The sequence below is a fragment of the Monodelphis domestica genome, chromosome 6 (assembly GCF_027887165.1).
Source record: "Monodelphis domestica isolate mMonDom1 chromosome 6, mMonDom1.pri, whole genome shotgun sequence".
NCBI lineage: Eukaryota > Metazoa > Chordata > Mammalia > Didelphimorphia > Didelphidae > Monodelphis > Monodelphis domestica.
Genome location: NC_077232.1, coordinates 120,615,316 through 120,903,673, shown reverse-complemented (window position 1 = coordinate 120,903,673; position 288,358 = coordinate 120,615,316).

Sequence of the window (288,358 nt, the reverse complement as noted above, 5' to 3'; positions counted from 1 at the left end):
GTACTTAAATAGTAGAATTTATCCAATGATAAAAGATATACAAAACATCACTGATGAAATAACTACTTAAAGCAAAATAGAACAAATGTGAAAAAAATACAAAAACTACTAAAAAATACTTAAAAATTAGAACTGGGAAATTGGAAGCTAGAGTTGTCAATAGACATCAAGAAACAATAAAATATAGTTGAAAGAAGGAAAAAAATAGAAAAAAATATCTCATTTGAAAAATTACTGACCAGGAAAATAGCTTGAGCATGCAGAATTTAAGAATCATTTGACAGCAAGATGATCATACAAAAATCCTGGGAAATATGAAGTGGTGCAAAGTGACGTGACCAGAAGTAGAAGAACATTGTGCACAGAAATAGCAATAATGTATAATGATCTACAGTGAATTCCAATTACTATTAACAATGCAAGGACCTAAGACAATTCCAAAAGACTCATGACAATAAAGGGTATACTGCAAAATAAATGGCTGATGGAGGCTGAATACTGCTTGCAGCATTTCATTTCTCACTTTCCTTCTTGATTTTTTCTTTATACAATATTATATTACCAAATATCTTTTTTGGAGGATGGAGGGAGAAAAATAAACATCAATCTCAAAATGCCAGAAATTTATTAAAATGTATCTGCATGTATTTGGGGAAAATATAATAAAAAAGTCAAAAATGAAAATAAGATAACATTTAAAGTGTAGAGTCTGCCAATGACAAGCTTTGTGAATTTATACAATTCATTTGCCAACTTGAAGTAAGAGTTTCTCATCTATCAAAGGAAAAGATGGGACTAGACAAGAGATCTCAAAACTATGGGCCACAACACTTCCAAGTGTCATTCAAACCAGATTGATTAAAATATAATTAATAAATAGTTGAAAAAATAAAAAAATATGATGAAACATAGATCAATAAATGGTGTGTAGAAGTTATCTTTCAAAAAATCTTAAAGGATAATTGTGCTGGTATCTTAGAACAACAAGTAGGCAAAATAGAAAATGAAAGTCCACTGATGACTTTCTGAAAGAGATCCCAAATTTAAAGTTCAAATGAATACTATGGCCAAATAAATACCATTAATTCAAAAAGGACAGATATAGACCAATTCCAAAACTGAAGTAGGTTATATTAGGAAATAAAGGCAAAATTTTAAAAATTATTTAGGTACCAGAAAGCCACTGTCAGAATTACAAAAGATTTAGCAAATATATTGATAATGAATACGAGGCCTTGGAAGATGATATTTTAGAAGTTAAATGAGCTAGGATTATAATCAAGAAGAGCAAAACTGTGTATAATCCTTCAGGGGGGAAATGGATATTTAATGAAACAAAGGACTTCCATGCTTTTCTAATGAAGTGATCAGAGTTAATTAGAATATTTGACATTCATACATGAATTTTAAAAAGCATAAAAAGGTAAACAGGAAACAACATGCAGGGATCTAATAAGATTAAACTGTTCATATTATTGTAGGTAAATCCTAAGAAAAATATTATAAGTGCAATTAGAAATGTACATAGACAAAGGAGTTATGCCATGTGAGTATATTATAGTGGAATGATCTTCAAGAAATGGAGGTTTGAAAAAGATATAATAGGGGAGAAGAGAGAATACAGAGAATTATATCTTAAATAAAAGCTGCATGAAAGGAAGAGATTTTATAATGGAGAGGAAAACAGAGGCAGGAAGTAGGCAACCTTTGAACCTCTACCTCATCTGACTTGGTTCAAAGAGGGAAGAAGGTATATGCATACTCAATTGGATATAGAAATCAACCATACATATGGGAAATAAAAAGGAAAGAGGTTAGAGCAAAGGGGTATGGTAAAAGGGAGGACAGATTAAGAGAAAAGTGATTAGAAGCTAAATAGACTTTTGAAGATAGGTAGGGTAAAAATGAGTAAAATAAATAAAATAGGATTCAGGGAAATGAATAGTTGATAAACTTAACTGTGAATGTGAATATAATGATTTTAACTATAAAACAATTCATTTGCACCTTTAATACTATGTGAGTCAACTATTAAAGGGAATTTTTAAATGTTTTTAATAGCTAGGCAAAATGATGACTAAATTCCTTTGAAGGAAAACATATTTAGAAACTCAGAAGAAATAATGAAAAAAGAATAGAATAAGGAGGAATGGTATCTCTGAACCTCTACTTCTATTGTAAAGCAAAGATCAAATATTTTGTATTGTTCTCCTACGTGAATGATTAGCAATTCTGAAAAATACTTCAAATATGTTTATGAGAGGCTGTACTTCTCAATTTCAAGGAACACTCAAAATGGTATAGAAAAGTCATATGCTATAAACTAATCCCACTCTATTTGTAAAAAAGTAATTATGTTTTTATCTCTATATAAGTACTGTCAAGAATTGTTATCCAAATACAGTACTTATTTTTGATGAATTTATGTCTATAATATTTTGTAAATGTTCTCCCAAAGTTAATGTGAATTAATGTGTTTGCAAATCTCTCTGTCTTGAGAAAAAATATGTTTGTTGAGTAAAGCTCACACCACCAAATAATTCTTTTGTTCACAGCTAGCAGGAAAAGGTAGTTAGTTGATCAAATCTAAACATCCCTTTGTAGAGTTATATATTCAGAAGTATGAGTGTAGAGATGGAATACTTAACAGTCTTGCTTCATAGATTTTGGTTTGGTCAACACAGCTTGTAAGAAGACACTGGATATTAGAAGGAACATTGAAAGGGGTTCTAGTCACATTTTTGCTACCAGATAAGATAAAATAAGGTTTTCCAGTCTCCATTTTTATGTCTCCATATTAAAATGAAGAGATTAGAGTAGATTTGTAAAGTTTTTTCCCCTAGTTCAATTTTCTATAAAGGAGAAAGATAATTAGAACTCAATTGTAGTGTTCTTTCTTATTCATTAACCATTTTAGTAGAATGACTAAAAAAATTAACCTTTCTGACTATGCAGTTCCTAAACTGTCATTATGATATATTTATATTTCCTTAAATTAGAGTTTATGTCAATGAAATGTTGTTTATAGAGTTGACATATAGGAGTATAACTGCTTTCTCATAACTAAAATTTCAAAATACTAAAACATTCAAAAGTAAATAGATATTTTTAAAGATTTAAATATATACATGAAGAGAGAAAAAGCAACTTTTTAACTGGCTCCAAGAGTCAACAAAATTTCACTCTCTATTCTAATATAACTATATATATATATATATATATATTCTAATATAACTATATTAGCATTAAGCAAACAGTGGCAGTGCTTTTATTTCTCTGCATATCAGGTGCTTGGTTGCATTATTAGCAGCAGTAACATAAGTATCAAAATAGCTATCAGTGATTAATGTCTTGACTTTCATCCTTTCTCTGAAAAAAAATCAAAACTAAAAAAACAAAACCTTAGAATCATAAAGAAAGGTAAACCATTATGGTTTGGTCAACTGGTACTTTGACAAAATAATATTTTTGGAGCACTTTTCAATTTCTTCCTGTGATGTACTCCTCTTTTCTTCCTGAAAAAAAAAAAAAAGACCTTTCTCTTTGGTTATTCCTAGAATCTTTGTTGCCATATTCTCAGTAATCTCATTAGTACAAGTGAATTATAGTCTTACCTGAAGGCAAAGGATTGAATGAATGGCCTCTACAGATCATTTTAAGTGATCTCATGCCATGATTCAGTGAAAGTCAGGGGGAAATGTATCAACTTTTTAAAGGATACCAACTAGAAAGTTCAGAGAATACTGTAAAAATACATATAAATTTTAATAGAGTATTTGAAAATGTCTTTTCTACACATTTTCTAGCAGTTTTTCTTTATACAGTTCAACCTCAGGAGTCCATTTTTCATCATGATTCTGTTTCTTGAAATAGTAATTTTTTTTTAATATCAACAACCCCTTATTCCTTCAGCCTTGAAGAACATCTACATTATTTTTAGTATAACTTAGGTCAGCATAAATAGAAATTACCAAGACAGAAAGTTACTCATGGATATGTTTTGTATTTGTTTTTAGTTTTGTTTTGCTTCAGTCATTTAATATAATCCAACAAACAATTTAAAACAAATACATTGTGTAAAACAGTGTCCTAGAATGCTACAGATAAATAGACAAAAAAAAAAGATAACCCCTTTGAAAGCATTTTTTAAATATTTGAATGAATTTTCAATTTAATGGTGAATAGACAATGTATATGTATAAATATAATGTGTATATGTGTGTATACATATATACATACATATATATATATATATATATATATATATATATATCAATTGGAGATAATGTTCATTAGAAGCATGGGAACAGCTAATATAGAGAGGCAGGAAATGGAATGTCAAGTTTGGGCCAAAATTATTTAGGCTTAACCACAGAGTATATCAGAGTCTGATTTGAAATGTCTGAAAAAGTTTGAAATGGTCCTCTGAAAAGTCTACAAGTCAGACTTTGGACTTTATCCATTAGATTGTGAGTTCCTGGAAGATAGGGTCCTTATTTCACTTCCTTTAATATCTCTAGTACTTAGCAAAGTGCTTGACACATAGTAGGTGTTTAATAAATATTTGACTTAGTGAAAGTTAAATTCTTGAAAAAGTTGAGAACTAGAAGTTTCTGAGCAGAGGAATGGCATGATCAGGGATGTGTTCCGAGAACATAAGGCAGCTATGTAGAAGAGGGCTCAAAGTGGCATGACACTGGACAAAGGGCATATTAAGAAATTGTTTCAATATCCTAGAGAAGTACTGAGGGCAGAAGCTATTGTAGTAAGCATATTAATGAAAAGTACAAGATGGATGTGTGTGGTGTGAAGACAAATATAAACAGGATTTACCAAATGATTAGAAATGGAATAAAAAAGAGGGACAGGAACAAATAATAAATGATTCAGAAATGAGAAATTTATGTGACCAGGAATATGGTCAGATTTTCAATAAAACTAGGGAAGTTTTTAGGAGGGGAAGATTTAGTGGTGAAGATTGAGCTCCATTTTACAAATGTTGAGTTCCAGATATCAACAAATAGTGAGGTGGACATATTCAGCTAGCAGTTGGTCATGTAGAAATGTAGTTCAAAGAGATAGCTTGGGGCTGAATATATAACTAATATTTATATAGCACTTTGTGGATATTTAACTAAAATATTTTATTCACCTATCCTTTTCTATGATTGATTATAGGATCATAAATTTAGCAGTTGGAAGGGACACTAGTCCTACTGATTTTATAGAGGGGGAAAGAGTGAGGTCCACATAGTTTAAGTGACTTGCCCAAAGTCACACAGATGCTAAATGGCAGAAATGAGATCAATGAATATTTTATGACTCCAAATTGAGCGTTTATTTGTTTGTTTTTTACTGTATCATGTTGCTGATCATCTCATAAGACATTGCTAGGAAATCAGTTGCCAATGCAAAGACATACAAAAGGTATAATAGACTTTAGCTCACAACCAGTGACATCTAAGATGAAAGTTACTCCATTAAAACACAAAACATTATTGAGAGCATACACAACCAAAAAAGGAGATTCCTTTGTCTTTAGTAGCTAACTTTTCCTTGATACAGAATATAACATATGCTCTAGAGAATATAATATTGTAGTTAGAAGGGACCATAATCTTTATAGTTAGCTTGTTACTTAAAATTCTCTAGCTGCACAAAGTTTTATTTACTATTCTAATAAATTTATATTTTAAAATAATTAACTATTATTACCTACATTTATTACTCAGTATATATTATTCATATATATATATATATATATATATAGAATACATAAATAAAATAGAGCAGAGACTTTTATGAAAAACAGAGAACCTTATAGCAAAGTACTAATATAAGCTTAAATTGTATAATTTTGTTTTCATAACAGGACATTTTTTTTAAATCAAGGGATTAAATAGCACCTATCTAAATTCTTCCTATGGAACAATGCAACTTTACCTTTCTATGAGTATGTTTAAACCCATTTCACCTATTTGTTTTATTTTCCTCTCAATACTGCCTTTAGAATATCCTTAAGGAAATAATAAACGTGTGAAGACATTTTTACTTTATGTAGTCATGAAAAATAAGTAGCAGAGAAAAAATGGCAAATAAGGTGAATAAGCAAATAAGCCAGGATAGTCATTTAGCAGGACAAGATTTATTGGATAAATGATCCATTCTCTTCCATCTGTGATATCAGGATCTCCACATAAAATGGCTTTTAGCTATCTGGTAGTGGAAGTGTAGGAAAAGTGGGCCAAGGCATCATCAGTGATATCTTGTATCTGAAATGGTGATTAGGAGGAAAGATACTGTTATTCTCTCTACTACTAGACACAGATATACTCAATCATACATAGAGGCCTGAGAATAAATGTCTACTTTGAGACACAAAATGAGGTAATATGAAATAATGGCTAAAGGTTAATGAAGTTCTGGGTTCCAGCCTTGTTTCTAATAGACCTGTAAAATGAGAGGCTTAGACTAAATGACTTCTGAGATCCTCTCCAATTTTATATCTTTGATTCTCTGTTCTTAAGAATTTATTCATGGTTCATAGGCAAGCTACTAGCTCCACAGTGCCTAAGCAGTTGTTTAAATCTTTAAATTGCAGAGGAATAGATAATTTGCTTGGGTACATGGACATTCTATACCATGAATACTCCTATCAATAAAATCCAGGGGAACTTCTCCCCAGACCTAGTATAGACAAAGGTTTGAATGCAGACACACATAGGGATGATTCAGCTTTAAATATAAATAGTATTCACATGTACACAATATACAGATTACTTGAGGAATTGACTATTGGCACTGGAGAGTATAAATAATTCAATGCTAATTTCTCTTGTTATGCAAAAGATATTTATGTTTTATGGGAGGACTTCGACTTTATAAGACAGAATATACAATGCATATTTGTAATATTTTTGTGAGGGATGTGAGAAGACCATGGGGAGAACTGAACTGTTATGTGCTGAAGCTATTAATGAAGATCATCCAGAACTTGGTACAATCCATTACTCATGAAAGGCAGATCAGGCTCAAGATTATGAATTCTCTCAGGTCTAATCTCCTAAACTCGAGTTCTATGACATAGACTAGTACTGGCTGTTAGAAAAAGAAGCACATGATCACATGGGTCAATGGGGATGATTGGGGTTATAAACCCTAAAAGATCACCCCAGTACAAATATCAATAATATGGAAATAGGTCTTGACCAAGGACACATGTAAAACCCAGTGGAATTGTGTGTTGGAAATGGGAGGGGGTTGGGGGGAGGACAGAGAAAGAATATGATTTTTTTAATACTGGAAAAAATGATCTAAATTAATCAATTACATACAATTTAAAAAAAAGACGCACACAATTGAGTGGATGATTTTCCTGAAGATGGGTTGTCTTTCTTGTAACCACACGAATGTAGAATTTGTAACATTTTACATAAAAAGAGAGAACTTAAAATAGGGAAAGCATAGACAAACCTCAAAGGAAATGCTTTTTTTGAAAGGCTGGGTCTCTTGGAATTACTATAGAATTGGATTTTTGAGTAAAGTTTGTAGTAAATAAAAATGGTAAGGAAGAAAGAGAATAAAAACCAACCACAAATAGACAAAACACAAGCAAACGATTTACTGAAGAAAATAAAATATTAATAAAAGAAGCCTGCAGGATGATCAGAAAATGACTAATATGTTAGAGAGGGGAGCAGGCATTGCAAAGGAAGAAGAGAGGGGGAAAAGCTACATAAAATTCTCTTTCGGTATCCTGTTCTTATTACCTAAAATGAGCAGGTGTTGCTTCACATAAATACTGAGTCTCTCTGCCCACTGAGTTACAGTTATCACTCTCTCAAAAATCAGTCTAACATTAGGTACCAAGTTAGTGAGCTCAATCAAAGGCAGAGGCATACTGAGTGCTAGATAATGTACCAGGAGGGGAATGTTAGTGAAAAAGAGTTCAGGGTTTGGGAGGGTAAACATCTACTGCAGCTGCTACAATAGGAAGGAGATAATAGAGACATTTGCCATTAATGTGAACCAGACAGAGAATGGTGCTTCTCACATAACTACAGTACAGTACATGTCATCTAAGGATTATATCTTTATTTTTTACCAACAGGAGGGTTTAAAAAATCGTATGAGGGAGAATACAGATTTTTTTAAAGGTCGTTTCATTTTGCCTTTCTTTTCGAAGGATCACTGGACCATAGGTGCAAAGCTGAAAAGGACCATAGAGTTCATGTGCAAGCCCCTCATTTTAAAGATGCAGAATCCAAGTCACAAAGGGAAGAGAAGAAGAAGGTCACACAGGCAACAGTGGAAGTCAAATCCAAGTCCAACGGTTAAATCCAGTGTTCTACTGTTCTATGAAGATTACTGAAAACTTCATGCAAGATCATGAGTGGTTAATTAGTGAAATGTAAGGGCATAGAATAGCAATGGTGCAAAAAATATTTATACTCGTTTTAATTTGTATCTCTGGACTTTTATTGAATGTATTATTTGGGGAAAGGTATGGAGCACATTCATAGGTTATAATATCTTAATTTATTATATAGTAAAGTCTATTACATATTAACTCTTCAATATTTAAAGAGATAACTATTTGTCAAAGGGAAGGCTGTGGCTTGTGCAGAGCTTTGGGCTTGGAGTCAAAGAACTGAGTTTAAATCTTAAGCCTAACACTTATTAGCCATTTTATCCTGGGAAAATCATGTTGCCACTCAATTCCATAGGGCATTCTCTAGGACTAATCTGCTATTTTGCATTTTTTTTGTAATAGGGGCTTCCCAGGGCCTACAAATTACTTATCCTTAAGTAATTTCTTAGCATTCAAATAAAGGTTTTAGGGAATAATCAATTAATGACTATGTCTATGCACTAAATAGAGTTTAGTGACATTGAGACACTTATTTTTTTTATTTGAATTGAAAAATCTTATGTAATTAATTAATTTAGAATATTTTCCCATGGTTACTTGATTCACATTCTTTCCCTCCCTCCCTCCCCCCAGTAGCCAACACACAATTCCACTGGGTTTTACATGTGTCATTGATCAAGACCTAGTTCCGTATTATTGATATTTGCACTAGGGTGATCATTTAGGGTCTACATACCAAATCATATCCCCTTTTGATCAAGCAGTTGCTTTTCTTCTGTGTTCTGTGCCCACAGTTCTTCCTCTGAATATGGATAGTATTCTTTTTGAGACAATTATTAGGACAATCAATAGAATGCAGGGTCTTTACTCCAGAAGATGTGAGTTCAGATTCTACCTCAGATACTTACAAGATCCTGGTAAAGCCTCTATTTATATCAGTTTTCTCAGCTATAAAATGAGGGAAATAATAACCCCTACCTCAAAGGGTTGTTGTGAGGATGAAATGGAATATTTATAAATGTTAGCTGGTACAGAGTAGACAGTATATAAACACTTATTTTCTCTGCCCCTCATATTAAATATGATTGTTTTTTACTTAAAATGTATTTCAGAAATGTTAAAATCTGCCACATTTATTGGGAATTGCTTTGTGTCACAAAAAATTAAAAATACATCCAAGTGTAGACTCTAAATGATCACCCAAGTGCAAATATTAATAATATGGAAATAGGTCTTGATCAAGGACACATGCAAAACACAATGGAATTGTGTGTTGGCTACTGGGGGAGGGGGAGAGGAGGGAAAGAACATCAATCATGTAACCATGGAAATATATTCTAAATTAACTAATTAGGTGAATAAAGTTAAAAATACATCCAAAACAATCAATATCATTGGATAACAATAAAAAATTTGGGGAAGGGGAGATTCCCATTCTAACTCCAGGTATTTCACTTTCCTCTCTTCCATGTTGTATATTATATCTCCATGCTGAAGGCAAACCACTGACTCTTTATATATGTAAAATGAGAAGCCCAGAACACATTGATGCAAGCATATGCCATTCAAATAAGAATAGGGAAGGATGGTAAAAATAGTAAGCTTTATTTTTATTATTTTATTAAAATTATAGAATCATAGGAGATGATGAGTAGCATATGCTTGAAATTATAATCAAGGATCATTGGCGGATTTTTTAATGTTATAGTTGATGTAATCCTAGAATCCCACTTTCTGGTAAAAAAAAAAAAGGCTTCTTCAGAGGCGCTAGTGTTGAGAATAAACCCTAAAAGGCAATCCTAGCATTTATGACTTCCGGAGTCCAAATTCCATTCATAAAGGCTTGTTGCTTTTGCTGATCAGGACAAGCCCTTTGTGTTACATACAGATGTTAACCTAGACAGCCTGGAGGAAGTTATATACCCAGAGAGTAATGCTCATCAGAAGCCTGGGGCATTTGCCAGGAGGTTTCTCTCTTGCAATAAGACCTGCCATCTACAAGTTTGAGTTCTTAGTTTTGATCTTTGAAAGACGGTTTGAAAAACACATGTTTAGTACTCAGTTTTTTGTGGGTATAGACAATAATTCTAGTCAAGTTAGAAGAGCTATGTTCTTAGAAGTACCAAGTGGCCATTTGGGATGGAGGGCTGAAGGTAGGATCCACTCTGAGGTGGGCTAAATGTACATTGAAGCTCAATGACAAATCTATGAATCCAGCTTAGGGACATATCAAACACATAAACTATCATGGAATTATTTAGTTCAGTTAAAAAAATCTTGCAAGTACTCCTATTTTTGAGAGGATAGTTCTTAATAACCCTAATATATACTTATATACTAATATAATATATAATGTATATATTTATATATATAATTTTTAATATATACTAATATTTATACTTTTAAATAAACATAACTATCCCTAAGTCAGATGAGACCTACTATATGAGTAATTTCAAAAGAGCTAAAGGGCCAAGGAATGTCCCTTAAATTGCCAGGAAAAGAAAAGAGAGCCAGAAGAATGGACTTCTAATCCCCTGTAATGTCCTTTAGGGAATAGTCAGTCAACAGAGATAAGGCAGAGTCAAGAGATCTTCCTTTCCTGACTTTTAGGTAAGAAGATAGAAGAAAGAAGACAAAGATATGAAAATAGAGCCAGTCTTCGTCTTCCAACTGTCCAATTAGAGAAGAAGGAAAAGAAAAAGATTCCAAAATGCCTATGTCTTAAAACCCTAAGTAGTATTTCTAATAAAGTTCTGGGTTAGGTCCTAGAATCTAGCACCTGTAATCTTGCTTCTTACCCCCAAAATGTCCCAATTTCTCCATCCTAACCTTTAATGGCCTTGAAGGCCAATAATAACAGATCCTTTTTTAAAAGGAAGAGCCAGTTTTGAATTGAGGAAGTCTTGCCACACTTAGAAGCAAAAAGTGACTTATTCAATCTTTTCTAGATTCTCCTATAGGGACCATACATTTGAATTAAGGGTTTTCCTCTATTCTCATAACATTAAAACCAATTTTTAAAAAGGTTATTTTTATCTTTTTGTTTTGCCATGAACTTGCTGATGGCTTGAAGGTTGTGATTTTGTCAGGGTGATCATGGACTCTTTCATAAAGAAAGAAAGAAATTTTGTTAACTGGTTTTTTTCACTATTCCCAAACATTACACATTTATTCATGAAGGAGTGTATTTAACTATAGTCTACTATAACAGCATATCAAATCAGCTTTAGAACTGAATACAATATGAGAGGTTATCCTAATTTAATAGAAAAGGAATATAAGATCCCCAAAGAATAAATGACTTGCCCAGGGTCACACAGTGGTAAATCACAGAGTTACAGTTCAAACTCAGGTCTTCTGATTACCAATTCAGTATTCTTTTTCTTTTAGCACATTTTTTCCTAGTCAGGGCCAATTTAATATATTTTAGGCCTATCCCATTGATGCCTATCAGGTTTGAGGATATTTCTCTATTATATTTCATCTATAATCTAAAGGCTAGTAGTCACTAAGAATTATGTAGACATTAATGAAATACATCTACTTATAATTCTTACCACAAAAATAATAGCTAGTTCACCCTCTTGCCATGTATTTCTGTTATAGAAATAATGTATTTATTCCCCCATATTTAAATTTCCCATCACTTGAGCAATATTTTTCACACTAATTCTTTTCCCATTCTCATTCTCTGTATTTCCATGCCTTGGGATTAATCAGAACCTGTGAGTATCAGAAATAGCTCAAGTGTATCTGCAGGAGATATACTAAGTACCCAAATATTCCAAAAATGGTAAGTAGCACTAAAGACAAGGTATTCTTCATACTTACAGAACCAAGTTTTGCTAAAGAACTCTATATAAACATTAAAAGAACTTAATGAATAAGCTATAGGTCTTTCCCCAATAGTGAGATAGTAAGAAAAGTGGTCTACTAATCACAATTTTCATACTACTAACTTCTTCAAAGATGGACACCAATTTTCTGCCTTTGGCCTTTCACCTCAGCACAAGTTATCTCTTGTTTCTAGCTCCTTCTTTAGCAGATCCTCATTGAATAAGGATATTTTGGAGGTGAACACTCCTTGTTCCCTGTCCTGAGACCCTTCGATACACCAAGGAAGACTATAGTCATAAACCCTGGAAGCCCATTCTTGAACATTTCCAAGAGCAACATCAAAAACAAAAGTGCATCAGAATTGAAAAAAAAAATTATCACTACCATCTTCCATAAGCTTCTTAAAATTCCTTAAAGAAGTGTTACGTGAAGCAAAAATGTACAAATTTTCTCTACTAAGAAATCATCAGAATGGAGAGAGTAAAATAAAAGTTTAAATAGTTAAATGAGTAGTTAATCCTAAAACAGAAGAGAAAGTAAAAGTTTTTAATTTGAGATAAAACCTCCATGTTCAGAATAACACACACACACATTGCAAAGGCCCTTGGAAATAAATATATAACTGAAAATTTGCAGTCAAGAAATATTTTGTAATAAGTTGGTAACTGGAGAAATAAATGAACATGGAAGAAGTACCAGTTGACTAGATTTGGTCAGATTTTTTTTTCCAGATTTTTCAAAAATGAAGAAAAAGGTGAATAAATAGGAGCCTTAAAATAATTAGTTTAATATGAAAGTTTTATAGAATTCTTGAACAAATAACCAGATGGTTTGTGACTATTTAATGAAGTAAGACTAAGAATTAGAATTCATTCACTTAAGACCTCTGTTCTGATAACTGTACTTCTTTATTCTAAAGGGATGAGGTTGTACAATTAATAGGAAATTATATTGATATAAAAATCTATAAGGTACTATCATTATTTTACTTCCATAGATTTTGGTTTAAATTTTATGTTCAGTTCTCAATTATTTCTTTCTTCCCACTCCCTTCTATACTCATTGAGCAGGCAAAAAAAAAGGAAAATTCATAAATTTGAAGTCATACAAGTTGTTATACATTTAAAGAAAAAAGGAATCGTGCCAAGCTAAGCTGATTTCCGTTTTTGATGGGGTTTTAAACCTTCTAGTTCAATGGAATTCCATGAGTAGTGTTTCTGCTAGTCATAACTTGTTTGATAATGTCTCATGATATCCTTGAAGAAATGGAGACTTAACTGCCATTTCTGAGCCTAGCACCGTAGTGAGTGGCAGAACCAGATGAAGACCCTGTGCCTTCTTGAGTCCATGTACAAATCTCTTTCCACTACCTTACTTGCTTCAGGGAGTCTAAGATTTGGTCTAGGGTGCTCTCTACTCTCCCGGCAGCACACAGGTATCTTCCCTTTCTCCACTGCAAATGCATGCTGTTTTTTAATCTGAAGTGAGGCCGCAGCTGCTATTGGAAGATTTGGGCGCTGTGTGCACTTGGCCTCTAAGCCTCACAGCCTGCTTGGTAATCTTGCTGAAGAAGAGCTGCCCAATTTCTCATCGCTGCACACCAGGCTAGTCTGTCTGCTGCTCTTGTTTCTCAGCAAGCTGCTGCATTTCCACATTGTTAGCCATGCTTCAGTGACTCCTTCAAACATTTCTTCCATCTCTCTGGCTTGGGGTTGGCCCACTGCAGCTCACCAGACAGCCGTTGCCTGCACATCCTGCTGTTATCCATCCTTCACATTCACCCAGCCTGGCAGATTTGTGTTGTGGTAAGCATCTCCCCGAACTTGGTGGACTGGCTGTATTCCATGACTGTAATTTTCTGTCCTCTGGCATTTTCACTTACTAAACCCAATCCTCTCCTAAATGCCTAGGAGAGAGCCGGGGCCTCCCTGGGGGAACCTGCCTCTAGGGGAGCCAACGGAAGAGACATAATGTATATGAGAGCACTTTGAAGGGCAGAAAAAAGGAAAATATTATGCTCATGATAAAGTCATGAGACCTGCTGCAGGGCATGTCCCTTGCAGAGTCTGGGGTTTAAGGAAAGGATGTACCTAGAAAATGTCCAGGTTTTCCTCCCACATACAGGAAGAGACAGCTACACCCTCTATACAGACAACAAAATTCACCACTGAGTAAGGGGGTTCCAAAGGTGTTAGCCACACCACTGTTTGCCCCAGAAGTTTTTCCTTCAGTTCCTTCTCTAATACCTAAAATGGCATGATTCAATGTTCATATCTTTTGTTCTATGTGATATGGATGACTTTTTTTCAGTTATTTAAATACATAAGATTTAATGCATTTATTAGCTCTTCTTCTAAAGATAATCTTTTGCCTTCTGGAAGATGAGGGAATTCAATATTGAAGACAGTTAAAATCTGGAAGATAGAAAGTTCCTGAGGATTAGGTGTCTCAGAGGCAGAGAAAGGGACTAGCCTCTAAGTGAAGAAAAGAACACTAAATACAACTTGAATATATTTGATTTTGCCTAAGGGGCACCTAAATGGCATAGTAGACAAAGCATCAGTCCTGGAGTCAAGAAGATTTGTGTTTAAAACTGAACTCAGATTCATACTAACTGTGTGACCCTGGATAAGTCATTTTATCTGATTTGCCACAGTTTAATCATTTGCAAAATAATCTGGAGAAGGAAATAGCAAACTTTTCCAGTATTTTTTCCAAGAAAACCCACATGGGTCCCTGAAGGTCGACATGACAGATTGACTAAACCAAACAAGGGTTTCTGTTCTGACATAACATAATACAAAGACTTAGGAGACTAAAAAGTTGTCACTACCAGGTAGCAATAGCACTTTAACAGTAAGATATACCACCCAGGTCACTGTTCCTGGGACAATTCAGGCTAACCCCCTCAGAAAGGCGGCCAGGGAAAGATTTCTGGGGAAAAGTAACTCAGAACTGAAGCTCCCATATCTAAAACACCAAGTCCTAACTAGACACACTCATGAGACCCAAATCAATAAAATGAGAAGTCAAAAGGAACAAAGGATATCACTAGAGAAGATAAAATACATTTGATCTTAGCCTTTAATAGAGTCAGCAGTGACAGGACAAAACATTCTAACTCTTTTACTACTTCTATGACCTTGGAAAAGTCATTAAACCCTCTCTGAGCTCTTTCCCCATCTACAGAAAGGAGATCTTCTGCCAAAGTCCTGTTCCAGAGATAGTTATGTTGTGGAAGTAATCTGGTCTTTTTAAAGGTTATACCAGCAGAATATGTATTCTACCAGGAAGGTCTTACTACCAAGCTGGAAAGAATTCAGATGAAGGTTCAAGAAGGGTTATGGATCTCCTGTTGGAGGACCAATTGAGGACTACCTCCTAATCATCTTGATCATCACCTTCTCCGGTATGTCCTTCCTCCCCTAATCTGCTTTGATAAATGAAATTTATTTTTTATATTTCTAGGAACCAGCAACTCTACTTGTTTCTAGGATGACTGCACACTGTGCTGATATTCATATGCCCTACTTTTCTCTCTCCAGTACAAATTCATGTTGTTTTCCCTCATTTGAATGTAAGCTCCCTGAAGCTAGTGACTGTTGAATTTCCTTGTATTTACCTGCCTAGAGAGGAACACATTGAGTACACTACATTGTATACATTAGGAAATGTTCTATCTAAGGATAGATCAAAGATTGGAGAAGGATTTTGCTATGTTATTTGTAGGAAAATGGATATTTAGGACAAAACAATATATAAGATCCTGTATAACATAAAAAAGGTTATAGCCTATGCTGGAGCAAGAAATAACTATACTGCTAAAATTTACAACTTCTTGAATTGAAATATTTAGAGGACAGAAAATGATGCAAACATTTATGATGTTCATCTAAAATTAAGGATAAATGTGATAATATACTTATCTACACAGATATAACTTGTCATTTTTATTTTCATGATACTAGTGATGAGGTTTAGCATGGTGGTGTATGGATGATAAATTAAACATACATTTAACATAAATAGATACCCTATATTATATACAGTGTCATTGGAAGTTAACTGGAACCAAAAGATGACTCCAATTAATTCACTGATAGATAATTGGTTAGTGTACCATTTGAGATGTTCATTGTTAATATTGTATAAGCTATTTAAGTATGAGCCTCTATAATTTCAGTTTGGTGCCAATACAATTCTATTTCACTGGAAAAAAAATCCAGTAAATATTTGTTGATTTGAAAACACTATGTTTCTAAAACTGGTAACACTTCAATTGGAGTAGAGTATCTAACATGCTAAATTCCCTGCTGTTGATTATTTGTCTCTTGGTGCTAATAGAGAATGTGAAGGGGGAAAAAAGTGTGTTCTGAGAAGTAGTCATAAGAAATTAGTGCCAACAACTGAAATTTCATGGCAGGAATATGACAGTATAACATCTGCCAAAATAAAATGGAAACCAGATTTTAAGTGTCTTCAATATTGAATTGCTGACAACAGTTTTCATATTACATAATCATCATCTTCTATTGATTTAAAATATTATTTTAATTCAAAATAGTGTTCAGGTTTTTTATTATTTACTAGCATTTCAAGTTCAGTTTTATATATTCAAAATTTTCTCTCATAATTTGGTATCTTTGAACCATAAAATTGTCTGATTATTGAGATATGTTGACACTTTTCAATGAGCCAAATCTTGTTCACCTGTCCCCAATCTCTAAGCTGAAAAAAAATGGTAATTTGAGAATGAGTTTTCTCATTCAGAAAAAAGTATTTCTGCATTTTATTGCTCTCTAACTATAGGTTTATCTTACATAGTCATTATACACTGTTTCCTCCTATATTTCCATCATTAGTTTCATGATATATAGTCATGGTTTAATGAGGACTAAATGCTGGGAACTTTTTTTTCATCCCATACTAAAGTGTCATTTTAAATTTTTAAAAAGAAAGTTTGATAAAGTGTAAATACTGTAAAATGTCATAAACTTTAAAATAATTGTCTGGCTAATGCAGGTCTATTCCCCCTTCTCCCAATTCTTCAACCTGCAGGTTAAAACCATGCAATGAAAGCAATGAGAAGTCATCCGCATTTGAAAAGGGTTGAGATCATTTGTCTTGACTTTTCCTGCTGGCATCCTAGAGGGAAAGAGTTAGTTTGAGTCTACAAATCAAAAATATAATATCTGGCACTTATGAGCATATTGGCTTATAGATAAAGAGATAAAAGGTAATTTAAAACTCATCTAGTCTACCCTTTTCATTTTACAGACGTGAAAATTGAAATCTGCAGACTTAGTAATCTTCTAAAACCACAGAGTTCTAAGTAGCAGTTGATGAATTTGAACTTGGATTCTTTGACTTGAATTTCATTGTAATTTCATACAATACTGCCTCAATTAAGGATGATTTTATATTGTAACAGTGGTATTTATAGAGAAATCTTCACAGAGAAAATGCTAAAGTCAATCCACTATTACTACAGATAACAGTAGCTACTGATTTTAATTTCCAAGGATGTAGCCTTGGTCTAGAAATGAAATGCACAAATTCAAAAATATTAGTGTATATTTTGGGAAATTGACAAAAGTGTATAACAACAATATTGAATCTTAATTACAGACCAACCTGAAGTTATAGTCACATAGTCAAGCAGTTCATGATACATGAACATTTCAAATGGTCCCCTAACAAATTATCAATCAGTGCATCATTTGGAGTCATTTCTGTGTTCTCTTTAACCTCCAGTATAATTCTATACAATACAAAGAAGATATTTAGATTAAATGCATGTTTTCTTTATCTTTACCATCAGCATCACCACCACCACTACTGCCACCCTAAACTGCTGAGCAATGTCATGATAATAAAAATAACATATTTTATTGCCAGGAACCAGAAACAACTTACTTCTTGGTCATCTGTACATCATGCATGTACAACATACATTCATGTACCCTCCTTTCCCATTTCCAGCCCATGTTCATGTTGTTTTTCCTCAGAAGATTAGCATGTTATATTTAAGATTATAAGAAATTTATGTTCATAATAAGATACTGTCCTCTGATTATAGGTAAGACTTTAAATGCTAGATCTCAGAAAAACCTCACATATTTCTATCACCAATATATAATATAATTATGGAATTTTTGAGTTTAAAAATCATCTATTCCACGTGAACATTGTTTTGAATGAAGAAACATATCCGTAGAGGTTGTGATGAGCTTAAAGCCTCAAGACCATCTAATGACAGAAAAGGATCGCCAGTCTCAATCTTCTGAATGCCATTTTGAGTACCTAATAAAATCATTCCATTTGATATTAATATTAAAATTATTTTCTTTGAACAATATCAATCCCTCCAATTTAATATTCAAACACATTCTTATTGTCCCACACATCAAAATTATAAAAGCCTAACAGTAATATTGTGTGTATGAATTTTAATTCATTGTCAAAATCGTTCTTCATGGGCATGGAATTGATCATAAAAATAGATAGCTCCCCACAAATATCTGCTACACACATGGTGTTATCGTGGCAAAATTGGAAAAGTTGTTGAGCAAGTTTTTAACTAATACATGATTCTTATTAATTTTTAGCTGATGATGTACCAACAATTGTTCTATGCCATATTAAAAACCTTGCCTGGATTTATTCATACTCAATAAGGAAGAAACCTATATCTCTTTGGGAGGACAAGGGAACAGAAAAATTCAACCATGAACTTGTCAAGATCTTGAAAATAAATTCAACATATATCATCAACAACTTGATGATATTGATGTAAGCACATAGACAGAATATTGAAACATATTTTGGAATATGAAGTTTCACATTAAGAAATGAAAGGATTTTAAAGTTTTTAGTCTACTCAGAAACCTCATTCTATACATCATTAATGCTTTATTTAAGAGACTCAAAATGGCAAGAATTATTCAATAAAAGATATGAACTTGAGAATAAACAGACATGTTACTTTACTTAAAAGAGAGTAATTTTCAAATCAGTTGTCTAAATGCAGTCAGGGCCCTGAGTAATGCATTTGAACCCAAACCCTGTCATCTCCCCAAAGGATAAAGTTTAATCAATAATATTCTAGATACCATTCATTTATGAATGCAGTTACTTAAAAGCATCCCAATTAAAAGGAATAATATTTAGTGAAAAATATCAATAGCTGAAGCTAGACTAAACTTATTCTAGATCTAGTAAAATTATTACTTGGCCACTTACTTGTGTGATCAAGATAAGTAAGACTGTTAGACAATGAAAATCCCACAAATATTAATGAGCTCAATCTAATCAAAACACCAAATTTCTATGCTGGAAAAGACATTTTTGTTTTGACACATAGATAGAACTGTGATTTCAAAAATATAAATAATTTATCCATTTGTCATTCTAAAATAACTGTGTCTTTAATAAAGATTTTCCCAAACATGACACACACTTTGTGTCTCAGACTCAACTTAAAGCAGTTCTTGTTTGGAAGGAAACTTTCAGAGCTTGCCTGTAATTAGGATATACTTCAAAAACAGGGTCACAAAGATGTGATGGTAAAATAAAAAAGTAATATATTCATGAAGACAACTTTTGAGATCTACCACAATGAGAGAGATGAGTTCTAAAATTCTATATCAGTTCCAAAGATTTTGGATGAAAGTAAAACTACAATGAATGACCTTATGCACTTTTTTTTCTCAAGTCACATTTCAAAATATGTCATAGAAATTAAAAAATCTGTTACTGAAAATACAACCATAATCAGAAACAACAAATCAATGCAAAAAATATTACCAAGAAAACAACACATTAATGAACATTTATTTTTTTTCTTTGGTGAGCCATTGGTTCTCCCCATCAGATGCTAAAAGTTTATTTTTCACAGAATAAACTTTTACAATCATTAGGCCTCAGTCTACATAAACATGTTTCAATGACCAAGTTCACAGGATATTGTTTTGGCTATCCTTTCATGGGAATAAGTCATAGGGTTCTGCTTTCCAATAGTCACATATTAGTAGACTAATGTTGCTTGAATTTCTTATTCATTTGAACAAGATTATTATGTTTAAAATAAAGCAGTGTGAAATTTATCAACAAATTGTAACTATAAAACTAAAAAGTTTTTAGAAATAAAATTATTATTATCTTATAATATAGTATCACCATATCATAATAATGACAAAGAAAAAATAGCATGGATACATACAAAGGCAGAGTAATATCTTATCATTTGCATCCCTTTACTGTGTAACTGACTTTGTGGTGTATCTTTAGGAATAGAGTATTTTAACAAATCAAGAACTTTCACATTCACCAACCAGGGATGCTTTAAATAATTCACAATCATATTTTTTCACTGATAACTTCTTGGGAAATGAAAAGAACATTCCTATGATTTATGTATCTGTGTAAGGTAAAACCAATGCCCAAAGCCTGAGGAAAAACAATTCTCAGATAGACAGCTTCTTACAATGGAAAAGGCACTGGATGTGGGGTCAGGAGCTTAGTTTCAAATCCCAGGTCTCCACTTACTACCCCAATGATCTTAAGCAAGGCAGTAAACCACTCAAGGTCTCAGTGTTCCCAAATATAAAACTAGGGGTTTAGAGATAATGAACTATAATATTCCCTTCTGCTTAAAACCTGTGGTACCTATAATTGTCTATTATTAAAAATGAATTTAGAAGAATATTATGGACTTCCATTTATCCATTTTTAAAAAACAAAAGCTACATGGATCTTTGATATGAAAACTGATTAAACAAAAATAGCTCGAGAAAGGTAAATGTTTAAGAGTGACAGAGAAAAAGAAGAAAAGAAGGGGAGAAGAGTATATAAGGGTTAATTCTCCTATGTGAATCAGTCAGAAATAACCAAGAAGTGAAAGTATGGAGGGCAAAGAAAGGAATTAGTATTTTTAGGAACCATGGTGCCCCTGGTTAAGCTCATTTGAACAAAGTAAATTTAGAGAAAAGAAGATGGGTCTATGTTAGAGAAGCAAAACGATCTACTATTCTTATCAGCAAGTATCTAGTACGGATGTTAACAGATATAAACTTAAATGTTAATGAAACAAAATAATCCATATAAATACTAAAATATCCAAGTTTAGGATGAAAATGGAATAATAAGCACTCTTGAAAATTATTTCTATTTTCAGGTGGTATGTAGTTGAAAACAAATAAAAATAAGTACATTATTCCAGTTTTCAGTAAAGTAGTATGGTTACAAATATTCAAATATTATTTAGAGTCCAGGAGGATGAGATTTAAAGAGAGTGCTCATTCAAAATAACAACACAATGCATTTTCTATTAGTTACCTGACAAATACTAAAAAGAATGTTTATAAATAATTGATTATATAATCATTAGACATATTTTAATGTGGATATAACTTATACATATATATGTATACATATACATATTTAAAATATAGTCCATAAATTGTTGAGTTGATCCTTTATAGATCTATTTCATTGGAAAGATGAAAAATATGATGGAATAAAAAGTTCCAGAATTTAAAAGGAAAAAATCAGAGCATGGCAGGAAGAATGAAAGGTGTTTGACATCAGATTCTAATTCATGTTACAAAGCAGAATTTATTAAAAGTCTCTAACAATTTAAATGAATAAAATGTAAAAAAGAACACAAAACTAAAAATATCTACAAACAATAATGCTTTAGTAATATCTTGTTTGTTAAAAATGGGAAAACCACAAAAAGAAGGGAATCAATATTAATTGCATTTAAACTGCTAAATGTTAATTTTTTGGAGGAGATATCATTTGTATGTTGTTGAGTTTTTTATTGGTTGAGAGAATTAGCTTTTGTAGAAACAAAAAGATATCCTTTAGTCTTCAAGCTAAACCTTAATTGCCAGTCTAACTATGATATTAATTCTTTACCTTCTTTTACATTGTTATTTCAGTCAGGCTAATTTCAGTTACTTAAAGTCAGGTTAATTTCAAGTTCAAGTGTAGAATTATTTTGTAATTAGTTCATAGAGTTCAAAAAGTCATTTAAGAACCTATCACAATAACTATATGTTGTTAGTCCTATACCTGGGAGAAACATGGGCCATAGCAGTTGTTGTCATTACTTCTCCTGAGAGACTTGAAGTCCTTAAGCAGCATTGCATTGAATTCTTCTGTCCTCTTTATGCATTTTAAAAACTCAAAAGTGATTGACTGGAGAAGCATTCATATTTCTGTACAATGAAAGTACACACACTTAATACTTAGTGTTGGCTTTCAGAATTAACAGTCACAATATTAGAAATGTGTGGTTGAGTAAAAAAAAAAGAACAACAAAATAACAGACCTCTGGTTTTTGGAAAATTACTAGTTCGTTGTAATTTTTTAAGTTATTCTTTCTATAAGTCACTCCAAAGACAATCAATCTAAACTGCAACTCCTGGAAAGCAAATGATCATAGGACCATGAAGAGAGATTTTTTTAAATTATTTTTTACTAATATTCTCTGGCAGAAAGGGGAAAAAATAATCACTGCCCTTTCTTGGGAATCTTCTCTCCTACCTGAGAGGAAAACAAATCCATTTTCACCGCTCCTTGTTTCCATTAATTTGGAAGAAATAATATTCCTTCATAGCTTTGTTGACACTATAGACTTGTGATGCCAAACTTATGGCATGCATGCTAAAGAGGGCACACAAAGTGTTCTCTGTGGGCACATGTGCCATCACCCATAAAAGTTTGTTACTAGAAAGCCAGAGGGACTTGGCAAAGGTGCTCCTCTCCCTCTCTCAACCATGCCTAACAACATTTTTTCATACATTTTTTCAACATTTTTCTGCCCAGCAACCCAGTTGGAGTGTTTTCTCCCTCTCACATAGGATAAGGGGGAGGCACATGACACTCAGTGAAGGGGGGCATGGTACAGCATGTGGTCTCTTGGGGTCGGGACAGGGTATGGCACACAGTCTCTAAAAGGTTCACCATCACTGTTATAGACCAGTAGCAAAAGAGTAGTAGTTAAAAACACTGAGTGAAATGTCCATTGTTCTATCCAACCTGAAAGTCTAGACTTCCTAAGTAAATATCCTGTGTCTTTTGAGTCAGTGTTCCATGAATAGTTTTCCTAGATTCTTATCTAAACTCTTTGTCATGTTCTGCATGTTTTCCAAATCTATTTTTTCTTTCTTTTTTCTAGGTTCAGTAAATAGAATTGCATTTTCTATTCTACATATGAAGTCATCAAAGCTTTGTATGAAATTTATTCCCAATTACCTCTTGATAGATAACAATATTTGTTTTGATTTTATAACCAGAATAGAATAGCCTGGGAATAATCTATGAATCCTGGATCTCTTATTCGATTATAATTGATAACTAAGAGGTACTATTACTAGACCTCAATGTAATTCAGACTATAAAGTATACCTACTTTGATCTGAAAGTACTTCAAATAATCTAATGGATTTGTAATTTCACTGATTTGGTGGTTTCCTCCTATGAAACAGGTCAAAACCCATCCATGCCTGCCTTCTGTGTGTGACCTGAGCACAACTATTCAAAAGTACAACATAAGTTATCCAGATATTCCTTGTATTTTCCCCAACAGCATAAAAGAGCTTACAGAGCAACTGTATCTATTTACTCATGCTTTCAACATGACAACTTTATCTTCCCTTCCTATTTAATACTTTTGGAAATTCCTCACTCACAACTTAAAAATGCCCACCATGAACCTTTCCATTGCCTTCTATGTGACACTCATCTTTAGTTCTTAAGCAGCGATGTCTCCAATTATGAGTGTCATACAGTAACACTTAAACATTCTTTTTTCTGATGTTGTGTGGCAGGGAATTTGGAAGTTTCAGAGTATGCTCTTGAGGTACCTATCTTCCCTTACTTTTTTCTCTTCTTTCTGAAGGAGTAAAACCAGTAACTTCTGATACAAAGCAAACCACTTTCTAAGAGATAAAAAGATGAATATGTGAAAAATTGGGTCTATGATGAGCTGTTTCCATTCAGCTTCCTTTCTCAAAAAAGGAAAAGAAAAAGCTTAAAAATATAAATTACAGATAGAATTCATAAAATATTCTGAGCCCCCAGGCAATCTTTTGATTACCAATTTGGGAGGATGATCTCCCACTCAGTTGAATTTAGTGCAATTATCCACAGCTTTCCCTTCTCTCCCTTACACTCTCTATAACAAAAATACAAAATTCAGAATGCAGTTAAAATTATCTTATCTTTATCTAGCAAAGGACTGCTAAAAATGTAAATAACAGGCAAGCAAAATACTTAAATAATAAGAAATCTTTAGTAGTTAACATTGCTGCCCACTGCAGAATGTGAAGTAAATTCACCATTAATCCCAATAGTTTCTCTAAGATTCTGGAATTAAGAAAATGTCTGCCATATCCTACTAATAAACCAAATTATGAGTCATAATATTTAAAAGATTCTAGCTTCTACAAAGCTTATGAAATTTTTAGGCAAAGTTCTCTATCTGCTTCTGCTGTTAGTGATGCCACCACTGTTACTGATGCTTCCACTACATGCCACTGATCTCTGTTTGTAACGCTTCACTTCTCCTTCTACAAACAGATTTCCAAAGCTTCTGCTATGCTGGAAGAGTCTAGCTTTCAGTTTGAAATTGCCAAAATAAAAATCCTCTCGTGCTGTGAGGAAATACAATATTCAGGTTTTTAGGTTCTCTTTAGGTTTCTTAGTCAACCATCCCTTGGCAGAACTGTGACACTAAAAAAGTAGGGTCTTTGCAGATATTAGAAACTTAGGGTCAGTAAGTGTTTTGTTATTTCCTAAAAACAATTCAACCCACACTTCTTTTCTTTTCATTTCTGGCTCAGTGTCCACCTGTATTTTCTGTCCCATATAGTTAAACTTTTGGACAAGCTCTATATGGTGTCAATTTAGATTCATGTCAACTTCTAGGCAATAGTCTCATCCACTTGATATTTTTCCTGTGGATAGACAGGCCAAACTCTGTTTTGAATTACTCCTTGAAATACCTAGAAATAGGAACATCTGGAATAAGTCAAATTTCACAGAGAATACCTGCAAGACAAGCACTGGATCTCTTCCATTACATTTATAAATATTTTTGGTCTGTAATCACCTTACATTATACATAATTGGTTTTATGTTCTTTATAATATTCAATATATAACTTCTGCTTCATATGAGATGGAGTAATATTTTATAACCACTACCATACTTCCTACTCTGATTCTTCCCTAAATTCTGCATCAATATATAATAATTCCTTAGGTTTCATTATCCAGTTTGTCTGTGACCTTCTTCATTCTGAAAAGGGGAGAAATTTATTCACAATAATTATTCCAAAAGCTCACTAGAAGCTACTTATCTCCAAAGAAATTGATCATGTATGACTTTCTTCAAATATGTTTGCTAAACAAAAATCCAAACTGAAAACAGAACGATTAAAATGGACATCTGCTTCAAAGAGTAGCTCTGGCATCCAGCTCAGTGCTTGTCTAGAGATCATTTACTACTTGACCATGTGGCAAGAAATCAAAGGTTTCCTTTATGATTTAAAAAAAACCTATCATTGCTCTAAGCATCAGAAAAACCTAAAATCTTAAGGGGGCAAGGAAATTTGAAGGCTAATGAGAAAAAAAAATCAATTCTGATACATAATACTTTTGTTCTGATAGAGACATGTCAACTCTAATAGATTCTGCCAAATGGTAAAATACATGGTATTGTTAGGGAAAGATGATATCCATGATGCAATGACCACGCTTGGTAAATATAAAACATCTTTCCCCAACTCATTCCCCTTCTTCATTGGCTGGCCTGCATATGTCTCTCTGAGTAGGATCACTTTTGAACTTCCCATCAAGCTTGTAAATTTACATTAGTTTCTCTACTAAAAGTATTATATTTTTAGAGTTTTATTAAAGATTATTAGAATTAAGAAATAAAGAAATACAAAATAAGAGAAGCACTTGTAACCTACTCAATACATTTTGCCTGCCTGGTAGAGAGATGCATGAGCCTGAAGCTAAAGCAGAGAGAGCCAAAGTAGGCGGAGAGTCAGTTTAAATACAAATACAGGTGAGATTTTAGGAAATTCTGGGAACTACCTAGGACATCTGGGGATTGAAGTCTGGGGCTCAAATCTCCATTTTTACAAGCTGCTAATAAGGCTGTATTGATTCTCCCTCTCTTCGCCTCCCTTTCCCTTTATTTTAGAGGAGAGAATACAAAATTATTTTCAATGTTACTTATTGTTTTTTAGTCATTATCAGTTGTGTCTGACTCTGTCATACTTTGGGGTTTTACTTGGCAAAGATACTGATAGTGGTTTGTCATTTCCTTCTCTAACTCATTTTATAGATGAAGAAGTTGAGGCAAGGTTAAGTGACTTGCCCAAGATTACACAGCTAGTAAATATAAAAGCCCAGCTTTGAATTAATGTTTCTCAATTTACTTTACTTAGTTCAAATCTGGCCTCAGAGATTTACTAGTTGTGTGATCTTGGGCAAGTCACTTAACCTTGTGTGCCTTGATTTCTTCATGTATCAAATTAATTGAAGAAGGAAATGGTAAACCACTCCAGTATCTGTACCAAGAAAACCCCAATTGAGGTAACAAATAGTTGGACAACACCTGAAAAGTGACTGCATAACAAATTCCCAACTATAGGACTGGCACACTATCCACTGTGTCACACATCTGTCTTCATTTAGAGAGGATAAAAATAAAATTGTACTTTTGGATCATACCACTTTATATATGCTGCCCTACTGTGTTTCAACTCAACAAATTAAGATATCCTTTGGTGTCCAACTCTTTTTTCCTGATTCCTAGACTCTGTTTGTTTACTATATTCTCCTTTAGATTATAATGTAATTGATGGCAAGGATTGCCTTAATTTTTATTAATTGCATCCCTAACACAAGGCCTAGCACATTCAAGAAATTTAATAGTTGTTTATTGTATAGGCTTATTCCCCTAGTACTGTTGGCAGCTGCTGATAGAATCATTGTCCATAAAAATCAACTGATTTATAACTTTTAAAATACTGGATTTATAAATATAGTTAAGGTCATGACTGTGTCATGTAACCAAGAAGATGGAGGTTTAGATACTTTCTTCAAGCCTCATAACATCTCAAATCATTATACTTAAGAATTATGCCTTTGTAAGAAGATAATTTCAGCTGTTTCCATTGTCTAAGACAACAAGAAGCCCAAACAAGTAAGAAACTAATGAATAGCAGAGTAGGTTAATCCTTTTTTTAAGTGTTTTTGTCATGCAAAACACACTTTACATGGGTCACTGTTGTAAGAGAAAACTCATACATAAATCAAACCCCAAAATAAAACCATAAATACACTAATGTGAAAGACTTCTCCAACAATTCTTTTTCTGGAGTTGGATAGCATTCCCCCTCATAAGTCTTTCAGAATTATCCAGATCGTTGCATTGCTGATAACAGCCAAGTTTTCACAGATAATCATTATTCATTATTGTTTTTATTGTGGACTAATCTAATATTTAACATACTCAATTAGCATCCTCTATTCTAGTGGTCTTCATGTTTTGCCAGGGATACAAAAGCCAACCAATAAGTTAACAATGGAAATCAACTCTACCCCCATATACATTCTCCTTGTACCATGACAAAACATAAAGAATTAGCTTGCTCTGGCTGGTGCTTTATTGGGCTTTCACTTTGGGTTAACTCAGTACTTAGCCAAATAATGAAGAAACCTTGAGAAGATGGGCTGGGTGCACAGCATGGGAGCAATCTGAGACAGCTTTGAAGTATAGACCCTTAAAAATCCTACCATCAAAGGGAAAGGAGAGAGAAAGAGAGAAATATGGACTTTAGGGGAAGAAAATGAAGTTTGCAAAAAATAGTTTAAAACCTGTAACACACATGCAGATAAACCAACAAGAAATATAGTTGGTAAATAAAAAGAAATAAGGTCTCCAAATCATCTTAGTCTAGATATCTAGGAAAAAATATTACCAGACAAAGAAAGGGAATAAATACTTGATGAGGCAAAAGACCCTGTGGATTCTCAAGAGAACCACAACAGTCAACAGTGTGTCCCTGGATTGTTCAAGAGAGAAATGAGCATTTTGCAGTTAGAATTTATGTCCTAAATAGCAGAAATAATCAGAAGAAGAGAAAAAATGTGAATTCATTCCTAAACCTTAGAAAAAAATAGGAGAAAGGGTTAGCCATGAAAATAGAAAAGTTAGGTACAATTGTGAAGAAAAGTAAATAGCAATAATTTTAAAAGAGGACTTTTTGCGGGTAATCATGGCTGCAATCTAGACGCCACACGCTTCCTCTCCCTGGCACCGAATGAAATAGACTACATCAAAGGAGCATAAAAATCACCTTTGGAGGAACAGAAGGACTCCCCAGTACTCCCCAGTACCCCACAGAGGCGAAGGTACCTGGGGTTTGAAAATTTCCACACTATAATAAGAAGGAGGAAAGCTTGCACAGAAACGTGAACTGAGCCACCCTTCCCCCCCCCCCCACTTACCCCACCAAACCAGAGTGAGCTACCGGAGCGCTCACTGGGACAGCGAGTGAGAGGGGAAAGTCTCTGTCTGGGGGGCACTCCAGGGTCCTTGGGATCTGGGGACTGCCAGGAAAAAACGTCTCAGGGCGGTTTGACGGGAGAATCCTGCGCTGATCACAGGGGGCCCAGGGAGCCTTACCTGGGGTGGTTGAGCTGAGCATCTGGGAAGGGGCTAACCATGCACTGATTATCTGGACGGAGCTGAACACCTGGGCAGTTTGGCTGTGATCTAGGGCCCAGCACTCTAAGAAACCTCGGATACTGGGAAGAACTAGTCTGAGGCAACCTAAATTCACAGAAAAACCGCCCATATCACCCAGATCCAGACCAAAAAGGAAAAGGGAATAAAACCACCAAAGGGATGGCTCACATGGCCCAAAATCAAGCCTCCAGGAAGAAAGGGAAAAAGGTGACTATTGAAAACTTTTATGGTGGAACTATCCAAGGGAAAGAAGAGAATGAGGATGAAATCCAAAAAAAAAATCAGAACATGCCTCCCAAAATGGAAACTATCAACAAGCTCTGGAAGATCTCAAACTGGAACTTACCCAAAAGATGGAAACCTGGAAAGAAAAATGGGAGAAAGAGATCAGCAGTCTGACAGATAAGACTGCTTAATTGGAAAAAGAGCTGGAAACATCCAATAGAAGGGCAGACAAAGCTGAAAAGCAAAACCAGTCCCTAACGACGAGAATTAAGCAACTTGAAGAAAGTGAGATCATAAAACAGCAAGAATCAATGAAGCAAAGCCAAAAAATTAATGAATTAGAAGAAAACATAAAATATCTCACTGAAAAGGTCACAGACTTGGAAAACAGAGGAAGAAGAGACAACCTCTGAATTATCGGTCTCCCAGAAAAACCACACATAAATAATAAACTCGATGTTATTCTACAGGAGATTATAAAAGAAAATTTGACATTGTATTAGAAACACTAGCAGTAGCAATTAGAGAAGAAAAAGCAATTGAAGGCATTAAAATAGGCAAGGAGGAGACCAAATTATCACTCTTTGCAGATGACATGATGGTCTACTTAAAGAATCCGAGATTCAACCAAAAAGCTAATTGAAATAATCAACAACTTTAGCAAAGTTGCAGGATACAAAATAAACCCACATAAGTCATCAGCATTTCTATATAATTCCAACACAGCTCAGCAGCAAGAACTAGAAAGAGAAATCCCATTCAAAATTACCTTAGACAAATTAAAATACTTAGGAATCTATTTTCTGAGACAAACACAGGATCTATATGAACACAACTACCAAACACTTTCCACACAACTAAAACAAGACTTGAACAATTGGAAGAACATTAACTGCTCATGGGTAGGATGAGCCAATATAATAAAAATGACCATCCTACCCAAACTCATCTATCTATTTAGTGCCATACCCAAGGAACTTCCAAAAAAATTTTTTACTGATTTAGTAAAAAACATAACAAAGTTCATTTGGAAGAACAAAAGATCAAGGATATCCAGGGAAATAATGAAAAAAAATACAAAGGAAAGGGGCCTTGCAGTCCCAGATCTCAGACTATATTATAAAGCAGTGGTCACCAAAACAATCTGGTACTAGCTAAGAGACAGAAAGGAGGGTCAGTGGAATAGACTGGGGGCAAGTGACCTCAACAAGACAATATATGATAAACCCAAAGATCCCACCTTTTGGGACAAAAATCCACTATTTCATAAAAACTGCTGGGAAAATTGGAGGACAGTGTGGGAAAGATTAGGTTTAGATCAACACCTCACACCCTACACCGAGATAAATTCAAAATAGGTGAATGACTTCACCATAAAGAAGGAAACTATAAGAAAATTAGGTGAACACAGAATAGCATACATATGAGACCTTTGGGAAGGGAAAGACTTCAGAACCAAGCAAGACTTAGAAAGAGTTACAAAATGCAAAATAAATAATCTCGAATACATCAAATTAAAAAGTGTTTGTACAAACAAAACCAATGTAAGCAAAATCAGAAGGGTAGCAACACATTGGGAAACAATCTTCATAAAAACCTCTGACAAAGGTTTAATTACTCAAATTTACAAAGAACTAAATCAATTGTACAAAAAATCAAGCCATTCTCCAATTGATAAATGGGCGAGGGACATGAACAGGCAGTTCTCAGCAAAGAAATCAAAACTATTAATAAGCACATGAAAAAGTGCTCTACATCTCTTATAATCAGAGAGATGCAAATCAAAACAACTCTGCGGTATCACCTCACACCTAGCAGATTGGCTAACATGACAGCTATGGAAAGTAATGAATGCTGGAGGGGATGTGGCAAAGTGGGGACACTAATTCATTGCTGGTGGAGTTGTGAATTGATCCAGCCATTCTGGAGGGCAATTTGGAACTATGCCCAAAGGGTGATAAAAGACTGTCTGCCCTTTGATCCAGCTATAGCACTGCTGGGTTTGTACCCCAAAGAGATAATAAGGAAAAAAGACTTGTACAAGAATATTCATAGCTGTGCTCTTTGTGGTGGCCAAAAATTGGAAAACGAGGGGATGCCCATCAATTGGGGAATGGCTGAACAAATTGTGGTATATGTTGGTGATCGAATACTATTGTGCTAAAAGGAATAATAAAGTGGAGGAATTCCATGGAGACTGGAACAACCTCCAGGAAGTGATGCAGAGCAAAAGGAGCAGAACCAGGAAAACATTGTACACAGAGACTGATACACTGTGGTACAATCGAAGGTGATGGACTTCTCTATTAGTGTCAATGCAATATCCCTGAAAAAATCTGCAGGGATCTAAAAAAATACTATCCACAAGCAGAAGATAAACTGTGGGAGTAAAAACACCGATGAAAAGCAACTGCTTGACTATAGGGGTTGAGGGTATATGACTGAGGAGAGACTCTAAATGAACACTCTAATGCAAATACCAACAACAGGGAAATGGGTTCGAGTCAAGAACACATGTGATAACCAGTGGAATTGTGCATTGTCTATGGGAGAGGGAAAGGTAGTGGGCAGGGGGAAGGGGAGGAAAAAAAATGATCTTTGTTTCCAGTGAATAATGTTTGGAAATGACCAAATAAAATAATGTTTAAAATTTTAAAAAAAGAGGACTTTTTTATAAAGCAAAAGAATTGTATCTCAAAGACAAGGAATGTAGGTATAACTTAAAGATTATAGGTCTCTCTTTAAGCACAATAACTACAAAATTATAAAAAAAGAATTCAAGAAAACTGCCCAGAATTTCAGAACACAAAAAAAAGTGCCAATCAAAAGATCCCACAGATTGTATCCCTCTAAAAACAACAAACTAAAACTCTATAGTAGTTAAATATAATCATTCTAATGACAATGGTAAATTCTATAATATGTCATGAAAAAGATCTTTAAACTTCAAACATAAAGGAAAGGAAACTTGAATAACCACTACCATCACCATCACCACAGCAACAAAAATTTGTACCCATCATAAATATTAGGAATAAATGGAATAAAGCGTTACAAACAGAAAAATAGCTTGCAATGCAAACCAAGGTCACCTACCTTGAAAACCTGCACCTAACCATTAATTTTAAAAGGCACCATCTTTCAATAAAAAGGTATTTTAAGCAAGCCTTCAAAGACAAGAAGAGGTGAATAAATTGTTTGCTTTATGAACACCCCAGACAACATAAATGCTAAAAAGGTAAACAAATAAAGAAACCAAGGAAAGCACAGAAACAATTTATCATAGATGAGAAGGCCCTAAAAAGAGAGAAACTCCAATGCATCCAACAATAAAAAAAAGAGAAATCATTAAGAGTTTTCTTTTTCAATGTTCACAAAGAAGCAAGGGTGAAAACATATGTCATATAGAAGAAGTAATGATGGAAGAATAGTCCTGAAACATCATACACTAAAGCCCAATACATCTTGCCTAGAGGCAAATTAATTTTTTTTTTGTGGGACTAAACTACAAAATGGGAAGACACATAAAGGAAAAAAGAGAGAAAGAATGACAGGAAGTATGTGAAGTACCTTGATGAAGTCACTGGTTAACAGTGAACTTTTCAGGAACACAGATATTTCATGAAGTATGCCAGAAGTCTCAATATACTTCATCTGTCTGGTCTAAATAGATTAATATGTCTCATAGGGACATATAACTTTTATATCAGGAGTCAGAATTGATAACTTGTAAAGCTAATTTGTTTTCTTTTTCCTGGTCCAGATTTGTGATTTCAATGATAATGCATGTAACCATTGTGGAAACTTCTTCAACCAATGTATATGGCCTTCTTGCATTTAATTTATACTCTTTCTTGACAGTATCACTAGGAGATTAAATAATATCCCTAAGATAAGATGACTACAGGCTATATTTGAACTCAGGGCTACACAACTGAAAGGCTGGTCTTTTATCCACTGTGCTTACACTGATTTTTTTGCAAAATGTTATCAAAGGTTTTTACTATTTGTTTTCTTGTGTAATCTATATAACTGTTAAAATTTTCCTCTGCCTTTTTAAAATGATAGGAAAAAAATCTTCATAATTTGTCAAATTAAAGGTTTTAGGAAACATGCTACAAGTGCTATTTCTTGCTTCACAATATCTGTTCTGAAACAACTTTTTTTTACATGAGCTGCTGAATCTGTAGTACCCTGGCACTGCTTACATAGCTCTTGTAATAGTGCAGAGCATTCTGTTGTTTTATTTAAACTGCATTAGTCTTTATTTAATGTTGCTGTATTCTTTTGATGGCAGCAAAGGAGAAATTGTTTGTAGTATGGATACTATGGCAACCTTGCAAAGGTCTGAAAATAATGAGCATACCATGGCTTGATTGAAAACTGTACTTAACAATCACATAGATGATTTTGCTGATAGTTCATAGTACCACAAAATAATTTGAGAAATTACTACTCAAAATGGAGGTGAAGGCAAAATGAAAAAGCACAGAAACAAGATATTCTGATTACCACTTCTAGCTGTGCCAGGGGATATTGATTGTTCATATTTTATATAGCCACATTGGAATTTCAGTGAAGGGACTGCTGAATTTGGAGTATTTACAGTCAAAGGACCTAGTTTGATTACTCTCTGGCTCTGCCATTTACCTATGTGACCTTGGACAAATCACTTTAACCTCTCTGGTATTCAGTTGCCTCATCTGTAAAATGAAGGACTTATATTAAATGACTTCAAATGTCCCATCCATCTCTAAATATATTATCCTTGTTATCCTGGAATTTATTTTTCCCTGTAAAGGAAAAATTGCAATGGAAGCATAAATGAATGGAAACTTGTCCTGCGTTGACAGTTGATGGCAGTTTACAAGGATGTTTCATTTGTGCTCCTTTCAAACTGTTCAGGTTCCTGATCTATGATCATTAGCTTAAAGCTGAAATAGCAAAAGAAAACCTTGATTAGAGGGCACTCAGAAAATGAACCTGAGAACTCCTCCCATATTGGGGAATTGTTCTGGTGACGGAAGTATAGCATTTCTTTTCTCTTTTTTTTCTTGTCTGTTTTCTCATCTCTTTTGTTGGTTTGCACACCTCAGTTTGATCTTTATATCCTCATTGCAAGGTAAACGATTTCCTCCTCATTTGTGAACTGATTTGAACACAAGACATGGGAGCTTTGGATTTTAAGCTTGAAGATCCTTTAGATTTATTGACTTCACCATTTACTTGATTCCCAAAGATACTTTGATGCCAGGTGAAGTGCATTATTTTTGTTTGCCTCCCTTAAGTCTGTAGTGTAAGTAGTGGAGGAGACACCAGTTTGTGTTAGTCAATGAGAGCTTTGTCCTGGGATGCAGGATGAAAAGCCTGTTTCTAACCATGCAGAAGAGGGGACCTGAATTTCTAATTCAAAGTATGCATGGCTATTTTTATGACTGTTCTGAGGCTACCATGAGGTTAGTGGCACAGAAACAATCAGGGTCACAGGACTTGTAATTGTCTTGAGTCCAGATTTGAAGTCAGAAAAAATGAGTCAGGAAGATTTGAGTTCAAATCCAGCCTTCAGAAGCAGACTCAGTAAACAGACAAATGCTACCAAGTGTTACCCGAACCCTAACTGTCCAGTCTCTGGCCCTTGTACAACATTACCAATCATGGATTTTATGATGGGGAAAAAACCCCAAAACTATAGAGTTCAACTAGTTGAATATTTTAGATAAGAGAAAACCACAGTCCAAGATAAGAAGAGATTTGCTCAAAGTTTCATAAATGGTAAATAGCAGAGCTGAGAATTTAACCCACGTCTGCCTCTAGTGTTCTTTCATTCCCAGTGACACTGGACTCCTTTCTATTCAACTAATAAGATATTTTATCCCTTGTCTCTAAGATGTATTTTTTCTGGTTGTCAGTTTCTACTCCTAGAACTGCCTTTTTCCTCTTCCACTATTCTCAATGTTTAGCCCAGTGCCTGGCGTAGACTGGACACTTAATAAATACTTTTGACTGATATACTGAACACAGCTATTTTTCATTCTTCCTTACTCCTTCCTTCTATATTTGTAGCTTTTGAAGTTGATACTGTTCTATATCAGCATGGACTGAAGGCTAACTTTTAGATAATAAAGTTGTTTTGTAGACTGTAACATCCAGGAAAGCAACATTCCATGGCTCAATAATGGTCTAGGAAAAAAGGTTATAATTTGTACTCAATAATATGAGGCATTAGCAGATTCTTACAGGACCAACATGGCCTTGGTACAATGTATTAATGGTATAATTAATTAGCTTTTGATTTTTTTCAGCCATAGTAATTTAGGGAGTATGCCTACACTTGAAAAACAAATGGGAAAAAAGCAGTGGCTTCCAGATCATAGTTTTGTAACACAAAATATATGCACATTATACAGTGGTACGTGTTCCCGTTATAGTTGATTTTACTAAAGTTGGAATGGATTTTTTTCCCTTTTCTTTATCAGTGGAGTGAGGCAAGGTTACATAAATAATTCTGATCTTATTCAATCTATTTTGTGCAGCCATACTTGAATATGTAATAAGTATCTGGCAACTTCTTTTAGAACATATTCCTGGTCCTCTGGGAAACAGCTTACTAATAAATCAAAAGTCCTTGAAACAGTTATATGAGAGTTATGTTTATGGATGCTCATGCTCTCAAAGTGCACAAGCAAGAAGACATGCCAAAGATTATGAACTGCTATGCAGAGTCATCACACCATTATAGACTAAAGATAAGCCTGGAGAATACAGGTCATGAACCAACCTCCACTAGGGAAACTGTACAAATAGCAAAAGCTTTTCATCAGCAATTGAGAATTATCTTCTGCTGCCTAAGCATCACAACGTTCCATGATGTACTGTCAAAGTAAAGGAAAAAAACAATTAAGGAAAGCCATAGTGTCCTCTGAAAATTTCGAAGGCATTTTTTTCAGTGTCACATCCTGATCCAGACCAAATTGATTGTCTATGTAATTATTTAATTTTCCTCCTTTCCATAGAATTGGATGTACTAGAGATATCTATGAAAGTTGCTTTTCCTTTATGAAATAGCCTTTGGAAAATATACTTGTTGGAGACAAAATAGTTCCCCCTCAGCATTTTGCTTGCAACTTAAGTTGATCCCAATGAGTTTTTCCTGTTTGCTCCAAACATTTTAACTAAGTTACAAATCATTCAGCAAATAATTTAGAGTATTATAGAAAAAATATTATCATAATCACCATCACCAACCATATCATTTTATGAAATTTCTAAGCGAAAATATCATTAGAAAAAATAAAAGACTTGTTGAAAAAGTGGCGCATCTTTACTAAACTAAGCTGTTTTCAAACATCTAACTAAATCTAGGATTTTATTTATTTATTTAAAAATTTACTACTGATACTTTCAATTGATATAAATTCCCTTGACCTATTCATTCCCTCCTATAGCCAAGACCAATCAGTACTATCTTTTTATTTTGTCAAAAGTTATTATGTGTTTTCTGCTAGTATTTAAATAAATATTCATTCTTAGTCTGGTAGTTATCAAATTTTTATCAATAACTAGTTTAAAATAACCCCCATTGGGGGCAGCTGGGTAACTCAGTGGATTGAGAGACAGGCCTAGAGATGGGAGGTCCTGGGTTCAAATTTGACCTCAAACACTTCCCAGCTGAGTGACCCTGGGCAAGTCACTTGACCCCCATTGCCTAGCCCTTACCACTCTTCTACCTTGGAGCCACATCACAGTATTGATTCCAAGGTGGAAGGTAAGGGTTTAAGTAAAAAATAAATAAATAAATAAAATAACCCCCATTGATTATGTTGAGTATATTCTTACAATGACCATAAAAATAAAGAATAAAATAAAATAACCCTCTTTGTTTATTTTTAGCCAGTCACTATTCAACTCCTCCTTATATCTTATTTTTTTATGTTTTCTTTTTCATGGAAGTAAATAACATAGTGTTCTTCTATTTCTCCACACACTTATCCTCTACCATAATCTAAGATCTTATCATCTTTCATAGGATTATTACAATAGTTACCTGGTTGGTCTCCTGGATTCTGTTTTCTTAAGTCAAACATCTATTAATCAATCAACATAAGAGAGAAGAAGTTTGCATACTTCACTCCCCTAGCTGCCTCTAGGTTCAAATTTGGAAATTAAAGCCTTTAACAAACTAGTTTCAGCTTATTTTGTAAAGCTTATTTTACATGTCATTCCCCTGAATACATTTTATCCTAGCCAAACCAGTCTGCTTGCTGTATGTCACTTGCTGTTCCAATTCTTTCTTACAAAGAATATGCCCAAATACCTAGAATTCACCTCATCCTCACTTTCAGCTCTTAGAATTTCTGGTGTCTTTCAAAGTTCAGCTCATATTTATTTCCTACAGAAATTCTTTCCTGATGCTCTTAGTTGTTAGTTCTCTTTCTCTGATCTTGAAATTTTCAGGGGTGCATATATCTCTTCATAGGTTTTATTTTTCCAATACAATGTAAACTTTTGAGGACAGAGAAAGTTTTCATATCATGTTTCTATTTCTAGTTGTCTTTGCAGTTTCTTGCACATAGTGGGTCTTAGTAAGTATTCCTTGGTTAAGATGAAAATGGACCCTTACAGAAGTAACAAATTGGAGAAAAAAATCTTTATGACAAAAACCTCTGAAAAAGGTCTAATTACTAAAATTTATAAGGAGCTAAATCAATTTTACAAAAAAGCAAGTCATTCTCTAATTGATAAATGGGCAGGGGACATGAATAGGCAATTTTCAGATAAATAAATCAAACTATTAATAAGCACATGAAAAGTGTTCTAAATCTCTTATAATCTGAGAAATGCAAATCAAAACAACTCTGAAGTATCATTTCACACCTAGCAGATTGGATAACATGACAGCAAAGGACAGTAATGAATGTTGAAGGGGATGTGGCAAAATGGGGACATTAATGAATTGCTCGTTGTGAAAATTAAATTAATTTCCCCTGCCCATTTTTAGATTTAACCACCCCACTTTATATTTAATCATCACATGTGAGTGCGGTAAGTCTGTGAGACATATATGTAATAGTGGGTGACAAATGAGAATCATCTGAATGCCCCCTAGGAAGTTCTAAACAAAGCTTTAGAGGCAATTGGTACATATGAAATGGAAAGTAGTTACAGGAAGTGACACAAAAAGAAGTGTCTTTAAAAAGGATTAAATCTTCCTGTATGGAGTTCTTCTGGAGTTGAGAGTTCAAGTTAGAGACTGGTGAAGAATCTGCTTACTGGACTTGAGACCTTGGACTTGGTGTGACAGTTCTTAAATATCTCCCTTTGGACTGACATATGGTGAGTGAAAAGCGATGATTCCATTCCTGGATTTTCTGAATTGATTAGCCTCAGGAGAGGCCTACCCTCTTGAGAGAGGCTCTCTACATCCCCAGGTCCTCACCTCAAAGCTGAGGTGCTTCCAGCTAAGGACTAATTAGCCCTACTTGGGTTGAGTCAGGGCCCGAACAAAATACTTAGTGTGTAGCCTGGATATCTTACCCTATTCTCTCTCTGATTTTCTTACTTTCACTCTTTCTATAATTTATAAATAAATGGTTAAAAATAAATCTCTTTGGAATTAATTAAATTCCTGGGGACCCTATTCTTAAATAATTCAGTTCAACCTTTTATAATAACTCCTTACATTTTTACGCCTCACATAGTGAAGTTGTGACTTGATTCAACCATTCTAGATAGCAACTGGTAACTATGCCCAAAGGGTACTAAAAGATTGTCTGCCCTTTGATCTATCCATACCACTGCTGGGTTTATACCCCAAAGAGATAATAAGGAAAAAAGACTCTCACAAAAATATTTATAGTCATACTCTTTGTGGTGGCAAACAATTGGAAAATGAGTGGATGCCCTTTGATTGGGAAATGGATGAACAAATTGTGGTATCTGTTGGTGATGGAATACTATTGTGCTCAAAGGAATGATGAACTGGAGGAATTCCATGTGAACTGGATTGACATCCAGGAATTGATGCAGAGTGAAAGGAGCAGAACCAGGAGAACAATGTACACAGAGACTGATACACTGTGGCACAATTGAACATAATGGGCATCTCTACTAGCAACAATGCAATGATCCAGGACAATTCTGAGGGACTTATGAGAAAGAATGCTATCCACATCCAGAGGAAGAACTGTGGGAATAGAAACACAGAAGAAAAAGAACTGTTTGATCACATGGGTCAATGGGGATATGATTGGTGATGTAAACTCTAAGGGATCACCTTAGTGCAAATATCAAAATTATGGAAATAGTGTTTGATCAATCACACATTAAAACCCAGTGGAATTGTGTGTTGGCTTTGGGAGTGGATTGGGGGGAGGGGAGGGAAAGAACATGAATCTTATAATCATGGAAAAATATTCTAAATGAATTAAATAAAATTTAAAAAATGGACCCTTACAACTGTTTGGTTTATTGCTCTAATTGTAGATTTTCATAATTTCTAAACTTCTCTTCTGTTTAGTGTTGAAAGAAAAATTACCATTGTAGTTTGGTATAAGATCTCATACCCTTGCTTAAAACCTCCAGTTGTCTGGAGATTGAACTAAAAATAACTGGAAGAATTAATAGCATCATTAAAGTAGCAGAATATGAAATAAACTCACAAAATCATCATTCCTTTGAATTAAATTATCACCCTATATATTAAAAACAACAAAGATTACAAAGAAAAAAATCCATTCTTAATAACAACATAACGGATAAAGTATCTTGGAGTTCACTTTTGAAAACACACATATGATTGATAATAATACAATTACAATACAATAACTGAAGAAATAAAAATAGACAATAGTTATATATTAATTATTCATGACTGGGCAATGATAATGAAATAAAGTGTGAATACTTTCTTGATTTATTTATAAATTCTGTACCATATAAATCATACTACCAGAAGATAACATTGTAGAACTAGACAAAATAATGTACATTTCATAAAAGTTCATAATTTTCAAAGAAAATGGTGTGAAATAAGTAAAAGTAAGAAAGAGTAGCAATGTCAAATCTTAAATTATATTACTAAGCTATAATTATCAAAATAATTTGGTATGGGTTAGAAAATGTTAAAGAGTTATTAAATGGAACATATTAAGTAGGCAAGACCTCAGACCAAATGAACAATGCATAAATGTTCAAAAAGCCTGAAGATGCCAGTGCTGGGCAAGAGAGAATTATTATAAGGTAAAATTAGGGAAAATTGGGAATCAATCCAGGAGAAATTAGTTTTAAACTAATATCTCAATCTTTGTACCACAACAATCTGTAAATTAATACATGGAATAAATATAAAAGGTCATAACATGAAGGAATTTGAGTAGAAAGGATGCTATTTCACAAATATGGATGGGAATAAATTATTGAGCAAATAATGGAAAGATAAATAGAAAAAAGCCCTACTTTAATCTCAAAAGAGTAAAGCTTTTAAAGAAAGAAAATAAACAAACATATAGGAAACCATTAAATGTGTTAGAGTAGCCTTCAAGTCAAATTTTTCTAATGAAAATCTGATATCCAAAATACACATTTATTTATTTATTAACATATAGATGTCCTGAGAATATATTAGCCATTTCCCAATAGATGAACAACAAAAGAAATTAGCAAGCAGTTTTTTCAAGAGTACATGTAAGCTCTCTGCTAATGAATACATTTATTTCTCTTTGCTGTATATATTTATTTTAAGGGGAGATTTTTCTTTTATTTTATGGAATGGAGGAGTGGAAAGTTAGTGATACAGATCACCCCCAATGAAAAGAAATAAAACTCATCAATTAAATTTAAATATAGATTAGGGAAGAAGGAAATTCAGAAAGTCCTATAATGTAATATATATATAAATATATACATATATATGTGTGTGTATATAGTTAAAAGTAGTAATTAATATTCACTATTTAATTCCTCTTCCCAATTTCTGTTTTGTTAATGTAAGGAAATATTCATATTTGTTATTTGTAAAATTTGTGGTTCTGAAATAGAAAAAGTTTAAATAATTTCATTGTTCTCTAACTGTCTCTAGCATTAAATGCAAAATCCTTGGGCCAACATTTCAGATCTTCCATAATCTACCTCCAATATACTTTTCTATCCTTATTTTATAGAGTACTTAAAAGTTCAGCAGAGAGTTTCTTCAAAATCAATCTATGAAGTTAATACTAATCATATTGTTCTTGATTTTTTATTAAGGAATCTATGGCTCAATGAAGATAAACAAAGCAACATGTTCCTGCTCACACATCTATTGCTAGAACTAGAATCGTATGTAAATGATATCTTCTTTCCTAGCAGAGTGAACATGGAAATAAATATTGAATGAAACATATACAACATATATCATATTACCTGTCCTTGGCAAGGAGCAGAGAAGAAAGAAAATGGATTGCAAAATATCAGAAAACTATTATTGAAAATGTATCAACACGTAAAAGAAAATAATGAAAAAAGAAAAAAAAAAGAACTTAGAACTATATCTCATTCTTTCTCCTGTAACATACTGTGCATATCATATATTTTCCCATTAATGTATAAGTTCCCTGAGGTTAGGGCTGGTATCATTACCCCCATATTCACTTTACAAGGCTTTGTAAATAGTTGTTTAACAAATGTATGCTGAATTGTAATGTCTGACCTCTAAAATCCATTCTAATTTTTAAGACTATGCTTTTTTTCTAAGTAAAAATTCAAATATTATAAAGCATACCATAGTGAAGAATGGATGCAGACTAAGAAATAATTCACTTAACACCTTTTGCCAGGAAAACAAACAACTTCTTAGAACAGGATTTGAAGAGTGTTAAACATGAATTGATTTAGAGAACTTGAAAGTATTCGAGAGGGGATGACATGGATGTTGAGAACAAAGAGGCAAAATCAAACAAACAGATGAGGTTAGGATAGGAAAAAAATATGTTTGAGACTAATGAAAATGACTGGTAAGATAGTCCTTTGGCAATTAAGCCATGTTAGCTATAAAATAAATTCACTGGCCTTGAAATTAGTAAACAGTGAATGACAGTGGGATACTTAAGCCTCTGCTTAGGTATTGGTGAACTGAAGTAGCCCAACTCTAATCAGACTACTCAGGAGCAACATTCTGGAACTGCTGAAGCACAAATTCCAATGATGTAGCAAAACTGTGCACTGCTAGCAAACAACAGCTGCTGTTAGACCATCTTAGAATTAATAAATAGCACGGCTCAAGTCAAGCAAAGGCATCTGACTAACTTGGAATTTAGAACTGTGTCTACATTTGGAAACCACTGGACTATGGTGTAGCTCTCACAGCATCATTACCGCCCAATCAGATTGTCACACATTTATTAATTCCTTCTCGCTAGAACTTAAAGGATTCATAGAGGTTGTCCAGTCTATCTTTCCCCACTGAGGTCCAGAAAGTGACTTGGGAAGGTCATACAAGTAACAAGTGAGAAAGCTGGGATTCAAACTCAGGCATTTTGTGGACAAATTTATCACTTCTTTGACTGTACAATAGTAGAGGTTTTTAGATCTGGGACGTGTCTGAAAGATAATCAAGCTCAAGCCCTTTGGTTTTTTTTTTTTTTTTAAATTTTAATATTATTTTATTTGGTCGTTTTCATACATTATTCACTGGAAACAAAGATCGTTTTCTTTTCCTCCCCCCCCCCCCCCGCCTTTCCCTCTCCCATATCCGACGCATGATTCCACTGGTTATCACATGTGTTCTTGACTCGAACCCATTTCCCTGTTGTTGGAGTTTGCATTATAGTGTTCATTTAGAGTTTCTCCTCAGTCTTATCTCCTCCAACCCTGTGGTCAAGCAGTTGCTTTTCAGCGGTGTTTTTACTCCCACAGTTTATCCTCTGCTTGTGGGTAGTATTTTTTTTTAGATCCCTGCAGATTGTTCAGGGAAATTGCATTGATACTTATGGAGAAGTCCATCACCTTCGATTGTACCACAATGTATCAGTCTCTGTGTATAATGTTTTCCTGGTTCTGCTCCTTTCGCTCTGCATCACTTCCTGGAGGTTGTTCCAGTTCACATGGAATTCCTCCACTTTATTATTCCTTTTAGCACAATAGTATTCCATCACCAACATATACCACAATTTGTTCAGCCATTCCCCAATTGAAGGGCATCCCCTCATTTTCCAATTTTTGGCCACCACAAAGAGCGCAGCTATGAATATTTTTGTACAAGTCTTTTTGTCCATTATCTCTTTGGGGTACAAGCCCAGCAGTGCTATGGCTGGATCAAAGGGCAGACAGTCTTTTATCGCCCTTTGGGCATAGTTCCAAATTGCCCTCCAGAATGGTTGGATCAATTCACAACTCCACCAGCAATGAATTAATGTCCCCACTTTGCCACATCCCCTCCAGCATTCATTACTTTGCATAGCTGTCATGTTAGCCAATCTGCTAGGTGTGAGATGATACCTCAGAGTTGTTTTGATTTGCATCTCTCTGATTATAAGAGATGTAGAGCACTTTTTCATGTGCTTATTAATAGTTTTGATTTCTTTGGCTGAGAATTGCCTGTTCATGTCCCTTGCCCATTTGTCAATTGGAGAATGGCTTGATTTTTTGTACAATTGATTTAGTTCTTTATAAATTTTAGTAATTAAACCCTTGTCAGAGGTTTTTATGAAGATTGTTTCCCAATTTGTTGCTACCCTTCTGATTTTGGTTACATTGGTTTTGTTTGTACAAAAACTTTTTAATTTGATGTAATCCAGATTATTTATTTTGCATTTTGTAATTCTTTCTAATTCTTGCTTGGTTTTGAAGTATTTCCCTTCCCAAAGGTCTGACATGTATACTATTCTGTGTTCGCCTAATTTTCTTATAGTTTCCTTCTTTATGTTCAAGTCATTCATCCATTTTGAATTTATCTTGGTGTAGGGTGTGAGGTGTTGATCTAAGCCTATTCTTTCCCACACTGTCCTCCAATTTTCCCAACAGTTTTTATGAAATAGTGGATTTTTGTCCCAAAAGCTGGGATCTTTGGGTTTGTCATATACTGTCTTGCTGAGGTTGCTTGCCCCCAGTCTATTCCACTGATCCTCCTTTCTGTCTCTTAGCCAGTACCAAATTGTTTTGATGACCGCTGCTTTATAATATAGTCTGAGATCTGGGACTGCAAGACCCCCTTCCTTTGTATTTTTTTTCATTAATTCCCTGGGTATCCTTGATCTTTTGTTCTTCCAAATGAACTTTGTTATGTTTTTTTCTAAATCAGTAAAAAAAATTTTTGGGAGTTCCATGGGTATGGCACTAAATAGATAGATGAGTTTGGGTAGGATGGTCATTTTTATTATATTGGCTCGTCCTACCCATGAGCAGTTAATGTTCTTCCAATTGTTCAAGTCTAGTTTTAGTTGTGTGGAAAGTGTTTTGTAGTTGTGTTCATATAGATCCTGTGTTTGTCTCGGGAGATAGATTCCTAAGTATTTTATTTTGTCTTGGGTAATTTTGAATGGGATTTCTCTTTCTAGTTCTTGCTGCTGAGCTGTGTTGGAATTATATAGAAATGCTGATGACTTATGTGGGTTTATTTTGTATCCTGCAACTTTGCTAAAGTTGTTGATTATTTCAATTAGCTTTTTGGTTGAATCTCTAGGATTCTTTAAGTAGACCATCATGTCATCTGCAAAGAGTGATAATTTGGTCTCCTCCTTGCCTATTTTGATGCCTTCAATTTCTTTTTCTTCTCTAATTGCTACTGCTAGTGTTTCTAATACAATGTCAAATAATAGAGGTGATAATGGGCATCCTTGTTTCACTCCTGATCTTAATGGGAATGGATTAAGTTTATCCCCATTGCAGATGATATTAGCTGATGGTTTTAGATATATACTGTTTATTATTTTTAGGAATGACCCTTCTATTCCTATGCTTTCTAGTGTTTTTAGTAGGAATGGGTGTTGTATTTTATCAAAGGCTTTTTCTGCATCTATTGAGATAATCATGTGATTCTTGTTGGTTTGCTTGTTGATGTGGTCAATTATGTGGATAGTTTTCCTAATGTTGAACCAGCCCTGCATCCCTGGTATGAATCCTACTTGATCATGGTGGATGACCCTTCTAATCACTTGCTGGAGTCTTTTTGCTAGTATCCTATTTAAGATTTTTGCATCTATATTCATTAGGGAGATTGGCCTATAATTTTCTTTCTCTGTTTTTGGCCTGCCTGGCTTTGGAATTAGTACCATGCTTGTGTCATAAAAGGAGTTTGGTAGAACTCCCTCTTTGCTTATTATGTCGAATAGTTTGTATAATATTGGGGTTAACTGTTCTCTGAATGTTTGATAGAATTCACTGGTGAATCCATCAGGCCCTGGGGATTTTTTCTTAGGCAGTTCTTTGATGGCTTGATGGATTTCAATTTCTGATATGGGATTATTTAAGAAAACTATTTCTTCTTCTGTTAGTCTAGGCAATTTATATTTTTGTAAATATTCATCCATATCACCTAGATTGGTAAATTTATTGCCATATAGTTGGGCAAAGTAGTTTTTAATGATTGCCTTAATTTCCTCTTCATTTGAGGTGAGATCCCCCTTTTCATCCTTGATGCTATTAATTTGCCTTTCTTCTTTCCTTTTTTTAATTAAATTAACCAGTACTTTGTCTATTTTGTCTGTTTTTTCAAAGTACCAGCTTCTAGTCTTGTTTATTAGCTCAATAGTTCTGTCACTTTCTATTTTATTAATTTCTCCCTTAATTTTTAGGATCTCTAGTATGGTTTTCTTCTGGGGGTTTTTAATTTGTTCATTCTCAAGTTTTTTGATTTGCATTTCCAATTCCTTGGTCTCTGTCCTCCCTAATTTGTTAATATATGCACTCAGGGATATGAATTTTCCTCTAAGTACTGCCTTGGCTGCATCCCATAAGGTTTGAAAGGATGTTTCGCCGTTGTCATTTTCTTCAACGAAATTGTTAATTGTTTCTATGATTTCTTCTCTAACTATCCGATTTTGGAGTATCATGTTATTTAATTTCCAATTAATTTTTGATTTGGGTCTCCATGTACCCTTGCCGATCAATATTTTAATTGCCTTGTGATCTGAAAAGGCTGCAGTTAATATTTCTGCTTTTCTGCATTTAAGTGCCATGTTTCTATGACCTAGTGTATGATCTATTTTTGTGAATGTGCCATGTGGTGCTGAAAAGAAGGTGTATTCTTTTTTGTCCCTATTTATTTTTCTCCATATGTCTATTAATTCTAATTTTTCTAAGATTTCATTCACCTCTTTTACCTCTTTCTTATTTATTTTTTGATTTGATTTATCTAAATTTGATAGTGGTTGGTTCAAGTCTCCCACTAATATGGTTTTACTGTCTATTTCCTCCTTCAATTCTCCTAGTTTCTCTATTAAAAATTTGGATGCTATACCATTTGGTGCATACATGTTGATTAGTGATATTTCCTCATTGTCTATACTTCCTTTTAGCAGAATATATTTACCTTCCCTGTCCCTTTTGATCAGGTCTATTTGTACTTTGGCTTTGTCAGATATCATGATTGCAACTCCTGCCTTCTTTCTATCAGTTGAGGCCCAAAAGGTCTTACTCCAACCTTTAATTCTAACCTTGTGAGTGTCAACCCGTCTCATATGTGTTTCTTGAAGACAACATATGGTAGGGTTTTGTGTTCTAATCCAATCTGCTATTTGTCTGTGTTTTATGGGTGAGTTCATCCCATTCACGTTCAAAGTTATGATTGTTATTTGTGGATTCGCTGGCATTTTGATGTCTTCCCCTAGTTCTGACCTTTCTTCTTTAGCTTTCTCCTTTTGAACCAGTGATTTACTTTAGGTCAGTCCCCCTAGTCCCCTCCCTTGAGATGCTTCCCTTTCTAGCCCCTCCCTTTTTATGCTCCCTTCCCCTCCCCCCTCTCCTTCCCTCCCTTTTTGTACTCCCTCCCCCCTCCCCCTCCTTAATTTTCCTTTCTTTCTTGCCCTAATGGATAAGATAGAATTCAGGATCCCACTGGATCTAGATGTTCTTCCCTCTCAGATTTGATTTCACTGAGAGTAAGGTTTAAGTACTTCCACTTCACGCTCTCTTCCTCTCCTTCTCATATGAGAGTTCTTCCCCTCCCCTTCCCATGTGTATCTTTATATGGGAAAGTTTATTCTATTGATTCCCCCCCTATTTCTTGAAGTTAATCTTAGTATTATCATGGTTCCCCCCTCCCTTTTCCTTTTTTTGCCCCAACTTTCCCCAAATCTTCTTGATTCCCCAATCTTTCCCTATGCATGTTTCTTCTAACTACTCTTATGATGATACAATTTATGAGAGTTACACAAAACATTTTCCCCACATATTAATATATATAATTAGATGTAAATGTAGTCCTTATAGAAGAGAGTTTGACTTAAAGAGAAAGATAAGATTTATCTCCTTTTCCCTTTCTTTCATATTTACCTGACTATATACTACATATTTAACTGACTATATACTTCCAGGGGAAAGTATGGGCATTCAACAAAATAGAAGATTTCCAAGCATTTGCTAAGAAAAGACCAGAGCTCTGTGGAAAGTTCGATATCCAAGCACAGAAAGCAAGAGAAACATGAAAAGGTAAATATGAAAGGTAAGCCCTTTGGTTTTACAAGTAAATGAGGCTTAGAGAGGTTGCCCTAGCCTAGGCTATGAGACTAGGTGGTGGCGAATCAGTACTTTAAAGTCCCTGTTATATCATTATTTCATTATATTTGAAGGTTGAGAGTTGGGAGTTCAGTATCACATATTACACTCTATTGCCTAGTCAATAAAAATGAAGAAACTGAGTAGCAGAGGTACAATTACTTGAGGTCATATAAGTAGAACAGGTGCAGGAATTCAAACCTTCTTTCTATAGCACCATACTAGTGTTTGTGTATCTAGAATTAAAAAGGGAAAGCATTAGAGCTCTTAGATACCACTGCAATGCGTGTATGTAACATGGAAATGCATATTTGGACAAACACAAGAAAATCTTTCATCAGATTGACAATTATTTGTTCTAAAGATTGAGAATACAAATGCAGGCATGTATAGAATTCCTATTGGCCTTTCTCCAAAGTGATAGAACTTCCCTGGAAGAAAAGGATAAAGCCAATATGAAGTTTCCCCCAAGATATACCTCAATACTTGGCCCCTGCTTTCTGAATATCTATAATTATACCCCATCTGAGCTTTTGTAATTTATGTGATCATTTTCCACATTCTCCCAAAAATATTCTATAAAATAATAATTAATTTGTTAAAAGTCATCTTTTCCTTTTTTTTTATTTCATAGGTAACAGTATGCTTGAGATGTCCAACTCTTTTTATACACTCTGACCACATGTTGAGAAAATATTTTTTGGGGTCTAATCATACATTTCTTCAGTGTCATCTTTTATACATTATTGGAAAAATATTCTAAAATTTATTTGTACCAATGGCCTCTCTGACTTGCCATAGGATGGGAATGGCTGATGGCAATGCCATATTTGTTGACATGATAAAGTCAAAGTAGATACACAAAGAAAAGGCCATTTTGGAGCTCTATCAGAGCACTAACACTTGAAAATAAAAGCCTAAGAGAGAAATACACCTACGGAAAACTAAATGCTGACTTCACAAAGGAAAGACTCTCATGCAACTAAGGCCAGTACATTATTTCTTTGCCACTTGAGTCTATTTTTCTTTGGATTTGCTATGCATTTGTGGGAGAGTTTGTCCCAGACTTATGGGAGGATGCTTTTCTACATACTGTCCTTACTTAATCCCTCCAATAGATATTCTCTTTCTAAAGGTGAAGGGAGTATATTGGATTAGGACTCATGAAGGACAGTAACAAAAACCCAAACCCATCAGAGTTAACCCTCTATCATCAGGTAAAATGTCAGCCTATTCTGGGGACCTAATTTACCATTATTAGTGGGAATCAGGGATATAGTCCTAGTGGAGGGATACCCATGTATAGATTATACTTATATCAGAAAGGGTAATTGCAAAATGATAAAGTGGATTTTCATGAATTAAAGAGAAAAAAATTAGTCACAAGTCATTTATCCATTGAGAGAATGGCATTATATTTGGTAATAAATTAGTAGAGAATATGGAATTAGATTAATTCTACCTGGTATGATCTATTAGACAGAACCATTTTAATGGTATGGCAGAGCCATTAATACATCCATATCACCAACCTTACCAACAAACAAGAATAGATATAATATTATCTACATTATTTGGTAGATAGGATTTTTTTTCCTTTGACAGTAGCTTGAAACTGAGACATATATTACCTAATATTTGCATATTCAACTCCGACTAAAAATAAAATAAAACTTCTGCACTTTGCAAATATTGCTATTGTAAAGAGTCAGAAAGATTCCTTGTTAAAGAACAAAAATACTTCCTTCCATTCTGAACTTAAAATAATTTCAAAAAAATTTTTTTGATTTGTAGAAGTGTCTTGAATTGGTAATAGACACTAGGTCTCTCACATATATCCTGATTGTTTTAAAAGTTAGGCTTTTTCCCAACTAAATGATACTTAGCTTTTTAGATGCTCTTAGCACTTTAATGAAGGTAGCACACAGCAGGTATGATATGATATGTGAAATGGACTATTTCAGGACTTATAAAAGCCCTGCCCCAGAATCGGAACACACTGGCACATTAACCTTGATGAAAGAGAGCAAAGGTTTAGTTGCAGGTGCAACTTCACGTAAGTAGATCTTGAAAGGCAACATTCTTCAGCATTGAATCTTTTAATTATCTTTGACCTATGCAAGGATTACATAGAGCTGGGACTGTATAAACAGGAATCCCAACATGGTTTCAAGTGTGCACTGCTCTAATCGTTACATGTGGTTTAATATATCAATGCCCTCAAGCCAAGAATCCATGCTGTCAGCAAGAAATTCACCATATGGGGTACTCGATTGCTCAAGCTATTACCTTATTGAGTCTAACTGCCTGTTGTAGAATATAACAAGAAAATGCCTTGAATCCACCCAACAGGGGGAAAATATAGGAAGATAAAGGTTATATTAAAAGCAAAGAATACAATAAAGATTTTCTATTACTGTCAGTTGTAGTACAATGGTTATTCCTTTTGTGAGGTCAAATAAGAGACATATCCACTCCTTTCAGCTGATAAAAGAGGAAACGCATCCTAAAAGAGGAGATTCTAATATCAGTGATCTTTATTATTTGTGGAGTGTGCTATAATATCTGACTAGGTTGAATTCCTTTCTTTTGGCAATATTTTCTTTACTGTTGCCACAAATGTTTGCTGCACTTTTTGTTCAGTACCAACAAATTCAAGTAATTTCACTGGGAAGAAAAAACAAAATGCATAGCAAAAGATAAATTTTAAAATATTAGATTTTTCTATCATAGCAATCTGCTACATTGTATTATTTCAGGAATTACTAATAGCATCATATAGCAATGCATCATAATCCTGGAAGTCCATTATGATGAAATAAAATGTTGGATGGATATATATGAATTCTTTTAAGCTCCATAAGCTTAGGTTCATAATATTTATTTTTTCTTCTTTTTATCTCACTTCACACAAACCTATGCATATAAGAGGCACTTTATTATTATATTTTTATTGATTTTGTTATATGAATCAAGTATCTTAGATTTTTGTCAAGGATGGAATTCCTTCCTTTTAGATAGATCACAGACCTCTATAATTTATGTTTTAAAAAGTTGACTGAGGATCTGAATGATTACAATATTTTGGAGGGTTACAGAGGTAATATTTGGGAAAAGTTAGATTTGAACCCTCCTTCTTTGAACCCCTACAAGATCTATATTTGATTCAATATGCCGTGATGCTATTCATCTAAACTTATTAGGTCATTATATTTTAAGGAAGAGTCATTAAGAGGACACTATTTAAAAGAGGTCTTAATGGTTATATTGGGATACAAAGTAGGTCAATGGAAATTTGGGTGAAATTTGGGTGAAAATGGAAGAATCGCAAAATTTAATAACTGAAAGAGATCCCAGTGGCCCTGTGGTATACCCCATACATGAAGGAACCACCTGCTATAATACATCCAATAAGTGGCTGTCTAGTCTCTACTTAAGGACCTTTATTAGGTGGTAGTAAACTCATATTCTGAGGAAAAATCTCTTTATGCTGCTTAAGAAGTAATGGTATCTAATTTTTCTATCTGGTCATTTTATATTTTCTAGTAAGTCTATAGGTACTACATTTAAAAATTAAGTATTGACTCATCTACAACAGAGAAGGAATAGCAATGAGTGAATAAAGCTTTGTTTACCATTATGACTTTTTTCTTTGTCTTAAAGTCCAATTACTTATTAACTTTAGTGAAATCTTTTCTCAAAGCTCAGCATGGGAAAGTAATGATTGAGCTTGAGTCCTTTGTAAAATTTAAGATTCTATGAGCTTCCCACATGTGGGTTATATGTGAAAAGAATTAATTTCTTCATAAGCACTGGTGACTTAACTGGAATTTGACCATCTCACTGAAATCAAATGATGAGCCCTGACAATAGCATCCAAATGAATGGTTTTTATTTCTAATTGCTCTTCTCTGCTGCTTTAGCAGCTAACTCCATGCCATTGTCTGAATTCAGTATTTTGGTAGTTAATCATCTTTCTCTTATTTGTTCTCTCATCAAGCCTCTCACCTCCTTATTGAGAAATGGAAAGCTTCTGGATGCAGGGTATCACTTTTTATATTTCTCTTGTTTTTCTCCTTAGTATCTTTCAGGGCTAGTCATAATCAGTTCAATTTTAAAATGCATTTATTTAACATATTAAGTACCTACCAAACTGTAGGGTAATATATTAGCTTACAAGGGAAAAAAAAGGAAAGGAAATAATACTTAGTCTGAAGAAGTTTATATCCTTTAGAGGGAAAAGTGGGCATTCATTTTATAAGTTGTTCAATTTAACTAATTTAATTATTAAAGATTTTAGCTAAAATGTTGCTGTTACCTATCATATATGCTTAGCTCTGTTATTGAAAAGTAGGCAATCATTTTATAAATTGTTGTTCAGTTTAACTAGTTGGATTTTATCTAAAACTTTTGCTGTTACCTATCACATACACATAACCCTATTATAACTCATGTACAATCAATCATACCTGCACACATATATATGAATTTATAAGAGTTACACTTATGAATACATTAGGTTTAAATCTTGATTAAAACTACTAAATTTGGTCAGCCTTATTCACTAGAACTCAAGGTTTCACACAGTATTCCAAAAGCTTAGATGAAATGATGCCTCCAAGGTTGTGTCAGCAGGATGACCCACACTGAAATTGGTCCATTTAGAATTTATATGGACTTGCATGTGCCTAGTTAGAATATAGAAATTAATTCATTTCATTCAAGTCTATCAATTATCAAATATTTATTGAGTTCCTTCTCTGTGCCAGGCACTTTGCTAAGTGGTAGGAACATAAGTATAAATGATGAATTAATCCCTATTCACCAGGACTTAATTTAAGAAGAAAAACACTTATTAAATACTGCATTATATTCAGGGCATTATGACAAATGCTGGGGACACTAACAAAAATAAGAGCTTTGTCCTCCTGGCTTCGTTCTTGATTTCTAGATTTTAATACCAGTTTTTTTTTCATTATTAATTTCCCTCAGCACCCTAGGATTTCTTATTCTGCTACACCCAAGTATTCCTGCACCCTTCTCAATATTGGGCATTCCATTGTAAGGACTGTCCCTTTCTCCTATTTATTGAGTTCTTTTGGGAGCCTCCATTTTGTTCTTAAAACACTCAATCGTGTCCTTCCTTTCTTGTCTTGAAGAACTTATGTTCTATTGGAAAAGAAACAATCTGTATGAAGCTAAGTAAATAACAAGTCTACGTAAAGAAACTAGAAATTATTAAAAAGTGGGGTAGGATAAGAAGACCCCAAAAGTAGAAAGTAATATTTGGGCAAATCCTAATAGAGCCATCGATTTCCAAGAGGTAGAGAGGAAGAACATTCTAAGTTTGAGGAACAGCTAATCTAAAGGCAGAGATTTGGGGGAGATACCATGCATAGAGTTAAGTGGGACATGAAAAAGATAGGGAAATCTATAAAGATAGTTTGAAAAATTAGAAAAGTCTTTAAGAACCAATTAGAAGAATTTATATTTTATCCTAGAGGCAACAGGGAATCAATGACACCCAAGTTCCATTTGCTTTTTTGTTGTTTGTGTTACATCCTTTTTACTGGAAAAAAAGACCAATGGTGTCAGGATGATGGGGTCAGGGTACAGTGTATTTGACTGTGACGTATCAGTCCAATATCAGCCTAGGCCCATCTATCTTAGATTGGGTGCAAATAGTCTATTAGAAAATTCCAGATGGAGGTGTCTTGAGATGATCACATCTCATATTTCCTTTGTCCTACTACATTTCTGTTTTGCTCATGGAGCACAGTGCCTTCTTTAGACGATGCAGGCCATGATGAGTGATCCTGTGCTAGCATCTCCAAGGTCGCATAAGAGATCTTAAAGTTCTTCAGAGAAACCTTGAAAATGTGCTTGTACTGCTTTTTATGAGCAAGTTCTCCATAATATATATTACATATATATTTATGTTTCATATATATTGCATTTTTTTTGGTTAAACATTCTTGGCAGTGTAGTTTGATAGAGGTCCTCTGTGTTCTGTACATTATCTTGCCAGGTAGCCTTCAGAAAACTCAAAAGGAAGCAATTTAATTTCTGGCATGGCACTGGTAGACCAAATTTTCAAGGCATAAAACAATTTGGTCAGCAGAATAGCTCTGTAGACATTCAGTTTGGTGTGAAGCTTATTACCTCTTTTCTTTCTCATACTTTCAAAGAAAAGGAAACTGATGCTTTGAGAGATTAATTATTTGTTCAAGATCGTACATAGCAGAAATGTCAATGGTGGGGTGGAAATGATTTGAATATAGATCCTCTGACTCTAGAGTTGATTTTTTTTCTTTCCTTCCACACTGCATCCTATTAGTTGATAGCCTTGATTGATGCTTTTTCTCTTATTGTCTTGCAACAATGTTTTCACTAGTTTCCTAATAATTTTTTAAAAGGGTAGGGGAAGAGAAAAAAAAGCATTTATATAGCACCTCTTATGTGCCTTGCATTATGCTAAGCACTTTGCAAATGTTATCTTATGTTATTAATATCATTCTATGATGACATATTAAAATGGATGAAAAAATAGTCAAAACTAGTTTTAATAACTATGCATCCCCCTCTTAAGTGATAGCAATGTTCCTAATTTCTAATTTGTTGCTTATGAATCAAGAAATATTTCACAATTAAGTTCAGTAATTTCTCCTCAGTATTTAATTATATAATTCTTATAATAATAATAATACTTCATTATTGGCTAAGACATCAATTGTGCTTATCTCCTTTTAGGAAGTGATAATCCACATTTTAATGAATAAACCATGTGATAGCTCTGTAACCCAAATGCATTTTTTTAAAATTAGGCCAAGGTTAATGATACCTTTCCTTGCTCCAACTATAAGGTTTGGTTCATCATAAATAACTCAGGTTATGACAGTCCAGTGTGCTCATTATCTCTAACCTTTTCTTCTTCTCACACAGTGCTGATTCCCTGTATTTTTGATCATTTCATTGTTCCACCACAGAGTGACCAAAGAAAATGTAAATTGTTATTCAGTGATATAATGACAAAAATTTAAAAACACACAAAACTCTTAATAATGACTAATAAAAATGCAAGGTGGAATGGAATAGAAATTGAAATTATAGTATAATCAACTTAATTTTGATTCCATTTATTTCAGAATCTATTAAGGCAGAGAATTTAGTCTGGGATGTGTTATTTTTTTGGTTATTTATAAGTACTTTTTGCTAAATAAAGTGATAAAATTTAAAAATGCAAAAAAAAAAATACCTAACTCTACATAGAAGACTCTGCCTTCAAATAAACATCTGGTAGGGATTAGGTTTGCTTTATGTGGTGATAAAATAGATGATCTTTCACTAGCAGTCTTTCCAGCAGAAGATGTTTGAACATTTGCAGGAGTTTTCATTGGGTGGGTGAGGGATATGTGTTTCCATCTTCAGTATAATTAGGATTAGATGATATCTGAATTGTCTTCCAATCCTGAAATGTTAGGATTTTAGCATATTAATTGTTTGCATAAAATGGATTTCTGGTGATGATACTTCAAAGTTCTTTGATTATATCAGTGTGGCTACTGGTCCCATTTGGCAGATCTATATACCCAATGGTACAGCAGAGGATATTCATGAGTTTCTGAGAATTTAAGGTTGAAACAATCTTTACTTGGAGGTCAACTATCTGTTAATCAAGCCATTCTGAATTTAACTAGGTTGGTCTTCAACCAACAAGTAAGTAGTTCAGTGCCAAGCCAAAACAAGTCTAAAAATAAAGCCTTTCTGGCTTGGAAGGACTTGCTCAAATCTTTAACTATGATTCTGTGGCCTTTGACATCCAAATGACACACTCTATCCTCACCTCATTCAATTACAAGTGAATCACTCAAATTCTAATGCTAATAAATTTGGCAAACATTTAGTAAATATCTAGAAGGTAATTAAAGTCATCCCCTGCAGGGCTTCTACTTACAAAGATTTTACAAGTAGATAAATTAACCTTTCTTCCTTTAAGCTTCCTGTAGATTTTTTTCCTCTTTCTCAAGCAAATAATCACTGCATTATTTTGCATGGTACTTATTTTTGTCTAAGTTTTATGTTAAAAACTTGATTATGGCTTGTAGTTAACAATAGCTTCTCATAGTCTATGAAAGTGAAAGGCATTCTCTGTCAGGTCCTACTGTGGCAGAAAGGTCTGAAGCACAGTCCTGTCAGCCTCACCAATTTAACAGACTCTTAAAGAAGGTTAGCTTTGGTGGATCCATTTCAGGCCCTTTTCAGTTCTTCCTATAATACTGAAACAATTCTATTATTTGGTCTCCTTGCTTCTAGTCCCCAGACTTCCTCAAGAGCTTCCACATTGATTTCCTTAAAAACATGGAAGAAATAACATTGATCTAACTGTGTTAATTCTTACTAAAAACCCTCCTTTATCCTTTATGAATAATATATAGACTCTTACAGGTGAGGTGGTAAGGCCCAAATGCTGCAAGGGCTGCCATCTAAAAGTAGCATGGGGATGTTGTTGAGTGGCTCAAAAGCAGGCAACATATATGTCTCTAGCCTCTTCTTCCCCTGTCCTTCTCCCTGGAAGACTTTTATTCCTGCCAAGAGAAAGAGCAGGAAGTTGGGACTAGAGATCATTTTGCTGTTTTCAGAGACTAGTATTCTATGGATCTATTCTATAATATATTAATACTCTAGGGGATAAGATTTTCAGGTTTAATCTAGCTTCTAATAATTGCTTTCTAATAACTTTCATAACGAGAGGAAAGAGAATCTTGAGTTTCATATTTAAGATTTGACTCTTTCCCCGCTGAATACTTATTCTACAACCACATACATATAGAAATTAATCAAGAAATCTATTTGTCTAATTGGGTAGCAAAACAGAAACTATACAAAGTATGCAATTCATGAGCAGCAGCAGTTTCTAAGACCAGACACTAAGTTTGGACTTTGCAGTGCTTCTAATATCAATCTTACTTTCCATTTTCACTACTGCTTTCTTAGTTCAATCCTTCTTTACCTGTCAGCTAAATCAGTATAATAGCCTCTAAATCAAGGGTTCTTAACCCTTTTTCATGTAACAGTCTTCTTTGGAGGTTTGAAGAAGGCTATAATCCTTTCTCAGAATTATGTTTTTAAATGCACAAAATGTTAACATATTTTTAAATGTTTATGGACTCCAGAATGAGAATCCTTAATATAAGTTGATCTCTCTATCTTTAAAATTTGGTCCTTTTTTAATATGGCGCCAGATTAAAATTGCAGAACGATTTTGGCTGTGTTACTCCACTAAGAAAATATCAGTGGCTTTGGCATTTAAATCTCTCCATAATCTGACCTTTTTAGTCTTTTCTTCTAACTATTCCCTATATGTATAAAATGTGAAAGGATATTATTCCTTCCTCTATGCAAAAGTCTTGCCCTTCCTTGTTTCTGCTTATGTCATTCTTTTGGCCCTTATTGACATCTGTGGAGGACTTAGAGTTTGGTCAGGCCTTAAAGACAACAAAGTCTTCCACTGAAGTCTGACCATCACCAGTCATCTTGACTTTTGTCTTTACACTGGACTTTGATAATTCTGGAAGAAAGAAGGAGACTGTCAGCTTTGAGCAATTCTGCCTCACTTCAATCCAATTCATGGGCAAATCAATATATCACTCTGTGATGTCATCAGTACCCTTTCAAAAGGAAGAACAAACAAGAACAAAAACAACATAGTCGAATAAAAAGTAGAAAACAAAGTGAAGGAGATCTCCTACTGAGAGCAAAGATTAACTAATCTCAACTAAGCAGGATTCTACATCTCACCCAAGGGCAAGTTCTCCAAAATCCCTATTGGGTCAAGCTGACATGGAAGACATGATAGAGATTTCCAGTTTCCCTCAAGTCTTAACAGTCTTTCCCTTCAGCAACCTGACATGGAGTTGGCCTCATCCATCTTTTCCCTGGAAGTGAGAAGCACTCAAAGCAACTATAGGCCCTGAAGTTACTAACTGTCCACATTCTGCCTCCTACAAAATTGTCAAGTTTTATTTCATATTATTGGTCTCCTCAATGGAGGGTATTTCTTTCCAGGCAAAGTCACCTATTTCCTATTCCACATACATAATATTATATCTATTGCCTCTGGACTTTTGCAAAAGTATTCTTCCATTTCTAGAATGTACTAACTTCTAACATCTACCACATAGAATCTTTACACTCCTTCAAGAAACAAAATTAGGTACTACTTTATACAAAAGGCTTTTATAATCTTTATCTTGGTTGTTAATATTCTTTCCCCTTTTAACATTATTTTGTGTAATCTTTACATTTGTGTCTGTGAATGTATTATTGAATACTATAAAATTTATCATAAAACTATCTGTTAGTGCCTTAAGAGTCTGATAAAATGGCTTCCACTGTTAGAAGTTAATAACTATTTTGAAGTAGAGGAGAAATCATTTCCATTCTTTTTTCCCTTCAGCAACCTGAAGGGTTGCTTTCTATTAAGCATCATAAGAAAAAAGGTAAAACAGTTGGTAAATATTAGAGCTTAATTTTTTAACAATTTATTATTACATAAATATAAATGTAACATGTATGTTCATTTTAAGGAATCCCTTATTTTAGGTTTTTCTTGCATCACATACTAAAGTTATTTGAATGGAGTTTTACTACATTGACTAAAGAAAGACTGAAGGATTTCCAGTACCTTTGGATTCTACTATTTTTTAAATGCTAATGTATCTAACCTACAAAAGCTAGACAAAACTTTCTCAGTTCCCCATTAAAGACTTTGATTATGTCACTCCCCTATTCAAAAATCTACCTAAGATTCCTCTTAGCTTCAATAGCTCCTTTTCTATCTCATAAAATTTTTACTGCATGGTCTGGCTTTATAGTGTTTTCTCTATTCTGGTACAACCTCAGCTACCACTTATTTCCTTATGCTTTCCCATATAAACTCTAAATTTGTGACTACTGCAATGGAAAAGTCATTGGCTTGGAGTCTAGAAATAAAGTTTTGGACTCCAGTTCTGACAGTTATTTAAGTTTATGATAAAGGGATGTTTAATTTCTCTGAATACCAGCTTTACCACCAGTGAATTGGACTAAAGATCTGTACTTTTTTTTCCCTAGAACTATTGTGAGGAAAATGCTTTATAAATCATAATTTATCAGTGTGAACTCTTCTTATTACCCTTATTATTCAAAGTTGCTGACTTAATTTTCCCACAAACACATAGTTCCCTGCTTTCCCCAACCCTCCTACCTGTAACTCTAATCCAAAACTCAAGCTTCCTTTGTGGGAGGATTGGCTTCTGATTGATGAATATTCACAGTCATTTATCTATTCTGGATCCACCAAACATCAGTAGGTACTATTCCCCTTCTAGATCTGAGAACAGCAATATGTAATCCAATTTTGGAAAAGATATATTGATCAAATATACTGTGACATAATCATCATTGCTGTGTCTTCCTTATCTAAAAGAATCTTCTATAGATACAATTCCCTAAATATGTTGTCTTCCTCTTGTTGGAATGTGAGGTCCTTGAGGATAGGGGTTATCTTTCCTGGTTCTATCACTATCCAAAAATCTTATCAAGGTGCCAAACATTTAATAAATGCTATCTAAAAGTATAGCATGTATTAAGTATATATTAAATTCTTCGGTTCATTCATTCCCTAATTTGTTTATGTTCTTTTGTGCTTCTGCTATATTGTATACCTCTCAGTCTTCTTTCTATCCAAATAATCTTTCTTCTTGAAGTTTTCCCTTGATATTCATTCCTCATGGAATGTTTTTTTTTCCTTTGTTTTCCTTCTCTGAACTATACAAACAAGGGTAAACATTCTACTGTCTTAGACTGCTTGTTAAAATTGCATTTAAACATCATTAAATATCAATATATGTAACTAGCATAATTCTAGTCCCTAAAATACCAAAACGCTTTTAGTCCTTCTTTATATGGCCTTATTATCATCTCTAGACCATTCACTATGTCACTTTTTTCATGTGGTCATAAAGCTTCAAGAAAGCAATGGAGAAATAAATGCACATACATGCATATGATTTTTGAGAAACACAGAAAAAATATTTTAAATGTACCCCCCTTCCTTATTCAACTCATCTCAACTTCTGTGTTGTGATGGTATCAGAGTATCATAGTGGTGGGAATTGGGGGTAGTGGATAGAAAGAATCATATATATAGAATATATATATATATATGTATATTAGATCATTTTACTTTTTTAAAATCAATTTAGGCAACTTTGGCCAGAGAATGAATAAGAGCTACAACAAATAGATGAACATAGATGGGTTGCAATGTGAATCACTGGAGGGAACTCTTGAAGCAATGAGACTAGATTTTGAGCTCCTTACAGACAATAACTGTCTTGTTTTTCTTTATATCCCCAGTGCTTAGTACAATTCCTGGAACATGGTAAGTGGTTAATAAATATTTATTGACTGACTGGCTTAATTTCCCTTATTATATCACTGCTATCTGATCTTGTGATTGAGCTTTAAATCTCCAAATGGTATTGGAACCTGGATGGGTGCCAGTGTTACATTAACTGCCACTCTAAACTAGGATTTCACTATTACATATTGTATAACATTATCTTATTTAGTATAAGAAGAGAAATAATATTCCTTCCTAAAAAAACTCTATGTTTCTTGTTTTTAATACATTTTGAATGGCTTGTAGAACATTAATGGAGTTGGAATTAGATTATAACTTATTCTACTGTAAATATTAAAATAGCTTATCCATGGCAATAGGTTTCTATTAGGTAATACAGTCAATTTTATAATCTCTTCCACCTCCCCCCATATCATGACAAACTATCAGTCTATGTTGCTTTGAATTGTTTTTAGCCAATTCACTATTGTTTTTTGCTTTCAGTAAATAAGATCTTAAACTTGAAGGTTTTGCCATTCCTGACTTATCTTAGAAGGAAAAATGTAAAAAGAAAAGACATTGTACATGAAATTGAGAATAAGCTAAAATAAATTGTCATTTTTAATTGTTATCCCTTGTTCCCTTATCTGTCTATAGGCTAACTCAGAGTTAAAGATTTTGCTTTTAATCTTTATGTTTATTACCAAGTCTTTAAAGTCTAACTATTCCATTAGTTTGGAAGAGCTAGAATATTCTTGTCAGTTCATTAAAACAGAAGAAACATGCAAATACAAGAAAGTCATTATATATGTATTAATAATGTACATATGTGCATATATATGTGTATATATGTACCCATCTGGCACTTATAACATATATATATATATAGGAAAATGTGTCTATATTTGAAATATGCTCATTCATTTTTCATATTCAGTATGACTTAAATACACTACTATATTTTTTACTTTTGAATTTATTGTGAATGTGAAAATAAGGGACTTTAATACATAAATAGCAAATATAAATAATTAAAAAAACCTTGTTGGCAAATTACTCTAAGATCATGAATATATGTCTGCAACGTTAAAAAATAACCACTTAATATAATGGGGAATTAAAGGAAACAATTTGCTTCAATTAATTAACCAAGATACTTTATCAAATATCCCTAGTTGATATAGTTAAAATACAGAAGAAAATGTATACTATACTAGAAATATTTCTGTTGAATATTATGATAGTATGTTACTTAGCTTAATATATTTTACCTAAGTTAAAAAATCAAATGTCTAAGATGGTCTCTACAAGCTTTAATGTGTTTTTCAAAAGAAAAGTCCACTGAAAACTAGCATATTTGTACATTTTTAAAATTGTTTATGACTTATCTCTAAGATAACAAATTATTCCTATAAAATAGAGCTCAAATTTATGACATTACCTTGAACCAATGTTTGGAATTGAATTGCAAATTTATACTTCTAATATCAAGAAGGCATTATGGTGAAACAAAACAGTGTTGTATGTGTGTGTGTGTGTGTGTGTGTGTGTGTGTGTGTGTGTACATACTTGGGGAAAAAAAGTCAGTAACCCCTCTGACTCTCAGTTTTCTCAACTGTAAAATAAGGTGAATAAATGGTATTTAGTGTCTCTTCTGAATCTATATAAATTATTATAATTTATCTTTGTTACCTTTTCATTTTAGATTTTAAAAAAATATCCACATATATTTTGATTCTGTCATTTTAAATGCCCATTTCTTCCATAGAAATCAAATGACACATCATTATCATTACTAAAAACAGGAGTTTGCTTTTATTACACAATAGTATAGATTAACACTTGCTATTTCTCTATGCCTATATTTATAAATGTGTCATAAACATTTAAACTGTATATATATATATATATATATATATATATATTCACAGAAACACCTTAGGTAAGTTAGAAAAACAAAATGGATAACTGTAAGTACAAGAATTATGTTTTCACACATTCGTATTCTCAGTTTGATTTAGGAGTATGCCTTTGAATATCCAATGTAACATTTTTAAAAAGTTTAGCAATTACATCATTGTTCAGATGACAAAGTGAACACAGGGAGGAGCATGATAAAAATAGAATGCCAGTCCATGATAGAAATAAGAAAATATGCAGCTTTTTTTAAAGTTTCTAACACTTTAGGGCATATATGATTTGGTAGAATAAAATATCTAAACATACAACCCAATTTCAAAATTACACTTGAAAATCTTTTACTTTCAAACAATTTTCTTATTTTAATTTTTGGAAAGGCTTGTTTTAGGATTTAACTGCAGTTCACAGGGATGTCACAACAGAATCAGAACAAAGATAAATCATATTTTTTCAATTTCTCATACTTTAAGCTTTGAGATTTACAAGAATATAATAATTGAATGAGAAAGAAAATATATTTTTTTCAATTTTTCATACTATTTCATAATAGTATGTGCTCAGATCTGACAACTGAATCCTCACCATAGATCAATTGCATAAGCTACCACAGGATAAACTCTGGTGGAATTAGCAAGGCACTTTGAAAGTATCATGATATAATGGATAGAATAGAGGATTAAGTCTAAAGCTGCTTCATCCCTCAATCCAGATGTAATTTTTTTTCTCTTTGTGAAGCAAAGTAAAGCATAACTTTTTTCTTTGACTTCTTAACTATAAAATAAAGATGATATATGCATCTTTCCCATATCCTATTATTTTAATAAGTTAAAGGTTAATTGGCTAAGTAAATTATTAATGAGATAGTGGTACCAAAACCAAAAATAAATGGGAGATTATATATGGGCATATCTGTATATTCTTGGATTTAGACAATTGCATTTCAAAACATGTAATTTCTAAGGGGAGACCAAAGAATTAATATGAAGGATATTCTTTTAATAATGTAGGTTTATCAGATTATACAGCTGAAGAGTAAGATCAGGACACAGAAAAAATGGGGTTGAGATTAAGAAGCAGGGAGTGGTGGCCAAGCAGAAAAAAAAAATTGGCTTAGGAGGCCTAGACTCAGAATCACAAAGATTCTGAGTTATATCATAAGTCATAAGGTTAGTATGTTATTCACTGACAGATGCAGTAATGCTGGCTTGGTTATCAGATCCTGAAAATGAAGTGAAAAGAGGAAGAAGGAAAGAAAATTCCAGTCAGAGAAAATTATGATTCGCTGGTCTATCCTGATGGTAAACAGAAAAGTTTTAGATTAGAAGAATTACTCACTTTGATAAGATCACATAACCATTTGAGTATGTCAGTAGAACAGAAATCTATATCTACAAAACTTTCCCCCCAATTACATTTATATACAAATGACATATAGATTTGTGTGTGGATAGACAGACAGATAGATAGATAGATAGATAGATAGATAGATAGATAGATAGACAGACAGACAGACAGATAGAATAAAGAGAGGATAATTCACCAAAGAATCATTTATCTATAAAAATAAGACAGCTTCTCCAAAGTGGTATTCAAACCAAAACTTTAACTTAATTGTAGGACTAGTTTTCATTTGAATAAATATTTAGGTTGTTGGTTTTCACCAACATAGTTTTGCTCATGCAATTTTTTTTTTTTAGGTAGGGGAAAATGATCTTGTTTTTCTCTATGTCTATATATTCACACCGTATCTCCTTTTCAAGGCCATGATCAAATTCTTCTTCCTTCAGGAAGCCTTCTGATAGACAAAATCAATTTTCACTTTGAACAAGAAGCAAAGAAGAGTCAAAGAAACTGTCATGAAGGAGATTGCAATTGGGTTGAATGCTAAGCCTTTTTTCCAGGTAAAAACAATCCCTTCTTCCTAAAATTTCTTGGGACACTTTGCCTGAAGAGCTCTATCATCTTGCCCCTTTTATTACAGTTATTTTATAGGTGTGTGATGTGTGTGTGTGTGTGTGTGTGTGTGTTTGTGTTTATTGAGTACAGGGTTTTGATCCTATATTTCTATCTTCAGATCTATCACCTTGCCCCATTTATTGTAGTTATTTCATATATATATATATATATATATATATATATATATATATATATATATATATATATATATATACATATGTTTATTGAATATATGGTTTAGATCCCATATTACTATCTCCAGCATTCCAAAAATATATGTTGAATTAACTTGAAATATCATCAATTATAATATACTTCACTAAGGAAACAAAGTCTGTCTCTAGGGACAGTGTTATGTTTTGTCCAGCAGCAGTACTCTCCATATCCCACACTAAGTTGAAGGGAAAGCAGCTGTTGCCTCCCACAGAGCTGGACATATCACAGATGCTCAGTAAATACTTGCTGAGTGACTGATTAAACTTGCCATGACTTGAACCATTACTTTTACTTCCTACTGTGTAATATGATATTTTATAAATATATAGAGTATAGTTTGGAGAACTAAGCTGACACCAGGATCAGCCCAACAGTTATGTTTATTTTAAGTACTATCAGGTTGTTTTCTTATGGTTTCCTGCTTTATTTTAAAAATATTTCACCAGCTGAGATGTAGGGATCAGAAAGGGCAGGATATCTAATTCTAATTAATTGACTGCCATTTAATTATCATTTTATTTTACATTATTAGTAGGACAGGAACTCATCTTAATCTTGGTTTTCACAGAACAATTTTGCTATGATATCATCTAATTGATTTTCAATCATAAAATTAAAATTCTTACCCCCAAAACTTGAAATTGCAATAGGTAGCTTGTTTTATTAAACTACTGGGGTCATTAATACAATAGCACTTATACCTGCTGTTTCCTTTTGTATATTACTTGCATGGAACTCACGCCCTTTCAAATTCTTTAGATGGGCCTGAAGTTAATCATCTCATTGAATTTCCTCCTGCCTTCATATGGATAAATTATTTCAAGAGGATTATCCAGGTCAGTCACACTTAAATCATTGACAGTACTCACTCATGTCCTAAATTTAAAAGCCGTTCTTATTATTTTCATCAGTAGAAGATAAACATTGGGAAATGCTACACAATTATTTCAAACATCAAAGAAAATTGCTAATTTTCTGAGAACAGAATTTTAGTTCCCTATAATTCTGCATTTCAATGGATCAGTGACCTCATCAATTTATTTCCCTTTAATGGTACAGGAACCCATTCATGTCTTCTCACAATTCCTGTGTCTTCCCCAAAAAATCTTCTATAAGTAAATAGATCTTATAGTTTTAGGATTTTTTTAATCATTCCAAGGATACTAAATACTGGTGAATCAGTCTGGATTTTCTAAATGTGGTAGCCAAGATACCTTTTCATATTCCTTGATTAATATCCTATAGAGTACTTCTTGAGTGGGGGCTATTAGTGAAAAGAGATATCTTCCATATATTTCTACAATGTCTTTTGATTTTTTTCATTACCTTCATTTGAGATTGTATATATATAAAATGGATGACTATGCCAGGAAGAACTTTGGGATTATTAAAAGCACTTTACAATTTTCTAAAAAGTAATATAGAATGTTATTTTCATTCCATTTACTCCTGAGGCTGACTCATTTTTCATCTCCATTTCCTTTTACCAATAGTGATACATTAACTCAATGGACTGGTCATCCAATTTTAAGCCAGTATTAAAAAATAGGAATTTGTCATCCATTTAATATTTGTTTACATCATAGAGTTGGCAGGGGAATTGAGGGCAGAAAAGCCAACCCTCTCATTTCAGAGATGAAAAAAAAATGAACTTAAAATTAAGTTAAATGATATCTATAGAGATTCACAGATTCCAAGTGTCTGAATCACCATCTGAACTCAGAGCCTTCTGACTTAAATTCAGAACCCCATACATGGTAGCACCTTGTCACCTCTGTGGATTGGGTTAGACTCTTGATAAAACCTGTATATTTCATTTTAGCATATTTTATTGAGACATATTTAAGCATAGATTTCTTCTCATATCTATACCTTTCTCCCCATCATCAAAAGCCTTTCATTGAAATAAAGATTAAAAAAGAGAAATAAGATAAAATTTTTTAAATGATTGAAATAAATTTGAAATATATTCAATATTCAATAATAAAACCATACCTCTAAAGGAAAGGATAGGGTATCCTTTAATATATTTCTTTGGGACAAAATTTACTTATAATTTCACAATATTCATTTTAATTTTTGTGGTTATTGCTCTTTCCACTAACATGGCTGTATACTGTATTGCATATATTATTTTCCTCGCTCTGTTTACTTCATTTTCCATCAGTTCACATAAATCTTATCATGAATTTCATTTCAAAGCTATTTTAATCCTCATCATTTCCCCCAAACAAATTGAAAAGTATAAGGTGTTGACTAAATATAAAATCCAAGGTCTTTTTGAAAGTTAAATGAATATTCTGATATTCGAGTTTAAATAACACACACTTCAAATACAGTAAGAATAGTCTACAGTAAACTTTCATTACTTTCTGCAAATTAAGAGCAACAGTATCAATAGCAGCAAGTCACATATTGTCCATTCTTTATGTTAGTAAATGGCAGGAAGGTAAACTCTAGAAGAAGTTGGTGAGTTTTTCACACATCTTAGGACATTACTTCTTTACAGCAGGTAATTAGACATACCATATTAGGTATGAAAGTGGAGTAACAGTGAATCTCAGGATTTAAAGCTCAAAGGAGCTTTAAAGACAAGTCTTCTAGTGCAAAACTTATTTTTCATAAGAGAACACTGAAGCCAGAGAAGTGAAGTATTTTCTCAAATGTCTAAGAAAGCAGAACGACTCCATTCATATCCTTGATTAACCACCATTCAGTGATCATTCCTCATCCAAAGGGTCACAGTGGAAGCCACTTTTGACAATGGCTACCTTTGAACATTTCATTTCCCATTCCTGGGCTTCAATTCAATTCCAATATGAAGGTAGTGTCTATTTGGTGAAAGGGAAGGGACTAGGGATACAAAGGCATAAGTGAATACTTATATAAGGATGCAAAGACATAAGTGAACTACTTGGTTTCATAGAGCTCAGTTACACTGATATATATTCCTTAAGGGTTTTAGCAAGTAGAAAGAAAAGGAAATTTAAGAACATTTGGGAAGGTTTCATGATGAGGAGACTTAAGAGCTTTTAAGAAAGGCAAGGACTGAGATAAAGAAAAAAATGAATTCTAGTTAAAGCAGATGAACTGGGACACGATGAATTGGGTTGTAACAAGGATTCTTAGCCAGAGCAGAATGTTTCATTTTAGGAATCCTAGGAGGACTGTGATTTCTGCCTTCATGAAATGTAGAAATCTGCCCATCCCGGGTGACCACTCCTTTGTCCTTTGTTATCTTTAAGGAGGATTAAGGAGGGTATTGGGATAACTAGTCAGCTACATGTATGTATATGTGACCTGTAGGTGGGAGATGGAGATGGAGATGGAGATGGAGCCCTGAAATCGCTGCTTGTCTGTACTTAGAAGTCTGTACTTAGACTGGGAGGAGGAGGGACGTGCTGCAGATTAAGAGACATGTTGGAGGTTCTAGTTTTCCACATATGCCTCAGACTCCAGGGAAGATCCCATTTATCATTTAAGGTCAAATAAATTAGCACTTCTTTCAGTCTCTCTCTCCTTCTTTGTTCTCTTTTAGAAAACAAATCAGTGTTCTTGAAGAGCAGTCAAAGCCATTTGGATAGAGGTGGGACTGCAGACGTGGGCACCAGCTTGGACTGATGCTGAAAGGAAGAGAAAATACTGAGTCCAAGGAGCTTATCAATAAAAATTATGTAAAATAAGACTGGAAAGAATATCTTATAGAGGGCCTTCAGTGATATCCAAAGGCATATTTTAACCAAAAGTAGTCATGTCCCACAGGACCAGGGGCACACAAAGTGGAAGTTTGCCCAGCATGGGTTGGAATAGAACTGGAGCAGCTCTTTGGATTTTATGAATAGGCTTCTAACCAGCTTTTCTCCTTGGAAACAGAGTTCTTTTAAGAGGCTATCGGTCTAGGTCTCTCATCATTTTTAAACAAAGGCCTCATTTGCATGTGACATAAGTGAAACGTTACTCAGCTTGTTAAAAAAAGACCTCAATTTACTCATATTTTTATACATAATGCAACAACTGATTCTAAAATTCTCTGTTCTTGGTAGGCTGATTAGGCTGAAAAGCAATGTGGAAAACCTTTAACATATGCTCTGTGGGACTACTAAGCAGAGTTTTGCTACCAAAAAAAAATTATCCTTTATGTGACTAGCCACTAAAACTGAAATTCAACATTAGTAGAGAGTAAAACTCTGCATTTTCTGATGGAACAGAAAACATGGGTGACGGTAGGCACTCAGAAAGATTAAACAGGAACTGAAAGAAATTAAAGTTTAGATGGCTTAGTGGATTGAGTGCCAGGCCTAGGGAGAAGTCTTAGGTTCAAATCTGGCCTCAGATACTACCCAGCTGTATGACCCTAGGCAAGTCATTTAACCCCTATTGCCTAGCCCTTTGCCTCTGCCTGGTAACTACAACACAACAGTGATTCTAAGACAGATGGTCAAGACTTTAATAGGAAAAAAATGAAAGAATGTCAAGACAAACTTTATCTGTTTAGTAATTCTACATAGGATAGACATGTTTGAGCCTGTGTATGGTCTAAACTATGAAGCCCACAAAAAGTATTGGAGAAGATATAGCAGTAGGATGAGTTTCCAGGCAAAGACATGACTTTCATTCCCTTTATATGTCATTCTAGTCTTCTCAGTGTGTACAAAAAGATATAGTATGTAGGTAGTTACTCAGCCAGTTGCTATAAACTTCTGAAATAATGTTTCTGGTTGGCTCCAGGACCAGCTAGAATTGAAAAAGGACCTTCTGGACTACAGAAACTTAGAGGAAACTAAAGGAATTTTCTGCCCTTTTCACTGATCTGCTCTTTCCTTCCCACCATAAAGTGTCAATAAAAATTATAATCGAAAACACGAAGAAGCAAAGATCTGTTATCTACAACCATGTAGAACATTATAGAAACAACATTGATGCTAAAAAACATTTCCATATTGAGAAGACAACCATGAACTTTTTCTGAAATTACATTTGTTTTCCCTGAAAATGTTCATAATTTCCTGAAAGAATTCTTCCTTAGAGACAGCATTCTGTCTTCCTAAGAGACAGCAGACACATTTCAGTCTAAAGGACTATATACCCCACTGGGTTGTGTGGGGATCCTCTTTGTCTAACAGATTATCGTCTGCAGTGCATTGAGACCTGTCTGTAGTTACCATCTTCAACTCACCCACAGAAATTTCAGCTTGTAAAATCTTACTAGTGTGATGCTTTCTCAGAGCCTAAATAGCTACTCAGGAGATAGGTGGACATAATCACAAATAGTAGATTCCTCACCAAAAATAAATCTATTTAGCCAGAAGCAGATTTTAGGTGAACTCATGAACTCAAGATGCCCAATTCTAAATGACATTTAGAAAACAAAAAAGGAAAAACTAGAAAGAAGGCCTTATATTATACTTCCTCCACTGCACATCATTTTATTTTTTAACATTTAAATTCTTCTTATCTAGACTCAATATTAGTTATCAGTTCTAATGCAGAAAAGAGGAAAAGGGCTAGGCAATTGGGGTTAAATGACTTGCCCAGGATCACACAACTAGGATGTTTGAGACCACTGTTGAACCTAGGACCTCCTGTCTCTATGGCCTACTCTCTGTCCACTATTACACACACAGCTGCTCCAAGTTGGCATTTTAAATGCAAGAAAAACATGAAGTATTTTTTTCCACCTTTATTCAACTAAAAATAACTATAACAAATAGGAGGCAATGAAAAGACATTTTGAGAAACTATATCAAAGGTCAAAAAGAATATCAAAAATATTGAAGAGGAAGCCAGCTAGGTTGCTCAGTGGGTTGAGAATCAGGCTAGAGACAGGAGGTCCTAGGTTCAATTTTGGCCTCAGACACCTCCTAGCTGTATGACCCTGGGCAAGTCACTTAACCACTATTGCTAGCCCTTACTGCTCTGCTGCCTTAGAACCAACACAAAGTATTGGTTCAAAGATGGAAGGTGATGGTTCAAAAAAATATTGAAGAGGAACGTTAAATGTACTTTTTTGGTACCTATCACTGTGCTTAATAAATGCCTTGTGAATTAAATTGAATATGAAGTATTTTAATGGTAAATCACACAATCAACAGAATAGCTGTGTGTACTTGAAAGTATATCATTTCAAAGATGGCTGGGATCAGACTGAATAAATTTGCTTACCAGAAAAAATGGAACAAAATAAACATTGGACTATTATTCTCTTAGAGGAGTCTCCTTTCATATGTAGTTTGTGGGACAGTGGATAGGTTCCAGATATCGGAAGCACTGAAGGCAAATAGAAATCTTTGGGGAATAAAAGTTATATGAGCAAATGTGAGTGGGTCATTGACTTGAATTGGTGTACTGGCACAATCTACTTGCTGTACTCATGAAGACATGAATACAGACAGACAAGATTATAATATAAAATAATTATCCTCAATTGATTTTTTTAACTATCCTAGAGGAAAGAGGAAGCTCAAAGAGGAATCATATTCTTGCTTAGATGACATCAACTGAGAGTTGGGCACTCTGTGCACCCTTCCACCCTGAAATCTTGTGATCCCACAGTTGGATAACTCAAACTATGGACTTACAAACTTTACATTATTTACAGACCAAATTTTAGAATAAAATAATTCATGACTTTAACCATTAGAAAGAGAAAGTCTGACTATTATGACTTAGAATAAATTTATTAAGAGAGTCAGACTAGATTAACCTTACTAAAACCTCATCATTTATTTGATGAAGTTACTAGCCTCCCAGCTCTTAAGAATCAAGTGACATATTACATCAATTTCAGAAAGACATTTAATAAAACATCTTATGCTCTCCTTGTGGACAGGAAATCAAGATCTAGTTTGTATCATAATATAATTGAGTCATGAACCACATGACTGAATGGAGACAATTAGTAATGATTAATAGATTCATATCTGTCTGGAAGGTTTAGCTTTCTGAAGTGCCAGAGGTCTCTCTGCTTGGTCCTGTTCTATTTAAATTTTTATCTATGACTTATCAAATTTATGGGATGTGAAATCAGGAGGAAAAACGAAAAGCACACTAGGTAAAAGGAACTGTGATTTTTTTTTTCAAAATGCTTAACAGGAAATAGGAAGATTAAACCTGAATAAGGAAATTTAATAACAAATGTTCTATCCCAGAACTTTAAAAAGAACAACTCTACAACCTTAGGGTAGGGAGTCACAATTAAAAAGCAGTTAATATAAAAAAAACAAAAAACTTGGAGACTTTAGTAGACTCAATATGACTCGTGCAAAACAAAATTATCTGGAAAAAAAATACCCATGCTTAATTAAGGGAAATAAAGGCTTGTTTAGGAGAAAATTAGAGAAAGAAAGTAAAAGAGTATAGTTAGAACAGTTGATGGGCCTTTTGCTGGAGCACCCTGTGGGATAAACATCAATAAATAAGCATTTATCAAATACCTACTATGAGCGAGGTACTGTACTAAGTATTCATGTATTAAAAGCAAGTGCATAAATTATAAAATATATAGTGATCTCTACATAAACTTCGGTGGCACTCTCTCACCAGGACATTTTTCTTTTAATCTATAGAGTAAGTGAGCACACAAATATTCAGCAGGTGAGTACAGAAAAGAGAGAAGCCCAATGGTTAGGGTAACTCACAATATTAAGAGTCCAGTCAAGAACATATGCATCTCAGGATACTACTCTCCTTCCAACTGCATGTCTACTGGTTCTCATCTCTCCATCTGGGCAAAATATTTTCTCTTCCATTCTCAAATAGCCAGAGCACTTAGAAGCTCTTTTAGTTTATAATCACTTCAGAACATGTGACTTCTTAATTTGGAGAGCAGGTTCCTTTAATCCAGAGAACACTGAAATTCACCAAAACTGGCTATCTCTGTACAACACAGACCAGCCTCAGCCAGTTATTCACTAGACAGAATGTTCTGCTGTCCAATCAACTGCAACAAATAGAGGTCTCAGGAAATAAAATACAGGTCAAATTAAACAAGGCAAACTTAACCAGATCTTCACTCAAAGGATTCTAAAGCATTCAGTTATATCAAAGAATCTCTTGCTGAAGGACTATAACTCTTGTCTTTTTTCCTTTCTGCTTTTCCGTCTCAAATCAGAGAGGAACAGCAAAGAGCAATAGATACTTCTGAGAGATCTCACCTCTCTAAAAGGCACTGAAATGCAGTACTATTTGTAACTGAAGTTATACAGCCCAATGAGGTTGTGCGTCTCTCCAACCAAACATAAAACTCACAGCTGAATCCCTCTACTAATTACTGCAAAGAACTCCTTTAAAGCTGTTTAACTCCTGCTGAGTCCAATCTGTATCTCCCAAGTTCTTCCATCTCTTTATCCCAATAGCTTCTAAGCCTTCTAGCTCCTATACCTTTCAAAAGTTTAAATTAGAATTTCCTGGCATTCCTTGACTCCTCTGTCATTTGTAGGTAACTCTTAAAAAACCATTCTTAGGTCTCCAAAATGTAATGTATCTCTCCCTTCCCCTCTTCTCCTTCTCTCTCCTCTCTCCCTCTTATACCCTATTAATTGATAATCTGATTAAATACATATTGCTCATATTGTCCTCTTCAGTTATCAACATAGTCCCACCTTTTTTGTGTTCCTAAAACTCCTTTGCACTAAAATTTAGTGCTTGAGACTAAATACAAGTTATCATCCTTGTCCCTTTAAATGATCAAAATATTAACATGTAATCAAGGCATCAGTCTATTTCCCCCCTCTCCCCTGCAAGGGTTATTTCTTTCTTTCATCTTTAGATCATGGTTCATTTTCTGTCCCAACTGTTCAAATTCTATGTGAAAACTTTCTTCATACATAGATTCTAATTTTTTACTAAACCAAACTTTTCCCCTACTTTTTTGAGGCATTAAAATCTCCATCTGTGACAGATAATACTCTTTAGTAGCTTAACTCTAAGTACTATTTTTGCCCTTTGCAACTCAAGTGTTTAACATGAAAAGGGCAACCCCTTAAACAGAGAGCACACATCTTCTGTCACTGTAATTTCTGCTAGTTCAATGTTATTTCTGTTACCACAACTTTGATTTGCCTGTCCCTGTCTTTGATGCTGCTCTGTCTAACTCCTGGATAATATGTCTGGACTATAAGCAAAAGAGCTTTAGGTTGATTTTGTTTGTTTGTTTGTTTTTCATTTATTATGATAAATAAATTGAGCTGTAGAACATACCTGTAGTCTCTACTATTTTGAAGTTGAAGCTGGCAAATTGCTTACATTTGAGAGTTCATAGCTGTAGTGAGCCGTGCCTATCAGGTGTTCCCATTAAGTCTGACAAATATTATGGGATTCCATGAATTTAATGGTAGGAAAGAAGATATCAGAGAGAAGAGAAAGAGAATAGTTCCTTGTAGATTAATCAAGCTCTCAATTAGCCATTGCACTTTTACCTATGGTGAGAGAAGACCTAGTCATTGAAAAAATAAAAATAAAAGTTAAATAATTTGAATGATTTCTGTTGCTGAGAAGTACTCATACTTTCATTACATCAGCTGTTTCAAGAAAAACAGGAGATTGAGGTTCATTGGATCACAATATCATACAAGTTGGACCTAAGAGGAATGAACCTGATAGAAAAGGAAACTAACTTTCAAAGAACTGGAAGTACTTAACCAAAGTTACAGAGCTATAAAGAGTCAAAATTGGATTTGAAACCTATATCTATAATATTAAATAAATGTATAATATGTTGGATCCTACAGACCACCAGGAGCACTGTACACAATTGTTTGAGGTGTCCTATTTTGTTTACTTCTAAAATAAAATCCCTTTCTTCATTAATTGCACTATATAGGTTGGATGAGTAAAAATCTTCAATAGGTTATTTCACATCAATTTTAAATATAGATCTGTCCAAATTTCAATATAGAGTTCATATTCAATTACTAAATGGTTCTACTTGGGTATAGAGTTAAAAGCTTTTCACTTGAGGAGCTTTAATAGACCATCCCATTTTGATCTAAAAGGAAGAATGCTTTAGGGAGTTGTTAGTAAATAGAAAAAGGGCAAGTAGTCTTCTCCTTCCAGTCTTTTTTGCTCTAGTGAATCCATTCTAGGCAAAATCAGATCTCAGAAATTAATATAGGATAGAATTATGAGAACTTCAGAGGAACAAAACATTAACAGGAATTCAGAGGAAATAAAAGCACCCTATTTCACCCAAGGTCTCACTAGCTTCTCATATGAAAGAAGTATTTATTTGATAAGGTCAAAAGTTTCCCCACTGTCTGAATGAAAACTCTCCACAGCCAAGAACAGAAACTAGAAGTAGACTGTCATCCATAACAAAAAAGAAAACAGTTGTAAATCATAATGATGGTCCCTGGTGAACCCTGAAAACCCCAGCATGGAAGCCACTGATCTGCTAAACATGTTTGATTTCTAGAGAAGGAATTTGACATAGAAGGTTGAGAGTGTCCTTACCATCAAGAAGACTTGAGTTCAAGCTCTGACTCAGACTCATACTGACTAAATGATCCATGATCACATTGCTAATTCTGTCCTCTTGATAACTTAGACATCTTTGTAGATTAAGTTGCAATATAATGGCCAATATATACTAGCTGAGGAAGAAATTTCATTCACTTATACCTAAATGATATCTCTTACCATCCATATATCCTCTCTCCTATCATTTTCCTGAAAGGATATTCCCCCAAAGTATTTGCATTAAGTAATACTGATAGTTTGTGAAACTGCTATTTTTCTGCCCTAAGAACTTGAATTGTTATCTGAATTCTCTACTCTTTAGAGAACATGTACCCTCCTTCTCTGTCTTCTGTGAGTTGGCCAGCTTCCATAATGTTGTTCACAAGACCTAAGGCTGACATTTCGGTTATAATTTTGTTGTTGTTTAAAACCTACCTTCACAGCATTATGGTCTAGAGATTGATCCTGGTTTCTGGTCAAGATAATAGTTCCATTAAGTTTGCCAACCTGAAAAAGTTTGAGACATGGTGGGCCTAATGAGGATCACACTCTAAAATAATGGAAAGACTCTTTAATGAAAAGATAGCTAAAAGGAAAATGATGATTTCTTTGGACATAATGATGGATGGAATAGATAAGACAGGATAACCTTTAGTCCAATGTTGTCTCTATCTAGAGTTGAAGAATTGCTAGTAGCCTAGTTAAAAAAAAGGGAACAGAAGGCTCCTAGAATCACACATCTTTGAGAAGGACTTGAATGGTTAGTTTTCTTGACATGTGATTTAAATTTAAGAACTCAGCTGATCCTTTAAGAATTGAATTGGCTAGTTTATCTAGGATTTACACTTATGTTTAAATTGGAGTAGATATTGAATGAACTTTTTTATGCTAGATCTCTGTAAAAACAGAAAGTTAGAAAATACATTCCATAATATACAATCTTATGATCTTTTCTTGCAAAGGAAATTTAAATTCATTATATTTAGAAAGTCACTATAGATTTAGTTTTGAAGAATGAATAGGGGAAATCAGGTGAGATGATCTAGGTCTATATCTAGGATCTGTGATTTGCTATTCCCCTGGGTTTGGTTGAGTCATATCATTTTTGGTAGGTCTGAGCTAATTATATACAAAATGAGTGCATAAGTCTAGTTAACTTCTGAACTGCTTTCCAACAGTAAATCCTATGTAGAGTTAATAATACTTTATCTTGAAATTTCATCAAACTACCCAGTTTTAGCAAATCTATTGACTCTGAGTCTGCCAGCCAAAGGAAGTCCACCAACTCTGTATGATTGCATTAATTCCTCAGTTTCCAAATATTCCTCTGAACATATGGTAGGGTTGAATACATTTTTGTACAAACTTCAGTTTATATCTCTGAATAAATATTTGGGTCTGGGAGCTGATGAATGGCTAATCCAACATCTTGAATTGTGAAAACCTTTGATGATTATAGCTTAGTATAGCAATTATCAACAACTAAATAGAGAATTCAACAGTAAATTTCTTTTTTCAAATCTCAGTAGGTCGTGATCCTTCTTTTCAAACTTCTGTTCTTGTGTTGAACAAATTAGAATGTGTAATAATAATAACCATCGTTGTTCCATTATACAGGTATTGAGCATTTTTGGATTTACAGAAAACAAATTAAATTAAAACAGTGGCTTTTTATAACAGATTTGTGGCTTTAGTCAGTATTGGTATGTCAATTGAAGCAGTGCATTTCTGAATTCACTCTGAAATCTGGTTTCACAGGAGCTTAAGTATAAGGAATATATAACTCTATAGGTTATATAGGAGAACAAAGTATAGAGTTTCCAACTATGGAGGCACAAGTCTAATTTACCAAGAAAGTGTTTTGAGAGTTAAATATGGAGAGATGAAGCTACAGAAAGCAGAAATGGAATTGCCTTGGTTAATTAGCAATTTAAATATTCAAGATATGGTAACACAGGTATACCTGAACATACTCTGCAGATATATCCATGGCAGTACTTGGGTTGCTTATCGGGAGTCACCTCTACTCTCAGGGTCATTAATTGTCCATATGTTAGAGCTTATAATTATTTATCAGATCGGAAGCTTATAGTAGCAAGTATGTACTCACCTACTTTGTCCATCACCTACTTTATACAAATTTAACAAGGATTTTAATATCTTCTGCTGATTTTAATATCCTAATCATGAATTATAAATCTTAAACCATTCCTGGACAAAATATTTTGACTATTTTTCTATGATATGGCTCAACTAAAGTCATGGCAATAATAAATAACAGATACAGGATAGGGACCTAGATCATCTGGCCTCATATCTAGTATTCATTTCAGAGAATTAAATATACCAATAATTTTCTAAATATAATGTATTAAATTTCTTTGCAATGTAAAGAGATGGTAAAATTATATATAATGGAATGTATTTTTTTAAGTTTCTGCTTTAACAGAGCTAACATAAAAATCATTTCATAAGGACTAATTTTCTTATAGGCCTAAAACTTTCAACTAGATGATAAACCAATACTTTGGCTGACATAGTTTTTAGTCTCCATCTTGGTTGCCCTTCTCTAGATCATCAGAGGACCTTACTTTCCTTTCTTTAGAACTTCCTAAATTGTGGCATAAAGAACTAAACACAATAATTTAGAAAAAGTTTTAATGGAGGCAGAATTATGCTAACATTTCCCTTTCTCTAGACATTCTATAGCTACTAATGCAATTCAGACTACCCTCTGCATTTCTACTTCCTACATCACAATGAAAGATTTCATATCTTAATATTTCCTGTAAAATATTCTGCCCTTGCTTATTCATACTTTAAGTTTTTTTTTTCATGAATTCCTCCTCCATTGTGCAAAATAAGATTAAAACACTATGAATCCAAAAGGAAACATATTTATTTAAAGTTATATTTAGTTAATATGAAGCCTTTTCCCTAAAGACATAATAGATGTCCAGAAGAAGAGAGAGAATAGACACAACATCTGGACAGGAGTTCCATAGAGAGAATAGGAATAGGTGAGGTAGAGGAAAAGTGGTGGTGACATAAACAGTTTTATGTATTTCATGGTTTTGCCTAATTCAAGTCCTGAAGAAGGCTATCCTATTTCTAAAAGCTGGTCTTCAGAAATATGATTTCAATTAAAACATTTTTCTATTGTACTTTTAAAAATACATTAGGGTCCCCTTATCCATGTTTTGCTTTCTGTGGTTTCAGTTATCCTCAGTTATCCTAACAGTCTATCCCACCTTCCTTCTCTCCTCTGAATGCTCACAATTAATTAGGTATTTATTTGATTTCAGATTTTTATTGTTTCCCTATCCTGTTTCCATCTTATAAGGTTAGTCAGAAAACGCAATAAACTCTACTGCATAGAGTACTGCATAGAGAGTTGGTCTCTAATCTCGGAAGACCTGGGTTCATGTCCTGACAGACACTGTCTGTTTGTCTTAACATCTCAATGTTCTTTGCAGGAAACTCTTTAAAACTAAAACTTGAAGTGTAAATGCCAAACTGCATTTGAAGAGGGTGTTTCCTAACCTGGGAATTCTTTAAATAAATACAATCTTAGGCCAAGATTCATCTTTATTGTTAGTTCACTTTGAATGTACATATTTGTTATACCACTGATGTAAACAGTTCACATTTTTGTAAAAATTTGCCCCTGGAAAGCCATTTAGTAGACTATAGTCATGAAGACTCACCTCTTATTCGCCAGCTGTGAGAACACAAACAAATAACTTGACCTTTTTTAAGACTTTCATTTTCTGTAAATGAGATACAGAAATAATTTCTGTAAAATGAGAACAAAAGTGACTGCTTTATAGATTCTTTATGAAATTCAGTTGAGAAAATATATGTAAAGTGTTTTACAAACTTCTAAGAACTATATAATTGCCAATTACTACTTTTATTAGAAAACCACATATAATTTAACTTATTTATTTATTTTGAATCTTTGGAGATGAGGAATTTAAGATTTAAAAATATCTCCAACTTAGGGGTATGGAAGTTGCAACTTATACTAGGGTCTTCAGATAACAAGCACAGAGCTCTGTTCATTATAATGATGCTAACAAACTACATTTATATGGAATCACATGCCTTAAACTGCATGAATTTAGGGTTAGGGTTAGGGTTAGGCAAAGGATTCCACCTTTGTATACAGTAGTTATTAATGAAGAATTTCCTATTTTATTTTTTTCTCCATATTATTTGTCCTTCATCTCCCCTCCTGCCATTTTTTGCAACTTTTAATGATGCCCACAAGTACTATCTGTAGCACATACATGTTTAAAAATGTTAATGACTTAATTAAGTTCCATATCACATTTAAAGAAGGAAAAAATATCTCCAGTTGTTGAAAGCTATTAGATATGGTTCCTGTCTTAATTACTAATCTGAACATACTTTTTTATAGCCCTAAGGTAGAAACCTTTGAGCATTTGATTTTCAATGATGTATGTTTCTTCCCACAAGCAAAATAATTGGTTTTTCCAAAAAATTATTAAAATCAAATTACTCTCCATCTTCTTTTTCTGCAAGTGACCATGTTATTTCTTTTAATTTAAAAAAATTACAATAGAGATAATTAGCATTGTTTTTTATTAACATCTCCTTTATAAATATTATAAAATCATAGCAGTGTGATATAATGAATCTGGAATCAGAGGAACTAGGTATAAATTCCAACTCTGCAACCTATGGTCCATGTATGTTTAATCTATGATCTGATAATATTATGATATGAATTCAAGTGGTCAGCTTATCTAGAGCCTGAAATAACAAATGCTAGAAGCTCAATACAAGTGAAAACTAAGAAATGACAGTTGAGAAATAAATTCAGAGGGCATTAAGAGGGGCAGATAGTTCAACAACAAAGATGTAATAGCTTTACCCTACCTTACCCCTGACAAATGATTTCTTGAGTTTTGTGTTCAATTTGGAACTTTTCATCCAAAAAAAAAGATATCATCAAGTTATAAAGTGTCCAATGTTTGGTGGAAGGCCTGAAGTTCACGTCCCATGAAAACAAGTTGAAGTAATTTAGGTTTTTTGGCCTGGAGAAGAGAAGACGTACAAGAGATGTCCCAAATTGTAAACTATACAGAAGCAGGTAGTGCTATCGAGTTTCCCCACTACTTTCATTACCTATCTTTATATACTGCAAAGAGTAGGTGCCTGATGAAGATTTTTTGAATCAGTGAGCTAATAAAGTACTGAGGTTACAAGCCAGATATGGGCAAAAAAGGCACAGAATTGAATCAATTAGAAAGAGACAGAAGAAACTAGGTGAATTTAAAAAGGACAAAATAACACTGGAGTTCATGAATTTTAAAGAATTTTTTTTTTGCACATGGGCCAACAACAAATCTGCTTATCTTTCTTAGAAATAAAACTTTGTTTGAAGCTAATTAAATAATAACAAAATAAAATAATTCCACCTTTTTCTAATGATAAGGGGAAGAAAGTTCATTCAGAAACTGTATTTTATTACTAAAATTTATTGCATTATTAAAATTAAAATTTTACTTTTCCTATGTAAAAAAGTTAAGACTTTTGGAGGGACATGATGATATGACACCAAGACAACTGAATACAGGCTGGGCCTGAGATACTTTAAAAAATCTAAAAATAATTCCTTTAATCAAATTTTGGAGGGGATAGCTAACAAAAGGTAAAAAATAACTAGTTCAGGGGGTCAAGTCAAGATGACCAAATAAATCCTCGAATGCTCTGTGCCATCATGAGATTCCTCTCCAACCAAGATTAAAATATTGCCACAAAATGAATACAGGGATGAAAGAGACAAAGGGGAAATTTTTTCAAGAAAATAATAGGAAAGGTAGGCAATGAACATCTGAAGCACTGGCCTGAGAGAAGAGCAGAACCAGCAAGAAGCTGTAACAAGGACGGAAGAGCAAGCTAAGAGTGAGCCACACACCCCAACCCCAAATCTGCTTTCCCAGATCTAGGAACCTATGCTCAAGCAACATCTGGATCCTGAGACACTGCCTGAGCAAATAGCAGTACAAGCCAACCATGGACCTTGAAATTTCAACACTGTGGAGAAATCCTGAGCCCCAAGCCAGGGAATTCTAGTCTGGGCTTGGGACAAGTACTTAATTCACACTTTGGGGTGGATAATAGTACTACTAAGTACAGATCTTTTTGCCTAAAGCTCAGAGGAGAGTTCCAAGCAAGACAAAAAACTGGAGACTAAGCCTGAGATTAGAATTTGACCAGCCTCTGTCTGACCTGATCAAGATCTGTAAGATGAAAAGCTTACACCTAAACCTGTCAGGCCTTTAAGCTATCAGCATCTCAAGGGTCAATTGAATAAGCAGAGGGAGGGGGAAAGGAAAGCTGATTATGATTATATGATATATATGTAAATATGATGATATAGAACAATATGTATGTATGATATGGTATAGATGCATATGAATGATATGTAAAAAACCAATCAAGGTCTGAAAGAGAGGGTTGCACTGAGAAAAAAGAGAAGGGAGACTTAGAATGAGGAAAATTAGAAAACATAAAGAGGAGTGAAAAATAATTATAGGAGGGGAGGATAAGGGTGGTGGTTACAGGCAAAGCTTCAACTTTGCTCTCAATGTAAAGAGATCAAAGAGGGTAAAAAAGGTATACTCAGTGGGGTATAGAATTCTATCTTACACTATTAAATGGGGTATAGAATTCTTTCTTACCCCACAGAGAAGTAGAAGGGGAAAAAGACAAGGGAAGAGGAAGGTAATTGGAAGCATAGGGAAGTGAGAGCAGTGACAAAAAGCAAAATACTGGTGAGGAAGAACAGTGAGAAAGGGAATAGCACAGGATTTAAAGGAGATAATATGATGGAGGGCAATATACAATTAGTAATAATAACTATGAATGTAAATGAGATGAACTCACCCATTAAAACAAAGCAGATAGAAGAGTGGATTAAATAAAAACAGAATCCTACTGTATATTGTTTAAAAGAAACAAATTTGAGGCAGGGTCACACGCATAGATTCAAGTTAAAAGGGTAGAGAAAAATTCATTATGCATCATCTAATGTTAAAAAAGCAGCAATAGCATTCATGATACCAGACAAAGCTAAAGTAGAAATTGATCTGATTAAAAGAGATAAGGGAAAAAAATTACATTTTGCTAACGTGTACTACAAACAATAAAGCAATATCATTACTAAACATTTATGCACCAAATAGCAGAGCATCTAGATATCCAAAGGAAAAATAAAAGGAGCTCAAGGAGGAAATAGATAGTAAGACTTATTAGTGGGGGATCTCAACTTTCCCCTTTTCAGAACTAGATAAATACAATGGAAAGAAATAAAAAAGAAGTAAGGGAAGTGAATGAAGTGCTAGAAAAAGAAGGTTAATAAATATCTGGGGAAAACTGAACAGAAAAAAAGAAATATAGCTTCTTCTCTGCAGTACATGGAACATTTTACAGATAGACTGTGTACAAGGGCATAGAAATATTACAAACAAATGCAGAAAAGCAAAAATAATGAGTGATAATTTTCATATCATAATGAGATAAAAATTATAATTAACAAGTATTCATGGAAAGTTAAATTTGAAATTAATTGAAAACTAAATAATTTAATTCTTCAAAACTGGTGAGTCAACGCAGAAATTATAGAAACAATTAACAACTTCATTAAAGATAATGAAAATGAGGGGACAATATTTCAAAAGCTTTGGGATAGAGCCAAATCAGTACTGAGGGGAGAACTTATATCTCTGAGTGCCTATTGTAACAAAATTAAAAATGAAGAGATCACTGATTTGGGCTTGTAACTTAAACAATTAGAAAAAGAAGACATTAAAAATCCTCAGATAAAAACTCATTGGTAAATCCTAAAAATTGAATGAAAAATTAATAAAATTGAAAATAAAAGAACTATTGAACTAATAAATAAGACTAGGACCTTGTACTTTGAAAAAAAACAAATAAAATAAAGTACTGGTTAATCTAAGAAAAAAGAGAAAAGAAATAAAATTAATAGTATCAAAGATGAAAAGTGTGATCTCATCTCTAATGAAGAGGAAATTAAAGTAATTATTAAGAAATATTTTGCCCAATTACATGGCAATAAATATGACAATCTAGGTGAAATGTGTGAATACTTAAAATATGAATTGCCTTGATTAACAAAAGAGGAAATAAAAACTTAAATAACCCTATATCAGAAAAAAGAAATTGAACAAGGCAACAAGAAACTTCCTAAGAAAAAATCCACAGGGGCAGATCGATTCACAAGTGAATTCTATCAAACATTAAAAAAACAAACAAACAACTAATCCCATTACTACACAAATTATTTGACAAAGTAAGCAAAAGAAGGAGTGTTAGCAAATTATTTTTATAGCACAAATATAGTAGTGATTCCAAAGTCAGGCAGATCAAAACCAGAGACAGAAAATTACAGACCAATCTCCTCAATGAAAATAGATGCAAAAAATTTAAATAAATTACTAGCAAAAAGACTACAGCAAGTAATCACAAGGATTATCCACTATGACATGATAGAATTTATACCAGGGAATGCAAGGATGGTTTGATATTAAGAAAACTATGCACATAATTGATAATATCAATAATCAAAGCAACAGAAATCACATGATTATCTCAATTGATGCAGAAAAGTCTTTGACAAAATACAACACGAATTCTTATTGAAAACACTAGAAAGTATAGAAATAGAAGGGGTATTCCTCAAAATAATATAAAGAGTATATATTTAAAACCATCAGCAAGTATCATCTGCAATGGAGATAAGTTAGAAGTCTTCCCAATAAGATCAGGAGTGAATCAAGGATGTTCATTATCACATCAATTATTTAATATTATACTAGAAATGCTAGCAGTAGCAATTAGAGAAGAAAAAGAAATTGAAGGAATTAAAGTAGACAACGAGGTATACTTAAAGAATCCTAGAACATCAACTAAAAGGCTACATTGTACCCTGTAACTTTACAGATGGCATGATTGTATATTTAAATTCCAGAAAATCAACTAAAAGACTACTAGAATAAACCCACATAAATCATCACCAGTTCTGTATATTTCCAACAAAATTCAGTAGGAGGGATTAGAAAAAGAAACATTTAAAATCACTCTAGATAATATAAAATATTTAGGAATTTATCTACCTATACAAACACAGGAATTATATGAACACAACTACTAAACACTTTTCACACAAGGAAAATTAGATCAAAATAATTGGAAAAACATTAATTGCTTAAAGGTGGGACAAGCTAGCATAATAAAAATTACAACCCATCCAAATTAGTCTATTTATTCAGTTCTTTGCCTATCAAATTACCAAAAAAAAAAAAACATTTCATAGAATGAGAAAAAAATTAAAACAAATTTAATCTGGAAGAACAGGAGATCAAGAATATAATAGGAAATAATTTTTAAAAATGTGAATATGGGGGCCTAGCTGTACCAGATCTTAAACTGTACTATAAGCAGTGGTCATCAAAATAATATGGTAATAGCTGAGACAGAAAAATGGATCAATAGTATAGACTAGGGGTAAATGACCTCAGTAAGCTAGTGTTCGATAAACCCAATGATCCCAGATTTTGACACAAAAACTCACTATTTGACAAAAACTACTGGGAAATTTGGAAAACAGTATGGGAAAAATTAGATTTAGATCAATATCTTACACCCTAAACCAAGATAAATTCTAAATGGGTAAATGACTTAAATATAAGGGGGGAAATAATATTAGGTGAACATATTAATATACTTGTTAGATATTTGGGGAAGCACAAAATTCAAGACCAAGAAAGAGATAGAGAACATTGAAAATGTAAAATGATTTTGATAATATCGATTTAAAAAAATTTTGTATGAACAAAACTAATGTGAAAAAAATTTGAAGGAAAGCAATAAAATGGAAAACCATTTTTATAACAAATTTCTCTGACAAAGCTTTAACTTCCTAAATATATAGGAACCAAGTCAAATCTACAGAAAATCAAGTCATTCCCCAATTGAGAAATTATCAAGAGACATGAATAGGCAGTTTTCACATGATGAAATCAAAACTATTAATAAGCACATGAAATAGTGTTCTAAATCCCTCCTGATTAGAGAAATGGAAGAAAAAAATCAACAACAACAACTCTGAGCTATCACCTCACCCCTAGCAAACTGGCCAATATGGCCACAAAGGAAAGTAATAGATGTTGGAGGGATGTAGCAAAGTTGGGACACTAATACATTGCTGGTGGAGTTGTGAATTGGTCCAACCGTTTTGGAGGGCAATTTGGAATTATGCACAAAGGGTTTTAAAAGAATACCTGTCCTTTAATCTAGCTATATCACTGCTGGCTTTATACTCCAAAGAGATAATAAGGGAAAAATACTTGTACAATTTTTTTTTTATAGCTGTGCTTTTTGTTGTGGCAAAAAAAAAAATTAGAAAATGAGGGGATGTCCATCAATTGGGGAATGGGTGAAAAAATTGTGGTATCTGATGGTGATGGAATACTATTGTGCTGAAAGGAATGATGAACTGGAGGAATTCTACATGACCTGGAAAGACCTCCAGAAATTGATGCAGAGCGAAAGCAGCAGAGCCAGGAGAACATTGTACACAGAGACTGATATACTGTGGCACAATCGAATGTAATGGACTTCTCTACGAGCAGAAATGCAATGATTCAGGACAACCCGAAGGAACTTATGAGAAATGCAATTCACATCCAGAGGAAAAAACTGTAGAAGTAGGAATGTAAAAGAAGAACATATGATCCATAATGTGGTTTGATGGGTATATGATTAGAGTTTTGATGTTAAAATATCGCTCTATTGCAAATATGAATAACATGGAAATAGGTTTTGAACAATGATACATGTATAACCCAATGGAATTACTTGTCAACTATAGGATGGGGGGTGGGGGGAAGGGAAGAGGAGCAGGAAAAACCATGAATCATGTAACCATGGAAAAGTATTTTAAATTAAAAAAAAGAAATATTGCTTTCACGGTGTTCAATGTTTTTCTGATTCTGTTTGCTTCCCTTTGCACTAGTTCATGTAAATCTTTTCATACTTTTCTGAAATCATTCTGATTATCATTTCATATAGCACAATATTATACCATTACTATTATATACCACAATTTGTGTTAGCCATTCCTCAATTGATATACAACCCCTCAATTTTCAATTCTTTGCTCTCACAAAAAGAACTCTATTAAATATTATTGTACAAATAGATTCTTTTCCCTACAAATCCTCCAATGTTGTTCATTTCTCTGTTCTATAATATTATCCAATCTGATAGGTATGAGTTGGTACTTCAGAATTGTTTTAATTTGCATTTTTCTAATCCAAAGTGATTTCAAGCATTTTTTCTTTTGGTTACAAATGGTTTTGATTTCTTCAACTTAAAACTAAAACTGCTATTCACATTCTTTTACTATTAATTGGAGATTTTTTTTTTTTACAAATTTGACTTTGTTTTTGTTTTTTTTTTTTTTTAGAAACTAGTACTTTGTTGGAGATACTTGCTGCAAAATTTCCCCCCAGCTTTCTGCTTTCTTTTTAATCTTGGTTGCATTATATCTGTATTGAATAAATTTCATCTTATTGAAATTGAACAATTACTATAGCCTATAAAGATTTATTTTAAATTCTTATTCTATTATTCATCATATGAATTATACTTCCCAGCTATGTGTTTTCCATGTGTGAATTCTGATGAATTACCACACATGTCTTTATTCACATCATAGATAGAAATGAACAAAAACAAACTAAAGGACACTCAGTCCTATGCTGGAGTTCTTATGTCAATTTCAAAATAATCCAATAAGCAATAAGCAAAAGGTTGGGTTATTAAATTCATTTTATCTCCACTTACTAGTAATACCATACAACACATATCTCTTCTCAGCAACAGTCCATTATGACTTATCTGAAAAAAAAATAAATTATCTCTTTAGAATTTCCTCTGAAACTGATGTCAAGCTCATCATCTTATACATGAAAATTATTTTCTTATTCCCAGGTTTGAGATACCTCACCTATTTTCAGTGATTTCTTATAAAGTAACTAATTTTCTATGGCTTGCATTAGGTTCTTAAGTATCCTAATACTCTATGTATTTTTAAAGCCACTAGTACTCTTTCAGAAGTTGCAAAACACTTTATAATATCTCTTTACTTATTTCTTAATATAATTGACTCTATCCTTTGCGGTGCGATGATCTTTTTTTTTTCTGAAATAAAAGACAGGAAAAAAGGAATTGAATAGTCTTGCTTTCTTTTTGTTATACATTTATCAATCTGTCCTCTATAGGCAAAGATACTTATCAGAGATATGAAATCATATAGGCAAAAATATATGGTTCAGGTTATGATTCTGATTGTTAAAACTTTTTTTCTGACACTATGTTGGATTTGATATTAAATAATATGTGAAAGGGTTGCATTAAAGGTACTCTGAGGTATTTCCCTGCTCTAAATCCATAATCTATGGAAAAATGGGAAAGATATAAGGGAAATCTCCAAATTTATGTGGGGTTCTGGGATTGTACAAAGTTGTAATTAAAAAAAAAGCCTTAGTTTTTATTTATGAATTTTTACTCTTTTCATACCTTGATTTAATTGCCTACCTCTATATTTAATGAGAAAAATAGTGAATATCAAACTATATTTTACCAGCAAAAAATATTTTCTCTGATTCTATCATTTCATTTTAAGGCTCAATGCTGAAAAGATACATATAATATATACATACATGTGTATATGCATATGTATATAATATCCTGGCATATTCTTCTTTGATTTAAATTCTTTAAGTCTATCTGATGTCTTAGCTCCCCAGAAACTAGTTACACCTTCAGGAATTTGCTGCATCTAGGAAAAAAATAGTTCCTAAAGGAACTGTGGCTGTTGCTCTGGCAGATTGCCAATTTCCATTCTGCTCTTTCCCAGTTTTCTCTGCGAATGGTAGTGTTCTCTTTGATTGGCCCCAGATGGGCTTTCAAGTTTTCTTATCTATGGTCTTGTATATTTGGGCAGAGTCTATAATACTTGTACTATCTGGATTTTATTTCTTGAGTTGTTTTTGATATATTATTAATATTAATACAGCATTGTAAAAAATACATTTCACCGTACAATAGATTAAATGTGCCAAACTAAGAGTATGTCTCTAAGGAACCTGAAATCTTATTGAATAGCTTTGCTGCCTGCATTCCAGCTAAGTCATATAAGAAGGTGTTCTGAATTTCTCCTTTTTCATATTGAAAAAACAATTATTCTTCAAACCAGATTGCCATCCTTCACCCTTTTTCTGGTTGATAAATGCCAAAAAGAAATAAGGAAGCCAGAGATTGATTTTAATTCTCTTCATCAGGTTCAGGGAGCCAAAACTTCTCAAAGTTAAGGAGGACTGCAGGTTTTTGAAGTATCCTGAAGAATTGTAGCTCTTTCCATAACCAACACACATGCTTATGTGTATGCAGTGTAGTTCTTCATAAACCTACATTTGCTTCTGTTTCCATTTGTGGAAAAGAGATAAAAAAATCCTAATTTTCTGAAGTAAAAAAAAATCAAAGCAGTAGATCTGAAGTGCTTGGCCCATTCTAAAAACACAGAAATATAATTTCTAGAAATCCAGCATAACTGGAGATTAGGGGGGACAAACAGAACAACATTATTTAAAACAATCAGAGCTGAATAGAAGGGCCTTTCCTAAAAATAATAAAGAGTATATATCTAAAACCATCAGCAAACATCATCTGCAGTGGGAATAAACTAAGAGCCTTCCCAATAAGATCAGGAGTGAAACAAGAATGTCCATTATCACCTCTATTATGTAACATTGTACTAGAAACACTAGGAATAGCAATTAGAGAAGAAAAAGAAATTGAAGGTATTAAAATAGGCAATGAGGAGACCAAGCTATCATTCTTTGCAAATGATATGATGGTCTACTAAAAGAGTTCTAGAGAATCAACCTAAAAGCTAGTCAAAATAATCAACAACTTTAGCAAAGTTGGAGGATACAAAATAAACCCACATAAGTCATCAGCATTTCTATATAATTCCAACCAATCTCAGCAGCAAGAATTAGAAAGAGAAATTCCATTTAAAATCACCCTAGACAATATAAAATACTTAGGAATCTATCTGCTGAGACAAACACAGGAACTATATAAACACAACTATGAAACACTCTCCACACAATTAAAACTAGATCTAAACAATTAGAAAAACATTGATTGCTCATGGGTAGGATGAGCTAACATAATGAAAATGACAATCCTACCCAAATTAATTTACTTAGTGCCATACACATTGAACTATCAAAAAACATTTTACTGAATTAGAAAAAAAATAACGAAGTTCATTTGGAAGAACAAAAGATCAAGGATATACAGGGAAATCATGAAAAAAAAAAATGCGAACAGAGGACTTGCAGTCCCAGATCTCAAACTATACTATAAAGTAGTGGTCATCAAAACAATATGGTATTGGCTAAGAGACAGAAAGGAGGATCAGTGGAATAGACTTGGGGTAAATGACCTCAGCAAAACAGGCTATGATAAGCCCAAATATCCCAGTTTTGGGAAACAAACCCCACTATTTGATAAAAACTGCTGGGAAAATTGGAAAACGGTATAGGAAAGATTAGGTTTGGATCAACATCTCACACCCTACTCCAAGATAAACTCAGAATGGGTGAATGACCTGAATATAAAGAAGGAAACTATAAGCAAATTATGTGAACACAGAATAGTATACTTGTCAGATCTTTGGGAAAGGAAAGACTTTAAAACCAAGCAAGACCTAGAAAAAAACCACAAAATATAAAATCAATAACTTTGATTACTTCAAAATAAAGTTTTTGTACAAACAAAAGTAATGCATCCAAAATTAGAAGGAAAGCAAGAAATTGGGAAACAATTTTCATTACAAATACATCTGACAAAGATCTAATTACTCAAATTTATATAGAGCCAAACCAATTGTACAAAAAAACAAGCCATTTTTCAATTGATAAATGGGCAAGGGGAATAAATAGGCAATTTTCAGATAAAGAAATCAAAACTATTAATAAGCACATGAAAAAGTATTCTAAATCTCTTATAATCAGAGAGAGCAAATCAAAACAACTCTGAGGTATCACCTCACACCTAGCAGATTGGCTAACATGACAGCAAAGGAAAGTAATGAATGCTGGAGGGGATGTGGCAAAGTAGGGACACTAATTCATTGCTGGTGGAGTTGTGAACTGATCCAGCCATTCTGGAGGGCAATTTGGAACTATGCCCAAAGGGTGATAAAAGACTGTCTGCCCTTTGATCCAGCTATAGCACTGCTGGGTTTGTACCCCCAAAGAGATAATAAGGAAAAAGACTTGTCCAAGAATATTCATAGCTCAGATCTTTGTGGTGGCCAAAAATTGGCAAATGAGGGGATGCCTGTCAGCTGGGAAATGGCTAAACAAATTGTGGTATATGTTGGTGGTAGAATACTATTGTGCTCAAAGGAATAATAAAGTGGAAGAATTCCATGTGAACTGGCACAACTTCTAGGAATTGATGCAGAGTGAAAGGAGCAGAACCAGAACATTTTACACAGAGACTGATACACTGTGGTACAATAGATGCAATGGACTTCTCCGTTAGTGGCAATGCAGTGATCCTGAATAACTTGGAGGTTTCTACAAGAAAAAACACTATCCACATTCAGAGGAAAAACTGTAGGAGTAAAAATATTGAAGAAAAACAACTGCTTTACTACATGTGTGGAGGGAATATGGTTGGGGATATAGAAGCTAAATGAGCATGCTGGTGCAAACATCAACAATATGGAAATAGGTTCTGTTCAAGGACTCAAGTAATACCCAATGAAATTGCACATCGACTGCAGAAAGGATGGGTGGAGGGGAGGTTGGGAAATAATGTGATTATCGTAACCAAGGAATAATGTTCTAAATTGACTAAATAAATTAATTCAAATGGAAAAATAAAAAAAAATAAAACACTCAGAGCTGTAGTAACCTTTTTTTGCATAAGGAAACAGCAAAAATAAAGATAAAGTATACTCAATAATGTAAGAAATTTCAAGTGTACTTTAATGTTTTTGCCATTCCATACAAATCACTATGCTACCTGTGATGCGGCTTCAAAATAGGAAGAACAGTAAAAGGAAAGTGTTTTATAAATCTAAAAACATTAGTGACTGCTTTTCTCCTGAGAGTACATGTAGTCCAGGGATGCCAAACTCAAATAAAAACAGCTCTTTCTAAATAATACATGAGTATATCTACAGAATGTGAATTGAATAAGAAAATTTAATAATATTTTAAATTAATTTTAATTAATTTTAAATTAAAATATAATATTAACATTGCCTATGTTCTATTGTATTTGTATTATTTTTTAACTATTTACTATTACATTTTAATCTCATTTCAATTTGGCTATAATCCATGTGATTCAGTCAAATTCTACTTAGTAGGAAGCTTTTTGATAACATTCCCCAAAAGTCACCTAGCCTTTTATATTATAGTTCAAGGAGAACTCATTAATTCCAAATTTCATTTCATTTTTGGCATCTCTAATTGTTAAGAGTTTTGCCTTAAATGATCTAAAATTTGCATTTCTGTTCTCTCTTGCAAGTGAATCAAAGCAAGTCTAATTTATCATCTATATCATATTCTTTCAAATGATTGGGCACAGCTATCATCTATTGGATGGTCTTAAATATCTTTCAAGTTTAGAATCTCAAAATGAACACTTGAGATAAGATCTGACTAAAGAAGATTATACCAGAAGTATAATCTGCCTCAATATATCAACCAATTTAGCCATATTGAATTTAGAATCTGATAAAATTCCCACATCTTCTTCATACAGATTTCTCTACATACCCATATGATCTCTAAAACTCAAATGTAGAAATTTGGGTATCATGAGAGATTTTGTAAAATGACTTCCTAAAACTCAAAGTAATATACAGATAACATAAATCTCTCTCTCTCGACACTGGGGGTATAGACACTAAAGGAATATCCTAGTACAAACATCAACAACATGGAAATAGGTTCTGATCAAGGACACATGTAATACCCAATGGAATTGTGCATCGGCTATGGGAAGGGTGGGAAGAGGGGAGGGAGGAATATAATATGATTTTTGTAACCAAGGAATAATGCTTGAATTTGACCAAATAAAATAAAAATTAAAAAATAAAAAGATTATGGTCACAGTATTGGTAGTGGTGATGAGGATGATTTTATCTCATGGTTTACAAATATGTATCACCTACATTGAAAAATGAATGCAACAAATAACAAAATAATTTAAAATTATTGTTATTTTAGGAATGTAGCAAAATTGCACAATCAGAAAAATCTTATTTTTAGCTCTTTGTCTTGTAGTACCTATCTCTTTTTGGTCCTTAAGTGGCTTTTCATTGCCTAGTTGGAAGCAGGCCTACTCAGTGCTTTAGAGTCTCTGAGTTGTATTTTTATTACCTTCTCCTACTCCTCTAATTTCCTTAGCTCTTAGTACACAAAATTGTTCCTTTTTCATTCATCTAGTTAATCCTTTCTTACCTCTAAAATATCTTAAAAGCTGCCCACTCCATCTTTAAGTCTCTTCCTATCACCCTGATCCATTTTTTCTCCATTTTTCAAAGTCACTGAAATTCTTCTCTATTTACCTTGAGAGGCAGAAATGGATTTCTCCAACTTTAGGCTGAGTGACCCTGAAGCATTCAAAACACATCATCCATTTTCAAACTAATGTCTTAGAGGCTCTACTCCTTCAAAAGGAATATTACAGAAATTCTAGGAAATAGGTAGGGAAAATTTTATAATTTGAAACCAAACAAACCTAGGGAGATTGTATAGACATTATATAGCAATTTAAACAATCAGGAATCAATTTACCAAGTATTAACAAAATAATTTAAGCCTATGGAATAGATGTCTAAAGGTTTAGATGCCCAAATATTGAATGTGTGAATTGAGATTAGAAAAAAATGCTCAAAACAATGAATTACAAAATTGCAAATGAAGGAGACTGTCATTGTTGAGAAACCATTTGTTATGTTTGAAATGAGAGAGTCTTGAAGTCAGAAGCTCCAAGCTCAGGTTCTGATCCCATCCCTTGTTAGCTGTGTGACTTGGTCAAGGCACTTAACTCTCTCAGGCAGATTTATTACCTTTAACTTGGGCAGCATAAGACTTAAATAACTTCCTAGGCTTGTTGTGAAAATCACAAGAAGGAAAGAAATGAACTCATGGATATGTAGAATAAATGAACATATATATAATATACAATATAACTACATAGATACATAAATATGCATATATACATGTATACACATAAACACACAGATATATACATATATACATGCATACATACATATACATATATATGCTATTTCCTACCTGTTCTTCCTGACCTTTGCTATGAACAGAAATGTATATAGTAAATCCAGAATTAATAATGTGTGACCAATCAGTATCTATGGTGAAGGCATAAACATAAAGACTTAAAAATTCAGTGAACATTCCCATTATTCTTAAATATTTTAATGTTTGGTATACAGCCAAAACAACTTGATGATTAACTGAATCTTTTACGTTTCATTCTTTTTTGTTGTTTGTTTTCTTGGCAGGGTATGAGCACAGCTGTTATCTTGTCTATTTATGCATCTGTTCGATGTTCATTATTCTATTGTCAGTATATTTTCTGACTCCACAATCATGTGTGTGGCAAAGTATCCTTCTTTGGATTACAAACCCCTGGAGGACATGGGTAAGGTCTATCTTTCTGAATCATTACCCATAGCAAGAAGCACAGAACTTTATGAAAGATGCTTAAGCCAAGCAGGTTTAGACAACAACCCTAATATAACTTTAACAGGAAAAAATAGAGTCAAATTGTAATTAATTAATAATACAATAACATAATTGTCTAAAAAAGAGCTAGTGAGGAGAACTTTACAGATTAGTCCTTTTTACCATTTTCACCTTAGTTTTCTGTATGATTGTCTCAAATTTGTACATGCCTACCAAGGCTATGATTTGTCTAATGTTAATGGAATAACCTTTTTTAGTTATAAGTGATTTCAACCTCAGGAAAAAAAAAAGGCTGAAAGGGGCTTAGTTGCTGTCATGAAGTTATAACAGCAACATGATGAAATGAGAAAGGAGATGACTATAGATCCAGAGGACCTATAGGATTTTTGATTCTTCTAAGTGATCTTACTACTTTCTTTCTTCTCACAAGAACTCAGTCTCTTCATCTGTAAAATGAAGGAGTTGGATCTCCGATGTCCCTCCCAACTTTAGATCTAAGAGGCCACTATAACACATTCTACTTTAATGGATTTATAATTTCTTTGGTTATTTGCTTTGGGATTTTACGATTCTATGTTTTTTTTTGTTCATTCTGCATGTTTCCTACAAGTAAGTATCTTCTTTTTTTCACCTCTAAATCTCATATAGAAGGGATATCCAATATATTGAAGACCTTCTAAATGTTTTAACAATGTATGGATACATGTATACAATATAATATGTTCATTCATTATCTGTCCACACTATACTTTTCCCCACCATATCTGTAATAAATATTACATTAAATGGTTTTACATCATTTTTCATATGCAACTTTTTGTTGGTAAGCTGTAGCCCAATATTGAAATACATTTTTCCACAGTCATTTGGTTCAACTACAATTCAGATATTTTAAAAATTATGACATTCTGAATTCAGAGTCACACTGCACACTAGGAGAATTTAATATTAAAAAGATGGACTCTTGTGGTTATGAAATGTTTGTGGTCATCACGAGTACTATGAAATATTCAAAAATAGATTCAGTTTAATGTTTTCCTCTTATTCAATTCTAAATTCAGCCCAATGCCCATCTGTTCTGACTGTTCAGCATATATGTACCAAAGGAATAATTCAGTTGGTTAAAAATTCAACAGGATATTGTGATTTGTGAAATGTGTTCTTCACTCACTTTCTTTTTTACAAGTAGATGCTTAAAACAACCTTATCTGAGTGTCCATAGATGTTATGGTCTTCAGAATAAGGAATGTTATTTTTTAAAATTTCTCCATATCCCCAGAGTTTACCATGATGCTTGGAACGTGGTAAGTATTTAGTAAATATTTGTTGACTTATTGACTTATTAAGTAGTAATGTTTCATGATTTGATACAATGGACACAATGTTATATGGAAACAGAAGTGCATTGAGATCTTCATCATAGTAAGGGAGTTTTCTTTTTATTTGGACTCCTTCCATAACACTATCAAATATCTTTGGGGAGCATTTATCTCTCTTTTTATAAATATCCTTTATAAGAAGAAAACAGTTTCAATGCTTTTTAAGTCTAGCCCCTTCCTCCTGCTAACTAATTCTTATTTATCTTGTATATACACAATACATGTATATATATTTTATACATATATGTACACACACACACACATATATATATATATATTTTTTTTGTCTTACCTACTACATTTTGAGTTCCTTAAGAGAGGGGTCTCTCATGCCTCTTTTGTATGCCCACTACTTAAGCTGTGTGAAACATTATAGGCAGTTGATAAAGGTTTATTTACTGATTCATTGATGAATTGAAGTACAGATAATATTTTCAACCAAAATGTTTAAGTCATTGGATGGTTGCAGTATACATTTGTCAATTGAAGGTAGAAGGGCCATGTTACATCTTGAAGTTTTTACACAATAATACTCAATAATGAGTTGTAACTCCACCTTGTATTTTCCTTAGGAATATCAGAATTTAACTTCTGTCTAAGTACCTTGAAGGAGGGAGGAAAAGATAGGAAAGCAAAGGAGAGAAAAGGGAGTGAATATGTCATTTTTTGTGCAAGCATTTAGGTTAATAGCACATAAATTAAAAGACAGATTTTAGATTATTTGACAAGAATTTCAAAGGTCTTGTGGCCATTAACATTTAACATTACTCTTATTTTTCTTTGATAGACCTCTAATTAACATTTGTTTGTATGTGTAGTCATCTTGCTTTTTACAAATATCTCGCTTCCCTGAGAACAAAAAATGAGGAAAAATTAGGTTATAAAGAATCAAGTGAGATCATATAGCTCTAGAGAATTCTACCTTCTACAATCATTTACACTCACTAGTATCCCTTTGTTAAATAGGTCTGCTTCCCAGAAGAAGAAATAACTTGAGTTGATAGGAAACCAATGACTCCCTTCCCCGTGGAACTCATTTTTCCAGGGACCAAATATAGCATTTCCTAATAGTATTATTCTATACTTGCATCTTCATTCACTCCCATAAAATTATTACCTTGCTAAAGGGAAATAATTTGGAATTACTAGTGAGTCAAGCAACATCGTAGTTCAAGTGGTGCATGTTCATACATGATCGAGGAATGGCTTCATTTTGGTTTGTTTCTATACTTTAGGAGTTCCTGCTTTGCCAATTCTTTCTCACCCTTGATTCTCCATTTGGAGATGGCTTTTTTCTCCTGTGTATCTGACTCCCTATTGTTCTAAGTCTTTGTTTGTGTTGTTCTATGCTTCTGCCTGTCAAAGGTGTGAGCCATGTGATTAAACTAGCCTCCCTCCAGGTCCTAGTACATGTGTCTGACTAATAATCTGTTTTGCCATGTGTAGGTGGTTCCTCAATACACATGGGTGCCTGGAAGGGTCCTTTAGATGTGCCAATTGTACTTCAGGGAACAAATTTGGTACCTCTGTCAAATTCTTTGGCATATTTTCTGCCTACTCTATCTTTCTCCAGTTCTTTTTTATAAATCAAGCCCAACAGATAACAAACTAACATACTCTGAAAGAAACTGAGACACATTTATATTGTCCTTCCTCTATACACAAAATCAGAAGATATAATTTTCATTTAAGTGAAAGGGAAGTCTGCAGGTTCAACTGAAGAAAATTGATTCACTGGGAGGAGCAGAAAGTCACTTTCATCAAACTCAAAGAAAAAAATAAATATTGTTTTTTAGAACAGTTGGATATCTGCATTTTCAAAGTACTCAATGAGCTTAAGTAAAATGAACAAACTGAAGATAATCATAGTTGATACAACAACATCTATTGCAGATAATAAAGAGAAATTTTCTTAAGAACTTGGCAAAATCCTCCAAATTAAGTCAACATAAATCTTAATACTTGTTGACTTCAAAGCAAAAACAGGCATAATTTTGAATTTCAAAATAATCACTCATGGACAACAAATGGAAGAGGCAAGATATGTGTAGACTATCTAGATTCCATGCATCATGGTTACCAAAGAATATCATAAAATGAAGTTGACTATATTTTAGTAACATGACTAAATCTCCATATGAAGCATTACCCTGCTGACCATTTATCAAGTGGAGAATGGCTCATGTTCTTATAAATTTGACAAAGCTATCTACATATTTTAGACATGTTTCTAAGGTGATCAGGGAAAAAGGAGAAGAAGCTATATGTTCTAAAATATTTATAGTGGTTCTCTTTGTGGTATCAATGAACTGGAAATTGAGAGTATGCCTATCAATTGGGGAATGACTAAACAAGTTGTAGCATATGATTGTGATGTAATATGACTATCCTTTAAGAAATTACAAATAGGTTCATTTTTTAAATGGGAAGACTTATATGAAAAGATGAAGAGCAAAATGTATAAAACCAATAGAAAGAACATCATATAAAGCAACAGAAATATTGTTTGAAAAATAACTGTGAATGTCCACCTCCAGGGAAAGAACTGATAAATTTACACAAGTTAGTCATAGTTTTATATATACATTTTTTGTCAAATGACTACTTCTCTAGTGGGGGGGAGGAGAGAGAAGGGTGAAGGAAGGGAAATACCTGGGAATTTTAATGTATTTAATGTATTTATATATTTATATATAATTTATATTAATTCAATGTATTTTAATGTATAAACAAAAAAATGCCCCATCCCCCCCCCAAAAAAAAACCCAATGAGGATAGAGCATATTTTCTCTTAATATTAGGGCCCTGGAGTCAGAGGGAATGAATTTGAATTTCATCTCTACTACAAAGTGCTTAAATGATTTTGAGAAGTTCCTTCCTGAAATTTCAGTTCCCTCTTCTATAAAGTAGGGGAATTGAGGTAAGTAAATGATGTTTGGCTTTTAAGAGACAGACATTTATTTTTGGCAAGGGAGGGATTGAAATCTGCATTGATGTAATGTTTACTTATTCCCATTAAATTGTACATCCAATTAAATATCAACAAAACAATGATAGTAATCTGAACAATGGAAGCATTTTCTCTGGTCTGTAAGTAGTTTATGCCTTCTATATCTAGAAGTCACAACAATTCTTTCTGCATTTCAATTGACATGTGAAACACTTTAAGATAGGGAAAAATTATATTCACAACACATCTGTCTGATTATATTCTTTCCTGTAAACAAATCTTTTATTTTTTTAATACTTATGAAAGCAACTGTTTAATTTAAATAATTACATGATGAAAACTATGTAAAATGAAACTGAATATTTAATATAGAAAATACAGTCCATGAAAAATTATTTGAAATTTTACAAAAATATCAAAGTTAAATGAGAGCATCAATGTAAACACAATGAGAAAATAAGACTTTTCTTTCTACTATGTGGCACACTGGTAAAGCATCCTCAGTATTTCTTTAGCTATTAGGGTTTATTTATTTTAAAATGCATCATTTAAAAGCTGATGTACCAGAGGACTGAAAGGATTTTTAAAAATCACACCAAGAACCTTTACAAATCACTGTTAGAGTCAAACAATATGCAATTTGATAGTCTAGCTTCAGGTTTTTATGATCTTTTCATTTTGATCTTAAATAGCTCGGTACAGTAGAGGTATGTTTCAAATTGTGATTTATCATAATAAGTAAATATATACTCCATCTCACAGAAATTTCTCTCTGATGACCAGCTGTAAGGATGACATTTATTTTAAGAACATTATTGCCATTATTTGCTACAATTCTTGTTTATGTTCTCCTACACATGTTATCTAAAACATCACTGCCACTACACTGAACTTTACCATTCCACCATTACAGCTCAATAAATATTTGTTGAATGACTAAATGAACCACAAGATAACAGGATAATAATGTTTACAGCTGAAATATATTTTGGATAAATTTCATTGTTCTTATTTTTGTTCTTGTTGAGTCATTTTCAGTTTGTCTCACTTTCTGTGTCCCTATTTGTAATTTTCTTACGGTGGTGGGATTTTAGTGATTTGTGACTCAGTTCTGGACCTAGGTCAGTTCCCTTTCTATTCAAATATAAGTCTAGTTCAATTACTTCCTTTTAAGAAATTTTTATTTAATTGTGGGAATTGGGTGGAAATTTTATTGCATTGTTTGAACCTAGCCCTTAGTGGCTGAATAGTTGAACCATCACTCTCTGTTGATTACAAACTCTAACTATAGATCTGGGTTATGATCATCAGAAACCAAGACAGATCTAAAAAATGAAATAAGTAGTTTTCCTAAATGTCTTCATCTGAAGCAAACCATAAGTCTTATCTTAAAATTTTCACCACCTAGGCCAGTAAGTTCTTGTTTCCATGTTCCTTTGATTGAATACAGACAATTGGGAGAGGGAGGAAGTGGGACATCTCTTTTTCTGACTTCAAGGAATTAGAAATCAGATTGTTTAATTTTGTATACTGGTTAATTGTTTTCTTTTAATTAATTGGTATTATTTGATTAATTATTTTTATTGAATAAAAAAGGTGTCTTCACCTGTATTCAGGGGAAAATTCCAAAGCTAAGAAAGCCTAGTCTTGGTTTGTTGAGCAATTGGCAAGTGTTTCTTAAGAAATATATATGGTCAGAAGCTCAAACCTTTGTTTCCTCACCTACCATGCTTCCTAACGACCTTGGGATATTTATTCATTTCCTTTTCCAACTCACTTTACAGATGATGAAACTGAAGTAAGCAGGGTTAAGGGACTTGCCCAGGGTCACACAGTGTCTGAGGTCAAATTTGAACTCAAGAAGATGAATTTCCCCAACTCCAGGCCTAGCACACTATTCACTGTACCACCTAACTCCCTCATTTTACAGATTAGAAAACTGAGGTGGGGTGAATTATTTAAGATTACATAGGTAGCAAATTTTAGTGAGGATTCTGACTCCATATGCAGTGCTATTTTCACTAAATCAGTTTTTCTGTACTGCCTTTGGGTATGGCATTTAATCCTCCCTACACTTTTCCTTAAGTATAAAATGAGAGACGTAGACCAGATAATATGTGAAATCCCTCTCAGTTCTAAACGTCTGTGTCACTTTGATTTTCACTGGAGGAATCAAATGGGGAGATGAATACTTTAGTCCCATTTCATTGGCAAGTTCTACCCTGGGATCAATGAGGGCATATAATAAGCCATGAATTGATGGCAGAGCATGAACAAGGCAAAAGTTGAAGCTTATGCTTCATGTAGCCAAGAATGGAGTCTTGCATTTCTGATTGCTGTCATGCCCTGTCATGAAGAATCATCCATAATGAGGTAAGAAACTACATAAAAGGTCTTTTTCCCTCTGGGCTACTAGAATAGGAATAAAAAAAAAAACTAGGCTAGGAAGGCCATTGGGATAATTTAATATTATTCTGTATAAGAGATGTCTGGATAAAGTGAGGATTAGATGGAATAGAAAGTAAAGACATATGAGTTTAGAGATCCAGGTCAAAGACAACATCCATAGATTCAAATTAAGCCCACAGTGAGAAGGAATTTTTGTATTCTGAATAGACGTGCTAAGATTGGCCTACAAAAATCCAGACAGATGTAGGGCAAAGAGAGTAGACAATCTTTATATCTAGTCAAGTGTTGAGTTCTGCTGCCTAAACATTCGAAGGGAGAACAGGCAAAGAATAGACTCTTAAAAAGGGAGATCGAGAATTTCTCTAGGATTGACCATATGAAGAGAAGTTCATAAAATACTAAAATTAGGTATAATTAATCATTCTGCATCCAGAGACCTAAGCTCTATACATAAACAGTATTGCTAAGGGAGGATGAAGGATTCATAACATGGGATGCTTCCTAGAGGAAGAAGGCAAGCTATACTTTACACATGCTTATTGTTGAGGGCTGTAGCAATAGATCTTCAGGGGAGAGCACATGAAGCCTTAATAGATTAAATAGTTTTGGGATTTGAAACACCTATTCTGTGTATTTCTTTCTGGGCAATAAGAGGGGATATGAGTCTTTGAATTATATCTTCTTGTGACTGATCACTAGTGTACTTAATTAAAACCATCTATAATATATAAGACTTGGATTGAGATAATATCTTAATTCTAGGGGAGAAAACTGGGGAAACTTTCCAGTTTCCAATTGAAGAAGAAACTTTATGAGCATGGGAAAGGGGAAACTCTGTCTATGATATAGCTTCTACCTCACTCCTTGGAATTTGGAAGACAAATGGCTTCATATAGAATATAAGAGATATTCATTTTTTAATAATAAGATCTTATTGAGCATAATAAATGGACCAAACGTATTTTAGGTGAAATGGAAAGAAGGGAAATTATCATTTAAAAGTAATCATTTTAAATAATTTCTAGGCAATAATCATTTCAAAAATAATATCCAGGTGATATTCTCTGATCTATGCCCAAGTCTATCTAATTATCCTTTCAAGGATTCATAACATTGGCATTTATCCAACTTCCCCTAAAATGATCTTATAATAATATTTTGCTTTGTTTTTTCCACAGAAAGGACTTGAATTAATCTTCATTTTACTTAGCACGTGGTTTAAATTTAATTTACCAAGTTGTTCAAAAGTCGCCAAAGGAATACTAGGTCATTAAAGTGATATGGTATTAGTACTGTTTATGGCCAAAAGTTTTACAATGCTTTTTAAATTAAAGTTCATATTTCCATGAACACAGGAAATAGGCACATAAAGAAATTCAAATTTAGCGCTATCAAGGGTAGAGTGAATCTTCAGAAATTCCTCATTAGTTAAGTCATGTCTTCCTTGCTGTTTTCATTAGTGATTATATATTTATTTAGTACCAGAGCCAGTCTTTCAAATTAAAACTTTCCCATAACCCACAGCATTATATTACTATCATAGTTTTGTATAGTTATTTAAATTACCTATTACAGATATAACATACAATATAGCACCTGATGATCAGCAAAACTTGTGTCTATGAACAATTGGCATTCATAATTCTGAATGATAAACCTAGCAGCTTATTCTTTTGACTTAATAAAGGAAAAAATGTTTTTCAATTTTGTAAGCTTCTGTTTTGTTTTCCTTTTCAAATTTACAGAAATGCATTGTGCAAGAGAAAATAGAGTTCCTGAGATACCAAAAATTATATATATAAGTATATATATATATATATTTATATATATATATATGGGGAGAGAAAGAGAGAGAGAGAGAGAGAGAGAGAGAGAGAGAGAGAGAGAGAGAGAGAGAGAGAGAGAGAGAGAGAGAGAGAGAGAGAGAGAGACTATGACAGTATTAAAGGATCTGGATTATATGAAACACAGAAAGCATATGCACTGCAGCAATGCCTGAAAGAGGGTTGGAGAAATTACCTAAAAACATAAAGCTTCTCTAGATTCTTCTGTATTGCATTTTTAGCTCATGCTGTTCTGTCTTGACTATACTTAAAAATCTTCTCTAAGTCTTATTTATACCTTGGATCCTGAGAATGTTTTTCATAAATTAAAAACAAACTAGCAAAACAAACAAAATGAACTCATTTATGCATTTTTGGAGACTCACTCCCCTAGTTTTTGCTATCACCAAAATTGGTGGTATCTATCCTTTGTTGTATATGAACCTTTCCTTCAGTGTTTGGTATCTTGTGTTAATAGTAATTCTAGCTGACATATATAATTTTAAGTTTTACAAAAATGCTATGCATGAGCACATAAACACATACTCACACACATACATACACACACAATTCTCTTTTGATATAATCTCATCTCAGCTGGTTTGTACAAGATCCAAAGAAGATAGATGTTATTATCACTACCAAACCAGGATCAAGTGATGTTGTCAAAACTAGTGAGTTCTATAATTAAAATTAGAAAGTTAGAACCTAGGTCTTCCCAAATAGAAAGGACTAGAATGATACCCACTATTTTGCCTCTCATTGATGGTATTATTGGGACACAAGTTAGTGACTTTTCTTGCTTGGGAATTCAGAGGAGCATGGGAAGAGTTTTATGAACTTATGTAATATGAATTACACAGAATTAAAACAATATAGTCAATGACTTCAGTAATATAAATGAAAACAATAGAGGTAATAAGTTATTCTCTGAATCATTATAATGATCAATTTCATTCCCCAAAGAATAGTGACAAAATACATGACTTTTAATAGACAGCCTATGGCTATGAAATAGAATCTAACACGGATTGTCAGATGCCGAAAATGTATCATCTATTTTAATTTAATTTAATTTAATTTTAATTGTGAGGATTGTTCAATGCAGGGATAGGTAGATGTACATCAAGTAAGGATTATGACATAAAAATAAAAAAAACATCTTTTTAAAGTCCCATTACTGATGAAGTAGAAGGGATCATCATATTCTACGATGGTCTCTCAGCCAGTTACTCCTATAGATATTTTTCATGAAATTTTCTATGGATCAAATAAATTATACAGGCTCAGAAAAAAGACCTGTTAATTATGAAAGCAACATTTGAAGTTTTATATCATGCCTTGAAGATGGATTGGTCAAATCACAGGGAACTGGAGTCCTTCAAACAGGCAGGTGTAAAAACTCAACCATTGACAAACAAAAAACCGGTATGACTGTTACAACTTATTTAATACCTCCTTTAAATCATTCAGTCAGCTCTTACTGAGCATCTACTATGTGCTTAACAAATATGCTAGCAACAGTATTATTCCAGGCATGAAAAAAATTAAATACTGTGATTAATTTCAGTGGTGACTTAGGGAGAAGCAGTGGCCTATAGCCAGCAGCTTAACAAAAGGCAACCTTAGAAAAATCCTAACCTGGCAATATCTGTTAAAAGCTCAGAAAAACCATAAGCAGTCACTTACATTGATTGTACTTAAGGCTATTCCTGGTTTTTCTATCATATATTTAATAGCTTACTAGCTTACTCTAACTTAGCAAGGAAAGAGGAACTTTGGGCTCTACCGTTGCTGCCTGATTCTGTATGCCTAGATATCTTCTCTGAGTCTGAAGCAAGACTAAGCCTATAGGTGGGAATTTAGAAACTATAAATGAAGAGGTGAAATGTTAGGAAAACACACTAATTTTTAAAAACCATAATAAATTAGAACGATGTAAGTTATTTGGATTACAAAGATCCAGTATTTATTTTTTTTAATTTCTGGATTATCAGTTGTAAATTATTTACTTCTTTGATTACAGTTATAAGTAACTTAGTAAGATAAATATTAGCAAGAATACATATTTCCAATAATAACTCAAAAATAACTAAAGTGATTAGTGATTTTTAAAAATATAAAAAAAAACAAATTTCAATAGATTGTGATTCATATCAATGAAAAGTTTTTTGATCTAAAAAAATACAATGTGTAAAATGAAATTTAATTTACAACTTTTAAGAATCTATTATTCAGGTCAATTATAATATGGTATTATGTGCAAATGTCAAACACTGTGCTTTCCTTTATGAGTGCAATATAGTTGAATTAGTTATTAAAATGAAGTATTACTCTAATAAATCGATAGATTCATTTAGAAGGTGAAATGTGAATTTCTAATTAAAAATGGAAAGTTAGTATCTAATTCTAAATAATTCATTCCTCACAAGAACAATTCCTCTGTTGCCACACAAATATAGATGAGCAGTGTTATTCACATTAAAACATATATTAACTACCCTACATGTACTATATCAAAGCAATATTCAATAGTGGGTAATTTACCAGGAAATTGAGGCTGAGTTAAAAAGTTCATAAGGCAAGGAAACACTTAAATACATTTTAAAGAGAATCTTCTCTCTAGCCTAAATATATGCTGTATTCCAAATTCATTATTTTTCCTTCAGCTTTTAGAATTGGAAGAATGTGAAAACGCATTCCCATTAAGTAATTTTTATTAGAAAAGAAGGAAAATCAAATCAAAGGCAGTAATTCCTTAATAAAACAACACAGGGCATACCTTACAAATCATGATGCATTATTAGGATTTATATTCAAGTTAAAGTTGCCTGTGGGCTGAGTTAATTTATAATGATAGAAACAGCATTAAAGATATAAGGAAACACATAGACATTACCCAGCACAACAATGAAAAATGTTGTTTTCTCACAAATAAACTGTTAAACTGTAATGTTCAAACATGTCTCCAGTGGTTTAGTTACACAGAACTTCCTTCAGGCATCTATTTCTTCTTCTTCCTTCCCATTCTGAATGAATGTATATTCATTAAGGATAGTTCGATTCATTTAAAAAAAGTAATTCCCTGTGAACTTTTAACACATCAAGAGAATCAAATGGAACTGAAGATGTTTTTTGAGGTACTGAAATAATTCAGTGAAATGTGAGTTTCATAGATGTATATTCAAATCCATGATTAAACAGGGAAATAAAGGACCACCATGTAAATAGAATAGAAGACACAACATTCAGAAAACTGCAAAGTGGTTTAGGAAAATGATGAAATAGAGTTTCAGTCCAAAAGATCACACAAAAATTTTAAGGATCATAATTAAATCAGCAGAACTCTCACTAATACTTATAAGGATGTCTTTAGAAGGTATACAAATATACATATACAAATCTTCACAAAAGTTCCACAAAGATAGTCTTTAGGGTAAATGGTATAGGTCTTTATTTTCTGCAGCACACAGGGTCACAGGACAATGGCATCTGGCCCAATGCACAGGAAATAAAAGGAGCAACACAGAAATGATGTCTCCTAATTTCAAAACTTGCACAAAATTCTACACATTGGGAATCAGTAATTGTATAAAGTACATTTAGTGGAAGGTCCAGGAGAAGAATATTGGCAACTTCAAACTAGTCTACAATATTCTGATAGCTGAGAATAATATAAAGTTGTCTTTGGTCCAAAAATATTGGGAAAATGATATCCAAAAACATGCAAATTCAGCTATAATGTTAATATTATTTTCTTTGTTTTAAACCCCTGTCTTCTGACCTAGAATGGTACTGTGTATTAGTTCCAAAGGAGATAATCAGTAAGGGCTGGACAATGGGAGTCCAGTGATGCCCCCAGGGTCACATACTTTGGAAGTATCTCAGAGCAGATTTGAACCTAGGATTTCCCATGTCTAGGCTTGGCTCTCAATCCACTAAGTCACCTAGTTGCTTCTCCTTCCTCGACCTCTGCCATAATATTAAGAAATCCTGAGTTCTTACCATATTACTGTTTTCCAGCTCTCCAGGATTTTAGATAGCTCAGGTGAATATTCAAATAATATATCTCATGCCCAAGTTCCTTTGCTAGAACTAGTATGGGGAATTCTTGCCTGTTTTGTCCATGGAAATGTCATCCAGGGTAATGCTATTATAAGAGAAAATACAATGAATGAAATACATAATTCTCCAAGTTTTACTGTGAATCTTGTGTCAGATCTCCTTTCTCCTTCATTCTTTCTCCTTTCTCCTATGTCAGTGATGGAAGCCAAGACTTGTAACTGTTAATGGTCAGCTATGGAGTTTGAGGAGCATTTACTAAAGGTATCGATTCCACTAAGCCTGTACAGCTACAGGATTAGGGTAATTGCTTCCTCTAGACCTCATGCTGATATCCAAAAGGCCAATAGAAATCTCTGAAAAATATCAGATAGCCAGGAGGAAACAATAAATTGAGATATATGCAGTCCTACCACTATTGAACAGTATAAGAATAACTACACATACTTTTCTACAAATGGTAAACAGCCTATGTGGCTAAGAATGGCAGATATTTATTACAGGTTATATGAAACTAAGGCATCTGAGAGTTTATCAGGAATGATAGATCATTTGCTTAAACCACACAAGGAGTTGTTATTGCTTTTTTTCTTTTAAAAAAACTTCCAATAAGGAGAATTCAATGTCTTTTTCAGTACTCCATCATACTTATAAATATCACTAGTTGTTTAGGATGTTTTTTCGTGGTGTCAAGCCTTTTCCCAAGGGACAATCCTCTAAATGACTAAAAACAACTATTATACCCAAACCTAATTTGACCCTGCAACTCTCCTCTTTACTAAGCAAAATATCTTCACTTTTTTTTAAACTGATCCTCAGATTGTATGATGTCAATGCCTTTTAACATTTTATTGCCCTCCTTTTGATGGATGATCATCAGTTTAATAAATTTTTTCCTAAAATGTGATTGCCAGAACTGAACATGATACATTACTGTGGTCTTACCAGGGCAGAGAACAGCAGGACTATCATCTCCATAATCCTAGACACTATGACTCTCTTAATGTAGCATAAAATTACATTGACTTTCTCAGCTATCATATTACACAGTTGAATAATATTGAGTGCATTGTCCAGTTAGACCTCAACTATAGTTTTATTTTTTCTCCTTCAAATGATGTGTTGTCTAGCTAAATCCTCCCACATATTTTACTTGAAATATTTTTTGCATCCAATGTTAAGACTTCAATTCAACACTTTCAAGTTCTACCTTAATAGACTTTGCTTAATATTTTGCCCTTTCAATATCTTTTTGAATCCTTCATGCAGTGTTGTAGCCATCTTTCTCTTTGTTTATTTGAAGATCTGATTATGACAACTATGACTTTATTCAAATTACTGATAAGAAAATTAAAATGCCTGGGATCAACCAATATGGTCACCAATAGCAGGGAGTGGATAAAAGCACAGAAATCACTGGAAGATTTTGGTTTGAAAAAATTTCACTTTATCATTGGGAATTATGGAACATAATGAGAAAAAATCATTAATATTGTAGGACTTTAATTTGTTGTGATTTGCTTGCTGTAGAATGCATGGAATTCTATGTTTTTTATGTTAAGTAAAATTTAATTGTGATACTGTAGTCATAAAACATACAAAAAGGTAACAGTATACTATGTTATCCAGAAGAAAAAATAATTATACTACTTTCCTGTGTCTTTCTTGAGATGGTTAGCACTTACAATTTCATTTCTAAAATATGGCAAAAGATTCTTCATCATCCAAGAAAACAATCAGAAAGTTGTTTTTAAAACTATCTATATGTATGTATATATACATCATACATAGGGTAATAATTATGGCAGTCTTTTTTTTCCTGCTCAAAATAGACTCCTATGGGGAAAAAGAAATAGGATTAGTGTGAATCAACACAAACACACACACACACACATACACACATACACACACACATGAAATTCATTTCATCCTTTCTGTCAAGAAATAGCCAGAGATGAAAAATATGGAAGAAAGAAGAGAATTCTCATTTTTGCCTCTAATATGCCTTCTATAACTCTGAGAAAAATTCCTTTTGCAATCAGCAATTTTCAAATCATAGCACCTGATACTGACCTAGATGAGCCCAAGTATAGAAGCTACCATCATTAAAGTGGAAAGTGTACCGTAAATAGCAACCATATTACTCCTCCTTCTTCTATAATACTTCATCCAGTATTCTCTGTATCTCCCTACTCTAGTGAAAAGCAGATATCAACCCAGGCTTACTTTCCAGTAGAATTCCAGTATAGTTAAGAAGCTGAGTCTCACTCTAAATTATAAACCATTTGAGAGCCAACATTATATCTACTTTGTGATACCTTACTTAGGACATTGTTCAGTACCTGCTCTATAAGACACACTCAATTATTGTTGCATTCATTGTGTAGAAATAAAAAACACATTAAATTGCATTAATATTAATTCCTATAAAAGTTACTCAATAAATACCAAAGAACTACCTTGCTATATATTTCATTATTACCATCTCAGAACATTAGAAGCATTGATGTTAGGATAACTTTAAAGTATTCCTCCCCCCCCACAAAAAAAAACACAGAGAGATTTGTTTCTTTTTTTCCTTGTTAACAATCTATGCTGAGGGAAGTTAAATATTGGAGAACAATAGAAAAGATTTTACAGTCAGCAGGCACTTATGTAATTTAGCTTTAAAAAGGCAATTAACCAAACCTTAAAATCACCAGATGCATTTTCTTCAGCTTTTTCTTCTGTAATCTTTTTTAAGGAAAAATAAGTTTTACTCTCAAAATACGAGTTAAAGAAAGAAAAGAAAAATCTTAATCATACTCTAAATTCTTATATTATCTTATTACCAATACTAGCATTATGTCTTATCCATACACAGAAACTTTAACCCTTAGGGTATTATTTTGGGGTTTTATTTTTTGTCCTTCCTTGTTATTTGATTATGGGGAATAAAAATGTGAAAATTCTACCCACTCCAGATGCAGTCAAGATACTCTTCTATATCTTATTTTTGTCAGAGTTATGTTTGGGGCACTGAAAGTTTACATGACATACATATGCTCATAGTACTATGCTGTATCAGAGGCACAACTTGAAGGCAGACCTTTCTAACTTCAAGGTGATCCCTCTAATTTCCATGTAATGCTTTCTTTGTGTCTATTAAATAATTTCATATAAAATCGCTATTCCTTATTCCTTAGGATAATTTATAAACAAAAATGAATGAGAATATATGAATTTTTTAAATCTGTACATATTAAAGTATGTCAGTGTTAACACAATTCATAAAAAATATGTAATACTTCCCTTCTAACATGCATTTAGCAAAGTTTATCTTTTGCTTCCTATTTCCCAAGAATAGAAGCATTTGGATGTAATTCTACATAGATAAAAAACATTTTATATTGGTGAATCCACTCCTTTTAAATATTGTATTTTCCCTTTTCTTAGGATCAAAATTTGGCCCTATATAGGCAATTTTCCAGGCAACAACCATGCTAGTAAATGAGCAATGAGAATACCCACATTTTTCTCATACTTCACACTTTATATTCCCAAATTTCTATAACAACTTGGACTATCTCTCAGTTTTTGAAAGTTGTGTGGTCAAAGCATAATCTCTAGCAGGTTCTACCATCCTAGAACAGCTTTCAGTAATTTCCCAACAATAGACTAAGCCTGATTTCTGAAGACCAGCCAACAGAAGAGTAAGGAGCATCATTGGCAGCCTGTCTATTTGGTGATTAATACTTTGGCCATTACAATTCATGAAATGAAGGAAAATACAAAATGGTTCTCTGTCCCATGTGGCTTCATTCCATTTCTATAGACACAGTGAAATGATAGAAACAATGGAAACAAGAATATTTGATTCAAGGACAAATAAGTGGCTACAATACTCAAAAAATTAAATTTGTGCCAATTGTGATATTCTCCTTTTAGGAAACCAGAATTTAGAAATGTTATAGCTAGATGAAAGTATGACTCACAAGTCCTCACTAGACTGTCAAAGAAAGGAACATTTTTCTCCCTATTTCAAAGGTACCAAAAAAATCTCATGAGACAAATCACAATAGGATCTCTAATAAAATATTTCTTTTATTTAATTATTTTATATAATTGCTGCATTGGTAATAGTAGATGAAAATGTAGAAAAGTTATTTTAAGAGCTTCATATGACCAAATTGAATCAACATGTGATACTTGTGTAAGGGTTAATTGAGGAGTTATGACAAAAAAAGAGCAGCTTTTAATAATTAATTTTTAATGAGAATATAGTAGAGTTGTAAATTAATAGTATCCCTTTAAGCCAGAGAAAAGAAAACTTCTAGCAGTTTTTAACTATTAACAATTTAGTTTAATTAAAATAGAGATAGTAAAATGAATATAGTAAAGGAGAGAATCATAAGTGTTAGAGAAAGTAAATTTCCTAATATCTATATTAGTTATCCTACAACTTCCTATAACTACTTACAATTATTACCTAAATGGCCTATATCTACCTATAATTGCCTATAACTACTGCTAATAGCAACCACCTCACAAAGTTCCAGCCCAATCAGTATCTAATCCAACCTAATTAGGTCTATCAAAGAACACCAGCCACCTTCCAAAAAGTTCAAGAAAGAAAAAACACCTAAGAGCCTAAGCCAAAAGCCAAAAAGCCAAAAGCCAAAAAGTCCTCTAAAGGCTAAAGTCAAAAATCCTCTCATTAAGTGCAGGCCTGCCTTTATATTCCAGCAACTAAACACCAATCATCAATCCGACCCATTCCCAGCAACCAACTTCCCATCAAATGCCAGCCCTAATTGTCAGCAACTGACAGACTGATCAACCCACCCTGGTCCCCTTTTATACCCTTCTACCTCAATTCCTGTCTCTATGTTTCCTCCTTCCTGTCTCTATGATATTTCCTTCCTGTCTTTATGGTTTCTACTTCCTGTCACTGTGAGCTGGTTAATTCCTACACATCTCCATGGTAAGAGGATCTTATCTTAAGGTCCCCCTTAAATTAAAAAAAAAAAGGAATAAGGAATTTCTTTTTACACTTGTGATATACCATTCATATATAATTTCTCACATAGTTCACTTTATTTTATTTATTTATGTATAGTCTCATAGTTTCCTATAGAAAAGAAAGAATGAAAGAGGCCAACTTCTTCCATGTCACATGAGCAAAAAGATGACAGGCTAAATATTTTATCTAACCTTCATGACTTAACAAACCTTTCAAAAACAGAAATTATAAAACAAAAATAAAACATCTTTAGCTGTTTACATGGTCTAGGGAGTCAAAATACAAAAGAATATAAAAGCAAACAAAAGAAAAAATGTTTATCAACCAAGAAACTGATACTGAGCTTACTCAATACCTCTCCCCAACTCCTACCTCCAAGCTGTACATCTGCATTAGCAAATCTAAAAATAGTACCCAAGATTACATCAATACTCTAGTCCCCCTTCCCACTTTCCAGTGCCTTTGAGCCCCATTTTCAGACTATGGAATTTACTTCTGCTTCAATAGCTAGTGTGGTCAAAACCTCCTGGAACACAACCCTGCTGAGCCCCGAAATATAAATGTGCCAACCTAGATGCCAGAATATAATATATGTCAAAATCAGATTCTACTAGTAGTGGACAAATTAGTCTCTGCCATTGCCAGGAAAAGCATATTCTTAACTGTTGGTTACAAGAAGCTCTGAACTTTCAGTGCTAGGTCAGAGAACTAAAGCAATAGGGTGATTTGGACAGATCACCAGGTCAGGCAATGTGTGAGGATCTGTGCAACATTCCACCAAGCCTGAGGGAGGTACACAGCATCCAACTAAGGCCAGTCCTGACCACCCAACAGTCAGTTAAAACAGAGTTGGTAAACTATCCGATGTGGGAAGAAGCTGACATATTTTGAAATTCAGCTATGAAATAAATCACAATTAGAGGACAGAGTTGAAAGTGAGCAATAAGGAAAATAATTGAGGGAAAGAGTGTGAAAGTATCAAATTTGAAAAGAAGTAAATAATAACAAAAGAAGAAAATATGTTTTCCAAATCTAGTAAAAGAGTGTAGGTGTCTATGAATAAATATTGCAAAACACTGGAACATGGTCCAAAGTTTAGTGAGACAGAAGATCCTTTGGAATTTGAGAACATGAAATCACAACATAAAAAAGGAATGAGAATTATTAGAGCAGAATTTATGACTTCCACGTTAAAAATAATGAAGAGCGTACAAAAAACTTGAATCTGCAATGGTAAGATTCATCAAAGAAATAAAAGGGATAACAACAGATTTGGAATGCAAATACATAAAAGTAGAAGAACACTTAAAAGAAGAGAAATAAAAATAGAAACATTAAAATAAATTATTCCCACTGTGTAAACAAAAAATATAGTTATGAAAGACAGGATGTATAGAGACAACTTAAGGATCATAGGCCTTCTCAAAATGACATGACCAGACAAAAACCTTTTATGTTACAATGAAGAAAATTAAAAAAAGAAGTGCCCAGAACTTCTGAAATAGTAAATTAAATTCAGAAAAAAAAATAAAGACAATCCAAGGTTACAAACTTCAAGCCTACCCTTCTCCATCTCATGACTATATTTTCTACTTGGTTCCAACAACCATTAAACATTTTTGGAATATCATCAATAGTCTTTTTAAAATAAACTTATATCAGAAATAATAAACACAACTTTATCAGATCTCAATGTGATAAAATCGATGTGATAAAAATCATAATTAATAAGGGTTCATGACAGAGGTAAACTTTAAAGCAAATAGAAATTAAATAATCTAATTCTTCAAAACTGATGTGTCAAAGAGCAAATCAAAGAAATAATTAATTATTTCATTGAATTAAATGACAATGAGAAGACAAAATATCAAAATCCATGGGATTAAGTGAAAGCAATACTCAAGGGAAAATTATATCCATGAGTGCCTATATCAACAAAATAGAAAGGGAGGAGATTAATGAATTGAGCATGCAACTTAAAACTAGAAAAAGTACAAATTTTAAAAACCACAAATAAAAACTAAATTGGAAATCCTAAAAATTAAAGGAGAAATTAATAAAATTTAAAATAAAAGAACTAATCAATAAATAAGAATAGTATCTGGTCCTTTGGAAAAAAAATAAAATAGATGAATTTTTGGTTAACCTAATTAGAAAAAAAAGAAAAGAATCCAATTAACAGTATCAAAAATGAAATGGGTGATATCACATCCAAGGAAGAAGAAATTAGGGCAATTATTAAGAGCTATTTTCTTAATTATGTGACAAGGAATATGATAATCTAGGTGAAATGGATGAATATCTAAAAATATAAATAGCTTAGATTTACAAAAATGGAAATGGAATACATAAATAATTCCAAATCACAAAAATAATGAGTAAGCCATTAAGGAACTCCCTAAGAAAAAATCCCCAGGGCCAGATGGATTCACAAATGAATTCTACCAGACATTTAAAGAACAACTAATTCCAATAATATCCAAACTATTTGACAAAATAAACAAAGAAACTTACCAAATTGTTTTTATTACATAAATATGGTATTGATTCCAAAACCAGGCAGACCAAAAACAGAGAAAGAAAACTAGAGACCAATCTGTCTAATAAACATAGATGCAAAAATATTAAATAAAATATTAGCAAAGAAACTACAGCAAGTTATCACAAGGATTATTCACTATGACTAGGTGGAATTTATACCATGAATGGAGGACTGGCTTAATATTAGGAAAACCATTCTCATAATTGGCCATCTAAACAAGTAGCCTAATAAAAAGCACATGTTTCTCTCAATAGATACAGAAAAAGTCTTTGACAAAAGTTGTATTAAGACTCATTCCTATTGAAAACACAAGGAAATTTAAGAATAGAAGGGCCTTTTCTCAAAATAATAAGTAGTCTATATTTAAAACCATTAGCAAGAATAATTTGTATTGGGGACAAGTTAGAAACCTTCCCAATAGAATCAGGGATGAAGCAAGGATGCCCATGATCACCTCTGTTATTAATATTGTACTAGAAACACTAGCAGTAGCAATTAGAGAAGAAAAAAAAATTGAAGGTATTAAAATGGGCAATGAGGAGACCAATCTATCACTCTTTGCAGACAAAATAATGGTATATTTAACCCTAGAAAATCAACTAAAAAGCTAGTGGAAAAAATTAACAACTTTAACAAAGTGGCAGTGTACAAAATAAATACACATAAATCATCAGCATTTCTATATATTAACAACAATTAAATAGCAAGAGTTAGAAAGAGAAACTCCATTTAAAATCACTATAGACAATATAAAATATGTAGGAATACATTTACCAAGACAAACAAAGGAACTATATGAACATAGCTACAAAACTCTTCACACAATTAAAACTATTTCTACATAATTGGAAAAATATTAATTGCTCCTAGGTAGAATGAGCTAATATGATAAAAATTACAATCTAATCCATTAATTTATGTTTTCAGTTCCATACAAATCAAACTCACAAGAAACTTTTTTATAGAATTAGAAAAAAAACTACAACAAATTTCAACAGGAAGAGCAAAAGATCAAGAATATGAAAGGAACTAATGAAAAAATGTGAAAAATGATAGCCCAGCATTACAAGATCTTAAACTGTATTATAAAGCATGGGTCATCAAAACAATATGATACTGGCTAAGAGAGAGAAGGGTAGATCAATGGAATAAACAAGGGGTAAATGACCAAAGCAAGCTAATGTTTCATAATGTCAAAAATCCCAGTTTTGGGGACAAGATCTCACTATTTGACAAAAACTGCTGGGAAAATTGGAAAGAAATATGGGAAAAATTAGGTTTAGATCAACATCTCATAGCCTATACCAATAAAAATTCAAATTGGGTAAATGACTTTAAATATAAAGAGGGAAGTCATAAATATATTAGGTGAACATAGAATAGTGTACCTGTCAGGTCAATGAAGGGAAGGAATTTAAGACCAACCAAGAGATCAAGAACATTTCAAAATGTAGAACGAGTGATTTCAATATTACATTAAATTATAAAGATTTTATTCAAATAAAACCAAATGCAACCAAAATTAGAAAGAAAGCAACAAACTGAAAAATTGTTTTATAACAAAATTTTCTGAAAAATGTTTAATTTCCCAAATACATATGGAACTAAGTAAAAAAATACAAAAAATTAAGTCATTCTCCAATTAACAAATGGTCAAGAGATATAAATAAGCAATTTTCAGATGAAGAAAACAAAAATAGCAATAACCACATGAATAAGTGTCCTAAATCCCTCCTGATTATATAAATGCAAATCAAAACAATGCTGAGGTACCATCTCACACCTGCCAGATTGACCAATATTATAGCAAAGGAAAATAATAAATGGTGGAGGGGATGTGGCAAAATTGTGATGTTAATGCACTGCTGGTGGAATTGTGAATTGATCCAACCATTCTGGAAGGCAATTTGGAATTATGGCCAAATGGCCCTAAAGAATGTACCTCCTTTGGTCCAGTAATACTACTACTGGGTTTGTATCCCAAAGAGATAATAAGCAACAAAATTTGTACAAAAGTATTTATTGCCACACTTTTTATAGTGGTAAAAAATTGGAAAATGAGGAGGTGTCCCTCAATTGGCAAATGACTGAACAAAGTTTTGGTATCTGATGGTGATGGAATACTATTGTGCTGAAAGGAATGATGAACCGGAGGATTTCTATGTGAACTGGAAAAACCTCTAAGAACTGATGCAGAGTAAAATGAGCAGAACCAGAAAAACATTGTAAAGTAAGGAAGAGAGACCCTGGAGTTGAGATGAGAAGCCATTCTGAAGGACAGATAAACCTGAAGACCAGTGGATGAGGGGCAAGAGAATCCTGGCAGTTCTGAAAGCTGGATAAAACTCTGAAGCCAATGGTCAAGGTCTTCCTGCCTGGGAAGGGGAGGAGAAGGAGCATTTTCCAGAGGCTAAGAAAGAGCTCTACTGTATTTCTCTACCAGTTGGGACCTGACTTCATTCAGAGACCCTCAATACCTCCCCTGAGATTCATCAACAGCTGTCTGAATTCACAAGAGGGATTTTGGTTGGACTTACTCTGGCCTGAGCTACCTCATCCATTCCCTTGGATCTCTCTCCCTTACTTGTCCCTTGAATTGAACATTAGAAAATAGTAAGACCATTAAGTGTAGGGACAAGAAGCAGTTGGTGGAAAGGGAGGCTAAGGCCCCAAAGCCTCTGGTCTCTAGACTTGACTTAGCCTCAGGGACCTGAAATCCACTGAGGGAGACATATTGCCAACTTAACTGAATTAACCTATTTCAAACCCTATCTTCTGACCCCACTTCTCCCTTTCAACTTCTCACTAGAGTGACATCCGTCCAGTTGAGACAGTACCTGGTTTACCTCTCCTCATTAGAAATAGAGGAGAGAAATCTTCCATTCTTTCTCTCTCCATTTCCCTCCTCCATTACACATTGTGCACAGAAACTGGTGTAATCCAATGTAAGGGACATCTTTACTAGGAGCAATGCAAAGACCCAGGACAATCCCGAGTAATTTATGAGAAAGAACGCTCTCCACATACAGAGAAAGAACTATAAGAGCAGAAAAGCAGAAGAAAAACAGTCACTGGGTTCTAAAGCTTTCTGCCCAGATCCTGACTATTTCAGGTTCTGATGGTAGATTTATAAGGAATTCTCCATTGATTATTTAATTAGTTCTTTTCCCAGTCTCCTTTTTACAGTGCTCCAAATCATTCTTTCATTCATTCACCAATTATGTACTGAATACTATATCAGTACAAGACCCTTACTGAAAAATAAAGTCCACTTTCTATATTTTTCCTGGAGAAGAGATATGGGGAACATGAGTACAAATCTCAAGTATTTGAGTTTTCAGAATGGAAGAGTGATAGTCATTTATTCTGTCAGAGATAAGATATGAATAATACTTTGAGACAAATTTCAGCTTCATGTACTGTGTTTTGTAACAACGACAAGTGTGCAAAAACAAAAATGCAATGGCTACTGCTTAGGGAGAAGGATGTTTTTTAAAGCAAAGATGGGGTGACCACTTTTCAATTATGCCATATCCTAGGCTCCTTTAGAATATGCATTGGGATATTTTTCTGTGAGTTTTACATTGATAGTTTCAGAGTATTTAACACTAGTAGCTTTTTAGAAATGACCATTAGTACCTACCTATGTGGAAATTTCTATAGTGATTCTTTTTGTGGTGGCAAAGAATTAGAAACTGAAGGGATGTCTATCAACTTGGGAATGGGATAAACAAGTTATACTATATGTTTGTAGTGGAATACTACTGTACCATGAGAAATGATAGACACAATGGGCACCAAAAAAAAAATCACCTGGAAAGACTTATATGAAGTGGTAAAAATGGAAGTGAGCACAACCAGAAGAACACTGTCCCCAATAACAACAATCATGAATTATGTATGATCAACTGTGAAAATCTTAGCTTCCATGAACAAGGCCAGGATCCAGATCAACTCCAAGGGACTCATGGCAGAAAAAGGATATTCTCTGTCATAAAAGGAATGGAATATGAATGTAGATTGAAATATACCATTCTTCAATTTATTCCCTCCATGAGTTTTTCTCTAGTGTAAGCAATATGTCTTATTTTATAACATGATGAAGATGGAAATATATAGTATATGGTAATATATGTATAACCTATATTATATTATGTCACTTCTTAGAAAAGAAGGAGGGAATGAGAAGAAGGGAGAGGACATGAATCATAAAATGTCAGAAAATGAAAATTAAAAACTATTTTGACATATAATTCAGAAAAACAGAAAATGAATGATCATTATTGACAAGAAAGAGAATGCAATGGAATGTATTTGGACAGGAAGCAAAACTTAAGTTTGTACTTTGTGGTCAAAGCATCTGTTGATTAAAACATCTGACTTCTACTACTGTTTAATTCAATCACCTTAATTTTCTATACTGATATCAGTATTGCTTCTATTGGCTTCAGTTTCTGAGGAGACACTTTTTTAAAGAGTTCTCAAATGTCCAATTCAATCATTTCTACTTCTTCTGACCCTGTCTCACCTCACTCTTTTCCAGCACCACTCCTCCCTCCCTTTCCATGTAATGACTGCACTGGCCATTGTTATAATCATCGTCTTGACATCACAATACAAAGTTTTCAATAAGTTAGATCCTGATAGAATTTTAAAATAAAACAGGTTATTGACCTGATTGCCTAATACCCCATAGATTTCTTTTTCTAGGGCTTAGTTCCCACATTATCTTTTGATGTTGCTGCAGAATAGGTGAGCATTTTCTACACCAGCCGCCTAATTAGGAGCAATAATGTCACTGGGGACATCTCAGACCTTCAGCATACTGAATCATTGTGTCCTGAAATATAAAGGGTGGGGTAATGCATCTTATAAATGCCAATTTAGTTAGGTTCTAATCACAGATACTTCATCAACTGACAAAAGAAAAACCTCAGTAGGTGCACCACTTCAAAATCTGGGACAACTTACATGTAATTTCAGGAATCAGCAGGGACACACAGCTGGAGAAAAATAAAAAGCTTGCTGTAATTGAAAATTGCCTTGAAGCTTGTTTGTGATTAAAATGAAGTTCAGTTCCTTGAAATCTTGTTTAGCAATTAAATCTGTTTTACTTAGGCAATGAAATATTGTCTATTGTCCGGGAATGATAAAACTAGTACAGACATGCCTTAGTATTTGATGCTAATTGAACATGTGCAGTCAAGTTAAAAAAAAAAAAAGATAGCAGAATCCATAGCTAAGAAGCCCATGGCTTTCCTTCAGACTAATGATGGGTATATCACACTCAATTAAACTATCCATCTCATTTTCAAGTTCAGAATATACAGAATCATTACATTAGAAAGGAAATTTAATAATGACATTGCTAGAAGGAATACCTGGAAAAATACCTTTTCTAGGCCTTCTAATCTTTATATACTGTTCTTTTATCCAATATTTTCCAAGTGGATTTATTATGCCTATACATAAAAATAAAGCTATAGTTAATCCAAATAGGTTGTTTTTAACTATCTTTGCAATTACATTGTTCTACAACTATTAGATGGGGGAGAAAAGTGAAAACACTATGAACAATACGGAGGATATATTTCTTTCTCTTAAAGGAACATTTCCACCTCAGCAAATAAATTCCAAAATGAAATACATCTGGTTTACTTCGAAGCTCTCACAACTGTCACTTAACATCTAACTTTTGAAGACTATGCTTTTTGTCAGTTCAGTTAATCTTTGTCATTGTATGCTTTGTGAATTTTCCTTTATTTTAATCAGTAAATTTTGTAATAGATTCCCCTATAAGCATTAGCCAATATATGTTTCCATCCTTGGGTAAACATTTTATATTCAAATTGTCTTAACAGATTTTCCTCAAATTACCTCATTTTTTGTAGTTTCAGTATTTTTATATCCAGTGTTATATAAGACAAAATAAATGTTCACAAAAATCTCTATTACTCTGCACATATCTTTAATGATTGGATTTCAAGCATCACTGTATTTCAGAAAGGAAATAAAATGCTGGCTTTGTTTAGGCACATATATGAATATCTTCATTGCAGAACTGGACTGAGGATATTTCAAACAAGCTTTTTGTTCCCTCCCGTTTCACTTCCAATAAGGGAGGTTTTCAGTTGATACATTTGATTACTCTGACTGACATGCTTGATTGCTCTAATTTAGACCAAAAGAACTTTTCCTTCTAAATTATCTATGCCTTTTGGGTATGCCTAGCCTTGAGAGTCTCAATATTTTCTTTTATGTCTGAGAGAAAAAAGGAGGAAACCATGAGATGGACACTTAGGAATATTTATTGGTCTTCATGAAATTCACAAGAAGGAATTTGAATGAATTTAGAAGTATTAAAGTTGAGGGTCAATAAAAGGGCTTTCAGAGACCCGTGTTAGACCTGAGTAAGTTGAAACATTAATAATCAAAGATGGATCAAGAAAACTGGCATATACGTGATGTATGATGGACATAAAACTGTTGATTATGTGGCAACAGACAGCCCATGCTCTCTCATGTTGGGCATACAATGTCAAGTGAATTAGATAAATATTCAACACTCAATGGATGGAACCATTGTGAAAGATTTTGCAATGAGCTAAGGGCAGAGATAGCTATAATTGTCACTTTTGGAAGGTTTACATATATTGGTGAGGTCACAAATCCATTGAATAACTTTGATGCAAATTTTAAGGCATTATAAAATGGCAATTTGCTTTTTTTTCAGGGAATGCATAAGAAAACAATAGAGAAAAGCCAAGGCAATGTTTATAGAGAGTCTTAACACTGTGGTTCTTAGCACTTTAACACTAAAATATTAACATTGCAAAAAGTGATATTCTGGAACTGTGAATGAAACTGATATGAATCTAAATGCTTAGGTGGATTGCTAATTTTCTCATACAAGGAGTTCCTCACCTCTATCTTCAACCTTGCCAGTAAAAGAAAAATCCAAAAGTATCAGTATAATAGTGATAGCATACCTAATCTTCCATATATATATATATATATATATGTATATATATACATATATATACACACATGCATATATATATATGATTTGACAGATAAATTTACATTTTTATGTTGTCTGATTCTCATTTTGTCATTACGTAATATGTTTACTAAGGTGATTTTTAGACTCTTTTACCCCTCTGTGCATCTCAAGTGATTTATATTCTTTCTACATAATAGCAATAATGTATGATGATCAACTGCAAATAATTATTATCAGCAATACAAGATTGCAAGACAACTCCATGGAACTAGTAGCAAAAAAAAAAATCAATACTAATAAATATGCTAATGAAGGGCTGAATGCAGATTGAAGCATACCAATTTTCACTTTAACTCTTTCATGAGTTTTTATCTTGTATAAGTAATATGTATCTTCCTTCAAAAGATGATAAGCATGGAATATGTATTACATGATAGTACATATATAACACAAGGAAGAAGTAGGATGGAAAGAGGGAGAGATCATGCATTGCAAAATGTCAGAAGGTGATTATTAAAAATGATATTGGGGGCAGCTGGGTGGTTCAGTGGATTGAGAGCCAGGCCCAGAGAGAGGAGGTCCTGGGTTCAAATCTGGCCTCAGATACTTCCTAACTGTGTGACTCTGGTCAAGTCACTTAATCCCCATTGCCTAGCCCTTATCACTCTTCTGTCTTAGAACCAATGCATAGTGTTGGTAAGGGTTTAAAAATTGCCTTAATTTGTAAAATTTAAATAATAAACTAAATTAAACTTTACATAAAATAAGCATTTAGTGTCATATCATCATATATTCCACTGTCAATTTTAATTATAAGTAACTTGTTTAAATAAGTGAGCATTACCATTTGAATTGGATTACATATTATTAACATTATTATTTTTATAGGTATGGTTTCATTATCAATTCTTATTTTTTATAAGGTATTGGTCTGACTGTATAAAGGAAACTGATTCAGAGATGACCCTCACACACACACACACACACACACACACAAACAACAACCACTATATCCTGTCCATTAAAACACACAGCTTATTGTGTTGTAACTCAGTATTTGCCATTTCTAGCACTTAACAAAAGTAGCTGTGAGTTAACCATTACGTTTTTATGTAAGAAGGCTATGTATTTTCTTTGACCTCTTACTTTCCTTATTCCTGAAAAATTATTTTCATTATATTTCATAAGAGTCTCACTCCCAGCTTTTCATTTAAATATAAATGAAAGAATGAATGGAAAAAGTATATATATATATATATATATATACATATATATATATATGTTTACTATTGTAATAGATAATATTGAGGGGGTATGTTTGATGGGTAAATGATAACTAATAAATTGAGTAGTTATCTTCTTCTGCCTACCCTCCTCCCTCTATACCTCCCTTCCTCCCTCTTCCAGCCTCCCCCTTCTCCCCTCTTCTTCCCTTCAGCTTCCCCTTCCCTGTTCTTCTGGTTTCTAAATCAGTCAGGGTGAGTTGATGATGTTTCAAATGAAAATACTCTCTATCTTCTTTTATCTTAAGTAAGGGTTTATTTGGGGAAGACAGGAAAGATGGAGGATAGAGGTAAGCGGTTTGGGGGTTTCCTCTAGTTCTATAATTAGCTTTAGATTGGAGGATATTGAGAGAAATGGTTGATAGGTCTAGTATTTCAGTTACTATCACCAACAGAGCAATATGAAATATATGGACTATTGTCCTTCTTCTTCTTCCACCTTCAAAGTCACCAGGCCACCTCCAGCTTGATTATCCCAAGTCCCAGAAATAAACCCAGCTTCTTCCTTCCCTGATTCAAAGGCAATCAGGAAATCAATCAGGACCCAGATTCAAAGTCAACTACCATCAGCCCAGCCCAGAATTCAGTCACTAGTTGGTTTGGCTCCAAACTGTCTTTCCAGTAACATTCCAAATCAGAATCTTCATTTAATTGATAGTCAGGTCATCACTCAGCCACAGCTCCTGTCCTTTTACATGACTTATAATTTCTCTCTTCCACACTATGTACAAAGAACTGTGCTAAGAGCTGGGGGTTTAAGTAGAAAACAAAAAGACAGTAATGGTCTCAAGGAATTTACATTCCAATGGAAGAAATAACATACAGGGGAAGTTTCTTATGAAAGATAAAGAGGGGGAAGCTGGGTAGCTCAGTGGATTGAGAGGTCTAGACATGGGAGATACGAAGTCTAAATCTGGCCTCAGACACTTCCTAGTTGTGTGACCCTGGACAAGTCACTTAACCCCCATTGCCTAACCCTTACTGCTCTTCTGCCTCAGAACCAATACACAATATTGATTCTAAGACAGAAAGTAAGGGTTAAAAAAAAAGATAAAGAATGTTCATTGGGGAACAGCAACAAAGTAGATATAATACTATTATGTCTATAGTATCATTTCCTCTGATAAAATCATGTCAGTTTCTAATATTGAAGTATTTTACAGTCAAAGGTTTGGTGACCATAACATCATTTTTGGATTCTTCACTAGTTGTGAATATAAGAACAATTGCAACACCACATATGCACAGGGCTTGCTTCCCACCATGATGGAAGTTTGCAGCAGGAAGCATTGCCATTACAAAGTCTCATGGAGGGTCTCCATCCATTCAATGCTGAGGAGAGGTAATTGTGATGGTTTGCCTTGCCTAGTAAATGCAACTTCCTGTTTCTAAGGGGGTCTTGCTGGTTCAGGTAGCCTAAATATCCAAATTTATACATATTTAATTTGATGGATTATATGCCATTCTTAATATGACTGCTCTTCATTTATATTGTTTATTTTGGAAAATAATTTACATATATTTTTGTAGTAGTCATTTAAAAAATACTTATAAAAAGTTTTTTTTAAGATACGAGTTGACTAAAAATCCCATAAAAAGTTCTTACTTGTCCCCTTTGAGTATAAAGTAAAAAAAAACAATAATTTTGACAAATTCTTCCTTTGTTTTTCCAAGGAGTAAATAATAATCCAACTTTTCACTTAGTTATAACTTACTCCTTTCTTTAGTGAAAATACCAAGATTAGTACTCTTCAGTTTCTGTGAAATACAATTTATTCACTGGTCACCAGACAAGGGTATTTAGAAAACCAAGAGGCAAGATGAAGGCTATAGACAATCTTAACATTTTTATTCTTAGCATATTTATATAAAAATACTGACATTGCAATAAATAAATAGTTTGGAAGTAGGCGTTGAAACTGATCTGAATCTAATTGCCTAAGAGGACAGCCAAAAGTCTCCTTGTAAAATTGTTAGTTACTCCCACCCTCAACTCTGCCATTAGCTCCCTATCCCCTTAAATTCTAGACATTAAATGCTCTATATTTGGATCAATGTTTTAGATAGATAGATAGTGTGATGTATGAAAAAAGAGACCCTAAATAAAATCCTGCTGTTTGATAAACAGCTAGCCTGGAGGGGGCAGCTTGTTTGAGAGTGAGCAAAAGGATTCTGGGAAAAAGAACTGAGAGCTGAGAGGATTCTGACCAACTGAACACTTCCAGCCTGGGAAGAAAACAAGGAGCTTTTTTCCTGAAGGTCAGAGAATATCTGAAGCCACAGGAGGGAGAAAGAACCCGATTTCCATACTTGTTGTGGACCTGTCTCCATCTAGAAATCCTTCATAACTCCTCTTTCACTTGACAACAGCTACTCAGGACTCCGAAGGGGTTTGGTTGGACTCTCTACCTGAGCCAATCTGCCGTCTTCCCTTTGGGTCTCTCCTTGGACTGAATAATAGAGATTTAATTAAATTATAGTAGTGTGGAGATATAAGAAGCAGTCATTTGGGAAGGGGGACAAGTCCTTGAAGTCACAGTAGTCTCAGCCTTTGAAATCCAACTGTTGTAGAAACAGATTTCACAGGGCATCCTCTCCCTCCATCCTCTGCCTTATTCCTTTAACCATACATACTCCTTCCTTTCCATAAATCTTTAGTATAAGTGAGAACTGGGTCTGGGCCTGTCTTTGTATTAAGGGAAAGATCAGACCAGTTGCAGACAGGATTTATACTGAATCCTACCCTCCTCTGTGGCGAACCAGACCTTGGGTTGCCTCCACAATCCCTCCACAGGAAAAGGGGTTTGACTTCAAACTCCTTGCTCTGAACTGAGGCAAGGAAACCTGACAACAATTCTTCCCACTTGTGTCAATATAGTGCTCAAAGAAACTGTCAGTTAAATTAAATTATGCTTTGGAAAGAGGGTTAGAGAAGTTCCCCTGCCTCTCTGAGGTTGCCTCAAGCCCTGCTTAACTAACCTCCAGGAGGGAGAGACACTGCCATCTCTCCCTCAACCTTGCTGTTTGTTTCTCAACATCCATATTGCCCTTATCTCGTCTCCCCCAACTGTTCACTGGAGTTTACCTCTTTCCAGTGAACAAACCTACTCACCCCTCTCCTTTTAAAGAGAGATGAGTCTCCCCCTTTTCCTCTCTTTTACAATAGATAGATAGATAATATTTAGAAAAGAGATGCCTTGAAAACATTTAGGACCAGGAAGAAAATTAGCTGAGTAACTCTGCATAATAATGTTTAATAATGTTTTATTTTTTTCCCACTTGCATGTCAAAATAAATTTTAGTTTTGTTATTCTAACATTCTCTCCCTCCCTTCCTTCCCTTCTCCCTGAGATAGTAAATTGCTATTGGTTATATATGTGCTATCATCATTGTGAATTTTTGAGAGCAAATTTAAATATAATTAACTAACAAGCTGAAACTAGTTTATGATTTTTAGTGCTGTAACCATGACTAATTGGTTTAATTAATTACTCTGTTAGAAGTCAAAGTCGTGAGTTCAATCCTCATTTAGGCTACTTATCAGGGTTCTGTTCCTTCTCAAAAAAAAAAAAAAAGCTTTGGATTCAAAATCTTGATCACAAAAAGTATTGATTTGACCAAATCAAAAAGTATGGAGACATACTTTCAAGAACATTCTGCTTATATGGAGACAATTTTCATCTTGATTTACAAAGGACAAAGCCTTATTACACATATGAAAAAATTCATTGCTGATAAAAATGTGTCTTCATAATTGATAACGTTTTTGTACAAAGGTTGGTCAGTAAAGAATAATAAAAGTAATTATGCAAAACTTGCAAATGCAAAGGTTAAGTAAGGAATGGATTTTCTTTTGTAGAACATTAGTAAGGGGTGGAGAGGAAATAAAGCCACTGATGCATACATGAGTATTGAAAAACAGCATCCAGGAACATATCGCCTTCCAATAAGGAAACATGCAGGAGGTTAACAATCATTAAAGGATGTTTAAAGTCATTGAAATGGACAATAAAAATGAAAATAGGCAGTTTTCAACTATTTACAATCCCTCCAAGTTAATGAGGCATCTTGTTTTTCGAGAATCTTTCTTAAAAATGTACTTCAGAAGTACAGTTTTTAAAAAAAGAACCTACTTTTAAAAAATTATAGAAGCTATTTTTGTGGCGTCAATGAAATGGAAAATGATGGATGAACATCAGTTAGGGAATGGCTGAATGAGTTTTCATATTTAACGAAAAAGTATTTTACCATTAGAAATGACAAAAAGGTGAGCACAAAAAATCTGAAAAGACATATATGAAGTGATACAAAGTGGAATAAGCAGAACCCAGGGAATGTTATGAATAGGAACAACATGAATGCATGATGATTAAAAATCAATTATTTTATTGTCAATATGACAAAGGTCCTGGACAACTCCAAGGGACTTATTGCAAACAAAGGATATACACTGCCCTTGAAGGAACAGTCAGGATCCCAATGAAAATTGAAAAAACACAGTTCTTTAATTTATTTCTTGTATGACTTTTTGTCTTTTGTAGGCAATGTGTGTCTTGTCCATAAAATGATGAACATGGAAATATGTATTGTATGATAATACATGCATATTGACTGCTTTCCAGGAGAGGTGGACAGGAGAGAAAGAGCAAGGATTTCAAAATATCAGAAAGTGAATGTTTAAATTTTGTTTTGACATATAATCCAGAAAAAAGCTAATATTAAAACACTTGGACAATAAAACATGCTGAAACTAAATAAGCTACAAAAATAAGTATGAAGTAGCATGGTAGGTGGTACAATGGATAGAGTGCTAGCCTTTGCAACAGGATGAACCATCTTTTTTTTAATTAAAATCTGTTTTCAGATATGTACTGGTTATATGACACTCAGTTCCTCACCTGTAAAATTAGCTGGAGAAAAAAATGGCAAACTAATCTAGAATATTTGCCAAGTAAACAAGTGAATTGATGAACAATGGTAAATGAGTTATAAACCATTTAAAATACCATTATCTTATACCATTTGCCAATATAAGATCAAAATGGATATATAACCCAGGTATAAAAGGATGTAAAAATTAAAAAAACAATGAACATGTTACCTATCAGATTTATGGAATAGAAAATAATTTATGAATAAGCAAGAAATAGAAAGCATGATGAAATTTTAAATGGATAAGTTTGAATATATTTAGTTGATTTTATACAAAATAAACTAATAGAACTGAGATTTGAAAGCAATAAATTAGTAAAAATTATAGATAATTATCATGTAGACAAATTATATATTTCTCATATAGAAATCTCTTACTTAAAATATAGAGAGAATTATTGTTGAACTTATATGAGCCATTTCCCAATTGATAAATGGTCAAAAACTTGAACAGACTTTTTTGAATGAAGAAAAAAAAAACAAAGCTACATATCAGTAGATAAAAAATGCTCTAAATCATCTTTTATTAGAAATATGCAAAAGGTAAAAACTGAACTGTCTCACACATGCCAGGTTGGCTATAATAATGAAAGAGCAAAATGAGAAATGTTAGAAGGTATATGGAAAATATGGGGACACTAATTCATTTTTGATGGAAGTGTAAATGACAGAAACTTTGGGGAAAGCGATCTAGAATTTTACTCATAGTCATAAAACTATATGTCTTTTGATTAACACCACTACTTGGTTTATTTCCTAAGGTGATCAAGAGAAAGGAAAATAAATTATATATTCTAAAATATTTATATTGACTCTTTTTGTGGTGGCAAAGAACTGGAAACTCAAGAGATGTGTATCAATTAGGGAATAACTAAACAAGTTGTGATATATGGTTTTAATGGAATATTATTATGCCATGAGAAATGAAAAACTAGATGATAAAAAATTTTTTTAAAGCTAGAAAGGCATATAAAGTGATGCAGAGTGCACAGAGGAGAAATAGGAGAATGCTATACACAGTAATAATGTAAGATAATCAACTATGAATGACTTAACTATTGCAAGAATCCAGGCCAACTCCAAGGGACTCATAACCAAAAAAAAAAAGATATCAATCAACATAAAATGAATAGATGGTGTCAGAAATCAAAGTGAAACATACTACTCTTCATTTTATTTCTTCTATGAAATTCTTCTAATGTAAGTAATATGTGTCTTGTTTCACAACACAATGAACATGGAAATACATATATAATAATATATATACAACCTACATCATTTTACCTCACTTCTCAGGGAAGGAGGAGTGGGGGGAAGAGACAGGTTAAAAAATGAGACAGATTTTTTGGATGTAACTAATGTGAAAATTTGTCTCTCTTTTGATGAACTTATGTATTGTCATTTATTACATATTTATAATAAATCACATGTGATAATATTATCGTCATTTCATAGACAACAACAATCTAGAGGCAAATTACTTCTTCAGACCTTCTATGTCAACTTATGTTGCCCTTCTTATGAGTATTAATATAAAATGAAGATGCCCATAGAAGATGAGATCTAAGTAGATTTGAGACCACCTCTGCTTAGGATGTAATTTAGAAATAAACTCAGAATTACATTGCTCTCATACATATACTCTATGGTCCCTTCAGATTATGCCATTTGCTTTACAATATGTTATTTAATATTTCTTTTTTTAAAAAACCCTTACCTTCTATCTTGGCATTAATAATGTGTATTGGCTCCAAGGCAGAAGAGTGGTAAGGGCAAGGCAATGGGGGCCAAGTGACTTGCCCAGGGTCACATAGCTGGGAAGTGTCTGAGGCCAGATTTGAACCTAGGACCTCCTGTCTCTGGGCCTGACTCTCAATCCACTGAGCTGCCCCCTTTTAATATTTCTAATATTTATAACTTCTCATTCTCTTCTCTTTATTTGGAATGTCTTCTCTCTATATAATGCCTGTTGAAAACTTAGTTTTTCTCAAAACTCAACTGAAATGCCACATATTTCAAATCTTCCAAAACTCCTCCACTCTGAAATGATTCCTAATTTCTTTTGACCTTCAATGGCATTATATACCTATCTTAGACTCATTATTTTACTCTATAAGGCTACATTTATTGACTATCTTATTACATTATTTAACAGCTCTCCATTGAATACACTGGTGAATAAATTAATTAAAGCAATCAATACATTTGTTGCTTAAATCCAATATTGTTATCATTTTAAAAATTGTATTTTGAATCTTCACTTTACACAATGCTTTTATACTTTTCCTCTTGTATGTAATATGGTAGTATGAAGAACACTAGACCCAGAATCAGAAGACCTACATTCATTTATACCATCTATAATAATCACTGTTAACATATAAATGAATTTAATCAACTTCTTTGCCTCCTTTGCCTGGAACAAACTTCCCCCCTTATCTTTGCCTCACAAATTCTCTTACTTCATTTTGTAGACTTTTCTTATGTGTCCTAGCAGCTAATCACCCTCTTTCCACAGATATCTTAAATTTTAATATTTTTAATTAATTTTATATTTGTTCCATATATTCTCACATGTACATCTTGTGTCCTCTCACATACTTTAAGCTTCTTGAGAATAGTCTGTTTCCTTTTTAAAAAATTTCATTTATCTAATTCATAGAATGTTGTCTGGCATAGTAGGCACTTAATGTTTCTTGGTCGTTTGAGTCATATATTCATAGGATCTGAAAGCTGGAACAAAACTCATCTGATCCAGCCCACTGCCTAAGCATAAATCTAAAGCAAACCACCCCTAATTTGCATACATGGAGATTTAAACTGTGTGTGTGTGTGTGTGTGTGTGTGTGTGTGTGTGTGTGTGTGTTTGGGAAGGGAATGGTGGTAGTAGTTGTGAGGGATACAAATGGTCTTTCTAATTTCGAACTTAAACTATGATGAATGGTATTTGTAATTATTATAATTGAAATGATAGAAAAGAAGATTCCTTCTATTTAATTATAATTTGCATTGGTTTCCTTCTTAACAGTAAAAATCTGGCTTTCAGCATGGGCATAATATAGCTTTCAATGTGGTTATTTTAGATGTTCAATAGTGATGATTTTTCAGGAAGTAAAAACCCAGAAGCAAGAAGCAGATCAATTTGCCTTAATGATTTCACTGATGACAGTTATATAGGGCCAAAAAGTACCACTTTGTTTCATTCTTTAAGGGGAAAAAAGTGAATGGCTTTAACATTGAATGTTACAATCTTAAATGAACCTGTTTTGTGTAAGGAAACACTACATGATGTTAGTCCATAATATCAATAGGACCTTTCCCAAGAACTCAAAGTAGTTTAGAATCAAATTTTAAAATTAATTTAATGCTTTTTTATCTCAGAGCCACAAAAAGAGTCATTCCATTTTCCATGTTTATAATGAATTTTTATTTATTTATTTGTATAGATAAAGTTCTTTAAGAAGGAAAAAAAATGTACCAAATCAAGGCTCTCAACTGTTCTACATGTTTCTCAAATCTGAATACTAATCAACTATTAAAACACAGTGCTAATCGTTTAAAGCTAAATCAAAGTTATTTAAAAGGAAAGTGCCTAGAACTTTAGTTCAAACTTGCTGAATTAAAATCTGACCTCTGAAACATAGCAGCTATATGACTGACTCTGGGACACCCCACCCCTCTAACATTAGGTTCCTTATTTTTAAAGTGGGGATGGTATGGCTTGCTCTCCCCCTCTCTCTCTTTGATTTATGTCATGTTCAATTCTTTGTGACCACATTTTGGGCTTCTTGGTAATGATTTTGGAGTGGTTTGCTATTTTCTTCTTTAATCAGTTTTATAGATGAGAAACTTGACACAAACAGGGTTGTCATTTACTCAGAATCCCACTACCAGTAACTTTTTGAATCCAGACTTCAGCTCAGGTCTTCATGCCTCCAGACCCAGAAGAGTTCTATTCACTGTGTCACCTAAATATACACACATGCATGTGTACACACATTCATGCATTTAGAAATGCTTATGTACAAATAAACATATATGCATATTATATATATGGACAATATGCATGTCCATATAAACATTGTAGTAAACAGAGGGGAAAAAAAGAGATTTTCCCCAGAGGACGTTGAATCAATAAAGAGAAGAACCTCAAATCTTAGTGATAAACCTAACAAAGTTATTAAGGTGATATGAAGGGCCATAGAACTCAGACCCAGATTTCAATGATTTTGCCCTCCTTATGATGGAAGTACACACAAAGAGAGAGAGGAATAAGTTTATAGAGGAGACAAAATCAAACCCTCTTTTGCAATTGTGGCCAGAAAATTGTAAACTTGACACAGCTAATGATGGGGTATATGAAAAGCTTATTCAAGCTAGGGATGCCATATTGGAGGTCATGGGGTTTGAGACCATTAAACAAAAAGCATCAGAAGCACCTGTGGTTTTCTTTGAGAGGATAACTGAGGCAGCTGAAACTCTCCTGAGAATGGATGCACTCAATGAAGGCACCATTGCCCACATCAAGCATATGTTTGTCAAGAATGCTATGCCAATGGTTAGGCAGTTCTTTAAATTCAATTACCCAGATTGGGAAGAGCTTGATTTAGAGAAATTGAGGAGAAAAGTCACATATTTAACCAATGACCCTGAAGAGGAAAATGATGAAAGAGACTCCATTGTAGAGGACTTAAATGAAAATTGAGGGAAGCTGAATTAAAGGCAAGGGAAAGTGACATTAAGTAGGTAAAAGCAGTAGCTGCTTTGAGATCTGTACAGCCAAGAAATAATAATAACTACTGGCCTAGTGAAAGAAGATCAGGTCTTAGGAGATGATTCCTTTGCGACAGGATTGGACATTTATACAAGGATTGCAGATTCAGAAACCAATTTAGAAGGCAAATTGATAGGAATGGTGGTTTTAATAGGCAATATAACAATAACTGGAGCAACAATAATTATAATAGGTATAATAATAATAATTGGTCAAATAATCATAATTATAATAATAAAAATAGATACATAAATCAGTGCCAAAATGCCTGCTGTCAGGGACAACAAGTACCTGATCTGATCACTATTCAGGAGTTGGTAAAGTCTGGAGCAAGGCCGAAATATAGACAGGTGGTAAAAGGTGATCAGAACAAGGGTGCCTATGCTTTATAAAGGTTTCTCCAGAGTACATATGAAAATGAATCAAGACATAATGATTGCAGTATGAATGAAAATAAGTATAATGATAATAAAGTTGATGAAAATACAAAAGAATTAATTGAATGAAAGGAGGATATAATTAGTGTTAATAATTGTATAGAAAAAGAAAAATTGTAATGGAAAATTAATAGAAAATTCTAATGAATGTAAAATAAGAGAAATTAATGAATAATATAAACAGAATAATAATAATGAAATTGTAAATGAGAAAAATGATACTAAGATGGAGATGATAAGGACCAATGAGAGTAATATAAAAGCTGATGATGCAAAATCCTGGGAAAGTCATATAATTCAAGCAGATATAAGCTTGAATGGACAGGAAATGACTGAGCTTTGTACTGATGTTACTGTGCTTGTACCAGTTCTTGACACCTTCCAATCTCCAAATAACACTGAACCCTATGTTTCTGTAATTATAGGGGATCATATATATGATCTCTTGGTGGATACTGGAGCCAGTAAATCAGTTTTGCAAAGTCTTCCTAAAGATTGTAAAGCTGTTGGTACTATGGAAATGATTGGAACTACTGGAAAAGCAGAGAAAGTAGCAAAATTACAACAAAAAATGATAACTTTAGGTTCTTTATCTGTGGAGCATGCATTTCTTTGTATGCCAGACTGTCCCATGAACCTTCTTGGTAGGGATTTACTGTGTAAATTATGAGCAACTATTCAATGTACTGACACTGGGGATATATCATTACAACTCCAAGAAGAATCTCTGAAAGCTTTTCTATTGTGTTCTTAGATTCAGTTAGTATAGAGAATGAATTAGATTCCATCTGTCCTATTCCTAAAGATATCCCAGGAGATTTATGGTCAAAGTCTTCCACAGATGTAAGTCTATTGAAATCAGCTACTCCAGTAAGAGTGAGAACCAAGGAAGGACCAGTTCCTTATGTTCCTCAATACCCCTTGAGTAAAGAAGCAATAGAAGGTATCAGACCTATCGTTGAATCCCTAATTCAACAAGGGATCATAATAACATGCTTCTTGGAGTATAATACATGTATACTTCTGATAAAAAAAGGCAAAGCTAGATCAAAATGGCAAAATTGTCTACAGATTCATCCAAGATCTGAGACCTGTAAACTATCATGAAATCAAGACACATCCAGGCCCAACTGATATAATCTCTTCCATCCCAAATCAAGCAAGATATTTCACCATGGTACATTTATGCTCAGGGTATTTCTCAATACCAATCCATGAGGATTCTCAAAAGATCTTTGCTTTTACATGGGAGAAAACTCAGTGGACATGGACTCATCTTCCACAGGAATTACAGGTCCCCTGAGCCAATTCTCACAAATTTTGAACAGAGACCTTAAAACAATAACATTCAAGGGGAATAAAATAGTACATTTTGTTGATGATATTCTCCTAGTATCACCATCTGCTAAAGTGTGTTGAAGGGATAGCAAGATTCTTTTGATCGAATTATAAAAATGTTGGCATAAAAGTTCTCAAGCAAAACTACAGTGGGTATTGCCTCACATTAAATATCTTGGATTTGGGTAGTCAGAGGATTCCAGAAGTATCACTCCAAAAAAGAATAGCTGATATCCAGAAATTGAGTGCACCTAAAACCAAGAAGCAACTCAGAGCTGTTCTTGAAACAACTGGTTTCTGTAAACAATGGATACCTGGGTATAGTGAAATTACTAAATGCTTAACAGATATAACCAGGAATACAGAACCAGAACATCTGAAACTCAAAGCTAAACATCTGCAAGTCTTAAGTAAGATTAAGGAAGTGATTTTATCTGCACCAGCCCTTGGAATCCCAGAATATACTTTCAATTCTTTTGGAATGAGACCAAAAAAATGGCTTCAGGTGTACTGACATAGACTTTAGGATAAAGTTATCATCCAATTGGATACTATAGTTGTCAGCTAGATCCAATTGCTTCTGGTAGAGTTCCTTGTCTAAGGATGTGGCAGCTGCAGCTGTGTTAGTCCAAAAATCATCAGATTTAGTTTTGGAATGTTCAGTGACTCTATATTTTTCAAACCAAATAGAAGCACTAATGAGTAAATTTCATACTCAAGCATATTCTGACCAACAAATATCAAAGTATGAAATCATACTTCTACATAGTGAAAATATCAAGTTGAGGAGATGTAGTATATTAAATCCAGCTACATTTCTGACTGATTTGCCAAAGAATGGTGAACCATTACATGAATGTGTAGAAGTAGTATATCTAGTGGATATGCCTAGGATGGATTTAAAAGACACTCAAATCAAAAATCCAGACTTGGGTTTATTCACAGATGGTTCTTCATATTTGTATAATGGAATTCAATGTACAGGTGCTGCAGTTGTTGCAGAATTTGAGACATTGTGGTATGGATCATTACCTAGTAACACTGGTGCTCAAGGTACAGAGTTGGTCACATAAAAGAAAGCATGTCTTCTGGCTGATGGTAAAAGTGAAAATATTTATACAGACTCTCTGTATGTTTTTTTCCTCTTTGTCATGCTACAAGAAAGATCTGGAAACAATGAAGTTTTATTACTGCCCCGGGAAAACCAATTTCTCATGCAGAAATAATAACAGAGTTGTTGCATGCTATCCAAAAGCCTAAACAGTTAGTGGTAATCCATTGTAAAAGTCTCACTTACAGCAGGTATTCAGTCTCTATAGGAAATCATAGAGCTCATGTAGTTGTGAAATTTTCTGCTAAACATACTCTAGTGTATGTCATGAACTTACCAATTATAGAATCTGATGATCTAGAAAAAGATGATATAGACTTGGAAATACAAAAATGGAAGGAGAAGTTTGGAGCAAGAAAAGAACATGGCATATAGGTAGCAGATACTGGAAAACTGCTGTTACCAAAATACCTGCATACCTATTTGTGTCCAGCCATCCATACAAAAGGTCATTTCAGTAATCAAGCTGTAATTGACACCATAACGAGACAATGGGTAGCTCCTAGAATAAGTACTGTAGCAAATAAGATCTATTCAAGCTATTGTGTTTGTCAAAAACTCAATCAAGGGGCATTCAGACAGAAATGTCTAGGTGGTAGACCTTTATCTTATTGTCCATTTGACAGTTTACAAATAGATTACATCAGCATGCCAAAAGATGGAAGATACATGTTTTGCTTGGTAATTATTGACAGATTGACAAAATGTCCTTAAGCTTTCATATCAAATGCAAATACAGCTAGCTTTCTGGTGAAAGTATTGATTAAGGAAATTGTACCTAGATTTGAACTAGCACTAACCATAGAATCTGATGAGGAATCTCATTTCACTCAAGACATCCTTAAAAGAGTCTATGAGAATTAAGGAATAACACCAAATATCATGTTCCTTATCATCCACAAAGTTCAGGGCAGGTGGAGCTCATAAATAAGGAAATAAAGACTATGGTGGGGAAGCTCTGTGCTGAAACTCATCTCAAATGAACAGAGATTCTTCTCCTAGCTTTGTTTTACCTACGTACGAGACCAAGAGCAGATTTACATATACCATCCAATGAAATGCTCTTTGGGCATGCTCCACTACAGACAAAATCATTTAAGACAGTCTATAACCTTAGAAGGAGATTGTCAACTTGCTTCTTACTTAAGTGCTTTACAACAAAGACTCAAAGAATTACATGATATGGGAGTGTTAATTCAAACTTGTCCTTTGAATTATTCTCTCCATAATTTCAAGCCAGGAGATATGGTATATGTCAAAATTTTTGCTAAAACATCAGCAACCCAAGAGAGTTGGTTAGGTCCTTAGACTGTTTTGTTACTTTCTCCATCTTCAGTAAAAGTTTTGGGTAGAGATTCATGGTATCACTGTTCACATATAAAATTAGCACATGGATGGGGGCAGCTCGGTAGCTCAGTAGATTGAGAGCTAGGCCTAGAGACGGGAAATCCTAGGTTCAAATCTGGCCTCAGACACTTCCCAGCTGTGTGACCCTGGGCAAGACACTTGACCCCCATTGCCTAGCCCTTACCACTCTTCTGCCTTAGAGCCAATACAAAATATTGACTCCAAGATGGAAGGTAAGGGTTTAAAAAAAATAGCACATGGTATTAATAATGAAAACGTACAAATCCCTGAAGAAGAAAATGAAGAAGAAGACATCGTAAAAAGTTAGTATCATCAGTCAAATTGAGTCTGCAGTCAAAAAAATCAGTAAGGTGAGGACTATTCCTGTGGAAGAGGATAGAAGAGGACAATGCAGATGAAGAGGAGAATTCAGGAATCAATAGACATTGTTTAAAAACTGAAAACTTATGAATTTAAAGTATTTGGGAAATTTGTAATGAAGAGGATTACAGGATTAATGGACTAATGAATTAATACATTGGGGTAATGTATTATAGCACAAAATAACATATCATTTATTCTCACACAAACACAAATAAATTTACTGCTATGGAATTGCAGAAGAAGAATTCTTCAAGCAAGAGGAGATGAGAAGTGAAGGAAAGATCCAAAGTAGTAATAAGTATATATTGCCTGCAAGAGTAACATAACACTAACATAACAACATAACATAGCAAAAGTAACAAAATAACAAAACATAAACATGGTTAGGTTACATTGAATCACTACTTAAATGAGTGAAGCAATGTATAATTAGGGCAATAACACTGTTATAATTAGCTATAGATAAGTTACTTATTAACAAAATGTAGTTAGATACTTAAATTTAGTTTAAGTATAGGAATCTAGTTAGAAGAATTTTGAAGATGGGGATTAGTTAGGTAGGATTAAGTAGATAAGAAAATTAGACACTGACTTCCACTACATCATATATTAAGCAACAGATAACATATGATATAACATATCAAACAAAATTATAAATACATATATAAATACATGTAAATAGTATGTATTATAGGATTGTAAATTAATTGTTTTATAGAGTATGTATATGTATATATGAAACCTATATGGAGAATTATGTAAATATGAAGTATATTAGTGTATGTGTGTATGTGCATAGCATACATGTATATATTCTATGTATGTACTCTATGTATATATGTAAATTATGTACACAGCTCACTTATATCTATTGTTACATGCATTTGCATAAGTGAATTTAATGTTTGGTTCGATTTTCAGTGTAAAACTTATGCATGTTGTGTTTATTTTAATTTTCAAAATTTTTCTCTAAGTTTGATGATAATGGAGTACAATAGTAGTACAATGTTCTGTATAAGCTCATAATAGTAGTATTTTGAGTTTGATGTTTGCAGGGAAATTATGTTCATCTTGTTAAATTTTCTTTGTGGTTGAGACTGAAATATATTATTTAGTAATTGCCAGGGACTTAATTTCTAAATCCCAAAATGAATTACTAAAGTAAATGGAATTTATGGTAGTTTATTTACAATATTTACAATAGAAGGAAGATATTAAGGAATGAGAGAGAAAAAAAAAACACCAGCTTCATCTTATATCAGTTAGAATCTCTAAGCCCTAGCCAGCAGAAGAGAATCTCAAGAAGATGGGCCTTATCACACCTCCAGAAAGGCAGGGTCACTAAGTCAGATTTCACTCACCAATGGTGACAATCTAAACAAAGTCTGGGTGTCTGCTTTCCAGTCACTCCTCAAGGGTCTGTCTTCTAGTCACTCCTCTGAGTCAGTGCCCAAATCTCTGAACTACTGTCCAAATGTCTTGAGTCCCAATGAATCAGAATCTGAATGAGTCTGAATCATGGAATTCAAATGATCAAATTATCTCCTTCTGCCTTGTGGTCTTCTTTTTAAAGATCTTTTTCCCTTGTGTCACCTCCCCTAAATTTTCACATCTACCAATCACAGTAAATGTTTTTCTCCAGGACTTCCCATTCTTTAGTTCTCACCTTCTTTGGTTAGATTTTTTCCATCACTGTCCACCCTTTGATTCTCACCTTCTCTGGTTAGATTGTATTTTGGGGGGTTACTTAACACCTCTTTTGTTTAAGTTCACCTTTTGTAGATACTTAACACCTTTTTGTAGTTAAAATCTAAAATTAGATAGTACCTTAAAATTCTAGCTTCACTATGAAGGAAGAGCTAAGTACCTTCATTGTTACAATCAGGAAATAGCTAAATCCAATCTTCACAATCTTTTGTTTTGATGTTATTTGCTAGTTTTGCTTTTGCTTCTGTTTGACATTTGTACTTGTTCATTATTTAATTCCTTTTCCTTTTTCCTTATTAAATTCCCTAGAATAGGTTAGTATTAGTTAGATTAAGATAGTTGAGTGCAGGTTGTTTGTTATTTTGAGTAGATATCTTAATTTAGACAATTGATAAGTATTTTAGGTAGTGCACAAATGCCAACATAGTGTTTTCAATACAATTTGGGCTTTGTGCAAAGGGGGGACTGTAGTAAGCAGAGAAAAGACTGTATTTTGATTGACAGAAGACATGTGACACAGAATCACATGAGACCCTGGGTCAACATTCCAAGGGGGTGTGTGGACCCAACTGAAAACAGTCTTCTTGCTGAAGATTTTGGTTATAGTTATAATTTTCACCTATCTACAAGATATCTGGCCCTTGTGATATACCAGATTGAGGAGAGAGACTGCTTGAATAGGCTGTTGGAAGCTAGAGTGAAGATCAAGAAAAGGACCATTAATCTCTACTGGGACCACATTTGGACTTTACCTTTGGGATCTTGGCCCATATCTGGTCTCTGTTTGTGAAGTTCTTTTTTTTTGGGGGGGGGAGGGCTTAACTTATTTAGCTTAGATAAATTATCCAATAGGATAGTTATTAAGGGGAATTAGCTTTGGTGATAAGATTAAGCAATTTCCCTTCTCCTTGTTACCCTCATTCCTATCCCATTTCCCCATCAATAAATTCAAAATATTTAGATATTTACCTCTTGTTTCTTCCCCTTAAACATCCCTTAATAGCAACATACATACCTAAATACATACACATATCCCTCACAAGATGGTTTTGAGGATTATGTGAAATATGTATAATTTTAATGATGAATACATATTAATGATTTTATGACTAACTTCATTTGTGTAACCATTAGAATGACCAAAAATTTTACCACTTAATATTAATAATTAATTTAGAACACCTCCATTTCATCTTTTGAATATGAAGGAATAAGCCATTTTAAGGGAAGACATGGATGTTCCTTTGTAACCCAATATTATCCACATTTAGAAAAGCGAAATATCCTATAAAATGATAAAGTTAGGTCATCTTACACTATATTACCTTAAAGTTCCATATTGGAGTAGAATTGTGTTCTCAAAATGGGGAGTATGTACCTTTGCCATCTTAACTGAAGTATCAGAGTGATATGAAAGACTCTCTTAGTATAAGGGTTATAAATTAAATTTATTAAGCCTGAAAGGAAACAGTTGAACAAAGGAGATAAAATATCTGTAATGTTAGTCCTTGTAAGTACCAGGCTCCACCTACTTTCTTTCTTCTTCTCCAAAGCAGTGTTTGGTGCTATCTTTAGGTATGAGGGATGTCATCCTGCCATATCTGAGAAACTAAAGGGCCGCACACTTTGCAAGAATTTATATATCCATAGAATTACTGAGTGTTATGTAATTAGTAAAAAGCTATCCTGTATGCTTCAAGGAGAGATTCCTTCTTTCTCTAGCCACTTAAGTGGCAAGGAACACTAGTTGGTAGCATTTTCTAATCCTCCTATGACTTGAAATTTTAACTGCATGATAGCATCAATCCAGCCCAAAGAATCCAAATCTTTTTCTTATATGTGGAGACAGTTCACTATAAGTGTAAATAAGGAATTCTCCTGAAGTGATCACATTATTCAAATTCACATTGCATATTTTCATGGAGATTGAACAAATGATTATATTTTAAATAATTATAACTTTAAATAATGCAAATTTTAATATATATGATCACTTCAGGTAATTCATAATTTATACTCATTGGAATCTAGATAGCTTGGCATAACATACCTTATCAGCCAATGGTTATACAATTAATGTTAGAGGTAAAATTTGAATATTGGTCTTGCTTAGAAAAATAGAATGATAGTATAAGATATTATATATATTTTTAAATTTTATTTAATTAATTAATTTACAATATTTTTCTATGGTTATGAGATTCATGTTCTTTCCCTCCTCTTCTCCCATTCCCCTCTCATAGCCAATGCACAATTCACTGGATTTTACATGTGTTATTGATCAAGACCCATTTCCATATTGTTGTTAATAATTGCACTAGGGTGATCTTTTAGAGTTTACATCCCCAGTCATATCACCATCTACCCAGGTGATCAAGCAGTGTTTTTCTTCGGTGTTTCTACTCCCATAGTTCTTCCTTTGAATATGGATAGTTGTCTTTCTAAGATATTATATAATATATTTAAAGCTGGAATGGAATTTAGAGTTTGTCCTGTCCAATTCTTTCACTTTATACATATGGTAACTGAATTTTGGTGAGTAACTTACCGACTTATGTGAATTTTAGATTTATTACACCCTGCTTAGTCTTTAGAATTCTAGTAACCAGGGAATGTATATACCCCCACTTAAGGATTAAGTGTTGGGGAGAAAGGCCTATGACCAGCATGTGCTAGCAAATGACAAATTAGAAACAACTGACTGACCCCCTGGGTTGTCCTAAGTGAAGCTTAAGCCACCATTGGCACATGTGAGACACAGGAAGTGATATAAAGAATTGCCTTTATATTTTGCAACACTTCTTGTGAGGGGGAGCTTTGCTGGAGTTGGCCCTGGAACTCTAGTCTGGAGGAACTCCTCAGACTGGTTCCTTTTAGAAAGTCATGTGGTGAGTGATAAGACTGACTCCCCTTTTCTCTTGGTTTTTCTGGAGAAGCCCCTTGGCGGATGACTCTGAACTTTTGCCTGGCTCAGCTGGACTGGAGCAGTTTTAATTCCCTTTCCTACCTCTCTTCTTTTTAATTTCTTCCTACTATTGTAATTAAACCACCATAAAAATCCCAAACTGACTTGACTATTTCATTGGGATTGAATTTAAATCTCTGGCAACCAGTAATATAATATAATCAGTCAACAACCCTTATTTTACCCCTTAACACTTGAAAAGGGCATCTGGGGAAAAAGCAAAGTCAATATCTGAACCTATGTCTCATAAATCAAAATCTAGCACTCTTTCCTCTGGGATAGATTGAAGACATTAGGGTCTGTATGAGAATAGTTGTAGTAGGAATGTAAGGGCAGAGAAATAAATGGGAGCTCTTGAAGAAGTAGTTTTAGGAAAAGAAAAAAAAAAACATACTAAGCATTGAATTTTACTCAGAAGTAGAACTCCCTCAGGAAGTTATGAGTTTCCTGTCATGGAAAATCTTCAAAAATTATATGCATGACCACATGCAAGGGATGTTGTAAGGGGCCTCTTTCATGAACTGGCTAGATATCCTCTATTGTCCCTTCAAATTCTTAGAAACTATATGAAAGTAGAATTTCTATTCATTAGTGATTCTTATTATACTGGAATTATTCTTCTCTCTCTGTCACTTCACATTGCAACAGTTCATAGTGTTTTTCCACAGGGCTTTAAAATTTTTTCATTAAATTATCTTTAAGGGTACTATTTAAACAATTATCTTGGTGAGGAGTAAGAACATTTCTTACTCTGGGACATTTATAATTGAAAATCTGTTACCCTAAAAAAAACACATTTCCCAGGAGCCCACTGGCTTCCTGTCATTATGTACTTTCAGTAGACATAGGATATTATACAGGGACGTGGAGGGTCCCACCTCTTTACTTCCTGTCCCAAGCTGGGTGGTAGTAAGGTGGGCATTTGAACTGGTTGATCATCCATGCGCACATGGTCTTTATTTTGTATCCAACTTATTCCTTGATTTCTAATGATCATTAATAAACCTCCTAAAATGTAACATTTAAACATCTGAGATTAAATTTTAATTATTACATTGATGGCAATCAGAAGCTGGAGGAAACACTCTCAATTTTTAAAGATAGCCTAGATAAATTTTTAAGCCACATTTCTCCTGCCAATGCTTTTTGCCCACCTGACCCACCCACCCACCCTTGCAAACTCTGAGAGAACTTCTATTCTCTTTGAAACTGCTGCCTTTTTCTTTTCCTACTTTTTGCTGGTCACTCTCCAGGGTATTTTTAGCTGGGGGAATCTGCTTGAGCCCATGTTCCTCAGTTCCTCCTGCTGATGTCTTTGGCAATCCTCCTTCTGATCTCCAGCCCCATTCCTACTCCTGCTCCTGAATTTGCCTCCACCCTGACCTTGACCACACCCACTATTGTTTAACCTGCTGGTTTGCTGATTGCTGCCCCTGAGAAGCTGAATTCTTGGAGTAGCTCTCCAGGCAACTGGTAAAAACTGGGGTGTATTTTCCTTAGGCAATGATTAGCCTCCTAACTCCCTCTCCACATGGCTGGGGAAATAAACATTTTACTTCTTGTTTCAGGGGAGAAATTCATTTCCCTATAACTCTTTTTTTTTCCATTTTGGCCTCCCCAGTCTCTAAGATTCATCCAGTTTGAGATTTCTCAAACCCATATTCCCTCCCTCAATATGGGAAATCCCACAGCCCTGACAAAGGGAATCTGAAGGGACAGAGAAAGGAACTTTAAAGAGTCTGGAGGTGAAATTTTTAAGACTTTTCAGACATCATTGTTTTTATGAAAGTCTCTGCATTTTATTGTATTTTGCTGAGTGTTTTGTTTAAGATTTAATTTTGTTGTTTTAAGTTCATATATTAATGTATTCAATATTATTCTGTTACACTGAATCATCTTAATGTACTATGTTTTAACTACTGTTATATTCTGTTACTTTCCCCCTATGGCTACTGAAAAAAAAATATTGTAAAATATTGTAAAAGCTCATAAACAATTCTTTTTTTCCATTTTCCATTTGTTAATTGTTACATAGATGATGGATGGACTAAACATGGCTAAAAATGTTTAAAAAATTTAATGAGCCAAGAATTTAAATGGTAATTTTAAGGGGTCTACAGAAATAATTTTAATTACCTAGTGGTTTCTGAATGGATGATTTATTTTATATTTATATTATAAAGAATGTTGTATTAAAAGTAGAGAAACAAAGAAATGTTCCTACCAAGGTGTTTCTATGAAGCAGGAAACCAAAAAGAGCTCCTGCAAAATTCTTCAGTTTACTTTCCTTCACCAGGACAATTTAGATTTCTTGATGCTGTTCCAGACCCAATTAATGTTTACTTTGTTTTAAAATATATTTGCCAAGGTTAAAAAATTTGCTATGACTATAAAAATTGTGGCAAATATCCACCAGTTCATGGTATTTTTTTGTCATACAGCAACTGATATGAAATAAGATAGTGGGTATGCTTGATATTGTATTTAACTGAGATATTGTGAATTTTGGAGACTTTGGTACTTCTTTGAATTTTTATTATCTATGGTATTACTATTTTATTATGAAAATCTTTTGTACTCACAGAAAGGTTAAAGGAAAAAAGGAAATGGATCTCATTTTTTGATGAGAAACCTTTCTATTCTACCTCTCCTTGGCTGACACAGTGTGTCACTGATGGTAAGATATATACTTCTTATTTTTAAAACTATTTTTTATTATTGTTTTTCTTTGCATGTGCAATATAGTATCTGAGTTTTATTTTTTCTCTCCTTTTTGTCTTTGAAGCACATGTCAACAGTATTGAGAAGATTTTTCATTATTTTTTTTATTTTGCAGTAATATAAGTTTAAAATACATTTGTTCAAGTTTGTGACTGTTTTGACATATGTCAAAGGCAGGTAATCTTTGTCCCATATTCTACCAAGTATCTCAAATTTGGCTCCTACCTGGCTCCTATAATCTAGTCCCTATTTTGTCTTTCATTGTGTGGCAAAACTTTCTGTAGTCCTGTCTGCTGATTGGGTAAATGCATAATTGCTTAAATCACTTCAATTGGGCTCTGATTCAAGGACCTGTTGTAGGTTTATTTTTCCTTTACTTAGAATTTTTAGACATAAGACTTTGATAATCTTTATTCATTCACAAATTTATTTTCTCCTTTATTTTGATTTTTTTTATATTTTTGATTTCTATTGCCAATTGATTCATATGCCAAATAATTCAGCCATTCCCAAGTGATCCCTGTATTTTTCAACACCCTCTTCAGGGGGTAATGTATTATTGTTATTATTCTAAATTTCAAAGTTTAAATTTTTTTTGAGAGTAATTTTAGGATAAGAAACATGCTACCTCTCTGAATCTGGAAAGTGAATGTTTTGGAAAAGGCACCATTAAGATGCCTACACAGACCACATGCTGAACCAGAATATCCAGAATAAACTTTGGGATTTGGTGATTTGAACAATGTGGGGTTGAATGCATTTGTTTGGTATGTTTACTCTTATGCCAAAGGAGACTGTCCCCCTCCCCAGCTGGCTTTTTGTTAATGAGCCTAGCAATCATTTGGTTTAGTTCTTTTCTTTTTATCCCCAAATTATGGTAATTTCAAAGTTGGTTAGGTTTACAAGATCCATTAGAGATTCTAACCTTCCATGAAATTCAGGGAGTGAATGTATAATTAAAAATCTGTTACCCTAAAAAAGAACTACATTTCCCAGGAGCCCACCAACTTCCTGTCATTACATACTTCCTGTATACAGGTGATATTAGGTGGGGAAGTGGAGGGTTCTGCCTCTTTACTTCCTGTCCCGAGATTGGTGGTGGTAAGGTGGGCTTTTGAAATGGACGATCAGCCATGGGCACATGGTCTTTATTTTTGTATCCTCTTTATTCCTTGCTTTCTAATGATAATTAATAAATCCCTTAAAATATCATATTCTTATTATTGAGATTTTTTTTAACTTTTATAGAAAGAAGGATAAAGTTGTATGCAAGGGCTATGGAAGAAGGGAAATAAATCAAGTATTCATGGAATAGCCATGATCTCATTAAATTATGATTAAAAATTGTGAAGAAAAATTTATTCATAATGTCTTAAATTCTTAGTATCCATTCATTATTTGAACTTTTTGCATTCTAGTTTTTTAGGAGCTAAATAAATGTCATTGTAAGAGTTTAGATAGAATAGACTTTGGGTGAATTTAAAAGTTTTAAAATAATCACTATCAGAAATGCAATAGGAGTCAATAAGAGATAAATACAAGGAAACTCAATAATCATTGAAGACCAAACCTGAGGTTTTAATGGGCAAATTTCCTATGGGTCAAAATTGTCATCTGATATTTTTTTTCGTTTTTTTTCCCAACAAAATTGGGCTTGTAAATGGGAAATGACAAAAAAAAAAGAGAGAGAGAGAGAGAGATGGTGAGGATTATTATAGAATAGAAATTGTCAAAACAAGTGAGGGGAGAGGTCAAGATGACAATGTTTTTTATTGCTAGGGCAATTACTGAAAATGCAGCCCAATGATCCAGTCTAGATAAAGAGATAAATGGAGAAAAAAAGTTGAATAAAAAAAGGAGAAGGCACAAATGTCAAAAAAAAGTTTAGATTTTAACAAAGTTAGAGCAATAATTAAGAAGAGAAGAGGGAAAAATGCAGGTAGAGATCTAGGAGGTGATATTCTGAGTAGAGAAATTAAAGGTTTTAAAGTTGAAGAGAGTCAAAACTGATAAAAAGTTTACTTGTGTTTTAAGTAAATCTGAATTATATATATATATGATACTTTAGTATTTTAATATATATATATATATCATATATTTATGTCTATACATATATAGTATTTTAATAATTCTTTATTTGACAAACTCTCTGGAAGACAGTTAACTAAGAAAAAAATGTAAAGTCTTGAATATTCACACTTGAGGGAGGTTCATATAAATCTTTTCATTTAAGGCTTAACCTAAATGATTGATGTGAAAAATACTATTGTTTCTGTCCATTAATTTGTTTTCTTTCAAGTTTTCAAGAGACATGTTTAATTTAAGTTTTCACAACAGAAAAGAAGGGAATAAGGGCACACACCTCGGATTATAATTAATGTTAATGTGCTTCAGTCCCATAATAGTTTCATAATGTACTCAAAGTATTTATCCAACATTTCCACTGAGTGTCTGAAAGTGTCTTAACAATCATTTTCACATGCTGTTTTCTTATTTGTCAAAGTGCTGAACAGGCAGAGAATAAATTATACAAGGCCTGTAGGGATGCTGAATTTCTTAATGACTGTGCCATATCAATTTAGGGCATTTCATCTGAAGAAATCAGATTTAATGGAAGAAACTTAGCTCTGCTCTATGTACCTGTATTCTAGACTGTCTTTTTGTCAGTTCTGTAGAAATGCTTTTGTCACAGCTTCATTATTAGTGCCAACACCCTTGGGCAATATAAACTCATGTAGCTATTTATGGAAAGGCAGTTAAGCTATACCTTTAATAATTGAATACTCAAAGGCTCTTTTCCTGACCACCTTAGCTATGGAACGTCTTTGGGATGACAGATATTCCTATCTGACTTACAGAAGATTTTTCCCATTGTCCCAACTCTTCTTTCTTATACTACCTAAAACTGGATGGTCATAGGCATTTTCCTTGGTGTGCTTGCCCCCACCCAGTACTATTTCTACATTTAAGAATTATTACCAAATAGGATAATTAATAACTTTATAACTTAATATTTAATGTCATTAAATATTTGAAAGAATAAATGAGTTATGTGTTTTGATACATTTTGGCTTTAAATTCATGACCTATTATGTTATGATATTGATATATATATATATATGTATATATACATATATATAGTCAAAAATGTAAAAGAAAGTAAGTATGGACCTAATATTTACCATTTATTTAATTCTAGATAAGTTTATCTTAAATAGACTTCTTTGAGTTGGAGGAAAAGGGGATAGAAAAAAACAAACAAACCTTAAGTTATAACATTTTTAAATACCTGTGTCTCTATTATTTATACATACATGTGCATGTAGGTATACAATGTATTTATATATATATATGTATTTGTATATACAATATTTGAATATATATGATCTGAAAGAGGTATTAGCAAGGAGGGTTAAGAACCTTGTGAAACATAATTAATATGTGGCAAATAATAGTTTTGAACCCAGGTTTTCATGATTCCAAGGCCAACTCTATAATATCTATTTTTTCTACTCATCTACTATATAACTCTGTCCTATCTATTCATTTATCTATCTATCTAGCTGAAATTACTATAATATAGGCACATATGTTTATTTCAGAAAATGTTTATTTTCCTTAATCATTCCATCAATTAATTAACAAATATGCACTGAGCACCAAGAAATTTTTTAAAACACCTATGAAAGAATAATGAAGTAATCTTTATCTAAAATGACTAACCAGTGCTGAGACTGTGAGTTCTAGATTCTCATAACTTGAGAGCCAGAAGAGAACTTAGAGGCCATATAGCTGAAGTCTATCTAATATAAGTAAATATACTTTTAAAACAATTATCACTTGCCCAAGGTCTCTTAATATAGATAAAATTGTATTAATATTTGTTCAAATTACTTTGTAGCAAATGTATAGAAGTTCACTGAAATTCTCATTTTAAAATATTAAAAGATGTAGCCTGACAATTCTTGGATGCTAAAAGAAATATAAATATTTAATAATTTCATAAATAATTTCATAGAAATAAATAATAATTTATTAAATAAGTATAATCATGTGACCATCAAACATGATTGCATCTAAGTGAGAGGAGAGAAGGAACCTATAAATGTAAAAACTTTATCCCATGTTTATTTCCCATTAATTCATGCACTCTTTGTTCATCCCATCATTTTTCGGCTTTTGACTCCCTCTCTCTGTTCCTGTCTTTTTATTCTTTTTCTCTATCAGTGTTTCTCTGTTCATTTTGCCCCATGTTCAATCTCATCCTATTTCACATTTCATTTAAGAAGCCATATTATAGAAGTTTTTAATATGGAGATTAAAGATTTGAATAAAATTTTCCATATAAGTGATATTAGAAGTGGTAACTACATAAGTTTTTGATTATCTTATGGAATTGATCTAGTAATTGATCGCTATCAAAGATTCTTAATTTTTCCACCTAATAAAATATTTTTCTTTAGTTTATTGTAAATACAATTATTATCTGGTTTCAACAGAATTTTCTAAACTTCCTTTTTTTCCCATATAGTCATATCTGTATAAGGTTGTCTCTTCTGATGTTATTTTGGGACTGTATTATTAATATATTTAAACAAATTTTATTGTAAAGTTATAAAAACATAATGTAGCTTTGTTTGCTTAGTTACTAATGTGCAACATTTGTAATATTGCTTTCATAGACTTAACTTCCAGGGATCATTATATTGCTCAAGTATTCTATTTTTGTGGTTGTTTGTTGTAGATTTTTTTATGGAGCATATTGATATTATTAGATAGGTTATATCTATCTACTGCATTCCATGTTCTAATAAAATAGTTACTTTTATTTTCCTATCACTATCCTGACCATAAGGAGTCCAAAATCATGGTTTTCTCTATATATGAAATGCATCCCTTCTCTATTTTTCTCACAAATCTACCTACTAAAATTTGTCCTAGATTTCATGACTGAGTAATAAAAATGCCATCTATTACATGCAACCTTCCTTGATTCTCCCAAGTCGTGATATCTTCCTATGTCCATTATTTTCTACCTTTCTTACACACTTGTCATATTATAACATTTTAATAGCTATTTGTGCACCATATTAGACTATAAGTTCCATGATAACTAAACTTATCAAAATGTCTTCCTAAAAAAGACCTATGTCATTGACTCGTTGTGCTATAAATATTCCACTAGATTATACTTGAACTCTGGCAAATTTTCCATACTGCAAATACTTTAAGAATGAATCTTTGGACAGACTATTTCTGTCTTAGGGATATAGATAAATATATTTTGCCTATGTGATAGCAGAAATATTGAACAGATGACCACTGTCAAAATATTGATATCTATTTCTGGAGAATTCAATGAGGAAAGAACTGGTTAAGAGGCATAGATTTGAGTCTTTAATTTGCCACTTAATACCTATATGACCCAAGTTAAGTCACTTCACTTCTCTCTGCTCAGTTTCATCTTTTGTAAAATAAGTAACTTAAATCAGATGTTTTTATGGTTTATTCTAAATATAACATTTTATAGTTCCCCCATCATTCATTTCAGTTGCAGACACATTCTATCAGTACATTTGCATCACTGTCAATATTTCTCCTTTAATATTTAACTAATGCTGTGACACTGCCTCCTAATTATTATCAACTAGAATATGTCCCCAAGGAACCTGGTATCAAAAATAGCATTTTTTTTTGTAAAATTAACTGCACAGCACACATATGGTATAATTGATGATTTCCTATTGCTAAAATAATTTGTATCTTATATCATTAGAGTGATTAACTAACAGTTCTGAACCAAAAGCAATTATTTTAGAAAAGGCATAAATTACAACTTGATTCCTAGTAAGGATTTGGGTAGACTAGTAAGATAGGAAGGAAGGCAACCATTTTCGAAATCATAATACAATGGTATGACCCATAAATCACATCATTTTATGAATTGAAAATTATTTAGATTAGATAATAACTTTTCTTGAACCAGGTAAGGAAAAAGTAATATGTATAAAGGTTAAGATGCTTGGAACACTCTTGATTTTTTTAAGGGGAGGTTAATCATTATACTAACATAAATCACCCCAGTGCTCCTTTTGGCACTGACCATATTCCTTAAGTAAAGAAGAAAGAAAAGTCTTTTCTTTGCCTTTAGTGATATTTTCTGCAAGATTCAAGACCCTATTACCAAATTTGTATAATCTGTGAAACAAATGGCCTATGCATAACAAGTCCTTACAAACTAGATTTTTTCAGTTCTTACAATATGCAATAACTAAAAAGTAGGATGGGGGTACATATACATTTTTGTTATAAATAATACATTGAAATATCAGAGGATAGCTTTGCTTTTATAGAATTTGATGCTAATCCTTACAATCTCTAGGTATTTTGGCACCTGAACCACATCAATTATTTGGAAAAAGATTTCTATCATATTTCATACTTGAGAGGCTGTTACTCCAAATTAAAAAAATTTTTTTGATTAAAACATTAAGACTGTAAATGGGATAAAGTTGAGAGGGGAAATATCAAAGAAGACATATGACAAATGCTTTTTATCTCTTTAAAAACGTATTTTAAAATGCAGTTATTCCCTTTTTCCATTTCTTTCTTCTTTAACCTTTTCCTACTTTTTTCCATCAAATATTATATTAATTAATTGGGTACTGAGCATTGTTACAAGGGAATCACTTTAAAAGACTGATATATATTAATTTAAGGTTGCCAAGGAATCAGCTATGTAATTCCTAAATGAAAAACTCAAGTCAGCCGTCAGCCTTTTTTGGAGTTTAATTACAATAAGAGTAAGAAAGGAATTAGAGATAGAGAGAGAGAAAAAGGGAGAGAAGGGAATAGGGCTTAAATACCCCTTCTGTTTAGGCTGGGCCAAAAGGCCCAAGCCCTTATATAGCTGGGGCAAAGAAAAGAGATCAGTCCCTATTACTCACGTGTCCAAAATGGAGAAACAGTCTCAGAGGCCCCCACCTTCAGCTTCCTTCAGAGCAAGCCTTCTCAGAGCCCAGGAACCACACCGACCAAAACCTCAACCACCTCCCTGAGTCTTCAGACCACCTATCTTTAAGGAAACCCTCCAAGTTGCCTCCCCTCAGTCCTCACATCTACCAATCACTGTTCATCAATTTCCCTGTCAATGGAGGCTCTAGCTTAACCCAGGACCGCCCAGAGGTTTCTGGCTTTTGCACATGTCTGTTGAAGGTCATATTTTCAAATGATTAAATCTTTACTCCTTTGCTACAGCCCTTTCTAAATCCTGTTAACTTGAGTAGGGTAGAGATTGGAATAATTAAATTTTGATCTAGGCTGCAGCCCTTACTCAATCCTATTAGGACTGAATAGGGTGGAGATTTATTCCAAGTATCTCCATTGTATCAATTCTAAAATCAATCAAGACTCAAAGAAATTCCTGTTCTATGCTTAAGCATAGGTCAAAGTCCTTTCCATTGTTCAACAAAGGGTTTCTGTCCTAAAGTAATCTTAAGAAGGGAAGAGAAAGAACCTCCCATGCCAATGGGGTTCCCATTCCAATAGACTATCAGTAAGAAATTTTCCAAGTATGAAATATCCCAATGGTGAAATTTCCAACATTTATAAGTCTAAGTAAATTTGAGGTTTACAGCATTCAATAAGGACTTATCATGTACAAGGTACTATGATAAGTCCTAGGGATCCAAAGAATGAGGAAGATGTGCCCTTGACTTTGAGGAGCTCATATTCTACTTGGCAAAAATTAGACAAACTTATTTAAAAATAACCTGGGTATCCATTGAACTCTATATCATGTTTATTGCATTCAGATTGTGCTTCCACAAGAAAGTTATATTGATCATTAGCCTCATCCCCCACACTCTAGTTGTTGGTTGTCTCGCAAACCAAGGATGACGATTGTCTTTGTGCATTTTTATGCACAAAGACACTTGTGCATGAAGATTTAAGTGGAAAAGTCGATGCACAGAGACAGTCCCACTCTCTGGGTGTTGGAAGCCTGGGTCCAGTGGCATGAAAAGTCATTACACCTGGAGACTTCCTCAGCTGCACTGGATGGCCGTGTTGTCTTTTGTGCTCCATCATGCCCTAAGCACCCCACAGTGCCTTGCTGCGTCGCCATCTCAGCCGTCGAAACTTCTTATTGGTTTCTTCCGTCTGTTCAGCCGAAGCAGTCTTCACATGCTGGGTGAGCAAAGCCCTGGTTCACCAGGGTTCGACAACCCTATGGCTACCCTCACAAGGTTTTGCTGGCCTGTCGAAGCCATTGCCTGGGGTGTGGCCGCTGCCACATGGTAGTAGCTACTAGGAGCCACAAGTGAGAGCTGGGTGTCAGGTGAGGGTCAGTGGCTGGAGAGCTGCCCTATAAGGGCACAACAAGCCCTCCATACCAGAGATATTACCCTCCCTGAGCACCCCATACACCCCACACACTCTAGTATGTTTTCAATTACTTCATGAAACAAAATGAAAACTTTTGCATTAAAACATTTATAACCTTGAAAGTTCTCCACCTAAAGATAACCACAAGAATAATTATTTCAAGACCTGGGACACTGTAAGTTAAAATTTAGGGGAGACTGAGGCAGTTAGAAATTAGTTTCTCTCTGCAAGGAGTATTATATTTTTTAGAGGTTTATTAAAGGTTAAGGATTAAAGAAAATACTGAATAAGAAAAAAAAAAAAACACGTGCCTAGGCCAGAGGCCCAGACAAGATAACCTACATTATGAAAAGAGCCATGTCTGCCCCAAAACAGAAGTCCAAGAGAGAGACAAAAGCCTTTGCAATCAGCTTAAATCCTTCCTCAATCTCGGCCCACCTCAGAATTGCTTGAGATTACAAGGCATTTTGGGGAAGTGGAGAAAGGGCTTGTGGGGATTGAAGTCCAGAGTTCTAGTCTATTTTTTACAACACCCACCTTCAAATTTCCTGGGTCAAATTTGGTAGCTCACTACAACTATTATAAAGAGAATATCTCTAAATATATTTCATAGTAGGAGGGATTATAATGCTCATGATTATTTCACACATGGGTACAATTATAACCATGTCAAAGATAAAGGTGATAACTTCTCAGATTTTTCTTTCACTTTGTATTTTGCAATGAGTTTTCCTAATAAAACTGCTATAGGAATTACAAGTTCTATTTTGATTATGATCTCAAATAAGTATTTTCATCCTTCATTACTGGCTAAAAGCATTGCTTTCTTTAATAAAAATAATAATAATTTCATTGTTAAATTCTATTTAATTATGTGGTCAGATAGTTCTTACCTTCCTTAAAATTTTAAAAGCTTTAAAAACAATAAACTAGTTCCTATAGCATGAAGTGTTTTTTTTTCCATCATTGTATTGTCACATAAATATCTCAAAATTATAGATGGTCATTTGTTCATGTTCTCTGATTAGAGAGAGTAGTGATTGCACATATGTTATTATCTGTTTGATTCAGGATAGAGATCCTAAGGATATGATGATATATATATATATATACATACATATATATTTTAATTCTAGAAAACTGTCAGCTCTTTTAATGATGACAGAAGTAAGTCCTGCATAATAATTAACATATATGTTAATGCAAATTAACATCTATATGATTACAACTTTGAATATAAAAGGACACCTGAGACATATTAAACTTTCATTTACATGTCATCAAAACAACTGAGGTGGAGTTGAAGCAAACATTATTGATGATTTATCTACATCCATCTCATCTCTCTATGTATCTATATCTCTATCAAACGATCTATTGATCCACATAGATAGAAATATAGATGTGGATATAGAAACATATATCTTTTGATCTAACAATTCTACTACTAGGGCTCTTTTTGTGTGATAGCAAAGAATTGGAAATTGAAAGGTTTTCAATCAGGAATTCCTGAAAGAAGATGTGGTGTATGAATATGATGATATTTGGTGCTCTAAGAAATGAAAAACAGTATGATTTCAGAAATATCTGCAAAGACTTACATGAAGTTTTAATTGTCATTATGTCTTTTGGGATGCATATTCATATATGCACACAATTATTTAATATCACAAATTCATAGAATTATAACTGAAAGGAAACTTATGCATAAAGTCATTTTTGATAGTGGTAATTTGATTTCCTTGTTTCTTTGTTAAAATTAAAATAAGATTAGAATACAATACAATTATATTTAATAAAATGTTGTGGAAACAGATTAAAAGCTAAGTGGAAACCAAATCATTTAAACCTGAAGGATGAACAGGTCAAAAAACAATCACATAAAAATAATTAAGTCCATTGAAGAGAATTACAAAAAGGACATATCAAAATTTATGAGATGCATCAAAAGCAATACTTAGGCAAAATTTTATACCTCTAAAGGTAACAATGAAATAAAGACTGTGTCAATGAGCTGGGTGTGCAAGTAAAATGAAGCAAAACAAAACAAAATAAACTTAGAAAAAGAACAAATTTTAAAATCCTCAATTAAATATCAAATTTTAATCTTTAAAATCTAAAGACAGTCTGACAATACTGAAAGCATTGAAACAATTGAAACATGGAACTAAACCATTGAAGTAACAAATAAAACTAGAAGCTGATTTATGAAAAACATTGGTAAACCATTAATTACTTTGAATTATTTTTAAATTATGAGTTTCAGACATGAAAAGAGTGAATTCACTATCAAAGAAGAGGAAATTAAAGCAATTATTAGATGTAATTTTGCAAATTATATCTATAAATCTCATAATCTCAATAAAATGTATGAATATTTACATAATTATAAATTACCCAGATTAGGGGATGAAAATCTAAACAAACTTTTCTTAGAAAAATAAATTGAGAAAGCCATTAATGAACTCACTAAGAATAAACATTCTAAGCTCATATATATATGCCAAAGTAAATTCTATGAAACAATTAAGGAGCAATTAATTTTAATACTATATAAACTATTTAGAAAATAAGTAAAGGAATCCTTTAATATTACTTTGATGACACAAATGTGATGTTTAGTACCTAACCAGAAATAGTGAAAACAAATTTCCCTACTGAACATTGATGCCATTTGTAAATAAAATTCAAGCAAATTACAACAACACAACACAAAGACCATACATTTTGATTAGATGTGATTTTTACCAAGAATGCAGAGATGGTTCAATATTACAGAAACTATCAACATAAGTAACCATGTAAATGGCATAACCAACAAAAATCATATGATTATCTTAATAGATACAGAAAAAAATCTTTTCCAAAAATACAATACTCATTCTTATTTTTAAAAAAATAGCAACAACAAAAACAACCACCACCAAAAAAAAAAAGTAGAAAGCCGGAATAAATGGAGCTTTCCTCAGAATCTCAGAATCATAAGTCAAAAGGCTTTCCAGTAACATCAGGGATGAAGCACAGATAACCAATTGTCACCAACATAATTTAAAATTGTACTAAAAATGCCTACTAAAGCAATTAGAGAAGATAAAGAAATTAAATGAATTAGAATAGATAATGAAGAAATAAAACTATTTTTGGTAGATGTTCTAATGGTATATTTGGAGAAATATAGATAATAAAATATTTTTTAAAATAGTAGAAATGATTATTTAACAAATTTGCAGGATATAAAATAAATCAATAAATTGATCAGCATTTCTCTATATTATTCCCAAAGTCCAGCAGCAAGACAAATGATAAAATTCCATTTAAAACAACTAGACAATATAAAGTACTTGAGAATCAACCTGCCAAGACAAACCAAGGGATTATATGAGCATAATGATAAAACACATTTTATACAGATAAATTCTGATCTGAATAACTAGAAAAATATTAATTGCTCATGGGTAGGCTGATCAAATATAGTAAATATACCTTAATTAATTTGTTTATACAGTACCATAATAATTTAATTGCTCAAATTTATTTTATGAAACTAGAAAAATGATAAATAATTTTATCTGGAAGAACAAAAAGTAAAGAATATCAAGGGAATTGTTGAAAAAATATGAGGAAAAGTAGTTTGGCAATACCAGAATTCAAAATGTATTACAAATTAGTAATCTTAAAAACAATATTGTGCTGGTTTAGAGATAGAGTTGTGGACTAGTGGCATAGATTATATACATAAAACAAAATGGGTAAGGACTATAGCATTCTACTGTTTGTTAAATGGAAAGGTGCCAGGTTTAGGGAAAAGAACTCAGTTCTTTATAAAAATGCTGTAAAAAGTTAAAAAACATTTGAAAACTAGACCAATATCTCACATGATATAACAAGATTAGTTCAAAATGGGTACATGATTTAGACATAAAATGGTATACCATGAGCAAATTAAGCAAGCATAGAATGGTTGTCCTCTACAGATGTTTATAGAAAAGAGAAGAATGTATGGTGAAACAAGACAGAAAGCATTATGAAATTTAAAATGGATAATTTTAATTACATTAAATATAAAGAAAAGATTTTGCAAAAACAAAGCCAATGTATTCAAGATTAGAAGGAAAGAAAAAAAACTGGGGGAAAATATTTACACAAAGTTTCTCTGATAATGGCTTCATAGTTTAAATATTAAAACAACTGAATCAATTTTATATTATATAATGCACATTTATGAATTACTTAGCTATATCTAGCAATTCCAAGAAAATCCTCAAATATTCATGATGAAAATGCCATCTGCCTCCAGACAAAGAACTGATAATTTCTGGATGCAAATGGAATCACACTATATTTCATATTGCTTCACCTTTCTTTAGTGTTTTTGAGTTCTCTTTCACAAAAGGTCTAATACAGAAATATGTCTTACCTTACTATACATGTAAAATCTTATCTCATTGCTTACTGTCTTATAGAGAGGAAAGGGTAGGAATTTGGCTCAAATTGAAAGAAAATTTAGTTTAAATTTTGTTTTTTTATGTAATTGAGTTAAAAAAATTGAAATATTAGTAAACATGAAAGAAGGAAATAATAGCTTCTATCTCTTCCTTCTTTGACTTCAACTCAAATACTTTGTTGACTTTCCCTTTCTGTTTTCTCTCTTTCCTTACATTAATGTAACTTCATGATATATAAGATCAGTTAGCTATCACAGTGGATAGAGTGCTGGGCCTCATCAGGAAGACTCTTCTTTGTGAGTTCAAATCTGGTCTTAGACACTAATTAGCTGTGTGACTCTAAGCAAGAAAATATAAAATACCTAGGAATATATGCTTAACTGAAAAAACTTAGCAAAGATATGAAAACAATTACAAAACACTTTTCAGACAAATAAAGTCTGATCTAAACAACTGCAAAATCTTAAATGCTCATGAATAGGCAGAGCCAATATGCTAAAAACATCACTCTTAACAAATTGATTTAAATATTTAGTGTTATGCCAATCTAAATAATCATTTTTTCTAGAACTTGAAAAAAAAGTAAAATTCCTCTGGAGGAATAAAAGTTCAATAATATCAATGGAATTAATAGAAAAAACATATGAATGAAAGAGGCTTAGTCATAACAGATCCCAAACTATACTATAAAGTGGTAATCATCAAAATAATATGGCACTAAGAATAAGAGGAGTGGATCCATGGAATGCATTATGGAATCAGTACACAGTAGTTAATGACCCTAGTAACCTAGTGTTGGATAAGCAAAGATGCAAGTTTTTGGAAGTAGAATTAACTAACTGACCAAAATTGCTGATAAAAGTGGAAAAAAGTGGTCTAGGAAGAGACCAAGATTTCTTACCATACACCAAGATAAAGTAAAAATGGATACTTGGATACTTGGTCTAGAAATAAAGGGGGTGTACCATAAACAAATTAGGGGAACAGAGAAAAGTTTACTTGTCATACTTATGAATAAGGGAAGAATTTATAACCAAAGAGATAGAGAACATTATGAAAAAAGAGGTAATTTTGACTACATTATATTTAAAAATTTCCATACAAGTAGAACCAATTCAACCAAGATAAAAAGGAAAACATTAAATGTGGTAAAAGTCCAATTTGTGCCCTTTGAAAAGGATGGTTTGGGAAGGGGTTCTTAGTCTTTCAACTAGAGAGCAGAAGAGACAAGGCAGGCATTATTAGTCAAGGCTTGAGTTGGCAGCATGATGAGGAGATTAAAAGTGATAAGATTTTCTAGAAGGCATATTTTGTTCTCTAGAGCTGAACTCAGGCAAAAAAGCAGAGACAATCTGGAGTAAATAAAACAAAATTTAAAAAAATCTTCCAAAGTGATTCATAAGTATTTCTAAATTCATGAATTTTATCTATTTTTATATAGTTGCCCTTAATTCATAGCACATATTTTTAAACAATAGAATTATTTGGTTAACTTCCATGAACTGAACCAACATTCACTTTGAGTAAAAATGAATTGAGTTTTAAAATTTTACATATATGTGTATTTATGTGAATATACATGTAGATATATGTGTTTCTATATACATGAATAAATTTTTGTATATATAGTCTTCAGAGCAATGCTAAGTAATGCACACTCCCATAAATCTGCTAGTTATATATACACATATATATAAGCATAAACTCCTTTCTATATTTCAGGGCCCACATTTCTCTCATTAATCATCTAAACACCCAAAAGTTTCCCATCTTCTTTTAAAATGCACATGAAAACTACAGATTCACAAAGTTGACAAACTTGGGTGCAAATACTTTTCCTTTTTAATTGTTTTAGAAGAATCAGAATGTCCCCAAGTCATCAAAATACAGTTATATTGAAAAGTCTTTATGAGGTTATTTTTCATGCCATTTTGGCCCACAACATACTCCAAAGAGGAATTTCTTTTTAACAAAGCAAGCTGTGTGCTTATGGCCTGAGGCACTAATCCTAGTTCAAATAGATAATGTGTATTATCAGACATTTGGGTGTTTTGTCTATAATTGGTAGGATTAATCACAGATTTAACTGGAAATTGGTACATCAATATCTGAAGTTTCAGATTTTGCTTCTAGAAAATTCATTATTTTATAAGTTTATTCTAAGCTAAACTTTTGGAATTATTTTTTTCCACCTAAATCTTTTTAAAACTCACGTATAGCAAAAGACCAGGTAAATGGCTTAAAAATTGTGATGGGGCTTGTTAGTTGGTAGTTTGCAGTACTTACAAGTTTATTAAGTATCTCATTAGGCAAGCATGAATGGCTTCTGACCAATCATAATCCTTTGTAATTTTTTTCTCACTAATTACCCAGGAAAAATATTAACCTGGCGAGCACAAATACTATGGTTTTGAATTGTATCAGGCCATAAATAGTACAGACTTCTAGGAGGAGGGTTTTATTTTTGTGTATTTTTGCAATCAAGTCATCTCTTCCCAGATTTCAATGCAGTAACAGGCAGGAGCATATTTTTGTGCAGATGGGAACTTTTGTTAGCATGCTAGCAGTTTTAGGTAGATAGTACATAGTTAAAAAACATAAAAAGCAGCAAAATGAGACATTAGAATTAACTATTTAAAATGGTGTCTCAAGATCAAAGAGATAAAGAATTATATGTGGCAGTTTTTATATTTAGTATGATTTTTATTTTCATTAATCTAACTAATAAATCCACCAAAACACAGCAATTTCTCTATTTCTTATTCTGAGATGGTTTTATTTGAAATTTCTTAAAACTGTTAATCATAGAAGATATTTAGCTTTCACAGGAACCTTTCTTGCTCTTTTCATATTTTGAAAGGATATGCCACTTATAATGTTCATTTGTTTTTTTTTCTCATTTTGTTTTATTTTTTATAATTCTAACAAATGTCCTTAATGATTTTTTTATTTGTTTCTTTGGATTGTCTCAATTGATAACTACAAAAAGGCTGTTTCTAACTGCTCTCCACATTTCTACTACTTTTAAATTAGAAGAATACTAGGCCTGGAGTCAGGAAGACCAGGGTTCAAATCTGTCTTTAGACATTTACTAGCTGTGAGACCCTGAGCAAGTCACTTAAACTCTCTTTAATTTAATCTGCTGGAGAAGGAAATAGTAAACCATTTGATTATCTTTGCCAAGAAAATCCCATGGATACTACTGGCATCTTACGGTCCATGGGGTCATAAAGAGTCAGATATTACTAAAAAAAAGAACAAAAGCATATAAGTTTACATCAAGAGTCTGTAAAGAGATAAGCTATTACAGTGATGTGTGTAGCTCAAAATAATTGAAAATGTCTTACAACTTTCTAAATGTAGTCAGCCCTGATAGTCTTTTCAATTACAAAAATTGTTACAAAATTTGATATTGTTCTGAAAATATCCTTAATTCATAAAAGAATAAATATAGAACTGGAAGTAAATTTAGATACCATGTAGTGTAATTTCATTTTACAAATAAAGGAACTGATGCTAAGGGGGCCTATGAGACTTCTCCAAGTCAATACCTGAAGGTATTACTCGCTCACACCTCCAACAGCCACAACCACTGCCCTTTCCTGGGTAGTACTAGGCAAATTGGGAGGTTGTGATTAGTTCCTGTGCATAGGGGGAGAGACAGGAATGATATCGAGAAAACTCCTTTATAAAGGCCAGCCCTGTTCATTCAGGATCTCTCTCTGCACTGGTGAGCCCAGCTGGAGAAACCCTCTTTCCTTCCTTGGCTTTTAGAAAGACTCCTCCCTTGGATTCCATGTTAGTGAGTAGAGCTGAAGACACCACCAGGACTTCTGGTTGAGGACTACTGGAAATCCATATGGAGATTGGGATTTGGGGAAGCCCCTGCCTGAACCTGAGCTGGACTTTACCAGAGCAGCATTTAGGGCTGATAGGCCAGACTAGGCATTGTCTCCTTTCTACATTTCCTACTTTCCTTATCTCTACCTTGTTGTAAATAAAAGTTGCTAACAGTCATTTTGACGTAGGGGTTAATATTTTATAAATGGTGACCATAATCTCATTTTATTATTCTCATATTGATCAAAACCTAAATTTAAATCTTACAAGAACCAAAGTTTGTGCTTTAGATACCATGTAGTCTAATTTCATTTTACAAATAAAGGAACTGATGACAAATGGGCCTATGTGACTTCTCCAAGTCTTGGTTTCAAAACCAAACTTTCCCCCCACTATTCTATGCTGATTTATACTTATCTTTCTTTTTTTGCTTATTTCTCTCCTATTCCTTTTTTTGAGGTGACATTCATCATAATCTTCTGTCATCCTTTATATACCATTTTCTAAAGGATCATATGTTCCTAGACAAGTGTTGCTCTTTCTAAATCAACTCTGAATGATAAGGAAATGAAGAATATACTTTCTGAAGAAGTCTCTACTCTCTTTTGTCCCCTCCTTATAGTGATAACCATTTTATATATGTTTAAAAATTCTTTAAGAAATGGTGATAATGGAAATGGAGAAAAGATAGTTGAATAAAGGCATAGAGAGCTTGAGTTTCTCTGAGAATTCTCTCTAACCAACCTTAAAATAATGGTTCAAAGTTAATATTAGAATGACAGAACCAACAAGGGGACAGAATGAAGCATTTTTCTTGCAAAAAACAAGATAGAAGGTAGGTAAAATGGTATTGTTCATGGGGTTAGAGGGGAGCACAGTCTTTAGACAAGTTACAGCATGGATCACCAGTCCAAGCCAACAGCAAGTCACCCTATCTCATCTCTATTACTTGAAGTTGTGAACCTGAGCCCAAACCAACATCAAGACCTTGAGATCTTGTCTAAGCTAATGGCAGAGCACCCAACTACCCTTGAAGTCCTAAGCAAGCCCCCAGTAAGGCCACAATCCCCAGCAGAAGTTAACTCACAATTCTCTGGGAACTAAAAGCTATCAACAAGATCTGGTGAAGAGAAAATAAGCATTGGGAAGTGACATTCAAAGCTCTCAGCCTACATACCACCTAGGAAGAAATGAAATTTACAGAAACATAGAAACAGAAGAAGAAACATAGAAACACAGAAGAGCTGAGAGTAATTGTGGTTTTTAAAATTAATAATCAATAACTAAATAAATTTTATAAAGTTTTATTAATGATAACTAAAGCAAAAGAACTGCCTGACTTCAGCCTGGACGCAGGTTCAAAAGAGGATGAGGTAGGGGTTACAGCCACTTAAATACAATCACACAAAACATGGAGACACAGGAAAAATGGAATTTTGGGAAATTCTAAGGGATTTCTGGGGGATGAAGTCCAAAGGCTCAAAATCTCCATTTAAACATATCTCCCCCGTGACCCTTTTTGGGAAACCAGTTTCCCCCAAAGGATCATGGAAACATAATTTAAAAATTGCAATAATTTGTGAATAAGAGGAAAATAGAACAAAATCAATGATTACTAAGTTGACAAAAAGCCAATGTGGGGCAGTCCCCTTTAGCATAAGAGTATACATTCAAAACAAAGGAATTTCAACCCACCATAGTTCAATTCACATCCCAAAGTTCACTCTGGATCTTCTGGTGCAGCATGTGGTCTCTGCAGGCATCTATCATGGGACATTTTGGATTCTGGGAGGTAGCAAGTTTCTTATTCTAAAATTCCTCAAATTTAAATCAAAGTTCACAACAATAACCTCCCCCCCCCCCGCCCTGTGGTGAATAATAACAAACACAGGAATCACTCAGGGATGCATGGCTGTGTTATGAGGTATATGAATCAATTGGAAAAAAATAAAATAAAACAGGAAAAAATCAAAATAGAAGAGAAAAATAACTTGTGGATGAAATACAAAAAGTAAAAGTCTTATGTCTAGAAACTTTGCCACACTATGAAAGACAGAAAAGGTACTAAATTATAGGAGCCAGGTAGGAGCCAAATTTGAGATAGAATATGATAGAGTATGGGACAAAGAAGACCTGCCTTTAACACTTGTTAAACAGCAGCAACCTCGAACCCCAAACAAATTCATGTCCTCTTGTCTTGGCTCAAAATTACATCAATCCCACCAAGATTGGTTGGTCTCTTTGATCTTGTGCTCAATTGGCACTATGCAGTTTAGTTTTGTGCTTCTTTAGGACTGTGCAATGGCTCTTTTTGCAATCTCTTGTCCTGAAATCAGGCAGAATCATTAAGCAAAGTCCCATATTTTTTTTAAACAATCAAGGGCATCATGTTTATAGTCTAAAGCTTTCTGGGTATGCATTGACATTATAGCAAATATTTGAAACATATATATATATATATATATATATATATATTCCATTGATCCTCCCTTCTGTCTCTTAGCTAGTAACCATATTGTTTTGATGACCTCTGCTTTATAGTACAATTTAATATCTAGTACTGCTAGGCCCCCATTCTTCACATTTTTTATCATTATTTCCCTTGATATTCTTGACATCTTGTTCTTCCAGATAGACTTTCTTTTTATTGGTGAGTTCATCCCACTGACATTCAGTGTTATGATTACTAACTGTATATTGACCTCCATCGAATTATCCCCTTTAAATTCCGTTCTATTCCCTTTCTCTCTGTTCTTCACCAATATTTTGCTTTTTGTTACTCCCCTCATTTCCTCTTCTCTCTAATGATCTCCCTCTTACCTAGTCTTATTCCCCTTCAACTTCTCGGAGGTAAGATAAAATTCTATACCCCGCTGATTATTCTTGTTTGATCCTCTCTGAGAATTAAATTTAAGCATTGCCTGTCATAACCCTTATTCTCCCCTCTTCATAATTGTTTTTAATCCTCTTTATGTTATATATTTTACCCCCATTCAATCTCTCCCTTTCCTTTCCTGTCAGTGCAGTGCTCTCTTTCATCCCTTGATTGATTTTTTGGAATAGCATTCATTTGCAAACCTATTTTATACATATCATTACACATCATCACATTTACTTATAAATCATTTCATAATAATCAGCTTACTTTTCCAACCTCTTTCTGAGCAAATTACTGCTATTTTCTCTACTGCTAGGAGTAATTTTTGAGAATTACAGATATCCTCTTTCCATGTATATATATAAATATTTTGACCATAATGAGTCACCTAATTTTTTTCTTTCTTATTTACCTTTTTTGGGCTTCTCTTGTGTTGCAAATTTGGACTTCAAATTTTTTGTTTCAGTTTGACTTATTTCTCAGGAATGCTTGCAAATCTTCTAAATCTTATTGAATATCCATTTTTCCCCTGAAAGGATAAACTCAATTTTGCTGGATAGGTGACTCTGGGCTGTAAACCAAAATCTTTTGCTTTTCTAAATATCATATCCCATCCCTTTTGATCCTTTAATATGGAATATGCTAGGTCCTGTGTGATTCTGATTGTAGCTCCATGGTATTTGAATGGTTTCTTTCTGGCTGCTTGGAGTATTTTTTTCCTTGGGTTGCTGACTCTTGAATTTAGCTATTAATCTTGGTCAGAGAGGATTCTCATGGTGGTACAGAGCTGTTGAGGATTACTCTGCCATCTTGGTTCCACTCCCAGAAGTCCTAACCTTCATTTTTGCTTTCCTTTATCCCACATTTTAGTCATTCAATAGAATTACACAATCTTCCATGTATCAGAACTGAGGGCAATAAGACAGAATCAGATTAAGAAATTGTGGTTTTCTTTTCTGTACATAACAAAGTTCCCCAAGACCAGTGACAGAATAAAACAATTATGAATCCAACATGATTTTGCTTTTTTGTATAAGACCCTGGGTGGAATAGTTCCTCCATAGGAACTCATTCACAATTTTTTCTATTAGTCAACTGATATTTCTGTCTTGACATATATCTATCCATGGGTTAAAGTCTTTGTAGTGACTCATGCCCTAAAGTATAAAAATAGGATTTCTTTCCAAAACAATATCATAATACTTTTCCTCAAAAGGGCATAATTTCTAAGTATCATTCCTAAATACTCTTCTACATTTATATACTAGAAAATGAACAGTGGTGGGAAAGCATGCTGGGAGAAGTGCTACAGGGAGGAGAAGAGCAAGCAAAATCATCCTTATATATACTGCATAATACACCTGCCTTATGAAGGAAGAGACTCATAGTGTTCTCTTCTATTATATAGAGCTTTAGAGAAAAACTTACTGATGTTCCCTTAATAATAAAAGAAGAATACACTGAAAAGTGAAAGTTTCCCATGGCTAGGAGTAGCAGCTCCAGAAACAACAAAGGAGATGAAAAAATGTAAATGAATTGGAAACAGCATGAGGTCCCTTGAGGAGGAAAAACATAGTCAATGAAAACTAGTTAATATGAAGCATACTGAGGGTTCTGAGAAAAGGAGTGAAATGAAGGTTAATACATGAAAATAAGGAAAAGGAAAAATAGGAAATTAGAAAACAGGCTTAACATGAAAAAAATGGAAATTTTTTTATTATAAAAGATGCCTCTCTGACAAGGTGAAAGGAGAAATTAAGGGGGTCGGCATTTGAAGCAATATAAAAAGCAGAAAATTACAAACATTCGTTTTAAGGAATAAAATAAGGATCCAAATTACTTGCATGCATATTAGACAAATAGTTCTCATACTTTTGACAATATATTTCTACTGGATATAAAATGGAAATGGCAATATTTCTTTGATATGAATTATGTTAATGAGACTAGATGTTTGTATATGTTTATGCATGAGCATGATATAAATGTGAGTAACAGATTCCGTCTATATTCATATTCTTTTCTTATCAAATATACCTAAATGGGATAATGGTTAGAGCACTGGACTTGAAGCGAGGAAGACATTAGTTTAAATCCTATCTCAGTTACTTCCTAGTTGTATGACCCTGGAGACGTCATTTAATCATTCTCATTCTCATTTTCCTTATTTGTAAAATAGGAGAAACAGCTTCTTCACAAAATTTTAAGGATCACATGGGACACATTCAAAATAATTTTTAAACTGTAACAAGATATATATATATATGTAATATATATTCATATTTATTATCATTATTCATTATTATATAGGATAAATTAGAAGTCAGTCTTGGAGTCAAGAAGCCTGAGAGTAAAGTCTTGTCTCTCAAAGATACTGGTTATGTGATTATAGCTTCTCACAATCTCAGTTCTCTAGTCATCTCTCCAAGTGTATACTGGAAATAGAGGCAAATGAAACCAAACCCTAATAATAGTAACTACCTTTTCCCTATTGTCTTTATCTTCTTACAGATCTTATATATCTTCAATGCTTCAACAGTCTTACTTTAGGAATTTTAACATCTTAGTTATAGTTCATTTTCTTCGTTGTTAAGAAAATAGCCAATGCCAAGATGGAAGGGCTAAAAGCTTGATGAGTCCTGAAGAGAAAATGCTTTTGTAGATTCCAAAAGAGAATTATTGAATGCTGAATTTCTCTCACCTCTTGCCAACTCTTCCAGGGCCTTCATGCAGAACAGGGAATTCATCTTCATCAATAAGGAGAGAATCCAATGCCAATGGGTCTAGGGACACTGAAAACTTTTGTTTATAATTCTCAGGCTAATTTTTTTCTCAAAGGAGGTATTTCTCTATTGGATTGAGTAAGATTCAGTCTTTTTAAATCACGTTTTTTTTTAATTATTCGTTACAAACTGGCATCCCAAAGCAACATTTGTACATGATAAGACAAATTCAAAATCAGTGAATTACTAAATAACTCTGTTGGAATTGTTATTAAATAATTTACTGTCAGAATTCTCAGAGAAAAAAAAACAGAAGAAAAATCATGTTTTTATTAGACATTCATTCAATTTATATTGTCAAATTTGGTTTTGCCATTAACCACTACATTTCATACTCATGTCTCCTGTATTTTTTCTTTTAATTATAATCCACAAATGAACATTTACAGATCCCTCTGTTGGAGTTATTCTGTCCAGTTATAATTAGGATCCCTGAAATTGCTGAAGAATTTTGTGTAGTATAAAAATTAAGAGCAATAAGCTGTCTGTCTTGAACTTCATGACTTTGATTAATTTGTTCCCTTTCTTGTCCTGAACAAGGTAATTATGGTGAACATGATGGCAGTAGTCTTATTCTGTGTGGGTCAAACAGATTGAATCATCTGGGCAGGACACTGAGGACATGCAAAGAGTCAAGATTCTGGTGTTGAACATCGCTGGGAAACAACATCTTTGATATGTGCCAGCTTGAGATAGACTTAACAATAAAAAAGCTATAATAATGCCTCTAATTTGGGGCAGTGGGTCATTTTCTATTCTTGTACATACGTGACAGGTATCATTTGCCTGGTAATCACCTGTATTTCTTTGCATCCCTATCTTTCTTGCAGATGCAGAGATGATGTCTGAGAATCACTAGTTTGAATATAAATGGAAAAGGAAAAGTGAATTTACCAAACAGGTGTTCGCTGTTTCATCAGCCAATTTTTTTTCTTTAACTTTATACAATACGCACAATGTTGTAAAGAATGACAGAGATTAATGGAATCAAAAGTTATCTCTCACTCAGGCAGGTGCAAGCTGGATTCTAAATTATGCAGTCATTTACTTTGTTCTAGGGGGACCTGCTTTTTCAGTCTACTATTTTACCTTCTATGGTAATTGAGCTTTCCAGAAGCAAACTGCCTCTTCTATTATGTTTCTCTGTGTCAAGTTTCCATTGAATTTATTAAGGGCTCTACTCCTTTAAAAACCTAAAACATCAACCTATTTTTCCCAATGATATACAGTGAAAGAGTATAGTAAATTGAGACCATAAAAGTATTTTTATATTTAATTCTGATGCCTGAGGCTAAAAAATTGAGAAACCTGTGATTTCCTAAATATGCTTTTTCTTATTCTTAACGGAGTAATATGGAAATAATGCTAAAATACTTTTAAGAAATACAGAAACACAAGTATCTGCATATGGGGCAGCTAGGTAGTACAAAGGATAGAGTCCCAGGCTTTCAGCTGGGAGGACTTGGGTTCAAATCTGATCTCAGATAATTCTGAACTCTATGATCTGGGTAATTTACTTAACCTAGATTGTGTAGCCACTGTGTCCTCTGTAAATTCATGTCATCACTATTTTGTTTTTGTTTTTGTAATGCATTGTCTTGTAGATTTGTCTAAAGAAGTTTGAGTTAAAGTGCCAAGGATCCAGACTGTATCAAACAGAGGTCTTGAACTTATTCTTTTACAATGACTTTCACTCCCTGAAGTACAAGACAAATTAGACAAGAAGGAACATCATTTGCTTAAGCCTTTGCAGATAGTCACCAAAAATATATAGTCTTTAGAGTTTTGTTTGTCTGTTTGTTCTATGTGGACTTGTGATTTCTACAGGTTAAGGAATTGAAAACTCCCTTCATGAATATAGATCAGAAAATAATGTATTACATTATTATAGTTACCTGGGGCTTTCAAAGGCTATACAATAAATAGAATTTATATAGTCCTGAAAGAATTGTAAGGCACTGTACAAATATTATCTTATCCTCACAACTCTGCTAGGGAGGGGTTATCTCATGTTACAGATGGAGAAACTGAGGCAGATAGCAATTAAGTGACTTACTTGAGGCTATATAGTTTGATACACAAGGTATAATTTGAACATAGGTCTTCTGAATTACAGGACTAGCAGTTAATATACTGTACTACATATCCTATATAGGCTGCAATTACTAACTGATATCTTCATAATCACTAATATTGAGGTATTAAAATATTGTCATATATTGTGACCAGATAGATGTTTAGCCATTTTGTCCATACTGCCACATCAAGTTCATATTCCAAAGAATACAAAGTTTCTGGTAGGACAATACAATTCCTTTATTGGACACAGAGAAAAAAGATCCTGTGCTTTGGAGCACTTTAAAAGGTTGTACCATCTGTCACTTGTTGCTCTTCTCTTGCTGAGCAGAGAATGTGTAAGTATCCTTCGGGCATCTAGTTGGAGGGGTGGAGGGAGGAATTGTTTCCCTTCCTGTAACTGTAGCATAATGAGAACTGATGTGGTAGAGCAGCTAGAGCAGAGCAATTGACCTCGGTAAGCTTGAGCCTGAGCCTCTCCTACACTGTGCTTCTTTGCCCACTTTAGCTGACCCATCAGTAGTCTCAAGATAGACCTCTCTAGGGTCAGAGGTCATTTTGTTAGTTCAAGAAGCTGCAAAGAACTACATCTTTGGACTTCCGGTTAAGATGGCGGCTTAGAGAAAGCTGAAGTTCAGATCTCCGGAAAACCCTTCCCGACCGATCTCAAACTAGAAGCTCCTAAGGCGCCGAAATTCAAAACGATCAACAGCACAGACCCTGGGAACCCTCCTCCTGGACCTGGACCCGGTTCAAAAGGTACGGCTCCCCTTAAAAGCCAGAACCCGAGATCCCTCGGACCTCAGGGGTAGGAGCGCAGAGTCCAAGGCTCCCGGAAGCGGCAGCCGCGCCGGGCTCAGAGAGCAGGGTCTGAGGAACAACAACCCTCAGGGTCTTCTACCCAAGTCCCAGTCCGGGTGAAAGTTACTGCCTGGGGCTTCCGCTGCAAAGAGCCGGTCGGTCAAAGAGCCGGTTGGTCCGGGTGAAAGTTACTGCCTGGGGCCTCCGCTGCAGAGAGCTGGTCAAAACAACAGCAACCCTCAGGGCGGGCAAGACAGCCTCACGGCTGGATCCTGCTATCCAAGTCTCAGTGAAAGTCTGTGCTCTCGGAGCTTGGGGAAGCGGCAGCCCATCCCCCCGCAGGCCGAGGAAACAGCCTCACGGCCAGGGATTCTGAAGGCAACTTCCGGAAATCGAGCCAGGGGGAGAGTGTGGCCTCGTGGTCCGACCCTTCCATTCCAGTTCCAGTGAGGCATATTCAGTTTAACCCAGGGAACGCTCATAGAACCAACATCTGCCCAGGACTAAAGCCACTGATCACCAGACAAAGACAAGAAAAGCCAATCCTCCACGTTCAGAGATGACAAATTCCACAGAAGCACAGAAGCCCCAAAATACCAAGAAAAATAAGAAGAAAGGGGCGACTCTGGACACATTCTATGGAGCCAAAATACAAAATACAGAGCAGATAGAAGAAGATATACAAGAAAATTCTCCAAAATCTTCCAAAGGAAATAGAAACTCTCCACAAACCCATGAAGAATTTGAATCAGAAAGGACCAAAAAGATGGAAGCCCTCTGGGAGGAAAAGTGGGAAATGATGCAAAAGAAATTCACGCATCTACAAAACCAGTTTGACCAAACTGTAAAAGAAAACCAGGCTTTAAAGCAAGAACTAATAAAGCAAAGCCAAAACACCAAGAAATTAGAAGAGAACATAAAATATCTCACCGACAAGGTGATAGATCTGGAAAACAGGGGGAGAAGAGAAAATTTAAGAATAATTGGACTCCCAGAAAAGCCAGAAATAAACACCAAACTGGACATGGTGATACAAGATATAATCAAAGAAAATTGCCCAGAGATTCTAGAACAAGGGGGCAATACATCCACTGACAGAGCTCACAGAACACCTTCTACACTAAACCTCCAAAAGACAACTCCCAGGAATGTAATTGCCAAATTCCAAAGCTATCAAACAAAAGAAAAAATCCTACAGGAAGCCAGAAAAAGACAATTTAGATATAAAGGAATGCCAATCAGGGTCACACAAGACCTTGCAAGTTCTACGCTGAATGATCGTAAGGCATGGAACATGATCTTCAGAAAGGCAAGAGAGCTGGGTCTCCAACCAAGAATCAGCTACCCAGCAAAACTGACTATATACTTCCAAGGGAAAGTATGGGCATTCAACAAAATAGAAGACTTCCAACTTTTTGCAAAGAAAAGACCAGAGCTCTGTGGAAAGTTTGATACCGAAAATCAAAGAGCAAGGAATACCTGAAAAGGTAAATATTAAGGAAAGGGGAAAAATGTTATCTTCTTTTACTCAAACTCTCTTCTATAAGGACTACATTTATATCAACCTATGTATACTAATATGTGGGGAAAATGTAATGTATAAATAGGGGGTAAAGAAAAACCAAATAGAATAATGGTTCTCACACAAAGATTCACAGGGGAAGGGGAGGGGAAGAAAACTCCTATAAGAAGGAGAGGAAGGGGGGGGGGGTTACTTAAACCTCAATCTCAGGGAAATCAACTCTGAGAGGGAAAAACATCCAGATCCATTGGGATCTTGAATTCTATCTTACCCAACAAGGGTAAGGAGAAGGGAAAACCAAGGGGGGGAGGGGGAGAGGGAGAACAAAAAGGGAGGGAAAGAGAGGGGGGAGGGGGAGGGAACAAAAAGGGAGGGACTAAAAAGGGAAACATCAAGGGAGGGGACAAGGGGGACTGATTCAAAGTAAATCACTGGACTAAAAGGTAGAGCCGAAGAAGAAAAGGTTAGAATTAGGGAAGGCAATCAAAATGCCAGGGAGTCCACAAATGACAATCATAACTTTGAACGTGAATGGGATGAACTCACCCATAAAACGTAGACGAATAGCTGAATGGATTAGAATCCAAAACCCTACCATATGTTGTCTTCAAGAAACACACATGAGGCGGGTTGACACCCACAAGGTCAGAATTAAAGGATGGAGTAAGACCTTCTGGGCCTCAACTGATAGAAAGAAGGCAGGAGTGGTAATCATGATATCTGATAAAGCCAATGCAAAAATAGACCTGATCAAAAGGGATAGGGAAGGTAATTATATTTTGTTAAAAGGGACTCTAGACAATGAGGAAATATCATTAATCAACATGTATGCACCAAATAATATAGCACCCAAATTTCTAATGGAGAAACTAGGAGAATTGAAGGAAGAAATAGACAATAAAACCATACTAGTGGGAGACTTAAACCAACCATTATCAAATTTAGATAAATCAAATCAAAAAATAAATAAGAAAGAGGTAAAAGAAGTGAATGAAATCTTAGAAAAATTAGAATTAATAGACATATGGAGAAAAATAAATAGGGATAAAAAGGAATACACCTTCTTCTCAGCACCACATGGCACATTCACAAAAATTGACCATACATTAGGTCACAGAAACATAGCACACAAATGCAAAAAAGCAGAAATAATGAATGCAGCCTTCTCAGATCACAAGGCAATAAAAATAATGATTAGTAATGGTACATGGAAAACCAAATCTAAAACCAATTGGAAATTAAACAATATGATACTCCAAAACCGTTTAGCTAAAGAAGAAATCATAGAAACAATTAATAATTTCATCAAGGAAAATGACAATGGCGAAACATCCTTTCAAACCTTTTGGGATGCAGCCAAAGCGGTAATCAGAGGCAAATTCATATCCCTGAAAGCTCATATTAACAAACAAGGGAGAGCAGAGATCAATCAATTGGAAATGCAATTGAAAAAACTCGAAAGCGATCAAATTAAAAACCCCCAGCAGAAAACCAAATTAGAAATCCTAAAAATTAAGGGAGAAATTAATAAAATCGAAAGTGATAGAACTATTGATTTAATAAATAAGACAAGAAGCTGGTACTTTGAAAAAACAAACAAAATAGACAAAGTACTGGTCAATCTAATTAAAAAAAGGAAGGAAGAAAAGCAAATTCACAGCATTAAAGATGAAAAGGGGGACAGCACCTCCAATGAGGAGGAAATTAAGGCAATCATTAGAAATTACTTTGCCCAATTATATGGCAATAAATACACCAATTTAGGAGAAATGGATGAATATATACAAAAATACAAACTGCCTAGACTAACAGAAGAGGAAATAGAATTCTTAAATAATCCCATATCAGAAATTGAAATCCATCAAGCCATCAAAGAACTTCCTAAGAAAAAATCCCCAGGGCCTGATGGATTCACCTGTGAATTCTATCAAACATTCAGAGAACAATTAACCCCAATACTATACAAACTATTTGACATAATAAGCAAAGAGGGAGTTCTACCAAACTCCTTTTACGACACAAACATGGTACTGATTCCAAAACCAGGCAGGTCAAAAACAGAGAAAGAAAACTATAGACCAATCTCCCTAATGAATATAGATGCAAAAATTTTAAATAGGATACTAGCAAAAAGACTCCAGCAAGTGATCAGAAGGATCATTCACCATGATCAAGTAGGATTCATACCAGGGATGCAGGGCTGGTTCAACATTAGGAAAACCATCCACATAATTGACCACATCAACAAGCAAACTAGCAAGAACCACATGATTATCTCAATAGATGCAGAAAAAGCCTTTGATAAAATACAACACCCATTCCTATTAAAAACACTAGAAAGCATAGGAATAGAAGGGTCATTCCTAAAAATAATAAACAGTATATATCTAAAACCAACAGCTAATATCATCTGCAATGGGGATAAACTAGATGCATTCCCAATAAGATCAGGAGTGAAACAAGGATGCCCATTATCACCTCTACTATTTGACATTGTACTAGAAACACTAGCAGTAGCAATTAGAGAAGATAAAGAAATTGAAGGCATCAGAATAGGCAAGGAGGAGACCAAGTTATCACTCTTTGCGGATGACATGATGGTCTACTTAAAGAATCCTAGAGATTCAACCAAAAAGCTAATTGAAATAATCAACAACTTTAGCAAAGTTGCAGGATACAAAATAAACCCACATAAATCATCAGCTTTTCTATATATCTCCAACACAGCTCAGCAGCAAGAACTAGAAAGAGAAATCCCATTCAAAATCACCTTAGACAAAATAAAATACCTAGGAATCTATCTCCCAAGACAAACACAGGAACTATATGAACACAACTACAAAACACTCGCCACACAACTAAAACTAGACTTGAACAAATGGAAAAACATTAACTGCTCATGGATAGGACGAGCCAATATAATAAAAATGACCATCCTACCCAAACTTATTTATCTATTTAGTGCCATACCCATTGAACTACCAAAATACTTCTTCACTGATTTAGAAAAAACCATAACAAAGTTCATTTGGAAGAACAAAAGATCAAGGATATCCAGGGAAATAATGAAAAAAAACACATATGATGGGGGCCTTGCAGTCCCAGACCTCAAACTATATTACAAAGCAGCAGTCATCAAAACAATTTGGTACTGGCTAAGAAACAGAAAGGAAGATCAGTGGAATAGACTGGGGGAAAACGACCTCAGCAAGACAGTATACGATAAACCCAAAGATCCCAGCTTTTGGGACAAAAATCCACTATTCGATAAAAACTGCTGGGAAAATTGGAAGACAGTGTGGGAGAGACTAGGAATAGATCAACACCTCACACCCTACACCAATATAAATTCAAAATGGGTGAGTGACTTAAACATAAAGAAGGAAACCATAAGTAAATTGGGTAAACACAGAATAGTATACATGTCAGACCTTTGGGAGGGGAAAGGCTTTAAAACCAAGCAAGATATAGAAAGAATCACAAAATGTAAAATAAATAATTTTGACTACATCAAACTAAAAAGCTTTTGTACAAACAAAACCAATATAACTAAAATCAGAAGGGAAACAACAAATTGGGAAAAAATCTTCATAGAAACCTCTGACAAAGGTTTAATTACTCATATTTATAATGAGCTAAATCAATTGTACAAAAAATCAAGCCATTCTCCAATTGATAAATGGGCAAGGGAAATGGATAGGCAGTTCTCAGATAAAGAAATCAAAACTATTAACAAGCACATGAAGAAGTGTTCCACATCTCTTATAATCAGAGAGATGCAAATCAAAACAACTCTGAGGTATCACCTCACACCTAGCAGATTGGCTAACATAACAGCAAAGGAAAGTAATGAATGCTGGAGGGGATGTGGCAAAGTAGGGACATTAATTCATTGCTGGTGGAGTTGTGAACTGATCCAACCATTCTGGAGGGCAATTTGGAACTATGCCCAAAGGGCGACAAAAGAATATCTACCCTTTGACCCAGCCATAGCACTGCTGGGTCTGTATCCCAAAGAGATAATGGACACAAAGACTTGTACAAAAATATTCATAGCTGCGCTCTTTGTGGTGGCCCAAAACTGGAAAACGAGGGGATGCCCATCAATTGGGGAATGGCTGAACAAACTGTGGTATATGTTGGTGATGGAATACTATTGTGCTCAAAGGAATAATAAAGTGGAGAAGTTCCATGGAGACTGGAACAACCTCCAGGAAGTGATGCAGAGCGAGAGGAGCAGAACCAGGAGAACATTGTACACAGAGACTAATACACTGTGGTATAATCGAACGTAATGGACTTCTCCATTAGGGGCGGTGTAATGTCCCTGAACAACTTTCAGGGATCCAGGAGAAAAAAAACACCATTCATAAGCAAAGGATAAACTATGGGAGTGGAAACACCGAGAAAAAGCAACTGCCTGAATACAGAGGTTGAGGGGACATGACAGAGGATAGACTTTAAATGAACACTCTAATGCAAATACTATCAACAAAGCAATGGGTTCAAATCAAGAAAACATCTAATGCCCAGTGGACTTACGCGTCGGCTATGGGGGGTGGGGGGGAGGAAAAGAAAATGATCTATGTCTTTAACGAATAATGCTTGGAAATGATCAAATAAAATATATTTAAAAAAAAAAAAAAAGAACTACATCTTTAATCTGTTCTAACTAAAATGTGGAAAATATTCTGGCAACTAACTATTCCACAGTTCTGGAAAACATGATTATTGGCCAGATAAGTAATCAGAAACCCTCTACCTGGGAGATGGGGAGGGAGGTGAAGGAAAATGTGACTATGTCTACTGTGTAGTCCCACAAAATTCTTTATGTGCTTAAGCTGAAGTCTCATCCTTAAAGTAGTACATTAAGAGTAATTAGAATACTAAAGTTATATTTTTAAAGTTTTTGTTAACTGCACTTGTAAAATCATTTATTTCTTGTGTGTAGGAAATAAATACCTGTTCCATGCCTGCGTTATCTTGTACAGTTTGTGTCTTTATATCTCCTATATTAAAGTAGCTCTACAAATGAGTCAAATTTAAAATTTAAAGATTTTTCCTAAGGGAATCAGACTCAGAGTGCAACCAGTCAAAGAAGAAAAGAAAAGAAACCTTTCTGTCTCACTAACATCGAGGGGTGCCCAGGACTGAACCCGTTCAACCATGTGCATGAGTCCAGAACAGATGGGCTTCAAGAACAAAGGATTTGGGGACAATTATCTCACTAAGATTGTCTTTCCCCATTTGTAAAATGAGGGTGTTGAATTGGATGATATGTGAGGTCCTTTCCAACTATAAAACCTATCGGACCAGGGACTCTGCTTATTTATCTTTTTTTTTTTTATATCTCCCAATATGGCACTCTATGAACAATGGGGGATTAATAAATTATTGTTGAATAAATGAAAGTAAATGATAATAATAATAATATTTTAAAGATGCACAATCTAGGAACAATGTTTGTTACTAATCTATTTTAATTTATTCTAATTGTATGAAAAGAATACCATTTTATCCTTCATTGAAAACAATAGGAAATGAGTCATCTGGTTTTTTAGTATCTTTTCTTTCTTTCTCGTTCTAGCTTCCTGTTCTATTGAAGTCTCTCTAATTTTTGTAACACAGGGAAATGGGTGAAGAGGCTTCAAGGCTGAATGTTATTCTTTATTACTCATAAATGTGTTTTTATTTCAATTCTTGTGATTATAAGTGGCCTCTCTCCGGACTTTTTCTTGGTTTTGTTTTCTATGAAAAACATCTGAAACCAGAAAATTGGGAGCAAACAGAGGTTCAGGCTGTCCTAAGCAATTACCTGAATTAAAGGAAATTACTAGTGGATGTTTGATGTACTGCAGGGAATCTGTGGATGAAGAAATATAACTGCTAGTCACACCTGGGCTGATTTGCACTGTTGAATTGAAATTATCATGAGTAAATATAATTACTTATCAAATTTAATAAATGCTGCTGGAGTTCTGAAAACTGCACTTGCATCTCCAAATTACACAGTGATAAATGTGGTTGCACGCATTCAGTATGGCACCTTTAAAACACAATTTACACACTGCTCAGGTATTTACTAGGATGATTATTGGGTGGCTAAAGGCAGTTATAAATTAATGCACAGAAATGGATACAAAACTACATCTTAATTAACTACCCTTGCTCTCCAGCTCTTCTCATGCTTATTCAATTATATCAAAGAAAATGTTATTTCCAGTATCTCCATTATCCTTAAGAGATGTACACTTGGGCTAGCCTCCTGAGCTCTAACAAGGTTTTGATGGTGAGGAATTAGTAAATATTTGGTAACACTTGAGATGAAGTGCTCTAAATAAGTATTTAATTAACAAATAAAATAGTTATTGCTCTCAAGCTGTAATGATTGGCAATAATTGCTTTACAGGATTTAATAGTTATGAAATTAACATAAACAGACATAACTAATAAAAAGAAAACATTAAGTTATGTTTTCCTACTAACTTTAATTTGTATGCTCTTAAGGATCATAAAAATGATTGGCTTTTTAATTAAATGCATATTGAAACACATCTTAATATACAATTTTATCTTCAGGGGATCTATTGATGCGAGAAGTCACTATTCATAATAAACTTATAATAACAGATTTTTTCTAAAAATATTAAATATTTGTTTGCTATAATTATATGTTGCTAATTTAATTCAAAGAATATCTCCTGATCTGATGGTAAATATAATTATTACTGCTTTTTTAGCCATCAACATTTCAAATCTTAAGCCTGAATTTTCCTGGGTTGTCTATGTCCCACTTAAATCAGAGTAATCATTAACAAAAACACTTGAAAGAGGAAAGAATTTAGCTGGAAAATATGGCTTTATTTGAGTGGTAGAAAAGATCTTTTTATCATTCAAAAAACCTGTGGTTTTATCAGTGTAGGAAATTCCTGGTTGGGGAACATTTTCTACAAACAAAACATTTTGTTTATCAAATGATTTATTAGGTAAGGCTCACAATATTGCCTAAAGAATGAAGAGATTAAGTGATTTGCCCATGCTTACATATGTAACAAATGTCAGAGGTGAGATTTGATTCCAGATCAGTCCTGAATCCAAGCCCAATACTCTATCCATTGAAATCTACTGTTCTTGTAGCTTAATTTTTAGAAGTGTATACATGAAAGACAAAACATAGTCAAACCTTTTACTTTAAAAAAAAAGAAAGTTACATTTTTAGGCAAAACAAAACAAAACAAAACTATCTTTCAAAAAGAAGAAAACTAATTATTTAACAAAAATTAAAACAGGGCTCAACGATGACATTGCAGGCATAGATTCATTTAACTATTTTTTATTTAAATATTTTTTTCCATGGTTACATGATTCGTGTTATTTCCCTCGCCTTTTTAGTCCTCCCTCACAGAGCTACCAAACAATTCCCCTGGGTTATATATGTATTATCACTCCATATTATGTAATATGGAAATTACTTATTTCCTTATTGTTCATTTTCATAATAAAGTAACCGTTTAAAAACCAAAACCTCATATCCAATACCCATATAAACAAGTGATAAGTCAAATGTTTTCCTTCTGCATTTCTTTCCCAACAGTTCTTTTTCTTGATGTGAATAGCATTCTTTCTCATAAGTTCCTTGGGATTGTTCTTCATCCTTCCATTGCTATTAAAACCAAAGTCAATTACATATGATAGTCCCATAATGTTTCAGATTCTGTGTACAATGTTCTCCTGGTTCTGCTCATTTTCTTTCACATCAGTCCATGAAAATCTTTATAGCTCATATGAAAATCAAGCAGTTTGTCATCCCTTATTGAACAGTATTATTCCATCATCATCATATAACACAATTTGTTAGTCATTTCCCAATCGAGGGATACCCCCTCATTTTCCAATTTTTTGCCACCACAAAGAGTACAGCTATGAATATTCCTGTACAAAGCTTTTTCCTTATCTTTTTGGGGTACAAACCTAGTAGTGGTATTGCTGGATCAAAGGGTATATATTCTTTTAAAATCCTTTGGGGATGATTCCAAATTGCCTTCCAGAATGGTTAGATCAATTCACAACTCCACCAGCAGTGTATTAAGTGTACCAATTTTGCCACATCCCCTCCAAAATGTATTAGTTTCCTTTACTATTATATTGGCCAATCTGCTAGGTGTGAGGTGGTATTTCAGAGTTGTTTTAAATTGCATTTCTCCAATCAGGAAGGATTTGATTTCTTCATCTGAAAACTGCCCATTCATATCTTTTGCCCATTTGTCAACTGGGGAATGGGTTGATTTCTTGTACATTTGACTTAGTTCCTTAGATATTTAGGAAATTAAGCCTTTGTAACAAATTTTCATTATAAAAAATCTTGTACAACATTGCTTACATACAGTATTGTGGTGTAATTTGGTGAAGGTATAGAAGGGGATATAAAAATATTATTTTTGTAGTAAGAAGATCAAAGCTATTACTAAAGGCTTTTTTATGACCTTGGGCAAATCACTTAACATCTCTAGATCTCAGTTTTCCCACTTGTTAAATAACACATTTGAACTAGATGATCTCTGAGTACCATTTAAATGCTAAATTTTGATCTTCTGATCTTTTATAAAAATTTAATTAGTAATTTAAATTTTTCTATATTACTTCGCTCCACAAGAAAGCAGGTAATATATTATAGGATGTGCATATATTATCCTATAACATATATTTCCATGTTCATCATGCTATAAAGGAGTATACTAGAGAAAAGTTCATGGAGGAAATAAAGAATAGTTCCTTCTGTGATAGTTAAAAAAAGGGATCACCAAATTGTAATAATTACAATTAAAATTATGAGGCTGTTAGGAGCGTTAGTAACTTTATTATAGCAAAGTAGAAATGGGAAAGTGAGTGAAATGTAGGAGGAAGGTAGAGGGTTTCCCAGCCTACCACCATTAGTGCTGATTCAATGAAATCCAGCTCACCCCCAACAACAGGTGTCCAATCTCCAGCCAGAAGAGCAGGAGAGCCCCTTCAGCAAAAGTCTTAGGTCAGCACCTGAGACTGAATCCAAGTCCCTCCAGAATTCAAATGTCTTTTCAGCAACAACCACTAATGCCAGAGTCTGAATCCCAGAGAGTGAATCTCCCGCTAGGTTTCCCCTTATAAGCATTTTTCTCCTCCCACTAGTTCTCCCACATCACATATCAGGAACCAATCCTTAATTCGTCTGGCACTGCCCAGGGGGGTATTTCTCTGAGCCTGTGTCTGTACTTGCAATCAATGCTAAAGAATTTTCAAGTTTCTGACTGATTACATTAAAGAAAATGAAGGGAGTATAATTTCTTTTTCACACTTCTGTGGTGGTGTATATCTTCTTTTTTGTCCTGAGTCTCTTGGAGTTGATCTCTATTCTTGCCTTGTTGATAATAGTTGTCATATTTTGTTGGTCATCATACATTATTGTTGTTGATGTATACAATGTTCTCTTGGCTTATATCACTTTGTTTATACCATTTCATATAAGTATTCCAGGGTTTTTGTGATCATCTTGTTTATTATTCCTTTTGTCACAATAATATTCCACTACAAGCATATACCACAACTTGTTCAGCCATTTCCCAAATGATGTTTGTTCCTTCAGTTTCCAGTTCTTTGCCACCACAAAAAGAACTGGTATAAATATTTTTGTACAACTAGTTTCCTTTATCTTCATTATTTCTGGGATATAGACCTAGTAATGGTTTGTACTTAGGATTTCTTTTTAAATTTCAATAAATTTAATTGCTTTAAAAATTAAAATGTATAAAATTTACATATATCTGTGAATTTTATTAGAAGGAAAACTCATTTGATTAATTATGGAACAACATTTTCTCATTATGATCATATATATATATATATAAACAAGCATATAAACATACATATTTAATTAATTATTAAAGTGTTTGTATATTCTATTCTAAGCTCTCCAAATTTAATTTGCTCGTGAATAGAATCATAATAGTCAAGTCACATAACAAGGCATAAATTTAGGAACATGAGAGGACAGAGTTATAGAACATCTGAAGGGGAACTGAGTCAAATGAGACAAAAATATATATTGAAAGCACCATTTGATGTACTAATGTTATTAACAAGTAAAACTGAATAAATTAATCATTAACACTAATTTTGAAGAAATCTTTTGAATATTGACTGGTTTAGTAGCAATAAAGGTGGATAACTGTGCAGCATAATTATTCACCTTTATTGTACAGTAAATTTAATCATTTTATACTAAATTTATCTATCAATCCCTCTACTGTTATCTGTCTGTCTATCTATCTAAAATATGTATATGTGTGTAACCCTCAATAGAGTTTAAACTTTTGGGGACAAGTTCTGAATCCAGTTAAAGGACATTAGGTAAATCAAGAATCTGCCATTTATGACCTGTATTACTTTGAGGAAGTTCATTATCTTTTTTGTGTCTCACTTCCTTAATCTCTAAAATGAGAAAGTTGGTCTAGATGTCCTTTATTATTTCTCTAATTCTAGATTTCAAACATTCTTGGGGAACAGAAAACTGACATTTTCTAATTACCAAATAACATCTATCTCTGTCTCTATATACAGATACATCCACACATTTAAATTTCCAGCTATACTTAAAGGAAACCATACAGTAATATGGCACACTAAAGATACATCCACATAAAGGACTTTAGGAACTAAATGACGAAAATATGATATTTGATGATCAAACTATATGGAAATAGAAGAAATATTGTCTTCCCCTAGAAATAATAAAAAACTAAACATAAAGACTGTGGACTAGGATCTGAGGACAGTATTGTCTTTCTAATAACTTTTAAAATAAGTTTTGTTATTATCTTTTGCTTTTTTATCATTTGATTTTCTCTGAGCCTTGTTCCCTTAAAATTTTTAAGAGAGAAAAAAATAGATCATGAAAATAACTGGAAAGGCTTATATGAAGTGATGCAAAGTCAAGTGAGTAGAATTTCAATCTTTGCTTTATTTCCCTCACAAAATTTTGTCCAGTGTAAGAGATATGTCTAATATCACAATGCAATGAATATGACAACACATGTAAAATCTATATAATATTATTTCTGTCTTTGCAGGAAGGAGGGATAGAAGGGAGGAAGAAGACAATTTTCAAAATATCAGAAAATTATTAAAAATTATATTGATAAAAACTATAAAATAAAAAATGGAAGGAGAAACATTCTTTTTAAAATCATTGTAACAATGCTATATAGTATATACATATAGATAGATAAAACATATATACACAAACTGCATGTAGTTCATTTTGCATCTGCTGTTTGCCTGGTTTCCATTCCAAGGAATAAGATGCCCTTCATCTATCAATCCCTCTACTGTTATCTGTCTCTTCAGTTCTAATTTCAACACAATGCTGCTAATTCAAGTCTTGATGCCAGCACTTTCCTTAGTCTTTTGTCTGTTCTGGAGGGCTGAGGGATATATTTCCAAAGTCCTGCTAGTTCCTTCTGTTATGAATGTCGGAAACTAGATTATCAATTGCTCCACTTTGCGTCTACTGTTCTGTTTGTTTTCAACTTCACAGTACAAGCTACCACCCCCTCCCTTTAGTTATCCCATCATCTCTCCCTCTGCTTTCCTGTTTCCTTTTATGTGTTGTCTCTCACATTAAATTATAAGCTCTTTGAACACAATGGATATGTTTCTTTTTTATTAATTGTATCACCAGCTCTTAACACAGTGCTTGCCATGTAGTATGCACCAAATTAATGTTCATTTGAATATTTTTCTTTCCATTGATATCATTCTCCTCATTGACCACTGTTTGTATGGCTCTGCTCACTTCATATTGCATCAGGTCAAGTAACTCTTACTATGTTTTCCTTATTCATCAAATTACAATACAATGGTGTTTAATTGCATTTATGTACCACATTTTGTTTAGCCATTCCTCAGTAAAAGGGCATATGTGCTTCAGTTGTATGCTACCATATCAGTATTGACCTCTTTTAAGTCTCTTTATTATTGTTATATGAATCAGTTCCTCTTCTTATCCATTTTTCTTATTCCCTTTACTCCTATATTTCATGAACAACAGTTTGATTAAATATCTTAGGATGGAACACATAAATTATGTGCTATGTTTCCCTAAATTTTACTGATTTTGTTTCTTGTTTTAACAAATTGATAACCAGAGTATACATAGACCATTGCTTGAAATGAATGCAATATTATTAATTTTCTTTCTTTTAACATATAGGGAAATTTTGAAGTCTTTTAGAGCCTGCCACCTTAAGGATCTCCAGATGTATTTGAGAAAGTATTCAAGATATGTGGGCTTTCGTGAATTCTTCAATTATTTTGCTGCTTTCATTTCTTAATACTGAAATGCATATTCATGTGCAATTTTCCATTCCCCCATACACTCACCTTTTCAATAAAGCTACTGTATATTTAAATATATGTTTATTAAAATTAAGGAGATTTACTGAGTTCTTCTCTATGTCCTCATTCTCTTTAAAAGACCTTTGCATTTCAAACAAAATTATCTTTTTAACTACAGTCTTCTTGTGTATACTCTTCTGTACACTTAGCATCCAAGATGATTATGTGCCATAATTTTTCTTATGGCTTTTGGTTTAATGGTAAATCTAATTCTGCTATGTTCTTTAATTACGACTACAAGGAAAATCTATATCTTTATATTTGACTATACCTTCTTTATACCTTATAGGTTAATTTAAAACAAGAAGGATAATATTGGTATGCCTTAGCAATTTGACTAGATGGGAAACTGCACAAATAAACAAGAATCTCACATATATTTGGTTTGTCAACAGTCAATTAATATTATAGGCAGTCTAAAAACTTATGTAAGTCTTCCAACATTCTATTGTCTTTTCTGCCATTTTGCAAGGATAACAGAGGAAGTTAAAATGAGTAGAACAGCATTAGTAAAGAAAAAGAAAGCCTCAACACTTAGGAGTTGATTAATACTATTGGTACATCACTATTTTGTATACTTTCCCCACATTATTTGCTTTAATCTGAAGCATTTTTGAAGAAATGATAATTTTTGATGAGGAGCTGTAGAAGCACAAGTTAAAAAAAGGAATTTAATATAAGGTTATCCAGTGAGGGACACAGTTAATTACTGAGTATAATAGAATCTATCATTTAGGTAATGGTTGAAAACATCATAGAAAAAAATTAAGTGATTTGCTAAATGTTACTCAGTAACTTTAGGGAAATGAAAAAAATGTCCAAGATGTAGAAGCTCAGATTGAGTGATACTGAGATAAATCTATTTATATAAAATAGAAATTATTTTCTCCAAATTCCACTTTAAATTCAAATTAATTTTGAAATAGGTCTATAAATATATCTCTTAAATATATTATCATCCAAAGAGTTTTGGAGATATATACATTGTGTTCATTTTTCACTTCATAAAATGAAAATATACACAATGAATAGAATATTGAAGGAAAAATTTATCAATAAGTTCATGTATACATATAAATTCCTTAATAAAAATAGAAATAAGGAATACAGAATTAATTTTATATTATATCTCCTAAATAATTTATTTATGCTGAAATGTGTTGTGAATAAATTAGATATTCATTAAATGTTTTTAATAACTAAACCTAGAAGCCATAATATTTCTTTTTTTCCTATTATCCCTTGATGTCTATCATATACATTATCTTTTAAAGCTATTTTTTCCACTAAACCTGTTAGGTTATAAATTGTTATCCTAATAATTTTATATTGAGGAGGTTATGAATACATGTGAATATTTAAGAGACATTTTAAAGTCCATTCACCTTCAAATATAAACTAATCTCAAGGAAATGAGAATAATGGATATAGTTTTCATTTCTAGGAGATATAGATATTGCTTTATTTATTTGATCTCTTTCTTCATTCACCATTCACCTTGTTCCCTGATGGAACAGAGTCATTCACAAGGAGTACTTAATAGATATTTACTGTATTGATTTACATACTGTCCATTTTTATACTTTAGCTAAAAAAGAAAGTTGACACTTTATAGAACACATTTATAGCACCGACCAGTTTTAATTAAAGCTACACTTTATTTAGAGTGTAATCCATAAATCATGTTAGAATATTTTCCATTTTGTTTCACCTAATAAATCCTGTTATTTAAATTTTTAAATAACAAAAAGTCTCTTAATTAAAGGATATCTTATGACCAAAGATATATTAGCTTTGAAAGATTTGAAATGAGCAATATGTTAAAATTTCCCCTAAATTGTGATCTGTATTAAGAATACACTTTTCATTCCCTCTCAATAAGGTTTAAAATTTGCTTTTGGTGCACTCTAACTGTGTTTATTAGAATCCATTGTTAATTTGCTGAAACCTAAAGTCTCTAAGCATTCCAAGCATGATACCTCTGATTTTTCTCATTAGTGGGTATAAAACGTTTTCGATCGAGACCCATGAGGCTTTATCAGTACTAATCTACTATTTCTCCTTTGATGTTACCAGTCTATTGAAAACTTTTAATTTCCACTAATTAACCTCTTGAGGATGACATTTCCCAGGTAACCTGGGGAGCTTGCTTCATTCACCCAGCCACATCTAACCAAGTTCAAGCTTGCCTCTTCACAGGCAGAGAGATTCTTTGAGTATGATTAGGGCACAGATAGCAAAGCATGATTACTAAAAGTGAAGTTTATCAACTTAAAAGCAAAAATATTCCTGACAAGCATTTGGAAAAAAAATATTCTTGTTGGTCCAGGAAAGGACTACTAGACTTGATATCAAAAGACCTGGCTTGAAGTCCCAGCTCCATTACATGCTAGCTGCATGACCTTGGTCAAGCCAATTAACATCTGAACCTCATGAGACTATTCAAGACTGAAAGGAGATAATATATATAAAATGTTGTATAACTATAATATGCAACATGGATTAGCCTATTCTCAATATAATATTAAAATGAAAGAGTCCATATCTGAGTATTTGCAACAATTAAATGAAGATTCCTTTGAAAGAAGGGGTAGAAAATTATATTTTACTACCCATGCACAATGGTTCTTTATTAAATAACTCAAACTAAATGAAATTAAATATTAAGGGTCAGTAAAAACAAAAATAGAATATGCTTGTTTTTAGGCATATTCATACATAATTTTGCTTTAGTCTTCCCAGACAATGCAACTCATTTTAAAAATATAAATAAGTAATTTTTTTTCATTTTATGAAATGGCAAACATTTCTGAATAAGAATTAAAAAAAAATCTTTCTCAAATAGTACACTCCTTAATTCTTTAAAAAATTGTTTTTAGAAAAGTTCAATTAATTTTATACTATGCTAATAACCAGGGCTTTGTTACATTTCTATGTTGATATTCTGTCATTTTAGTAATAATATGTATTAGTGATAATAATAATAATAATAATAATAATAATAATGATAATAAAGTTGTCCTTTACTTTATTTACTATCCATTTCCTCCTGCTAATTTTTCTGAGGTTCTGTAAATTCTTCATATTTGTAATAATATTGAAATCTGTAAAACAAAAAGCACAGTTCCTTGCTCATAATAGACATTATATGAATGTATTTCTTTCCCTTTCCCCTCCAAATATTGCTTGACACAAATATACCATAATTTATTCAGTCATTCCCTGATTTTTTATCACAAGCTATTTTGCTAGCTTTTCTCTGTAGCTCTTCATTTCTTCTAGGTCTATAAATTTCCAGGCAACACAAATAATAGCATAATGATAGGCAAGTCTAAGATAAAACCCAAAATTAGTCTCCCAGAGAATAATTTCTCAGCAGAGAAATTATATTGAATGGTACATAAATGGCATAAAAAAACCAGGTCACAGTGATCCAATACTATTAAAGAATTGATCCCAACATTGTGAGATCACATGCTTTGCTAAGGAGCATAACAAGAAGGGATTGGAGAAGATACAGATGAACAATGTCAAAGCCCTCATGGTCTGAGCAGAGTATATAAAAACCCTCTGAACCAAAGTCCTTAAGTCCAAACTCCTTTGGCTTAATATCAAGCCCCCAGACATCTAAGGCCATTAATACTGCAGTACCTGATGCTGCCTTCCTTCAAAGGAACCCACTTTTTTTTGGTTTGTTGCAAATACATCTAAGAAATTTTTTATAATTTTGATATTAATGAAAATATTTAATCTGTTGCAAGTTATTGTTATAAGTCTTTTCATACACCTTATCTCATTTCAACCTAGGGACAATTCAAAAGCGGTAGAGAGGTTAATTGGATACAAAGTGGTCCTAGACTGACTGCTGAGCCAAAGAAATCATTTGACAGCCAGACCAAAAGTTTACTGTGCCAACGCTTATGGGCCAAGGGCAAGAGAAATAAGCTTTCTGAATAGAAGCATCAGTATAGGACAATTTGTATGGATACTAAACTAAACTAAAATTTTCCCTCAGGCAGAGCATCTTTTTTCATTGTTCTTTGCAAATAAGTTATATAATGAATAACAAGGAAAATAATGCTTGGCACATTTGGTTTTTATTGTTGTTGTGCAGTTTTGTTTTATTTTTGTTAATAATACCTTACCCAGGGATATAGTCCTAGTTGTGGATTTTCACAGTCAAAAAGTGCAAAAAAACCATTTAAACTTATCTTGTATATAGAAACACATATGCAGATTGTAGATATATATATTCAGAAAGAAAAGCATATATAAATATCTAAGTTCATATCCATTTTTCTATATTTGTATGAATACAGGTATATAAATATATAGCTGAATATATATACCTGTAGAAATATATATTTATATATGCTTATTAATGCATACACATGGATGATGACTTATATCAAAACACAAACAGATTGATATACATATATGTGTACAGATAGATATTTATACTATGATTTCATCTGTGTAGGAAATTCTGTGTGGGGACTGCCAGCACAGACACATATTAGAACATATTGTATAATGTAGTCTTTTTAAAAGGTTGTTTTGGGTCGCTGAGAAGTCTGGTAACTTCCCTCTCCTCACAGGAGATCACATTTGAACTGAGCTTATCTCCAAGGCAAGACCATCCCTCCAATAATTACACATACCCAGCTCTTACTGTATTCACTGGAGAAGAGCAGACTCTTCCCAGGCACAACCCACCATTGGCCTTGCTGTGACCCAGTCCCAAAAAGGAACAATCTCACACATAAACTAGAAAAAGAGAAATTTCCTGCCACTATGGTCTCTTTTCAATAAATATAGGTTGGACTATCCCTACTACCACTATCATTACCACCAGCACCACTACTATCACTACTACTACCATTACCACAACTACTACTATCAACATTTATATTACTTTAAGATGGACAAAATGCTTTACAAATAATGCAACATTTTATTCTCATGACAAGCTGACAAGTGCTTTACAATTTCTATTTGTCAATATCAGATATTAATAATCATTTTGACATTTTGTGATTCATGATCTATCTCTCCTTCCTAACTTGCTTCCTCAACAAGACAGTAATTTGCACAGGTATTATGGAGCAATATATATTTCTATATTCAGCATATTGTGAAGGAAGACACATATCTCTTACCCTAGAGAAAAAATCATGGAGGAAAGTACTCTTCTTCAATCTGCATTCAGACTCCATCAATTTCCTTTATGGCAGTGGATAGCCTTTTTCATCATGTGTCACCTGGAATTGCATTGCTGATGACAGTTAATTCATTCATAGTTGATAATCAGACATTATTGCAGTTACTGTGTACAATGTTCACCTTGTTCTGATCCCTTCAGTTTTCATCACTTCATACAGGTCTTTCCAAGTTGTTGTTGTGTGCATGTGTGTATGTGTGTGTGTGTGTGTGTGTGATTAAGATAAATTTTCTTTTTATCTCATTTTACAGATAAGGAAACTGAAACATATATTAGTTAAGTGACTTGCCTAGGATCACATAGGTGCTACTTGGCTGAGGTAGATTTTTACTGAGTTTGATCTTCCCCTAGCTTTAGTCGTCACCTCACTATGTCTACTGTTCCTACACACACACATGTATTTATGCATTTTGTAGGTATATGAACATATAAACAGTTCTACTCTTTGTAGTGATGCATGTATATGTGATTACATGTTTCATGTTTATATACACAATAGTATATATATGTATGAAATATTCATATACATGTTCAAAGAAAATATTGACATACTAACACTGATGTCATGTTTTTATTAATTATGTAGTTTTTCATGGTTAAAGATCAGAAAAATTAAAAGTAAAATGATAGTAATGTCAAATTTAGTCATCAAAATATTGTCTTTGAGCTTAAAATGTTTAGTAAATAATGTACTATTAATCCTCACAGTTCATTACATGATAGGGATGTAACAAGTTTTATTATTCTTACTTTATAAGTGGGGAAAAAATAAGCTACCTGGTTTACCAGATTGTGAATCAGAATAAAATGAATATATATGTAAGGCTTTTTTGAAGGACACACATAAGGAATGGAGATAGTGAGCTATGGGAAAGGAGATCATTTATCTCACAATCTAGAATCTGTAAATCTTTTGTTGGGACTAGGAAAGTAGGAGAAAATAATCAGAGAAATTGGTTCAAAAGCTAAAACATGTAGAAGTTCTCTGATAATACAGAGAGAAAGTAGGGAGCCATGCTAATTCTGAAACTTTAATCAACAGAGCTTCAATCTTTAATCTCACTATACAAAAATTTCAATGAGGAACTTATCTTAGTGCTTCATAAACATCCTAAATTAGAAATGAGATGAATGTACAGCTCTGAACAAAATAATACATCACTTTACTCAGTGAGTTTACACAATATCAAAGAACAGATGTTTTGGTTCTTCCAAACTGTAGTTGACAAATTTGCTACTAGTGGGAGTGGTAAATTAGTTTTCACTTTTAGAAATTATTTGATACCATTTACAGACCTTTCCTATTTATCAAATGGATTAAAAGTTGTCATTTGAGACATTTATAGTCTTCAAGCACATGTCAAAACTGTTTCTAGCCAATTCAAATGATCTACTGAAAAGGCATATTAAATGAAAGCAGAATTTATATTTCTTCTTTTGTTAAGCCATACATCACAACATTGCTGAATGCAGCCTTCTTCCATAGCACTGAAAAGGTGCTTTGATTAAATTTAGAAAGATACTTATCTCTCACCTAATGTGGAACTATCTTTGTAACTGAAAGACAAATGAGTAAAGGTATGAAAATCTAAATGCTAAGGGCTTGATGAAATCACCATAATTTCCATAAAAGCAACAGTCTCAACTCTATTTATCCCATGAGGACTGATCCTCATCTAAAAAAGAAACAGGCCAATTCATTAGAACATATGAACTGTTCACAGAAGTAGACCAAGGTTTCTGTTTTAACCATTCAATTGCTCTCTGATACTTACAATAAAATGTCCTCAAGGGATCTCAGAATTTTTCAGGCCTTTATAAGTGGTATTAGTACATATCAATTAATTTTGCTTTGCTTTTAACTTAGAATAAGTAAGCATTTCACTGTCAAACTACTTTGTTATAGAAATATTCAGAGTTTGGCTAAATAGGTTTTTATTTTGAGGCTGGAGGAAAGAGAGGTACATAAAGAGGGCTGGCTTCTAAAACAAGAGTGATGGAATGGGGGGGGAAAGATTTTAGAGCTGAGACACTAAAGGCAAAGTAAAAAGATAGGCTAAGAGGGAAAGAGAAACATCAGGAAATGTGTTCCTTCGTGAATTAAACCTGCTCTGGGGTTCTCAGCTCTTGTCAATAAATGTTTAAGTTGAATCAAATGATCCTTTTTATCTCTTTTCACTCCTGTCTGGCTTTTCTTTCTGGTCTTTTTTGTACTTTAAAATAATTTTGAATTCTCATATGGAATCTTGAAAATATTGACTAAAGTCCAACTGTTCCTATTTCCACACTTGATCTTAGCCAAAAGGCCGAGAAGCTAAGCCATTCCTACTTCCAACCACTTGGGCAGCAGGGCAAACAGTCCCCCAATAGCTCTGACTTTGCCTTCTCATTCCATTTCATTACAAACAAAACAAAACATGTCACTCTCAGTACTGACTAGGAAAAAGAAGGAAAATAGCATGTTACAACTGAAGTGAGATACTAAAATAGGACATAAATTACAGGTAATTGTTTTTGGTCAATTATGCTTTTTGTTGCTATCTAAAGGGTAAAGGGAATATCAAAAAGTTCCAAATGTACCCTTGCCTATTGCAAGGGTTTCAAAACCTGCATTTAAGAGTTGTATCTCAATTCAGAAATTATGTGACATTTTAAAATAAGCTTATAGCATTGTTTAATATTGGTCAATAATATTGCTTAATGATACTGATTAATAGTATGTGTACTGACCTTCAAGTTCTTCACACATTTCCCCTATAATTTTGACCAATGCTTATTTGTTAAAAGGTTGGGAAGTGAAAGTAGAACCATTTCATTCTTTTTTTATTATTCCATCTTGGAATCAGTAATGTGTATTGGTTCCAAGGCAGAAATAGTGGTAAGGGGGTAAACATGGCTGCAATCTAGACGCGAATAGCTTCCTCTCCCCTGGCACTGAATGAAATAGACTACCTCAAAAGAGCATAAAAATCATCCTTGGAAGAATGGAGGAACTCTCCAGAAGGCCACAGCAACAAAGGTATGTGGGGTTTGAACATTTCCACACTATAAGAAGGAGGAAAAATGTGCACCAAAATGTGAACTGAGTTGCCCTCCCCAATATCCCCCACAGAACCAGAGTAGGGGCCAGCCTGCTCACTGGAAACAGGGAGCGAGTGAGGAATATCTCTGTCTGAGGGGGAACACCAGGGTCCTTGGGATCTAACAAGGACTACCAGGGAACTACCTCTCAGGGTGGTTTCACTGGAGAACCCTAAGCACTGAAGAACGCGCAGACTGCGGGGCTCTTGCAAACTGCAAACACTGTGAAGACCCTAGAAACTGCAAAAACTGCCTGAGACCAAAGCTTCGTTCCTCGCTGTTGTGAGAGGGAGTACACCAGGGTCCTTGGAAATTGACAGGGGCTACCAAGGAACTACCCCTCAGAGTGGTAATACAGGAGACTCCTGCTCACAGGACAGAAGAGACCACAGAGCATGGGGCCCGGCCGGCGCACTAATAAACCGCGGAGTCGGGGAAGAACCAGCCTGAAGCAATAAACATCGCTACTTAAATCCACAGAAAACCTGCCCATAACACACACACCTCTGACCAAAAATGAAAGGGAAAACTACCAAAGGGATGGCTAATAGTGCCCAAGATCAACCCTCCAAGAAGAAAGGGGAAAAAGTGACTATTGTAAACTTTTATGGAGGGAAAACCCAGGCTACAGAGGAAAAGAGGATGAAATTCAAACAAAATCAAAACACACCCAGAAAAAAATGGAAATTATCCATAAGCACTGGAAGAACTCAAAATGGAGCTTATCCAAAAGATAAAAACCTTCTGGCAAGAAAAATGGGCAAAAATTTAGAAAGAGGTCAACAGACTGGCAGACAAGAACTCAAAATTGAAGAAAGAGCTTGAAGCCACAAAAAGAAGGGCAGACCAAACTGAAAAGCAAAATCAGTCCTTAAAGATCAAAATTAAGCAACTAGATGACAATAATCTTGCAAATCAGCAAGAATTAATGAAGCAAAGTAAAAAAATTAATGAATTAGAAGAAAACATAAGATATCTCACTGACAGAAGGAGAGACAACTTGAGAATCATTGGTCTACCTGAAAAATAAGAGATAAGCAAAAATCTAGATGCCACACTACAAGAAATCATCGAAAAAAATTGCTCTGATGTCCTCAAGCAAGGGGGCAAAATAGAAATAGAAAGGGTTCATAGAAGACCCTCTATACTAAATCCCCAAAAGACACCCCCCAGGAATGTTATCACCAAATTCAAGAGCTTCCAAACCAAGGAGAAAATCTTACAAGAAGGTAAGAAGAGAAATTTCAGATATAGAGGAGCCACCATGAGGATCACACAAGCCGTAGCAGTTAACACGCTAAGAGACCACAAAGCCTGTGTGAAAACTATCTGGGAGTTCTGAATCAACCACTATCAAATTTAGACAAATAAAATAGAAAAATAAATAAAAAAGAGGTAAAAGACATGAATGAAATCCTAGAAAAATTAAGAGTTAATAGATATATGGAGAAAAATAAATAGGGACAAAAAGGAATATACCTACTTTTCATCAGAACATTGCACATTCACAAAGATTGACCATACACTAGGTCATAAAAACATGGCATACAAATGTAGGAAAGCAGAAATAATTAATGCAACCTTTCCAGATCACAATGCAATAAAATAATGATCAGCAAGGGTACATGGAGAGCAAAATCAAAAACAAATGGGAAATTAAATAATACAATGCTCCAAAATTGATTAGAGAACAAATCATAGAAAAAATTAATAATTTCATTGAAGAAAATGACGATGGCAAGACATCCTTTCCAACCTCATGGGATGGAGCCAAACAGTACTCAGAGGAAAATTCATATCCTTGAGTGCATATATTAATAAATAAGGGAAGGCAGAGATCAATGAATTGGACCTGTAAATCAAAAAATTTGAAAGCGAACAAATTAAAAACACCCAGAAGAAAAGCAAATTAGAAATCCTAAAAAATAAGGGAGAAAAATAATAAAATTGAAAGTGATATAACTATTGAACTAATATATATAATATAATAATAAGACAAGAAGCTGGTACTTTGAAAAAACAAACAAAATGGACAAAGTACTGGTTAATCTAATTTAAAAAAAAGTGAGAAGAAAATCAAATTAACAGTATTGTAGATGAAAAGGGGTAACTTACCTCCAATGAAGAGGAAATTAAGAGAATTATGAAAAATTTCTTTGCCCAATTATGTGGCAATAAATATGCCAATCTAGGCAATATGGACGAATACTTACAAAAATATAAATTGCCTAGAATAACAGAAGAAGAAATAGAATTCTTAAATAATCCCATATCAGAAAAAGAAATCCAATAGGCCATCAAAGAACTCCCTAAGAAAAAATACCCAGGGCCTGATGGATTCACAAGTGAATTCTATCAAACATTCAAAGAACAGTTAATCCCAATACCATACAAACTATTTGACATAATAAACAAAGAGGGAGTTCTACCAAATTACTTTTACAACACAAATATGGTACTGATTCCAAAGTCAGGCAGGTCAAAAATGGAAAAAGAAAACTATAGACCTATCTCCCTAATGAACGTATATGCAAAAATCTTAAACAGGATACTAGCAAAAAGACTTCAGCAAGTGATCGGGAGGGTCATTCACTATGAATTTATCTCTCCTGAATCTATTTTCCAGGTTTGTTATTTATACAATGAGATGATACTTTGCACTTTCCTTTATTTCTTCTTCATTCGTTTGACTTTGTTTTGAAATTATGACCAGGGTTTCCAGATGCTCTAAAGCTGCAATGAATGGTGTGTTCCTCCTCAGCCTGCTGTAATCTAGGACCCTGACCTAGATTGATGTATGGGCAATGCTTCAGAGGCATGCAGAAGGGACTCCTGTAATCTTTCTTTGACCAGTTGTCAGGCCAATGACTATCTGTGGCTGTTGCTGTTGTGACCTGTTGCTACTGATTCAGCCACCCCCAAGCACAAGACATGACCTGTTCTGACTTGCTGAGGTGAAGCCCTTGGCTCCTTGGTCTCAGTTCCACTCCCACCCTCATGCAATAGACCATTTGTGCTAACCCTCTAAGTTGTATCATGATGAAAAAAATGTTTAACCCATCTTTTTGTGGATTCTGCCTCTCCAGAATTGTGTCTGAAGTATTATATCAGAGTTGCTTAGAGTATAATTTGGGAGAGATCTGCCATCTTGGCTCAGGCTCTCTCAAACCCTTCATTTTAGAGGACATTGAAATTTAGAGAAGGTAGATACCTTGTCCAGTGTTATATAAGTCAAATATGAGAGTAAAGATTAGAAATATTTGGGTAAAGAATGCATTGATAAATATGTGTAGAGGGATTGCAATCTGTACATAAGAAATGATAGCTACATGCATAAAATCACGCATGAATGCAAGTACCTAAGGTGACTGTTAAAAAAAACACTTTAGCATAAAGATTATCATGCTGAGAAAGGAAACTCTCTTTTTAGTTAGAGCTATTGCTTTTTCTATATCGGGAACTTAGGCAAATTATGGTGTTGACATGTCTGGTATCTAGGGAAGTTGTCATGCTGACACAATCTAGCATTAGAGAATAAAGAATAAAATGGTTTGGGGGCAGTTGGGTGGCTCAGTGGATTGAGAGTCAAGTTCAGAGACGGGAGATCCTGGGTTCAAATCTGGCCTCAGACACTTCTCAGCTGTGTGACCCTGGGCAAGTCACTTAATCCCCATTGCCTAGCCCTTAACACTATTTCTTTTTTAAAAAAAAAATATTTTATTTGGTCATTTTCAAACATTATTCATTAGAAACAAAGATCATTTTCTTTTTCTCCCCCTCCCCCTACCAACCCTCCCCATGTCAATGGATGATTCTTCTGGGTATCACATGTGTCCTCAGTCTGAACTCTTTTCCATGTTGTTAGTAATTTCATTAAGGTGTTCATTTAGAGTCTCTCCTCAATCATATCCCCTCCACCCCTGTAGTCAAGCTGTTGCCTTTCCTCGGTGTTTTTACTCCCCCCGTTTGCCCTCTGCTTGAGGGTAGTGTTTTTATTTTCTCCTTGATGCAAGCGGATTGTTCAGGGACGTTGCATTGGAGAAGTTGTAATGGAGAAGTCCATTACATTTCAATTGTACCACAGTGTATGAGTCTCTGTGTACAATGTTGTCCTGGTTCTGCTCCTTTCACTCTACATCACTTCCTGGAGGCTGTTCCAGTTTCCATGGAATTCCTCAACTTTATTATTCCTTTTAGCACAATATTCCATCACCAACATGTACCACAATTTGTTCAGTCATTCGTCAATTGAAGGGCATCCCTTCATTTTTATAAAATTATCAGATTAAAAAAATCAAACCATCCACCAGTTGATACTTGGGCAAGGGACATGAATAGGCAGTTTTCAGTTAAAGTATTCAAAACTATCAATAAAAAAGTGTTCTAAATCTCTTATAATTGAAGAAATGCAAATCAAAACAACTCTGAGGTACCACCTCACATCTAGCAGATTGGCCAATATGGCAGTAAAGGAAAGTAATGAATGCTGGAGGAGATGTGGCAAAATGGGGACATTAATGCATTGCTGGTGGAGTTCTGAATTGATCCAACCATTCTGGAAGGCAATTTGGAATTATATGCAAAGGGTACTAAAAGACTTTCTGCCCTTTGAACTAGCCATACCACTGCTGGGTTTGTACACCAAAGAGATAATAAAGAAAAATAGAGGACTTATGAAAAATAATGCTACCCACATACAGAGAAAGAACTGTGGGAGTTGAAAGGAAGAAGGAAAACATTTCTTTGGTCACATGTTTTGATGGGGATATAATTGGGAATGTTGATTTTAAATGATCACTCTATTGCAAATATTAATAATATGGAAATAGATTTTGAACAATGATATATGTAAAACCCAGTGGAATTGTTCATTGCCTCCAGGAGCAGGGAGGGAAGAGGGGAGAGAAAAAAACATGAATCATGTAACCATGGAAAATATTCTCACTTGTAGAAAGGAAGCAACAATTGGGGAAAAAATCTTTACAACAAAAACCTCTGACAAAAGTCTAATTACTCAAATTCATGAGGAACTACATGAATTGTACAAAAAAAAAATCAAGTCATTCCCCAATTGTTAAATGACCAAGGGACATGAATAGGCAATTGTCAGATAAGGAAATCAAAAGTATTAATAAGCACATGAAAAAGTGTTCTAAATATCTTATAATCAGAGAAATGCAACTCAAAACAACTCTGAGGTATCAATTCATACCTATCAGATTGGCTAACATGTGTTAGATTTAAAAGAGTATATGGCTTAAACTGTGGCAGTTAAAAGAGTTGGGTTCATAAACTATAAGAATTAAAAATGGTTGGGGTTGTAAACTGTAGTGAGTAAAATAGTTGAAGATATAAATCGTGATATATATAAGAGTGGGTGAGTAAATTTGTGACCTCAGAAAATAAGTTTCACTACAGTGTCTTGGTTTTAAATCAAGTATAAGGTGGTCACCAGGGAAATATTCCCAATTATGAATATACCCAAGTCAATTGTGTTTTATAGAGAATTTAATTAATAATACAATGAGGAATTAAAGAAAAGAGAGAAAAAGGAAATAAGTATGAAGGGCCTTAAGCCAACATGGCCTAGACCTGAGTCTTAAGAGAGAGAGATAAGTCAGTCAGTCTTTTATCACTCATCACAAGGTCTGTCTAAGCAAGGATTCTAGTGACAGAGTCTCCTCAGAGAGAGTTCCAGCCAAAGTCCTCCTCAAAGAGCCTTCCAGCCAGAGACTGTTTCAAAAGGCCTCTCTCAAGACCTCCAGAGGGACAGAGTCCCCTCAGAGGAGCTCCAGCGAGACCTCCTTAGAGATTGTCCTCCAAGAGCTTTCCTTCTCCAGACCTCTCTCAAGAGATTCTTCAAAAGAATTTCCAAAAGGATTCCCTCAAAAGGATTCACTTTCAAGAGATTCTGCTTTTTCTTATATAGGGGATTTTCTCCTATGTCACCTCCCCTAAGTTCTTCCATCTACCAATCACAGTAGACGTTTTCCAAAGGACAGCCCATTCTGAATTCACTGCTGGGTCGACTAATCCCTTTAGTAAGTTTGAACCAGAAAAAAACTTCTGAATAAGTTTTCACCTCTTTGCTCCTGGCAAGTTTACAAGTTGCCTGACCTTTAATAGATACTTAGCACACCACTGTATTGATTCTAAAAATAGGCATGGCTTAAAGAACTTTTTGCCTGATTATAAGTATGGGTTAAAGTACTTTCATTGTTTAGCAAGGAGTTTTCTCCCCTAAAGCAGTCTTAAGTAAGATGGAGTAGTGGTCCTCCCATTTCTGATCCAAGTAGAGCTCTCACTGTCAAAATGTGGAATGTTCCCAGTAGGAAATTGTTCCAATGGAGAATTCCCCAATGTGGAAATTTTTAACATTCACAAGTCTGAGAAATTTCAAGATTCACACATGACAGAAAAGGAAAATAGCAAATGTTGGAGGGGATGTGGCAAAGTTGGGACATTAATGCATTGCTGGTGGAGTTATGAATTGATCCAACCATTCTGGAAAGCAAATTGGAACTATGCTCAAAGGACACTAAAAGACAGTCTGCCCTTTGATCCAGCAATAGCACTGCTGAGATTGTACCCCAAAGAGATAATAAGGAAAAAGACTTGTACAAGAATATTCATAGCTGAGCTCTTTGTGGTGGCAATAATTGGAAAATGAGGGGATGTCGTCTGATTGGGGAATGGTTGAACAAATTGTGGTATATGTTGCTGATGGAATACTATTGTGCTCAAAGGAACAATGAACTGGAGCAATTCCATGTGAACTTGAACACCCTCCAGGAATTGATGCAGAATGAAAGGAGCAGAACTAGGAGAACATTGTACACAGATAGTGATATACTGTGGTACAATCAAATATAATGGACTTCTTTACTAGTAGCAATGCAATGATCGAGAACAATTCAAAGGGACTTATGTGAAAGAATGCTATCCACATCCAGAGAAAGAACGGTGGGAGTAGAAACACAGAAGAAAAACAATTGCTTGATCACATGGTTCAATGGGGATATGATTGAGGATGCAGACTCTAAATAATAACCCTAGTGCAAATATTAATAATATGGAAATAGGTCTTAATCAATGACACATGTAAAACCCAGTGGAATTGCTCATTGGCTATGGGAGGGGGCTAAGAGGAGGGATGGGAAAGAACATGAATCTTATAACCATGGAAAAATATTCTAAATTAACTAATTAAATAAAATTTTCAAAAAAAATAAAAAATCTCATTTGATTAATTAAATAAATTAAATTAAATTAAAATAAAATATCAAAACATCAATAAGTGAGCTATCAGATAATCTGAAAGTCAAAAAAATCTCAAAAAATTATCAAGGAAAGCTGCCCTGATATTCTAGAACTAGAATGAAAAATAGAAAATGAAAGAATTCATTCATCACTTCCTAAAAGAGATCCAATAGAAAACTTCCCCAAATATTAAAATCAAATTCTAGAATTCTCAAAACAAGTAAAAATATTGAAAACAATCAATGGAAAACAATTCAAATATTGTGGATAGAGAATCATAATAACACAACATTTAGTAGCTTCAATATTAAAATATTGGAGGTTCTCGAATGTGATACAAAGTGGCAAAGGAGCTAGTATTATAACCAAGAATAACCAAGAATCACCTAACCAGCAAAACTGAGCATAACCCTGGGGGGAAGAGATGGGCATTCAATATAGTAAAGGATTTTCAAACATTCCTGAGGAAAAGGCCAGAGCTGAAGGGAAAGTTTGATTCTCACCTACAGGACTCAAGAGAAGCATGAATAGGTAAACAAGAAGGAGAAATCATAAGGGATTTAATAAGGATAAACTGTTTATGCTCCTACATGGAATGATGATACTTAAAGCTTCTAAGCACTTTATGATTATTAGGGGAGTTAGAAGAAATCTACATAGACAGAGTGCAAGGCTATGGGATGATTATGAGGGGGAGATGATATCTATAAAATAAAATTAAGGGATGAGAGAGGAATGCTTTGGGATAAGGAATAAGTAGAATGGGGTAACATCATGTAAGAGAGGCATGAAAAACCTTTTAAAGTGAAGGGAGTAATGGGAGGAGTGGGGAAGAAAACATTTGAATCTTGCTCTCATTAGAATTAACTCAAAAAGGGAAGAACATATCTATTCATTGGGTATAAAAATCTATCCTACCCTATAGGAAAGTAGGGGGGGGTAGAGGTTATCAGAAGTGGGAACTGATAAAAGAGAAGGGAAATTGGAGGAAGTGGTAGACAGAAACAAAACACTTTTGAGGATATTTAGGATGAAATGAGAGAGAATAAGATAAAGAGGGGTAAAAATAGGAAGAAGAGTATTACAGTAATCATAATGGCTAAAAATGTTATAAGAAGTATCTTGAATAAAGTCTTCATTTCTCAACTACATAGAGAAATGAGTCCAATGTTTAAGAATGCAAGTCCTTTCTCAATTAAAAAATGGTCAAAGGATATGAACAGGAGTTTTCAGGTAAAATAATTAAAGATATTTATACTGATGTGAAAAAATTGTCACTATTAATTAGAGAAATGTAAATTAAACAACTCTGAGGTATCATCCCCACATATATCAGAATGACTATTATAACAGAAAGAGAAAATGACAAAGTATTGGAAAAAGAAATAATGGAGTCTGAATCCAGACCAATGCATAGTATTTTTAACTTCCTTTATTCTTTTTTTTAGTTTGAGTTTTTCTGCAAAAGGAGTATGGAAAAATGTTTTACATGACTGGAAATTTAAAATCTTTTTTAGATTGCTTATTGTTTCAGTGAAGGAGGAGGGGAGGAGAGAAGAAAGAAAATAATTCAGAACTCAACAAAAGGTTCAAAATTGTTTTTAAATGTAATTGGGAAAAAAATGACATATAAAAAATTAAATAAAATGAAGAATTTGATCCAGGGCTTTCCTACTCTAGATTTATGAACTAATTTCTCTGAAAAGAATTTGCCAGATGCCTTCCTATAGTTATTTTTTTACTTGCTAATACAATTTTTAATAATCATTTTGTGATATTTGATGGTCCATGTTTTCTCCCTTCCTGTCCTCAGCCTCTCCTTCCCAAGATGGCAGACAATATGGTGTAGGTTGTACATGTGTTATTATATAATACAAATTTCTGCCTTTATCATGTTGTGAATGAAGACACAGAAAAATTCATGGAGGAAATACGATGAAGAATTTTTTGTTTCAGTCTTTATTCTGACTCCACTGGTTCCTTCTGTAGTAGTAGAAAGCCTTTTTCTGTCATGAGTCCCCTTCCTATAATTATTTCAATATCATAAATGTTCAAGTGTGGCACTTGGGTTGCCCATCTATTGTCTATTATCCATACTATGTGATTTTTTTCTGTCACATATGTTTAAGGACTAAAGGATCACAGATCTTAAAATGGATACAAATTAATCTCTTTATTTCTACAGGACTTCTCTTTCCTACTAGGTAGCATGTCCCTTTACCAATCAGGACTTCCAGAGAGCAAGAGCAAGGTCTCTTATCTCCCTCTCATCTTCCCAGTGAGTTATTGGACTCATCTTTGGGATTCTGTCCTGAAACTGAACTGGCCTGATGAGTGAGTAAATTAAAATTCACTTCTCTTTACAATATCTAGTCCACACTAAATCAATTTTGTTATATAATCTAGGAATCCACCAGATGTGTAATGTGTCAAACAATAAATCCATTCATCAATAAGCAAACATTTAGTTGCTGTTTACTCAATAAATGCCCACATTGAATTGGGAGATAGACACTAAAGGATATATACATGCACACACACACACATATATAAATATAAATATATATATATATATACATATATAAATATATATATATATATACAATCAGTGCATTCTAAAATATTTTAATTTTAATAGGAGTATATAAAACAAAGGGGGGTGTGTTGTATATAACAGGAAGTTTTAGCCACAATGGAATCATATTACAAATTCAGTGGATTGTCAATCTGTTCCTCATAACAATGGAAGCATTTGAATTGATTATTGTTTTCAGAGAAAGGCTAAGAAAGAACTAGTAACCTTAGGGAAGTTGGTAGTGGGGGAAGAGAGAGCTTTGCAGCATGGATATTTTGCTATTTGTACCAGTCCCTTCTCTAATGCTAAGAGCAGTAGTGTGAACTTACCTAGAGTTTAGTCAAAATTATTTTTGTGTACATATAAACACATATGCAAATATTATAATAGTTTATGAAATTAAATTAATCTTTGTAATCAAGAATATGCTAATGATAAACTTTCTATGGTATGTAGGGAAGCAAGTCTTCCCTAATTCATTACTGTACTCAGATTTGAAGCCATTTTTAGAAATCACCTCACTAAATAAATAGCGAAGACCTGTGCAACATTAAAATTTATGCACATTTTACTTTATTATCTGCATACATTATAAATATAAAAGAATACTACCACGCTTACTTCTATTTTATGTTCTAAATAATTTTGACTTGAAAATTTGAAACTTGAAATCAAGAGAACAGATGAAGCTGCTATTCAAAAGTAACAACATGGTATACAGTATGGACAAAAGAGTAGAGAAACAGGGATATGAGATCAAACTAGAATAGATGTAGGGAAATTTTTATATGAAGAGAAAGCTAAGGAGAATCGTGTCAAGGATACAGATAAAAGTAGATGACTGATCAGAATTAGAAAAGAACACCATTTAGAAAAGAAAAGATAAGCTACCCCAAACTCTATAAAACAAAGTAAAGCAACAAGACACATAGATCAAGCAAAAATGTGAAGTAAGGGCATATTGAGGCTTACATTTTATAGGAAAAAAATGTTGAAAAGCAAAAGAATAGGAAAGTGAATATCTACTTTCTTATATCTATACATTGATTGCTGCCATTCTAGCTCAGACACTGATCATCACCTTCCTAAAAACCCACAAATTGGTCCTCTGTATCCAGTCTCTCTCTTCATCAATCTCTTCTCCACAAAGCTACTATATCTTGGTAAGGCGTGATTCTAAAAATTTCACTCAATTCCTCAAAAATTTTCCTTTATTGCTTGTATTACAAAATACAATACTCAGATAAAGCTAGCTCATTTGGACCATCTCTTTCCTTTCTACCTTATTTCTCATCACTCTCTTTCATTTTTTCCAGGAAGAGAAGATCTAGACTAGACTAGCTGTTTACAATTCTTGGTATTCAATCTCTCATATGTAGACCTTTGCATAAAATATTGTCTTTGCTTTGAAGGTTTTCTCTCTCTATTTTTCTATTTCAAAGTCTCTACATCCTTTCAAAAAATGAGCTGAAGTGCTACCTCATCCATAAAGGCTTACAGAATCACCCATGTTGCTAATAGGGTTCTCAGCTTAGTTTGAATTATTATCTCTAAACAGAATCACAAATAAATATGGAGAAGATCTGAGAAGTAATGAAATCAAAAGAACTTTAAGTGATTTTTCCAGGATCACACATTTAGTAACAGGATTTGAAAATAAGTCTTCCTAAAAGCACTGATTATTTCTCATAAATTATTTTTCCATTGTTGAATTAGCATGGTAGAATGCAAGTTCCTTAAAGGCAGGGAATTTTTTTTTGCTTCCTTTCTTGGTTTTATTTCTTTCTGTCCTTTTATCAATAGTGTATTGCCCATTTAAGGCACTAAGTAAATGTCTGTTAAAATTAAGTGAATTTAATTCCTCCAAATTGAGAAGTGAAGCTTCTTAATTAACCCCCTCAACACTGAGATAAAGTATAAAAATTCTGCATGGCATGGTACAATAGATGGCTTAACATATTTGTATGAATACCATGATATGTTGCTCATTTCCCATTTTCTCATTACATTTCTGATTAGAAATTGGCCTGGCACCCTAATTAAATATTGGTTTGGATTTTGGGAAAGATACTTTGCATTGCTTCCTCTAACTTTACCATCTTGGATGGTCTCTCTTTGTGACTATCTTCAATTGAATATGGTGGTTATCAAGTTATATTTGCCACCTACTAGACAATGAAGGACAGAAGATGAGCTCTTCTCTTCACCTCTCTTTGTCTTTCTTTCTCTATGGTCCTCTTATTTGCCCTTCTCTTTATTTCAGATTCAAAATATCAAAAAAATTCTAAAACCACTCTGAAAATCCTTAAGGAGGTTATTTTAACTGAGAAATTAAAAAGTAAACATTCAACATGTCCCTACGAATTTTAATCTTAATAGTCAATGAAGTTCCAGTTATTTCTTATATCAGTACAAAGAAAGAACCAAATCTCTCACAGGCAATTGACATTCTAATGGCAGAGACACAGACATCTATAATGATATACAAAATAAATATATATGAAGTAAACATAAATATACACAAAGAAATTAAATACCAGGTTTTTTTGGGTGCTACTCTTTACATGGATTTTTGTGCATAGTAATAATGCTAACCAATAATATCCATTATTTGCCAGAAGTAAAAACATACATATATAATACATATGCATGAATATATATATGCACATACATATACCTACATATATGCATACTTACATGTGCACGCATACATACACATGTGTATATATGAGAGAATATACATACACACATATTGCTTCCTACACATTTGAAGGCTATAAAGTGTAACTATCACATACCATTAACAGGATATAAAGTCCTCTCTGTACAAAGCAAGAATTGCTGTTAAAAGTAGACATCTTATTCCAGTGATTTTTTAAAGACTTAAAGTAGATATTCAGAAAGAGTATAACAAGGTTTATCAAAAGAATTCTGGTTCTTTTTCACTCTATATCTTATCATAGTGTCATTAAAATATTCATTACTCATATTCTAAAATTGTTATTCCTATTGTATTTATATTTGTGTCACTTCAAAGTATTTTCAAGAGGAATCACAATGTCAGTAGCACAAAAGTACTGGAATCAGAGAATTTTGAATCCTCAATGGTCATTCAGATGATAAAGACTCTACAAATATGTCCCTCCCTTAGGATCCATTTATTTTCCTTCTCAATTTTGGAACAAGCAATTTGCCATGAGTAAGATGCGGCAAACTTAAGAGAAAAGGGGAAGGCAAAAGATGAAAGCCTGCCAATATCTGGCATAGTTTCTCCAAAGATATGAGCCTACCTCAGATTTTTGGAGAAAGAAACCTTTGATAATCTCTGTTCCATTGGCAGTCAAGAAATAAGCAGAATGCCTTGCCAATGTCTTACAAAGGCTTTTAGTTTAAATATATTGAAAGTTAATTTTGCTTCTGTGAGATGAGAAAGGAATAGAATGCTTCTTTGCTAGACATCATTTCTAAAGTAGCTCAACTTAAATTGAAAAAAATAATTAAGTATAATTATTTCAACTTCAAAAGTTTTATTTTGCTCATATTTTTGTTCCTCTTCTGCTCTTTAGGAAGAGGGAAATGATATAATTTTGTTTAGATCCAGTTATATAGAATCATTACATAATGGGAATTAATCAGATCCAATGGTTAGAAATTGTCATTTAATTTTTTACCTTAAATAATTTCTTAAGTATCCAATATAAAAGATTACACTATGAGAAATCATTTTGATTTTCCTTACACTGAAGATTTTTCTTCACCAATGACACCTATTTATTTTTGTGGTACAATATGTTGGGCATGGTGGAAGATTAAGCACAACTTTCCAGGTTAAAAACATTGCAGGTGGATACACATCCAAGCAACAAATCTGTGCTTTTAGAAAAGGAACGGTTTATCTTACTTCTGCTTAACTTCCAATGGCCCTCTGGTACTAAATTATAATATGTAGTTATGTTTCTGGTAAAGGAAATGATGTTTGCAACATCATTTCATTCAGATCTGGAATTAATGCATCCAGATAGATCAATGTGGAAAGTGAAATCTAGAAGAATATTCCAGTTACTTGGTTAATATTTTAAATTAATGATTGATGCGGTGCAAATCAGAAACTAATAGCCAATATGTCTCATGACAAATTCAAAACCCAATAAGATTTTGCAGATTAGAGCATTGTGTCTAGAATGTAACTGTGAAGGGATAAATAGGAAGTCATGTACTCAGGATTAAAAAAGAAATTCATTTCATGTTTGTGTAGAAAGTATTTGTAGTATCTAAAGAAGTGCAAGTGAACATGAATTAACAGAGCGACATGGAAAAAAGAAGTTTGGTGAAAGCTTAGGTTCTTTAAGAGCAATATAATATCCGGGTTCATGGAGGTAACGATACTAATGACTCCTCTCCTACTTCACCTCCCATCAGAAAATACATGGAATACTATATTTTTGTCTCTATGCGTGCAACATCCCAATAAAAATATTATTAAGTTGGAAAAAGGTGACTTATTATAAAGGGCCTCACAATCATGTTAAATGAGGATCAGATGAAGAAACTGGTAGTGTTTAGCTTGAAAGATACTTGGCCTGCATAGTTTCTTTTTTTTTTAATTTTATTTTATCTAGTTACATAGAATTCTCCCCTCTTTTTTCCTCTCACACTTAAGTAAAATTTCACTTATTTTCTACATCAATTTCTTTCTTAAAAATATTTTAAAACCCTTACCTGCTGTCTTAGAATCAATAATTATTATTGGTCTCAATGTAGAATTATAGTGAAGATTAGGCAATTGGGATTCCATTCACTTGGCCAGGATCATATTGTTAGAAAGTATCTGAAGCCAAATTTGACCTCAAGATCTCCCATATCTAGGCCTGGTTCTCTGTTCACTGAGCCATCAAACTTCCCCTTATACTCTTCTTTAAAAAATAATTTTTGAATCTTTTTTCTTAAAATGGAGTTCCCTTCATTGGTTTCTATTTTGTCCTTTCTATTTGCTTATCCTTTGATTCAGGGTTACTATCATTATTTATTCTTTATTTAGATTCTTTGTTCTTAATAAAATATTTTCCAAAGTACTTATTATGAGTTTTCTACGAAAGTTTCTGTACTTTTCTCTTATAAATCTTGCTCTCCAACCTCATTTGTTGTACATCATTTCTCAGAAGTTTTAGTTACTACAGAAAAAGACAGGATATAAATGTTGTTCAATAATGGCATTTCCTATATCCCTGATTGCACATTTCATTGCTGGACCCTCCTCAACCCCCCAATGATAATTTCTTCCAGTTTGTCATGGAATTTCCTCTACTAATGCATTTCAATCCTCCTGGATGACATTTAACTTGAGGAGTTCCATTTCCCCTTCAGAGAATAATGTAGTTGCCCAACATGATTCTTTCTCAGGTGTTTTGTGTGTGTTGTTTGGTTTGGTTTTCTGTCTACCAAATCACTACTATATTTGTCTCATTAAAAATTTAGGGGAACGTACTCTTTTTCTCAACTTTTGAGAATAATTAGGGTAGGATTCATACTGATTGAGTTTTTTTTTAATTGTTTGCCATTTTACCCCTTTGGTTGCTCCTGGGTAACTAGTTCTATTTCCTCATATGAATTTGTATTACTTAAAATGTTTGTATAGCCTTCTTTCATTCTGGCATTTCATTTGTTTTGAAAATATTCCGGAACAACCTCTAGGAAGTGATGCAGAGCGAGAGGAGCAGAACCAGGAGAACATTGTACACAGAGACTAATACACTGTGGTATAATCGAACGTAATGGACTTCTCCATTAGTGGCGGTGTAATGTCCCTGAACAATTTGCAGGGATCTAGGAGAAAAAAACACTATTCATAAGCAAAGGATAAACTATGGGAGTGGAAACACCGAGGAAAAGCAACTGCCTGAATACAGAGGTTGAGGGGACATGACAGAGGAGAGACTCTAAATGAACACTCTAATGCAAATATTATCAACATAGCAATGGGTTCAAATCAAGAAAACATGTAATGCCCAGTGGATTTACGCGTCGGCTATGGGGGGTGGGGGGGAGGAAAAGAAAATGATCTATGTCTTTAATGAATAATGCTTGGAAATGATCAAATAAAATATAATAAAAAAAAGAAAAAAAAGAAAATATTCCTAAATTTCTTTTTTGTGTTCTCTATTTTGTTAACATATAACTGCATGGTAGATCCTGGTAGTGGTTTTTTTTTTCTTTACGGTTTATTGTGATTTCCCCTATTTAATTTGTTAATTTGTTGGTTTTTTACCCTCTTTTTTTTGTCATCGAATGTCTACCAATTTTCAAGCTTTTACGTACTACTGAGAATGCTAGAGAATGTATATATCTAGTTCTTAATTCTATACTTTCCATTTTCTTTATTTTTAACATTTATTCTAATTTAAGAAAGGGTGTTTAAAGTCTTTTACTATGTTATTATTGACTATTTGAAAATTGGGGTTTTTTCTTTTATGCATTTTGTTGCCATAGCATTTGTGGCAAATTGGGTACAATATTGACATTTATTCATTGACTGTGATTCCTTTCATCATACTCTCATTTCCTTGTATATTTCTGTTAATATTTTGATTTATCCATTTTGTTTTGTCTGATAGCAGGATTATAACTCCATGTAGAATTCCTTTAAAAAGAATTCAGATGACTATATTATTACCAGTCCAAGGCATGTTTCTCACATTATAAAAATAAAACTCATTATATTCTGCTCTATCACCAAACCCATGTTTCTTCCACGGTTTCCTTTTTGGTATCAAAGAAACAACTATCTTTTCAATCACCAATGTTTACAACCTTGAAGGTATCCTTGACTCTTTTGTCATCTTCATTGCTCAAAAATGATCAATTACTTAGGCATGTTGACTCACCCTTTACAATGTCTCTCACATGTGTATCTACCTCCTCTAATTTTACAGAGTATTTTTTTCTAATTCAAGAATTTATCATTTCTTGTTTTTAATCTTGTCATATTTACCAAATTGATCTCCCTACATTCTTGTCCTCATCTTCAAAATCTTCCACATACCTAAGCATTCATATTTTTAAAACTTATATCTTACATGTCAGCCCACTATCAAAGATCTTCAGTGACTCCTGATTAAAATCTTCTGCCTAATATATATATATATATATATATATTATATATATATACTCTCCACCATTTGAATTCTACCCACCTTCACAGTATTATTTTATATAATGAATATTCTCTAATTTTCCATTGTGGATAAACTGGACTTGTTTTGTAGGGAATCCTAGTTTTTTCCTCTTTGCATTGGTATGGGTCTGCTCTGTTTCCTTCCTATGTTTGTAATGTAGCCTTTCCTTATTTTCAAATCTAGAAGTGTCTAGTTCACTGAAAAACCCAAATCAAGTTCAACGTCCCACACACAATGACACATATTTAGTGTTTTAAGACAGTTTAGAAGTACAACTACCTAATTCATTGGATGAGAAAATTGAAACTCAGAGAGATCATCACTTTCCTAAAATCAAATAGGAGTAAATGGATGTGCTTGGGATTTGAACATTGATTGCATGACTACAAATCAAACATCCTTCCTACTATACCATAGTTCTTCATATTTCCTTTTGTATATATCTGTGTAATCATTGTGTACACTCACTAGAATGCTATCTGTAGTCAAATGGATAAGGCACTGAATGGATATGGACTTGAGAAGACTCAAGTTCAAATCTCACCTAAGAAACTTCAAAATTATGCAACTCTGGGACAAAATATTTAATCTTTGTCTGTCTTAGTTCTCTCAACAGTAAAATCAGGATAATGTTAGTAAATACTTCACAGAATAGCTATGATGATAAAACAAGATATTTGTAAGGCATTTTGTGAATGAAAGAACTATATAAATGCTATATCTTGTTCACAGCTGTCCTTGTTTTTGTCACAAGAGTTGTCTGCCATAGGTGGGATGGTGTGTCCTTGTGTGGCTGAAATGGAGTCAGAATAGAATAGCCTCTCCTCCAACCCTTCTCTGAGAAGGAATTTAGTTCATGGTAGGGGAAAAGGAAAGCAGGGATTTGGAACCAGAAGATTAACTACTCTGCTTTCCTCAGAAAGAGAGAGACAGACAGACAGAAAGAGAGATAGACAAAGACTGGATTGTGGCACGGGGTATGTGGGGAGGGAGAATTAAATCTATCTGCTTCCCTAATGGAAATGGTTTTCAGTTCCAGTCCAACTTCTGATTGCACTTTAATTAAATGCAAGGAGTAGAAGCTAAAGCTTTATATCTAAGACTTAATTCCATTCCCACCAAATACTAATTTGACAATGAGCACACACAGGAAGTAGAAAAGAAACGTTTATCAATTTCCATAGCAAAACAGAAATCAGGGAGAGCATCTATAAAGGAGCATACACCAGACAATAGAGAATGAAAGAGCTTTTCTTTGTGGAGCAAGATTTCTCAACTCAGCCAAACTGATTCAGTCCTAGAGGTCTCACCCAAGGGCAAATTCCCCAACGTCTATAATGTAGCAAGCTGGGTATAGGGTCATGATACAGCATCTTATTTTCCCTTCATCAGCTTGATGGGGTGCTAATATTTTCCATATTTTCTCTCAACACTGTAAGCCAGAAATAGATTTAAGAGACCTTAAGAAATTCTCAAATGTGAGGAAGAATGAGCTTCCTCTCTCCCTCTATTGCCAACTCTATTCCACACCCCACTCCACCACCCCTTTATGCATATACAGAGTACCTCCACCAATGAGGAGAGAGTTCTATACCTATCGCTTTAACACTCAGGTTATTTATCTGACCCATACAGGAACATTTTTTATTGTTCAGTCATGTCTGACTCTTTGTGACCCCATTTGTGGTTTTCTTGGCAAAGATACCAGTGTAGTTTGCCATTTCCTTCTCCAAGGAACTTAATAAATGTGTATTAAATTAAATTAAATTGGATTATAATGAATTGAAAATTCTTTCTAATCTTTGGCTTCCATGATCTGTCATCCACAATCATTAGGCCAGAAAATGAATGATCCATTTTCTTTTTTTTTTTTCCTTCCTTGCTTTAAACATCTCTTTTTAGCTAATTTTTCCTGTTTCTTTTTGAATAATTTTCAAATAATGTTTTATTCCACTGTAAAATCATTTGATCTTTGTAAAGACCATTTTAAAAGATATTCCATTTATATTGGTGGTAGATAATACTCCTAAATCAGAAAGAATCCTTTATGATTTGACAAAAATATGAAATGAACTATTTATATATGCTGCTGAGTTTTGCTTAAATAAATACTCATTTCACTAGCTTTATTGTTTCATTACCCACATATATTGCCTTAATAATGCAAAAGCTTCATTCATCCCCTGTCCTCTTCAATAATACTAATATTTATGGATCATTAACTACATTTTTTCTGAATGACTTCTTTCATAACTAAAATTTCCGTTTTCAAAGATAATAAAATTTTATGGTGTCAAGGAAAGACTGTGAAAGGATTCTCATTAGGCTCCTTTTCACACAATTAAAACTACACATTAAAACATTTTAAACCCAAGAAAATTTATGTTATTATGAATTGGCTTCTTGTGTCTTTTTTAAAAGATATTAATCACCTAAAACAGTATTAATTGACCTGATTAAACTTTTCCCTAGATTCAGAAAAGTCTATATAATTTAAAAAAAAGACATTTATAGATATATTTCCCATCCTTCTATAATTCATTTATTCAACCATAGTGTCTATGCACATGCCATGTACAATGCATTATGACAGACATCTTTTATGACAATGAGGATAAATATAAACTATGTTCTACCCTCAGAGAGTTCATACCTTAGCAGAGAAGGTGAGTAAAAAATATATCTAGACTAAATGTAGTACTCCTGTGAATTTGTCAATCTAGTAAACTTTCAGGAAACTCCCTCCACTAATTTAGAATAGCTAGTTTCTTCCAACTTAAAGTCTTATATCAATGAAAACTTAAGTGATGCCTTGAATGGCATATAATACACATGCATATTATATATGATAAATGATTTGTGCTACAAAGTATAATAGAATCTTTGAGAAATGATTGCAAATTAAAAAAAGCTAAAAAGCAATAAGAGATAACTAGAATAATTACCAGCTTCTTGAGATTTTTTTAATTTCAAAAATTTTTCTAATTTAATAAGCTCCCCAAATATTGATGAGTAGCATTTTGCATGCATATTTTACAGTAGATTTTAAAGACATGATATAAATACATTTAATAACAGTTTTAATTACTCAAAATATATATTTATTCAACCTCAGATGGCTTGTCGGCCAATTACTAACACAACTTCAAGGGAAATATGAAAAATTCTCAAATTTAAAGTCAAAGTAACAAATTTCTTTATTCTCTCTACATACAAATTCAACAAAACAAAACAAAACAATGTCATATTATTCAAACTATTTTATCTCTTATTCCTACTCATAAAATACTTTTTGGTAGACTATCTTTCCCATTTAGAATTTCTAGGAGACATTACTCTCTCTGCTTATAATAATAAATTACATTTATATTGCACATTAAAAACTAAATTCCTCATATATATCCTGTTAGGTAAGAGGCAAATGACCTATTATGCTTATATTACAGATGGAAACTCGAAGTCAAATGGACTAAGTGCCTTAACTGCTGTCTGTAGAGAGTTAATATAGTAATTTTCAGAGCAAAAATGTAATCACTTTATTGTCTTTGAGCTTTAGTTTCAGTTTATTCAATCATCTATCTGCCTGTCTGTCTAATAAGTAGAACAGTGTATAGGTCACTAGCCATGGAGTTTTGGAAATCTGAGTTCACATCCAACCTGAGCAATAAAAGCTGTATATCCCTGGATAAGTAACAACTTATTGTCTCAATTTTCTCAAACATAAAACAAGTATTTGTATATAGGTGGTACAGTAGATAGACTGTTAGGTCTGGAGTCAGGAAGACACATTTTCCAGAGTACAGATGTAATCTTAAACATTTACTGGGTGTATGACCCTGGGCACGTCACTCAACAGTGTTTGCCTCTTTCCTCATTTGTAATATGAGCTGGAGAAGGAAATAGAAACCACTCCAGTAACTTTTCCAAGAAAACTCCAAACGGGATTGTGAGGAGTTGGACATGAATAAAAATGACTAAGCCATAAAGTTAGGATAATATTAACATGGACTTTTCCAGTAATGTAAGAATTAAGTGAGATGATAATCATGAGGCATTTAACATAGTGCCTAGTGGACACTTAATAAATGCTTATTATCTTTTCCTTAGCAGATATTTTATTTAGGATTGATGAGTCTTTGCTATTAAGGAAATCCATTAAAGTAACTGTTATCACTTATTATTATTAATTAACTATTTGTGTTTCATAAAATATTTTCCTGTGAAGTAGATAATGTGTTCCTTTTACCATATTATGTTTGAGGTAACTGAGGCTCTTAGAAATTGTGAATTGCCCATCATCACACAGCTCATAAATGGTCAAAAACAAAAATATAAATCTTCTAATTCTTAGAGCTACTCTATTTCCATTACACCTAAGAAATCCCCCAAGAAAAATATTTTTTAAAAAGTCTCAAAAGATCATGGAGTTCTGAGCATTAATTACTGCAGCCACTGAAGATGTAGTGAGAGATTTTTTCAGTGAACATGTGAAATGTTATTATCTTTTTGAAAATCTGTGTCCACTAGTGGATATAATTACCTAGCAACAAATCTATTCCTTGTTGGCTTCTCTGCCATGCATATTGCTAAATAACTAATATATAAATAATTAGCTTGTACCTATTTCTGCCCAGATCTATTAGTGTTCCCATTTTCCTTCATTTTCTTCAATTAACTATGGTCAAGAATGTATAATATATATTGCAGGGTCTATGCATATCAAAGCCTATTATTTACAATGATGCTAAATTATTAAAACATAAGTATAATATAAAATTGGGGTCACAAGGAAAGATTTAAAAGTTAAGCTTTTAATTTAGTACAAATGTCAAAAATAAAAAATTTAAATCATAGGAATAAAAGCAAAAACATATAATGATCATGATATTATATTTCTTAGATGTTTGGTGGGGAATTTTATTAAGAGATTCCATGTGGAAAGTGAATTACTCAAATCTGACCTCAGAAACTTCTTAGCTGTGTGACTCTGGGAAAGTCACTTAAAATCCACTGCCTAGCCCTTATCCTTCTGCCTTGGAACTAATAAACAGTACTGATCTAAAACAGAAAATAAGAAGTTGGTTTTTTGTTTGTTTGGTTGGTTGATTGGTTTTTTAAGTGAATTACTTTACATCTTTTATTTCAAATCTATACTAGTCACACAAAAAGGTAATTGAGAAATGATTTAGCAATGGTCATTTACAATCCTTTCATTGCTGCTCAACATACTATCAATATTTAAAAGGTGAGAGTTTCTTGGGCATCCTTTACGAATCAAGTTCAAATAGCCAGAAAAGTGACAAATCAATTCCTACAACTGTCAAAACTCGTGCATTGTTTTGTCCTAATAAGCTTTCAATCAGAGGATCAGATAACTCTCAGAGGGATAAATCTGATATTCTAATCATTCATAGAAATAAAAAGAATAAAGAAAAAACTCTGTATATGAATCCACATATACTGGGCCAGTGAATTTCAATGTAGCAGTGAATTTTCTTATTCATTATTGTCATTTAAAATTTAGTTGACTCTTTCAGAGAAAGTCTATGTGAGAAGAATATATAAAACTGACTCCTATTTTTCCCACTAAATATATTTTTCTCACCATTGAATGTGATTTTGTTCAATAAAGAAATGAACCCCTTTGATATCTTTTAGAAACAAACATTTCCATGGGTAGTAGATATCCTCTTCCATTTCTGCGGCCACCCTCAGCCCCAGTGTCAGCAGCTGATGTGTTGCCAACCCAGGATGAGAGCACATATGTCCAACACATCAAGGTTGTCACAGTTGCCACATTCTAGAATCTGCTTTGTATAACTTGTCTTGTATTTTTTCCAGCTCCGAATCACTAAAACAAATCCATAATTGCAATGCTATTATTCTCATTTATAATTTTTCTTATGTAAATCAGAAGCTATCCATCTGTCCTATGAAATGTCCTGATAATTCTGTCAAATGCCACCAATTCCCTTCCTGATTTCCTTGTTAATCTGAAATTAAATCACTGGGATGATTCCAGTGTTTAGATGAAGTAGATATTATTCAATTATTACATCAACCACTACTTGAAATCAGAGATTAGCTGCTTTTTGTCTGCCATTCTTAATTAGACCTTTTCTTTTTTTCTACCTTTCTTTTTCTTCTAAAGCTGAATGGATGAGATGAAAGTACCATTTTCAGGAAAAGAAAAAAAAAACAATGGGTGAGTGAACTGTCAACCAGAGCTCTACTCTGTGCATTCTTAGTTAAGTCTGGAATAATTGCTCTTAGCTTCCAGTGGACTGGAATACTCCTAGGGGTGAAATAATCCTTTTTGATACATGCTATCACAGGCTTTGTCAAATCAATAAAAATGTGTTGTTTTCTTGTCTCTATATTCAAGTATGTTCATGGGTACTTTCCATAGCAGTAATATTTAATTTTTTTTGCCCTTGGCACAAAGCTTCAATTTTGATTCTTACGTTTGATTCCTGTTATGCTGTGTGAATGTTCATCAACCTGATCCCAAAAGAGAAAATCAACATCATGCTTCACTAGATAGTTGCATTTTTATTTATTTTAGCTGAATGTGTTAAAATTATGGATTTAAATAGAAGGGAACTTGGACATAATAATTCAGGCCAACTTCATCATTTCATAGATGAGGAAAATGAAAGGTAGAGGTGTCAAGCAATCTGCCTAGGGTCACAAATGTTTGTTTCAAATCTAATACTTTAATTCCAAATATTACGCCCATTCCACTGAACTATACAAGTTAACTTGGATTATAACAATTTTATTTTAAATATTACAACCTTAGCTTCTGAAAGTCTATTTCTAAACCCCACCTCTCTACTCCTAAAGATAGTCCATTACATTATCACTACTTTTTAATTTTCAAACTCTCTACACCACTAGATTCTTTCCTGCTGGCTACAAATATGCCCAGATTTCTCACATCATCATTTTACCTGAAAATCTCTTGGCTATCATATTATCACTTTTACCTATGAATATACATACAGACGTACATTCACTTTTTCAAACTACTTTTTAAATGGCAAATATTTATCATTACTGATGTTGTGGTGTAAAAGTACAATACCTATTTGAAACAGTATGTTAACTGAATAACTAGGACATAGTCATGATTTCAAACACGATAAGTCTTTGCAATTATGAGCTCAACTAAGTGTTTATAATAGTTGAGCTTGAGAACTTGCTTTACTCTTGTCTTTCTTTCTCCTCATTCCTTTTTTCCACTTCTCATCTTTATTCTTCAAGTTTTCCTTCTCTTTACTTCACCTGGTTGGGAAACATGTATTTTCTTCCTATAGTCCTCTACCTTCTAAGCCAAAAGCCATATTAATATGATCAATTCTATAAATGTTTTTTCATCATTACTTTCTACAAACTCAAATTATTTAAAAATATTTCTATACTTATTATCTCCACTCATTCCACTCCATTTTCTGATTCTTATCATTTGGCTTTGGTTCCCATCTCTCAACTGAAATAACTCTCTACAAGATCACCAAAAGTTTTGGATAAATAAATCCAATAAAAGTTAGTAGTCCTTTTAAATCTTCCTGAAGCATATGACACTGTTAATTACCTCATCCTTTAAAATATTTTCTCACTGCTATGGTTTCATGAAATGCACCACTCCTTTTCATCTCTTCTTCAGGATCATCACCCATGTTCCATCTTCTGTCTGCAGATAAACCCCAGAGTTTTGTTTTGAGTTTTATCCTCTTCAGCTACATGCTGTCTCTTAGTGATTTCATTATCTCCCAGGGATTCAATTACCTTCTCTATGTATATAATTTACAAATCTGCATATCCAGTCTTAGTCTCTCTCCTGAACTCGAGTCCCACATAGATACCCCAAACAAAACTTTCTCCTCCAAACTCTGACCACATGTTCTGACTTTACTACTTCTACACCATTCTTTCACTTACCCAGCCTTACAATTCAGGAGTCCTCCCATACCTTACACCGTCATACCCCTCCCCAAATCTCCAATTAGTTGGCAAGGATTGTTCATTATATCTCTTTAGCATCTCTCATATTCTTTACCTATCAGGCCTCATATCAAAACCATGCTAGTTCAGCTCTCATCATTTTCTGCCTGAATTATTGCAAAAATGCCTTAATTAGTCACTATGTATCCATCCCTCTCCTCACTGATCCATCACCCTGACAGTTGCCACATTTATAGTCCCAAAATTTGGGTGTGATCATTCATTCCTCTGGTTCAGGAATCTTCAGGATTCCTTTTTGTTTATAACATAAAATGCAAGCATTTCTCTTATACGCTTAAATACCATTAGCATTTAATTGCTCAATACCTTTCTATGTTATTTCCTCATTATTTTTCATCTGTCCTCAATGAACCAGCCAAATATACTGTGGCACCCTCCTCTCTGTAGTCTAGCATTCTGACTTGGTCCCACAACCCTCCTTCTCTTTCTCAATCCCGCCAATAACATTTCACTATAAATTTCTGTCTAGTATGATAGTTCAGAATCCATTGTGCCTATTGCTAAGAAGACTCAGGGTAGTCAATCATTTGAGGTCAGTGGTTCAGGACACATCCGGTGTCCACACTAAGCCTAGAACTGATACCTTGAACTATGTGAAAAAGATAGCCTTTAGACAACATAAAGTGGGGGAAATCAATACAGATCTACTAACAGCACGTGAAAACTATTTTTAATTTAGATTTAAAACTATTAATATTAGGATGTTAATGTGAGCATTTGTAGTACTTTTGTACTTAGAGAAGTAGGGAGATTAAAAAAAATACAGAAGTCCAAAATCCCAGTTATTGGCTTTTTAATATGTCTTTAGTAAAAAAGAGAATCACATTAATCCTAGGACAGATTCCAGGGCAATACTTTTATGGGACAAAGGTTGTAAAATATGCTTTGACTTACCTTCCTCCAATGTTCACCAATCAGAGATTTAAAAATTCAGAGAGTGACATTAAGTCCTCCTAAGTTATACATGTGTCATTCTTTTAAACTTAAACTGGGACCATGTTAGTGCTAAGCAAACTCTTTTTTTTTTAATTATCTATGTCATATTCCTCCTAATATGAAAGGAGCTGGAGAGAGCATTGGGCCTGAGGTCAGGAAAATCTCAGTTCAAATCCAGCTAGGGCATTTTTTCCCTTGGGCAACCTTTGTTTTAATCAGTTTTTTCAGCTGTAAAACTGGAATGATCTAATTTATAGGGCTTTTGTGCAGATCAAGTGAGATTATATCTCTAATATAGAGTCTGGCACATAGTAGATGCTACATAAATACTTACTGCTGTTGCTGTCATTGTCATAACTGCCAAAATTTTGTCTATAAAAAGGAAAGTATAAAATCTTAAAGACTGTTGTCTTTGGTAAGCCTTCTAAACATTTGCCATCTCTCCTAAAAGCCTCATTCACTTGGCTCCTTGACCTTCTTCTGTTATCTATCACTTATCAATCACTTGAGATCTCAATCTTCTCTCCTTCCTTTATATCTCTATTAAGACTGCTTCCCCATAAGAGATTACTTGTCTTATATAAAATCCAGTCATCTTTTCTTCCTCCTCATATTCCCTAAATTCACTACAATATTAGGCGTGACATTAAATGTCCTTGCAAGTTTTTTTACAACCTCTTTAATTATAACAGATTACAGTTATTCAAAGAATTTGTGCTCCAGACAATTTGGGTTTAACATACTTGGTGCCTTTGTTCTTGTTCTCTCTTGCTTACTTACCTACCCCTGTGCCTTTTGAAAGTATGCCTATCCTTTATGACAAAGCTCAAGTAATTCCCTTATGCTTTTCATAATTTCCCAACACATTTATGTGTGTGTTTGTCTGTGTGAATGTATAGTTTCCCAAATGTCTGCACTAAGACTTCTAGGCAATATCATATTCATAATTTATATCTGAATATAAATTTGTGCATATTCTCAAATATATTCAAACCCTTCATTGTAAAGATTACTTTTTTCTATTCATTTAATTGTTTTATTTCATCTTATTGTTTATTTGTGTCTTTCTTATTTAACTTATTGAATTTTAATCTCCTTGATGTTAAGGTCTATAGTCCTCTGCATGTAAATGTTGATTAATAAATCAATGTTGAAACATTTTAATAGGTATATTACATTCTAATGAAAATCCTGAGATAAAATTTTTTAAATCCCATGAAATTTCTTCCATGATATAAAATTAAATTCCAATAATAACGGATACCAATATAGTGCTTTAACAATAACCTTGTGAGGAAGTTATTGTATGTTTTTTCTACTTTCGTCATAAAACAATTGTGGCTGAATGAAATTGAGGCATTAACCTGGGGTACTACAACAACTCAATGTTGAGGTGAAATTTGGACTCTCCTTCAAGTATAGCATCATTCTATTCAAACTCTTCTTCAGTAAATGAATTACTGATAGATTGAGAAAAATAAATTGTTCGGAAGCTAAAGCAATTATGAAATGGGATAGAAAATCTTTGAATCTTAACAGGTTACATTTCTATAACCACCTAAATTTATTTTCATTAAAAGGAAAATTTAGAATCTTTGAAAAAAATGGGTTTTTTTGGATGCCTTTAAACTGACATTTTATGAAAGATTCTCATTCTGAGAAGACCAAAAATTTAGCCCTGATTTAAATTACAGTGCTGGAGAATTGATTTTTAAAAATCTCCTTCATATCCAACAGATCATTTTTATTTGCTTATTTCCTTCAGAGAAATGTGTTTTCTGATTTTTATACTGACTTTTCTTCTGTATTTAACATTAAAGGAAGGAAAAGTACATAGAGTAATTACACAGATGGCATAATGTTTACCCCTGTTGCCCTGAAATTCCTGAGAGACTGCATTTCAGAAGCAAAATATCGGATGCCATTGAATCAACATAAATCAGCCCACTGGGGCCTCAAACTTCAGCATTTTGTACGACTGTTGTATTCATACCAGGTGTGAAAATCAGGTGGTAGCATGTTTTAGGAAGGAATAACACACATACCGAAAAGTAAAACCAAATATGTGTTTGTTCCAGAAGTGTTTGTGGCAGAAATTTTGGCTGTTTAAACAAAATGTTTATTTATTTTACATTTCTAATCCTTGGTTTGAAATCTGATATTCTTCTAAGATTCAATGGGAAAAAAATTACAGTGTTTAAATAAAGGATGTTCTTGAGAAACATCTATTTAATTTCTTGCAGCTGCAAGTTGGATTTTCTCTGGTAAAAATCTGTGATTCCTGAGATACTCTACACTTTAGAACTTCTAACTCAGTGGTAACAGATTACTCAGCTGTCTAGAGCCACTCTCAAAGAAATATATCCATTAAGATGACTAGAAAAAACAGGGACTAGAGAAACAGAATATAGTCCTATGATAATGATCTTTAATGTTCGGTAATAAAATACCTGAATATGAACTTTTTTGCAGAAGATCAACTGGCTGAAAGAAAAATCATTGAGGGAAGGGAAAGATCTCTCTTTTTTAGCTTCTCTATTCCCAGCACCTAGTACAGTGCCTAGCAAATAAAATAAACTGAATAAACATTAGTTAAATTTGAGGTTGAATCTTAATTTGTTAAGGAGTTACTTTTCACTTTTTGATGACAAAAAAAAAAAAGCTAGAGATTTAATGAACTACCAGCATTGGAAGTCTATAATTGGCTAGATAATCAATAAATTCCTCAGATTTTAAGTTTTTCCCTGATGCATCCCCTACTCATAACTTCATATTAACTTACAAGGAGAAGAGGAGCATTAATGTTTGTGGTGGCAGGGAGGCATGGTCCCTTCCAGAGTAAACGATCAATCCACAGCACAGATTAAAAGGGCAGTAGCCACATCTCTCCTTAGATCATATTGCCTTAGAAGCACTGAAAACTTACGGACCTCCAGAAGTAGCTCTGTAAACCATATTCCTCATAATTATAAATAATTATATATATATATAATTATAAATATAATTATAAATAAATAAATAAATCATAATACTAAATATCAATTCTAAGGAAGAAGAGAGGTAAGGGCTAGGCAGTCGGAGTTAGGTGACTTGCCCAAAGTTGCACATTTAGGAATTGTATGAGACCTATTTTGAACCCAGGTCCTCCTAACGCCAGCCCTGTGCTCTGTCCACTAGCTGACCCTATATAAAATACTTTGAAAAAAAAATAGACAAAGTAGTTTTACTCAATTCCTTTAATGACACAAATAAGGTTTTGTACCAAAAAAGGAAAAACAAGACAGAGTAAGAAAACTATATACCAAAATATCCCATAAGTACTGATGCAAAAATTTTAAATAAAATTTTAGAAAGGAAATGATTGCCCTATATCATGAAAGTCATATACCCTATGACCAGTTGAGATTTATTCCAGAAATGAAAGGCTTTTACAATATTAGGAAAACTATCAGGGAAAATTATTAACTTAATTGGGCATATCAATAACAAACCAACAAAAATCATGTGAATATTTGAATAGATGAAGAAAAAGCTTTTGACAAAATACTATTATTAATAAAAATCTCAGTACACATAGGAACAAATAGAGCTTTACTTAAAATGATGTTATATCTGTCTAAAACTATCACCAAGCAATATCTGAATGGGGATACGTGAGAAGGCTTCTCAATAGGAACAGGGGTGAAGAAAGATGTCCTTTACTACCACCATTATTCACTATTTGGTTAGAAAGCTAGCTACCACAATGAGACAAGGAAAAAAAAGAGTTTAGAATAGGCAATATGGAAATAAAAAATAGCACTCTTCTTTGCAGTTGATATAACGGTATACTTAGAGGATCAACTAAAAAAGGTGAAACAATTAACAACTTTAGCAAAGTGGCACTATAAAAAATAATCCTATATAAATCATGAGCACTTCTATGTATTACCAACAAAACCTAGGATTAGGAGAAAGAGAAATCCATTTTTTTCCCCTTTTTAAAGTTTTAAATTTATTCTAGATTATATGTCAGTACAACTTTAAACAATAGTTTGCTGACATTTTGCAATACATGCTCTCTCCTTCCTTCCTAATCCACCTTTCCCAAGATGGCAGGTAATATGATATAGATTGTATATATGTTATTATACAATACATATTTCCAGGTTCATCATGTTATGAAAGAAGATGCATATCACTTACACTAGAGGAAAATTCATGGGGGAATTGAAATGAAGAATAGTCTGCTTCAATATGTATTCAGACGCTGTCAGTTGCTTCTATAGCAGAGGATAGCCTTTTTCATCATGAGTCCCTTTGACGACCTGGATTCTTGCATTGCTGATAATAGTTGTCATTCACTGTGGATCACTGTACTTTATTGTTGTTATTCTCCTGGTTCTACTCTGCTCACTTCACTTTCCTTCATTTCATGTAATTAAATAGAAAATTAGATTTCTTGTGCCAAATTGGCAGATTAAGGAGGGAATTTGTCTTATTTTGTCTAAATTCCTCTTCAGACAACTTTAAAACAAAGCCTCTTGCTTAATTCTGGAGCACTAAAGTAGTTCTCCTACCTAGAAGAATTCAGAGAATCAGCATGAGAAGGTTTGTCTCCCTGGGGTAGGAGGGAAGCACAGTCCTGAGAAGATAGCCTTGGCCAAGGCAGGCAGCACCCAATGGGGGAAGGCTAAGGTCAGCAGAGAAGCCTCAACCCAATACTCCTTTAGAGCAGACCAATAAGAAGGCCCGTTCTCCAAGGCAAGCCAATAGTGAGGCTACTCCTCAAGGGCGGGAGAGCAATGCGGCCCCACCCACACAACAGAAGAGTCTCACCCCTGCACAAGCTACTAGTGAGGCCACTCCTTCTGAGCAGACCAATAAGGAGGCCCGTTCGCCAAGGCAAGCCAAAGGTGAAGCCACTCCTCAAGGGCGGGACAGCAGTGAGGCACCACCCCTATGCCAGAACCCTTGGCAAAAGTTACCAGTGAAGCCACTCCTTCAGAGCAGACTAATAGTGAGGTCCAATCCCCAAAGCCAGCCAACATCAAGGACCCACCCCCATAGCAGCAAAACTTCAAGCTGGAACAGCCATAAATTATTTCTACTGCCAGAACAAGCCAGCCTAAGGCCTGCCTTTGAATAAGCCTGTAACAAAGATTCCCAACTGGAACAAGACAGTAGTGAGGTTTAGACCTGTGCAAAGAAAGCATGAGGTTTCTCCGCTGTGCAAGCATGCAGTGAGTCCTCACACACTAGATTGTGAGACTCCCACAAACTAGAAGTAAAACTGAGCCCACAAAAAGAATGTTGTAACAATGACTTCTCCAACCTAGGAATAAATCCCAATTTCAAGAAAACTGAAAGAAGAAAAAAAAAGAGCCCAAATATAAGGTAATTATGGTAACAGGAAGAATCACAGAACAAACTTAGGAGAGATGAATAACAAAAAGGCTACAAGCGAAACCACTAAGAAATATAGGAATTGGAATCAGCCCCCCCCAAAAAAAAAATTTAGAAGAGATTTTTTAAAGTATTTTAAAAAATTAAGAGGGAGCAGACAGATGGCTCAGTGGCTTGAGAACCAGGTCTGAAGATGAGAGGTCTTGGGTTCAAATTTGTCCTCAGATTTTTCCCTGCTTTGTTATCCTGGTCAAGGCCCTTAACCTTGGTTGCTAACCCTTATTGCTCTTCTACTTTAGAACTGTAAAATTAAATTATAATGGCGAGCTACATAAATATAGATAGAAAAACTGTCCAAAACCTGTTCAGATACTTTTGATAGATATAATCAAAAGTATCCTCAGTGATGAAATAAAGCTCAAATATGAACTTCCCTTCAGGGCCAGGTACAAGGACTCTAAAGAGACTCTTATAAAAATAAGATATTTATTGAAATATATAAGGATAAAGAAGGATTTCTAATTCTAAGGAATGCTAAATCCACCCATATAAACTCTCTGGTTCTGCAGGGAACCGCTTCTCCTGTGTTTCACAGGCTACACTAATCCCCCCTGATCTGTCTAACCCAAATTTATACTATATAAATAAAAACTACTGTTATTATTCTTATAATTCTTAACTTTGCCTTCAAATTATTAAAAAGCAAAGGCTGCTGGTTGAGTCTCAACAAGAATCAAGTTAGGACTCTGAGTCTTAACAGAGTCCAAACCAAAGACCAGGTTTTTCTTTGATCTTCTCAGAGTTAAACAATCTATAAAAACCACAATAGATAGTCAATAATGTTTCCCAAGTTGGGAAAGGAAAACACTGAGCTCTTTTGGATCTTTCCCTCAGACAGAGAGAGAGGCAAAGATGTTACCTCCTCCTGCTCTGAGAGAGAGTCTCTGAGAGTGTGTCTCTGCCAACTGCCAGAAATTAACTCCCAACTGTCAGAGAGAGTAATCAACATAGAAAAATGGTTATAACTGTCATCAATTGAAATCAACAAGCTCTCTCAGCTCTACTTCAAACTCCAATTCTTTCTCAAGTCAGCACTCTACTTTTTATCTCTAAATTAGTAAAACAATACTTATTTTCTAACATCATCCTTATAGAACCAATAAACAGTATTAATTCCAAGATTAAAGATAACATTTAAAAAAATTTAGAAGTTGAAATAAAAATGGAAAAAAATAAAAGTATCAGAAAAATCATGAAATAAGAGTCAACAGCTTGGGAAAGGAAGCAAAAAAAAATGGGAAATATATATGTATATATATTGTGAATTTTAAAATCTCCATCTTGCTTGGTCTAGCACCCAGAATTGTGCACACCCACACTACAGGGGCATGTGCTAGTCAATGACAAATCAGAAATAACTAACTGCCCACTTGGGCTGTCCTAAGCCAAGCTTGAGCCACCATTGGCACTTGTGAGGCACAGGAAGTGAGGTAGGGAACAGCCTCTGGAATTCCCTCACTTTCTGTGGACAGGGCTAGACTCTAGTTGGTGTTAGAAGCTGGACTGAAGGTAGAGGCCCCCAGACAGCTTCCCTTCAGATCAGTCACGTGAGTCAAGAATTGTTTCCTTCTCTACCTTGGCCTTTTGGGCCTAAAATCCCTCTGGCTCCCTGCCAGAGGTTGAGTAACTCCTTTCCCTTTTCCTCCTCTCTCCTTCTCTCCCTCTCCCTTTTCTTACTCCCATTGTGATTAAACCACCATAAATTCCATTCTGACTTGAGTGTTTCATTTTAGGAATTTCATAAGTAAATTCCTTGGCGGCCATAATTTTAATATTATAACAATATTCAAAGGTGAAATTTTTACTACAACAATATATATATATATGTATATATTCTCCAGAAAAAAAACTCTTTAAAAAATAAAAATTAGCCAAATTGAAAAGAGGATTTAAAAATTCACCAAAGAGAACAATTGAATAAAAAGTAGAACTACTTAAATGGAAAAGAAGGTAGAGAATTACAGTTAAGAAAATATTTCAATAAAATTAGAATTGATCAAATGGAAGCTGATGACTCCATAAAATTAGAAACCAACAAAAAATCTGAAGAATGGAAAAAAAAATAAATGAAATGTGAGATTTCTCTTTGGAAAATAGCCGAGCTAGAAAATAGATCGAGGAAAGTTCGTAAGAATTAGATAGTAAGACTACAAAAAAGTCATGATAAAAAAAGAAGAATCTGGACATCAGTTTTCAAGAAAAACTTTCCTTTCTTATGAAGTCTTAGCTTCCATTTTTTAGTTCTAATTTTAAGAGAGCTATTTGCTTCTTAAAGACTTTCTACTTCATATTTTAGAGAGTTATTTTCTTGTTTGTGGTTTTCTATTTACTTTTAGGAATCTGTTTTCTCCAATGAGTTTGTGTTCTAAGCTTTGATTTTTCTATAATTTTCTTTTCTAATTATTCTTCTCTCTTTTTATTTTTTTTATCCTCTTCTGGCGCTCTTCTATAAGTTCATTTTGGGCCTGATAGTTTTACACATTTTCTTTTTTGCATTACCTCTCTTTCTGAGCTTGCATATTGGTCTTACCCTTTCCAGGGTCAGGCCTTATCTTTGTCTTTTACTTACTTGGCAGGGCTCTTTTAGTGATCTTCCCTAGATGTTAGGATTCAGCTCTGCTTCTGGAGTAAAGGAAGTATTTTCTCTGGTTTCTTTCAAGTGCCATGTGTAATGGATTTAGCTGGCTTCCATTCCTTAACTAACAGATTCCCCTGGTGTTTCAAGATCAAAACCTTCATAAAAGCCCATACATAATCTGATAGTTATACAAAATAATGTTCCAACACAGTAAATATTCTTACAATAATAATGAACTTGGTAAAGAGTGTATGGGTAGGTTACTAATTTAGAAATTCATTAAATAAGTCACCCAAATAATATATGAATCACCTCTCCCCAAAAAAGAAGTAATATGTATATAATATGTAATATTATATTATTATATGTATAATATATAATAAATTCCTCACTCATGGCAGATGGCAGGTACCTGCATATAATAACATTCAACGTCTAGTGGAGGTAGCTTGTATACTATAAGAATTTAGGTCAGAAGCAGGTACCTGCCAGGAGTAAGGAAAGTTTCCATGCCAAAGAAAAAAGATGAACAGAAGTCTAACAAAAAGAGGGCAATGTGGTCCCCAGTCTGATTTCTATTCTATAAAAGGGCCATAGGGATAGCAAACCAGAGTCAGAACTAAATAATGATACTAGTCTGGCTTACAAGCTAAGTCAGAAGAGACCTTCCTCAGAACTCTCCTGAACAATCACCCTTTCAACTCTCCTCAAGACAGCTCCTTTACATTGGCACTGACATTTATTACTCCTACAGGTGATGGCATTTGTAATCATCAGTTTATCAACTCTGATCAGTGACTTGTTAGCAGTCCTTTTTAGTTTTCCTGGAATCAAACTCAAACATCAGTTATAGTCCAATAATATTTAATAACTAATGGCAGATTTCAATAGTTTAATCTCTGAGGTATGCAATGTTGTCAGGGCCATTGAGACCTTGTAAATTGATTCTTCAAAACCAAATATCAGGTATAATTCCACTAATATAAGGTTTAAAATACCATACTTAAAATTAACAAAAGAAAAAGGATCAAAAAGATCATTTTTCAAACCCCATTAAACATGCATTTCAAAAATTAGTTGATTATTTAAAAGTTAGATCCTTTATATCTCTAATATGGTTATATATCTTGGTACACATGTACATAAGTTTTTCCCCTGGTAATAGCTTGGCACAGACTTTAATGCAAATAAAGCAAAGTCTGAAAAGGAAAAAACTTCCAACAATTAAAAAGGCATATTTGGCCACAGTTGCTAACAAACCCATACTCTGTGGCCATGAGAGGTTCCATCATGCACCATCAGCTGCCACGTGGCTCTGTAAGGGGATCTGCTTAGTGTCTTTCCAAATGCTTTGAAACTCATAGACATTTTTGACAATTTTATCAGATCTATTAATGTAAGAACAACAAAATTAATAAAAACTCCGGCACCCCTAGAAGAAGTTGTATGCATATCAAGGGCTAGATGATTTCCAATGACTGCCTTTGCCAAGGAATCGATCTCTTCCTAGTGGAAGGATCTAGCTTTAGAACTTTGGAAGATGACTGGAAATGTATCCTGAGCCAAGTTCTTATCCTCAACAGAGATTTTTCTAATAGAATTTATTACTGCCATTATCCCAAAAGTGGATATACCACCTCAGAAAAACTTTTTTTGATGACAAAGAATTGTAAATGGAGGGAATGCACATCAACTGGAGAATGGCTGAATAAGTTGTGGTATGTGAGTCTTAGCATTCTACTGGAATATAAGAAATGACAAACAGGATAATTTCAGAAAAAAAAATCTGGAAGACATATAAACTGATTTGAAGTGAAATGTACAGAAGGAGGAGAAAGTTGTAACAGCAACTTTTGGGATAATCAACTATAAATAATTTAGTTTTTTTTTTTTTCCTGATCCTAGGTAATAAGAACACTTATCTCACAGGATTGCTATGAGGTAAGTATTCTTACTATCCCCACTTTTCAGATGAGTAAACTGAAGCTAGGATGGTTTAAGGAACTTACCTAGGATCACATAATTAGTTGCTTTGAAACCTCCAGTGGTATAAGTGAAAGAAACTAGAAAAATAAAGACAGTAAAAACAAAACAAAACAAAACATGCTTCAATCTGCACTCAGAACCCATGAGAGGCATTCAGGATTAGAGTTTAGGAAAGTTTTCAGTTGGATATGTAGATCATAAGAACTATAAACGGTTTTTGTAATCCTTAACATTACTTAATGTCACCTATTATTCATTATTTCTAACTCGATTTACCCAAAACAAAAGTCATACTCTTTCTCCCCAAATGGATTCCTTCTCTAATAAAATACCTAAAAAGTAATTAGGTTGTATCATAGATAGTATTGGATTTAGGAACAGGAAGACATACATTTGAATTTTTCCTCAGATGTCTGTCTAACCCTGAGCAATTTGATTACTTTGTTCTGCCTCAGTTTTCCTATCCATAAAATGAAAGCCTCTAAAATATTTTTACAAGTCTAAATTTATGATCTCATATCTTCTTTTCACTTCAGTCATTGCTCATATCTAGTAGGCAATCACTCCACATCTGTACCTGCTTCCTTTAAGTCTCAGGTCAATTACCATCTCTTACAAGAAGCCCAGTTCATATCTCTACCTTCCTCTGACACCCGGATTTCTTGGAGATACACACATGCATATATAGGCATACAGAAAGGAAGCTAGCTACATAGATAGATAATTTTCTGTATGTGTTAATCCCCATGCCCCCCCACCACATACAATGTAAATTCATTTAATCCAGGAACTAGATTTTATTTTGTTTTTAGTTATCCAGAAACCACCAATGAACTTAGCAACAAGTACCTAATAAAATTTGTTATTGTAATATAATATCTATAGATTTATTGTCCTGTCATCGAAGATGGCATCAACTTATCCAAACATGTGTTCATTCTCCACTATCTTCAAGAAAGGTCCATTTTTTCAATACATTATATAATAGTTCTTCCTTTCTATTCTCTTTTCTTCTCTTCACCAATTGCACCATTGTCCAGGTTCACACAGCTAGAAAATATCTGAGGTCACATTTGGACCAAGAACCTCCAAACTCCACGCCAGGCTCTGCATCCACTGAGCCACTTAGCTACCTCCATATAATAGACAATTAACAACTATGTATTATCTAACTACATATCTGAAATAATCAGCAAGGTGGAGGACTAGACGTCCTCCAAATTCTATAAACTCTTTGAAAAAAAAGGAGGGGAAATTTACTAATGGGACATTAATTTTATAACTGAAATGTCAAGACAAGAAATTGAAAATCCAAATAAAACATCAGTATTATAAATAAATGGTGGAGAATGCTATCATATAAAATATTCACTCGACCCTGGTGTCTGGGTTACTTAAACTGTACTTGGGTCTTAAAACCCACTGAAGTATTTTTCTGCTACCACAGAGAATTCTGGCACCTTAACTCTTTCCCCCAACATTCTGTTACACTAAACTGTGGCCATCAATTCTGCCCATGGAAATGAGAAATAAGGAAATATATAGGTATAAGAAGGTGTAAGAAGGGCCGTGCTTTCCCCTGAATGGGGCAGGGGAAAGAATCAGAGGTTTTTAAAAAAAAAAGCATAGGGAAGCAGAATCTTTGCAAATAAAAATCTATTATCATGGCCATGCCAGTCTCAGAAATGTTGATAAATGTTGTTTCAACCTAATCTGTAAACTAAAGAATAAAGCAAACTAGAGTAAAGCAATCACTGTAAAGGAAAGGAACTATAATCCACCTGAGATCAGTCCTGTAACTCAAAAAGCTACTTCGGGTAAGGACTGAGGCTAGTGTGAAATAAATTACCTAACTTGGGAAGAGGCTTAGAAAGTCTGGTGATTTAACAGGGGAGGAGTCACAAAGTGAGTGATAGAAGAAGATAAGAGGATAAAAAGCTAAATACATCAAAGATATCAAGATAGAAAGAGATTGAAATCAGTGGAAAATCCAGAGTACAGAGAAAATTCAATAGAGAAACTACTGAAATTGGAAAGGAAGATGGGCATCTAAAGAATGATTTCAACAAAAAGGAAATTGAACCAACTGTTAATAAAAGTCAGAACTTTGTGGATTCTAGAGAGAAGAAAACTCTGTTCAGTGTAAAAAAGTGACAGAATGGTTTGAGAAAAACAAAAGAACTCCAAAGATAAAATTAGAAAAAAGAAATGATCCTAATTAAAAAACTTGGCTATTATCTCTAAAAGAGTGAAAGAGGGAATAACAGTTTCGTATATACACATATTGGTGAAGTGAAAGAAGAACCTGAAGAAGATAAACAAAAAGCAATAATGTTAAAATAACATTATCCCCTGACAAGTAAAAGGTATTGATTTTGAAAAACACAAGTTAAGGATCACAGATCTCACCGAAGAATGTGGAAAGATGAAAGTATATGACATAATAAATAAGTAAAAATAATTAAAATTTAATGGAACCCAGGATTTCTGAATATGTAAGATAAAGAATAAATTAAAACAGTATACAAATCACAAAGGTGGGAGAGAATGGAGAGGGGAGTGGTAGTTAATAACAACAGAAAAAAAAAACCTACTTCAAATCCCAAGGCAAATAATAGTTAAATTTGACAATTACATCAGCAAATTATAAATTCTGTTTCTGCATGTTACCAAAAGAAAGACTTTCAAGTATACAAGAACTGGAATTTGAAAATTAAAAGACTATTCTCCATTTAACAGAAAGCTCAGGAGGAAAATATTATGAAAATCCAAATAGCTAAAGATGGAATCCCAAATAACATACATTGAAAAACTGGATGAAATCTTCAATTAAAAAAAAAGTCAATTAATGGATAAACATTCTTAGAAAAACAAAACAAAACACCATACAACAATCCTATGGGATTATTTTGCTTGTAAATACTCCCCTTCATTAAAAAAAAAAAGAAAACTGTCTCAAAGAAAAATTAAATAATGAAATAAAACATTTCATCACCCAAATTATTAAAAATAGAAAGGAATTGACAGTACAAATATATTTTGGTTTTTATCTGCATTATTAGGACTTTTAAAATTCACACCATCAGTAAAACAATGAATTCATACCTTATTCATAGCAAGTGGTGATTTCTGAATTGTAAATGATCACTGAACATTTATTAATAACTGTCAGAAGCCACTCAGTGTTTGTTCCAGCACATTTGAAGTTATGCTAATAAAAATAATACATAAAAGAAGAAAAATATTTTTTCAAAAGTATATAAGACCAAAACTAACAAAAATGAAATATATATTTTAAAAATTCTATTGTAATATTTATTGGGAAATGAAATAGGGAATTGGAAAACAGGTATAATGGGAGGTTTGTAGCAGGGTTATGGAGGAGTTAAGGGGAGAGAGGGTATATTGCTTGGTGAGGCAAGGGAGGGAGATGCCCCCTGCTGAGAGGAAGCAGCAGGGGTCCAATAAGGCCTGTTTGTCCTGGAATGACTGAACTGAAGTTCAGCTCCCTCTATGACCAGAAAAGATAGTCCACTTATCTGACTACAAATTCAAATAATATAAAGTTTAATAACCAGTTGGGATTGGAGTTTTTTTCTCAGATTCAGACCTGAGGCCAGGCTAAAGGCTGGTGGAGGGTTTGTCCCATTCCCATCTACTGTATATCAGTCCTCTTTTGTTTTTTTTTTTTTAGAAAGTAGACAGAAAGCAAGCAAGAACAATTCTAAACTTCAGAAGTGATTGGGTTTCAATCTTTGCGCTGAACCAAGAAGAGGTACACCACACCAGACTGGGCTGACAAGCTCCTTCCTCCTCCAACACCAGGAAGCAAGTCTGAATCCGACAGGAAGGAAGTGCTAGTCCCAAGACCCAACTGCCACTCCCAGTTGGTCCTTCCCCCACAAACTGTTAGTCTAGTTTTCTTTCCACAATGCTCCCCTTTTGTTTTGTTGTGACCTTCCCAAGGTCACTTATTTATATTATGGTTACCAATTTACTAAATCTACTCTAAGGATTCTTTGTAGGAAAGTTTGGGCAAGGGTAGTTTTGGGGTTTTACAATAAATTCAGTCCAATAAATATTTAAACAAAACTATTACAAGAAATTTGAATATTAGTGCTAATACTACTTACTCTAAGTTAACTAAAACTAATACATTATTTATAGAAATTATTTACATATAATACAACAATATACATTATTCCACATCATGATGTCAGTCAAATGGAAATATCTATTTATCTTTCTGTTTGCCTAAGACCTTATGGAACTACCTATATACATATTTACATTTTGCATAAATACAATTTCAGACATTTGTTTATATAAACAAGGTCTTTCAATATGTCAGTTTGTGACTTTGTGTTTTGTGTCTAATAGTGTTATGTTGAAATAATACTTATCAAGTTTCTTCAGATTTCCACTTCTCATGTTGACTAATGGATCTCTTCTTTCTTCCATGTCATGTAGTGATGCATGCTATTTCCCTAATATGTGAAATTACTTTTGTTTTATTATTTCAACATACTCAGTCTTACACATAAGTCTCGTTTTTGATCTGTCCTATTCTTATATAAACAAATTTACGAAGTTCAAAGTCTTAGCTGTCCATTTCAGCTTTTCCTCTTTGTTTCTTGTCTCTAACATCTTTTCTTGATGCTTTTCCTCTGGGCTGGTTTAAAATCTTTTCCTTTGGCATGCTTTTCCTCTGGGTTGCTTTTCCTCTGGGTTGCTTTTCCTCTGGGATGCTTTTCCTCTGGGTTGCTTTTCCTCTGGGTTACTTCTCCTCTGGGCTGGAAAGTTGTCTCGAATGTTATGTTTCACTATTATTTCTTTGTGGTGTACTTTTTATGTTAATCAGTTTTTGTTTTCATTTCTCAGCACTATCTTTTGTCTAATTCTCTTCTATGCCTGTTAGTGTGGTTCTGAATTTTTTCTGGTTTCATGTGGGAACAGTGAAACCATGAGTCTTTCCCTGCAACTTTTATATCTGTTGGGGTAGTAAGCAATACTTCATGTGGTCCAGTCCATTTTATGTCTGTAGCCAATTTTCTATTGAAATTTTTTAAGTATACTATGTCTCCTGGATTAATGTTGTGCAAATTGTAATCCAGGGGTACTGTTTGTTGTATCTAGCCCATTTCATGCAATTCTGCTATTCTTGTGTGTAAAGCTTATATATATTTTGTTAATTTACAGTCTAGTTTGTGAGAAGTTCTACGTCAGAGAAAGGAAGATGTGATAGGAGCATTACATTGTTACTTCTTCTTCCTTTTGTTTTGGATCAGGTATATGATTTTTTTGTATTGCAAATTTAGTGTCTCTATCCACTTTATCCACTTCCACATATTTTTCACAAAGTTATTGGTAACTCTTGACTCCCAATGCTGCCAGCATTTCTTCCAATGAGATTGTGTAGTTTATTTCCTTAACTAACTCTTCTAACTTTTGTTCTTGATTTGAGTGGTTCATGAAATTATCTGTCTTCTCCTCTTGTAAAGCTTTTTGATCTTGATCATAAGGTTTGATATATTCAAAAGGGAGTGGCAGTTGGGTCTTGTGACTAGCACTTCCTTCCTGCCGGGTTCAGACTTGCTTCCTGGTGTTGGAGGAGGAAGGAGCTTGTCAGCCCAGTCTGGTGTGGTGTGCCTCTTCTTGGTTCAGCGCAAAGATTGAAACCCAATCACTTCTGAAGTTTAGAATTGTTCTTGCTTGCTTTCTGTCTACTGCTAAGATTCTAAAAAAAAAAAAACAAAAGAGGACTGATATACAGTAGATGGGAATGGGACAAACCCTCCACCAGCCTTTAGCCTGGCCTCAGGTCTGAAGTTGAGAAAAAACTTCGATCCCAACTGGTTATTAAACTTTATATTATTTGAATTTGTAGTCAGATAGGTGGACTATCTTTTCTGGTCATAGAGGGAGCTGAACTTCAGTTCAGTCATTCCAGGACAAACAGGCCTTATTGGACCCCTGCTGCTTCCTCTCAGCAGGGGGCATCTCCCTCCCTTGCATCACCAAGCAATATACCCTCTCTCCCCTTAACTCCTCCATACCCCTGCTACAAAACTCAAGTTATCTCAATTTTTCCAATCCCATTTCCTTTCCCAATAAAAATTACACTATAAAGTATCAAATGGATCATTTTTGATATTATAAAGTATCTATTTAAACAAAAATCAAGAATCATAAAATGAAGAGAGAGCAGAAACTTTCCAAATAAATATAATTAAATCAAGGATTCCCTATTTTTCCATTATTATTTATAGAGTCTGAAATGCTTGCTATAAGTATCAGTCAAGAAATATTAAAGATAAGAAGATAAGCAAATAAGATATGACTAACTGCTGATAAAGTAGGTATTTAGAAGATATTAAGGTATCAATAAAGAAATGAATTGATATAACTTATTAAGCAAAGTAGATCCATAAATATCAACATTTCTCTCTAATAAAAATATCAGGAACCAATGATAGAGAAATCTTGTTCAAAGTAACATACTACATACATACATACTACATTTGAATATATATATACACATGTGCATATTTAATTATTAATATAATTTTATAATATTTACATAATATATAATATTTATATAATAATTATAATATTAATATAATATGAATCATAATAGTTAATCTACCAGAAATTTAACAGTATTCATATAACTTCTATTATAAAGGGTCCCTTAAAGAAATGAAGATGAACCTAATCAACTATAGAAATAGTCAGTGCCATTAGGGCCCAAGCAGCCTATGTGAAAGAGTGGATAATCAGATAAATGTCAAATTTTCCCTTTCAAATCATTGAATTTTCCATTATAATCAATTATTATATTATCATATTATATGATCAGAATTATGTTACATTATCATGAAGAATATATATATATATATAAACAAAATTTTATCATAAATATAATGGTCTTTTAAATTATTTTTATTTAACTAAATGTATACCAATTACATTTTTTAAAATAGCCAAGATTAAAAAGAAAGCAGAAAGGCAAGGGAAAAATAAATTACAACAAGCATCTCTAATAGAGTTCTTATTTCTAAAATATAAAGAGAACTAAGTCAAATTAAAAAAAAGTTATTCCCTTATTGAAAAATCATCAAAGGATACTACTAATACAGTTTTCAGATGAAGAATCTAAGAATATTTATAGTCAAAGGAAAAATGCTCTAAATCATTCTTGTTTAGAGAAATGCAAATTAAAACAACTTTGACATACAATCTCATCCCTTTCAGATTGGCTAATTTGACAGAAAAAAGAAAATGATAAATGTTGGAAGGGATATAGGATAATTGGGACACTAATGTGTTGTTAGTAGATTTGTGTTCAGATACAAACATTCTGGAATGTAATTTGCAGCTGTGTCTAAAAGTTTCTAAAACTGGACATATATTTTGATCCCACAAAATCACTACCAGCTCTGTATTTCAAGGAGATTTAAAAAAGGTGGGAGGCAAATACCTGTTTGTACAAAAAATATTCATTGCAGTTATTTTGTAGTAGCAAGGAATTAGAAACTGAGGGCTTGTCCATTAATTAGGGAATAGCTGAACATGTGATATATGATGTTAATGGAATACTATTATGCCATAAAAAAAACGATGAGCAGTGTAAGAGTTAAAGTGAGTTAGACAAATATAAGATTTTAAAAGGTTGTTGTATTTGTCATTTATAAAAATTAACTCAAATCACAAGGCTATTAGTAGCTTTAGTAGATTTATTATAGCAAAGTAGAGATAGTAAAGAGATGGAAATGTAGGAAGAAGGTAGAAAATATTATCTAACTAAATCCCCAATGTCTGGACCCGAGTGCCTCCAGACCATGAGTGTGAATCCAAATGCAGATATCAACAGCCAATGAGAGTGTATCCAGCCAAGAGTTTCACCAACCAAAAGCCAAAGAGGAGGAGCCACAAAAGACAGTTTCTAATGCCAAAGAGGCAAGAGTCTCACCAGAGTAAGTATCCCTCTTCATCCCAAGTCACCAACACAGAAGCCAAATGTGAATGTCCAACAGAATCCAAAGTCTGAATCAGGAAGCCCAAAGCAGAAGCCACATCTGAAATGAGAATTAGAAATTGGAAAATGCCTGACTTTGTATTGGGTCTCACCTTATAAGCACTTTTCTCCATCCAACAATACTCTCACATCACATCTCAGGAACCAATCATAGTTTCTTAATTGTCTAGCACTGCCCAGGTGGGTCAGTGTTGCACTCCAAATTCTTGAATAATTAACTTAAAATAAACAAAGGGACTTAATTCCCTTTCACAGCAGGATGATTTCAGAAAAAATATTTAAAAGAATTACATGAATTGATGCAGAATGAAGTAAGAACAAGAAGAATGTTTTACACAGTAAAAACAAAGTTTTTTGATGAACAACTGTGAATGGCCTAATTATTCTCAACAATACAATGATCCAAGACAATACCAGAGACTTGTGATGAAAAATGCCATCTACCTTCAGAGAAATTACTGATGGAGTCTGAATGCAAATAAAAACATGTTGCATTTCACTTTTTTCATTTTTGTTTGATGTCTCTTCCACAAAATGAATAATATGATAAAATACTTTGTATGATTGCATATTTAATCCTTATCAGATTGTTTACAGTCTTAGGGAGGCAGAAGGGATGTAAGGGACCAAGAGAGGGTAGCTAAGAAAGACTTTGTCACTCAATTTTTTAAGTGAATGTTAAAATTTGTTTTTATATGTAACTAGGGAAGACAAAATATTATTTAAAATGAATTTATTAAATACATAAATTAATAAAAATTTGATTTCCAAATGTTTTTCTTCCTTATACTTATCCCCTCCTTGAGTAGGCAAGACTTTTTTTACTCATGCAATCATGCAAAACATATTTCCATATTTGCTATGTTGTAATGAAACTGCTAAGAATATAAAACACTTTTAATATAATAAAATATAATTGAATCATCAATCAGAGTTCATCTCTTCTCTATCTAGAACTGAATAGCATTTTCATCATGGGTCTTTTTGAAATGTCTTGGGTCATTATCTTGAACAGAGTATCTAAGTCTTTCAGGACTGATCATCCTTACAATATTGTTGGCACTGTGGACAAAATTTTCCTGGTTCTCAATACACTTAACTTTGCATTAATTCATATAGGTCTTTCAAGCTTTTTTTCTGAAAGAATCCTTTTCATCATTTAAAAAATAATTTTCTATCATAATCATATACAACAATTAGTTCAACCATTTCTCTACTGATGGGCATCTCCTTGATTCAGCCCCTTCTAATGCTTTGCTACTATATACAAATAAGGTTTTAAGATGTTTTACATTTGTTTCTTTATAGAGAATCTGGTCACAAAAATTAATGAACACAATACACTGTTATTCCATGATTCTTATTACAGTTTATTACACAAAGATTATAATTTCAGGAGAACAGGGATGTAGTAGCACTGATACCAAGTAGCAAAGATAGAATTCTACTTTAAATTCTTTTTAGACATAAAGCCCCTGACAAGTCATTCATCTCCATATCTGCAAAATGCACATAATAATAATCTTCCTAACTCTCTCACAGTTCTATAGTGGGAAAGTTCTTTGGAAACTTTAATAACTGAATGTGACTTTCTGCTAATACACATTTGATAAATGAAACTGGATTAAAAATGAAATCTGATATCAAAAGTCTAATCTCTTTTTACTTCCACAAAGTAAGATTTGTTAAAATTTGAAAATGCTTCATTTTGTTTATGCTCCCAATATAGTCATAATGAAGTTAGAATTTTAATTACTTGGTATATAGATGTGCTGAACAATTATCATTCTTGTTTATTTTTATTTTCCTTTATTAGAATTCTGGTTGTAAGCTGCACTGTACCACTGAACCCCTTCCAGTTCCTTGGAGGCACAATTTTTCCCTCTATTGTAAACCTGTCACATTTATTTGTAAACCAAGTGCTTATTTGGGACAGGATTTTGCTTTTTTCCATTTGGGGCTAAGCTGATAACAGGTGAATATTTTAAATGCCTTCTAGCTTTCTTTCAAGAAAGATTAAAAACACAGAATACACTCTGAATGTATTTCGTCAAACTCAGGGGTAGATTTCATTTGATATTAGATTACTTTTTATGTCTATATTTTGCCTCTACTCTTATAATGAGATGAAGTGACTAAACTGAGTTCAAGGCCACAATCTTCCTTTAAAAATTATGAAGAATGGAAAAGTCTGAAGATTACAAAATAATCATAGATGCACAGTATGGAAATTTGGTGTCTATAAGTCTTCAACAAACTCTAGGTACTAACATGCCATAATACCTTGAAGTTTCCTCTTTGCATTTGTATTATTAAGAAAACTTTTTTTTTAATTTACATAGCCTGTTTTAGCATATTTTGATCTATTAACACACGTTTCTATAATTCTGTGGTGAATCCTCTCTCAACTAATGCATAATGGAGTTGTAAAAACTTTTTTACATAATCTTCTTTTTTATAATTTACTAATAAAATGTAATACCAACAGTTGTAATGGGTCTAAAAAGATTTGCAAATAAGACTCCAGTCCAGAGAGTATGACACAGCATATATTCTGCCTATTATCAACCTCAGTGAAGCTTGATAGGATTGCCTCAGAAAAAGCATGTAGTGAAGTCCTTCCTTTCTTCACTTCAGTCCATAGGCAGCTTTCCAACAAGGGAAAAGAAAGAGTGCTACAACTTCTGGATAGGGGAAATGACAGAGTCATACCTCCAGCTCTAATATTCAGTTAGATGGTGAGAGTAGATTGAGAGCCAGCCTGGAGTTAGGAAGACCTGAATTTAAATCCAGCCTCTGGAATTTTTATATCTGTGACACCAAGCACATTAATTCTCTTTAGTTTGCCTCGGTATCCTCATCTGTAAAATGGAGTATTAATAGCACTTACATATCAGTGTTGCGAGTATGAAAAGAGATAATATTTGCAAATCATGTACCACAGTACCTGGAACATAATAAGTAATATATAAATCTTTATTATTATTATTATTCCACCAAACCATCACATTTCTGTGCCAACATTTTGCTGCCTTTCATTCTATTTCTCTTTTATGTGTTCTTTCCTGATCCTGGGTAACTGAATATCAGATATAAAATGTATGAAGTTAAGAACCAGTGATCTTCAAATGGTGAAAGGACCCACTGGAACACCAACAAATGGAAGTCTTAAAAGGACTGCCAAGAGCTGTAGATTCCAGGCTCAGGAAGGATCTAGACTGGCAGCATAACCTAATTGACACAGACTAGCAGTAAATTGACTCAGCAAACTAAAACTCTGAAACTCAAAAATGACAACAACTAAATATACTATTCTGGGAATTATCTACAATATAAATAATGCACCCATCAAGAGAATATATGGAGAGTAAAAGAGGCTTCATGATGTCATGAATGTAGCCCTGACATCTTGAGAACTATGTAAATGAATCACAAGTGCTCTGGAAAGTATTTCCAAATTAGAAAAGCTTTGAAGATGGGCTATGTACATGCCCATCTCAAAAGGATCTTTCTATTGAAGTTTAGAGTGAGTATTCCCCAATACTTTTTATTGTAACAGTTAAAAATTTAAGGGAGACTGAGGCAGATAGAAATTAGTTTCTCTCTTCAAGGAGTATTATATTTTTATGAGGTTTATTGAAGATTAAGGATTAAAGAAAATACAAGATAAGAAAGCACTTGTACCTAGACAACCTCACCTACATTATGAAAGAGCCCTGCCTGCTTGAATGCTGAAACAGGAAAAGACCCCCAAAAGCCTTTGCAATCAGGTTAAATACCTCATCAGGTGAGAATTCAGTGATATTACAAAGCATTCTGGGGAAGTGGAGCAAGGAATTCTGGGGATTGAAGTCTTGGATTCGAGTTCATTTTTACATTATAAACCTACTGTGAAATTAACTCATATTTACCTATTTATATACCTATTTTATTACCATATTTACCTATCTGCATGCTTGTTGTTTTTCCCAAATATTAGATAAAGTAAAATATCATGAAGAAAGATACATATTCTCTGAGGTTGAAATAAGGAGGGACTGAATAAATCTTATGTTGGTGGGGTGCTGCTGGTATTAAAAGCCAGTTTAAAAGGCATGGAAATGGAAGATGGAATGCTCAGTGTGCAGAACCAAGAGAAGTTCATCGTAAATGGACCTTAGTGTGTGGGAAGGGGGAACATGAGTTCACAATGAGGCTAAAATGCTATTTGAGCTATATATATGGTGAAAAACTTTAAAATGAAAAATGAGGAATTTATATTTTATCCCAGAGGCAATCGGGAATGTCTAGAGTTTATTTTGTAGGGGAGTGACATGATCTGATCAAGACATAAGGAAAATCACATTGGAATCGATTTGGGAGATGGATTGGGGAGCTAGAGAACTGAGGCAGAGTGAGATCAATCAGTGAGTCATTTAAATATTCTAGGTTATGCAGATAAAGAAATGAATTAAAGAGTGAGAAATATGGAGCAAGAAACCAGAAAATTAGATAACCGATTGGACATACGTAGTGGGAGAGAGGAATCTAAGATCATCCAAAGTTTGTAAACCTGAGACACTAAAAGGATATATACCTTCAAAATCAATAGTGAAGTTCTAGGAGAGGGATAGATTTGGAGCAAAATAGAAGTCTCTATTCTGGACATATTGGTTTTGGAATATTTTTGGTTCATCATTTGAAATGTCAAATAGGAAATAGAAAGCAACTATGACTTTTTAGGTGATGAATGATATTACAGCAAAGATTCTAAGCTCCTTGAAGAAAGGAACAATGCCTTATATATCTTTTTTTTATCTACTTTGGAACCCAGCAAAGTACATTGCTTTTATGAGTGAAAGCTAGCAATAGCCCTTGAGATGGGATTGCATATTATTTTTACTAACTTCACTAAAAACTACTCAATGCATAATTTCAGATACAATATTAGACAGTTTCTTGTATTCTGTATTGTAAGTCTTTGTTCTCTGAAACTAATTGAAGAAACTCTAATCAACAAAGCTGTAATGGAGCTGCATAATACAGGGATAACAAAGCTACTCCTATATCTTTCTACTCATCCATAATGCTTCTCCCATGCAAATCAACCTTAGGGAAGGAATAAGAAGTCTACTTAAAGACAGAGCTCTTATAAAACAGCTCTTCTGTCACACAACTTTGTTCCAAATATCTGCTTTTATCATACATACCTTCTAAAAAACAAAACAAAAACAAAAACAAAGAAAAAACTCTGGTGTTGTTTAGCTTGCCTATCAGGCACAAGCCTCCAGTCTTTTTTCATATTTTTAGAAAAAGAGTTTCCATAACTAAGGAGACAAAGGAAGTAAAAATAACTTCAAGGTTGTGATTCTGAGAAACCAATGATGAGGAAGTTGTGCCTTGAAAAGAGAATACTGATGGATCTAGCTTTTAAAGTAATAGATCATCCAATCTAAATCTTATCCATTTTTAAGTGTCAGCCTGTGAAGGCCTTTCTAATCACTAAAGACAGTAATCACTCCTTCTTCTAAATGAATAATAACTCAAATTTATATAGTTATATATAAAAATTACTAATCTTAAAAACCTTTACATCATTGTGAAATAGGACATGCATAATCTCAGTGATGAGGAAACTGAGGTTCTATGAGGTAAGTTGCTTGCCAATGATTATATATCTGCTAAGTATTTGAAATGAGATTCAAAGTCTTTCTAGAAATTTCTCTACTATGCCAATTTGGCACTGAATTCTCATAGAACATATGATTTGATCCATATATTTACCATTTAAATATCTACTCTCATATTCCTGTATTGTCATTTATTTTCATGTCTATAATTCATGACTTTAATTTCATATCTGTAATAAATTAACTAGATTTAAAACAAATAAATAAACAAACAGAAAAAATATTCATGGACTCCCTTGTAAGAATTCCAGGCTTTGTGTACCTTTAGACCCTTTACTCTAAGCAAAGTTGCTTAGCATATTACTTTGTACAGGGTAGTCATTCACTGTTCTCATGAGTATATATATATATAAAAAATTATATATATATATATATATATATGTGTATATATACACACACACACACACACACACACACACACATATATATATATATATATATACATATATATATATATATAAAACATTTAGCTAAAAGGATGAGTTGTAATTCCATGATTGGATTAACATTTTTGGGAAATAAATGCTGAAAGAAAATAAGCAGAGCTGATCTTGGGAAAGACATGCACTTCAACTGCAACCTTTATTCATCACTAGAAATCAGCTAGTTGTCATTATTTTATTCCCTCCTCTCAAACATCAAGAAGGTGAGACAGAAATTTACCCAGACGATGATTGCTGAAGACTAATGGAATAGGCCTTTCCTTCCTATCTTGGGAGTGGTGGCCACACTTTTTTTCCCCTTTCCACTCATTTTCCTATCCATGTTCCTACTCATGAGACACATGCTTTATATCAAGGAGAGAGAGAGAAGTCAGATGCTCAGGAAGAGTTCGACAGACAAGGATCATAGAGCACAATGACAGTGAATTGCTAAATGTGGGAAATTACAGAGAATCAGAGAGAGATTAAAGGATGAAATGAAGTATAAAAGAACAGATGGTAATACAAATAATTAAAATAATACAAATAACTAAAATGGAAATATCTCTTTAAGGTTCACAGTACCCTTCACATTTATGCAATTTGAGCTTCAGAACAACTTTATTAGAAGGGAGCTTGAAAAATTACAAGGATTTTACAGATAAGGGAACAAAAGCTCATTCAGGTTAAGTGACTTGCATGGGCCCATTGAGCAAATATGATCTTGGATGTTCTTGACATGAAGTCCAATTTTCTACCTATACCACATAACTTGCCAGTGGTGTAATACACATTCTTTGTCAAGGAGAGGTGGTAGATTCTAATGCAGCATATGCTGTCAGATACAGGTACTGTGTCAGGTTTGCTGAATTGGTTTGTTATTGTTGGTTTGGATATGGTGGAATTGGTAGAAGACAAATTTTGACATGTCATAAAAACAGAAAAAGCATCAATAAAGCTTAAAAGTAGGGAAATAAATATCAAGTGCCACTACAGAAAAAGGACAAGGATTGATGAATGTTTAGTTTTCTTAAATATCAATTATTATCACTATCATCTTTTTCATAAAGGATTAAGTGTAGTTAATGGCAATTTATATTATTTTGAAATTTGGGTCTGCTTTAGAGGATAGAATGAAAATTAATTTTAAGATAATCACATTATATAAGGCACATATGTGAAACAGAGAGATTAGACTATGCATATGCTTGGCACCCCATTGGGCTCAAAGGAAGATCTGAATTAAATTATTTTCAACATCTTCAAGCCAAATATTAAGATACAACACTCCTTATATATGTTTTTTAAATATGAAATTTGGCACACTCTTACCCACAGATTAACTAACCAGATAAAACTCTCCTTTCTGTTGACACTGATACTGGCAGGCATGATTTAGTGGTGTCTTTGCTACTATTAAGATTTCCTTGTACACAGATGGAGATGATTCAGGCCACAATTACATGGCCTGGATCCCATGAAACTTTGTGGCCAATTAGGAGCTCTCCAGGGAGATTTCAGTGCATCTGCTGTCCTATACTTGTTCTCTGAAGAAGCATTCAATTCAAAATCAGAAGGCGGTAAACAAGTGCATAACTACAGTGTTCTACACTTAGAAATCCTTGAAATGCCCACTTCAATTCCTAAGAAAGAGACTTAGACTTAAGATTTTTGAAATTTATCAGTACATTAAAATATTAATTTTTTCTTGCTTTGTGATGTTATAAATATTTTATATGATATTTATAATAAAAGAATGGATTTTTAAAAGACTCATTTCAATGAAAGTGAATTAAGTAGTCCTTTAAAAAAAGGTTGTATTTCAGATTTCCTTTGTCCAGTAGCCCAAGAATATGTTTGCATTCACAGATTAGTTATATCATTCTGATTAAACTGATAGAATTATTCTTCTAATGAGTTTTAAAAAATCTTATCTTCTGTCTTAGAATCAATACTAAGTTTACCCAGAAGTAGTGGCAAAAGATTGGAAAATAAGGGGATGCCCTTCAATTGGGGAATGGCTGAACAAATTGTGGCATATTTTGGTGATAAAATACTATTGGGCTGAAAGGAATAATGAACTGGAGGAATTCCATGGGAACTTCAACAACCTCCAGGAATTGATGCAGAATGAAAGGAGCAGAACCAGGAGAATATTGTACACAGAGACTGATACACTCTGGTACAATCAAATGTAATGGACTTCTCCATTAGTGGCAATACAGTGATCCTGAACAACCAGGAGGGATCTACGAGCAAAAACACTAACCACATTCAGAGGAAACACTGAATGAGTAGAAACACAGAAGAAATACAACTGCTTGATTACATGGGTGGATGGGATATGGCTGGGGGTGTAGACTCTAAATGATCATCCTAGTGCAAATATCAACAATATGGAAATAGGTTCTGATCAAGGTCTCATGTAATACCCAGTGGAATTGGTCTTTGGCTAAGAGAAGGACAAAGGGAGGGGAGGGAGGAATAAAATATGATTTTTGTAACAAAAAAAAAAAGAATCAATACTAAGTATTGATTGCAAGGCTAAAGAGCAATAAGAACTAGGCAGTTGGGTTTAAGTGATTGCCTAGGGTAACATAGCAAGAAAGTGTCTGAGGTCATATTTAAATTCAGAACCTCGCATTTCCAGGCCATGATCTCTGTTCACTAAAAATAAGTTCACTAACTATTTTCAAATAATGAGCTTTTGATGTTGAGTAACTAGTTGCTTCTCAACTTAGTGAAGGCTAATTGTTTTTTAAAAAATCTATGAAGAAAGATATTTTGGGGAAAATTGCTGTACTAGATTTTGGGGGACATACAAAGATGCCTGAAATATAATAAATCCATAATACAATAATAAAATAAAATGTTTAAAAGTCCATTATACAAATAATATAAAGCAGAATAGAATATATTAAGAAGATAAAAGGCCCAAAGTGTTAAATAAGATTAATTTGTTTCATTTTATTTTTGGTCCCAAATTCCTCCCCCACTCAATTAGAAGGCAAAAACTACAATATCCATTAAACATAAAAAGCCAAATTCTATGTCTATAAATTCTCCATTTTGAGATGGATAGCATTTTTTATCATGATTCCTTTAGGATTATGGCAGATCATTGTTCTATGTAAAATTGAGAAAGATTATTCCTACCTAAGTGAGAACAAAAGAAGGTTCAGTCTAGGAGGAAAACTTTGGGTTTTTCAGAAATTGAAACTGAGTTAAATTTTCAAAAAATAGGGGAAGCTGGTAAGGGATGGTATTCTAGGAACAGATAATGTTGTAAACAAAGCCCTAGAGGAAGGATATCATTTTTAATACTTCAAAATCAATTTGCCTTGAGAATGCAAAAATAGCAAAGAACAAAATGAAATGTAAATGAAATAGTAATGTTTTAAAAGGAGACAGCTTAAGGAAATCTTACAATTCTTTACTAAGGAATATGGAATTTAGTAGGTAATATGGAAACAATGGACAATTTTGAATATCAAATTGGAATGATTAGAATTGTCCAAAAAAAAAGGTGAACCTTTGTGGAATGGAAAATAGATTAAAATGAGAAAAAATAAAAGCTATATACAAGTCATAAGATGGTTGCTGTACTACAGGCAGGTGGTGATTAGGTCTCATTACTAAGGCTGTGCCAGAGATTTTAGAGATATTGTTTAGGTAGAATCAACAAAACTAGATAACATTTTATGAGGAAGAGTAAAAAATGGAAAAAAAATTAAACATAGCTCAGAGATTTAAGAAATGAAGAACTATTCCTCAGGTTTGTATTGGAGGAAGCTTTAAAATATATATCTAACTATATATATGTAAAAATGTATGTAAAATATACATATAGTTGGATATGGATGATTGTTGTAAAGATGAAGAAGTTCTAAATATGGATTAGATATATACCACTGGAAGAAGTTCTGCATAGATCCATTGAAATATTAAAAAATGATTATTAGATTACTTGTAATGATTTGTATAAGTTAAAGAAAATTCATAAATACCTTGTATAAGTTTAAGCAGAACTTGTTGGACATTCTTTGGCAGTATTGTGGAGAGGATTCATTATATAAAGAGCAGGTAGATTAAAACCCCATGCAAATTTCAGTTTCTAAGATTTTATATATCAAGTGGCAATAAAGTAGAATAATAGAAAGATTATTTCAAGTTCATGAATTGCAAGTTGCTTCCTAAATATTTCCTAATTCATTTGAAGATTCATGGAACTTTGATGAAAACAACAACAAAAACTCCACTGATATCAGTTGTTTCATTCATGTCCATTAGCTTCAGAAATAGTAATACATAATAGAAGTGAACATACCAAATATTATGTCAGCTTATAGGGACTAACATGAAATTATTTCTATTTTGTCCTTCATATTTCCTTTAATACTGTGTTCTTTTAATATTATTACAAAAACTGAATATGTATTTAGAATTTTCTTAGATAAAATTGGTCTGGATTATAGAGCCAAAGAATCTAAAAATTGGAAGGACTATCAGATAACATCTATTCAATTCACTAGCCAATTATCTATATGAGGAATGATACAAAGACATCAGGCAAAACATCCCTGTTCTTATAGAATTTATATCTTACTGGGGACACTTGTAAACATATTTAAGAATAAATTAATATTAAGTTTTATTTTTCTGTGTGGAAATATGTACATATACATATTCTGTGTGCTGTAATAGATATAATTCTTGAGGGGTGCATATTGATTGATACTGGATAACTAATGGATCAAGTTTTCCCTACCTACCTCCCTGTTTTCCACCCTCTCTTCAGAAACCTTTCAGCTTCCCCTCCCCCCTTCTTCAGTTTCACTCAATGTGAACTATTTCACTTTAGAGAAAATACACTTTTCTCTTCTTTAACTCAAGTAAGGGTTTATTGGGGAAGACAGGAAAGGATGGAGGATAAGGTAAGAGGGATAGGTTTCCCTATTCTTTAAAATGAGGGTTAGGAGAATATTGGGGAAATGGCAATTAGTCACTAGCAGGGACAGTCAGAGAGATAGGAGGACAGTTGTCTATCTTCTTTCTTCTTCCTTCAAAAGCAAGTCTCAGAGATACAATTAGCTCTTCAGGCTTAGCCATGACCATTAGTCACACGAAAAGCCTCTCTTCTCCACCACTCTGTCAGAAGCCAAAGGCTCAGAAGCCCAGTTCACTGTTGGCTTGGCTTCAACTGTTTTTCCCTGTAATAATCCAAATAGAATGTTCCTTTTGACTGACTGAGGATGTCCTTTGCATGCATGTATATTCTCTCTTTTACAGTGCATATATGCATATATATTTCTGTGTGTTTGTGTATCTTGAGGCAAAGGGCATTAGTTTTTTTTTTTTTGTTGTTGTTGTTGTTATAGAAGAAAAGTCATATAGAGTAGTGGACATAGTAGGGGTTGTGAGAATCCAAAGAAGTGTGAGACTCTGGAGAGCCAGGAGTCAAAAGAACAGAAAACAAACTATTCATGGTGAATGAGCAGGATAGAGGAAATATTTTAATTAAGAAAATAGTGAGAGCATAACTGGATGAGAGGTGTGTCTACCTTCTCATCACAAATCACAAAAAAGATGTCCAATAATACTATGAAAGAAGAAGTTGAATTAAGAATCACAAACATATTTTAATGATTATAAACAAATGTAATTCTTTGAACTTTTACAATTTCTTTGGAGACAAAAACAAAATGCAAAGTAAGGAGGAGTAAAACTATCATTTTAAGAAACTTTTAGAATGTTCATAGTTATTTTTTTTGTTGTTGGCAAAGAATTAAAAAGAATGAGGAAGCCTACTATCCTTATCCATTGGGAATGACTGAACAAATCATGGTAAATAATAGAATGTAATAGTATTGTGCCATAAGAAATGACAAAAGGGATTATTTTTAAGAAGCCTATTAAGTCTTATAACAACTGATTCAGTAAAATTAGGAAAACCAGATGAATCTGTATATTAATAACAATGCAAAGAGAAAGAACTTAGTAAGACATAAAAAACCTTTTAATCATACAATGAACAACAAAGATTAGTTAACATTCATGATGAAGCAGGCCACCCACTTCCTCAAAGAAAAGAGATAGATTCAGCATGCATCTCAAGACATGCATTTTTGGACATGGCTAGTTAGATTATTTGATTGAATGTATATATATATTATAAGAGTTTATTTTAATTTTCTGTCCTTTTATCCAATGGAGAAGGATATAAAAGGGACACAGAAGAAAATTTATGTTAATTTTTAAATGAAATAAAAATTTAATTTTCAAAAGATAATTTTTTTCAATGGAGAGATGGAGAAGAGCAATAAGATTACTATTTCACAAAAGAACAATAACTAAGCACTATAGGAGGAAAGAAAATTCCAAGAAACTTTGCTTTATCATTGTTAATTTTAGCAGTGTGATATAGGAACTGCTAATTCTTTTGAGAATGGTTTTTCAAATTATTTGACCATTTTATACATTGGAGAATGACTCTAGCTCCTATATATTTGTGTTGGGTCATTTAACATCTTCGTTTCCATTTTCCTTATTATTTAATTTCATTATGTACTTTTGCTTTGATTTGTTTCTTTGGATAGCTTATTATAGGTAAGCTCATCAATAGAGATTAATAAACTACTGGGTTTTTTTAAGTGCTGTGAGAAATTTCAAGTAGATAATTTTTTAATTGGAAGGAAAGGAGAGAGAAACTTCATGGAATGTTTTGTGCCTGAGGTTGACCCTAATCTAAAGTTGAGACATCCACACTCCAGGTTCAGTGAAGAAAGGTATCCAAGTATAAATAAAAATATAATGATTTAAGAGTAGAACAACAGATGACAGAGAAAGTTATGAAAACCTTGAATTTAACATGATGGGGTTGAAAAAATTTACAATTTGGTTAGAGTCAAGTTATATTTATTTCATAGAAAAAATAGGAATCACTTTAAGCAGAAAAGTGATGTTATCAAAACAGTAGATGAGTAAGACAACTCAAGTTATATTGTGAAAGATGAAAGGGAAATAGAATATAATGTATCCAGGAAGACTAATTAGAAGGAAATTTTAATAGTTCATAGGATTACAGATTTAGAGTTAAACTATAAATTCAATGTGAAATTTCCTCCTCATTTTAAAAATTAATATATTGACACAGAGGGGCATTCCTAGAATTACATGCCTAGTAAAAGTCTCAGGTGGGATTTGAATCCAGGTCTTCCTGACTCCAAGACCAACAGTATCCAATTATGAAACATTGTTTCTCAGTTCAGTGGTAATGTGAATATAAATGAGTTATTTCATTGTGAACACGAAAAAAGATGAAATATGAGAGTCAGATTGTTGGGATTGAACTCAGTTTGATTGGATTTAAGGATCAAGGGAAAGGAAAGAGAAAGAGGTAACAGAGTATTTGAGACCATATACTTAGAAAATTGTGAGTACCATCAACAGAAATAGAAAAGTTTCTGGGAAAGACAAGTATAGCGTAGGATATAATGAAAAAAATTTATTATGTATGTGGGGTAGGTGTTGCCAGGGTCTTTAGACAATAAACAGTTACATATACAGGCTTAGAGGTGAAATATAGTGAAATCTGTCAATATTAGTTAAGGGTCATTTGTAATTAATCTACATAAAATAGTTCATTGAAACCTTGCAAATGAATAGTTAATCATTAAGATAGAGGAGTAAGGCATCTTCCATTAATTAACATATTTTAACATCCCCATATATCTTTGTTTTTATCAAAATGGCTACTTCCTCTAATGATCCTTATAACTCATCCAAACATGCCTCTTCTTTGAACTCTTGCATTTCTATAATTTTACCCCAAGGAGTGTACCAACCATGGGGAAAGGGTAGAAAGAGACTTTCTTTTTCTTTCTTTCTTTTTTAAATATTGCTTGGTTAACAACAAAAGAAACAGGCAACACAACCCTATCTCTCGCTATCTAAATGGTCTATTTTTTCCCAATCATATATTTATTTAGCTGATACTATCTGTTTTACTGCCTGATATATTTACATAAAACAGGTCATAAGTTGAACCATGTGAATTAATGTATACAGTTTAAATGGCCTCTCTAGAAAGTGATAGAGTATGGGAGATTCCACCTAAAAGCTGCATGGCAATTTTACCCTTTTCATATCATCATGGAAAAAAAATAGTCATAAATAGGATGACTGCTTCAGCAGTTAGGAGGTATATAATGACAAAAAATTGAAAGGAAATGGCAGATAAAATAAAATTCTAACTGGAACAACACTAACCACTTACTGAGTGCTTTTATTCACCTTAATAGGTGAATAGTCACAGACTGTAACTTGCTCTCACTTCCTTATTGAAATTATTTTATTTTTCCTAGTTATTTTTGTCTTAAATAGAAAAATCAAGACTACATATTTATACTTTAATCCTGAAATACTTTGAATAAATGAAACTCTCTTTAAATCAAAACAGACAATGCTCTGGGTGAGGAACTATAAATAAGATCAAAACAAATCAACAATTAGATAATTGTTAGTAACCTAATGAGTATTTCCTTTTAAGAAAGGAAACATGAAATCACAAATATGAGATTAACCTTTATATAAAGAATGGTATTTAAATGTTATTAAATCATTAACTTTGGCAAATAAGCATTTAACCTTTGTCAAAAGTTGACAGTGTTTAACCTTTGTGTTTAAAATAGTACTTCTATGAAGCCCTGCTTGAATAGCTTCACTTCAAATAGGAAGCAAGCTGCCTCTTGCCTTGAAATCTAAACTGATACTGGAGCATCCCTTGTAGGAGGTTAAACTAAAGTTTGATGAACTTTATTTTAAACCAGCAGTTTTCAGATCTGCAGACCTCGGCACATCCTGCTTCCTGCAGGGAGGGGAAGATTCCAAAATACTGCAATGAAAAGCCGTTGCTGTGGTATTTGCAGCCTTTTTGGAAGCAGGAAGCAGAGAAAATTCTCTAGAGAAAATCTGTTATAACAGTATTTCCAGCCAAATTTTGCAAACTCAGGAGTTTCAGATTAGCATTTGTACTTCCTCATGCTTTTCGGAAAGGAAAATCCAAATGTCTTCTAGTTTGCCCACTGTTAATTTACACTCATGGAGGAAAGAAAGAAGGTGATTAACCTATGCTGAGCATGCCTATGGTGAATGGAATGCTGTTTTCAAAAGGAAAGAACTGATCCTCTCCAGCTATTTTCATCAGTCATTCCTGGTGATCTGTAGATACCTTTTAAGTCATTTCCCCATCTAATTAGAGTACACAGTTTCTGACTTCTACAACAGATGCTATATTTGCTGGGATCTCAAGGGAAGTTATATTTCCAGAAAGATGCTTACCCATGCAACAGAGAGGTTAGGTGGCTCTTCTGCAAAACATAACTCAATTGCATAACTCCCCTCCTCAAGAAAAAGGATCAATGAGGACAGACAACAGGATTGTCCTATCTTTAATAGCAATGTTCTTCTCTTTGTTGAGCAGAATTCTGAATAAAAACCAGTAGATGTAGAATAATTCATATTTAGAATCATTCATAGTCAGAAAAAGTTACAGAATAACCACATTTTAAAGAGGAAGAAATAATATTGTTTAAGACATTAACCTAAAATTAATTATGTTTCTTTTAATGGGACCAGTTGTGCAATCCTGTATTCTTTTTTGGCTTATATCAAGTACCACGTAAAATTCCATCTTAGAGGAATACTTTGCCCAATCATTCCTAATTCTAGTATCCCTTCCTCTTTTGATCATTTTCTATTTATCCTGTATCTAGTTTATTTCTACATAGTTATTTACATGTTGTTACAGTCACATTAGGTTATGACTTCGTCAAGATTAGAGATTGTGTTTTGTCTTTCTTTTTATCCTCAGAAATTAGAATGGTATCTGGCATAAAGGAGATAATTAATAAATGTTTATGGCCTGACTGAACAATGTTCAAAACATATATTTTGAATCACCATTTATTTTCTTTTTAAGATATTTTACTTTTTATTTTAAAATTGCCACAAGTAGAGAGCCTCAATTAGATCATAGTCTTTCCTTAATGCTGTAGAGATTATCATTCTTTTCATCTAAGGAATTTTTCTTTCAAAGGGAGCTATCCCTTGGCATTAAACTGTGTAGGCAGTGGTAAATATAATAAAATGGAAAGTAAATGCTTTGGTAGCACCATGGTGCAGAGGCAGCTGACCCTAGATTGGCTGGCTAGTCTCACTAGGAATGTTCAAAACCATGAATTTAGAATATTCAGAATCATGACTCCAAAGCACTTAAATTGGGAGGACTTTCTATTATGCCGTATGTTCACTGAGATTCACACAGTGAGCTGCCAACTGGCAGGCTTATAAAGTTTGTAGGCTCAATTAGCTTTGGGAAAGCATCTAACAGTTGGTATATTTTTCAAGACTTCTCTAAGCCTTTTCAGTAAAAAAAAAAAAATCAAACAAGAAACACTAATGTAGAAGCTTTCCTTTGAAAACAACCTCTACTTTTTCCTTTTATTGATGAAAAAACTGAGCTCTTATTTTATTAATATTATTATAGCAATTTGTCATTAGCTAGATGAATGGTCACAAAGAATATTTTGATCATTGAAAGAAAACACTCTGTTTCCCTCATCAAAGATCAGATGGTGTGATTTTTAACAATCTGATCCATAATAAAATTTTGATATTCTGATTAAAATATTCTTTATTTTTTCTGATAAAATTGCTACTTTTGAATTTTACCTTCATTATGTACCTTTTGAAAATTATTATTTAGTTCCTAGCCATATTATGTGTGCTAGTAGCAGTAATTTGGTAAGGAAAATCTCAAACAAGGAATCTTGATGATCAGGAAGGATCTAGAAGACATTAACACTTCCATTTTTTAATTGTGCAAGCAAAGTGACTATACTATCAATATGCTTTGATTGATATTATTAAGCATATGACTGAGGGGCTCACCTCTAGACAATATATGTAAATATACATATATATTGAGAAATATGTTAGCAAACACCAAAAAGTATGACACTGATATCTAACAATTAGAAAAGGGCTGCACAAATTATGTAGCAAAATAAACATGACTTCAGAGACTCATGAGTAGTCTTCTAAAATCAATGCAGAAAGAATTATATTGATGCTAATGATGTCTCATGATCATACTAGAAAGGACAATGATATTTAAAGATATCTGGTCTCAAATCAATACAATGATTAATTTTGAGTATAAAAGACTCATGATAAAATGAGACTGCCTGGTTTCATAGAGAGCAAGTAAGTATGCAGGGTGGAATGAAGCATATAATATTAGACAAGACAGTGCAATTTGTTTTATTTAACTGTTTCATTGTTACAAGGAAATATTCTGCCAAGACATATTATTGGGAGTTCACAATTATATTTTAAAAGCATTACTACTCCTTCAAAACCAGTATACTACATGTTTAACAGTGAAATAAATTATTTCTGGACATTTGGACCATGGTGAAAAACAATCAGCAATTACTCTATAAATCATATTAGGAAGAAATGACAGAATTAGGGATGTTTTGCTTGAAGAAGAAAATAATTAGAGAACCGTAATAACCGCCTTCATATGTTTGAAAGAATTTCATTTGCATGAAAAATATTAATTCATTTTGTGAGGTCAGACAGGGTAAGATTATGGCTAATTGGCAGAACATATAAAAATAAAGATTTTGACACCATATGATTATATTTTTTAATAATTTCTGACAAATGTTTGTCTAGATTCTGATGAGATACTAGTGATAGTTCACTGCCTCAGTAGTTAGATGAGTTAATTTCTGCAACATGCTAATTGTTATAATTTGTCCTTACAATTAATTGAAATATGGATCATTTACTAGCATTTGATTTTCCTTTGAGCAACACAGGAATCAACATTCTGCTTGACTACTCTATATGTATTTGAAGCCAAATCATATTCCTTCAATATACTTTATTTATTACAGGTTAAAATTCCTAGTTATTTAAAAAATTTTTCATTTGACTTGATTTCCAATTATCTCATTGTACTAGTTATCCATTTATAGACACCCTTTAATTTGCAATATGCCTTCAAATGTGTAATACCTAAGAAAACAAAAAAAATCCACAAATATAAATATTAAAAAGTATTTCTTTTTCATAGCCAAAAAATAGGAAACCAAGTGTGTTCCCATCAGTTGGAGGATGGTTAACTGAATTATGATATATGAATGTCATGGGATATTGTGCCATGTAAGAAGTAACAAAAGGGATAGTTTCAGATAAACCCGGGAACACTAGTATAAATTTATGAAGAATGAAATCAACAGGAAAACCATTTTATAGTGTATTCTGATGGGTATAAGGAAGTTTCACTCCACCCCCACCAAAAAGAGCCCAAACAGCACATTTCAAGTTATCTACCCATATCTCAGGACCAAAAGGGCAAAGCTGAATACAAGCCTATATAGTTCTTTAAATCTCCCCCTATCTATCACTCTGTATAACTATCAACAAAGGAAATTAAGTATTTGGATTCTGACAGGCTCTTAGTGATCATTAATTACTCCCCTTTTTAGGAGTTCAAAAACCTTTTATTTAAATACAAATTATTTCCTCCCCAAAGTTCAAAGGGAAATATATTCATCTATAATTTTTAAAACTACTTTCTTTTTGAATGTCAGAAAAATAGTATTTATTTTTGCAGTATCTATCTTGTTCTTCATTGCTTTTATAGATCACCAATGGTGGATAAACAATCATATATTCTGCCTCAATCAACATTGCAGAACATAGTTTCTTTGAGACCCTTAAATTGAAGGACAAAGGAGCAACATTCTCTCTTATTATCTCCCAAATTACATTTTAACTCTATATAGTTGGAATTTTCTACCCCAGGACTACTTTACCCGGAATTCCATTTCTCTGTATCCTCACATACATCCTTACCTTTTGTTGTTAAAAGTTTCTGTAACCACATTCTCAGGGACTTTTTTTCCTGCAAACTTGGCTGGAAAAAAGCTCTTTTTCTCTCACTTTATTTCTTTTTACTTTGAGTTATTATTAATAAATCTTATAAAAATAACCCTTGGAGTATTTTGATATTTCATTTTAATCTTACTTTTTTTGGCAACATGAAGGGATTTCAGAACCTTTAAGTGAGTAGAGAAACTGGGCATTTCTCCTGCAGTGGGCTTTCCCCACTGTGCTCCTGGTTGCTGCTACATCCAGTCCCACCCTCCAGGTAGTGGATCCACACAGTAGCTTGTAGCTAACTCAGCTCATACACAATGTGGAGCAACCCTCCTCCCTCCCCCGATATTTAGCCCTACCCCCTTTCTGGCTTCTGAGTCAAACTTTAAGCAGAATCTGGAGTTTGTGTTTTTTTTTTTCTCCATGATCCTGGCTGAAAGCATTGCCCCTTAGTGGTTAGCCCGCACAGGTGAGGGGGGGGGGAAGAAGGGGGTAAGTACCAAGTCAGTGGACTTGAAGCCAACTTTCATTTGGGGGGGGTGGAAATTAGCCTCTGTTTTTTTTTTTTCTTCTACTAACCTCCAAATCAGGGTCCTTTATTTTTCCTGTAAACAAAACCCATTCAGCTTTATTTGAGGAGTAAACATGTTGCAAAACATGGTTCAAAATCTGACAGAACACTTTATACTCCCAGAGAATTTTATTCAGTGTGAAAACCTTATAGGTACAGACTGACTTTTTTCTCCTGATGTTCCTGGGAGTCTTTCATTGGCTTCAACATGAAACAACAGAAAGCTAATTTTGAAAAATCCTTTCCAGGTTTCAAGAAGCAAAAGGAAGATACTTCCCTACCTATGACTCAGGTGGAATACCTCCTCTCTTGCCTTGTCTAGCTCCTGGCTGTCCTACCCTCCCCTGTCCCTTCTCCTAGCCCCCAGTTGTGCTCATCCTCAGACCAACCCCACTTTCTCACCTCACCAGCTTCTCCTCCTACTTTTCCCTCTACCCCTCCCCTTATTTTCTCTATATCAACATAGACATCCAACCAAATGACAAAGAATGCAAATAATTCAGTTAAAGTTCTTTTCACCTTACTGGAAGTACCCATCTTAAATAGGGATGGAGAAGTGGTGACCTTAAGGCACCTTCTACACCCCAAGATATTGAAGAATTCAAGCTAAATATCCCTATTTTTTAGGATGAAACTGTGGTCTTAATAAAGATGCTGGACAACATTTTCTGTACTTATGATCCTTCATATCAGGATGTGCAAAACTTGCTCCAAGTCTTTTTGAAAGAAAGAAAGAAAAATAAATTTGTTTCTCTTGTTAATAAAACCCATGGAAGGAATGCAGTTAACTGGCCTGAGCAAGATTCCAAATGGCATATAAATGATGAAGAGGAATACTTACAACTATGCCACACTAGAGAAATATTGCTAAAAGCAATGGGGAATTATTTTGATAGGCCAGGTACATGGAACAAGTTTGAGTGTCTTAAGCAATCAGATGATGAAACTCCCTCCCAGTTTATGGATAGATTTATTCAGCTGGAAGATAGATACATAGATCTTAACATTTCCAAAGAGAGAGATGTCAGGCAAATTAGAAGACAGTTTGTAAATAACTGTTGCAAAGTGGTCCAAGATTATTTTATGACAAACTGCCCAACCTGGCCTAATATGGACATTGAATAATTAAGGATGGTCTCAGTTTATGTATCAAAAAGCCATAAACAGAAAAATTTGGAGACCAATGACTTGGTAGAAACATTAAGGAAGAAACAAAAATCTTTAACTGAAAGATTTGATAAAAAGAGAATGAAGGTCAGCCAGTGACCATTGCCCCTTTGCAAGAATTCAAATATCAATCATTTACATGCCACTTCTGTACAAAAGGGGGTCACAAAATGATGAACTGCAGGAACTGGAATCAAGTAATTAGAAATAATAACTTTAGAAATAATGTCAATTATGAAAATAATAATCTGAATCAGCCAAACGATAACTCACACCAAAACATTTAACAGCAGTATATCCAAAGTGGGGCTTGTCTATACTATAATAAGGGTGAGAATGGCCTTCAGCCTAGAGAAGCCCAAGGTAATACCAAAAGATCTTTATGAAGGTGTCAAAGGGGGAAAGGGCACTGGAATCAGAGGCTACAACCTTTGATTTCCCAGACTCTGATGTTTTAATGGGAATTATCCCTTTTTACTCCCTCCCCCATAGTGATGAACCTCATGTGTAACCCTGAAAGTTGGAAATGTTTATTATGATTGCCTCTTAGATAATGGTACCTCTAGATCTGTATTGATGAATATACCCAATTCTTATTGTAATTTCATTGGCTCAGTAAATGTAGTGGGGGTATCAGGTCCACCCCTACCTAAAGTTCCCCAAGCTTTCCCCTCAAATGATGTCTGTAGGAACCTAATCAGTGGAACATTCTTTCCTTCTAATGGCTAGCTCTACTATAAATTTCCTAGAGAGAGATATTTTATGCAAGCTTAGAGCCACTATAACTTGCTCTCCAGATGGCTCCATGTCACTATAATTTCCTGAGGAATCCTTCAATTTGCTCCCTGTACTTCTTCCAGATAGTTAGGAGATGAACATGCCGCTCACTTTTGGAATCCCAGCTGATATACCTGAGTCTCTCTGGAACACATCATCTTTTGATATTGGCCTACTTAAATCAGCTGATACTATTCAAATTAGGACCAAATCTGGCTCAACTTCTTCCAGTCCTCAGTACCCTCTACCAAAAGAGGTCATTGAAGGAATTAGCCCAGTGATAAATTCATTAATTGAGCAAGGAATACTAATTCCATGCAAATCTGAATATAATACACCTATCCTACCTGTAAAAAAGCCAAAATTAGGACCAGATAGAAAAGCTATCTATAAATTTGTTCAGGATTTAATAGCTATAAATAATCATGTCATAAAAAGACATCCTGTGGTTTCAAACCCCAACAAAATTATCTCTTTTATTCCTAGCATTGCTACATACTTTACTGTAGTAGATATACTCAGTATTCTTCTCAATACCAATTCATGAGAATTCCAGGAATATATTTGCCATCACCTGGAAAGGTTTCAAAGGGATATGTACTCCTTTGCCCCCAAGGGTTTGTGAATAGCCCTACATTGTTCTCACAATGTTTGAGTGAAGATACAAATATTAAATTTAAGCATAGCAGTATAATTCAATATGTGGATGATTTGCTCTTGACCTCGTCAAATGCCATATTGTGTCAAGAAGATAGCAAGCTTCTCCTTTTAGAGCTGCATAAGAAAGGCCACAATGTCTCAAAGGCAAGGATTCAGTGGTTTCTTCCCAAAATGAAATATTTAGGGTCCATTTTTACTGTTGGTGCCCACTCCATTTTCCCTAAGCACATTGAAGATATTCAAAAATTTAGTACACCCACCTTCCACTGAGAAACAGTTGAGAGCAATTCTTGGAGCAACAGGGTTTTGTAGTGTAAGGATAATTTTAGGGTTATGACCAAATCTAAATTAATTTTGGTCATCAGGGAATATCCCAAAAAAATACCCAAGTCAGTTTGGAAATTTATGGTGGTTTAATTAATATAGAGGGAAGGAATTAAGGAGAAGAGAGAGGGGAAATGTATAAGATTTCTCCTGCCTGGCCTGTGCCAGGGGGAGTTTGAAGTCATCCACCACAAGGTCTCTGAAGAAGATTAGTGACTTTCTAAGAGGATAGTGTTTGGAAGGTAAAGGAGAAAGAATCATCCTAAACTCTGAGAGAGCTCACCGAAGATGCCTCACCTGAACTAGGCTACTAAGCTTCTCCCCTTATTGTATCAAGGAAAACTCACCAATAAACTCGAACAATAGCAACCACCATGTCAAGATACTGAAATGCTCAGCATGCAGCTGCCAGCCACCTCTCCATTGTTAAAGATGCTGGAGAGAGGAAGTGACTTGAAATATATAGACAGTTTTTACATCACTTTCCTTAGTCTCACATGTACCAATGGTAGCTTAAGCTTGACTTAGGACAGCCCAGGGGTCTGTCAGTTGTTTCTGATTTGTCATTTGCTAGCATATGTTTGTCATAGGCCATCCTCCTAAATACTTAATCCTTAAGTATGGAACTATTTTTGTTAGACTAAGTAGGGAGGAGTAATCTAGAGTTCACAGTAGACAGTAGATCCCTTCCTATGGGGAAATAATTAAACTTCTTATAGCACTAATTCAGTCCCTGAAACTGGGACTGTCAGCTCCTTCAAAATTAAAACAGGCTTTCCTGTTTGCCCCTGCTCTAGGAATTTCTTTGTGGTTGCCAAAATGTAAGATTAAAATTAAATTATCCAAATACTCCAAGTATTATTTTTATAAGATTTATTAATAGTCTTGAAATAAAGGAAAGGAAAGTGAGAGAAAGAACATTTTTCTAGCTATGTTAGGAGGGGAAAAAAGACCCCAAGGACGTGGTAACAGAAACATTTAACAACAAAAGTTAAGGACATATGTGAGAACACAAAGGAAAGGAATTCTGGGAAATACTAAAAGAATTCTGGAGAATTTAGTCATGGGGCACAAAATTCCAAATACACCACTCCCTATAAGCTAGTCAGGAAATTATTTTATTTGGCAAAATAGTATTATAAAATAGAAATAGCGTATTTTGGATTTCTTTTGGTGATCTGTTTTCATTGTCCCAGCTAACCAAGGCAATGTTGCTACTATTTCTCTGTTCTTCCCCTTATCTATACCATAGATAAATTGAAGGGTCTTTTTCTTGTGGTCCTATTGGCCCAAGTTTCATTTTCTGTTGATGCACTTCAGAATGTTTTGAACAGATTTCAAATTGCTATTATAATTTTTTTATTTCTACAGTATTATTTTATAAATTGTGTTTCTGGTTCTTCTCATTTCATTCTTTATCAATTCACTAAAAACCGTCAAATTCATTAATTTAAAAATAAATTCTGCTCATTCCACTGTGTCAGTTGATATATGCCTTTTCCTTTTCCTTTGAGATCATCTTTTTCCTAATTACTTGGGGCACAATAACATTCCAATATATTAATTTACCACAATTAGTTCAATCTCCGCCCCCCCCCAATGTTGGACATTGCTTTATATATTTTTGACAATATATTTTTCACCCCAAAAAGTTACCATAAATATTTTTATAAATATAATACATTTTCCAAATTACTGATGGAACATGCCATCAGCCTTCTGACAGAAAGGTGAGATATGGTCTCAGGATATAGAATACGATTATGTTGCTTGGAACTGACCAATAAAGACATTTATTTTGCTTTACTATGAAAAAAATAGGAAATGGTCAGTGAGTTTTTCATATATCCACATAATTTATAGGTGATAGCATTATTTCCCTTTTGTAATAGTTTCTCTCTTAATTTTCAGAATTTCATTACTAAAAAACTATTTTTCCCTTCTTGGGCTGGGTCCTTGTGTGGAATTCTATCTCTTTTTTTCTTTAAGCACTTTGGTATTTCCTCTTTTCATGTGAATATTAGACTACATCTGGCTTTCTATTTATTTTCTTTCCTGAATTTTATTATGATTCAGTACTATGTACCTAACAAAATTTCAGTCATCTCAATTCCAGAATCAGATTTAGAATAGCAATTTCTTTTATTAATCTATCCACATCTTGAGGAATCTTTTGGGAGATCTCAAGGATCATTAAAGCAGAACAAGAATATAATACCTATTAAATAGTATCCATGTTTGTAAGCAGGTTGGTTTGCCTTCTGATTAAATATTTATTTTTATGTAAACATGCTATATTCTGAGATTAGTTAGGGAAATAGAAACATAGATGCAAAGATAGATAAAACCTTTATTAAGTGTTTACTATCATATGTCAGTATACTAAGTTCTAGGGCTACAAATATAAGGAATCATGATAATTCACTATTAAATAGCTTACATTATAATACAGAAAGACATTACATAAAATTTGCTCAAAAGGGAAGAAAAAGTGAACCACAGTGAATGGGAAGTGTAATGATTTTTTTTGTTTGTTTGTTTGTTTGGACGCTGAGAGGTCTTTATTACCAATAGGTCACCATCAACATCCCAGGAGATGATTGTCATCTAGCCATGGAGAGGTCCCCTGAAAATCAGCCATAGTCTAGTGCATTCAGACTCTGCAGACCAGTAGGCACTCCCCTCCACTCTTCCCTTCCCCATACACAGATGTGGTCCAGGGGTAATAGCTAAACAGGTCAGAGGACCCACAGAGAAGGGCAGACTGGGTGAGTAGTCTGGCAGCATTCCAATTCTGAAAGGGAAAGAACAGGAAAGATTTCCCAAGCATCATGTAGAAGAAATGGGGGGGTGGGCGGGAAGCAAAGATTGGTATGGAGGCTGAGGGAGGCCAGAGGAAGGCCAGGCAGTAGGAAGAATGAGGGCCCTCTAGATTGTCCAAAGAGCAGGCTGATGTCCACAATCACACATATGAGAATGATAAATCTTCATATTTTTCCATCAGAATTTGCTATCTCCTGTCATGTGGCCTTGAAGTGTTCTGATGTGGCCTATAGGTCTTTTGTCTTGTTCCAAAGTGGTCCAGGTTCTCTACTAAAGCCACCATTAGCTCCAGATTCTGGGGCATGATATATTTGACTCCTTCCATCTCATTTTGGAGGCTCCTCATCAGATTGCCTCCATCTCCAAATGGTTTCTTCCATCTTTGCATCTGGTCCAGCTAGGACCCATCAATAGTTAGGAAAATAGCAGCAAAGGAACTGGCTCAGGTTCTTTGCTTCTAGGGTAATTGTGAAAGCCTAGGCCCCAGCAAAAGTATAAGAATATTCTCCCATCAGAGCCAGAGGAAATAAAGATAGAATCCAAATTTCCAGTGGGGTAAACATTAAAAGTACAGTAATGATGAGGAGATAATAAGAAATGAATGAATTACCAAATAAACAATTTGAAAGAAAATCAGATGTCTTGCAAATCAATATTTGACCTAGCACCAAAAGATGAAATCACATTCTCTAACAAATTAGAACATCTGCCAAAATGACTTAACTAAACAGTTCCTTATATATGAAAGTCCATTTCTTATATCTGTACCTTTTTGCATGTGGCTTCCCTGTCCCTCCTGTCTGCCTCTTAGAAGATCCATCTTATTTTATAATAGCTAATCTATAACCACTTACTTTAGACTCTTCTTAATACTTCCAATATCCCTTTCCTTTTGGAAATTACTTTATTACATACATATATTTGTATGCCTGCATGGCTTATCCCACATGGAATATATACACCTCTTGAAATCTATAATTGTCCTATTTTCATCCTTCAAGTATAGCAGAATACTTGGCATTGATCGCATTTTAAAAATACCTTATATATGCATGTACATATATATATATATTTACAGAGTGAGAGAATTAAAAGATTTCAAGAGAATATTACTTTTACTTTTTTAAAAGAAGGTATAAAACATAGCATGAAAAAATAGAATCCAAAAGATATTTCAAATCAACTATTACATATGTCTTTTTTTCCCTAAGGAAAATTGTTATTATTATTATTTTACAAAATCAACCATTGAAAAGTATTCTGAAAGTGACTATAATTTCTCAAGGCATATTCTTCTAGGTACAAATGCCAATATACATTCTTGAATTGAAATGACAGCAACATATAGAAATAAAAGAATACCCACAAGCTCAGGTTTAACATTTCAGTTAGTCATACAGCTGTATATGAGGTGAATTATTTAATCCAAGGACTCATAGATTTAAAATCCATGTCTGGCCTTACATAACCTAGTAAAGATTGATAACTATTTATCAGCCACAGTTGGGCATATCAGGCAGTATCATTGTATGTCTCATTGGTTACCTCTGCCATTTTTAAACTGCATCTACTAGAAGAAAAAAAAAACAAATAAATAACATTTATCAAAAACTAAATTAAGTTCAGATACATGTGCCCACAATATGCTGCAGTTTCTTATTTGTGGAAAATCAATGCCCCGTTCACTAAAATGTATGTACCAAATAGAATTATAGTTCACCAAATGGAGCTTTTATTTATTTTCATTTGATATTAGAAGCAAACAAACTGCAATTTCAATGTGCATCAGTAGTTTGGTTAAACACCCCATACTTCAGAATCCATCTATTAAATGAAACCATGTTGTTCTTTTCTAACTTACTGAAGTTCCAAACATTAAATCCTGTGGAGAGGACAGTATATGATTTTACAACAGGCATATGATACTATCATTTAGTAATTTAAAATGGAGAGGGGAGGGTAGAAAAAGAATGAGCATTAATATTTGAAAATTTTAGACCATATGATACACTGGGATGAAATTGGATAATTTGCATCGACATATAAGTAAGCCATATTTCCTGCCTCTTGGGTTTCTACTTACTAGGTTCTACATTTCCAACACCTCTATACATACCTCCTTTTCCTATTCAGGCTAAGAGAAAAAACGTGACAAGAAGTGAAATAAGCTAGTTAATCTATGCACTTAATTAATAACATATCACTGCAAAGAAGGGAGGAATGAGCCAATTAACACACTAAGACAGTTCTATCCATTGTGTGTTTCTTTCACTTCCAGTTCATTTCCAGAGTGATAGTTAATTTTTTCACGTATTACTGAAGATCCAAACTTCTTGAAACTGCTTTCTTCAGTTTCCAAGAGGATTATTCCTTTTTGTCTTTGACCTTCTGTGAAATATACAGCTTCACAGTGAGCATTGCTTTAGAAAATGAGCTACAGCAGTTCCCAATGAACTGATTTTCAAATGATACTTGACATTAGCACAAAGTGTGGTATTGTACTTTAACAGCTCAGATATCATTTATGTTCATTCCTTTTCTTGCATCATGTGGTTGAAAAAGTTTGACAATCATGGGCTTGCTGAGCACATTCAAATAGCTTGCAATTGCTGAATATTGTCTTCTTATAATTGCTGATATTATCAAACAAGAGCAGACATGGAAACAGCACATTTAAACAGAAGAACCTTGCTGTTAGTATCATATGTTGATAGGACAAATATTTTTAGCTCACATAATGAAAATCCTGATTGCCTAAGAACCAAAATTGAAAAAATGTATTCATTAATTCTATTTCTGTCTTTTGATGATTATCTAACCTAATATTTGGCTTTTCATCATGTTGTTTGCACCTCTGTGAGATATGATCACTATGTCAAGAAATCTATATTAATTAATTAATTATTGTGTATAAAATCACCAGTGGGGGGATAAGATGTAGTAATCATCTAGGTGTGGAGAAAACAAAAAAAAAATCAAACTTAAGGAAGCACTTAAGAACATAAACCATCAAAGATTAGAGTTGGCCAAATCAGAAGAATTCCCAAAGTACATAAAGCAAAAGCAAATGGAATAATTATGTATAGGAGAGGCAAGAGCAGTAGCATGTATAAGTCAAAAGCTAAAATCATGGAGAAGCTGGGGAAACATATAAACCTAGGTCATCAATAAGACAAGCCATCAAGTAACAATAGATTACAAGAGACATATTTATGCCCCCCACTTTGCCAGAATACCATAGTGTGGATTATCAAAATGTCTTTGAATAAATGCCATGTAGGAAACCAGAATCTTGGCATGAACTCTTTCAGGCTTTGGAATATAACACAATAAGATTTATGAAAAAGAATGGGATTAGTTTATGTGTATACAATGTGAGTCATGCTTAAGTGACCATTTTATCTCTGAATATGTTTGCAAAGTTAAGGACTGTAACAAAATCAAGAAATGTGTATTGTGGTCTTGTCATATATCTATTATGGAAAAAAGTTAGAAATATATATTCACTTGGATAGATGTTTAGGGAAAATTTACGTCAATTTTTTGTGTGGCAAAATTCCTACAGATAAACATAAGGTGAACAAATTTTTTTTTTATAATTAAGAAGGCTTGTCCAGAGCAATAGAAAATTGTCTCTAAAATTATATCTGATTGGAGCTTAGGAATAAAGAAAAAGAGAGAGGAAAGAATACAGCTCCCCACCTCTTTTTTTTGGTTCTCCCTTGGCCTTTTCTTTTTTGTCCTTTTTCTTTTCCATTTTCTTCCTTTCCATAGTTACTGGGAAATTTTTTTTGAGCTTCCTGCTTTTAGAACTAATATACTCAGTTCTTGAGAACAGGAAGATATCAAAATCATGACCCTCACATTCAACAGAAAAGGAAGTAGACTTATGTGACAGGAAGCCAACACACCTCAAATATCACATACATAAAAGATAGTTTTGTTTGATTTCCAACCTAGTTCTGCAAGGGCTTCAGAGAGCACAGAGACTAATTGATGTTTCTCTGAACCAAATAGCTTAGCCTATGGACAGTTGGCCTTCCCAGATCATTGTGGCACATCCAGTCCTGTGATGCCATTGTGTTAGTGTCCTATAACAATAGTTGTACTGGGTCATAGCCTGGTTTTGATAGTAACAACGATTAATTCTTCTGAAGTCAAGATTTATCTCAGATAACATTTTCACATTGATGTACAATAAAGAATTGCTTTAGAGAGGAACCACGATTTTTTTCCCCACTATTAATACCGACAAATGTAACACATACCTTAACTTTAACAGTAGTATATGTGGATAATTGTAAAAGCAGTCTGCTTAATTTTTAGTTGTTAATCCAATGATAATTTTTTTTAAAAAATTGACAAAAATAAAATTTAAATCCAAATATTTTGTAAATTAAAAAAGTTGTATTATTGGTATCATTTAAAAAATAAAAGTTAAAGAAAAACTTATCAGTCATCTCTTCTTCTAAGCTGTGAGGTTCAACTGACCGAATGCAGAGAATTTATATTTGATAAGAAAAAATTACAAATCTTGTATGGGATCATATACGTATGTATCTACTATATTAATGTGGATTCAAAGAATTACAAGTCTAAGCATTTTCAAAGGTTACCCAGTAATATCTAAGCAATAATTTTTTCTATAGCATCCACTACAAATGATAAATCCAGCCAGATTGCTATTAGTTCCAGGTATCTATGACTTGAGTTCTTTATTTCTCTTAGTATCTGATCTCTTAGACTTTCAGCCTACCTTATTGCCATATTTACTACTTCCCTTTGGCTAGTTAGGTTGGATTATAGAGCTTGCAAGAGAATTTCTCCAGACAAATGTTCTGACAAACGCAGATACACTTCCATTTGTTTACTTATACTATTTTTCTTGAGTGTGATATCCATTTACTTTCTACCTAATTATCTAAGCTTTATTAAATCTAGTTCATGTTCCATATAATCTGGTAATGCTTCTTGCCACACCAATTCAATTATTTCTCTTTCTTCGGTGTGCTATAATATTTAGTGCAGTGCATGTAATGTAAAGAGCCCATGTTACCTTGTGTTGTTTGTTCTCTGCAACCATACTACTCCTTTTTGTGGTCCTTTGATCTCTTGCATCAGTCCAACATGGCACATGCTCTTTCTAGGCACTACCCTATTGATAAAACTTTTATAAAGTAGGCTCTATAACCTTAATACACAGTCAGAGGAAATTTGACATTTCTGTTACTTAAATAATTTCATATAGACTCGATTTTTTTTTACCAAACTGACTGAAACATTCATAAATATATGTGTACCACCATACTATGGCAATGAATATTCAAGTAGCACAGGAGGTAAAAGGTTATTGATTAAATTTCTCAATTCTCTAACAATATTTCTTTTTTATTAACCCTTGGGAAATTGTTCATCACTTCCAAGATATCTAACCTAGACTAAAGTGTTACCAAAATTATAGAATCAGACATTCAGAGACAAAGGGGCATAAAGGTCATTTTATCTAATCTCCTAATTTTATAGTCGAAGAAAATAATACTAAGAGCTCTACTCTCTGCTAACTATTGAGAAATATTGCAACTTTCCATATTAAATCTTTTGTAACATTACTGGAAAGATAAGTGTCTGCCACTGGAAAATATCTTTCTGCCTGAAAAAAGACTGTTACTCCTCATATTCCATTTAACCTCCTGCCTCAAAAGAACTCATTTGATCAAAAGATCCTTCCTACTTGGATGGGGGGAAGGAAGTGGAGTTTATCTTCCCAATATGTTCCTTACCACTAATGAAGACATCATCAGTTACACAATCTATTATCTATTGGACTAACATCTGCCTGAGGGCAGAGAGGGTAACATTTGCTTCTAACATCTGTCAAATATTTTGTACATAGACACTCATTAACTTGTAAATACATAGATAAATAATGAAACAATCATAACCAGAATTTAGCAATATATTATGAGGGTATTGTTAGATGGCAGTGATTATAAGTAAAGAATATCCACTAAACACAATGTAGCATGAGAGTAGGATGAACCAAGAAACACTGAACCTAAAGATGGATTGGGGAAGAAAGAAATTTTGTGGAAAAACAAATTTTAAATCTCCTTGCTAGAGGTCATGTTCCAAATTACTGAGAATATATATACATATATATTTAGAGATAATTTTTTAGTTTCAGTATAAGTGATGTTTCCATTAACTTGTAAGCAAAATTAGTCATGTTTTGAGTCTTGAGAATCTGTTCTAAGTGATTACTACTCTTGAGATGAGATTGAAGTGATACACAAATACAGACTTTTTTAACCTTCCAAATGTAAATTTTTCTTTCTTTTAGTTTCTGCTCCCACTCACAAAGCCAATTTCTTACTCATCTTCTTGGACTAATTGGCATGGCTTATCCCAAGATTCTTCAACAATGCTATAGAATTTCCTCCATTCTTTCAAAGAAAGCATAGAAATATTTAATGTCTTGACAAATCGTTCCCAATGTTTCTCTTAGATCTCAAAGTTTTCTTGCTTGAGGCAAAACCTGATATAATGTCTTTAATCCACAGAATTATTTTTATTTTTAAAATATTGTTTCTGCCATGTTTAGGTCTTTTTACTCTGATACTTTTTTAACTCATGGGATATTACTTTGAAATTACCTCATGAATCATCATATCCCTACTTATTATATTACCAATAAGTAAATTGAGACAGAGAGTGGTTATTAGATTCATGTAAATCACTAAATCAGGGTGCAAATTAAGTTCTTCCTGACTCCAAGTCAAATACTTTGTTTACTCTTAACATATATTTCAAAAATGTGGGGGAGATGTTATCTGGAAATATCTGTTCTTTTATAGGAACTCTTTCATTTCAGCTAAATTCTTTTCAAGAGGTGATGAGAGATCTGGTCAAAATAAGGAAACCACAGAGATGGTGGTACCAATGGTGGGTGCAGAACACATAGACCTATGTGACCAAGTTGAGGAATATTGAACAGATTATGGAAAGATGGTAAAATAAGAAGCACTAGAAGTCTGCCAATAAGTCTTCAAATAATGATGAAAGAATAACAAAAACACCTCAAAATGAATATTGGAACAGAAGAACCAAAAGAAGATGGGGTAAAAGAGTGCTCTAGCTCAGAACAAGGTGGACTGACAACAAGGAAGACACAGCTCACTGGGGTATAATGAGAGAAAACTGAACAAACCTCAGTGGAACTCCAGTGTATTAAATCTCAAGTAGCAAGGGAAAGAACATAGCTGACTCTGTCTAACCTCAACTGAACTCTGACGAAATATAACAGAAAAAGCAGGAAAAAGAGAACAGTCAGTACAGTTAGGCATCATCATAGTAACAATAGATATCAACACAATACAGAACAAGCAGCAGTGGGAAGAAAATGTCCCTACATAATCCAACCTAAACCGAGGTCTGTCACAACCCAGCAAAGACAGCAATGAGAGGAAATAAGTGCAACAAGGTCCAGGTTATATAAGATTAGGCAGCACATAACTTTAACCAACTGAACTGAATAACTACAAACTATCCCACCATAGGCCAACCAAACCACCTCTGTAGAGAGCACAGTCTTAGACTCAGACAAATGAGTGAAACTCAGGCACAATACAAGTGTTGGACAGTACTCCCTCTACTCCAGAAAAGGAGCTAAGTTTCAGCATATAGACAAAATCAAGGGGAAAAATCCCTAAATAAGGAAAAGATAGAGAAAAACCTTAAACTAGACACAAATATTTCAAGAGGAATAATCAAAATATAAGCTCCAGAGGAGGATAACCATGCAAAATGAAAATATGTGAAATTTCAAAGGAAAATATGAAAGGAGGTCAAGTCCAAAATAAAAATCTAGAAGAACACAGAAAAAGGATAAAGAATAAAAAATAAGAAATAGAGGAGGAATGAGAAAAGAAAATATTAGAAAAAAATCAACAGCTTAGAACAAAACTTACTGAAGAAAATATTCTCTAAAAAAGGAAATAGAATACTTCAAATGGGGAAATAACTCCCTAAGATAGGAATACAAAGAAGAAAATGGTTTCCCCAAAGTTAGAATTTGACAAATGGAAGCTAATGACTTCATGAGACATCAGGAAACATCAAATATTTGAAAAAGAATAAAGAAAAATTTAAATTTCTCACTGGAAAAGCAATTCATATGGAAAATAGATCCAGGAGAAATAATCTAAGAATTTTTGCATTTCCTGAAACCCATAATGGAAAAAAAAAACCACCTGGATACTATTTTGGAAAAACTTATCAAGGGGAATTACTCAAACAAGAGGAGAAAATAGAAAATGAAAGAATATACTGAAAAAAATATAAATTTACCTAACTATAAAAGATAAGCAAGGAAATTATATTCTGATAAAAGGCACTATAGATAATGAAGTAATATCTATATGAAACATGAATCCACTCCATAGCATAGCATCCAGAAATCTAAAGAAGGAACTACATGTTCAAGAAGAAATAGAAATGAAGCTTTATTAGTTGAGAATAGTAACCTACCTCCCTCAGAATTAGATAAATCAAATCAAAATGTAAACAATTCAATTAAAGAGATGAATAGAATTTTAGGAACATTAGACTTGATCAACTTTAGGAGAAAATTCAATGGAAAAATAACTTTTTCTCAGCAGTACATGTCACATTCACAAATATTGATCATAAGATAGAACATAAATGATAGGACATAAGAGCCTTACAACCAAATGCAAAAAAGGAGAAGCGTTAAATGCATACTTTTCAAACCATAATTCTATCAAAATTATACTGACAATGGGAGAAACCAGAAAAAAGTTATTTGGAGACTAAATTACCCTGAAATAAAGAATGAATGGTTTAAAGAAACAATCAACAATTTCATTAAAGAGAAAGACAACAAGAAGACAGAATGCCAAATTTTGGAGATACAGCCAAAGCAGTAATTAGGGCATAAGTGCTTAAATCAGTAAAACAGAGAAAGAGAAGATAAATCAATTAGACATTTAACTAAAAACAAACTGCAAAAAGAAGAAAATTTTAAAATCTGATTCAGCATCAAATTAGAAATCATGAAAATTAAAGGAGGGATTATAATATTGAAAGTAAGAAAATCATTCAATCAATTAAAAACACAATTTGTTTTTTTTAAATCAATAGAAAAATTTATTAATTTGATCAAAAGTGAAACAAAACAATATTTCCAGAATTCAAAATGAAAAGATTAAGACTATAGTCAATCAAGAGGAAACTAAAATAATTATTAAGAGGGTTAACTTAAAAAAGCCCATTAACAACAACACAGTTCAGTGTTTAGGCCTCCACACAGAGCTGCATGCTAAATACCACCCAGAGCTCTGAAAACTTGGGACTCTTTTTGCTCTGGCCACTGACCCCTGGGACAGCCAACTAGATTGACTACTTTGAAGAGGGATGGAATATGGGGTTCCTATATATCCTCTTGATAATTAAGTATGGAAAGCCTGTAGAGACCAACCCATAACAGGCTGCTAAGAAATCTGCAGCCAACCTCAGGGATATCAATCAGTGGTCAGCAGTCACAAATCAAATGCAAGGGTCAAACTCAGAAGCTGATCTCCTGAGAGGGGAGTGTAACATAACAAGGGAAGCTTCTAAAACGAATAAAAAGTCACTTAACATTTATACTATGTTCACAAAACCCACCCACACTAGGGTCCCCAAAAAGCTCTTAAAATCCATAGTTCAAATCAAAACAGGTGTGCTTGGTAAAGGGGTTTCTCAAAGGGCAGGCGTAAACTGAGGCATCCAAATTTCACATCAACAGGAGTTATTTTGCCGAAATACATGCCAAAGAATCTGACAATCTATGTCAAATAATTGTTTATTGTATTATATCGGCATATCATGGAGTTCAAAAATAGTTTGGTCAGCCAGTGGAACTGTTCTCAGGGCAATATATATTGTATATATATATATATATATATATATATATATATATATATATATATATATGTATATATATATATGTATATATATATACACACACACACACACATGTGTATGTCACTCACTTTCAGGTGCTTCGAAGAAAACAAGGAAGACACCTCACTTAATAAAAGGAAAAAAATGTTCTTCAATATTTTACTAAAACGTTATAAGAAAAGAAGATGCTAAGTATGCAGAATTTTGTTTAGCTTCTTCACATTTTGGGGAGTGAAGGAGGTAGGAGTTACAGAAAGAAAAGGGATAAAAGAAGGGAGTAATTTTCCTTGGGGGCCAGACATTTCTAAATAAGAGAATCTGTATCTGCCTCATTGGGATTATGTTCCCTGTTCCTGGAATGTTTTGTTTTTTTAATAAAGATTTATTGATGACTTTTGTTCTTGTAACAGTAATTCCTGATATATGTTCTCTTTCTTCCCATCATGCTATTCATTAGCAAAGCCAAAAAGCAGTCACATCTGACCGTGTATGCCACATTTTACTCCCTTCGGTAATACTTTAACATGTGTATGTTTTAGATATGAAGCAAATGTCTGACTTCTTGCATTTCTTGATTTAAGAATCCATAATAATTAAGGGAAAACATGTTTTATTGCTCTTTCTTATCCCCAAAATCAACTCTTTTTTTGCCATTCTGGACTATTTCTATCATCCACCTCCTGGTTACAAGATTCATATTCTTTCCCTCAACCCAAGCCCCTCCCATAGCCAACACACACTGGATTTTACATGTGTAGAATGTGTTAAAAAAAAAAAAAGCTTCAAGACCTATTTCCATATGATTGATATTTGCACTGGGGTGATCCTTTAGAGTCTACATCCCCAATCATATCCCCATTAACCCATATGATAAAGTAGTTGCTTTTCTTCTTTGTTTCTAATCCCACACTTCTTTCTCTGGATGTGGATAGTGGTTTTTCTCATAGGTTCCTCCGACTTGTTCAGGGTCATTGCATTGCCACTAATGTAGAAGTCCATTACATTCGATTGTACCACAGTGTATCAGTCTCTGTGTATAATGTTCTCCTGGTTCTGCTCCTCTCGCTCTGTATCACTTCCTGGAGGTTGTTCCAGTATCCATGGGATTCCTCCACTTTATTTTTCCTTTGAGCACAATAGTATTCCATCACCAACAATTTGTTCAGCCATTCTCCAATTGAAGGGCATCCCCTCACTTTCCAATTTTTTGCCACCACAAAGAGCACAGCTCTGAATATTCTTGTACAAGTCATTTTTTATCTTTTTTATGATCTTTTTGGGGTATAAACCCAGAAGTGCTATGACTGGGTCAAAGGGCAGACAGTCTTTTAGCACCCTTTGGGCATAGTTCCAAATTAACCCTGCTGATTTCATTGCAAATTAATATTACCCAAACCAGGTTAGTACTTCAGTGTAGCAAGATAACTCTTTGTCCCTCCCCTAGATTCTCTATCTCACTCTCCCAGAAGCTATTCCAAACCCATTTGCCTTACTTTTTCCATACTTTTTCTTACCTGAGAATCCTTACTAAGAATATTATGAACATTCAACAAGAACTATCTTTACTCTTTTTCTCTTCATTTCAAAACCCTTTAACATATTATCTCATTCTCTCTTCTTTTTCCCCATGTTTCTAATAAAGAGGATGTTGTCTCTTTGTCAAGGCCAATCTCTCTATGCGTACAAGCAATTTTACACCCCTAATTTCTTCTCCAAAAGATTGCACTTTCAATCATCTCTTTATAAGAAATTGTTAGCCTCATTCTGTCACTAGTTTATCCCCTACACAAAATGCCTAACTCGTCCATATTATTAAAAGAAAAAAAAAAGAAACAGGAAAAAAATCTTACAGAAGACTTTAACTCCCCTCAAGTAATCATCTTACATCTTTCCTCAGTCTTAGCCAAACTCCTTGAAAAAAAAAAAAAAACACTTTACACTTGTTGCTTCCACTTCGTCTCCTTACTACTCAATCCTTTACAAACAGACCTTTAATCTCATCATTCAAGTGAACTTTGCTCTCTCTCAAGTTAACAATGATCTCCTTAATTGACAAAATCAGTAGTTATTTTTTCCAACCTAAACCCTTTTGACCTATCTACTGCATTTGAAACTGTAACCATTACCCCCTCCTGGAAATCCCTTGCTGACTTTTAATGACACTCTTCTCATTTACTTTCCACAGTTCTCATTGTTCCTTTTATGTCACATTTTCTCTGCTTCATCATGTGAGTTCTATGGTAGATCCTCTTTTCTTTTTCCTCTAGAATTTAACTTGTAAATCATCATCTTTATCCAATTCAACATACCTTGAGTTTCTATCTTATATCACTAGTCATTTACTAAATGGTTGGAACTGGATACTCTAAAGATATATTAAATTGGAACATCCAGATCTGAATTTTTATCTTTCCTACTAAACCTTCCCCTCTACAAATCTTTCTTATTTTTTCTAGAAGATACCACCATTCCAAATTCTTAGGTTCAAAATCATCATGACCTTCAATTTTTCCTTGATTATTTCAATAGCCTCCTAGTATATTCTATACATTATTGCAATACAAATATACATGTGTAAAAGCATGTAATGTGTAGCTCTTATTATGTGATTCCCTATTCAATCCACACTTCCAAAATCTCAATCTAAACTTCCATGCCTAGTTTTCAAAGCACTATACAAGCTGGCTCTAATCGATTTTTCTGCCTCATGGTATATTACTTGCCTTCTTATATCATGTGACCTTAAAAATTCACTAGTCTTCTATTAGCAGCTCACACACTCTGCTCCACCTGGATGCCTTCATATTGGCTTTCATACATGGATGGAAATCCCTGTATTTATTTAATATCAAGTTTCAGCTGTGTCTTTTGCATGGAATCTTTCATAATCTCTCCAAAGCACTTTATATTTAGTGATCTAGTATATATTTATTTATAAGCTTTATATTTTGCCTATTTATGTTGATTTGTGTAATTGTTTCTTCTAGCAGAATGTATGTTCCTTGTGAGTTCATATTGCTTTATACAATGTACTTCTAGCTCCCTCAATGAGAACAGGCAACTCATACTAGTTGATAAATGGATCAGTGCCTTTTTAGTATATTCTATTTGAATATGTTGAATAAAAAAGAAAGTGGCTTTTTAATGAGAAGACCTAGATTCCACTTCTGAATATGGCACTTGATGGCTATGTGACCATCCATTTCATCCCTGACTTTCCTCATCTACAAAATAGGTAGCAGTTTTTCCCCCACATCCTGAATGTAGCTGTGAAGAAAGGGCTGAAAATGAGATTATCCTTATTGTCATTATTAAAAATAATTTTCTGTAACATGCAAGAAATAGTGAGAAATGCATGCTGATTCATTTGAAATATACTAATTGATATTGCCACTCTTTTTGGAGGTAACAAATAGGCAGTTTTAACCATTTGCCTTTCTCTTTTCATATGCCGCTATAAAGCATATATTTTTCTACTTCTCCTTTTTCCTATAGAGAAACAAGTTATGTCAATTCCAGTTTTGAATAACAAACTTTTTTTGAGAAAATACCTCATTTTCTAAAATCCATTTGTGTCATAAATTCTAAAGAGGTTAGGAAAGTTTTCAAGAAGAAAGTACACCTTTTTCTTTACTTTCTAAGGTTTGGGTAGGCTTTTAGTGCCTCTCCTCTGGGAAGAAAAGTCTGATGAGGGTCAAATAGTCCTATTTTTCATCCGGGAACCAGTTTCTTCTCCCTAACCCCATGTCCCCAACTAAATGGTTCTAATGTATGCCAGTGCTCAGTATCTACAATTTAGGGGACTTCTGGGTAAACATGGTGGCAATCAAGATATACGAATATTCCTTTCCTCACTACCTACCCATACAGACTGCCTCAACAGGTAAAAAAAAAACAGAAATTCATACAAATGAAGGGAATCTACAATAAGGTGCAGCATTGAAAGTTTGTGGGATTTGGGCATATCCATACTATACGGGGGTTAAGAAGTTTCCACCAAAACATGAGCTGATCTACCATTCCCCACCCCACCTACAGAGCCAGAGTCTGGGAGCCATCAAAGACCATGCTGGTTGACACGGTCCATGTGGAAACCGGGGACTGCAAAGCAGTGTGGTCTTTGATGGCTCTCAGCAAGTCAGAGCCAGTGCATGCTAGAATCAGTGAGTGAGAGAGGGGTACCTCTAGAGAGAATGAGAGGAACCTCTAGGTCCTTGGTAGCTGACTAAGTCCACCAAAGAACTACCCCTGAGGGCAGTTAGACCTGAAACACCAGCAGGCTGAAGAGTGAAGACCTTGGGCGTCCTCGGGGAGATAGCACAGAGAAGGGCAGCAAACAGTAGAAGCTGCAGAGACCAGAGAAGTGGCCTCAGGCAAAAACCTTGCTCCTTAGCTCCATACTCAGAAAGTCTGCTCTCCTCACTGTAATAGATAATATTGTGGGGGTATATTTGATTGGTAAATGATAACTAATAAATCAGGTAGTTATCTTCTTTTGCCTACCCTCCTCCCTATATACCTCCCTCCCTTTTCCTCCATCTTCTTCAGCCTCCCTTCCTCCCCTCTTCTTCCCTTCAGCTTCTCTTTTCCCTGTTCTTCTTCTGGTTTCTAAATCAGTCAGGGTGAGTTAATGATGTTTCAAATGAAAATAATTTTTATCTTCTTTATCTCAAGTAAGGGTTTATTTGGGGAAGAAAGGAAAGATGGAGGATGGAGGTAAAAGGGTTGAGGGTTTCCCTAATTCTATAATTGGCCTTAGATTGGAGGATATTGAGAGAAATGGTTGATAGGTCTAGTATTTTAGTCACTATCAGTAACAGAACAAGTCAGAGATATATATGGACTATTGTCCTTATTCTTCTTCTGCCTTGAAAGTTACCAGGCCACCTCCAGCTTGATTAGCCCAAGTCCCAGAGATAATCCCAGCTTCTTACTTCCCTGATTCAAAGGCAACCAGGAAATCAGTCAGGACCCTGATTCCAAGGGAACCCTCATCAGCTAAGTCTCCCAGAAATCACCCAGAAGTTGGCTTGGCTCCAAACTGCCTTTCCTAGTAACATTCCAAATCAGAATCTTCAATCAATTGACAGATTACCACAGCCATGCTTCTTGTCTTGCCTCTTGCTTTCCCTCTGGCTTTTGCATGCTTTCCCAATTCCTTTTTCATATCACTCAGATTTCTGACTGGAAAGGGAAGGAAAAACTACCATGGTGATGGCAAACAGTGCCCAGGAACAACTCAACACCAAGAAAAACAAGAGGAAGGGGTTTTCCCTGGATAATTTTTATGGAAGAAAAATCCAGACTACAGAGGAAATAGCAAAAGAGGAAATAAAAATAAATGCTCCAAAACTTAAAAAAATGGAAATTGGCCATAAGCTCTTGAAGAATTTTATTTGGAGCTTATCAAAAAGATGGAAGCCTTCTGGGAAGAAAAGTGGGAAACAGTTCAAAAAGAAAATACCAGTTTAAAGGACAAGAACTCCCAATTGGAAAAACAGCCAGAAGACACAAAAAGCAGGATAGATCAAACTGAAAAGAAAAATCAAAAGATTATAGGGGAAAGCTAGTCTTTAAAGACCAGAATTGTGCAATTAGAAGCCAATGATCTTGCAAAACAGCAAGAATTAATAAAGTAAAGTCAAAAGACTGACAAAATAAAAAAAAAAACATAAAATATCTCACTGACAAGATGACAGATCAGTAAAACAGATCACAAAGAGACAATTTGAGAATCATTGGTCTACCTGAAAACCCAGAAATAAACAGAAACCTTGACATCATACTACAAGAAATTATCCAAGAAAACTGCCCTTACATTCTTAAACAAGGGGGAAAAATAGACATTGAAAGAGTTCATAGAATACCCTCTACACTAAATCCTCAAAATACAACTCCAAGAAATGTAATTGCCAAATTCAAGAGCTTCCAAGCTAAGGAGAAAAGTTTACAAGAAGCCAAAAAGAGACAATTCAGATATCAAGGAACACCAATCAGGATAACACAAGATCTGGCAACTTCCACACTAAAGGACCACAAGGCTTGGAATATGATATTCAGAAAGGCAAGAGAATTGGGTCTTCATCCAAGGATCAGAAGATCAAAACTGAGTACATACTTCCAGGGGAAAGTATGGACATTCAACAAAATAGAAGATTTAAAAGTATTTGTAAAGAAAAGACCCAAACTAAGTGGTAAGTTTGATATCTAAAATCAAAAATCAGGAGAAACATGAAAAGGTAAATAAGAAAGAGAGGGGAAAGAGAAAAAGAAATTTTAAACTTTCTTCATTAAGGGTTTCAATAAGATCAAATTGTTTATATTAATATATGGGAAAATGTTATTATTGGAGCAAAATCTAATGGGCCTCAACTGAGAGAAAGAAGGAAGGAGTTGCAATCATGATATCTGACAAAGCCAAAGTAAAAATAGATCTGAATAAATGGGATAGGGAAGGAAACTGCATCCTGATAAAAGGGAGTATAGACAATGAGGAAATATCAGTAATCAACATGTATGCATCAAATGGTATAGCATCCAAATTTCTAAAGGATAAACTAGTGGAGCTGAAGGAGGAAATAGAGGAAATATTAGTGGGAGACCTGAACTTATAATTTAAGAGTTTTCAAAAAATAATGTAATGTTTGATAACCAGTTTCCCATGTAATTCTGTGTATTTTTTATTATGACATATTTTTTCCAGATTACATCATTACAATTTTTCAATCTTTGTTTTCTGATATTTTGCATTCTATGTTCTCTGTCTCCCTCCCATTCCATTCCCTCCCCACAAAGGCAGAAATTATAATATAGGTCATACATATATTATTAATTCTATGTATTTTATTTTGTGAATTTTAAATCTTAATTCTGAGAAAGGGATCACAGGTGTTATCAGCTTGCCAAAGTAATCTTTGACCCCATGAGTTTAAGAATCCTAGCTCCTTTTTACTCTTTTATGCTGCACCATCAAGATGAAGCTTCCAGTTCTCCCCAGCATGGAGTGTATGGAGTGAGGTATAGAGGAGTAAGGCAAATCATGTTGTTACAGATTTATCTAATGCTCTAAAGATTCATTAGTAGCCATACACTTACATATCCTAAATACCAATAAAACTAAAATAATTGTCCCTCACTGATATAGATGCTGTTATTTCCTTTGCTAAAACAGACTTCCAGGCATACCAAAGATCCCAGGACTGCTGATAACAAGAGAAGAGCAACAGATAAGACATCTCAGAATTTATTTTTTTTGTCTAGGTTTCCAGTGACAAGTTTTGCCTTAGGCTTTTCTTCTTGGGAGGGTGATATCCTAAGGGTCCTGACCAACTGCCTACCATCATCACAGTTGACAATGATTATTTTCTCTGTGGAAGTCATTGTCATTGAACTCAGCAGTTTACACTCCTACTATGCTCATACTTTTGCCCTAAGGAGAATGCCACACCTTTACTGGAATTATCTTAATAAGAAGTTAGAAAAATATATTTTGAAGAATGGCAAAGGGGACGGGGGGTTGAGTTCTTCATAGCTATGGTTTTTAAGAACTGCCTGATGATGGATCACATTTTGCTGTTATCTGAGTTTATTCACTACTAAATTCTTCTGGCTTGCATGTTGGAAATCAATTAATGTGCTTCTCTGACTTTTGGAAAAGATGATTGCAAAATCCTTTGGGTCTTCCAAATGAGGGTTAATACAAATCTTGTAGAAAAGTTCAGATGAGGTGTAAATAGCTCCAGTCGTTCAAATTTGTGAAAGCTGGCAAGAGGGCACAGCTTGGCTAACTGGAACCATAATGCAAAATTGCATTTTGTCACTTTCAGACTAAATGGGAATGATAGTCAAACCCTACTCTGAGAAAAAGCTGTACTGAAACAGAGGGGCTGCTGTGAAATCAAATTGTACCAGCAACAACCTGGAACTTAGAGCAGCAGTCATCCTTTCAAGTTTGGCTACAAATTTCCATTTATTCTTAGTTAGCTAGAGAACAGAGGTGGCAAAAAAAATAATTACTTTAATTATCAAAGCTAGTTTAGCATTTTTTAAAGTTATTGTAATTTGGAGAAGTAACAAGGTTAGTTGGTTTAAGTTTTTCAAGTGTTAATGTCTTAATAAGAAAGTTGTAACATGAGCTGACAGGCACTACAACTTATTCAAAGTTAATGATAAGACTTTTATTAAATACATGGTTAGAAAATCAAATAATTATAGTTTTTAAAATGTCAGATTTAATTTTAAATATTCCAAGGGTTTGATGTTATAATTTGTTTTTTTTTTAAATTTATTTTAAGAGAATGCCTGGTCAAAAAAAAAACATAAACCTCTCGAATATGTTTCTCAATAGATTAGGGACAATTATTTTTCAGGTTATATTGAGGTTTTGGGGAGATTCTAACATTCTGTTTTCATAATTAGAGCTTAGAGAAAAATTTCTGACACTGTTATTTTCTAATTTAAAATAAAATGATGATTTTATAACATTTGTGAATTGGCAAGTACCCTTTGCATATCATAGACAATGTTTTTCCCTAATTAAACCTAGTTTTAGAAATTGAAGTTTGGGAGACATTTATCCTCTTTCAATTGACTTTGCATCTTGCCAGTTCTTACCTTAAGTCCTGAGCTATCATCTCCTCTGTGAAATTCATCAGGACTTTTATATTTCTTCAATGAAACAAGGATATATAATGGGATGATGATCACTGGTCTTAGAGTCCAAAGATCTAGGCTTAAGACACAGTTGAGATATTTGATGTGCATGAGCCATCACTAATGTTTTGTTTTCCTCCTGTGTTGTTGTTTTTCATTCCCCTGTCTTCTTCTACACCTGTGATTTCATTAGTGGTAGAAAGTTCATCTGCGGAATTAGATTAGGAATTCTTCCATAATATAAAGTCTTAGAGAACTGCTTCAGGGCACTGAGATGATATCAATTACTAAACACTTATTGAATAAGTAGTTCTAGTTTGGGCACTGAGCTATTACTGGAAATAGAAAGAAATCCATGTCTTTAAGCATCTTTCTAGATATTCAAATGACTTGTCAATGGTGATACATTTATTATTTGTCAGAGGCAGGACTAAAATCCAGATCTTTCTGATTATAAGGCTTCTTTTATTCACTATACTATTCAGCATTTTGTCATATGTAAAATGATGGTTATAATACTAGTACTACCTAACATAAAGGGTTCTTGTGAAGAAAGTGTGTTCTAAATCAATAAGTATAAAAGGTCAGAGACATCAGTGAGGGAGAAATGCTTCTAAAGCAAGATAAATATGCATTTGATAAGTGCTGACTATGTGTCAGAAGCCAGGCAACTTGGTGGAAAAGTGAATAGAAAGCTGACTGAAGTGGGAAAGACTTTTCCTCAATTCAAATCTGGCCTCAGATACTTACTGGCTGTGTGGCCTGGGGCAAGTTACTTAATCCTCTTTACCTCAATTTCCTCATCTGTAAAATGAGCTAGAGAAGGAAATTTCAAACTAATCTAGTATCTTTGCCAAGAAAATCACAAATGGGGTCATGAAGTGTCTAATGTGATTGAAATTACAGAACTACATCAATTCCAGAAACTGCAGTTAATGCTAAATATGCAAAGAAAAAAATTAAAATCCTCTATTTCAATTTTAATTATTAATTAATTAGTGATTTTTAATTTAAATTAAACTAAATTTAAAAGTCTCTATGCTCAAGAAGTTTCATTTTTAATGGGGATATCAAAATTCGAACAATGGCAAAGAATCCATACACATGCATGTGATAAATTAGAGATAACTAATAGATTTGTTTGGGTTTCCTCCAAATTTCACTTTTTTCCCTTTCTTCTAGAAAGGTAGTGAGAAAAGAACAGGGTGGTGAGAAATGGGTTTGGGGAGAGAAGTAAAGGAAATGTGTTTAGAAATGAGGAAAATTGAAATGGTAACTTTGTCAAAATACATTCCTGTCATGTCCTCACCCAGATGACTGGGCAATGGGAGTTCCCAAACACCAGCTCTCTGTAGAAGGTCTGGGGAGCTCCTGAGGGCTTCCTCTCTTAACAAGCCTAGTCATTGAGACTTAATGATGATAGTAATAATGAACCATGTGCATCTTGTCTTTCCTATGTGATTGCAGCATCATGGGAAATGTCCAAGAAATAAAATTATACCCTCAGCAAGAGTAGAACCATACACAGTGATTAGTAAAATTGCAGCTGAAGTAGCTAGTTATTACAACCATCCTAGTACCCTGTAATATTGTACTCACTTCTAGTTTCCTTCAAAACAATATTTGATTTGACCTAATTCTTTAGTCTGTGTTGTTGTTCAGTAATGTCCTACTCTTTGTAACAATATTTAGGGCTTTTTTGGCAAAGATACTGGAATGGTTTGTCATTTCCTTCTCCAGTTCATTTTACAAATGAGGAAAATGGGGGCAAAAAGGATTATGTGACTTGCCCAGGATCATGCAAACAGTGTCTGAGACCAGATTTGAACTCAAGATAATGAGTCTTTTTGACTCCAGTCATGGCCTTCTATCCACTGTACTACATAGCTGACCTCTTTAGTCTTCAAATATATGTGTATACATCATTTTTAACTGGATATATGTCTGTGGAGCTAGTGCATGGATCTATTTGTATGGAATTGAAAAGTTTGAGTTTTGGTTTAAAAGAGTGACAATTGTTTTAATGTTGTTATGGAATCTGTTACTATTTGACTTAATATTTAATAAGAATAATTTATTAAATTGTTTCTAATGTTTATAAAATCCTTTACATATATTAGAAACATATGCAACAAGCATTTAAATGTATTACATCTGATTCAGTGGAGAGAGCAACTGAGAAGACGTGAGTACACATCTTGCCTCAGAAAATTAGTAGCTGAATCACTCTCTCTAATTAATTGACTTCTTTCAGCCTCAGTTTGTCAAAATTTTAAATGGGGATAAAAGCACCTACACATCACAGAGTTATGGTGAAGATCAAATGAGATAATTAAGGAAAGCACTCTGCAAACCTTAAAGAGCTACATAAGTGCTAATCTTACTTTACTAGCTTTGAATCTTAAAATAATACTTTAAGTTAGAAACTACAAATACTCATTTTTATTCAATAATAAAATGTAATGTAATCAATTGAGTTGTCCATGGTCACATAGCATGAGTAAGGGGTAGGATTTAAGGTCTTTCAGTCTTCCCTGGAAACCAACTATACATTATACTTTCCAATAATTAGACTGCTTTTGTCCCTTTATTTTTTCTTTTCAAAGACAACCATAGTAGTTGCAGTGACTGTACCAAAAAAGGACAACTATAAGAAATGACGTTTAGGAATAGCTCATAAGATTTGATGAAGAAAAATCTAGCTGGTGCTAAAAGTTGCAGCTACTTCATCTTTTGTCAGAGTATCTGGATTACTGATATTGATTCATCCCAGGGAAGAGCAAATGGTTCCGAATGTACTATCAGTGAGGTAATCATCACAGATATTCTAACATCAATTTGTTATTGCAAGTCTCTGAGATATGATTTCTGCTTCAGACCTTAGGTGTATTGGCAGCATAGTCTGGTACATGAGAATCTTTAGAATACAAACTATTGGAGATACGAGGAGGTATAATAAAGTATAGAGAACCAAACCTTGCACAAGGATTACCTGGATCAAACTAAAATATCTGACACATTCTAATTGTATGTACCTGGAATGGACTCAGGCAATGATCCTTAGACTAGCATTGGCCAGTCTGAATTGGTACAAAGAATTTGATCTTCTGGAAATTACCTATATTAGGGAAACCACAGGTCCTGTCTCTGTACCCTATCATTCATACAACTATAGAAATAAAGGTAACGAGATTTTATAATAGCTAAACCTACAGACACACTGTTATTTGTCAGCAAGAACAGACTCCCCTCCTTTGTCCCTTCTCCAAATCTAAAAACCCGCCAATGTTAGTTTTAAATAACAGCACAAGGCCCCTATTTTAATTGGATTCTATGTGATAGCTGTAGCTAACCCCACTTTAGGATAGAGACTAGTATAATCCCTTAGGGCTATCATCCTGTATCTTCACCCAACCAGCAAAGCTGACATGCCATTTTTCTTCTGCCCACAAGAATTGAATACACTAACCATTTTTATCATGCAGTGGCAACAGAGCAAAAAAATTGGCAACAGAATATCAATTTGGTGAATAATAAACACAAAAATATAAAGAAAATTAACAAAAAACAATTTCACTCAATTCTAATCTCATCAACAGTGCTAGATCTTCATGTCAATGACAAGGAAGTAGGAGGTAGGAATTATCACTGGGTTATCCTCTATTCAAACTTGAACAGATAAAATCTGAACTATTATACTAAATTGTGAATGTAACATTTTAGGAAGGATACTAGCAAGATAGGGTTTGTATGGAGGAGGATAAGCAGACTGGAAAGACCTAAGCTTCATTCTATAGGACCATGTTGGTAAAGCCATGGTATAATATTTAATGGGAGAGAAAAGCCATTTCCCCACAAACTGTCAGTCTTGTTTCCTTTCCACAATGGCTTAGGTGCCTGGGTGGCATGGAGGGGGCTGCTCCATTTAGGGGGCTGCTCCATTTCCCCTCTCCAGCAATCCGAAGGACATATTTTGCATGCACCACCCTCTCTGGCCAGCCACTCAATACAAGTACTTCCTTCCTCTGTTGTCTGGGGTAATATGGGGGGTTGAGAGTGTGGGGGGAAAAGGCAGCTTGAAGTTCCAGTTTGGGCACACAGTCTTGAAAACATTCACCAACACTGCTATAGGAGATTCATTTTAAGGAATTAAATGACGACTTATGAAATTGAGAAAGACAATGAAAAGACTAGAGAATATGTCGGAGAAAGTGAGATATCAACTATCTTAAAATATGTTAAAGATTATACTATTGGAGAGAAATTAGACTTTGCACCAGAGGGTAAAATAGAAAACAATGAATAGTATTTGTAAGAGTCAGAGGTTGTCTAGAAGAAAGAGCTTGCTAACAATTCAGTAGTAAGATGGATTGCCTCAAGTGGTTCATTACTGGAAGTCTTTAAACAAAAGCTGAATAAAAAAAATGTAAAGACATTGTAGAAGAAATTCCCATTTCAGAATAATTGTACTAGGATAATATCATTTCAAACTCACATTCAGTGACTCAAAAAATCAGCAAAACATATTTCTTAAATTCAATCCTTCAACTTAATTTGCTAATGATCTTAGGGAGAAACAAAACCTATGACCTCAAATTTGACATCTGGTTGAGATTAAAAGGATGTACTAGAAGCCAAGATGTTTGAATAAAGATAGCACTTAGCTAAATTTCCCAATATTCTCCTATTAAAACAAAACAAAACTTTAAATAAGGCCTCATTGAATTTTAGAGAGGTGGAACAAACAAAAGTTCAGAGTGAGATATTCTCCAGTGCAACACAAAACAGAACGCCAAAAAGTCCAGTGATGCTGGGATAGAAGCTGGCCCAGAGGCTATGTGAGTGAAACACCAGTGGTGAGACTAAGTATTAGTGACAAAAGCAGTAGCAGCCTTGTGTTTTCTCAAACCATAGATATTAAACACACTTGGCAACTACTCAGAAAGAGGTGAGTAATACTGTGCTGGAACTTAATAGAGGATCTTATGTTTAGAAAATCCATAGCTGAGTCCCTGGATGGAGCCAACATGGACAAATGGAAGGTGGAAATCTCAAAACTATCATGATAGTCAAAGAAATATTAAAACAGTGGAACAAAATGAATAAAAGGACAAAATAACTATCAAGTAGGTAGAATAAAGCAACCTTCATGAAAAGAACAACTTGATAGGTTGGCAGAAAGCATCTGTGTCACTGGGATAAGAAGAGAGCACAGCCAGCAATAAGCTGCAGCAAGGAGTAAGGAACAAGTCAACAGCAATCTGTGTCCCACCCCCTCATCCCATAACTACTTTTCTAGGAATTGAACATGGGCTCAAGCCAACATTTATATCCTCAGACCCCTTGCCTGGGCTAAAAACAGTCCAATTCAATGCACACCACTTAAATTTTGAAGGAAACCTGTGACAAGGTACAGAATTCTAGCCCTACGTATACTAATCTGCATGGTCTGATCAATGTTATCCAAGAGTCCCAGCACAAACTTGTGGTGAGGACCTGAATCCCAGATTGGGGAAGTAAGTAGACCCAGAGCTAGGCCCCAATTACTGGTGGGGGCAGCCCCCAGGGTGCTTGCTTGAGGGATTCTAGATGGCCCTTTCCAAACCTCAAGAGGGAGCCCCTGGTCAGAGCAGTCTAATGTGTGCAGTATGCCTAACTTGATCAAGACATAAGTGAGACCAAAAACCTACACTCAAGCTTGAGTCTAGAATTTGAGCCAACAAGAGTCTCAGAGGGTGATTGAATCTGTAGTGGGAGGTGTAAAAATTTAAATTAGCCTCAATAATACAAATATTATGTTTTAGGAAATTGATTAATGATCATTAGAAGTAAAGGAATAAAAAGGTAGTAAAATAAAAAACACATGCCCATGACTAATCAGCCTCTTCAAAACCCTCACACTTACCACCACCATCCTTGCTAGGAAGTCAAAGAGGCCAGATCAGGATTGCTCACTGAATTTATCCCTCTGTCTACAGGAATTACATAATGACAGGAAGTCATTGGGCTTCTGGGAAATTCAGTTTTTAGCGTAACAGATTTCCAATTATACATTTCCCCTGATGATCATTGGGAGAGTATTCTCCCCCACTCACCATTTAACTTAATCAACTTTTAAATTACAATAATTTGTGGATAAAAGTGAAAAGAACAAAACCAATTTTTGCTAGGTACAATCACAAAAAGCCAATTGGGGGCAGTCCACTTTGGCATAAAAGTATACATACAAAGTGAATGCATTCCACCCCACACAGTTCAAATCACCACATCCCAAAGTTCACTCTGAATCTCCTGGTGCAGCATGTTGTCTGTGCAAGCATCTTCATGGCACCCTCTCCAAATAGTTCACTCTCTGGATGTAGATGTAGGATATTTCTCATCCTAAAACCACTCTCAAAATAATTTACACTTTACATTTTCAATTAATATTAAATTTCTCCCTTGAAGAGGATGTTGAAAAACAGAGGGATCACTTAGGGATGCATGGCAGAGTTATGAGGTATCTGAATCAATTAGCAAGAGAAATCAAAAACATCAAAAAAATTCAAATAAAAGAGAAAAAAATAACTTCTGGATGAAAAATAGACTATCAACATTTTATGTATAAAAAATCTAAGTAAAAGGAAAAATAAACCTATAACAAGTCCTTGAATCAGAGCCCAATTAAAGTGATTTAAGCAATTATGCACTTATCCAATCAGCAGCCAGAACTACATAAAGTTTGCTACACTATGAAAGACAGAAAAGGGACTACATTTGTGGGAGCCAGGTAGGTGCCAAATTTGAGATACTTGGTAGAATGTGGGACAAGGAAGACCTGCCTTTAACATATGTCAAAAACAGCCACAACTTTGAACCCCAAACAAGTTGAAGTCCTCTTGACTTGGCTCAAAATTATATCAATCCCACTGGGATTGGTCTCTTTGACTTTGTGCTCAATAGGCACTATGCAATTTAGCTTTGTGCTTCTTTGGCCCTAATCAATAGCTCTTTTTGTATTCCCCTCTCCTGGAATCAGACACAATCATTAAACAAAGTTCCATATTTTTTTTAAATTTTATTTAATCGATTAATTTAGAGCATTTATTCAGGATTACAAAAATCATATTCTTACCCTCCCATCTCCCCAAGCCCCTCCCATATCTGACAACACAATTCCACTGGGTTTTACATGTGTCTTTGGTCAAGACCTATTTCCATATCGTTGATATTCGCACTTGGGTCAAACAATTTTTAAACAATCAATAGCATCATTTTTATAGTCTAAAGCTTTTTGGGTATGCATTGACATTAGGGCAATGTATTTTAAACTTATATTACTGCAAAATAAAAAAAATAAAGACAATTGTCTCAGTGGTGACATGCTTCAAATACAAAAGGAGAGAAAAAATAAAACTGAAATACTACATTGCACATGCAAGCAAAAATAATAATAAAACATTTTAAATCAAAAATATATATAGCTTACATTTATTGACAGCTAAGAAAAGATAGAATACAAAGGTTTCTCACCAAAAATGAGATCAATTTCCTTTTCAAAACTTGATTATGATCCACTGTTTGAGTACAAATACTTTTTACAAAGTAACAGTTTTTTTATAAAGAACAGTAGTACAATAAGTAATGCACTTTCAAAAAGTATCAAAGTTCCCAAAGTTATAATAGTCCATGTAATGACAATAGCAAACAAACCCTATATTAGTATTCATGTGAGTCTGCTGAATGACATTATAAAAAAACAACCTTAGAAGCTAATGTATACTTTTCACAAGTTTTTCAGGTGTATCAATCTTTCAACCTTGACTGAGATATTTTTTTTTTAAATTATTATTGCCATCATTATAGAATGTGGTAGTGGCATCTAGGAAAGACACCGCTTCTGTACTGTTGATGTTGGGTCTAAAAAATAACACCAAGAATCTAGATCATTCTGGTGGAAGGGTAGAGTAAACTGAAGAGTTACAAATGGGAACCATCCAGGGGTACCATACCCTAGGAACAACTTCCCAGCTCTTCTGGTATGAGACTGTTATATATCCCCCATTCACATTTTTACAAATACAGAGGTGGGGATTATATTTGCACTTCACTTCATCTACTAAATGGACCCTTAACCTCTTGTTACAAATAACTCAGGGGCAGGCAAGATGATCAGTCAGAGCTATTGCAAAAAATATAAAAATCATGTCTGAAGACCTCTTAAAATCAATTTGAGGTATTTAGCTCATGAAATTTTCCAAAGGTTGTTAACCAGGTTGACAGCCCATCCATCATTTATGTGACAATTAACAAAGTCAATATGGAAAAGAAGTCTATTTATGGGTGTTTATAATATTTTCCAATATTTTGTTCAATAGTCATAGGGAAAATGTAACAGAATATATCTAATAGTTAAGACATAGTAGATTAAAATGATTCAATGTAATAGGATAGTACTGACCATATAAACGTATGAACTTAAAAAAAAATTTAAACCTTAAAGCAATCAGTAAATACAATAATGTAAGCAAATGACAAGGTACAGGCAGGCAATGCAGTCAAAATCCTTTTCACTAATTCAATAGATTTGTTCTATATTATAGGATGAGAATGAACTAAAAATAGTTAGCAATAAACTTTCAGATCACTTTTAAAGTTTGTTTCCCCTCCCTCAGTATTTATCATCCATCTGCATTTCTTTTGTCAGAGCTGTGAAGTTTGTTATAGTGAGGAAGAATTCTGCACTGAACATAGTATGGAGAAATCTCAAATTGCATATATTGTAGAAGTTGAGTCGGCCAAAATGGCAAAGGGTTGTAGGGAGATGAATTTCTCCCCTGAACCTCAGGTAAGATAATTGAAAGGACCATTGTACCAAGAAATGGTTGGAAGACAAAACAGCATAAAACTGGAAACTGTTTGAAATAAGCTCTTTCATAGAGTGCACCATGCTTGAAATTTTACTTCCTGTTTGGAAGAGTAACCTTCCTTCCCCTTCCCCCCATGAGGTAAAATGCTAGGGAGCACCTTGCTTCCCCTGCCACATGGG